The 210,197-nt window shown below is 42.6% G+C and overlaps 8 protein-coding genes across 9 annotated transcripts; 4 read left to right on the top strand and 4 right to left on the bottom strand.

Annotated features, from left to right (window-relative positions):
* The first annotated feature begins 2,243 nt into the window (after positions 1-2,243).
* Positions 2,244-12,296, top strand: PLEK2 (pleckstrin 2). Its single transcript, XM_009816698.2, has 9 exons — positions 2,244-2,291; positions 4,959-5,123; positions 6,106-6,287; positions 7,016-7,107; positions 7,441-7,628; positions 8,163-8,264; positions 9,809-9,892; positions 11,051-11,129; positions 12,169-12,296. The coding sequence occupies exons 1-9, from the start codon at positions 2,244-2,246 to the stop codon at positions 12,294-12,296; spliced, it is 1,068 nt and encodes a 355-aa protein (XP_009815000.2).
* Positions 12,297-14,508: 2,212 nt separating this feature from the next.
* On the bottom strand, positions 14,509-18,087 carry LOC104260846 (galectin-related protein A). Its single transcript, XM_009816686.2, has 4 exons — positions 18,064-18,087; positions 15,985-16,073; positions 15,019-15,193; positions 14,509-14,652 (listed from the first exon to the last, which is right to left on the bottom strand). The coding sequence occupies exons 1-4, from the start codon at positions 18,085-18,087 to the stop codon at positions 14,509-14,511; spliced, it is 432 nt and encodes a 143-aa protein (XP_009814988.1).
* Positions 18,088-19,687: 1,600 nt separating this feature from the next.
* On the top strand, positions 19,688-66,064 carry ZFYVE26 (zinc finger FYVE-type containing 26). The gene is made up of 41 exons (XM_059819174.1): positions 19,688-19,878; positions 21,847-21,925; positions 22,758-22,847; positions 24,784-25,336; positions 26,696-26,826; positions 27,682-27,846; positions 28,984-29,072; positions 29,367-29,527; positions 32,414-32,596; positions 33,195-33,848; positions 34,878-34,967; positions 35,691-35,759; positions 36,384-36,535; positions 37,887-38,085; positions 38,409-38,672; positions 38,855-38,974; positions 39,248-39,412; positions 40,383-40,610; positions 42,030-42,135; positions 42,927-43,666; positions 44,230-44,426; positions 45,327-45,431; positions 46,032-46,154; positions 46,895-47,071; positions 48,784-49,030; positions 50,157-50,255; positions 52,143-52,300; positions 53,225-53,394; positions 54,075-54,103; positions 56,232-56,353; positions 56,445-56,665; positions 57,328-57,475; positions 57,838-58,047; positions 58,922-59,137; positions 60,103-60,300; positions 60,616-60,818; positions 61,703-61,844; positions 62,384-62,443; positions 63,780-63,962; positions 64,694-64,738; positions 65,849-66,064. The coding sequence occupies exons 1-41, from the start codon at positions 19,688-19,690 to the stop codon at positions 66,056-66,058; spliced, it is 7,692 nt and encodes a 2,563-aa protein (XP_059675157.1). The 3' UTR covers positions 66,059-66,064.
* A 496-nt stretch (positions 66,065-66,560) lies between these two features.
* LOC104262973 (retinol dehydrogenase 12) lies at positions 66,561-76,721 on the bottom strand. Of its 2 annotated transcripts, XM_059819254.1 has the most exons (7): positions 76,619-76,721; positions 75,674-75,792; positions 74,713-74,868; positions 74,299-74,403; positions 73,663-73,872; positions 72,620-72,809; positions 66,561-70,653 (listed from the first exon to the last, which is right to left on the bottom strand). In XM_059819254.1, exons 1-7 carry the CDS (start codon positions 76,714-76,716, stop codon positions 70,551-70,553), a joined length of 981 nt encoding a protein of 326 aa, XP_059675237.1. In that variant the 5' UTR covers positions 76,717-76,721; the 3' UTR covers positions 66,561-70,550. The 2 variants fall into 2 exon arrangements, with proteins under 2 accessions (XP_059675237.1, XP_059675239.1); XM_059819256.1 differs by lacking the exon at positions 73,663-73,872.
* Positions 76,722-77,823: 1,102 nt separating this feature from the next.
* VTI1B (vesicle transport through interaction with t-SNAREs 1B) lies at positions 77,824-88,843 on the top strand. The gene is made up of 6 exons (XM_059819430.1): positions 77,824-77,938; positions 82,678-82,736; positions 83,918-84,109; positions 85,439-85,612; positions 87,297-87,358; positions 88,414-88,843. The coding sequence occupies exons 1-6, from the start codon at positions 77,824-77,826 to the stop codon at positions 88,508-88,510; spliced, it is 699 nt and encodes a 232-aa protein (XP_059675413.1). The 3' UTR covers positions 88,511-88,843.
* On the bottom strand, positions 88,842-111,948 carry ARG2 (arginase 2). Its single transcript, XM_059819429.1, has 8 exons — positions 111,832-111,948; positions 111,596-111,668; positions 97,802-97,979; positions 96,761-96,920; positions 91,895-91,989; positions 91,679-91,783; positions 90,072-90,208; positions 88,842-89,119 (listed from the first exon to the last, which is right to left on the bottom strand). Exons 1-8 carry the CDS (start codon positions 111,946-111,948, stop codon positions 88,914-88,916), a joined length of 1,071 nt encoding a protein of 356 aa, XP_059675412.1. The 3' UTR covers positions 88,842-88,913.
* A 3,015-nt stretch (positions 111,949-114,963) lies between these two features.
* PIGH (phosphatidylinositol glycan anchor biosynthesis class H) lies at positions 114,964-120,117 on the top strand. Its single transcript, XM_059819874.1, has 4 exons — positions 114,964-115,140; positions 116,682-116,891; positions 117,538-117,621; positions 119,817-120,117. The coding sequence occupies exons 1-4, from the start codon at positions 114,964-114,966 to the stop codon at positions 119,916-119,918; spliced, it is 573 nt and encodes a 190-aa protein (XP_059675857.1). The 3' UTR covers positions 119,919-120,117.
* Positions 120,118-125,508: 5,391 nt separating this feature from the next.
* On the bottom strand, positions 125,509-170,745 carry PLEKHH1 (pleckstrin homology, MyTH4 and FERM domain containing H1). Its single transcript, XM_009816130.2, has 28 exons — positions 170,605-170,745; positions 164,814-164,876; positions 161,585-161,734; positions 158,421-158,504; positions 156,484-156,565; positions 152,716-153,722; positions 150,233-150,311; positions 149,511-149,599; positions 148,811-148,961; positions 147,655-147,794; positions 146,749-146,859; positions 145,118-145,204; positions 143,960-144,121; positions 142,913-142,993; positions 141,733-141,912; positions 141,492-141,600; positions 140,449-140,561; positions 139,579-139,755; positions 138,648-138,745; positions 135,931-136,108; positions 135,375-135,530; positions 132,606-132,706; positions 130,642-130,783; positions 129,594-129,736; positions 128,358-128,487; positions 126,681-126,767; positions 125,998-126,144; positions 125,509-125,685 (listed from the first exon to the last, which is right to left on the bottom strand). Exons 1-28 carry the CDS (start codon positions 170,743-170,745, stop codon positions 125,509-125,511), a joined length of 4,365 nt encoding a protein of 1,454 aa, XP_009814432.2.
* Between the last annotated feature and the right edge of the window lie 39,452 nt (positions 170,746-210,197).

The following is a 210,197-nucleotide window of genomic DNA, read 5'->3' on the forward strand; positions in this document are numbered from 1 at the left end:
TATCCAAGGTATTGAAGAAAGTGAAGGTTCAAGATTATAAAAAGTAGTTAATATAAAACCTGTTGTTTAATGGCCAGCTAGGGCAATGTTTGCTTCACCATTCACCAGCAGTTTGACAATAAAATTCTTCGTTGCTAATGGTAATTTTGCCAAGATGCATCTGCAGGGTTGTGGGTGGTCTGCGCGCTGAAGGAGAAGAGCTCGCACAGATCTTCGGCGAGGACTGGTTATGGTGCAATTCTGAGATCACTGGCTGAGCAAGAGCCCCCTGCAAGCTTCTACCTGTCCTCACTCGCATGAAATTATCTCACCCACCTTGTTATAAATTGCCTGCAGTAACAAGCTGAACAATGTGAAGTCAAACCTCAAATACCGAATGGTGGAACGCTGTATTCCTGGAGCTGGTTATATAAAGAGTGCATGTCCAGGAAACACATGCAGCAGTAATGTCTCTTGTGTACCTAAACTCAAGTTTTCTTCTTTTTTTCTCAAGTTTAGTTCTGAGGTACAGAACATTGTGAGCTGAAATTTTTCCTTTTTGTGCTGACTGCATCAGGTTTTTTTCTCAAGATTCTGCTTCTGAGTACAACTTTTATTTATATATATATTTACGTATATACACAGAGACGGAGATTATTTTTTAAATTAAAAGAAATACACTTAGTTCATTTCTGCTTTATTTTAAGGCCACAATAATATAAAAGAATTATAAAAATTTCCATGGATATATTTGAAAATACTAGACACGTACAGCAAAAAATACTCTTCTAGGTGTTCTGTTAAACTTACTGTGCTTACTTTAGGTGGACTGAAGAACAAACGTAACCGGGATATGACTTACGCAGCCAGTTGCCTCACGGCTGTCTGCCTTTTCCAGCGTGGCAAAGGGAGTACAAGGGGAGCTACATAGGTAACTTCCATATAGGCCGGCTGCTTTGAAACGTCAGCCAGCATGCTTTCTCTTTATAAAGCAATCGATTTTTCTAACTTCAAGTGGCGTTCAGTCACCCGTTGTATTTCTCGTGATCTCTGCAGGACTGTTCTCTAAGTTGTCTCCAGTACATTGTCAGGTTTGAATTCTTTGATGTCTTGCTCTTCCTCACTAAATGTTGTAAAACATAGTATAAAGAAATTACTTGTTTGTTCCTTTTCCTCGGTACATGAAAGTGTGACCAGTAGTCTGATCCGGTGTGCAAAGACTGCGAGCTACTTGAGTCACTTTGTCTTGTTGAACTCTGGACTCTTTTTACATAGCAACAAGTGCTTTTCTTTATTTGTTATACTCTACATCATGTTTCTTATCACAGCCCCTAGCTCTGCCCACGTTTATCACCTGGTACAAGTCAGGGAATGCGAACAGTAGAGCAAAGACCATTACTTCTGAACAGCAGCGCTGTCTGAAATACTAATACTGCTTTATTTCATCAGGGCAAGATTTGATAAATACATCATAGGCAAAGTCTACAAAAATGCAGTAAACATCTAAGCTTGTATTCAGACACAAGAGGCACTCTATTTCAGAGGTGCTCGGGAGTTACAAGAGGTCACTGCATGGTGTCATTGATCAGACTGCTTTACCCAAAGCCTGAATGGTTGCTTATTTAGGATATTAAGTCGAGAATCTTGGTTTATATGCCCAGAGGTCATTGAAAGTAGAGTGGGCTTTTAGGTGCTTTGGGGCTTCTTCAGTAAAATGAATTTCTAGCAAAAGAAATTATTTTAAGGTTTGTAAAAGTCTCCTTGTAGTCATAATATTCTATATGTTACACTTAAGATGTTCTGATCTATACAACCCCTATGAGATGTGTTTATTAGATGAGAAATTTTAAGCAGTAGAGCTGATTAGTCTGGAGTTTTGGTGGATGCAATTTTATAATTCTGCTTCTCCCTCCCGTGCAATACCTGGTTTGTCATCATGTGGCTGCTTATATTGGCCAACTGATTCGGTGGTGGTTTTTTGCTCTACTAAATTCTGTGAAATTCTTTTGAGATCCTTTTTAGACTTCCCTTTGTTTTACTTCCCGGAGGGCAGGTAATGTATCAGAGCCAGCTCACTGTTTAACTAATGTCTCATAGGTAGGAAAAGAGGGAGAAAAAAACAGGGAAGGGAGAATGCGTCACGTTGGAGGAGGAGGGTAGCAAAGAAAAATGAGCTTTCTTAAAGAAATCGTGTGCAGAGAGACAGGCTGCCAGCGCTCAGGCGCTTCTCGGCGGGGGCTCGGCTCTCTTCCCTGCTAGCCACGATGCAGGACGCAGCTGGAGTCCTGAAGGAGGGCTTCCTTGTCAAACGGGTAAGTGCTCCGGTTCCCCTTTGTGCGGTTCTGCTCAAACGTGGAAGCAGCCCCTGAGCAGGGACTGAATCAAGCCAAGGCTCATGGCGAGGCAGCCCGTTGGGCGCTAGGTTTGAGGGACTCCTGCCTGCTCCCGGGAAAGGAGCTTCTCCAGGGCTGCGCAGATGCCTGCCGGGGGAGCTGCATGAACTGCAGGTGTGCACTACCCTCCCTCGAGTTTCCCTGTATTGGCATTTACCCAGAGGAAAGTGAATTAGGTATCAGGATTACTCAGGTATCGGAAAGCCAGTATGTCGGCATCTGGGGCACACCTCTGCAAAGAGCACATAAAAAACCACCTGGCAAATGGCTCCGCAGCAGCAGTGGAAGCGGCCATGGGAGGATGGAGAGAGCGAAGATGGTTTGATAGTCTCTTAAGATAGATTGCGCTTTCTTTAGCGACCCAGCTGAGCGGGGCTTCCCATTTCATATGAGAGGATGGAGAAAAGACTGTCCTTTTTGAAGGGGATCAGAGCAGTGCAAATGTAGAAATGTGTTTGAAGTAACTCCTTTCTTCCACACACCTCAAGCTGCACTGTAAAAAAATTTTGGCCAAAATGTGGAGAAAAGAACTGAAAGATGGTATTACAGATCTCAGCCTTTCCAACACTTCTCCCTGTAGGACCAAGTCAGTCATAGCTGGGACACAACAGGGCAACTTAGCAGGGGACATAAGCTGCTTTTAGTTCCAAGACCCTGTCTCAATGACTAATACGATCCTTGGTTGCACACAAAAAAATGTTATTCAAAGGTTTGTTCAAAGCTTTGCCACGCCTTGGGAAATGCTTTTCTACAGTACGTGGCAGTGCTTCTGGTGCTAATATGAAGGTAATCCTGGTCAGGAGCTCTCCTGGAAGGGGTCCCGGCTGGCCAGCCAGCCACTGGCCACATGAAGCTGTGCTCTACACGGAGAAGGGCTGCACAGCCCGAGCTGTTCCTCATCCTCCCTTCTGCAGCGAGGGCAGAGCAGTCCCAGCTCCTGCTCTCCTCTCTGGGCTATGGTTGTATTTTGTGGCTCTTAAGTGACTACTGAATTTGAGAGGGGAAGCCAAGGCACAAAGTGAGTGAGAGGAATAGGTTATCAGCAGCACACTGAGCTGTGACTGCCAGCAGTCTGTACAACATCACCGAGGTACACAGTTTGATAGGAAGGCTGCCACAAAGAAGATGCCTAAAGGAAACTGAGGGAGAAGGGAAAAGGGATCCAGAGGAAAAAATGAGGAAGGGGTGGGGTCAGGTAAAGAAAAGAGAGCTTTCTTAAGAAGAGAGCAGAAGCAAGGAGATGATCTAAATGTTTTATACATGACTGAATTATGCATTGTAATGTATTAAAATATAAAGTAAATGTGTGGAAGTCAGGTAAAGATCAAGAAAAAAAGGTGAGGCAACCTCCTGAGAAAGGGGAAATCTCCAAGAAGGAAAGAAAAGAGCCATAGCAAAGAACATACTCTCAGGAAAAACGGCCAAGGGACTTTACAACAGGTGAAAGAAAACACTGAAGAAGGCAAAGGGAAAGAGAGTACAAACCCAGATTAGATAAATTGTATTTAGTATAAACTAAAAGACATTAGATCTAAAGTGCCCGGGATTTTAGAGACTCATTACCCCACCTTTTCTTGGAAATTGCTGGGTTTCCCCTTCACTCATAGAGAATTAATGAGCTTTGAGTCCTGCCACAACTGGACCTTGCATGTTCCTTTTTCTAGCTAAGCCTACCCTCTCCCAGGTGTCGGAGCTTCCTCTGCCCAGTGCCTCGCCTGCTGCCTGTAATGCTCCATCGCCTGTAGAAATGCAAGTCAGCAACTCGCACCACGAAGCTGGACCTGACGCCGTCAGACAGGACTGAGCCTGTCAGTGCCAGCCCTCGCTGGGTCTGCTCTCCTGTACAGCCAGACTCAAGAGAGCTGAGGGCTGTTTACAGAGGGGAAAGAAGAGGTTTTGTCTGTATTTTGGTATAACCCAGGAGGCATTCGACAGCAGCCTTCATTCAGTCTTTTGCCATTAAAAAGCGTATTTCCTTTACAGTAAACAGTAGCCCAGGGAATGTTTTAGCCCAGGAGATTGGAGGCAGGTAGGATAGAAACAAACCGCTCATTAGTAGTAAGAGGGGATGTAAGGAAAAGCCAATTCAACCAGCAAAGCGCTTTCAAAACCACTTGGCACCTACAGCCACATCAAGATGACAAAGAACAAAACACATCAACCACCACCCGTGGTCACTGGAGAGGAGGAGTTTGTCTCCAAGAGCCCTCGCACTTCGGATTTAGCCCTGTTCCCGCCTGGTGCTGTCAGCAGGCAGGTGTGCACCTAAATGGCAGCTCTTTGAGATAATTCATGTGAGCTTTTGCAAGAAACGATTCTTGCCAGCAAAGGAGATATCCTTGCTGGAGAAAGAGCAAAGCACCTTTCTATTGCTCCATGATTTTGCAGTGATGGAGCTGTGCTATTTTGTTACTAAAAATGTCTATTTCAGGGAAAACAGGACTCATGATGACTTCTCGTGTTTCTTTTCAAACAGTTTCCTATTAGTTTATGGTATTTTCACCAAAAAAAAAGAAAAAAAAAGAAAATATGGTCATTTCTCAATGCTTGTGTTAAAGTTAGCTATGTGGATTTCTTCCCCTCTAGGGACATATTGTTCGTAACTGGAAAGTGAGATGGTTTGTTCTGCTTCAGGATAAGCTGCTGTATTACAAAATTGAAGGAGGCAAGAAGGAGCCTTCTCCAAAGGGCAGGATCCTTCTGGATGGCTGCACTATTACTTGTCCATGCCTGGAATATGAGAACAGACCGGTACGACTGGAAAAATGTATCCCTTCTCAATGATGTTCACTTTCTAACTTCTCCCTAGTCTTTTTCTCTCCTCCTGACTTCTTTGATTACTGCAACCATATCACTGGGGTATGTGTTTCCAGAATTAGGCCCAGCCAAAAGCAAGCTGCTGTTAGCAATGTAACCAGGACAAGCAATGAACTCCCTCATTGTGTCTTTGCTGTTCCCTGTGCCCAAATCTGAGTCACAACCATTAACAAAAAAAACCCCCAAACACTCCCACACACACAGTGGGAAGAATAAATGCAAATGCATCAGCCCAACAGTGTGTGGAGGGAGGACACGAACAGCTCAATAAAATCTGAGGAGGATGGGAAAAAAAAGGAAACATAATCTCTGGTAGTTGCCTTAAACCCTGGCTGTGTCCACCAGGTGCTTCTGGGCAGCCAGGTCAAACTCCCTTTTCCTTCACCAGTGGGACTTCACTGCTGTGGAAAGTTTCCAGCAAGAGGGCTCTGGAAGGGAAAGTGCCTCCTCTGCTTCTCCGCTCAGCGGCGGGTAGCGGCAGTGCAGACTTCCTCTGAGTGGGGCCAGAAGGGAAATTACTCTGGAAGTTGCTGACTATTTCAGTACTTCCCATGGCAGAAAGAGTCTAGTGAGAGTTTGTGGTTGTTGAGAAACTGAAGATCTGGATGTGAAAAGCTCCATAGTCAGCAGCTCATTCCTATGTAATCCAGTATCTGGGTGGTCTGCTCTCTTTTAAGTACCACAAGCTCTGTGCATGTAAACCATGCTTGGAACTGAAAACCCAGGGATTTGGAGGGGGGGGAAGCAAAAAAACCCCAGAGTTGTGCCACCATCCTTCTGGCCAAGAATTGCTCTGTACTGCTTAGGTGGGATGCCATATCAGACTCATTTGTGTCACTTGGGCCCGTGCCAAAAGAAGCAAAATGCAAGTGGAGGACAATAGTTATGTTATTGCTTTGCACTTCTTTCTCCACAGCTACTCATCAAACTAAAGACAAAAACCGATACAGACTATTTCCTTGAATGTTGCTCCAGGGAGGAGCGAGACTCTTGGGCTTTGGACATCACTGGAGCTATTCATGCTGGTCACCCAGTACAGGTGCAAGAGCTTCACAGAATGAAGAACTCTTTCAAACTGCTAGAGAATATCAGCCTCCAGTAAGTGTATATAGTTTCTCCTTCTGCTATTGCTGTAGTCTGCAAATCGCCTGAGCTGATAGATGGGGAAGCTCCTCTGCACAGATCCGCTCCCATGTGGCCAGGAGCCTCTAAACTGGCTGCTCTGACCTAGGTTTGCACACACTTTTGCTGGGACACAGGAATGCACTTTTTCCTGACCATCATTTTTGGAGGGGGTATGTGGATTCTGCACAGGCATTTCACTCCCAGCTTGAGGACCTTCCTAGTCAGCTGCAGAGGTTCTCATCGGGGAGATATATTACCTTGGAAGACGTAATGTCAGGGAAAGACTGAGCGACGACGTTGTTCATGCTGTGTTGATGAGCTTTCAAAGTTGATAGCTGGAATCCAGACTCGGGTTATTAGGGTGCATCATGTTAAACAAGAGGAAACAGAGAACTGATTAAGAAATAGAAAAATTACATTAATTTGATTTGTGTTGAGAAGATAAATGGAGGCTGACTATAGCTCAGTTTGAAGTTCTTTAAATTGAAAGATACTTTGTGAGGCATCTTGTTTAGTGCTGCTGTTGGGACAATAAAGTTTTCCTCCACCATACTTAGGATAAAACTTCTGGGGGAGTATCTAGGCTGTTTCCCATCTTTATGTTGGTAATCTTTAGGGCATCCCAGGCACTGACAGAAGTACGTGACAGTTTCTGCCTGTCTTTCTGTTCTAGTAACATTGTTCTGTGTTCTCTTTTACAGCCACATAGTGGAGAGAATGTGTGACAGCAGTACTGGAATTAAGCTGACCCGCAACTTGGAGCAAGGCAACAGATACAAGGAGACCTTCACAGGTACACCTGCTGCAGGCGAAGAGCTTCCTCGCATCTGACATGCCACATTACAGTGACAAGGGAGCTACTGTACTGACTTCACGGTGGGATCAGTTGTGGCCCAGTGGAAAGTACTGGTGCAGCCAAGTTCTCGGACACCTTTCTCTCTTGCTCTTTGGATATATGGAGGCATAAGTAGGACCCCACTCTTCTGGTCAGCCTTGCACTTCATTGACAGTCTTTGTGATGGTGCCAAAACATTTCAGCAAATGAAGGCCTGTGTGGCAGGAGACCATCTGTCTCACCTTGGAAGAGCACATTGCCTTGGTATGAGAGCTGCCTTTCTCCCTGCAGGTTCTGCCCTGGTGGACTGGCTCATCTCCAACAGCTTTGCTGTGTCACGGTTCGAGGCCGTCACCTTGGCATCCATGCTGATGGAGGAGAACTTCATCAAGCCCGTGGGAGCCCGCAGCACTGAGGCCACACGCTACAGCGACCTCTCTGAGCAGTTCCTCGACGACTCCACGGCACTGTACATGTTTGTAAGTGATGTGGCTGCCAACAGAGGCACCTCCTCTGCCCCTCACTTGATTTGGCGCAGTGGCAAAGGGGACATGCACAGCATGCCATCAAAGGCAAAATATGCAGGCTATGAAAGCAGGCACAGAAGGAGCAGCTCTAGGTAGTAGAGCTAGTAGTAGCACTACTAGCTTTTAGTAGTGCTAACACCTGCACTTTGCTGGAGACAAATAGCTGCATGGATATGGAGGGATCTACAAATCACACAATTAGGCATTAAAAGGGATGTGTCCCTCGGGTGCAGTGCTGTGTCTGGATTTAACGGAGGCCGTGCTGTAGTTCTGCTAAAACTCAAGGCCACAGTGCACCTGTAGGCTTTACAGCTGTAATTTGTTGCTTGCAAATCTCAGACCTCCTGAGCTGAACAGCAGGGGTACAGAGTAGAATTTACTTGGGGAAAATGAGCTAAAAACAGCTCAAGGAAAATAAAAGGCAGAACTTTGTACTTGAGAGTGTGTTTAAATTAAAAAGTGGAACCATCTTTTCCCTATTTGCAGGCTGAAAGCAGTAAGAAAAATATCACTTCCAAGGAAGAGCTACAATTTAACATCTCTGAATTAAGCGGCACAATTGTGAAGCAAGGATTCTTAGTGAAACAGGTAAATACAGTCTTTGAATCTTCACTCGGAAACAAGAAAAATGACAGCTCTTAGGGCTTCCTAGAGAATAAATGTGATTTATATGAGCATGGCTGGAGAGTTGTGGCCAGCAGAGCTAACTTGCCTGTCAGTTCTACTGCCAGAGATCATGTGGTGGAGAGACCATGTGGTGGAGTTATAAAGAAATGAGCTATGGAACTCGCTGCTCGGGCAGGATTTATTGGATATTCTGTATATATCGAGTGTATACTGAAAGGTATAAAATAGTATTAAAAGCAAAAGTCCCACACAAACTCCAAATCCCACCAGCGGTGTTACATTCACTTCCAAGCAGATCCAATGTCCCATCCAGGTCGTGTGAGCAGCTATGATGTTCTGCTGGCCACAGACAAATTTCAAAGCTGAGTAGATTACATTTGCATGAAGTGGACATTAACCTGTGGACAGTCACTCATGTACACATGGATGCTCCAGTGGTGGTGAGACCTGTTTTCTTTGGGCGTAATCACCTATTAGCAGTAATTGTTTACAGGATCCCACCCTTAGTCTGCAAGATTTAGTTTCCGAGCCTTGCTACGAACAAGATGAGGATCAATCACGCTGTTTCAAAGTATAACGCAGTATAACCTGCAGAGGCAAACCCTACCTAACGTGGCATTGCGGGACATGGCTTAATGGGCATGGCGGTGTGTGGTGTGGGTTTTGGGGTTGGGTTTGTTTTGTTTTGTCTTGTTGATGGTTGGACTTGATGATCTTACAGGTCTTTTCCAACCTTGGTGATTCTGTGATTCTGTGATACCTGCACTGCATGGCCGCATTTCTACCCTGGAGCTTTGTACCCTGAGCTCCGATTTTTGTGCTGTGCAAACTGGACCATCAGATGCTCCCCAACCCTCCTCCTCCAGCTGCCAGGGTGCAGCGAGGGCTGACGGAGGGCTGGGCGCCAGGAGCTGCTGGGGGATCCCCACGGGGCAGCAGGGCAGCCCCCCCATCACCGGGGGACACGAGAGCTGCCCAGGAGCCTCTCCCCATGGTCGGCAGCAGTAAGGGGCAGCCCCCAGCGGCCCCAGCCCTAGGCTGTCCCTGCGCCCCAGCACCAAGCCTCCCGGAGGTGGGGTGCTCTTAGCCTGGCACAGGCTTGCAGTGCTGTCCTGCACTGTCAGCGGCGGAGAGGGCTGGGGGGGAAAGAGTGAAGAGCTGAAAAAGGACCTGGCATAATCCCCTCAGAGCGCACACAGCATGGGTTTTTCATCCAAGACCCGTATTTAACCTGAAATTAAGAGCAGGAATCAAGTGTATAATCACTTGGTCCTGTCACTCTGCTTTCTTGGTTCTCAGCACTAGGAAGGGAGAGAGGAAGGAATTATCAATGTATGAAGAAGGATGTTAAGCAGAAAGTTACTAAGAGAACGGAAAAGATTTTTCTCTGCTGGCTCCAAAACGTCTTTTTTCAGTACCTGTTTAGGTCTCCCCTAGAGCCTGCAGGAAAATGGCCATTGCAGGAGGTATTTACTGGTGGTAACTTTAATTCTTCGGTTTTGCAGGGGCACAAGAGGAAAAACTGGAAGGTGAGGAGATTTGTTTTGAGAGCTGAACCTGCTTTTTTGCACTACTATGACCCCACTAAGGTATGTGAGTGGGGGGTCACTACCCCCAGAAATCCCCTTACAGACCTAAACATTATAATGAAAATACAATTACGCTGTAAATGTTTTTCTTGCCCAAATCTCCTTCCAGGTTCCTCTATCCGTTTCCTGGGGAATAAGACCCCTCTGGCTTTACCCTGGGAGGTTGTCCTTGTAGGATCTTCTATCCCTGCATCTCCTCTCCTGTCTTTTCCCCAGTGAGATTCCTTTTCCTTAGCCAAGGGGCAGCAGTTTTCTTGGGATTGGTGTTTTGCTGTACCCACACAGTCTGGGACCATGCTCCTGCAGGGATTCTTCCTGGACTGTGATCTTTCTGGGCTGACATCCCACCATTTGAGGGTCATACTGCTACTGGGATTTTTTACATTCTTATTCCAACATTGAATAGGGTGTCCTTGATGCCAAAGTATTTCTAGGAATTTCTGCTACTCAGTTTTGAACTTTCTCAGGGAATAGTAGAATTTATCTTCATGGGTATAATAATCAATCTGAGCAACCCAGAAGGGCATGTGGATCCATCAGTCCCAGACGCATAGCGTACCGCAAAGCCCAACAGGTTGCTGAAAGAACATGTATAGAAATGCTTTATGTGACTTTTAAAGAAAACACAAACAACATAACAGTGAAAAGAGCTTATGGAGCTGGTTATTTTTTTGTTGCCTGTTTCTTTGCGGGTTTTTTTTGCACTGCAACTCGCCCTTGTGATGCTATAAACTCAAACTGCAGAACCTGAAAATCAGACAAGAGAGACAGCCTACTAGTGAAAATGGTCAAATTTTTCCCATACAGTCTCAGTGAAAAGCAGCAAGCTAAAAAATTGCAGAAATATATATATACATTTTTAATATGGGTTGTTATTGATGAGACTATACATAAGTTTGAATGTGGTTGTTAGTCTACCCTTGTGCTTTTATTTGATCTCCACCATTCCCAGTGACATCAGAGAAACATCTGAGACTGAAACAACATAGTAATGCATTTAATTACACGTCCTAATTGACTTCCCTTGTGACATGGATGTTTTGTATCTGGAAGGACTGGCATTACATCTCCACCTTCATAAAAATAATTTATGTGTTCTGGGAAATTATTCTAACGATGGTATTTTCTAGATAAGCCTCATTTCCTTTTTCTTTGCAGGAAGAAAACAGGCCAGTAGGTGGATTTTCTCTTCGTGGCTGTCTTGTCTCAGCTCTGGAGGACAATGGAGTCCCAGCAGGTAAGCATGAGCCTGTAAACTTTCATTCATACATATTTATGCCATAGCAATACAGTCTTTGGGTGTGGGTTTGTGTGTATGGCTGTCTGTATGCAGAAGTGGGCTGGCTTTTCTTCTCCCCTTGCAAGCAAGGGAAGAGGCATATCATAAAAAATCCATATATTGCCGGGTTGTCCACACCAGAGGAGATTTTTTTTTGGCATTATTTCCACATATCTTTGGTGTTCCCCTTTTTATGGGCTTTTCTCAGTCAGATGACCTCTGAGACAGTCCTATGACACTGATTAATATTCCAGAGTTAACAGACAAAGAGGAAGCGCCTTCATTTTGGATATTGTTTAACTCAAAGTCTTGAGGCGTCCCCTGATGCCATCCCTTTTTCTGTGTGTCCTCTCTACTTATGCTATTACCTATGCTATTTCGATCTGCTAGAACCCAAATGTAGGGGAGACATACGGACAGCAGTACAAAAAACAGTTCTGCTAGGGAATATGCTTAGCTTAGGCATTTGTCTAGAACCTCTGCTTCACAGATACATGTTTCTGCTGTTAAGCCAATTTATTTTATGACAGTAAGCACAATGTGGGGATCTTGAATAGGGAGCATCTTTCTAAAGGCAAAAGGCAGGGTCTGAAAAAGATATGGCCCAGGGTGGGGAGCCATGATGAACAATAGAGCTCCTTCCTAAGAGGAACCCGAAGATTGGCAGGAGCAAATCTAATCTACTGCACAAACTACTAGGGAGCTCATCCCTCCGTTGTATAACTCAGGTAAGATTCTCCATCTAAACAGTGGCTATTTTATATATGAAGCATAGTACACAGTAGTTCATACAGTCTATGTGAGGGGTGTCTGTACTATATATTTTGCAGAAGGGACATAAAAGACACAAGAGCTTTAGATGCCTTATCCATAATGAAATGGAAAGGTCTGAGACCCTAATTCACAGAATTAAAATTCTTCCCTATGAAGTTTCATATCTGCCACAAAACATTTCTCTGTGCATCTTCCTGATCTGTCTTTTTTTTTTTCCCTGCAGGAGTGAAGGGCAATGTGCAAGGGAACCTCTTCAAAATCATCACCAAAAATGACGTTCATTACTACATCCAGGCCAGCTCCAAGGCAGAGCGAGCACAGTGGATTGAAGCAATCAAACCACTGACATGAGTAAGGTGGACTCCATGCCAAATGACAAACCACATTTGTGACCAAGTTTCCTGCTCTCATTGTCTGGGAGTGTTCTTTTTCCTTTAGACAGTCTATTTTTGTTACACGTATCGCCATAGCACCTAGCAATTCCCGGCAGACCAGCATCCTAGGTGCCTAGGAGTCATGCAGATCCAGAATAATTCCCCACCAAGAACTTTCCATCTAACCAAGAGACAAAAGACAACAGGCAGATACAGACAAACGGGGCTTTACAAGGAAACAATGAGATATAATATTCCAAGATGGAAGAAAAGAATTATTTTGTACAAGTATTCAGTCTATATCTGACAGATCCAGGTTGTGCTTTACCCTAAAGCAGAAATGTCTTGCTCCTTTCCCCTTTATAAAGGGAGTCATAAACTTAATTAGTTAAGACTGACAGAATCAATGTCATGAAAGGTCCTGGTGTGCCTTTCTCGGTATACCACAGGAGTCTCGTGCTAAGCCACAATCCAGCTACCCAGCTACCAGGATAATCACTATTGTGAAACAAACCAGGGGTCGGTCTCTCTGTCCATCTCTCTGCTCTACCATTTGGCTTTCTGTTAGGCTGGAAAAGACCAAAGGATTCTCCTCTCCAGTATACAGATTGTTCTTCTGCTGGTAATGGCCTGTAGCAGTACAGGATCCTGGGTATCAAATCAGACCAGTGGCAGTTATTCCAGACAATCACTGGTGCTGAATATATTGGAAGAAATCACTCAGCTATAAAAGCAAGACTTTTCTTCCTGATTTTCACCGTAAGTCCATTTATGTGGAGCACCATTGGGACTGAGAACTCTAACAGCAATTCTGAATATTGCTTTTTCTATTTTAAGCCATTAAATTTTCCATTATTTGTCTAGTAAACTTGACTTTGATATCATTAAACATAAAAAAAAGTTTAGTGCATTTGAGTGTCCTGTGCTCTTTAGACATGATTTTTCTCAGAGGGCAGTTTGAGTATATGAAAATAATGGTTTCATACACTGTAAATTTAGATTTATATAGAAACTGAGACATTCTCCACAACACCAGAGGGTAGAATGGAATGTATGAGATGATTAAAACACCCGACCAGCCTGCTGATACACTATTTTCATAAAATTCCTCATGTTATCTGAGTACCTGTATCTGACAGCCAGATTCTGCAGAGCCTCCAAAAGCCCTCTGAAGACAGTATGCTGTATATCTTCCCTGAAGTCACAGAGGAATTTGATGGCCTTCTACCCACAGAACCACCTCTTTGCAGATTTTTTTGTCTCGAAATTATGTGCTGAAAAATGTCTCTTCATCTAGAAACTTTCCCCTTCATCCTGTGTTATAACCAACCAACCATAACAGACCCAAAGGCAGCAGCTATGATGTATGCTTATATATGTATTAGAATAGCCATGTATTTAGGACTTTTTTTCTACATCGACAGCAATGAAATAACAGCACAACACTCACGTGCATTCAGATATTTAACAGAGCTGGTAAAGAAGTCTGCCAGCAAAGATGCAGTTTTAATTAGATACAAGAATGGGCAATGCAGTTTCAGCTACAGATGCCACTTCCTAGGGCTGGTCCAGAGAAGACTGTGAAATCCACAGCTGTTGAAACCTTTCAATTCACGAGAACGCTACCTGCAAGAGACAGGGATGGTGGTAAGGCATTTATTGCTCTGTACTGGGAAGTACAAATGGCTTTGTGCTGACTGAGCAGAGCTTCCAGGAAAGGCAATTTCCTCCCGATAATGTGAGCTTTGCTGGGTCCACCAGACTCCCTTATTCACTTATAAGGAAATCTTCTACTTCTCTTTTCTCAGTCCCAGCGCCTGATACTGCCCAGTTCTTGTCACAAGGGTAACAGCCACCCCACCACAGAGGACTGACCTCCACCAGCTGGCATGCCTGGGGGGTTAGGGAACCATGAGAATGTGCGATACTGCATAGCATCATAAATCTTGCAGTTTGGGAGGCCAAGAGAGTATCTCAGCAAAGGCCTTCTGATTTACCTGGACCAGCCATAGCTCTGCAATTGCTGAGTGTGTATGACAAAAAAAGTGTATGTTTCAAACACTTCAGCAAATTAAAAAGATACAGTTCCTACTCTCCAGAATCAGCCAGGGGAAAAAGATAAAACATTTATCAGACAGGAGAAAGTACATTTGCCTGTGTCCTCTGGTGATATTGTGGTCTCCTTTTTTTCAAGCCACTTTGGTAAGCTTGATGTCCCCTGTGATCTGCAAAGCTTTCACCAAGTTCAGGGGCTGAACGCGGTGAGTGAAGTCACAGAGCTGCCGTCCATCGAGCAAGACTCGTATTTGCTGGTGTTCACATAAAAGCTCCATCTGCAATGGAAAAGGACAGGGAATGGTGTTAGAGACAAGCAGAAGAACTGATTTCACCAGCATGGACTTAGAACCCCATGTGATGGGATAGTGAGGCACAAAGTCTACCAGTTCTTCTGAAATGCCCCTAATAAATAACCTACTCTCTGCTGGGATGATACTGTAAAGCTCCTTATAGTGAGTTCTCTCAGTAAGACTAGAGAAAGGAATGGATCTCTCCCATCAGCGCTTGAACTGTTGCTCTCTGTGCCATACTAGACAGTTAACCTGCCAGTTTCAATAGTTAGCTATTTGTGGTCATATACGTAGCCTTCAGCCGTTCTCCCCCGCTCTTCTCCACCCTAATCATAGTACCCCAAAAATTACCTTAAATGTGTCGCCTGCCATAAATGGGAAGTAGGGAATAGTCTTCTCTTCTCTTCCCCATTTCCCAGCAATTCGTGCATTTCGGGTGATGGATTTGTCACTAAAGTTAACTGTAAATAACAGCCCAACATCTTTGTTTGCATCCACTGGATCACAGAGCAGAGTCACTGAAAAACTGAAAAAACAGTTAAATGACTGGGACTTTCAGAAATGTGAAAGGACATGGTGAGCACATTAGAAGCCTATAAAGACTAGAGGCAGCTATTGATTTCTTGTCAGACTGAAACACGGGTCTCCTACAGGGACTGCGCACAGGCTTAAAAGCTGCAGAAAGGGATGAGAACAGGCCCGTCTTTGTTTCTCCTCCAGTTTGCGGTAGGATGCTAGTGACTTCTGATGTTGCTTTCCCTCTCTTGTGACTGGAATCAAACACATTTGTGGGTGAGCCAATTCAAATTTGTATCCTAAAAGAGGTTATGGAAAACTCTGCACCAGTGTTGACTGCACTGGAGTTGATCACTGTAGATGCAAGAAAGTGTAATGACAGCACAGTTGCTGTCTTCCAGGCTAAACACAGCAACAAGCCTGCACCTCCTGCGCCCAAACCACTGGTTTTCAAATGGTGCTGATTTCAGCCCCCAGCAGACAGCCAAGATGCAGGTTCAAAATTGCATCTCTTCCTGGAGGAGAAATGCCCCTGGTGTGCCCCCTCCGGTTCGCATCAGGTAAGGGCGAGGAGTAGAAAACGCTGGCAGGGCAGTCAGAGGGTCCAAACAGTTAATTCTTCCTCACCCTTTTAATCTCAATCTGGGAGCAGGACAATTAAATAGAGCTGTAAATGATGAATCTATATGACTTTCTTCCTCCCGAAGAGCACAGACCCTCAAGAAATCATTTGAATTTAGAAGACAGGCCGGAGCACGTACGGCAGGGGTGAAGCCCCCACCAGCCCCTTCCTTCACCTACCTCTTGGGGTTGGAGTGTACCACCCCGATGACGGTGAGTTTCATGGCTGGTCTCAGGCCACCTTTAATTTCACCAACATACTGCTCCGCCTGCAGGGAAGAGCAGAAACGTGCTGCGGTAGGTCACGCCGCCGTGGGTAAACCGGCTTTAACAGCTGCTTCGGTCACCTCTGCGGTGACCCACACGTCTCACAGGTGACAGGACCCAGATAGCTGACACCCCGGGACGAGTCGGTGACGGCTGCTACGGTCTAACCACACAATAAATCCATCTGCAGCGCTCCACGCGGCAGATCGAAAGCTTCGTGGCAGCACGATGCGGAGCGTAGACTATGTGGGAACTAACTCTGCCAGCTCAAATTCGTTAACAGGTTTTGGTAGGCGAGCGTGACACCAGCAGGCTTTACACCGGGCCCGGTAGCCTCTGTCCTCCGCCGTAAGAGCACAAAGCCAGCACAGGCACGGCACCGCCGCCGCCTTTTGACATAAATGCAACTGCGTCCTCAGAGGTGATGCCAGTCCCACCTGTCCCCCTCACTTTTTCAAAGCCAGAAGATGGCTTCTCGGTGGATCTGCTTTTGTCTTCTCCACAGAGACCTGTAGTTGCAAACTCCCCCCCAAAGACCAGAGCTACATTTACTTGCTCCAAGTAATTCTCTAACAGCTTCGATGGTCAGTGGAGAAACTAATACAGGCGATGGTTGACATGGAAAAATGAAAGAGAGAGGCTGGAAACAAGTGATAGGGACATTTTGAGACTTCAGTTTCAGAAATGGCTTTAAAATGTAAATGCCAGACTACAACACTGTGGCGCATAATCACTCCCTACGCAGTCACTTAGAAAGAAGCTGCTATAAAACACTAAGCGTTATTAGCAATTTGCGTAACGCTGATAATATTCCAAGGCAATGCACAGCAGACCGTATTTTTGATAAAAAGCGCTTTATCGTTCCAGCGTTCCAAGGTAAAAATTCAGACATTTGTTGCTAGAAGACCTGCATAATATATGCATGGTTTAGTATTTTGACTATGAGAAACACTACATCAGCGTGGAAACCCATGGACTTCTGTTCACAGCAAACGGGCTTCCATTCAAATGTAAGTTGCTACAGGTATTTCATTTTTAAATTTTGGAAAATATAACCAATGTTATATTTTTAAATTATTGAATGCCAGCTTGCTTAACGGAAACACAAATTCAAGATGAAAAATGTTTTGCCTATACTCCATTTCCTAATTTCAATATACTAGCTATATCTTCTGCTAAAATGATCTTAAACAATTTATTTCCCCACCTTGATATTTACATCCAGTCACCTTTACAGCTTCACGGATAGATTAATAAACCTCTAACTCCTAACAAGGCCAACATTGGAAGAAATTAATTTAAAATACCTTCAAAAAAGACAGCCCTACTGCTGATCGTTAGTAACGCACATTTACCCTTGCAGAAGTGGGCAGGTGACTCCAGCAGGTATGTTTTGAACTTTGTAACAAAACAAAAGCGTCAACCACCTGAGATGTCTTACGTGAGGGAGCAGCTCCTCAAGTCAGGAGTCTGACTGTAAGGAGATACTTTAAACTGGATAAAGCAATTAGAGAGTGGGTAATAAGCACAAAAGATCCCAGGCTCAATGAACTTCATCCTCATACAGGTCCTGTGTCCCCCTAAAGCTCCTTCCTTGCCTACACAAGAGACAAGATACAAAATAATACCGCAAATTGAAAGTGCACGATGAGAAATTGTTTGTGCAGAGCTGCACCATAGTAAGCACCATCATTAAAGGCACAGGGAATCAGAACTGAGGGGGTCAAACGACGACCACAGGGGTTCAACACTTACAGCTCATCCAGCGTAGCTGAAATGAGTTCAGCGGTGTGACTACCCACGTGCCATTTCTCTGCTGACGTTGGGTTGGCAGTACAGGTGAAAAGTACTCAGGATGCCGTAGGAGGTAATGGTACAAGCTCCTGCGGCATCTTACATGGTTCACTGGTGGGTCCCAGCACGTGCACATGGACACAGCCCCCTTCCCATCTTTTCCGTTCAGGAGCCCCGGGGACTCCCTCAGTCACTTACTTTGGGACACCTCTCGTCTGTCATCACCGCTCTGCCTCCTACACTTGTCTCCACCGCAGCAGTCCCCGGAGGAGTTTTTGGTTTGTGTGCCAGGACAAAAACAAACAAAAAGCCCAGAATAAAGGGAGGATGTTGGGGGGGGCTTATCTCTGCCTAGCACCGGCTGGACACCACCCAGCCCAGCAGCTGAGTCACGGCCCTCCGCACCTCGTCCTGCCAGGGGAAGCTCGCAAATAGCAGGGCCGGTGCGGGTGGGAGGGCAGGGAGACTGCAAGGGTGGGCAGGCCCCCGCCGCCCCGCACGGGAGCGCCTGGCGAGCCTATGGCTGTAGCTGTGGCTGTATCTATACCTACACGTTTTCACGCGACTAGTTAAGGTTTTGTGTGTGTGCATAACATATTGTATTTGTATATGTAATACATGTAAGTAAAAGATAATTTACTTATTTTGATACCATTTCTGTCCTCTGTGAAAGGGGTAAATATATACATAACTTATATCCCTATATATGCCTATATACAGAGGGTTACACATACAGGGTTATACACACACACGCATATATGTATAAACCCCTAAATGTATACCCCTCTCTATATGTGTGCATATAGGTGTATATATATAATATACGTGTATACAGCCTCCGCTCTGAGAGACGACGCACAACCCTCACGCCAGCGGTTACTCCCCCGCCCTGCCCCTCCCCCCAGTCCCCGCCGGCTCCCGGGCGAGCAGCACGCCGCTGCAAGGCGCCGCAGCGGGGCTGCCCCACTGCGCGCCAGGGGGCGGAGCTTCAAGCGAAAGCCAATCAGAACCATGAGAGGCCCGAGCAGGGGCGGAGCTGGCGTGCGGTAAGAAGGGGCCGCGGGGCGGGCCGGTAGGCGGAGAAGGGCGTGGTTAGAGGGGAGGGCGGGGCTTGCGCTACCCGGGTTCCTGAGGCGGCGTCAGGCGCCCCAAAGAAAAATGGCGGTTTATTTACATTTTGCCCCAGTTCGGCCAATGGGCGGACGCCTGCCCGCGTGCCCGCCCGGCGGCGCGGTCAGCTGAGGCGGTGCCCAAAATGGCGGCGGCGGCGGGTGGTGTTGCCGGGGCGGTGCAGTAGAGCCCAGCGCTGCCGGGGTGGCCGCATCCTGCCCCGCCAGGTAATGCGGGCCGCGCCAGGATGGGCCCCGGGGCCCGCCGACCCGGGCCGGTCCTCGCGGAGGAGGGCGAAGCCGCGGGCGGGTGCGCGGCAGAGCGTGCGGCCCGGGGCGAGTGGCCGCCACCGCCCCCAAAGACAGTTCCTCCCCGCCCGGACGGGCGGCCCGGGGGCTCGTGCGGCGGTGGGGAGCGGCGGGAGCGTTCCGCGGGCCGCTGGGCTGGGCTCCCCCGGGCGGCGCACTCGCGGCGGGGCGGTGGTGGCTGAGCGGCAGTCGCGTTGTCAGCCCGCGGTGCTTGTTGGCGCCTTACCCCCCTGCCCCTGCGGGAGGAAGCAGCCCGAAGCCTGGCCTTGGCTCTCCGCCTGTCCCTGCCCCCCCCGGGGCGGTCAGCGCGAAGGAGAAATCTGAGGTGGTGCCCCAGCGCGGCCTCACGGCATCCGCCTTCGCGTGTGTCACCCTGCCGCAGGTCACCTGCTCGTCCGGGGAAGATGGATTCTTTTGGAAATGAAGAAGCGGTCTCTCTGGAGCAGCTCTTCGGGTTTTTCTGTGAGTGCGTACGCCATGGAGACTGGGAGCTTGCGCAGGCCTGTGTGCCCCAGCTGAGCCAGTGGCACGGGGATGGCCCTGAGAAGGTGGAAGCAATTCTTCAGGCTCTGGTAGCTTGTCCCGTGGGGGTAAGGTAAGTAAGGTACTGTTTAGGGCCGGTAAGCTTCAGTGTGAAACGAGGAGAAGCAATTAGTTTACTGGTGACTGTGGGAGACAGGTAGAATCGGGGAAATAGCACTTGCTTCAGTGCTGAGGCGTCTTGGACATGTCTAGATATACTGTTATCTGAACGTTGACATCTTATCACTGCCCAAGCACTTAGCAGGCTTCCCAGCCCACTGGAATAACGAGCTGTGTTCATTTATGCAGTTGACATGGTGATTGATACAAGCTTAAAACTATTTGGAGGCATTTCAGAACTCATTTTGTTAGATTTTACTGAAGGATAAGAAGGGGAAGGACCCCTCACTACAAGAAGGACATTGAGGTGCTGGAGCGTGTCCAGAGAAGGGCAACGAAGTTGGTGAAGGGTCTGGAGCACAAGTCTTATGAGGAGCGGCTGAGGGAACTGGGGTTGTTTAGCCTGGAGAAAAGGAGGCTGAGGGGAGACCTTATCTCTCTCTACAACTACCTGAAAGGGGGTTGCAGAAAGGTGGGTGTTGGTCTCTTCTCCCAAGTGACTATTGACAGGACAAGAGGAAATGGCCTCAAGTTGCGCCAGGGGAGGTTCAGGCTGGATATTAGGAAAAATTTTCTTACTGAGAGAGTGGTGAGACACTGGAACAGGCTGCCCAGGGAAGTGGTGGAGTCACCATCACTGGAGGTGTTCAAGGAACGTGTGGATGAGGCATTGTGGGACATGGTTTAGTGGGCATGGTGGTGTTAGTTGGTGGTTGGACTTGATGATCTTACAGGTCTTTTCCAACCTTAGTGATTCTGTGATCTCCTGCAATTACATTCCTCTGACAGTGAGCTTTGGTTAATTTAGAAATGGAACCAGCAAGATCAACACTGTAGTTGTTTAAAATATTCTTTTGTTTCCAGCTCTTGAAAGACCTTCCACTTTCTAAAAATTTAAACTCTAAAAAATTCAAATGATGCTATTGATTTCTTATTTCTCTTGCACTGGATTTTGAAATGGCATTGGTTTTACTCAATCCTAGTTAGTTTTGATCTCTGCTTTTCAGGTAGGTGCTTATGAAGGGTGACTTCCTAGCACTTCAGGGAACATTGGTATTCCCCCTTTCCAAGCAGATGATCATACTTTACATAGAAATTTTTGTAACGTTTTGGTAAAGGTGCTAAGAAACAGTTTACACTGACAGCAGTTAAAGGAATCTGGAGGAAAGTGTGCACATGGTTAGATGAATATTTGCTAACGCCCTTGTGAGACATAAGTATTTTTTAACTTTTTGATAGTTGGGCTATCACATCTAAAGGCTTTAGTTAGCAGTGCTGAGATTTTTAAAGGCCAATAAACTATCTTGTGCTTTTTCCTTTTCCTAGTCCCTTTGACAATACTGAACATATTCCCTAACTGTGTAGGTTTTGGAATGTGTTTATAAGTACTGGAGCACATGAAAAGCTGATGAAAATTAGAAGTATTCTTTGTTTAATTAGTACATTACTGCACTTTTAGTTTGGACATAGAGCTGCACTTGTGCTGCTGTGACCTAAAACTTAGTTTCATTTTTTTCGGTAGAGCTAGACAGAACAGGAAATAGCAGTGTTTGCGAAGTGGTCAGATTTGAAAGAAATGTGCTGAAGTGCTTAAAGAGGGCTGTACAGACTGATCTTTAGACCATAAATAAATGTCATTGTTTTGAAGCAAAGAACTATGGCAGTAGTGTTGGTATTTGGCAGATCTAAAAGCAGTTATTTGCGCAGCAGAAGTCATTAGGTTAATGTGTAAGTAGTACCAATATTCTGTTTTCTCTGCTTTCTCTTCCTTTTTGACTCGTCTTCAGCTATTTAGTCATCCTTCTTTTTATCTTACACAAAGACATATAAAAATGAAAATGACCTCTGACAGTGTTTTCCTGGATCTTTGAGATGGGAACAACCTTGTATAATCCAGTGTATGTGCTTATTGCTTTTGTAGATGGGGACAGAATTCTAGCCCATGGAGAACTGCATGGCTTTGGCTTCTTGTGCTGGAAAAATGGCTTGCCAGGAATCAGGTACAGAAACACCTAGCTGACTTCCAAGTGCAACCTATAGCGCTGACTTCCAAGTGCAAAATGTCTGCCTAGTTGCTTATTTAAATTACAGGCTTTCCCATGTTTCATGGAATTAAGTTCTCAAGGTAGCTGGAGAGGTGCATTGCTTTTGCTTTTGACAAACTTCTCAAGAAACAACTGTTAATCTTCTCCACACTGGAGAGAAAAAAATGGATTTTTTTTTTTGTTTAGGTAACAGAAGTTGGCTTTTTAGCAATGAGCATTTCTGTAAATGGAAAGCATAAGTGTATCGACTTCTGCATTTGTGTAGCACTTTTCTTAAATTAAAGATGAAATAGCTTAGGCATCAGACAATTCTTTATAACCTTTAGATGGTGAGGGATGTGCTTGCTGCATTGCTCTTTTCAGACAGACAGGTGCAGTATCTGTCATGAGTAAAGGAGAAACTATCTTTTTTCCCTTTTTTTTTTTTTAATTGGAACACTGGGATGTGTAATCATACTTTTTTTAAATTCATTTGTCCTTGTCACTACTTAGACTTGCATTTTTTCTTCACCTTCTGAGGAGAGATGTCTCTAATTGATGGGATTGTAATTCCTGACAAAGTGACACTTCTCTCTGTTTCCAAATGTATAGATAAATGGAATCCACTGGTGTGGGAGCAGAACCTAATTGTGGAATAGCCTTTAATTTAGAATTAGGTATCTTCAGAGAGATATTTCAGTCTGCCTTAAAATGTTAATCTTAATGCTAAGATTAGGTTTATATGGTAATGTAAATCAATAAAACTTTTATTGGCTAATGTCTTTCCCATTCTTTTATATTGTTTCAGAAAACTGTTCCAGTTGTTCTTCAGAGAGAAACTGAATTTTTATTGTTCTTGGAAGAACTGCAGAAAGATGTCTCTGAGGAAGTCCTAAAGGTGAGCTACTTAGTATGCCCTAATTCTTCTTGTTAGTTATGCAGAATGTCCATCTTTATCATGTTTTGGGATCGAAGTTAATGCTTCCTGCTAATTTGACTGCCTGAGATGCTAATGTGTTACTAATTTTCTAGGCAACTGAAAGAGACTGTAATTCAGATCCCTTTCTGAAGTTAATCCAATGTGCCTGCAAGTGATTTCTCTGGCTAGAGAGGAGGCTGTAGGCAGGCAAGGAACAAGCTTTTCTACATGGTCTTTCTGTCACACTTCAGTCCTGACTGCAGCTACTTGCCACGGTCTTATATCTGTAGACACCTTTAGTAACCATAAAGCTAAAACCCACTGTGAGCCAAAATAAACCATAGTCAGCAAGCACATTTTAAAAGTATGTCTATTTTTTTTCTTCCTCCTAAGATCTTAATTTTTATCTCCTCCACACCCCTTTGCTCCATTCTTGGAAGTTTTTGGGTGCTGTACTGTTATTACTGACATTACTTGGTAATTGGTATGATGTGTGCTCTGAGGTCCAGGACACATTTTTCCATTATTACTTCATACATGCAGACTGATTTATTTGAGAAATACATGGAAATATGCAAAGATGGATTAATATCAAAAGCAAGTATAGAGCAGAAAATCAGGAGAGTTACTAACTGTAGAACTGTCCTAATTTGGTGTTGGTTACAACAGAATTAGACTTGACATGGTGTGTGGAATGTCCTCAGATGTTGCTTCTAGTCTTACAGGTTCTAACTCTTAAAAGAATTTTTTTTGTTTGCCTTCTTTTAAGAGGAAAATGAAAACTTACTACATTCACAGGCTATTTGCAGCTTTTAAATATGAATAAGGAAGAGGTATTCAGTATTTCTCTAAGGATACAGAATTAGCAATTACAGGATGAAAGCAAGCAAGGTAAACTTGACTGTTGATTAAAATAAATCTGCTTGATGTCTGTTAATGACTAATGAAGTCTGTGTACGTTACCATGAGGTTACCAAGGTCATGAAAGATTCCACCATTTTCTGCAGCACTGCACAGAAATAGGAGATTCGGCAACCTCATATCTTTGTCACAATTACTGTCAGAGGCATGTTAGTAGGTAGAGTTATGTTTTGATCCAGCAAATAAAGAAAAGGGTGTTGTGGACCTGTCTTCCACTGCTAATAGTCTCATTTTTGCGCACACCAACCGTCTCTCCCCTCCATATTCCCTGAGTTGTCTCTTCCAGCCAAGCACAGCACTCGCATAGTTCCAGAAATATGACAAGTGCTGCTTAATTGCTATTCAACTGGGTTGTCTCTCACCTTCCCACCCCTTATTGGGAGAGCTAATTGGGGTTTTTTGTTTGTTGTTTTCCCCTTCCTCATTCTGGAATTGTAGGTTTGCTTCTGTTAGCAAGAAAAATTATTATTGCTTAAGAAAGAAGTCTGTGAGATGGCTTCTGAATCTGTTGGCCAGTTTTAACCAAGTTTGAAAAATTAGTGTTGATGGGGATGCTGCAGTTGGTAGATAGATGGCATGAATCTGGGAAAGTAGGATTAAAGAAAAAAAGACTGAACACTAATCATCATGCTTTTACTGACTTATGAAGATACAGTCACATCAATATATTGCAAAGAGGTAGAATACAGTAGTGCTTCAGCCATCCCATAGGATCTGCATGTGAACATAAGGTAACTTGGTTATGAGCACATGGCCTATATAGTGTAGTTGTGTATTATAGGATTCTTTATATTTTGTTGCATATTCAGGCATATCCACTCTTCTAGGAAGGATATTGGACAAGGTGGACCTTTATTAATGGATTTCCTAGGTAGTATGATGTTTCCAAATTGATTTATGTTCTTGCTTTCAAGTTTCTCCTATTTTTTAAATAATTTATTTCGTATTTTTAATGGAGTCTGAAAGGCTTAATCTTTTATTATTTCCCTACTAGGAACTGTTTGAAGCATTTGAGTGCACCCAGAACAAGCACATCACAGACAGGAAAAGAAGAGATGGCTGTTCTCATAGATTCAGTTTGGATGTTGTTTCAGCTCTCCGGAAGCTTTTGCTGCGTGCTCCCCAGAGGGCAAAAGCCCTGCTGGAGTTCTTCCAGGAGGAACAAGGCACACACAGTTCCTCGCTCCAGCACTATTGCTCTCTACAAAACATCTTTGTTGAATTTCTTCGTGACTCCTTGAAATCTTTGCAGAGGCTTCAGTGCAGTTCTGAGATTTCAGCAGAACTAGATCAAAGAGAACTAGTAGATACAATTTATGCTGCTCTTAGTATAGTGACTTTTGAAGTGGAGCATCAGGCAGATGAAGTACGTCACCTATTCAGGGAGCTCTTGGATGTATGCTGGGCTGAGGCAAGCCCACTGAGAGAGGAGAAGCTACTAAGCTGTATGCTGAGGAAACAGAGCCATGGCCTGTTAGGCCTGTATAGCAGTGTTCTCATAGAAAGAACAAGAGAAAAATTTCTGGTGTCAAAATCAATACGAAAAGGTTTGTTTTACTTTTTGCTTTGTTTTCATTTCTTGTTTAACAAAGCTATTGAGGCGTTAAACAGGCAAGTTGTTGAGAAGTCAGGCGGTGTTCTTGCTAAGGTGCCTTAACAAGCCATGGAGTCTTGTAAAAGATGATGCTAAAATGACTTAAAGCAAGGAACTGGGATAGGAACCCCAGGGTTCTCCCTACATTTCTGCAGTCTATGCTGCCTTCTTTTGTGAGCACTTCCTTTACCACCCCTTGTTGTGCTCTATTTTAATCTGCTCAGCATTTCTCCTGCTGAAGATCTTGCTTGTAACTAGGAAATTGACTCTCCATGTGTATATAAAGTTTTTATTGGTTCGGCTCCAGCTCGGGGTCATCTGTGTTGGAGGATGTTCCATTTCAGACCACTAACAGTTCAGCTATCTCAGTAATGCCAAAAAGTTCAGACCCCTTAATATTGGACAAGAAAACTTCTAGAAGTGGAGGGAGATGTGGAGTGGGCCAATATCCCAGCTGGAAAGAAGATGCTGTTTGATTACCTGCTCACTTGCTAGAGCCCAACTGTTGTTTTCATACCGGCTATAACTTCACACCCTCTGTCTAGCTCCCTATGACTGGCGCATTTAGTTGAGGATCTCAGTTGAAGCTGAATGGCAAGTGGTGCTCATGCTCTTGTCAGGAAAGTGTCAGGTGAGCCTGCAAGGAGGGAAAAGCTAGAATGCCTACCCTCTTCTGCTTACCTCTGTACACTGAGGTGTAAGTCAGTGGGGTTTGTATCCTCTCTCCTCCCTTCACTCATAGGGATTGCAGAAGGGAAGTTCAGGCTGGTGTAGTGTTGCAGACTGGCATTTCTGATAACTACAGTTAGTGCTTCCTTGTGGGGGAAGAGAAATAGAGATATGGATACCTTCACTCTCACTGGGAGTAGTTCAGTTCTCGCTTTGCACAGATCTGAGGAGCTCCTGTGCTGGACAAGTCTTTGCTAAGGCCCTGCAAAGCAGCATAGTGTCTCAGAGCACAAGTGAGAATTCATGTAACATACAGACAAGATGCGTATGACTAGAGAAAGAAAGGCAGTGTGACCTGAGCTAATGCAAACAACCTGTGTGCTGAACAGGCTCTTCCTATGTTAAGAACTGTCCACACAGTTTCCTGTTTTCTGATCTGACCTGTTTATTTTCTATCAAATTTCTCTGCTTGGCTTTCTTGTTATCCAGTAACAATATCTGAGAGTCTTAACAGTTAAAATATAATAGTTGGTTAGTATTTGAGGAAATGTTGAGTGTTTCTCAGTTTAAATTAACAGCAATTACGCTTCTTTCAAAGGTGTCCCTCTGTACTGGAAGGTAGTCTTGTTGTAATGTTTTTTAGGTTCGTCTGAGCAGCTGGATACAGAGCGAACCGTGATGAGTTTGTTCTCAGATCCCAAAGAGGCTCCTTCTTGGAAGACAGCCTATTTCTACTGCTTGAGCAGCAGCAAGCACTTTCTGGAACAGATTCTGGTATGGCCATAAAATCATTAAGAGGGGAAACCCAGTGGTGGCTAAAGTCAGTCCCGGTATTGAACATATCTTGGTGGTGCACAGAAGCATTTTGTATTCAAATAGCGTTTACTAGGGGTCATGGCTTACAGGAACAAGGAGGTAACTGGTGATAACTCTCTTACTTTCAGCTGTATGATGAATTCAAAGCATTCAGTGACGTTTTTGGAAACCCTCATCTGCATGCAGACTGAAGATTACATCTTCAGGTTTTAAGAAGTCCTATGTTCTGCTTGTAATTTTGTTGGATGCACCACTTGATTTACCCCATTACCTTGAACTCGTTGCTTTGCTTTCCTGATGTTGGTAGACTTGGGGCAGTGAGGCTAGTTTGCATGGTAAAATCTATGTTTTAAATAGCTAGAAGACCTGGTGAGAAATACTCTGGTATGAATTAAATGATTAGAATGTATTTACATAGATAGAAGAAGTAGAATACAGGTAGGTGGTCACTGTTAAAGTGCAAGTCTTTAAAGTTGTACATATTTCCACTTCTAAATAATGTGCTCATTCAAGTTTCTTACATAATGCCCTTGACAGAGACATAGTCAATAGAAAGAACGTAAAGATAATGTAGCGAGGGAGTGTGAGCTGGCTCTGTAGTAAGCATTTGAAATTATGTCTTTTTCCTCATGACAGTTTTACTGAAGAGTAACCTGATGGCTTGGAAAATATAAGTTTAGGGAAGTTCCAGGTATAGAACTTCAGAATTTTAGTGAAGCTAATACTGAAATGGCTACTTGTTTACATAACCTGCCAGGCATTACAGGTCTCTGCATTTTAGAAAGATAAATACTTGTTCCTTTTGTTTTCTAGGTGACTGCATTAACTTTACTGAAAAGAGAAGACTACTCAGGCCTGAACAGCTTATTGAGGAGAGAATTCAGCCCCCTTAGCCGCCTCTTGGTATTGCTAGGATGGACTCATTGTCAAAGCTTGGAATCAGCAAAAGCATTGCTATGGACTCTTCACAAAACTCAGGTAAATCAGCAGGAAGCAAGTGTCAGTATCCCAGTCTGAGTCCAGATAATGCAATTTGTTTGCAAAAATAAATAAAAGCAGGGAGTTTCCAGTGAGAATGTTAATCTTTCTCAAAATGGAAATAAAAAAGCTAAAATGTTACAGTTGTGTGTAGGTAGTATTATGAGACGCTTGCCTTTCTTCCTACTCCTCAGCTGTGAAGAGAGTATTGCCCAGGAGATTCTGAAAGTTTCTCTTGCATAAGCTCTTCAGCCTTTGCCGTTAACATAAGAGAGAGAGACAGCAACGGTTGTTGATTAGTTTTGAAAAAGGCTGGGGGACCTTTGATGGGTGTCATTTCGTCCAGTGAGTCATCCCTGGAGAGTAACTAATTCTGGTCACAACTAACGCGAGTTCAGCAACAGGGTAGCTTGGAAATTTCCCATACCCATTCTCAAAATGAAGTTATAAATGACAAGAGCTGTGACTGAAAGATCCACCTTGTTTGGGGGGAGTCTTCGTCTTTGAAGAAGAGAGAGGGTTCTAACTCTGAGGGTTTAATTGCAGTTCAGATAATGTCTGCCTGCAGGCAACTGGCTTGGATGACAGAGGTGGGGAGACAGGGAGCCTTGCACTGCTGGATCATTGGGGCAGATCTAGGCTGGTATTGCCTTAAAGGGGAGTTACCATCTATTGGTAATAGACTGCAGGTCTATTCAGTAGCCTCTGCAAAGTGAAAGTCTTAGATATGATTTTAGCAGACAGGCATCTGTAGTAGAAAAGCACATGCAAAAGGAGAATAACTTTCTGCTACCCAGTATGTCATCTGTTCTAGTACATGATTAATTCTAGAGGTTAGTGTCTTAGACTGTTATTAAGAAGCATTAATTTGCATTTTGAAAGCTAACCTTGAAAAGGGATGTAGCCACCTTTCCATGGTCTGTAGGTGTGTTGAATGGAGGCTGACTGATTTTGATGCTCCTTCGGAATAGCCCTTCCTTGCTGGCTTTGTAATAAAACTGCCAATTTTCTGCACTTGAAAGTTACCATATGGATAAAGAAGTCTTATGAACATCCCATATGTGACACAGGCTTGGTTCTGCTGTCTGACTAGAGGATTTGTGGTAAAGGGATTCTTTTATTTGTCTTTCCATTTAGGATCTGTGCAATGATTCAGTACTGAAAGATTTCTGTGATGGGCTATGGGCTCAGGTGGAAGTTCTTGAATGGTGTATACAGCAAAACAGGTAAAACGATCAGAAGGACTTTTTCCAAACTGTCTTGCCAAATCTGCCTATTAGTCAATTTATGTTTGCAAGGAGAAATTGTGTTCTTTTCTGTGAATCCTGACTAATCATCTCCTAGTGACTGTATATCACAAGCTCTCAAAATTGCTTGATGGGCATTAGTTACGCTATTTGTTTTTCTTTTTAACTGCAGTAGTTTGGTTGAATCAGCATTAGAGTGGGAGATACGTCTTTAAACTTGGCTGAGAGACCTAAATCTGTTTGTGCCACCTCTTTGTTTGTTCTCTCTTGCAGTATTACTATCCCAAGGAAGGTTCTTTTGCAACACTTGCACAGTCTAGATTGCCACACAGCAGTGTACTCTCTTCATCATCTCACTAATCTTCTGGCACTGAATGAAGACGATGTTATTGAGCTTCTTCAGAAAGTTCCTGCTAGAGACCAACAGATGCAGGGTAAACGTGTAGGGTCGTGAGAACACAGAAAAACCCTGATCCGTCGAATATGTGCTGCTCAGTATTTCTGCCAGGAAGAATCTGTTCCTTTGGTCTACTTCTGTAAATAAGGAAGATACTGCTTATCAGCTGTTTTCTGGAAGAAAACTAGAGAGCATGTGGAAATTCTTTTAGAATCCTTTCGGGGAGTAAATTGTCTCCCAAGAAGGACTTATAAGATCTCTTTGATCTCACAAGGACAGATCTCTGAAAGAGTTTTTTTTCAAAATGGTAACAAGACTTTGCACATGCTCATAATATGTGCTACTCATTGTAACTTATATACTGTATAATACCTTGAGCTTGAAAGTTAAGTGTATGTTTTGGATTTCAGCCATCTGTGCACTTAAATTTAAAATCAGAGGGGAAAGTCAGATGAAATAGACAATATCTCATACTATAACACCTTCATTTTTGAAAGATACAAAATGTTTTGGTTTTTTTCCTTCTAATATTAAGTCTTAACAAATCTACTGTAATATTAAAATCAGTAAGGCTTACCTACAGGCTGTGTTTACATCTCTCTTGCCTCACTTGTCTCATCTTCCCATGTTCCAATTTGGTGCCTAAAATACCTGAGATTACTAAACACATTAATTCACTTAGAAGTGAATCTCCTTATACACTCTTCTGATTGCAGCCTGTGTCCAGGTTCAGCTTTTGCTCTTTTAATGCTGTTTGCTGATAGGGCCTCTTAATAATGATACAAAAATTCAGTCTTCCTCTGTGTACTAGAACCTAAGAAGCTGCTTAAATTCTGTCAAAACATTTCATAAACAGGAAGAGGCAGTCCCATCATATCTTCTGGGAGTTGCATGAGTGTAGCAGAAGAACTCTAGCTGTAGTTTCTCTTCTTCACTCAGATCACCTTAATTTACAGAACTAGTTAATGGAAGGCAAGTCCTCTTTTCAGCCGTGATTATTGTAAAATTCAGATAATTCTATAAACACAGTTTAATATCTCCTTTAAAATAATCTATTTTGAAACTTAAATGGAGGAGAGGAGTCATGAAGTTTTGGTTCATCTGACTTGGTGGTGTTAACAGGCCTTTTTCTCCCCTCACCCCACGTACTTCCCCTTCTTCCCGACATGTATCTGTCAGCTGCAGTAGTGAAACTGAAGTAGTGGTGGTACTGGTCGACGGTTGTGTTCAAGCACCCTTCAGATCAGTGCGTAACACTAGCTTTGATCAGTCACACCAACAAAAGAAATGACGGGCAGAAATTTCCTTATGAGTTACAGAATTCAGGAATAAGGTGTTAATATTTCTGGCGCAGGAAAGAAAGTGCTTATATTTAAAGGGTAGTTCTTCAGTATTCGTACAAGGAAAAGGGTTGGTTTAGACGTGGTTGCTGACACAGACTCACTGCATACAAGTCTTTCCACATGGGAGGCAAAAGTGTATTAAACTTGCATTTGATTACCGGTGTGTATCTTGTAGTATCTTCAGCTAACTCTCTTTTTCAAAGGACTGTATTTATCGGATCTCTGGCTTCATCTGCCTGAAGTCCTCTTAAGACAGTGGTATTGAGAGCTTTTTGGGTGCTACATATTAGTGCAGAGCTGCTGGTGAATTACGGCATTTCTGTGGCCATATGGGTTCTGCAAAGGATTCATACTTGGACGTTTCCTCAGTTCTGTCTGCTGTCTACGTTATAGTTTCCACCATTGTTGCTGTTTAGAATTGCAGTGATAGGGAGTAATTGGTTTCAAGCTGTTTGTGCTCTCAGGGCTTTTGTCTTGGCTGCTCTGTAGTTTTCAGAAGAGTTCAGGCTGGTGCTTTTCTTTGAAATCATGCTCAAGCCTTGTGGAGGACAGTGCTGAAACACTTTCTAGGTAATGCTTCAGTCCCAGAGTTTGGGTGGGAACATTATCAGTACATCAAACCACTGCTTTGCTTAAAAAGAACTTTGCTAATGCTTCCCCTGCATGACAGTAGGCAGAGGGGCAATCTACCTCTTGTATAAGAATATAGGATAGTGGATTCAAGCACTAATTTAACACTGTATGGGGTTTTGGGTTTTGGATTTTTTTAACCTTTGTACAGTAGTTGGATCATTCATCTAAACCCAGCATAACAGAATATGTGACTCTATATTGTGTTTCTGGGTGAAGGGGATGATGATGTGACTTTTATATAGTTTGCAGCTCTGATGTTATGTTGTACTAAGGGTTCATGTCTCTGGCATGTGACACCTTTCCTCAAAAAAAAAAAAGCAAAAGGGGGAAGGGGTGGGTGTAGTACTTCTCTAAGTTGCCTTTATCATAAATGTGTGAAGGAAACTGTGGGACTGTACTTCTTCTTTAATCAATTGCAGATTGTATATTATCTGTATGGCCAGCCATTGTGGATAGAATCAACCATGATACCTATTTATTACTACAAATCTGCAGAGGTGGTGGTATTCTATTGTCCCTACAGTCATAGCCAGTCTACACTATCTCCCTACTTATTTACTGTGTGATGGAACAAGATGCTGGAACGAGACAGGCTCTGTCCCTGCGTTGTAAATGCAGCAGTGTAGCTTAACCACATACCTCTAATAAGACTCACCATGAGCAGATTTTGATCATTCTGTGCTGTAGCCAGGTCCTGTAAGAAAAATTCACAGAAAACTTCCTTCTCGGAAGGGTATCCAGACCTGACTTTTCTGTCCCCGTCTGCTGTGGTTTGCTTTTTTTTTTTAAATGTTGTGAAGTAACAGTGAGATAAAGCAAAGTTGGGATGGAGGTGACACTGGGGAAGAAAGACTGGGTAAATATTGCTGTGTGGGAACTGCAGAAGAAAATTAACTTGTTTTCTTGTCTGCCTCCTACCCCCTCACAACCCTTATTTCCCTCCACAGTGGCAACACTCCCTAACACCCTGAGTCAGCAACGCAATCTGGCACTCTTTCGAGCATTTTGCGCCATGAAGTATGCTATCTATGCTCTCTGTGTGAATTCACATAAGCATTCCAAGTGCAGTGATTGCGTACGCAACCTTCTTGGTGATATCCCTGAAGATGCAACTTTTGGAGAACCAGGAGGTGATTGGCCTCCTTTCTCAGGTTCAGTAGCTTGTCCTTCTCCATTTCCTGGGCTCTGAATTATCACTTAGTATTGGGATAATATTGTACCCTGTGTACATATGATTTTTTTTAATTTGGTGGGCTATGAATGATTTGCAAACAAGTATAATGGCATTTCTTTGAGGTGTTGTTAACTTTAGTAATAATAGATAGGAATAAGTTACCTGCCTTGTTCTAAAAAATTTAAGGTAATTGTGTTAAAAATATAGTGCAAAAAGAAGGTGATGTTAGTTATAGGATGGTGGTGGCAGGGTTGCTTTTGTAAGACCTTATGATTTCCCAGAGCTGAAACTGATTTAATGGCTGAAATGGGTGTAATCTGAGTTTGCACATCGTTGCACAAGGTGATAATTGGCATTACTGAGAGGGAGGAGGCACACTACCTTTTTAAATGTAAAATGTTGGACATATATTTACTTGATTTGTGGAGGAATGATCAGCTCTGAGCCACTGGGACAGCTCCATCTTCTAGGATTTTCTTAAAGGGCAAAGGTTGGAGGAGGGAACTCCTGGAAAATGCTGTAAATGTTCTTTATTTTTGTTTTTAATTATACAGGTTGTTCTTCAGTATTTCCTCAGTACCTTGTGAAGTGTCAGCAGTTCTTAAGGAGTGTTCCTGCTCCTCTGCGCCTGGAGGTTTTGGAGAACATCTTCTCCTTGCTTTTTGTTTCCTACAGCGACCTCCATACTGAGACTTTTCTACCTGAGGACTATGTAGAGGATGATGATCTTGACAAAAGGAGTACTACTGTGAGTGTAGAAGGCAGTGGTAGTCGGCGGTCTTCCAACTCAGAAAGTCCACAGCGCCTAATAGAGGCTGAAAAGAAATTAGAGAGGCATCTGCTGGCTGCTCAGACAGTTCACACAGATACCCAAGATCTTCATGACTCGATGTTAGGTGGCAAAAGCTGTGAAACCTCTAGGCTGAGCTACCTGGATCTGAAACACTTCACCAGTGGTGTTACTGGATTTTTAGTGGATGATGTGGCCATGGATGCCTTCCTCACATTGCTTGTCAACCATCTGGAAGAAATTCAGAGTTCTCTCCCGTGGGACTCCAGTAATGTGCTTCGTGAAGAGCTAGAGCTTGTTGAGTGCTTGAATCTTTCTGCAAGCAGAGATGCCTTTGGAAGTCGTGTGTTACAGTTTTCCAAATACCTTTCTGAAGCTCACTGGCGATACAAGGTGGTGATGAGTAACAGAAATGCAGGTAGGCTTGTGTTTTGGCGCTTTCTGATATGTCAACACTGTTCTGTTACAGCTGTCCAGGCAGTGGTCTCAAGACTAAATTCCCTGAGCGCTTCACTGAGGGAGCATGTTTTGGCAGATACTAGGAGAGTGACCTAGTTGGAGATCAACTGGTCCTTGCACCATTCTCCAATAGGAGTGATCTCTATCTAATCAGAAAGTTTGGATTTTCTTTTTCTTTTTTCCCTCCCCTTTGTGGACACAGTTCTTCAGTTTGCCTGTCGTTCTGACCCTTTGTCACAAGTTATGTTGACAGTGCAGTGATAAGAAATGAGGAGATGTGATGGGACTTATGTTTGAGTAGGCAGCCCTCAGTGTTTCTGTTGGACAGGCTTTTGCTTTCTGTGGGGTTCTATACTTTTGAGACCTGATTTCTGACAAATGATGACAACTATTTGGGGAACTTTTTTCAGGGAAAGGTGTCTGGCTTTTCTTGACACTGCATACGCCTTGGTTTTTCTGTCTCGAGGGCTGGCACCCCCATTACTTGCTCACTTCCAGAATTGTTGCCTGAGTCAGGGTTCATACTACCCTGCATTACTGAAGAACCCAGTTGTTTCAGCAAAGCTTTAATGACATATCAAACTCTCTCTTTTACTGTTTTAATTCTTATTCTTTTCACCTTGTTTCTAGCTGCTTATGAACTTGGACTATACCTATTTTTCTCTATAGTTAGGATCATAAATCATTTAGGTTGGAAAGGACCCTTAGTACTCATAAGGGGTCTGTAGTAAGTGTAGTACATCTCAGGCAACGTTGGATGTGGTTGTGAAAAACACAGTATTAGTTGAATTGTATCAAAATTACTTCAAGGTGCTGGTTTAAACTTTACTGCAGAAGAGTTCTTAGCTGAGATCAACTGTGTTTCCTTTGGAGATTTGCCTCGTAGCTCTACCTATGTAGATGTGCTGATAGATTCTTTAATGTAGACAAATAACTGTTTATGGCCTGTCCAGCTATTTGGTAATGTTTTTGCTTAAATGTTTCACAGAACATCAGCTTGCAGCTTCCAGGAGACACTGCTCTTTAATCAGGTGCTCCAGCTTTAAGAAACGAAGTAGATCTCAAAGGTACAAGACAGGTGGGTTGAAAAAGTGACTTGGAGAAGACATCTCTGAAATGTGCATAATTTTGCTGAGCTCATAGCTGAATGCAATTAGATTTAATGGACTAGGAGTAGACAAATACATTGATTTCCTTTAGTATTCTAACTGGTTTGAAGTGTCTTAGTCCAGTTCCATCTAGATTGAGGTTGTTTTCATAAAGGTCACCTACACAACTAAAAGGTAATTAATTTTAAATTCAGCTAAGAAAATAACTTCTTTCATACATAGTCTGATTTGGGGCAGGGGACAACTTTGCAACTACAGTACCAATTCTTCCCGTTCTCCACTATATCCAGTGACTGGTATATTTTCATTCCTATCACAATAGTATCTAGGATGTGAATTTACAGGAACTTGTGGCCTAAATTGGCAGCCTTAGGAGAAAGTTGTGTTCCTCACCCCGTTTCTATTTAGCCTTTAAAAGGTACATCTGGTTTTGGAGTGGGATGTTCCAAAATAAGAAGCTTTAAAGTATCTGACATGAGTCACTGATGAGCCACCCCAACATAGTCTCTTGCCTAGCATTTTCTTCAAGTCATCAGTTTTTGCATTTATCATAGACATCAGTGATGGCTCATTTGTGAGATAATCTTGAAGATTTCTTGCGGTTGCCTGATCTGTTATTTGCAGTAAGTTTTAATTACCTTGTCTAGAAGAAGTGCCTTTAATGTGCTGGTTTTGATTTGTTTCCATTTTAGATGGGAAAGAGGGAACTTCCAGTCCATCATTAGAAAGTACAAGTAGCGAGCTAAGCACCAGTACCTCAGGTATTAAGCCACGAAAGTAGTATTTCTTTGTCTTGTCGATGTGCATGATGAAGTATTTGCTTAACTAGTTAACGTGAATTACTGCTCTATGCAGGACAGAATTAAAACTTTTCACTTTTCAGAGCTCTCGTTTTTGGCTGATTTTTTTCTAATTAGAATAGTATATATCTCTTCTGGAATAAGAAAATTAGATTTTTCTTCAGATTTTTGGCTTGCAGGAAGCAATATGCAATGTAGTGATGTGCAAACCATCAAAAAAGCTAATAGACTTGGTAGTCATGTAACCTAAAACATGCTTAGGCATGCTAAATTTTAATAGGTTCAATACTTAAGACTTGTCCGTTTATCCATATTGAACCAGTGCCCTAGCATTGCATCCACATTATGTAGCTGCTAAACAGTGTTACATTTGGATGAGATCCAAACTGAAAGTTCTGACAAAATAGTGAAATCAGAATTTTTAACAAGATGTTTATGTTGATCTCTTTACCCTCTAACTTCCTTGCAACTCTGCTGCTATATTTTTGTGTTAAATATGTGAAGTACTGTTGTCTGATAGTTGGCTGTTATCTGGTGAAGTGTTTTTTCCATAATAGTATACCGATTAATTCTGTTGTCTTGCAGAGGGAAGTACCAGTAATGTGTCTGGCTCGAGTAATTTGGAAAGCAGGCTGAGACCACATCAGCAAAACCCCCTCATTCCTATGATGCTTTCCCCACCAGAATCACTGTTAGTTTCTTGTGTTCTGAGAGGAAACTTCGTAGAAGCCCATCAGGTAAATGAGTTGCATGTATTTTGTGCAATTAAAAATCTGATTTGGTATTGACATTTGTGGTAGCTGATGAAATTCCTGCTGCTTCTGCATTAGCAAGCATAGGGCTGAAGCATCTGAAGTCCAAGTGAAAGGGTCATTTCAGAAGTAGAAGCAAGTGAAAGGAACAAAGATATTCCAAACCAACATCTCAAGGATGTTGAGGTTTTGGGTTTTTTCCATGTTATATAAAAATGCTTTCTCTAAACCTGGGTTCTCAAAGCGTGAAAATGTTTGATGAGAGCTGGTCAAGCTTAGTGTTTCAGCTGAATGAAGAACACAAAGAGCTCATGTGAAGCCTCATGAGGAAGCAGCATCTGAACTGCTTACTTTAGTCAGTGAATCAAAACCATGACACTGCCACTTGTAAGCTCGGCAGGAACATGCAAATGTATTCCGGAGCCAAAGTGGTGATTACATTTATTTGAAGGAGGTATGTTTTGAGGCCAAGTTCACAGTACTGAAAACAAGGCAGTACCATTTCATTGTCAGTTGAATTTGACAGTCTACATGTTTGTAGTTCTTTGCTCCCTCACAGCTGCACATACCTTTTTCCATGTTGTTTTTGGGCTTATACTCTGAAAAAACACATTGAGGTGCATCAGTGATTGGATCCTCTGCAAAAAGCAGTGACCTGGCTGAGTTTCAGAGAGCGATATCGGAGCAGTTAATGTCATTTAAGCATTGCATTAGCAGCAGGTTACTGCTCAACTCATTAGTTCTGTTTGGCGTCAAGCATGCCACTTCATCTTTTCTCTACTTACAGGGCCAAAAGAAGCATTTTGTTTTGCTTTGTTAATTTGAATTTCAGTATCGCTGATGATAAAGAATTCAAGCTTGGTTTGTGTTCTGTTGTTGGTTTGATAATAGGAACTTGCACAGTTGTGCTTATCTACTCAGTGTTTAAATTTCTAGAAGGTATTCCATGCTGAATAAGAATTTGTTTAAAATAGTTTACTTTGGAGGCTCAACTTGATAGGTTTCTCTTGTTACATAGTGTATTGAAATCATGAAGAGTCATTCTGAAAGGTGTGGTTTACGAAAATTAATTCAACTTTAGCCTTACAGCAAATAATAGCTGATCTTTATAAAAATGGTTGAAAAATGTCTCTAAGGTCCTGTTTTTCAGGCATTTAAAACTCTCTAGAAACCCCCCCCCCCATTTCAGCCTGCTGTGTCTGTGGGAATGTTTTTCAGTTAAAGTCTCTGTTTTATTCTATTCCCTCATCTCTAAAAACCCCCGAAGCTCTTTGACCTTTGAAAACTTCTCTTGACATGCTCGCTCTGTAATTACATCTATTTTTCTTTTTGAAAGGTGGCCTTGATGTTTGATCTGGATACTTCACCTTGCTATGGTGAATTGGTTTTCATGGAGCGCTACCAAGAGGCGGTACGAGAAATGGCGAGAGTGGAGCACAATATTGAGAATCAAGCATCAGATGGCACTGGAGGCATCAGGAAATCTGGCAGTGGCCGTTCGACTTTGCAAGCTATTGGGAATGCAGCAGCAGCTGGTAAGGACTGGGGTTTTTGAGTTCTTCTCATAAAAGGTGAGGGAGAAGTGGAAAACAGGAGAAAGAAATTTGAATACTGTCATAATGAATGCAACAGTTCTTCAGAAGAGTAAGTAGTGGTTCTTTGACTTATAAGGAGACTAAGAATGCTGAAATTTGCTGTTGATACCCAATTAGTTTTATCCATTCTGCAGTAATTGGTCTATGAAGCAGGCTACCTATTGAATTATTTTCCGAAAGGATTAGAGAATAATTCTCCATGACAGGATCTGAGATAAATATGCTGTTTAATTAGTGATTGTGTGTTTTGCTGATGCATGTAGGTATGGTATTTTATTCCATCTCGGATGTTACTGATAAATTGCTTGCAACTTCTGGAAGTCTTGCCCCTACTCTTCAAGAAAACTTCTGGATCAACAACATCCAGCTGGAGCATACTGATCCTCTGCGGGAAGTCCTTGAGGACCTCAGTCCTTCAGCAATGGCAGCATTTGACCTAGCTTGTACTCAGTGCCACCTTTGGAAAACATGCAAACAGCTTTTGGAAACAGCAGAAAGAAGACTGTACAACAGCCTTGAAACTCGGGGTAGGCTTTTGACTTTTGTGTTTATCAACATGGGCCTGGGAGCAGAAAATGCTTCTCTATGCTGTCTTGTTTGTGCTAACACCTGAGTCTTAATTAAATCTCATTTTGTACTTTCATGTTAGGAGTGGAAAAAGGAGGAACTAACTTTTATTTTGTTCCCCTTTGCACCATGACTTTTCCAGGCCACCGACTTGACTTTGTTTTACTGCACTCTGAAGGTGTAAAGGGTTTCCCAGCAGTTCTCCAGCAAATAAGTAAAATTCTCAACTATTCCTGCACATCGCAAGGGCAATCAAAGCCAGGTAGTATGCTTTGCTGGTAAGATTTTTCTGTCGAAATGTGCTTAAATCAAATTCTTGCCTTCTGTTGCGATGGAAATTTGAACTTTCCATTTTTAGCTTAGTATTTAAAACAAAAACAAGGGGGGGACCCAAGCTTAATTCTGAATAAACTGAAGCACTTTGAATTTGACACACTAGTTGTATTATAATAGAATTTTGGTTCTGTGGGCCTTTTTCTGTGCAAAAATATTTCTGTCTTTGTTATAGTTGCTGTTTCTTTCTCCCTCTTTGTAGAGGTCTCAGATGAGAAAGTAGGGAGTCATTTTCGATGCAGTATTGTCGACCTTCTGCAAGCTTGCTACCCTGCCTTGACTGAAGAAAGTATTACTAATGAAATTGTTTTATCACAAAATCTGGATCAAATCCTAAAAGCACTGACATGTGTTGAACGTTCTGTGGGTGAGTTAGTTTTGTGATTGTGAAGACTGGCAAATGGATCTAAATTTTTGGTTTGGCCTGTCCAGACAACTATAAATCTAGTAGTATTGCTCTTTGACATATGCATAAATATATACTTTTAAAATCATAAAGGCAAAGAGTAAAATTTATCTGTAATTCTTTTATTCTGAGCATTTGTTTTCAGAGCTAAAATTGTGAACATGCCAGAGAAGAAAGGAAAATATCAATGAGTACAATTGAGGTTATTTGTCCTATATTTCTTCAGTCCTAACAAGAAATTCTTTAAGTGTATTTTAACCTGACTACTTAAAGATAATCAGGTGTATCCTTACTGTTGCTTTTTTTTAACAAAAAGGGGATAAACTTAAAACTATTGTAACATAATAATACCTTCCTTTCATAGGGCTATCACAAAACATCTCATCATTTCCTGAAGAAGTCTTCCACAGTTGCCTTTTCTCAGAGCTCTCTTCATTATATAGCACTGGGGTGTTTTCTTATGTGTGGTTTTTTTTTCCCCCCTCCATTCACCAAATTTCTAAATGGCATGTAGGTGTTTGTAAAATATTTAAAGAATTTGTATGTTTAATGACCAAAAATTTAGGAGAGCTCTAGGGGCTAAATGTTATGGAGCACAATGACTGGTAAACATATGTGTTTTAGAATAAGCTTATGTGTTAATGACACACAACAAGGTATATTTTAGGCCTGTCTTAATATATTTCTGACTTCTCAGAGGTGTGATTACTAATTTAGATGAACCATTGATTTATTCTGCTGTGAAAATTTCTCTTGCTTTCAATAAAATTATAATGCCCAGGTTGAGATCTGTAACTGCAGAGAGGAAATTAGACTAAAGCATTTCTCTCTCTTTCTCTCTCTTTTTTTTTTTTCTTTGCCCCTTCCCTCTTTCTTTTTGGCATTTAATACTTACTTGAATCTTGTATGTATGTCTGTTCTCTTAAACCAGACTCTAAAGGGACCCTGCTTGGCACCTTGGTGGAGCAGGCCTCTCTCAAACCTACGGAGCTGGAGAAGCACCTGGTTTGGAAACAAACACAGCTCCTGCTGAGAACTCTTGACCAACATGTCCAAACCATGCCAGAGAGCAACACAGAGACGAACTTTGTGAAGGCCTTCTTTGACTACATCACTACACTGGCTGCTGTTGTGCTACGAAGCCTGAATGCAGAGCTAGGTAAGGGGTTTCTGCTGGAAAGTCTGAGCCTAGATGAAGATACCCAGACTGTGCGGCCTGGCCTAATTCTAGAAAATAATTACGCAAAAGTGTTTCCTTGCCAAACGTGCCTACTACCTGTGCGTAGTCAGATCTCTTGATTTCAACTGATCATTGCACTGCTTTTTTTTATTTTGTTTCTTAACACCTCGGCCACCTACAGCTAAGATAAAAATAGCTGATAGCAGTAGGAAAATGAGAACAGAAATGTTAACTACTGACCCAGATTCTGCACCTCGTTTAGACAAACCCCTGACCTCCAGAAATTCTGATCACTACCCTGTAAGGAGAGATTGATTTTTTTCATCCAGTGGATCAGCACGCTGTGCACTTTTCAGCTTCCTTAGAGGCAACCAGTACCCTGCTGCTCCACAGGGATAAGAAGAGAGTGTGTAGAAGGCTATGTAGAGGTAACGAGGCAGAATTTTTTTCATAGAATCGGCAGATGATGGTGGTCCATGAAAAGAAATGCACCATCAGCACATAAAGCTGTCAGAAGAACAGAACAATTCACTGTGCTAGGAGAAAAAACACTTGTCTGTTTTTTAAAGTTGACACTAATTGAGCTGCACTAATGTAAAATACCACAGTACTGATTTTGGAGAATACCTTCCCAGGAGGATAAGAAAAAAGGGCAAAGATCTGTTTTCAGACATGCTGGTTCAGTTCAGGTCACTACCATGCCAACCGTTAGCTTTTCTATGGAGATGATTCAATCCTCATTGACTAACTGCCAAAGCCAAACCAAATGCATAATATTTAAGGGCTGAGTGAGTTTTGGGGAAATTTTTAGTTTATTGGAAGATAAAAGGAAGAGGTAAACTTATAAGAATCTGTTCAGAGTTACTCGGCATAACTCAGTAGTGGATATAAAGGCTTTTCAGCAGTAGTGGCCAGGGTTTTACTCCTTTTGTAAAAGTATCTGTACATCTGTGAGTTCCCTCTGTCTTTGCTCACTTTGACTTGAATAGAGCATGGACTTACTGATCTACATCCAGAGACTCCTCAGAAACCAATACTGCACATTTTCTGTCTCTCACCAAACTTTCACCAAAACATGTCTTTGTGAAGTCGACTTGCTAAACTGTTTGAACCTAGATCTCTCTTAAAGGCCAGAGACTCTCCACTCTACCTGTTTTGGTAATAGGTCCAGTAAAATGTGAGCCAGTGGTACCAAGTTTGAGAGGCATATCATAATCACAAAAGCCTTGCAATTTACCCTGGGTTTTACCACACTAATGTGAGTGTGGACCTCTGAATTTAGTCAAAGAGGTTTCAGACTCAGGCTTTTAATATTTGTGTTCCTAAAATAAGACTTGGTGTATTCAGCTAATGTGTTTGTATTATAATAAATGTTCTGATTTTTTTTTTTTCCTAAAGATATATCTGCAGAAGTGAAAGTGGGGAACCCTTTCATACTGTTACAGCAGAGTCCATCTCAGCTGCTCTCCCAGCTTGTGTTTGAGAGACAAGTTCATCCTGACAGGTTGGTGCTTTTCAGATTATATACTTCTATAGGTTATTTGGATGTTGGTGACTTTGGACGTCAGCCAGAATTAAATTCTTTTCTGGTTGCTTAGCACAAGTAGTACAGCGTGCTGTGTCGCACCAGCCAATCACTTAATGCTGCAAGGATTGGTGTGGAGGGAGGGGCTTAGTCAGTGGCTTCTCTGCCAACGTGAAGATTTTTGATAGGGAAAACTGTGGCTCCATATTTTTAACAATTACTGTCTGTTGTGAAGAGAGTGTGCATCTATGTGGATTTTTTTTAACTGAATATGTGACAGTTCAGAGCAGTGGACTTGCAGCTTAGCAACGTAATAAAATAAAATAGACCAGTAGGGCTTCTTAAGAATACAGCTGGTCTTGGCTATTGCCCTGGTCAGTAGGTAAACTGGATAATCTAAGGTCCTTACATCACAAATAACTAAATTAGGCTGGCATGCAAAGTGACTGATTTGACAAAGTAGCTCTTAAAGATGAGCACTAATGGTGAACCGTTTTAGTATGTCGCATTTAGGTAAAAGTCAATGTTTGAGGAGTAAGTTCCTTTTCTTTAAAGGAATGGTAGTATAACCTCTGAGTTATCAATGTTGTTCTGTATAAGGTTTTTTCATACTGAGTAAACATAGGATATGTACTCTTTCCCTGTATGTACCTGTGAATAATACTAGGGGGCTTGTGTTCACAAAATATTTGGAATATTTATGAAAATATGTAATTGTAAAGTACCTTTTACATGTGCTTAGTAAGCTAGTTCTGTTTTCAATCCTGCAGGCTTTCTTTTCTCTTGGCTAAAGAAGAGTTGAACTTGAATGTGCAGCAAGTTATTGTTAACTGTTGCTGTGAGCCACTGTCCTTGTGCAGTGCAAGGCAAAACAGCCAGGCAAAGTCTCTTCTGACAAACATCAGCAACTTAGCACACCAGTGTGCCTACCATTGCCTGCCAGATGTTGAAATACCTATTCACAATTCTGCAGTGACTTCTGAGGATATCTCCACTCAGGCCCCATCCTCTGTGAATGACTTGAGCCAGCACACACTCACTGCTTCCTCCCTGGACTTCCTAAAGTCTCAGTCGAAGCTAATGGCCACAGTGGCATGTCTAAGTGCATCTAATATACAGAAAATTCCCAAATCAAGTTTATCTTGGATGGAATTTCGGGGCAAACGGGAGGTGCCCTTAGGTTTGGAACAGATTTCCAGGGAGTGTGAGGCATTGTTGAAGGAGTTCCCAATATTGGAACGATTTCTTCTTGCTATGTTTGAGCCACTTCAGAATCAGCAAGAGGAAGGTAGCAGTTTGGCTACTGTCTTCTCTGGCAAGACATACATATCTCTGGTTCTCCTAGGACTGCATTCTGCCACAGCTGTTAAGGTATTAATGGGAGTCTTTGAACAAGCTCTTGCTGCAAAGGATTGGGACAGAGCTCTGAAGGTCTTGGATCTGTACAGTCAGGATGTGGAGGAGCTGGTCAATGTGAAGGATGCTGTGCTGAGCTGTGCAACTGCTGAAGGTAAAAAGGATTAAGTCAGGCTTTTTTCCCTTCATCTGTTTCTTTTTTTCTTTTTTTTAATGAAGAATACAGCCTGGATCAGGAGGTTGAAACTAAAGTAGTGGTCCTTGGGCAAGTCCAAAGACAGACACAGATCACTTCCCTTCCTTCATCCTAAATTTGCTTTCTCTGATGGTGTAGTTTCTGTTTTGCAAATGTGCAAATCCTGGTCAATTCAGTACAAGAGAACTAGAATGCATCTGTGGTGTTTTTTATGTGAGGAGCTGAATACATCAGGAGACATTAATCATAGTACTGTTAATGGAGCATCTTACAGCAGTGTCATTGTCATACATGGATGATGTATCCTGTAAAAGGAAGTGCTTTTTGGAGTCTAAAGATAGTAAGTAACCCATGCTAACTTTGGTTACTTCCCGAGAATCTGATGCTTGTTGCTAGTCTTGCATAGATTTTTCAGCACCGTACTGTTTCTTTTGGTGGTGCAATCCAGTGAGGATGAGGATTTTTTTATTTTCCAAATTATAGAAACTGAGTTTCAAACTAGCGGTTTGTTTCCTCTGCAGATAAGGATGGTTGGCAATACTTGTTTCCAGTAAAAAATGCAGCGTTGAGAAGTAGGCTGGCCCTGCGCTGTCTGGACAAATGGCCCCTTGATGCCTGTTTGGAAATCCTAGCTTACTGCATTTCTGGTTTGGGCATAACTGATGAACTAAAAGCCAGTCTGCAGAGCAGGAAGAAAGAACTTCAGGTTTATCAAAAGGTACAAAGTCATTCTTCAAGTAACCAGTGAGATGGAATAGGCATCAGGGAGCAAATATGCTTGCCCTTTGAAAACGTTTTAGCCCTTGGTTCTTTTTTGATCATAGTAGCTTTTCAAGTCTTTCATCGAAAACAGTTCATGTGTTTTCAGTGCTCTAGTATCCAATTAACACTCTGCTTCTATCCTTCGTAACTTTCCCACCCTCCTATTAGCATTCAGGTCTGCAAACATGATTAGGCATGAACGTTTGTGTGAGGCCACTTTTTTCCAAAGTATTTGGTTTTCCATTCTATACAAATGCTAGAGCCTCTGGCAGCTTTCAGTGGCAATTCATCATTTTATAAGCTTGAGAGGTGCAGATGTACCTAGGCATGGTATACAAGACTAGTGGTCCAATAAGTGTGTTTGTATTGCAGTCAGTTCTAACTGCGGGGAAGTGCAGATACCCAAGTTAAGTCAGACTAGCTGGCCTGGAGTTGAGCACAGACTGAAAAGCCAAACAGAGGGGAAAAAAAAAAAGGAGTCATAAATCCCTGCTGAGCTCTGTCTGCTGGTGGTTCTGCTAACTGACAGTTAGCTCAGTAGTTTCTCTGTTAGTGCTAGCAATGTCTGCAGTATACATGTACTTTTTCATCCATAATTACTGCCATCTAGTCTTTTAAAAACCTTCCCTTACAAATGCGCTTTGTAGACTCATATCTCTGAGAAAATTGTGTAGTCTTTTTTTGCGTGCAAGTGCATCCCAGAAAAGGGCTAGAGTTAAATGCGTGTCTCTTTTTTGACTTTTTTCTTTGTATGAAGCAGCTCTTGATGTGATCAGCTCAGCTGTTTTATTAGACTTAAGGATTGTTGTAGATAAAGCTTTTAAAGTTTGTGCTACCCTAATACTAACTTTTTCAGATTTTGAACGTGCAAAATGAACCATTGTGGAATGACTGGCAGGATCTGAAAAAAGCCTGCACTGATGACCCCCAGGCCGTCATGAATATCATTCTGAAAGCAAAGGTTAGGCATCATTATGTGAATTTTGTTGAATTAGAATGCATTAAACTTTGAATAGGTAAATTTGTTGAAATAGCATCTTAGACCACTGATCAATGGAGATTACCTTGGGAGGAAGGATTCCTTTATTCAGTCTGGTGCTACAGAAACAAATAGAGATCTGTGTTTTAATGTCAAGATTTACATGTAGTTAATAATCCTTTTGTTTAAGTTATAACTCTTACTCTGAGATACAGCCTGTTCTTTTCTCTTAGAATTTAGAGGACTTTAATAGCATGGCTTTTGGCATAATAACAGGCTTGATTATTATATAAGTACTAATACTGTAGATCTGGCTGGCTTTAAAAGTGTCTCTCTGAAAAGCCAACTTGCTTACTGTGAGATGAGAAGGTATTCTCAATGCAGGCTGTGACTGACAAAATTGACTATCATCATCTTCCCCTTAACAACATAATTATTTACTTTTTGCCTGTGGAAGAGGTGTCTAAGCTACAAAATTTCCTGAGAATTTGATCAGAACTTTGTGAGAAACAGTTGTATCAGAGAGGGTAGAGTTTGTCCTTCTTTTATTTTTTATTTTTACTTTTTTTTAAAATTCTTTAGGATTATGAATTGTGTGAGGAATGGGGGCACTTGTATCCTGTCCCAAGAGAAGACTTGATCAACCTTCACCGTGAACACCTTCTCCACTTACTGGAGATGGGAAACATGGAAAAAGCATTGCAGGTAATAGAAAGACTCTTTCAGCCTTACATCCGTAGGTCAAGTAAGTTGAGAACTGTTTTCTTTGCCTTCTTTGTGTGCATTTTCATGGCCTTTTTGGTTCCTTAAGAGATGCTATTTGCTTAGATATGCTTTCAGGGTCCTGGCTCCCTCCTGTTCTGCTTATGTGAAAATCCAGCTTGGCAATCTAGTTGTTGGACCTAATAGCATAAATGTCACTTTAATAGACATATAAGGCCCCTTTTATTTGAAAAATTTTGATGAAGCGTTTCTGTTCTGCTTAAGCAGAAGAACCTAAAGTGAAACTAATAACAGGAATTGGTCAGTTGTGCTTCAGTGCCCAAGTTAGTGGAGTATGAATTCTTCTGGTTTTAATAATTATAGAGCTGTTGCTAATAACAGACGGTGTAAAATAAAGTGCAGGCTCTTTCAGACTGCGTAGCTTTGAAAATATTCTGGAGGCAAAGTGGAGACTTCTAATCACTACACCTTCTGTCTCCTTCTTTGCTTAATTTTTTGCTTACTTTAATTTTAAAAAATTTTTATTAATAAATGGAGCAGATAAGCAATGAGTAGTCTATAAATGGATTATCTAAATCATCCTTATATGTGCAAGACATTTGTGCAAGTTAATTTGTTTGCTGGACCATTGTAGGGCAATAATCTGTCACAGACTGCCCATTATAAAGGCTACTTTCCAGGAATGCAGTAGGGATTCACTGTATTTTGTTTGAGTTTTGTAGCTTTTACAAAGAATTGAAGACCCTGGTATTTGCCTTGCCATCAGTGAACAGTCCCTTGACCAGCATCCGAACTTGGCAGCCTCTCACTTCTTGGCTGATTACCTCACAGCTCACTTCTATGCAAATCTGACAACAGCACGCCGTAATGAAATCCAGGCACTCTATATGGGATCAAAGGTGAGTAAAAATCCTGCATTGTGGGATTAACGGTGATACATAATTATATAAGTAATTTTATAATACGTAATATATACATAATATATGTGTGTGTGGGGAGAGAGAGAGGACTAGGGAAGTGATTGTACCTTTGTACTCAGCACTGGTGAGGGCGCACCTCGAATACTGTGTTCAGTTTTGGGCCCCTCACTACAAGAAGGACATTGAGGTGCTGGAGCATGTCCAGAGAAGGGCAACAAAGTTGGTGAAGGGTCTAGAGCACAAGTCTTGTGAGGAGCGGCTGAGGGAACTGGGGTTGTTTAGCCTGGAGAAGAGGAGGCTCAGGGGAGACCTTATCACTCTCTATAACTACCTGAAAGGAGGTTGCAGAGAGGTGGGTGTTGGTCTCTTCTCCCAAGTGACAAGTGATAGGACAGGAGGAAATGGCCTCAAGTTGTGCCGGGGGAGGTTTAGATTGGATATTAGGAAAAATTTTATCACCGAAAGGCTTATCAGGCATTCGAATGGGCTGCCCAGGGAGGTGGTTGAGTCACCATCCCTGGAGGTATGTGTGGATGAGGCACTTGGGGACATGGTTTAGTGGTGGGCTGTAGATCTACAGACTGTAGTGGAGGGCTGTAGATTTTACCAGAGCATTCTCACCGTATCAGGTCTAAGATCCTGCATCTCAGGTTCCAAAGGAAAGTTAGAGATGGCTTAAAACTTCTCTTCCTCTTCTCCATCTTTGCAGTTCTTATAATTTGGGGTGGTCGTAGCTCCCAATATGAACAGAGCAGTCTTCTGTTTGAGCTGTAGGGAGTGGAGGAATGCACAGGCTAAAAGAGGGTGGGGGTGGAATAAAATAAAATTGTGATGTTTATCAGGACAGTTGCTATCTTTGTCCCAAGTGAAAAAGAAAGCATCCTCAACTTACTCTCTGCGTCAGTGACACCAGGTGTCATACATATGCCCACCTGTATGGTGGTCTTTGACACTTAGATGGCATGTTTCTCCCAGTGTCTTTCAAAGGTAGACAGTATCACTCCTGGTTTTGGACGGCCATTGCCTTTACAGAAGTCATACAGGTTCTGTACTCAGGCTGGGAATAGATGCATTAACCAGGAGATTACCTTAGTTGAATGCATTATATGTAAACAAAATGCAGTGCTTTTGGTAATGTCTATTTTGTTGTAGGACTACAAATAGCAGCTTGCTCCAGAGTGTGCCACAGGAGTATTTTGCTGGGCTTCCTGTTTCTTTACTTGTCCCTTTTGAAGACATGATTTAATTTGGACAGTTAATATGGACACTTTCCATCTTCAGGAGAATTGCTCTTATTTTCTCCTCTCGATGTTTCCTCAAATGATGGAAGGATAAGCATTGGGCTAATACTCTTTCTACAAGCTTATTTTAATAAGAGAATGTGCTCTACCCTGCTACAACATATTTGTCACAGGGTCACAAAATGCTTTCCACTCTTTAACTGCCACTGAAATGAGGCAGTGTTTTGTAGAATGGGAAAGTGGAAGCTAAGTAATTTCTGCAAATCCACTCAGGAATTCTGTAGCAGAAGTAGGAATAGGTCTGAGAAGCCCCACCTCCATTTCTTGGCTTCTATATGTTATTCCATATTCTGCATAAGCTACTGTGCTAGTTTCTTGTCTTTAATCTCATAGAAACACAGATTTGAAAGTGTATAATTTTAACATACGCTTTTTTCCCTTGTGTCTCAGGTGCTGCTGACTCTACCTGAGCTCTCCCGTGTTAACTACTTCCACCTCTCCTCCAGGCCACTGCTCATGCTGGAACAGCTCCTTATGAATATGAAGGTTGACTGGGTAGCTGTTGCTGTGCAGACACTGCACCAACTCTTAGCTGGACAGGAAATTGGTTTTACTGTAGAAGACATTGACAGTTTGCTCTCCAAGTATGCAGAAAAAGCTCTCAACTTCCCTTTCACACTAAAAGAAAAGAGATCAGGTGACTGTCCGTGAGAATGCTGTTTTTCACTTGGGAAAGAAGGGCCAATTTCGCCCCAGAATCGTTTCACCAATTGTGGCACAACATTTTTAGATATGTGCCTCCAGTCTCCCTGTAGTGCAGAACATGTTCCTAAAGTCTTTGCCTTTCTTGTAAATAGATGTTCTCAAGGACCAACAGCTTCAAAAGTTTCTCAGACTTTCCTCTGTTGCTCCTTTTTGGGGTCTCTTTTCTTATAGGATATTGTTCAATTTTATTTCATTCCTGTTTACCACAAAGTCACTGATGACTTAAGCAGTTCTAAAACGTGCAGCCAACCGCATTTTCTCCCAAATAGAATGGGGATTTAATCTTCCATAGTCTTTCCTCCTACCATAGTCCTATTCCTTTTTTCGTATAAAAGACGTTTAAATTTGTAGTTCTATTTAACATTCTCTGCACGGTTCTCCTTTCCGGTTTGCCAGTCCCTTCTCATCCATGTTGTCTTTGATTCCTCTGTATTTGGCTCTTTCCTTTCAGGGTTTTAGAACAGGAACAGGAGAGGGTGCTGCAAATCAAGTCCAGTGCTCTTGTTCTGCTGTTCTAAAAGTGCATGGCATGTGTACCTATCTGTATCTATTTATACCTACATATGTGGTACTAACTTGCTTTATGCCAGTTTCCAAATGTTGACTTCATTTCATGACTTAAAGATGCAGCTCTTGCTAACATAAAAGTATCAAACTTGCCTATCTTTTCCTGCCAAATGACCTATAACTTTGCAAGATGTTCCTTCCACTGGGATGTGAAGCATTTAATATTTGCCATGAGCATCTTGTATCAGCTAATTTTTTTTACATCTGATACTTATTCTCTGCTGTATTATTCCTGTGCCTATCAGTAGTCCATTGCTTTAATAAGGATCCCTTTATCTGTTTTTTAGGTAATTGAATTTTATATAGTTTTTCATTAATTGTTCTGTGCTAATTTTCATGAAAACATAGTAATTTGTAATTACATAGCTAGTCCTGTTTTGTGCTGACATTCTTATATACTCCTGTGAATGGATTCCTCTGATCTTTGTAAAAACAGGTAGATGTGTGGCCAGTATTGTTCTCTGATTTTTATTTTTTTTTCCTTATCCTAGATTCTCTGATACGTATCCAAGAAAGTCTCAATCAGGTATTGGAGTGTGAAGCACTGTCTAAATCGGGATCATCGGAATTATCTCCCGTCAGCTTTACTGGTAAGGTTAAGACCTTGGTGCCATTTTCTTTCAACCTGTTCTTACTTGTTTTATCCCCTATGTACGTGTGTCCCACTCTTTAATAGTAACTTGGGTCACATTTAATGCAGATTAGTAGTTCTCTACAGTTTGGCGCTTTGGGCCCAATTAAAAGAAAACTTAAAGGGGAACAAGAAGTGTATGGCTTTTTTTTTTATTTTTGGTAGGTATCTACAAAACGCCTGAAAAAATAGCACAAAACCTTTCCATTCCAGACCCTACAGAAAAAAACAAGCCTGAACAGACCATAGGAAACAGGACTACATCTTCAGGAAAAATAAAATTATCTCTTTGCCACAGCTAGGTTGCTAGCAGATGAATGGTGCTGCAGGTTAATCTTTCTGTGTCTTGACTTCCGTACTCTCTCTCTGGGTGTATAGGCAGAGCTTGTCTGGAAGCCCATCATTGTGGTACTTCTCCCTGTCTTCCTATTCTTTGCTCAGTAACTTTTTTTCTTCTGGATCTTAACTTTGGTTTTACAGTAGAAATCTCATTCGTGTTGTATTTTTTCCATCATTCTTTTGGTCCTTGAATTTATTTTTTTCTAGGATCCCTCTTGTGACCTGAGGGAAATAGCACACCTCGTATTGTCTGAGAGGCTCCACTCGCAGTCCTCCAACACAAATAAAAAGAAACAAAATAACTTAAGCCAAAACAACTGAAGAATATTTGTGGCTTAAACAACCACAAATCCTTCTATAGGTTGTGTTCAGCATCTAATGCAAGAGATGCACTCTTTGGAGGATATACCTTGTGAGAGATGCACAGTCTGTGCTCTCAGGGAATGACTAGCAAAGGATATTCTCAGACATCCGAGGCTGGTGATTCTTAGCAAGTGATGGGCCTGAACTAGAGCTGCACAGTGATATCCTGATCTGAGGTTTAGGGTGTCTGAATTGTTCTCTGGTTCTGTATCCTGAACTGAAGACTCTTCTTGCTCTGCCTACATGAAGTAACAGCAGCATCTTGGATTGGGCTGTATAGCTCTTCAGTTTTTCTCATAATGGTCAGTTTAGTATCTGCATGTTGTTACAAAATATGAATGCATTGTCTTCTAATGTTCCTTTGCAATCTAGTGTCTACTTGGATGAACATGAGTAAGCTTTATTGGAATGGAGATTTTTTTTTTTAGTTTAGTATTCACGTACACAGAAGGTGGCTTGCAGGGCTGCAATAACATGTTGAACTTTTTAATTAGCCTGTAGTGTAAGTGGCTCACGTCATATAAACTAAAAGCCTATCTAATACTGTAAGCTTGATCCAATGAGTATTTCATTGGCAAGGTCAAAGATCCCGAAGGCCGAAGACTTAAACTCCTGCCTCTTCGAACTGATTTCCCCACAGTAGATTGTAAAGGGGACCAGAACAGGGAGGGATATGGTGTTGCTAGCCATACCACACCTCTCCTGAGATAACAAAGAAAAGTCTTAGTCTTCAGGAATGTCAACACTGGATATCCTTAAGATTACATTTGATGCTATATTGCTTTTTGATACCATATACTGGGGTATTTTTTTTTTTCTTCCTCCTCTAAGTATCTGCTAATGATACAAGAACAGATGTTGACAAGTTGTCTTATACTTCTCTAATTGTTATGGTGAAGGTCTACTAATAAGTATGTACTCTTGCTTATCAATATTGAAGTACTGTAAGTTTACAGTCTTACAATTTTAGCTTAAAGCATATATATTCCTTACACAATGTTATTCTGCCATGCCTGATTGAAAGATAATGGTAGTCTTGTGAGCCATAAAGATCTTACAGCCTCAGTAGCTCTGTAGTGTTTTCTGGTATTCAAGACTCTATTAAATCCCGTTCCATGCTTTTCTCGGTCTGGCTCTTTTTAAGGTGTCACCATATCTGCAAGTCTCAGAGACAGAAGTCTGCAGCAGAATTTGTTTCCTCAGGAATTTGTGCCTCCTGAGAAGCCGCCACCAAAGCAGCAATGGATACGTGATGACACTGAAACGATATGTATGGTTTGCAAAACTGAACGCTTTACTATGGTAAGGAGCAAAAACGAAGTACAGACATTCCTAGAACTGTGACCTTAATATGTACACTTGCTCCTATTCTGATTCCTAAGAGACGCTAGCTACTTTAGCAAGTTTGTCTGCATCAGTATAGGCCTGACAAGATTGCCAGTCCTTTGATATTTAACCATTAGTTTCTATTTAGTGTAGTTGAGGAGACTGGCAACAGTTAGCTCCTTGCAGAGTCCTGTGAAGTGATAGAGCCTCAAGAGGAAATCTGATCATCAGAGAGGGGACAACTATGAGATCTCAAAATATGTAATAATAGCAGTATTAATATTTCAAAAGGCTGTCTAGTTGACGGTGCTGGCAAGAAGTAACATGAGCATCATATAATTCAGATTACCAATATAGAAAATGCAATCTTTGCTGTTGGTTACACTTTTCTAAAAGCTGTTGTTTCATAGCGTACTTGAGCAACTCCATTGGTGCTGTAAGGGACAAGATTAATTTTCAGTTTTGCAGGTGTGCTGGCAGTCTGTTATCTTCTAAGCAATAGAAACAGTACTGTTTTACTCAAAGCATCTGTTGCTTTTGAATTTGGAAATTACTGACATGGTGTCAGAAAGACGATCTACAGCTTCTGACTTTTCCAAGAGATTATCTAATTAGTGCTGTGATCAAAATAGGGACAATTTAAATAGGGAAAAGCCCAAGACTCCAGCAAACATGTTTTAAATACCTGTCTCTGGGTTTGGGGTTTTTTTTCTTGGCCATGCCCTCTCCAGAAAGGAATTATAACAGTGAGAATCAATCATTGTATAATTCTGAAAAGCCTTATCATGCATGGTGTTTCCTCTCTTCAAGTGGGGTAAGTTTACTCATGAGTGGAGGCAGATACAGGAGGGGTGTTCAGTATATTCTTTCTGTTGCTCACCCATGACCTCTTTTGCTTAGTTTAACAGGCGCCATCACTGCAGGCGCTGTGGCAGGCTGGTGTGCAGCTCTTGCTCCACCAAGAAAATGGCAGTAGAAGCTTGCAGAGAAAATCTGTCTCGCGTATGCGATCAATGCTATAGCTACTACAACAGAGAACATCTGCCTGGCTTGATACAAGACACAAGCACGTAAGTCCTTCCCTTCTAGTTCTCCTCAATTTCATGTACACAGTAGAGTACATGAATGGAATGAGAGAGGAATAAGCATTTGGGTTTATCTGGATAATATTATCACATTAGCTTTTTGGCCTCCAGCTCTTGGGATTTTCAGGTGTGATAGGTGTGGGGGTGTTCTTTATGCCTCTGTTTATTTTTCATATTTGAAAGAACACTGGAGAGCCAGGCAACAGTGTCTTTAATTCTTTAAGCATCAATTGAGCATTAAACCTAAGAATTGAATGCTTTGGTGCAAAACATATTCAGCACAAACTGCTACAGTGTGACAAAGTTTCTTGCAGTTTACTCAGCTCCTGGATTAACATCACATGTTGACTAGCTCTGCTGAACATATCAGTGTTTTAATGTTTTTCCGTAATCCCTTGATTACAACTCCTTGAACGCTTGGGGATTCAAGAGCAAGTTCATGATTAGATAGGCTTTGAAATTGCCCTTAATAAAAGGGGCAGCTGTGATGATGGATTTTCGTGATGTGGTTGCTCTAAGCTGAGAATTGGACCAAAATTTGCTGTGTGTGTTAGGCCAGCTGGTGAAAAGTGCAGCTGCAAAGAGTGAGTTTTACTCTCTGTGACCCTGTCAAGCCTGTGTGTGCTGGAGTAGGCATGATGTTTCTTTCTCTCATTTTATTACAGCAGAAAAGAACATCAGGACCAAATGGAAGGTGAGGAATGGAGTAATGTTAAACAACTTTTTTTTTTTTTTTGAAGTGTCCATTAGCAGCAGGGTTAAGAGTTAGGAAGCTGATACATCTAGTTGCAGCTGAAGGGTGATCAAAACTTCAGTTACAAAATATCACTGATGGTTTTCACACCTGCAGGCTGAAATTGAGCATTCCAAACTTCTGTGAATGGGAATTGAGATTTAGGAGAGATGTCTGAGCCAATATTGAATGTGCTGGATGGGGATTAAAGGAAGAAACTGAAAAACAACAGTTAGAGAAGGCATGTTGCATACTAGAAACAGTCAGTGAGAGGAGGAATTAATTAGCCCAGTACAGAGCTGTGCTGAGTGAGCCTGTTTTTACAAACTATGATAGTACAACCTGGAATACCACTGCAGTGCGCTGTGGTGTTTGATACCCCATGCTGGCTGGCATATCCTAGTACAGGATGAGGCCCCTCTCATGGGTCTCGTTGTGTCCTGAGTTCCATCTCCTTTGCTGGTTGTGTGAATATGGACTAGTAATTTCTCTTCGGTGCCTCAATTTCCACATCTAATATCATAACACTTCAGGAATAAAGACAAAATTAAACTAAATTTTTTCTTTTTCTCTGCCATTTTTCCTTAGAAGGTATTTACTGTTTATTGCTTAGTCTGGTGTTTGAGGTGATTCTGCGAAATTTTCCTACACTGATGTGAAATTCTGGCAGACCAAAACAGTGTTATTTGAAGTGCTTATAGCAGTAATGTGTAACATGGTGCAAAAACAGCATTTGTGCTACAAAACAAATGGAAATATTTTTCCTTACTTGTTGCTTTTTAAGTATTATGGGCTATTTGAGCATGGTTTTTTTTGCTGTTGACAGAAGTTTGCTTTATTGCTACCTTTGTTAAAAGACTGAAACAGCAGAAATGCAGTTTCTGAGCTGCTGATTCTGGTTAGATCTTTCCCTTTGCCTTCAACATTGCTACACACCACTGGGCCCATACAATTCATTCAGCAGGAATGAATAAGAACAGTATAGAAATCCTCAGATTTAAGAGGGAAGGTGTTTTATTCTGCTTTTCTAACTTATCTGATGAGACTGTGAAGAAGGCTTACCAAATGTTTTGGAGCCTGGTTTGTTCTAATTATTCCAGTTTCCAGTTCAATTTAGAAATAACTCTTTTCTTTTTTTTTTTATTCACCCTACAGTTCTAGAGTTACTCAACACTCTAACAAGCCTTCTGTGAAATCTAGAAAACTGAATGTTGAGTCTTTTTAAGTTTTTCCAGGGAGAAGAGGAAGTTGATCAAGAGAAAACAAACTAGCATTATTCTCCATTTCTTAGTATTGTGAGACTGGCCATTGTTTTTCTGCCAGGAACTGCAGTCGCAAACTTGAGCATCAGAGAGCTTGTGCATTCTTAGCAGCACTCAGATGGCAGACAATATTGGATTTGTAGCTATTCTGGGTTACTAATTTCAAAACAGAAACTTCCTTAATCTGGAGGAAAGAAAAATACTTTTCACAGAAATTACTTTTCTTGAATCATTTGATCAAAACTCCAGTTTTCTGCAGTACTATTTTATATGAAAACTTAACATAAGGAGTTAGCTCACCTTCTCGCAATCTTTTGTCTTAAAGCTGCTGGATTATATGTTCAAAAAACCTGAATTCTAAAAAGAAGGTACAGGCAGTTAAGTCAATTTACCCTTTCTTTTACAACTGGTTCTCCAGTTTCCCTTTTTAGCTGTAACCCACAGCTCTCATGTTTCCATTTCCCTCCTGCTCAGAAATATTTAATAACTTGACTGAGGGAAGGCTAAAGAGGGGAGGTTGCTGTGCTTGATGTCCAGAGGGATAAGTTGGGTAATCATTTGAAAACCTGTTACTGGAGCCAGTTTTTGGTGACAGGTTGTTGGTAAGAGTGAGAGTAAGTTTAGGTGCAATTTGGCAGCCTGCTTAGAAATGGAAATGTTTCTGTAATCTGTGTGCTGGACGTGTGATACTGGCAGGAAGTGGCACAATGAGAGGTTTACAAATGACTGTTTTGTGAGAGTATAGGAATACTCTGCATGATGTGTCCTTAGCGAGGTTTGTTGCTGCTTATACAATGATTCTACCTGGTGTTTCCTTTTGCCTGCAGAAACTTCTAATAATGAATATTCCACAGTGGTGCGAATACCCAAGGCAACTGAGCTTGAATGGGTTTTTTCCCTGAATGAAGAGGAGAATGAAATTGTACGCAGTGAATTTTATTACGAACAGGTGAGGTCTGGAGAAAGAGAGTCCAATATAAGCAGTTCCCTGCAGAACTACCTCAGTACCCATGCTACTCTGTCTTTTCTCTAATTGTCAGGCTCCCAGCTCTTCCTTGTGTATTGCCATCCTTAGCCTGCACAGTGATAGCATAGTGTGTGGCCACCAACTGATAGAGCACTGCTGCAGATTGTCCCAAGGGCTCACTAATCCTGAGGTGGATGCTGGTCTCCTTATGGACATCATGAAACAATTGCTCTTCAGTGCCAAAATGATGTTTGTAAAAGCTGGAAGGAGCCAGGATCTAGCTCTCTGTGACAGGTGATTTATCAGATGTTCACTAGGATGTATTGAGGTACTGTTGAGACCATTATCCTTTTTTACTGGGGAGCGGAGGGTGGGAGGGTTGTTTTGTGATTGTACTGTGGACATTTTAAACAAGAAGAGACGTTCACAATGTAAAGAATATAAATATAAGAATATATAAAGAATATAAAGAATAATGTAAGAGTTCAAATAGTAGAAATTCAAGTACGTAATTACTGAGAAAATTCTCAGAGTAGGGATAAATAATTCACCAAGACTGGGGTAAATATTCTACTTCTGGTATTGTGTATCTGCTTTCAATCTATATTTCAATATAGGATTTTAAACCTGCACTTCCTGAGAATGAGGATTTTACACTTTCCTCAAGTTTTGTCCTACAGAGCTTGAGGTGGCAGGTGTAACATATAAATTTCACAAGTACCATTTTTGTTTGGTAACATATAGCTGGCATCCGCAATCATGTGGCAAAAAATCAAATCAAATGTGGCAAAAAACCCCAATAGAAAATAGTCTGAATAGGATAGTATGATAGAGAAACCTGATATACTGGTGATTAGGAACCACTGTTCTAAGAGTTGTCTTGGACAGAAAGTTCTTTAAGTATATGATAATAGTGAAAGTGTATGTATTTGCTTAACCTTTTTGTTTTCTCCTAGCTACATCAGCAAAGTGGATGTGTTGAATATTTTGGTTGCTGCTGCCTACTGTCCGATACCATCTTTGGATCAGATTCTTCTCCCTGCAGCAGTAACAAGATTAAGAAATCGGCTTCTGGAAGCAGAGTACTATCAACTAGCTATAGAGGTAATGACAGTGGAGGGATGTCAGTGTTAATAATGCTTTTGTAGTGGCTTTTGTTTTTCTCCCTCCTGAGTTCACATAGATGTGATGTGTGAAATGGACAATATTTAAACAGTTACGAACTGGGATTAAATTTTTAAATAAGGAAGAAATAATTATCTGAAATAATTATCTGGAGAAAAATTTCTGAGAAGTCCTTCTGCTGTGGAGCAGGTTGCTGAAGGGAAGGGTAAGGGCCTTGTTTCCCAGTACAATTAAAACGTCCTTTAGGAATTGAAAGGTCACAATCATAGACTGTGCGATGATAAGCTAGTTTTTCTGTACCGGGACTGTGTTGCAATATTAACAAACAATTTTTAATTTAGGTTTCTACCAAATCTGGGTTGGATCCAGGTGGAGCATGGCATGCTTGGGGCATGGCTTGCCTTAAAGCTGGAAATTTAAGTTCAGCAAGAGAGAAGTTTAACCGATGTTTAAAGCCACCTATGGACCTAAACCAGCTGAACCATGGTTCAAGGCTAGTCCAGGATGTGATACAGTACCTTGAGTCCACAGTGAAGCCCATACTCATTGCGGTAAGAGTCTTCTGTCTGCTCTGAAGGGCTATAGCAAAGCCAAGTATTGATGTTTTAATACACATCTTATAGCAATGCATCTTACAATATCAGGTGTTAGGTTTCTTTCCTTCTTCTGTCGTGATTGCGTATTGCAGACTTGAATATTGTTGAGAAATTGTTAGTTGTTTCCTCAAATTTGTTAGTTGCTTCCTCATAGTGAATTGGTGGCTGAGAACCAGATCATGGGATTTTACAGTAATTTGGGGTATACTCAGTGGAGGGGAAAGAAGCTGTACTGGATAACATGTTATTGCTACGGTCTGAGGAAACTAAACTCAATTCCAACAATGTTGTGATGCTGCAGTAATGCCCTTTTTTTTACTGAAACTCTGATAACTTTGCAGGAATTCAGAGGAGAATTTACAAATGCTGTCCCACTCTTTTTTCCTTGTCAAAAAGCACTGTTACATGGTTTGGGATTAGCTCTGGAAGTTCTGATTAGGCAACAAAAAATTACTTTTGGTACTAAGTAACTGCAGAATCATAGCGATGAAAGACCTGTTAGTAATACATATTTTAGGAGAATAAAAAAGCCTGTTTGAACTAGGCTATTGGAGTAGCTGTTGACAGTGGAATTGTGTTTAAATAAACAAGCCTCCTGTCCCTCCCTGGAAATAGCTGTGCTAGCTACAGCAACATTCAGCACCTCTGTTGATAGGAGGGTTCCAATCTAGTGTTTATAAAAAGCATTACTGGAGTCTCACCCCTCTGAAGTGATATGTCTTTTCAGTTAGACCTTGTCACCCAGCCCTGAAGCTTTTCTGTTGTTGTTTTTAAAATAAAGTTTTCCTCTTAGTCATTAACTATTATTCATTCTCTGTTTTAATGGCAGGATGATGATTACTTTGCCACGTTGAGGGAACTTGAAGCAACACTGAGAACGAGAAGCTTGTCTCTGGAGATGATGTGCGAGGGGAAGATTCAACACAACAGCTACTATCAAGAGTGCTTGTTCTATTTACATAGTTATGGCACTAATCTGTCAATAATAAGCTTTTATATGAGGCATGACTGTATGAGAGAAGCACTGCTTCACTTGTTAAATAAGGTGAGTAATCTAATTTACCACCACTTAAATGGAAATTTGAGAAGTAGCTAAGAAGACTTCAAGGCCAGTCTAAGATGGTAATAAGCATCATGCAGCATTCTGGGTGTTTCTCTGCACAGAAGTTTCCTGAGGTCCTAAATGTTGTAATATGAACTATCCAGTGACTGACAAGAATTCAGTACAATAAAAAGAAAAACATTGGTCTTCACATCTTGTGTTTAATCTCTTTTCCCCATTGTGTTGAAACAGTGCCTTCTAGAAAGTAGAAAAGTGCTTTTTTTTTTTTTTTTTGAGCCTCTGCATCAACAGCACTTTATCTTTTTTTCTACAAAGCTGAAAATCTGGGACTGTTGTTACACAGTTCAGAAGGGACAAGGAAGATTTTGAATTCCAACATGCTGATAACAGTAGACACTTTACTCTGTATTATCGTGGCTTTGTCTCTTAGTATTGTTTGTTTAATCAAACACCCATGTTTGCACTTCTGTAACTGTTAGGAATATAAGAGAATACAGGATCACGTTCCAGAGGACAGAAATCTAGGGAAACAAAGAAAATGGTGTATGGTTCTGCCAGGCTTATCTCATATGTGTACAGTAAAAGAGGAAGAGACAGTGGACACAATCTGAAGCAAGGGAAATTCCAACCACATATAAGGAAAAGGTTTGGGGTTTTTTTTGCAGTGAGGATGTTTAGATATAGGATCTGGAGCCCAGAGAGGCTATTGAATTGCTTTACTTGGTCATGTCCAGTCAAGTTTTTAACAAGCCCAGAGCAGCATGACCTAACTTGGAAGCCATTCTTTGAGTGGGGGTTTGAACCAAATGACCACCAGAGATCTCTTCCAACCTAAATTATTTGTTAATTTTATGATCTCTGTCACGTAATACTCCTTTATGTTATATAAGGAAGATCAACAAGCCACAGTGGCTTTGCTTCAAGCTACCTTTCTGATGTTTGTGTAGGAATCCCCATCGGAAGTGTTCATTGAAGGGATCTTCATTCCAAGTTATGAAAGTGGAAAACTACATATGTTGGAGAACTTGCTGGAAACCATTGATCCAGGATTGGAGAGCTGGGGAGTCTACTTGATTGCAGCCTGCAAATACTTGCAGAGAAAGAACTACTACCATATTCTGTATGAGCTGCAACAGTTCATGAAGGTAAGATTGAGAGTCAGTGCCATATCTTTCAGTAAAATGTTGAATAGACTTCTGGTTATTTACTTTGGTGTAAATCTGCATGATGGACAGGTATATTTTTGCTGCTTTCCAGTCCTAAAAACCAGATAGGAAGGCCTGAGCCTGACTGAAGCTGACCTGCTCTGCATTTGCATGGATCTGGTGCATTGCAGTAGCTTAACTACTCCTTTAAAGAAAATAGCGTATTGCCTGCTTTAGTCTGCGCTTGAGTGCAGACAAGGATTAGTGAAGGTAGTGTACTTTGGTCCATCTTAGTGTTCAGTGTATTTCTTCTAGGATCACGTTCGTGCTGCCATGACCTGCATTAGATTTTTCACTCATGGAGCAAAGTCTTACACTGAACTGGGAGGCAAACAGGCATGGCTTCTAAAGATCAAGGACCATCTCAAAGTCTACCTGCAGGAGGTCTCAAAAAGTTCAGGAAGGAAAAAAATGGCCTTCACTTTTCGGAAGAAAATGTCGGCTACAGATGTGTCAAGGTATCTATAAACAAGAAGCTAAGTTATAGGAAGAGGGAAATTCAGGCTTTTGGGTTTTCTGGGGTTTTTTTGTTTGTTTGTTTTTTCCTCCAGTGGTTGTGTTTAAGTTGGCTTTAGCTAACACATGCTACCTATGCCTGACCCAAATCTGACTTTTTATGTAGTTGCAAGTATAGGATTCCCATTACCTTTTCCCCCAACAACCCAACCCAGGAGATGAGCAATTGTTTCTACTAAAAATATCAGTCTATGTATCATCTACCTTCCTTTAATTTAAAAAACAAACAAAAACCCTGCAGTGCATAGACAGATATATATCGATCCACAAGTTTTCTTGCTTTTACTCTTCCTTTCCTCTCCAAAAAGCAAGCAGCTTTGTGGTGCTTAGCTGCCTGCTGGGGTTACTCACAACATTCAACTATATATGTTATGGGTGCCAGACATAATTGAATCCCTGTATTCAAAAGTTGAAGTGTAAATTTAGCCAGATCACTCTTGTACTTGGGCTTTTATATCTTGGTTTTCTTAGGGGCTTTTTTCTTTCTTTTTTTTAGGCTAGACTCTAACTTAAAGGTGGGGGGAGTGTGTGTGATGAGGTGGAAAAGAGGGAGCAGACATTTATTTGGGACCCAGATTCTCTAGCTCACTTCTTTGAAATGATGTGAACAAGTGCTCTCCTTCAGCATGTTGAGTGCACAGATCTGAAAAGCATTTCATTGCTGCAAGCTTGGCTACACAAAAGACAAAGTCAAAAAGTAACTAAATTATTGTTTGGAAATATGTCTTATTTTGAAATGTGTTCAAGTAGTAAGTTCACACAAATAATAATTGACACTTTCTCTATTTCAAAATAAAGTGAGCTATTCCCCCCCCTCCCCCCCCAGGCACATCAATACAGTTGATCTGCAGATGGAAGTAACAAAGTTCCTGCATCGATGTGAAAGCTCAGGAACCTCTCAAATGACAGGTTTCTCCTTGCCCACACTCTTTGGAAACAATAACATGAAAATGGATGTTGCTTGCAAGGTACGTATTGCTATTTCAAATGCTATAATCAACAATACTGTTGATATATAGGTTGAAACATTTGATGGTTGGAGCAGCCTCTGGTACTTTTTATGGGCAGGTTATTTGTGCATGTGTGTAACCTACTGTTCATGAAAAATTCATGTTTTTTCCTCAAAGTAGCAGAGAACACCTGAGAACCTGGAGCTCCTCTCCTCAAAGTTCAAACTTTCAGAGGCAGAGGATCCCAAATCCAAATAGTAACATGCCTTTTGACTATACATCCTATTGTGTTTTGAAGCAAGGCAAATACTGCTATTATTCTAACCATTCTTAACTGCAGCTCAGCTCCATCTGTAACTTACCCAATGTCCCACAGGGAATCAGTGTGTGACAGTAGACCCTATGTTTGCTCTACTTGTTGGGATGGTGCTGTTTTCTGTTGAAGTAATGCATTGCCTTTTGGCCTCTGGGAAAAACCTGGAAATGCATTATTAGCTAACTGTATGTAATGAAAAAGGAATGTGCATCCCCAAACTCATCTGTGCCTCTCTTTTCAGGTCATGTTGGAAGGCAAAAACATTGAGGAGGGGTTTGGGATTGCATTTAGAGTCCTTCAGGTATGGAAAAATTTGATATAACAAGCACTATTATTACAAAAGTAACTCCTGCAAGCAGCAGTTGTTTAAGCAAAAGACTTTTTTTGCAAAATGTCTTTTAATCCCCAAAAAGAAAAACCTCTTGTGAGAAAAGTCACTAGTTCAAGTCTTAAATGTCCATGTATTTAGAGAAAGCTTGGTAAGGAAATTACGATGCTGCTTCAGTAGGACACTTCCAAACTAATTGGATCCTACAAAGGAATTAAGTACAACTTTTCCTTTGCTGTGCACCTTGTTCAGTGAATTAACTCTGGCAAACCACAATCACAGATGTGAGTAGAGAGCTCTGACTCAGTAGCTCTGTGTAGTTCATAATAGCTATACAAAGATACAGTGAATAAATAAGGCCAGGGCTATCTCTGTACTATTCTCCTGGCTGAGAGAGCAAAGCTGATTAACTGGAAACTCTCTCTGGGGACCTCTCCTTCTTCATGTCTGGGTAGAATTAGAGGTGCTTGTCAGTCAGCATAGTTCATAAGCCTCCAAACTTTTCTGTGTGTTTCTCATCCATATATTAGGAGCTGCTAAAAGGTACTGCTTTAAACAGTGTAGTCAGCGGTTGCCTCACATCTGGGACAGAGGGTATAGTAGGGCCACTTCTGGACAGGTGGCACACTGAAAGAGTATTTGTGGATATAGCAGGCCCTGCTCCTTCTTTCAGGTTAGGATGTACAAGGCAGAATGCCCGTCTGCAGTGACATGGAGAACCTTAGAAAAATAGCACTTCTTAGCAGCAACAGCAGTCACTACCCCCAGTAAAAATGGAGCAGCAAGTCCAGCTGCCCAGCATCACTTCTGTTTCCTTCCTTTTTTCCTTTTCTTGCCTTATTCATGGCAGGATCAGTCCGCAGCTTTTATCGTCTCTTCCTTCATGTGGGAGGTGTACAGTGGTCAATTGCCTCCTATTTCTTGGGGTACATAAAGGGTGGCGGCTGGTGGGGTGGCTGGAGGAATATAGTGGGAGCTTGCTAAGTGAGGGAGAGGTGGGTAGGGACCTAGGAAAGATCTTCTGCTAAAAGAAATGAACCTGATTTTTGCCACGCCTGAAAAGGAGGTGGTAACAGTGTTGCTGTTCTTGAGCAAAACTAAATTTTACCAGTGTGATTACAGAAAACCTTTAAGCCAGCCCTGAGCAGTGGTGACTGGAAAATCAGAGAGCCCCAAAACAGCTTTGATTGCTTGGAGCACAGTGTGGTATTTTGTCCTTAGGAGAGATTGCCTTGGTTGTATAGACTCCCTGGGAGAAAACCTGCCGAGAACATTTAACATGTTCCTCTGATGTTCCAACTACCTCTAGGACTTCCAGCTGGAGGCTACAGAAGTGTACAGCAAAGTGGCCAAGCAGCTGGTGAAGCAGCAGAAGTACAGTGAGATCCGGCAGCTCCTCAAGTGTGTCAATGAGTCTGGAGCTGCAGCAAAAAATGATGGGGATAACATTATCCTAAACTGTCTAAATGAGTTCAAGAACATTCCTGCTGAGGTAATTCTGTCCTGCATTGTGCCCCTTTTGAGGTAAAATGGGTATATACAACACAGGCTACAGGAAAACCATTCTGTGGTGCCTCTGCTGCTCTTTTAGTGAGTCCTTCATATCTTTGGGCTCTATATGCATTCTGTATGCATTGTTTAAGGCAAACCACACACTCCCACCTTTATGCAAGCTACTGTGAGAGGAAATGATAAGTAGCTGTAGCATGCTCCTACCCTGCACTTCCCAAATAAGTACCCATGATGGGAAGAGAACCTTTGCTTCACAGGATCCTGCCAAATGCTCCTGATTGGGGTGGGAGGTGTTCCCTTTAATGAGCTTCCTTTGATAACATGGAGGATGTGTGGAGGCAAAAACCTCCTGCCTCCATAGGGAACAATTTTAAGATTCCCTTTGCCTACCACAGTGTCTTTTCCATCCCAGTGAAGGAAGGAGATGCCCTATATGAAGTTCTGCTAATCAGGCTTGGGGATGAGAGATTGACCTCATAGTGTTCTCTAGGGATACCCTGCAGACATGGCAGGCAGGAGAAGCTGTGGTAAAGGGAAGAATTGGACTTCATATTTTCTACATGTGCAGCACTGGCATTAGGGACAATGTAAACACCTAGCTGTGATCTCAGCAGCCCTTCCTCTGTGCAGGGGTTTGGTTCCTGATGGGGTAAAGGTTTGCAAGCTATAGTCACTCTAAATGTGAACACCTTTTCCTTTCTTTGGATACAGGATCTCGATAATCTGATTCAGGATATGGACAGTGATGAAAACAAGGTAAGTAAAAGTACAATGGAGGAACTCCTTTAGCAAGAGCTAAACAGCCCAGTCTTGGTCTGCAGGCTACGTGCTCTCTTTCACCATCTTCTTTCTCATCCTCACTCAAGCCAAAGTTTTGAAGGCCACTTCCTAGATTGTAGAAATCGCAGTGAATTCCTCAAGGCTGTGGTGTTTGTGACTGTAGAGCTGTGGCATAAAGGTACTGATTGATGTTATCCTTATTAGTTCCTTGACAGTCCTCAGAGTGAGGGCTAGGCATTTGTTATGGTGGGAGGAAAAGTGTTTCAGAGAGATGCATTGGTGTGTTTGTTGGTTTTGTTAACCAACTTTTCACATAGATGCATGTAAGTTTCTAGTAATGGCAGACAGCTGATGAGGATCGACATACCTCCAAGATGACCGTTTCAGCTTATTGTTTCAGGATTATACTATTTCTATTGTGATCGAGAGTTAAATGATAAAACTTCTCCAATTCTGATATTCTTTTTCCCTTAGAGGAAGTGAGGCCTAAACCAGTTGGTTTCTTTGTTAGCTTTCATACCAGCCACTGGAGAGTCACAGATAAATATGTAGGTGCATGTTTATAGATGGAGAGGCTGTGGCTCAGAGTTTGTGGATTGTCATAGATCCTGAGTGGCATAGCTGGGAGTAAAATCTTAGGACTTGTGACCGTCCTCTGTCCTGCTCCAACTGACAAAGTCACTGTTGTATGTAGATTGAAATATGGGCTTTTTATTCTGCCTTTATATAAGATCGATCACTGAAAGATTTGAGCTGTTCTAGAACAAGCAATGGAAGAAAATGACTAGTTTAGACTCTTTGCTATGAGGATATGGTAAACGAATACACAAGTTAGGATTCCTGATGATAATTTTATGGTGATACAGTAAAGGATTTTCTACAAGAAACAAACTTAACAAAATACAGCTGTCTATCCATCTTTTACATTGGGATCTGCTCCATGCCATGCTCTGCTTCATAATACGCTGCTACCACCTTGTACAACACACTTCTGAACTAGCTATTTCCAATGAATCCTTGTTTAAGCTTGTCCTGTTAGTTTACTACAGCTTTCTAACCAAGTTCTGACTGCCTCTTCTGCTTCAGATCCAGGCCTACGTGATGTGCAACAAGTTGCGTTCTGCCTATCTAGTCTCAGTGAGACAGGAGAAGACCAGAGCAGTGCAGCTAGTCCAGCACGTGCGACAGCTGGCTGAGAACAGCGGAGATGATGTTGTGAAGGCCATCTGTGCCCAATGGCTCTCAGCGCACCAGCCCAAAATGAGAAATCGGCTTCCCCAGGGCACTAGGAAGTAATAAGTAATTGACGTTCACCATGATACGGAAGCGGAAGGCTTCAAGACAACTTAAAGGCATGTGGTTCAGCAATCTCTTGGTAAAATGGAAGTCTCTTGACTGATGCTGGTGGCAAATGGATGCTGCTAATGTGCCTCTGGTGAAAGGAAGGGAACTAAATTACAAGTGCCAGTCCTGTATTTTGACAAACAGTCACTACTACCTCAGGGTGTTTTTTGGCTATCTTTTTGATGGGGGGGAGGGAGGCTGTTTCAAACTGAACAAACAAGAATTTAGGTATATGGAAGAGAGCACTTCCACTTCTGGTTTGGGGGTGGTTTTTTTGTTGGTTTTTTGGGGTATTTTTGGTTGATTTTTTTTTTTGAAAGGCACTGAACTTAATTGTATGTTGGGTTTTTTTTTTAATCCAGAAAACCTATATAGAGAGGACAGAAAAAATCTCATCAACTCAATGAAATCTAGAGTATAAACCTTTTTGTGATTATGGGTTTCCTGTAAACTTTTTCAAGACTGGGGAGATCATCTTTTACATAGACTGAAATTCAGAGATTTTTTTTGTAAGCCTCTATACAAACCATTGCTACTCTTCCCCCCTCCCCCCACCCAGTACAATGCCTAGTTTCTTTAGTTCGTTTGAAAAGGTAGGAACCCATTCTTCATGGCAGGTTTCTACTTACCAGTCACACTGTCTGATGTGTGCCGTACTTACATATGGCATTTGGGCCCTTACTAGATGGATGAAGTTATAAAGGGCATAGCCTGTAAGGGGAGTACAAAGGGAATATAATCCTTTAAAATAGTTGAAAAATCACGCACCTCTTTCTTTGCTGTGGTAATAGCCAATAAATTGTTGCAATGCAGCTTTATCACTGAACAGTTGCCAGTAAATTTCCACAGTTTTTCATCAAGTATAGCAGAAAATACGGATAGAGCAAGCTGTGGTAAAGTTCATCAGACAGTCTGTATCCATGTCACACAGGGATGTATTTTGTTTCTTACCAGAATAATCTGTCCCTATCAGGTACAATAGAACATCAGACTAATTTTTTATTAACTAGACATACTGTATAAACTATATTGACAGGCTTTGCTCTGGAAGTGTTATGTTAACTCAGTTTTATGAAAAAGCAGGAATCTTTGTGTAATGGCTGTGTTCAGGGATGCTGAAAAAAGCAGCTGCTTCTCTGCAACCGTGACTGGGATATAAGAAATGGGCAGAAGAAAGGTAGACCTTCAAAAAGAAACAGAACAAAACAAGGCACTCTACAAGAGTTTGTGTTTGCTGTTTACATGTATTTCAGCACAAGAGGTAGGAAAACTAGTTCACTTTTTTGTTAAAAAGTTTAGTTATTTACTTCAAAAGAAACAACAGGTTTTCTGAAGTGTAGTATAACTGTAAATAGTTTTAGTCCATAAAATAATTGAGACTGTCAAATAATTTGAGTTTTGCACTATCCCCAAGCTCACTATAGTGACAGAACAGACTTCCGTGGTATTGGGAAGGACTTGGTCCATCTCCTTTAGGGTTTCATGAGCAGTGCCCCACTGACACAAACACCTCTCTGAGATGCTCCGCTCACTAGAGCAGGGCTAGAAATGTCTCGGAGCTAAGCGGTCAGAAATGACCACATTTAGCTTTCAGAATCTCCTGACCACAGATTTTCATTTATCTCATTAGTGAGCAATACTAATGAAAGCTGCTTTTGTTTTCTTGTTCAGACTGACCTAGCTTTCCATCAGATTATAGCCATTAGGCTAATCCTAAAACATGACACTACCCATGTCTTCGATCATTTCCAGATCTCTAATTATGGGGAGGAGGCTTTACTGTTTGTGGGTATCCAGATCTGCATTGCTGTACTACCTACTTTTCTGCTCGAGTTCCTTCAGCTGTATAGAGCACAGAGTGGAGTTTGCCATGCAGACCAGTCAGTTCTGTACCTGTTTTTCTTCCTGACCTCTCTGCACTGTACCTTATGCACTTTATATAGTGTTTGTTGTAATTTGATATTCTTAACCTGGAATTGTAGGGGTCTTTCTCTTACCAGCAGAACTGGAATTTTGAACCTGACTAACTGCCTTGTGTCACGAATAGTGCAATTATCAAGGGGCTTTGAATTTCTGAGCATCAAAAAGGGATTGAGTACTGCCAGTTAAAAATAACTTCTCTATTAATGACCAAGATTTGTTTACAATGAAAAAGAGAATAAAGTATTATGACTGTTAATGTATCTTCTGTTTGGTTTTTATCTCAGCATAGCTGGGGATCTCTTTCTAGATCTCTAGTTTGCTTTTGGCTGTGCTTAGCAGAGTAATTAAAGGGGGAGAATTGTTCTGTCATGCAAAATTTCTCTCTGCTACAGTGTCCTTAATGTCCATCAGTTGGAATATCACATCTTTAGAAGTCCTCCCGGTAGCTAGGTAGCTAGCTCAGCCTCATACGTGTACTCTCACAGACTAGTTAATCCTCTTTAGAGAGCTTTGCAAGTTAATCTAACTCTCCCTTACAAGCCTCCCTTTGAGACAGCTAAATGAGCTTTAGTTCCCTTATTTTACAGATCAACCTAGAAGAAGGTATAAATGACTTGCCCAAGGTCAAGAACAGTGGGTGTGTGTCTATGGAAACGTGTAGTTATATGTCTTAAGTTATATCTACTATCAATCAGACTTCTTTGAGAAGAGCATTGACCTGCAAGGGCAAAATATTTCAGCCTAGAGCCACTTTCTGGGTTTTTTTAAATGGTTTCTGTTGCTCCTGAAAGCCACTTCCAAGATTGGAGAATTGCACACAGAGAAAGCAGGCCAAGCGTGCAATGCCAGGTAACATTCTAGTGCTACATTGTACTTGTGGATTTAGCTTCATATTCAAGATGAAGCATGAAGAGGGAGGAAAAAAGGTAGAGCAACAGGGAGAAACACAAAGGGACTTCAAAATGTTATCCAAGTGGAGTTCTCTACATTAGTAAGGCAGGTCCAGATAACAGCAACACCAACTAAACTGATTCAACATTTCTGAAAGTTGTAAAAGGAAAATGGCTTTATTTAGTATTGCTCAGAGGTAGCACAGGACTGATCTGCATAGATAGCATCCAGGCAGAAAGAATTAATCATAAAATTAGCATTTGATTCCCAAAACTGGCAGTTGGTCACAGTGGCATGCTCATATGCAAGTCCAAAAACTTCCAGATTATTTTTCAGAAGCGGAAGGTGACCCAATGAGCTGCAGCACTTGTTTTCTAACTCCTTAACTCCTTCAGAAATAATCTCTGATTATGGATCACACTCTAGGAATTTGCACTAGAGTTCCAACAGAGCAGTCCCATTACTATGTGGATTCACTCAGCTGCCTTTTGGAAGTGCAGGTGTGTGGTACTGCAAGGCCAGGCTGGAAGCCTTGGCCAGCTGAGGCCAGTAACTGTTGGGCAGACAGACATAAGGATTTCTGTGCAAGTCTTACTTTCCTCTCCTGTAGCTAACTTGACCATAATATCAAGATAGTCCTGACCTCTGCTTCAGCTATTTAGCTCTATGTAGTTTGCTGTCATTTAAAGCTGAAGTCTCAGCTGAAGTTGTTTAGTATTTTTTTAACATAGTTGAGATGTTCTTCACTCATTCTGCTTTCTTTTCTAGGTTCTAAAGTAATGCAAAGTGCAGCTGGGGGGATTTATTGTGACAACTTTTACACCATCTTTGCTCAATGCTTCACAGGAGCGATGTTAATTTTTTTTTTTTTAAATAAGGTAACTTGCCTGTGCACAATTGTGGTGTTCCTGCAGCTTTTAACCTCCCAGTCGCCTGCACTGAGACCTGGGTTCTCAAAAGATATGCCAACCCTCAGTTAACTTACTGCAATCAATGGGCATTTGGGGCCAGGATACTTTAGTGGCTAGGGTCCAGCTTCTTACAGAGAATACAGAGAAAAATCATTGATTCCAGTTAAAAACTTTACCTAATGCTGGGCACAAAAAGGCCAGCACCTGTTTCTGTGTGCTTGAGAGCATTTGTATTACATGTAATTGCCAGAAAATCTAGTATCCTAAAGTACTTTTCACTCTGCCAGGTCAAATACTAGGAACTGAAAATAATCTCACATCATAAGTTTAGAGTCCTACCTTTTTACTGTTACTGTTAGGAAAAAAATTTAAATAAAGGTAATTCTTTGTTACTTCATAATCTAAACTTAAGACTGCAACCTCCATTTCTATTCTAAAGCCAAAGAACAATAGCCTCTGGCTGTTGTGAGAGATGACACCAAGCAAAGGTTGTTCCCTGCATCACTGCTCTAATTCTCCCGCTAGGAAGGGTGACTGGTTGCTTACTAATCTAAATCCTTAAGTGTAATATTCCAGAAATTCACATTCGGTTGTGTTCACAGAGACATCACGAGGGCAGCTGAAGTATCTGCATTCTGGTCTTGAGGTCTCTCAGCAGTGCTCTTCCCAGGAGAAGCATCGCTGGGCTCAGCCAGGTACACACTTGAGGTCTGCACTGCTCAGTCCCACTGGATGCCGAGGAGCTCGCAGCTAACACTCCAGAGCTTCTTTGCTGTCTCATCATCCCGACCCCGTGGAGATACATATGCTGGCTGGCAATCACTGTAAGGGGAACATACTATTTTATTTTATTTTTTAGGTCAAAGATCTCTGTCTGCATTAGTACACTGAAATGTCTGTGGTAAGATAAGGGAGTTGCTTTCTAGCAGCTTAACTTCAAGACCACTTGAAGAAGGGTGGGAGGCTATCCAGCAAATGAGCAAGGGTTGGTGCTAAGCCACCTTGAGAAAACTTTATTTCCAGCTGGCTAGGGGCGAGTCTTCCTGCACGGCACCAAGAACTGCCAAGCAAGTCTAGCTCTATCTGTTGTCTCAACCCTTAAAGTAACCTATATATGCTCTACTATATACTCTTCAGTGTAAATTCTTATTAATACCACTAAAAAGGGCTATAAATGCTAACCAGAGCACCTTTTCTAGCAAACACTACAAAAAAGCCACTTGAACAGCACTTCATTCTAAACTATTTATCCCCTTCTATTCATCTCACTGTATTGCCATTGCATGAAAGGCAACGCTGCCCCAGAATAACACTGTAATAACCATGTATGGTTATCCCCTTTTCCATTATCCTCTCAACTGTGGCTCCTTTCTTCTCAGCTCCTGCAATCAGATAGCACTCTGTCTGGAATAGGAATCCTGTGTCCTCAGCTGTAATGCTAGATGCTCAGTAACATAGGAGTTTAAGAGAACAGAGGAAATTGCATCTTCTAAGAAAGATTTCTATCCAGCCCTGTGTTTTTAGAGCTCCAAGTGCACGGTCTCTGATGTTCCTGAAATTAATCTGGTGGATTCCACCTGTCTTGCTGTGGCATGCAGATTCTTTTCTTGATGTCTATACGTGTGCTTTATATTCTATTGCCTGGAAAGTGAAAAGGATTTTAGGCTAACATAATTTGTGAATTACTGTTGAAGCTATTAATTTCCCCCCAAGTCCAAAACTCCTTACTTTTATGAGTTTAAAATCCACCAGTTTTCTGTACTCTAGCACATAAATGCTCCATTTATATCCTGGGACAGACAGTCATCCAGGGAAGATTAAGACATCTATTTATATATTCAAGTCTGATTAAGATGGTACAAACTCCCAAGTGAAGATCAGACAAAGTCATTACAGAGGCTAATCCAGTCACATACCACAAGAGGAAAGCTCTGCAAAGAAGGAAAGGCTCCAACAGTATCCAGGTGAATTAAAAACAAAACAAAACACCTTTTCATGACCATTTCCCAAAACCAGTATTGTTACACTGCTCTACACTCAGTGGGAAGCTGACAGACACATCTGAATGAAGCTGTTCAAATGGCAGGCTTCAAATCTAGGATTATGATGACTTGGCAGTGCTCTGGGCTGTAGTTTTGGTGAGGGGAAAAAGGCATGGCTATGTGGGGTCCCAGAGTAAGTCAAAGTCAAGAAACAACAGGGTTTGTAGTGGGAGCTACACTACAGTTTACAGGACAGATTGATAAGCATCCTAGCAGGAGTCCCTCACAGCTGATGGGTCTGTCACACTGGAGAATCAAGTTATTTTGTCACATGCCAGTCCTGAAAATCTCACCTCCTTGCTCTGCAGCACCATGAGCCCTCCCAGCTCCCTGGGAGCACAGGCCCCTTCTGCTCCAGTGGGGTGAAACTACAAAGAGAACCAAAGTGGTCTTCCCAGGATTGACTCAAGTGACCTCATTAACTAAACAGCTCTACTGAAAAGTGATTTGCCCAAGTCTCAGGCAGATCAGGATTAGAGCTCTGAGCATGTGACAGCCATTCCTGCACTTTGAGTTCAGTGATATTCCTAGCACTAAAGGACCTGCTGTTGTGTGCAGCGTTGCACAGGTCAGGGATTTCTTCTAACACGACATCCACTGAACAGACCTGGAAGGGGTAATGTTCTAATACTTGTCACCCTCAATCTTACCAGCCAGCCTCTTACCCAGTCCCTTCTTAATGAAGAATGACAGTAAGTCTCATTTTACCCAGCCAACACGGTTGCCTTCCATCAGCTTGCACCCACCTGAAATACTGTCCTGTCACAGAGTCAAGCTCCTCTGCTACTGCACAGTAGATACTGGTCTGAGCTCCTTCCCAGGGTGTCTTCAAGAAGAATGAGAATATCTTCCACAGCCACGTCATTACAAATGAGTGCCGGACCAACTCAGAATGGACGGAACCAGGATGGAGAGCGTTTGCTGTGACTTTAGTGCCTATGGCAAAAGACAGTAGTCCAGGACAAATCTGCATGCATCAAACTGCCTTTAAAAAAAAAGGTGTAATATACTCCTCAATTCTACCTGCAGATATTCTATAACTTAAAGGAGGAGTCCAGGCATGGACACAGGGAGAGTAAGTCAAGTCCTCTGTAGTTACTGCTTGCTGGAGCATTCCCCGCTCCCTTCCAAACACTGCAGTCACCACATGCCTTCCGCAAAACAATATGCTAGAGGGCCTGGGTACTAAAACAACAGCAGTTTCCATCAGGCTTTTGAGAACACCAGCTTCTTTTGATTTACTGTAATACTAATTTCCTAGAGAAGACACTGCTTCTGTTTTAGTAAAATAAATACTATGTTAGTTTATGAAAAGGACTGAATGACATGGCTGTGACAGATGTTGTGACTTAAGAGGTACTGTCTAGTCCTATGCTTCTGTTCTACAGGCCATCAACATTTGAGGCAGCTGAGTATGCATTACCTTTTCTATTGGAGACTGCAGTTGTAGTTCAGCTCCTTCTGTTTTTTCAGCTTCCACCCACATACCACAATTGTTTGCATGGATGCAGCTAGTTTTTGACAAGTGCCAAAGAAAAACTAAATACATTCAACTGTGCCACACTACTGAACTCCTCTGCCCTGTTGTTGTAAAGACAATTAGTGTTTCGAGTCTCCTGGTTCCACAGACAGGAGATATTTTCTTCCTGCAAAGAGCTGTCAGTGACCCTTGCCTCAAACCATTTCATTTCTGCATAGCCAATTTCCAGACCTTTCTTCAATCCACTCTCCTCATGCATGGTGCTCAAAAGCCAAGCGGAAAAACACTCTGCTCTCCTCTGGGACTTACCTTGCAGTCGCCTTGCCAGCTCCCGGGTGAAGAGCACGTTAGCCAATTTGCTGTGACAGTAGGCGAGGCCACGATTGTAGCTCTTCTCACCATGGAGATCATGGAAGCGGATTCGGCCTCCGTGATGAGCCAGTGAGGACACGTTCACTATGCGGGCTGGGGCAGACTGCTTCAGGCGCTCCAGCAATAGGAAGGTCAAGAGAAAATGACCTAGGAGGGGTGAGAGGAAATGTCATCCTTCTCTGAAGGGTTCCCCTGCTGGAATCTCAAAGTACTTACAACATATTACTTAAATGTTATATCTTACTGCTGCCCTCGTTTCAAGTCCAGGGAAAAGAAGACACCCCCCCTGAATCAATGGCTAAACTTTTTTGGGGCCATTAAGTTATGCTCCTCAGCTTCAAAAAGCTGGAGCTGTCATACATTCCAAATGTCCCAGGTAACATGTACAGATACTTAAACTGTATCTTAAACCCATGATAAGCAAATACATTGCAATGCATCTCCAGAACTCTAACTCTGGCCTTCCATTCTTCCCTAAGAAGGGAAGATAAGGAAGAGAAAATCTGAAAGCAGGATTTTCCTCTGGCATTTTGCCACAGATATCAAATGCAAACATGACTCCACTGGCCTTACCAAGATGATTGACTCCCAGGTGCATCTCAAAGCCATCAGCAGTCTTGGAGTAAGGACATAACATTACCCCAGCGTTATTAATGAGAATATGGAGTTCCTTCTCCTCTGCAAGAATCAACAGACATCCTTATGCAGGCAAACAGAGACCAAAGAAAGACAAGAACGTGGCACAAGTCGGCCAAAAAAACCCCACCTGAGTGGGCCCGTCTGAGTTGCAGCCACATCGCCTCAATAAAATAAGGCTAAGTCTCCTACTACAAACTAGCTCATGGCCTCTGACAAGTCCCTGCTGTGAGCCACAGTACCCAACATGGTACAGAGATATGCAGGTCAGGGATTTGGCATTTGCTAGAAGAGCAGACAGCAGTCCTCAGTAAAACATTCTCACCAAAAAGAAGGATCTAGAGACTATACCTGCTAGGAATTTCTCAGCAAACTCCCAGATGGACTTCGTATCAGCCAAGTCCAGTTTTTTCACAATGACTTGCTGGTTCCCTGTCTCAGCTCGGATTTCACTGGCTGCAGCTTCTGCCTTCGCTATGTCTCTGCAAGCAACAATCACCCTCGCACCTGTAAGGGGGGAAAAAAGCAGAAACAGAAACTGAGATCACTGGAACACACTGGATGATCAAAGCTATGACAAGCAGGCTGACTACACACACCGCTTACAAACAACGTATTGTTTCTTTAGGGAACTGGCATCAGTCAGGGGAGCGGCTGGGAGGGACAAAGCCTTTCCTACTATGTTGTTAGCTCTGATCCAGCCCAAAGCTGTTTTCAGACCAGGAAAAAGCACATCTGAAGTGCCTCTGTCCAGGTTCTCCCAGGTCAGAAGTGCGTACCACAATGCTGGTATGATAGGGTTATACCTGCCACTGTAAGGGGAACATCAAGCCAGGAGCACATGAAGGTACTTGGATTCCAGCCAGAGTAATTTCTAAATGGATTGTGATTAATCTCCTTACCAGTTACCCAAAAAGCATTTAAACCAAACTAGCTTGAAATACGAATAACTAAAGCACATAGCAGTGGACCTCTGGCATTTCCCAGCTTCATACAAGCAGAACCCAGCGAAACCAGGAACTTCCCCAGTCCCCTCAAAAAACAGTTGCAGTGCAGAGCATTTCCCTGTCACAAGACACATTTTTGGAGTCCAAGCAATGAAACCAGCTGAAGAACTGGGGACTTGCACCTACGTGGTTACAGCCTCTGGAGAAGCAACACTGGGGCTCATCTGAAATAACTTTGGAGTCCCACTCACTTAAACGTGAGCATAAAATACTCCTCCCTTAGATCCAGAAAAGGGACCACTGGTGCACAGGCACACGCTCATCAGCCGCGCGGGGACGCCTGCTGATGAAGGCCGGCGACTTGCCTCTTCGTGCGAGGTCTCTGGCAGTCTCCTTCCCGATGCCCGTGTTGGCTCCTGTGATTATCACCACCTTCCCCTCCAGCTTGGCTGCTGACTTACACTGTCCCCCGGCGACATACCTCCTGCAAGAGAGGGCGGCGCAGTCACCGTCCGAGGGCTGCTTCCCTCCGCAGGGGACTCGGGCCAGCGCTGGGCACCCACCGCCCCAGGTCTCGCCCCAGCGGTCGGCTGACCGCTGCGCTCAGGGCCCCGGGCAGTCACGGGCGTCGTTACCTGAAGAGGCTGATCACGATCGTGTCGTGACCGGGCCAGGTTCCCACTCGCCCTCCAACCCTCGCCCCGCTTTTCGAACACCGGCGGGGCCCCGGCCTGAGCCCGGACCCGCCTCCCCGGACCCCGCCCCGCCCCGCCGCCCCGCCCTTGCGTCCGGTGGGACCACGGCTCCCATTGGCTGCCGCCGCCAACTCCGGAGACTGGGCCAATGGGTTCCGCCGCGGCGCCGTGAGGAGAACGCGGGCCCCGCCCCCCGGGCACCCCGGCGCGGCGGCCGCCTCTCTCCGAGCCCCGCCGGCTCCGGGGCCCGGGACAGACCCCAGCGTAAGATCCGCGCGGCCGGAGGCGGCGGGAGGCCACCGAGCCACGCGCCGCCGCCAGTGCCAGGGCTGGGCCGAGCCCCAGGAGCGCCCCAGCTCCTGTCGCGAGCGCGTGAGTGTTGCTGAGGCGCTGGAGCTGGGGAAGGGCGAATGACGCCCTGCCCCAGCGCGGGCTACGGAGAGGGAATCCGTCTTACCCGTACTCCCGTCAAGCAAACAGACAGGCAGACCTGACCGCCGTGAGAGGCGGCGCACGCCAGCTCCGCCCGCCCGCACCCGCCGCGCCGCGGGGCGGAGGCCTCCGCCGCTACTCGTACACGCGCGAAAGGCCGGGGCCGCGCTCGGTCAGACGCACCTGATGTAGGGCGCTGCCACGAGGAGGAGGACAGGGAGGGAGACGGCGGCCCCCAGCGCGGCTCCCCAGCAGGAGAGCATCGCCGCCGCCCGCTCCATGCGCACTGCCGGCGCGCAGCGGCGGCCGCCCCGCCCGCCCCGGCCCCGCCCCGGCCGGCTCCGCCCCTCCCGCCGTGCGCGGCGCTCCGCCGCTGGCAGGACAGCGCGCGCCTGCGCAGCGTCCGCTCCCCGCCCGGGTACGGCCGGTCTCCCGCCCGGGCCGTGCCGGCTGCTGCCGAGTCCTCCCGCACCGCACACCCAGCGGGCCCTGCTCCCTGCCGCGGTGCGCCCCCGCTGGGAAGACCCGCGGGCAGCGGGAGGCGGGCCGGCCCTACGCCAGCAGCCTGCCGCCGTTTTCCCCCGGGCAGCGCGCGGCTCTGGCCCGGGTCCCTCGGCACGGTCTGAAACTGCCGGTGTAACTGCACTTGCCAATCAGTAAGCCGAGAAACACCTGAAGAGAAAATCCAGCGGCTGTCTGGAAAGACATTCGAAATACATTTTCATAACCTCACGCCGAAGTTTATGATACTAACAGTAGCAAAACGCGTGGAATGACGCGTACGTGTACGTAAGCACGCGTTGAGGGCCGGGAGAAACGCGGTGCTGGGCTCACTCGCGCCTTTACCAGAGAGTTTGGAAAAGAAGAGGCCCAGGGCACTGAACGCTGTTGCCTCCTCGAAGCGTCGCGCAGCGCTACGCACCGCAGGAAAGGCAGTGACGCCGTGCGCCGGCTGCGGTGGCGGCGGCCGAGCGCCCCGTCGGTGCCGCCCCGAGGGCGCTGCCGCCTCCCCGCGGAGACTACAACTCCCAGCAGGCAGTGCGCGCCACCAGCCCCGCCGCCACCTCCCCGCGGCAGCCCGGGCCAGCGCCTGATGCGCCTTGTGGCCGCCGAGCGCCGGCGACCGGCGTCGCCGACAGCCCTGTGGCAACGCCTGCGGCGGCCCCCTCCCGCGGGGAGCAGGCCGCGGCGGGCTGCCCGCGCTGCCGCCGGAGCGGGGCGGTTTTGCGGTCGGGCGCCGTTTCGGGCGCCCGGCTGGGCGGGAGGAGGCCGCCGCCGATGGCGGAAGTGCCTCGCCAGGGAGCGGCGGTGCGTCGCGCAGCGCGTAGCCGAGGGGACGGGGGCAGGCGGTAGCCGTCGCCGAGCGTGGCAGGAGGCGGCTGTCTGCCATGGCGGGCCGCGGCTCCGGCTCCTCGGAGCACCTGGAGCGGCTGCACGAGATCTTCCGGGGGTTGCACGGAGACCTGCGGGCCGTCCCCGAGCGGCTGCGGAGCAGCGCGGCCGGTGAGGCGCGGGCGGGCGGCGGCCGCTCCTTGTTGCGTGGAGCGGGGCGTAGCGGTCGCGGGGCGCTGGGCGGGCAGCGGGCTGGGCTTTACCGGGAGCGGGGGCTCGGGCGCCCGCCGTCTCTCTCCCGTCGCCGGGGACCGGCCGCGGGGGGCTGTGGCGGTGCGTGGCCTCCTCCCAGCCCGGGGGCAGCTGGCCCTCCGCCTGGGGCTTCCCCGCGGGCGGCCTCTCGGGTAGCTGGGGCTTGCTGTAGGGCCGTCGCAGGGAGTGTTTCTCCACAGATGAAGCTGTTTTTACAGCCGGGGGGCAAAGTCCCTCTAAGGAAGCCGGTGTGTGGGGAGGGAGTTTGCCAAGGCAATTGCAGGAATGTAGTGCATCACTTTCGGGAGCCGCCTCCGGGGCGGGGCGGGGGCTTTGCTCGGTCTGGCTTCACTCTGCCTTATTCTTCAGCTGCTGCAATATTCTGGTAGCTGTCCTCTGGGGTGTCGGGCCTGGTCCCGCAAAGCCCCAGATACGCGGGTAGCGGGGCAGGTGTGCCGCTTTACTCCTCTGGAGGAGCTCCTCTTGCCTGGCAAACTGCAGCGCCGTAGCCAAGCGCTGCTGTGCTGGGCTTTCGGCTTCCTCCGCTCTCTGAGGAAGAGTTGTCATTTGGATGTTATTTCAGGCTGTTTCTAGGTGAACTGCCTAAATTGCAGTGCTTTGGGTTTTTTCTTTTGTTTTTCTTTGGTCATTGTTGGACTCTTGTTTAAAACCTCATCAGCAGAATTTAAAGCAGCTTTTATTATCACAAATGTCAGCAACTATTTGTAGACTTAGTGGAGAAGACTTGCATTTTAAATGACTGTTTTAAAAGTCTGGTTTATGCACTACCTACCCACAGACTAGAAGAAACTATCAAGCTACACGAAGTTATATTAGAAGCAAAATCTGATTTTATGGGTATTCTTTATACCATACTAGTGGGTAAAACGCTCTGACAGAACACTTCTTTGTAGGACTTGGCATGGTGCTTCTAATTCAGTTCCTAATACTTGGCAGTATTCTGAGAACCTGAAAAGGAGGTCATCTGAAAAGGAGAATTTTACCAATGTCACCGAATCTCTTTGATTAAATACTTCCTTCATATGAGAAACGTGATACACGGTTATCACGAACTCCTGTAGCCCGCCTTGGGTTTTGTACCACAAGGAGTAGGGGCTATCAGCCGCATTCTGCGATAGTCTTGTCATTCTCCCAGAATTGATCAATTTTATGTGTTTAGGTGTAAAATCATAAAACCGGTTTGTTCAGAATATACCAGTCTGGGCTAGATAACACAGGCTATGAAACGCTTAACGTTCCGTTTCTTACCTGTCTTTCCATTTAATAATGAGTTAAATTCAGGGTCGCAGTCCTCGTCATCAGCATTTCCAGAAAGTTTGGTAGAAGAAAAATCTTCAAACCTCTGAATGACAGCTTTCAAAGCTGACTTAATTTCACTAGCGGTCAACAAGAATAAAAAGCATAAAAGAAGAAATTACTCTTTCTTGGAGGAAATCCTGATTTCCTTGTAGAAAGGAGAGTGGTTGGTTTCTTGGTGAAGTAAAGCTTTTGTCAGGTCTCCACGGAACTGGGGTAGTCTTGAGCAGTGAATTCTTAGCAATGGGCTTAAATGGCGTATTTACAGGCAGCAATTTTTGCAGTGCTTGTAGATTATTACTTTTTTCAACAGATTGCAAATAATTACAAACTTATTTTTCAGACATGCTATGAAATTTGAATATGACTGTTCTTTAAATTTGTTGCTGCAAAAATGCTGGTAATATTTTTGGAAAGTCCTTCTAAGAGAGTTTAAGATAAGTCAGGAATTTGTCTATCGTGGGGGCGTTCCACTCTCCTAATGTGCGTTGTTTGCTTCTTGTACGTATGGGGAGGGGGTTGTATCTTTATTTTTGAGTTATCTGATCCTGAAAACCTCAGGAGGTAATAAAAGATACTTTGCATACTCTTTTCAGATGATTGGCATGCTCCGAAACTCAAGGGAAGATGGAATCTATAGTCCTTTGGACATCTTTAAGGGGCAGAGGGTTGGAAATGCTGTCCACTCTATATAAACAAGATAACAAATTCCTAGCTCTAGAAACAAATTTTTTCCTTCCAGATTTCTAAGAAGGCATTTTAAACAGCCTGGATCAATTTCATATATAGATGCTTTCCTCTAAATTAATTCAGTTAGCTGTACTTTTCAACCGAATGTATTTCTAACTGATTGGAAATAAATCAGTTAAGTTTTGATGAGCATGTGGGTAATGTTACTATGGCTTAGGTACTTTTTACTTTTACTGCAATGAAAAAATTCTCTCAATGTACTTTGAGTTGCAGTTTAATTCAGAGTGATATGAATTAAACTGCTTAATGTATTCTGACATTTCTGTTAGGCCAGATCCAGTATAATGCATTCAAGCCACATTGCCTGTTTTCTTGTTGGCGTATAGACAAAAGAGTCTCAAGCCATTGCAACTTGACTTTTGGAAACTAGCGTTTCTTTGGCTGCTTGTTCATAACTGCAGTGTCGTCTTAATCATCTTGTGGGACGCAAAGAAGGTAAAATACTGCTTTTTTCGGTATTGCAGCGGGTTTCAATTAGTTTGAGACAGCAGGTCTTTTAACAGGGCACTACTTAAATCAGATTAGTGAAATGACCCGTGTGAAACAAAATGGTGATTTCTGAAGAGTGTTTTCCTGCTGTTCATGTCCATGATTTCAGTTGCAACCCAGCTACACAAATAATTGCATCAGCACAAATGTACATGGTGGTAAATCATGGAGGAAGTTGAGGAGAGTGTATTTAGGAACCTCGTAAGTCAGCATTTCCTCCTGAATTAACTGGGATGTGAAACTGCATTTCCTGATCCAAGCTAGTGTGTAATGTGTTAACAGTCATAATGTCGCTTAGTCTGTAATAATTCTGTGTGCTACTTGAGAGGATAGCTTCTTGTTAGATGAAGGTTTTTAATTCTGTCTTAAGTTCTCTACAGTTCATATCACAGAATGATAGGGGCTGGACAGGACCTCTGGAGATCATCTAGTCCAACCCCCCGACCCCAGAGCAGGTTCACCTAGAGCAGATTGCACAGGAATGCGTCCAGGCGAGTTTTGAATATCTCCAGAGAAGGAGACTCCACAACCTCTCTGGGCATCTTGGTCCAGTGCTCTGCCATCCTCAAAGTAAAGAAGTTCCTCCTCATGTTTAGATGGAACTTCCTATGACCACGTTTGTGCCTGTTACCTCTTGTGCTGTCACTGGGCACCACTGAAAAAAGATTGGCCCCATCCTCCTGGCACCCCACCCTGAAGTATGTAGAAGCATTAATAAGATTCCCCCTCAGTCTTCTCTTCTCCAGACTAAAAAGACCCAAAATTCTGGGGCTTAATATGAATTTGAACTGAAAAGGAAAGGCCACAGCTTAGGCATGTTGTGTATATGAAAGGAGCTATATAAAAATGTTTTGATCACTTAAAATTATTTTTCTGCTCTCTGTTGAGAGCTCGGTAGTTTAAAAACTGCATCTTTCTCAGAGGACCATATTTACAAAAAAGTATTATCAAGTCACTTTTTATTACAACAATGTTTTCATAATGTTATCTTTAATTTTGTCTTTAAGTTAAATCAAATGAGAGAAGTTTTACCAAGATGACTGTCTGCATTTTTTCCTACCCAAAATTTTATTTAAGACTGAATTATTCTCTCCTGAGAGGTGAATTGGGCTAGTGCATATTTATCAGACTTCTGATGGAATTTGGTTTTATACAGCAGTACTCTACAGGAGTCTTCTGGTGGTCATCTTCAGTGCTTTTGCAAAAGCTTATAAAACAATTTTTTTTTTTTTGCTCCATTCAGATAATGGGAGTTTCAGAATGCTACTTTCATTGATCATGGATATTAGAGAGGTATGATAGTTTTTTGACACATGCAAAATACACGAGTTAAGGTTTTGTTTAAAAATAGAATAACAAAGGTGAAACCCATTCTTTGGCATCCAAAGCCCTAGATATAAGGACCTTGGCAAATGCTGGTCTCAAACAAGTCCATGTCTAGTTTTGTTGGCTGATTCAAACAAGTGATGTAATTCCAGAAGAGGGAAGCATTTGGGCATTAATCTGTGAACCTGAGGCGATACCTTGATGGCATCTTTAATCTCTGTGTACTCTAGAATGCTTATCCCGTTTACCTAGTTACTTTATGACTATGAGAATGCAGAGTGCCCTATCTGCAAGGAACTTCAGGGCTCACTTGAAAATGTAGATTGACTTGATGTTCTGTTCAAATCCAAATTATAGTTTCAGCCTTCAGTAATCTTGTCAAATGTGTGTTTAAAAAAAAAAAAAAGTAAGAAATATTTAGGAGTGGTTTACCAACATGTCCTCTTTGTTATCCTTTCATGTTAAATGTTTTTCAACACGCAATTCTGTCAGTGGAGATTGGAGGATAATCGGTCAGAAAAAAAATTCAGGTTTGAAAAATGACGTCTTTTGTCTACCAGAGGCAGTGGCCAGCATTTGGAAGGGTGGTTTCTGCTCCTCTCCCCCCACCTTCTTCTGATAAGTTGTCATAAGAACAGGCTGTTCCTGTTTGAGGTAAATTTTGACCTGGCGTCTCTGTAATCAGCCATCTGTGGCAGCTTCCTTGTCTATAATGGATTGAGTTCTGTTGTCATTTCTTCATAGTTTGTCTGACATACTATTTTTTTCTTCCACAGAGGAGAAGAAAAAACTAGTTCGAGAATTTGATGAGAAACAGCGTGAAGCAAATGAAACGGTAAACATAAGTCTAGACTTCTGGCCTTTCTGACCAGTTAAAACATTGATGCCTTAAAAAGGACAGTACTTCCAAATTTTACTCTCTTTATGGTTCATATACAGGCAGGCAAATGTATTTTTTTAATGTTTGATTCATTGATCTGATAGATGTGTCTGTGTTTGTCAAGACTGTTATATATATCTGTATACATACATAGATATAGACAAATATTCTTACATACATAATTTTTCTTTTGAGTGCTCGGTTTGGGTATCGCCTTCCCTTTGTTGAACAAAGGAGAGTGATAGAGATACAAATACAATTGCTACAGGTTGTGGGGAGGGCATGTAGAGAATCTTTTTTTTTTTTTTTTCCTACTGTCTTTTTTCATGTTGGTCTTAACCCATCTGATCTTTCTGTAATAGTCTGATGATTAAATATCGGGGATCTTTAATATTTGAAGTCTCTATCGTATAGGCTTCCTGGACAGTAGGTGACGTAGGACTGTGCAAAACCCCATGTGACTTTCTTTTTAAGCAAGACCTTGTGGATTAAGCTTTCTTTTTTTCTTAATGTACTATTGCTTTATTCCTCTAAGTTCCCGTGTTTTATTGGTATGTGTCTGCGTAGGTGATGTATGAGATGTAGAGTTCGTGTTGTAAGAGAGCTTATATTGGTGGACAGCTTTAAGCATTGTGAATTTGTAACAACTGTCACCAAAAGTTGATGTGAAAATTCACACATCCACAATCCGAAGATTTACAAATCCTAACTCCAGTTGCCAGGCCCGGATGTTCAGAGTATGAATTTAGTGGCATGCCTGCCTATGAAGGTCTCTGTTGCATAGACATGATAAGAAGCTGATGCCCATCCTATAAATGCTTAAACAATATGAAAGTGAGAACTGCACGTTTTGAAGCTATAGAGTGACGTTTCAGAAAATATCAAGCGTTTAAGCTGGGCAATTATTTTTTTTTTTTCCTTGAGGCATTGTGTATCTGAAAATCCATGCAGGCTGAACAGCATTAGGCAGAATGGTGTACTTGATACTAGATGAGGGGTATAGGGTTTGGGGTTAATCCCCCCCAGTCGCATAAAAACATGTGAATCCCTTCATCTGGTTGGTGATTTTTGAGTATAACTGCTGATAAGAACAGATTTGCTGCTTTAAAAAATAAACACATTTTCTTTCATTAAAGCTGCGGGAAATGGAGGAAGAACTGAAGTATGCTCCTCTGCCTTTCCGCAACCAAATGATGAGCAAAATCCGGGCATACAGAAGAGACCTCTCCATGTTCCAGAGAGAGATGAGAAGCACAGATTTGGGATTCGGCCCTGGAAGTCAAGGCGATATAAAATACGGGATCTTCTCCACAGAAAATGAACAGAGTGTGAGAATTAGATACAAATTTTATTTAACATTGCTGTGATTGTTTAAAAAAAATATTCCAGGTGTTTACAGTGTTTCTACTTTAATCCACTTAGCTTCTGTGCTTGTATAACTCGCTGTATATCTCTCTGCATGTAACATGAATATCTCAGGGAGGAGAAAGAACATTTGGAACTCAAAGGAGAGCTTTTCTAATCTAAAACAAAGATATGAGTATAATCAAAATGGAAGTCCTTGAATACCATGCAGTTAGTAACTTACACAACATTCTGTACTGAAATGCTTTATTTAATCATTCCCCTACAGCAGTGAAAACACAAAAGTGATGCTACTGACTGAGAAGAAAGGTTAACTGATCTAGTTTTAGTCTCCAAAACTAGCAAGGTGTGTGAATCATGCACTGTATAGGTTCTTCGGTAGAATTCTCTTTTCAGCAATCTCAGGGTAAATAATTTCAAGAAAATGTAAGAAGTCATCCTTTAGCACTTCATTCACTATGGATGAGAGAGAAAGAAATACACCAATTTCTTTGTTTACCAGATATGCTTAAGATATATTTGACCTAGTGAGACTGAATCTGCTTGTTATCTTTGAAGTGCTGTCATGTGTACAGAAAGTTCATGGAGGTGGGCTTTTTGTTTGTCTGCCTTGGATAAGGGAGGTTCGAGGGAGGCTCTTTCCTTAGTATCTCCTTCAGCAGTAGCTTCGTAAATTTTGGCATTTGATTCCTTTTGATTGGTTCCTCTAAAACCTGAAAGCAGGGTGGTAGATTAGATTTTCTGAAGCTTAAGAAAATACTTTCTTTTGAGCTAACTTTTGACCTCAAGGTCAGCAAACATTTCTTACCCTCTAGCTGAGGCTACTGGCATGAAAAGTAGATCTTTGTTACTTAGCAGTCCATCTGTTAGTGCTGTTTGTTCCTAATCCTTTTGACTGTGTAAACCCTTAGTGATCTCCCTGGCAACCAACTGTGAAGTCACAAATTAGACTGATTTTAGATACCAATGGAAGGAAAAGTTAGCGTCAGGAAAGCAAAGATACTATTTTCATGTAAATGTTCTTTAATGGAAAAGTAAATTGTTGCAAAGACAGTTTTTTGTAACAGTTTTAACTCCTTAGCTCTGTGTCCTTCTTTTTCAAGATTGGCCATAATCTTACAATGTGAACAAGAACTCTTTCAAAATTAATGGGGCTACATCAGTTAACACAAGAAGCATGTACAGCTAATGCAAATGGATGGCCTATGGAGTCACGTCTTAACTTTTTAGTATGTCAGAAGCCTAATACCTCTTTCTTTGTGCTTAATAGTTAAGCAAACATTATTTTTCAGACTAATCTGCAGTCACAGAGGGTGCTGCTTCTCCAGGGAACAGACAGCCTGAACCGCGCCAGTCAGAGCATTGAGCGCTCACACCGAATTGCTGCTGAAACAGATCAGATTGGCACCGATATAATTGAAGAACTTGGGGAGCAGCGGGAGCAACTGGAACGCACCAAGAGCAGAGTAAGCAGAGAAACTGTGGGCATTGTATTGAAACAACCTGATGTTGGCTTAGTGGGAACTGCATGCTGGTAATTAGTCTCAGAGGCCTCCCTAGACATGCTGTTTCTACAGACCAAATCCAGGCTGCCATGTTTCTATGCTGTGCTCATAAAAGGAAAATAATTACTGTAGAAGGGCCCAAAGCACGATGGCCAAATGTTTGCTGCTATATCTGTGCAAGATTGGATATTAGACCTATAAACCTGCTAAAAAAAAAAAATTAGCAGATTTAAAAAAAAAAAATGCTGAGGAGTTGCCTGCCACTAGATTACTAGTAAAGGTTTAGATTTAGGAGGCAGTTAGCAAGTTCTTCTGTTTGTAGGTTAGCTAAGGAGGGAGAAAGTGGTGTCAGACAAGATGCCTGTTCCTCATCCTTGGGTCAAGAAGCTCTGCTTCTACTGTGGAAGCTTTAAAAAGTAGTTCATTTGCTTTGTTTACACACATATGCAAAACTGAGAATTTGATTTTCTGAAGTAACAAACTGATGAGATTTTCTGTGTGTACAAGGGATCCTGAGTGTAACGCTTTTAGGCAAGTGGCTTGCAGGGGGACACAGAGTTTGGCAAGTAAGCACGCTCAGCCAAAACAAAAAGCATACCACTTTCCTGGGGAGTTCTCTCTACTCATGGCAACAAAGCCTGTAGCTTTTTCATTTAAGTAGTTTTTCGATTTCAGTCAGAATTTAATTTGCCCCGCTCCCAAATTTGGGTTAGAGAGCAGGAAAGGAAATGTGATCTTAAGGTTTGTAGGTATAGTTTTTTGTCTGTTCTTTTTCTAATTAAAAATATTACAGTCCTTCAAGCATGTCAAGTCTATCCACAGTTGTTCATGAAGCTGTGACTTTTATTGTGAGCCTTTTAGGCATTGTATTGCTGAATTGTATTAACCGTACATTCCAACTAGAAGCAGACTTCCTTTGTGCTTCGTCTTTCATAGCAAAGATTGGAAATCTAGTATGCATTGAATGAACTTGGTAGTTCTTTTCCCAGCTTGGTCCAGTCCATTTCAGTGCAAAGTAACGTACCTACAGGGCAACAACAGCTTTTCTAGTTGTCCATAACCTCACTGAATTACATGCTTCTTAACAGCTGACTGAGAAATACATGGCAGTTCATTTCTGAGCATTACAAAGCTGAAATGGATCATCTGTTAACAGTTCAGAGCTCATATCCAGTGGGTCACTTAGACCTGTCAGTGCAACATTGTTCTTTCTTTGCTAGAAAATGAACAGCATTTCAAACAGTTCCAGAAAGGCACTGGGGAGAACATGGCAGTATCAGTTTCTTCTGGTGTTAACAACTAGAATAATGGAATAAAATTTAATGAAAGGAGCTAATACCAACTTTCTGATATTTGTAGATTAGCTAAAGGGGCAGAAAGTGATCCTAAATTGCTTATCTTTGTATGTATCCAAGGGAAAAGTGTACATGAAAGAAGTCTTATTTCCTCCTTAAAGAGGAGACAATGCTTCCAGCTTGTATTGTGCATAGAGAACAATGTTGTCTCTCAATTTTGAGAATATATGGGTAGCCTTGGTCCCATTATTAACTAACTGGAAGGTTTCAACACCAGCTACTTCCAGGTGCATCTTTACAGAGCTGCTGTATACTTGTTCAACTGGCAAATAACTTCTGTTTCTTTTTAGTTGGTGAATACAAGCGAGAACTTGAGCAAGAGTCGCAAGATTCTACGTTCTATGTCCAGGAGGTGAGTAGCCTGACTGAGTTAGAGCAGCACTCAGGTTTCAGGCAAAAAATAAACAACAGAGGGGCAGCTGGAACTGCAGGGAGGTTTTAGGGAATGTGTAAACAGAATGTGTGCCCATGTGCAGATGCTAATTTGTGTGTTCTCCTCTCTGGTAATTACTTAATGGAGTACAGGCAGTTGAACACTACTGAATTTGTGCTGCTCATTTACGATAATAAGCGATCTTTAACCATCCTGCATGATAAATTGTGGTGAGGACATAAGCAAGTTACAGTGAATGGCTAATGGTAACTTTAGATGCAACTCCTTGTTATTCAGGTTGGAAAAAGCTGTGCTGTAAATCACTGCACCATGGAGTTAAGATGTCTGATGACACAGACAAATCTGTTTAGCCCATAGTAACACCCTAGAGTAGCTAGATTGTTGTACGAGAAATGCTGACCCTGACCATATACTATTTTGATAACTAAAGCCTTGGCTGCTTAAGTGTATTTGCAGTTTCTTAACTATATGGTTTAATTATCCTTATAAACCAGTTTGTGGAGTTTATTTCCAGAAGGTACTTCTGGACTAACCACCTTTCCTTTATACCTATTGCTAAAGGAAGTTATGATAACTGTATAATTTTCAATAGTAAAAGTACATTAGTATTTTGAGATTGTGTAGTTTTACTTCAGCTACATAGTTCCAAGTAAAAGCACCACAATGTGGGTTTTAGTACAGGAGTTCAACTGATGTGTTCCTCTTTGCTCAATCGAATGAGCAGGCACATATAGAGCAGAATGGTCTGCCTTATGCAGGGTGGGGGAAGAAGAACAGAACTGCTACAGTTGAAGTAGAAGATTTAAGCAGAATTTCAGGAAAACATGAGTAGGAAACTACTGAGTTTGTCCCTTCCTGCTTGTTAAGAGCTATTCGAATAGCACTTTGTGGTCTAGCTGAAACAGGGAGTATACTTATTGAAGGTAGGGTGGTGATCAAATTGTCTAGAATTTGCTTTCATAATCAAGAGGGGAAAAAGCTATCTTGGATTTTTATTTTTTTTTTAACTCTAGAGTAATCACTAATAAGTTGTTGCTGTCAATTATCATCATCCTGGAACTAGCCATCCTAGGAGGTGTGGTCTACTACAAGTTCTTTCGCAGCAGATGAATCCTCATAAGTGAGATGAGCTTTTCCACTGTTGAGGAAGCAGATGGGACGTCTGTTCCCTTTGACTGTCTGAGGATTGAACTGTCTTATGAGACAGCATGTTCAACTGAAACTGTACTGACACTAGAAAGACAGAGAATGGGAGTAAAAGGAAAATGCAGAGACAGACTTGAACTACTGGTAAGATTAATAAGAAGGTAATAAATATTTTATTGTCTCCATTTGTATATACTTAACTAAATGAATAAATCTTGATATGCAATAAAGTAGCCACCAATCAGTGGAAAAGCTAGTTTATTTAAAAATTGAGAAGGTAACAGTATGCACCAAGTCTTGACAATCTATCCACTCAAGTGCCTCAGCAGAGCTCTATAATGTCCAATGTACCCAACACTTAGGGTTCTTAAATCCTCACTTGCTCTTCACTGTCAGATTCATCTGGAGAACTGGGTGTTGGGAGTTCATCAAAAGCGATGTGTGCGCCTTCCCTTGTCTGCCCAAAGCACGTTGCTATCACGTCAACTGCAAGACTAGCAGTTGCATTCACTTCCTCTTGAGAAGCTCCAAGCAGTGGATTGACTTCAACCATGTCTACAGCTGAAAGCATTCCTGTGGAAATGATTTACAGCTTTGTTACTATGAAAAAGGGTAAATTCTCTAACAGGGTTTCTTTTGCAGCCTTCCATTTGTTGTAGCAAGTCTGACAGTTGAGCTCATGACCTAACCCTTAGACAAGTAAAATTTGCTCTCAAGTGAGGGATGAGGTTATCATTCTTAGATGCAAGTTTGTGTTTTTAATTTGGTTCTTTCTTACACCATCACTACCTCACTCATCCATGCTTTTAGCATTCAGGAAAAACAAGTTTCATATTCTGTATCCACTTATGAGAGGAATGTTTTTTAACCTTGTTTTCTTCCCATCCAAAAATTAGGGGATATAAAATAGTCTCACCTAGTATTTTTTGGCATCCTATTCATGATTCTATTGAATCTGTTGTCTTGTTGTTTGGGTTTTTTTTTCCTTCTTCCCATACCAACTTTTACTGCAAATAACTCATTGTTTAAACAAATTAAATAAAAACTCCATGGCACAAGGAAGAAATTCCTCATGTATTGAGTCAACTGCAGTATACCTAGTGAAAGCTCGATTTGCTAGCCTTGAATCCTAGAATGGAACTTCAAACTGTTTAAAATTGTTCGCATCTATTTTTTTTATTCCAGATGCCCATTTTTACATCTGACCTCATGTGTTTAGGAATAGGGGACAGTATTATATACAAAATGACCAAGTAATTTTTGGCATTAGTTGTTAATATGTTATGTATTTTACTTACTTTTGGTAAGTTGAAGCTGTTGATGGTTAAGCTGCTTCCAAACACCTGGTGTATTGCCCAATCATAGGACTACTTTTTCCCTTACTGAAGGTTGAATTGACTTTATAGGCACCTTAGCTTTGACTACATTGATCTTATTATCTAGTTACACAGGAAAAACGTAACCAATGAGCTCTATGTAGTTTGTCCTGTCCTTGCTTAGTCCAGTACTGCTGGTGAACTCCTACCTGTGTTGTGTATTTCCTCTGTGATGTACATGCCTTCTCTGTAAGTTAATCCACCTAGAACAGGAGTCCCAGTTGCTGGAGCCAGTGAGGGATCAAAAGCATCAATGTCAAAACTCAGGTGAATTGGCCTCTGTCTCCTGCAACAGAATAAAACAAGAAAAAGAATCTCAGAACCTTGAACTTTTTCTACATGTATTTCTTACTGCCCAGGCTGATCAGCAAAGTAGCATCATGGAGCATGATGCTAAAGGTCCCCCCTAAGTCCTATACCATGTCTTACATAGATACATTGGGAAAGCACTTTTTTTTTTTAACATCTTTTGGACTCTGAAACATCTCTTAGCTCAGAACTTTCCCCAGTACACATTGGAAAGACAGAAGGTTGTCTCTCTAGGTTCACTGAGCATCTGCTCAGGTGTGATTTGGCTGAAGATAAGTACTTTAGTTCTAACCATCTTATCTGATATTAGTCTTCTTAGTTGGAAAAAGGTGGAGAAATGTATGATATAATCCAGCCTTTTCTCCTTTTGTACAGAAAGCCAGGGTGCAAGGCTGAAACATTGATTTGCAAGGCATCTAGGATGGCGGAAGCACCAAGCTTGAGGATTTCATAGACAGCTCATCAAGATGAATGGGGCATTCTGCATTTTTCAGGTCAATAGTTGAAGGCTGCCTCCAAACTTTGCCATGTAAGCCTAGGTGATGAAAAAGTAGTAAAGGATAATCTGAAACTTAAAACGTTAGTGACTTACTTACTCCATGAAGTCTAGCAACTCATGACAGCTTAATAAATTGGACACTGCTTGTCACTCAGATGAACTATTTAAGTGGTAGACTGTGTACTTCCAACTTACTGCTAATGCTCAGTAGGGAGAAGCATCGGGATTAGCAACTTCTTTACATGGCACAGCTGCAGCTAGGAAGGGTGAGCACACCTTTAGATATAACAGCATGCAGCACAGATACATGGACCTTGTTCTGCTTACAGGACTTTGTTCTACCCTGTGGTGAGAGGTTACCCTTCTAACTCTGATCCTCTCCACGTGTGCCTAGACTAGCATGATTTGCTCCCTGATCTGGTTCAGCAAACTTGAACAAGGTTAGCAAAGACTTCAGCATTGAACTTCACTAGCTGAACTGAAAGTGGCAGTTGTCATCAGGACAGCATATGTGAACATAGTCTAAGGAGGAAGCCAATCAAATGCTTCTACCTCATGTACTAACAGCTGAATTCAAGTTACCATCAGTTGATACATACATTTTCTAAAAGTATAATGTATACTCTAGACTCCAGGTTGATTCAAACATTTTGTCAAACTGCAGCAAAATGCAGAATTCCTCAAGAAACAGAAGAAATCGTATAAAACCGGTTACATTAGTCACTACAATTGTGGCTCTACCTAGTAGCTTTTTGCAAAACACTGGTTCCAGTCCAAGATGTGGAAGTCAAGGACTAAAGTCAGTGCTAAGACGTTACAATTTACTGGACACTGTCACCGTTCTGTTAGGCCACCTTACATCAAGAGTGACCTTCACTTAAATAACTTTCCTGAAAGTAGTTATTAGTGGATGATAAGAGCAGTTTAAATCAGATAATAGTTTGTTACCTGCCCATCAGTTGTTCAAATGTTCTTTCCATAACTTTCTGAATTCCAAGGCGATCAATATCCCTCATGGAAAAATACTGGATGTCATAGTTCTTCAAAATATAGCTGTTAAAATAAATTTAAGTTTAAATCTAGCAACCCTTGTGAACAGCCTGATGTGGACAGCAGCTCATGATTTCAGCCTTTACAAAAATCCTTTAATCTAAATCAACTTACTATTCAGCAGGATCCACATCCCTCAAACCAATGTACACAATATCAGATGCTGAAAGGCAGGGCTTTAGCCAGGAAAAGCCAGGAAGTTGTGGTACCTGCAAGCAAAGGTTTGTTATTAGGTTAGTTTAATGACATATATAACAAAACTATTTAACGCTTCCCTCAAAACTTTGTATTTAGTTATAACATCCTTTCTCTGTCTAAACAGAGAAACTTCTTCACTTGAGAATTTGGCTTCCCAATTTAATTCGTCCTTGCTTTTGTTGTACCATTTTACCTGAGTTGAAGGTTTTTAACTCTTTGACGTTTTCCAGTTTGAAGAGGAGGAATAAAAAGCCCAAATCCACAAGCAATAGGTAATTAGCATCAGTGAATGTAAGGGGAAATTATAAGAAACTAGATACCCAGATGGGGATCACTTAGACAGTGCATTTAATAGTAATGCTATGTAACTTAGCCAGTACTTCATATTTAAGTGGAAGAATAAAAACCAAGGCACCTTTATCTTTTAAGGAGAATCACCAAAAAGTCATGCAAACTTTGTTGCAAAAACAACATTAAAGATGGACAAATTCAAAGTGGGAACTAAAAAAAAAAAAAACCAAACCACCAAAAAACACCATGACAAAAAGTTGGGCCTCGAAATTGGGCTACATCATACTGGTTTTTAACGTAGAACTGAAGAGAGCAGGTCTAAGACAGCACATGAACGATGACAAGGTCATCATTTTTCAGTTTTGGCAATTAAGTAGTCATGGTATGCAATTATAAAAATCCTTCAGGTAGTAATAGCTACTAGTTTTAGGAGTGCTTTAAATTAATTCAATTTTCTTTTCCTCTCCCAGCTCTGAAAATGGCTACAGCCAACACAGCTGTCAAGCAGCAAGAAGGCTTTGTTTCCCTCTTACACTTCTCAATTACAAATTATAGTCTATTTACAACATTTGGATTTGTTTTTAAAGGCTAACACACACCCATAGCTATATTTAATTATGTCGGATTAAATAAGCACATAGAATAAAAGTATTTGTTACTCTGGGGCAGTGACCTGAAACTTTTCTGCAGTTCTGAATATAGAAGAGCGATAAACGAATTGGAGACCACTAGGAAAAATAATTCAGGTCTCAGAAATGAAGCTGTACCTGCAAAACCCATCACCATACCATAAGCTGAGCATAGTATTGATAATATTGTCAGATAATCTCTGGTATCAATGATTTAGTAGATTTAATACTGCCTTTTTAATTACACCTCTTCCTCTTTAAATAAAGAAAATGGAATGCCTTAGCTTCCTTTGGTAGGCCCTGGTTTTACTTTGTTGCAATAGAAAAGGAGTTGCTGATGAGTAAAGCCAAACTGGCATCAGAAATGTACAGGTATTTTCATGGTAAATTATTAATAGCAGTTTATGAGTTTAGTTTGAATGGTTCCAGGAGCCCTGACACTAATGCTTGGTTTGAGGAATGCCAGTCAGAGGACTATGTTTATAAATATTTTCCCTTAAAACAACAAAACTAATTTTAAAAGCTTTTTAAAAAAATCCTAAAGCACCACCTTGCTGTGAGGAGTACCACACAGTGCTCTTGTGAAGCTACCTGGACAAACAAGTAGCAGCTGACAGCCTGTGAGTGGACTGCGCAAGCAACACCAGGGTTTGTTCTACAGCGACCTGGCCAAATACTTTATTTCATCACTTTTATACTTCATGTTGTCTGCTACATGGGGACATAAATTCAGGAGACTATTGACCAAGCTCATTAGCCCTGGATACATAAGGGATTCCGAAAAACAGGTGAGAGAACACCTAAACTGAGGGAGTTGAAACAGCCCTGGGGAGTTCTTGGCAGTTGTGCTAATTTAAGCAGTTGCTGCCACATCAGTCCCCCGTTACGTTGTGCCAGGACAGCTGTTTGTAGGGTCATACAGTGAACAAGGGCTAGGACTTGATGTGGCTCAAAAACTAACCAAGCAAAGAGACAGTGCTCCTGGCTCAGTTCTCATGCAATTCCAGAGAAGGTTACAGCAGCTAAACTGAGTTGCTGGCATGGGGTCAAGAACAGTCTAAACAGATTGTTGCCACCAAGAGAGACCACATTACACTACTCCCTCGGTCTCATGTCCTCTTGATAGGGAATGAAGAACAAGGAGCCTGGAGATGCTGGAAGAGCAGTACCAGTTAGTAGAGATGGGCAATGAATCAGGAAGATAAAATGTAATCACGCAGGCTATTTTGCTTTCTTTTTATATCCTCAAAGGAGCTGTTGTTCCTCTGTGGTTCTACAAAACAATCTAGACAGGGAGCCAAGTGCTAACTAGCCTTCCCGAGATGATTATCATCAGGTTGATGACCAAATCTTGTGACCCAGAGAGACAGTTTGGTGGAATTATGGGAGTCCACTCAGAGAAGCATACACACATGTGTTGCTCAAAAACCCCTTCACAGCATGAGTGAAAGCAAGGAAGGAGATACAGGGCTCACCACAAAATCTCTTGTCCTCTCACACTGCTCTGCTATGTACTCTTAGACAAGATAGAAACCTCCCTGAGAGGCAAAGTGCAACTGGTTAGTTTGTCTATCGCTTTGAGAAAGAAGTTACGCTTAGCAGAGTGTAGGACTAGAGTAGCCTTCTTGCTGGTGGCAGACAGTTTTAGGATTCAAAAAGAATCCTTGCAAAGCAGTCAGGAAAGAAGGACAGTACATTTTTTGTCCCGTTACCAACACAACTGCTCTACTGGATGAGAGGGAGTGAGGGAGCCATATGCATCTGTTCACACATAAAGGTTCCTTCCAGTGAGTCAGATATGTAGCCAGACAAGCTATTGTCAAAGACACATTCTACTACTGCTAAACAGCTGTTTAAAAATTCACACTTGTAGCAGCCTTCTTGTACCAGCAGGACAGATGTTTTTTCTTCCCGCTAAACAGGCATACAATACGGTAAGAAAAACCCTCTAAATAAGTACACGCCTATTTATGTAGCTGCAAATACAGGATGAGGGGCTTGTGTCAGATGTTTCTGCATAGGCTCCCTGACAGCTAGAATTTAGGTGGGCTTGTGATGAGATCTCATAACCAACACCATACCTGACGAGCTCACCTCTAAGTGTAGCTTCATCTTACACTTTCTTCACTACTGCTGCTGGCAAGAGGCCTGCTCCGCCACTGACCCCAGAAAGCTCACAGTATTCTTTTAGTAGCTCTAAAAAAACAACAAAAACCTAGCGATTTTCTGTGCTGCTCAAGAACTGGAACCCAGCAGACCAGAAATCAATAATGTAGACACAGGAAGACGATTAAATACTTTTGTCTTACTGACAAAAGAGGAAAGCAGCATATCTTACTCTATCAATGAACTTGGTTGTGTTCTGTTCTCACCAAGACGTAAACTGTTCACCTTAGGTGAGTTCCAAAATTCACAAAATTTTCTCTTGCTCTTCCTATCTCTCCTGCAGAATTGGGTGCAGTTGCCAAAAAGAAAAAAAAAAAAAAATCACCCCCTTTAGCTTATGGGCAAGAAACTAGAAATACAGTAACCTTTTATATTAACCTTCTCATGTCCTGGGTGTAGTTCAAGAAGCCCCATTAATTTTGCATTATTTTGGGAATTCTAGGATGTTTGTAGAGACCATACAAGAATTATTAGAAAAAGTATGTAAAAGCACCACGTGACTCTATTGACTTGTGGACGGAATTCATTCAAAAGAATTTGCAGGAGAAAAGCAGAAGATCTTTACCAGATGATAGCAATCTTGCTATGCCGAAAAGGTGCTAATGCGTTAGCCATGAAGATGTTAAACATGCTTGATCTTACTTGGAGGAGGCATACCTCCATCAACACAGCACCCGCAAAATTTATCAGAGAGAAAAAAGAAATTTAAGAGAAATGACTAGGATTGCAAAGTGCCAGAGTCAGGTTTTCTGCAGCTCCAGCATCCATTTGCAACCTGCGGTTGCTGATCCTGCTTCAGCAGAAGCAGATTGTCATACGTAAGTTCCTACTGCAAAGGCCCCAGCTATTAACAATGCACAGGCTGCCACTGCAGTGTCTCCAGTAGATGCTACAGGTACCTGTAGAGGGACATAGATACAGTCCGCAGCTAAGCCAAAAAGGATACGTAGGCCTTAGGTCTACCTACTGTTTAGCATCTTGACAGCAGCAAAAACTGGCCACACACATTCCATGTGCCCCAGTAAACAGCTCTGATAATTTGACCTCTTTCCAAGACAAGAGACTATCTCTTTAAAAGCACCCTGTAAGCAGGTACAGCTGTTCCGATTAGTGATATTTGCCAGTGGAGCCAACGCCAGAGCAGCCAGTTAGAAGATGCAGGAACAGCCCCTGTCAGGCCCCAAGGTTGTCAAAACATGGAAGAACCAAACTAAGCAGAAGCAGCCTGCAAGGTATGCAGGAACTAGCTGTTACTGGAGGTGAGCTCAGCACAGCTCTCACAGGCTTGGCTGGGGGGAGGTTCCCTCTTTTGCTCAGTTGATAGAATTGCTGCCATTGCAACAGCCTCAGCACCAACACCACTCGTTAAGCGGGAACGGCACCATGGTCAGCTGCTACATACAGCTTGTGTGAACTCTTGCTTACTGTACAAAGGGTGCTAACACAAAGAAAAGCTTTTTCTCATTCTTGTTTCTAAATGTGTGTGTATGTCTGTCTATATTTACACGTGTGTATTTGTGCATAGGTGCGTGTGTATATATATGTACCTGTGTAGACACACAAATAATACATATTTTTGCTTGCACTCAGATAAAAAAAGGTGTGCATTTGCAGCAAATAAGAAAGCACCTCACACCAGAAAAAGTAAAATGCTGAGGATTTCAATGTAGGCTAACTGTACAAGCAAGATACTTACTTTATCTTGGAGCTCTCTCAAGAGAAATGAGAGTGGTTGTCCATGGAGGTTTCCAGACTGAGTTGTAAGAGGGGTGTTGATATCAGCATGCGCATCCACCCAGATCACACCAAGGTGTGGGCACTGCCGTGCATGGCCACTGACAGAACCAAGTGCCAAGCTGGAATACAGTAGCAAAGTCTTTAGTCACCATTTCTCCTTCAGAACAACTACAAGGACAATGGGAAGTGTCTGCAACTTTGGTCAGCAATGTTGTCATGTTTCAACGCATCAGACATCTGTGACAATAAAGGGTGCATCCGATACAAACTGCACGGCATGCCACTATCATTATTCCAGGAGACTAAGTAACTCTACAGGACTATACTGGTACTGACAGATGAGAAAGAGCTCTTTTCTCTCTCCACTGTCACTCTTCCCACACTCTAATCTTCACCTGTTTTGCTCCATATGATCTCTTAGAAAAATCTAGTGTGCTCACTCATCAATTCTGCTATTCACCCATTTTTTTTTTATTCCAATCGTGACACCTTCCTCCCCCAATTCATTCTTACATGCCCTACCTTCTTCAACCAATTCTCAAACCAAAGGTTATTGAAAAAGAGGAGAAACAGAGATTCACATGTTATAAGATCTATTACAAAGTGGTCTGTGTGCAGGCATTACAAACCCATCTTAAGAGTTGACATCCTGAGAGTTGAGGGGCAAAAGAGACACATCGCTAAACGTTCAGCAATAAAGAAACCGCAACAGTTCCTAAAGGGACCTGATCACACAAACTTTCCCAAAATGAAAACCTCACTTGTATGTCTGCAGATCACAGAACAGTCTGGAACTAAGCAGTACTGTCTTAGAAGGTCAGATTTTTGTAGTTGTCTTCTGTGTTCCACCCTAAAAGCCCCAGCAAGAAAATCAAAATGCTGCTACCCTGTATTATTGCCAGGAAATGACCCCAAGTTGTTGCCACCATCCCCTTATTTTTTAATTAAATTCTTATACTCCAAGTGTGAACCACCACTAATTGCTTCTAGTTCAGCTCACCTGTGATCACCTCCTATAGTCACACAGCTGTGTCCAGCGGCTACTGCTCTGCTTACAGCATCTGCCAATACCTGGCTGGCTAAACCCACTGACCGGGGATATAAAATCAGGTTGTTGTACAGTTCATCATTGGGAACTTGAGTGAAATTCAAATCTCCAAAGTCATACACCTGGCATCCTGGAAACACAGCAGTAAAAGGAGAAAGTGAGTTAAGTAAGTGCCCAGAGAAACGTTCAAAATACAGTCCTCTCAGAAAAATCAGTTGGGCAAGTATGAAAGGAGCAACGGGATGGGAATGGATTAATTTGATTATTTGCATGCCCTTGCAAATAACTGTGTCACAACTTTCCAGATTAGAGAGCTTAAGATAGTATTGTCGCTTTAATTCAGCGATGAGATAGGACAATCATAGAAAGTCACCTAGAAAAACAGTTTGGGTTTTTTTTAATTATTTCTTGGCAATTTTAACATAAAGTACAGTTTGTATTGCTGTCTTCCTTCCCAGTTAGACAGGTTGTATACAGCCTTAAGTGAGCTCAGTTGCTCAAAGACGCCTAGGACTACACATTTCACTAACTATACCTAACAGTTATTTTCCATTTTCAAACCCCACAAGAACCCAGGCACAAAAGTGCCAAGCTACCAATAAAGGAAATTGTCTTACAGTACTTCCAGGCAACTCCATGGAGGATGCACTAGTGCTTTGTCCATGGAACCTGTCAATTTTCTCAATGTAAGATGTTCTAGAAGGCATTTTAATTCTGGGGCTTTGACCCCAAACCTCTTTGAGATCCTATCATTGCCAGTTACAACTTAACTGGCTGTTGAAGCCTGACAACATTCTGGGTCTAAGACTCAGCCTTTCCTAAAATGTATTTCTGTCTACTTATCCTGAAAAGGAGCCACTTCACAGATTAGGAAACAAGGGAACATTTTTGAGTGTCTTTTCCCCTCCTCCACCCAACTGGGAACACATTTATTAATTAATTGGCTGCATTTAAAGTTTAATTCTCTTTCATACACATTATACAGTTTATCCTTTGAAGCTCTGCTGTCAGATACCATGTGCTTTCTTAACAGTCATTTAGATACCAAGACTTCTAACAGTATTTCACAGGCCAGAGCCTCTCAGTTTAGATAGGCCCGTCACTGCACGCACTGACTAGGACTGTAAAGGCCCCAGGGTGTTTACAGCTACACCAATAGCAGCTTAGTAAGTAAAGACCACCCTGAATACCAGTCATGCCTGTCCCATTTGTTTCTCAGAATCACTAGTCTGTTTGCAGTTCAAAGCATCCAGGCTAGAGCTTGACATTCTGCCTTTAGCGCCCTATGCCTAACTGGGCACTTTGAAAAATGAAGGCAAGCAAATCAACATAAAGAAACAGCCCACTTAGGGCTCTGGGCTTCCTGCTTAATCTCCATTAAGCCATTAGTCTAATGTCTAGGAAACAGGCTCTGTGAATTTGCTTGGTGGAAATAATGTAAAAGTAGCATTCAGAAAAAGATGACTTTATTATAATTTCAAAAGGAGCTTGTGAGAATTAGGTGGCTGGGAAATAGGCAGGCATCCTTTTTATAGCAGGGACATAGATGGACATATGTCAGGGTATTTGCTAGGAGAGAACCTGTCAGCTGAGCACAGCTACATGACAAAGGATTAAATAAATGTAGTCTCAGCAACTCTGAGAAAACACATTATCTGCAGAGACTTAAAGCAGTAAGCTGGACCATGACATACCACTCCCTGGTTTTCAAAAGGCAACACAGGCATACAACAGCATTTTCTCCTCCCTTAGGCAATACCTAATTAGCCAGCAGGACTAAGACTGCAGAATTTTGAGCCTGAATTTTGTTTAGATTTGAATGGGCTATCTGATCACCCATGTGACTACTACATTTTTTTACCCTCTGTTTCATTCTGCTGCTGTGCAGAATCAGAAAAGAGTTGTGAGTTCTGAGAGATGTTCAATGAATGTCAAAAATCTATTTTTTACTTGTGTCTTTCTGCAAGGCTACTTCTCATGCATAGGCACACTGCTACACATTTCGAAGTTTGATGAGAAAGTATGTGAGTATGCCTGTGAGACAAGTTTTGGAAGCAAGACTTCGAGACATTGCATCATTCAATAGGTATCAAGGGCTTTTTGAGACACTGTACAAGCTAATAATACCTTTGATCTTTGACATCTGTGGGAAGTAAATCTGCAGTTGGGAGCTGTGTGCAGTGTCCTGCACACTGCAGGACAGCACATTACACAATGTAATGGAAGAAAGGACTGCCACTTACATTTTGTTCTCTCTTACAGGACATACAAGCACATCACAGTATTTTTACCCGTTAAAGGATGATAAAGAATGAAAGGAAATTATATCATGAAACTCCACCTTGAAATCAGTGTAAAACAAAGAACAAACCATGCCATCTTTCATAGCACTTTAAGGAATCGGTTAAGATTCTTCAGGTTATGCTCAAAGCAGGCCAAACATGGCAGATTCTAGCAAGTTTGTTTGGAGAAGTAGCACTTCTGTTCAAGAATTAATTTCTTTATCCTGCCCTCCTCCCAATCCCCATTTGTAAGGCAAAAAGACTTTGTTCAGCTTCTGAATAAAAAAGCCATTCATTTCTTGCGATCACATCAGGTTCATGTAGCTTACAAGGTGGGTATGGTAGAGATGGATGGACAGACACACACTTTTGGCGTCCAGAATTCTGGGATCTTGTCCACCTTTTGGACAAATGGTACTCTCATATCTCCTGCACTAAGATGCCCCTCTACAGTTATTTTTATAAAAAAGCCTAATGTCTCTTAAAGACAATAGATGCCTTCAGTTTTTGTTACCATCTTCAAAAGTTTATTGTTGTTCAGATAGAGTTCATAAACCTTGTAACAGCTTCTTTTCTCAGCTTTGTGCTTCCCTCCTTTTTTTAGGCCCACTGTTTTTATGTGCTTGCAGAGGATAGCTCAAGTTTCCCAGGGTGATATGAATGTTTTCAGCCAACTATCAAATAGCCATCTGATTAAGATACAGTTAATCTCAGAAGTATGCACAATCCAATCCTCAAATATTAATAGTATCTTTTCTTCCTACAATTTTTTTTAATTGTGCCTAGATTAAATGACCTTAGGGCAAAAGGAAAGCTTAGTGAATAGATAGTACACACACAAAAAAAAAAAAGATTCACAATACATAGATAAACCATGTATCCTGAAGTGATTAGAAGTGTGTATATGCACATATTTATTAGGATTGACCAGAAACTAAAGAGATGAACTCAACATGTACATTTGTCTTAATGCTTACTGAACAGCAAAAGAATTTGTCAAATTATTAAAGTAATTATTGATGTATTTTCTTAGCCTCTATTTAGAGCATCTCAGATAGAAGTCCTAAATTGTTTTCCATTTCATCTGCCTGCTTGCACATAGTTTTGCTTTAAAGAAATTAAAAAACCTTAATCTTTCTCAACTACATTATGTCATCCAACATAAAAATTGCTAAATGGATAGACATGCTGTAGTGCAGTCCAATCTGGTGGATCTTGCTGTTAGTGAAAGATTTATATAATCCACTCACCAAACAATATGCACTTATTTCTTTGGTAGTTGGGGCACTCTCTATTTTAAGCTACTAATAGCTATAAACAAACAGCTTTTTAAACCAGCAAGAAAGTTAGCATAAAGAATATATATGGGCCTTTTAAAAAGCAGTAGATCCAAGTTCTGAAAACTGGAAAAAGACGTGGGCATGTAAGAAAGCCAACTTCCTTACATTTCATTAGAAAGCACAGCATCCACACCATTTTTCAGTGCAGCAGATGAGGTCTAGCCAGGACTAAAGTTCTTTTTAAATGAAACAGTACCCTATAGTACTTGCAAACTAAACACCACAAACATTTTGCTAGTAGCTAAATAATATGAAATTAAATATGATCAAAAGAAGCCTTTTGTTCCACTTTCAAGCTTTAACAGAATTTACATTAAAATGAAAAATACATTGTTTTATTCGTTAGCCAATTATCAATAGCACAGAAAATTTGTAACAACCAAGTCCATGCAAGTCAGCTCCATCAGCACTCTGGCTCAAGAGGAGATACTTTTTGAAGTGAGGAAAACAAACAAAAAAAAAACAGGCTTGATTCATCTTTTTCTGTTACAGGAGCTTGAAAGAGGTATCAGGGAGATGGATGTGTCAATCTGAATATGAACACAGTATAATTATGTAAATAAGATGCATATATGCACAACAGTCCTCCTGTTAGTATGAATGATTAGTGTATAAAGGCAGCACACGTATCTCTTCTACAGCTCAAGAGTGCAATCCTCAGTGGTTCAGTGCCCTCCTCTGACAGAGTTTCATCAACAGGGCTGCTTGGAGGCACATTTCAGCCAAAAATGAGTAAGTTAGCTTGAAATAGTTTGTACAGTAGATCTTCCCTAGGTCAGCTTCTTTTGACCAGAACAGGTTAGGGGAAGGTCACATAGGCATTCAAACAGCAGACCAGGGGATGAAGGGCAGTCATTTCTTCAGCCTGCACAGCCAGAACCAGAACTTTACCCATATCTGGTAAAGGAAATCAGTATTTTTCGTAATTAGGAGCCAAACTTGTACTTAGGTAGAAATACAAATTAAGAACACATTTAAGAAAATAAAGTTTCCTGCATGCCTTTTCAAATAAAATATCAATGTAGCACTCAGGCTCAACCCAATGATGCTTATAACTGGGACATAAGATGCCGTTTAGGCACGCTACGTGACAATGGTGATGTTCACCTCCTATCGTCTTAAAATACAGTCCATTTATTCTGTACCCATAGTAGGCAGCAGTTACTATAGCAAGTAATTTCCCTGCACAGATTTAGAGAAAATTTTCTTTTGTAAAAGCAGGTGGCTCAAGTCTGGGAGCATTTAACCAGAAAACATCTGGGCAGTAGCAGGGAAAACTTCCCCATCCTACTCTACTAGGATGCTGCACCAGAGCCAGAAGCAGCAATCTGATGGGAGATTCAGCTTTCAAAATTCAGGCTGCCTGCTAACATTACCCAATGGCATGCCACTGTAACACAGTTATAACAACTCTCCTAGGCAGCAAACAGGAATTGGAACAAAAGCATGTGGAACATGAGATAGAAATGATCTCCTGACACTGCCTGTTTACACTGGGTATTTGTGAACTAAAGGTAAAAAAAAATCCTAAATTAATGGGATAATTAAATATTTCCTCTTCCAGGTTTCTAAACCCTGCTGAACTACTTTCAAAGGAATCTGGAAATCCCACTGTTATTTCGTCATACTGTGTGTTACGTAAAACCGCTCACATGAAAGCATCACTCCTGCAAACTGTTTGCTCAGATTACAGCCCGTTTAGTGAATCACCACAGACACAGAAAGGCTTTTCAGGAAGCAATGAGTATTATGAACAATGTTTATGGACAAACTTCACATTTTCCTTCCTGTGAACAAAATAAAGGGCTACAAGCTGTTACCATCCTTCTTTTCAGTATAAGCTCATTGGCTTATGGTACGGACTTTGCAATCCTTTCTCAGAGACACCGTCAAAATGTTGCACAACAGCAAACAAATGACTCAATTCACTACGATCAGTGAGTTCCAAAGCCTATTGTAAGACAGTTTTAACTCTCCAGACTTATCCAGAGTGTGAGTGTATAAAAACAACTATATAAACGAAGGGCATACTTTTGTTTTACATGAGTATGAAATTAGGCTAGCAAGGTTCCCACTACAAGAGACTGGGACTTCAGCAGCCTAGTTTGATCATAACCTTCTTGCTTTGAAGTTCTTACACAGTGTCTGATTCTCTTTGAATGGAATATATTACCTGCTGGAAAAAAATCTCCTATTAGATACAGATATCTGATGGCTCAATAGGTTTCTGCGAGCTCTAAAATTTCACTTCTTAAGAGGGAAGTTCATGTCTCAGTTATTTCCACCCTGCCTTTTGGCATTCTGAAAGGTCTGGTTTAAGACAAAGTTTCTGTATCTGTACCTATTTAAAAAGGCTTCAGCTCATGCAACAGCAACAAGCAAATCCAATTCCAATTGCTACCCCAAGTCTGTAGTCTCAAGGTGTCCCTTGCATGAAATGAGACAAGAAATCCTTTTTCTGACACCAAATCGAGCAGCCACCTCATTCCCTTTGATAACAGTTCATAACTTTAATCTCTTATGAAATCCAGTGCGCTTGACCTGAAGAGGTCTCTCAAAACGTCAGTATCAGGTGTTGGGAAACATTTGCACTGTGGCTTGCATCAGAGATGAGACAAGGGTGCAGCTATTGCGGTCTGCCACTCTGCTGACAAACTCTGCACAAGTTCTAATTCCCTTCAAATAAACTTAACCCAGAAACAGTTCCTGATAGCAGAAACACAAGTAGGCACTTACAGCCATAGGAAGTCAAAATACCAAAACAGCTCTCCTCAACAACGAGCACCTTATGCTTTAGATTGTTACAGAACTAAGTAGTTACTGTATTAGTTAACCCAGACAGGTAACACCTGAGAGGAAGGGAGAGCAGAATATATCAGAGATTACTGAAGTCCTCTCCCCCTCCCTCTTTAGCAGCTGCAAGAAATAACATCAGACCAGCTCACTTCTTCATATTCAAATGAAAGATCTGATTTTTTTGTATTTGACTTCAGTGGCTCATTCCCTGCTTTTCACCTGTTGGTTTTACAAGGGCAATTTCCACCTTCCATCCAAAAATAATTCTCTGCACCATATTCACATAAGCATAGGTATCTTTGTCTTTTGAGTCCACAATGAGAGACAGAAATAAAGTTTCAAATGAGAAAGTAATAACAGATTCTGTGCACCATAAAGCAGATCAAAACCCAACTCATTACCTAAATTTTCCCTCTGACATCGCCCTTTGTGCCCCTCCCCAGTAACTCCTCTCCTTCAACACCATTCATGGTAAAAAAATAAAACAGCATGTGATCTGAACTTACTCCAATCCAGAGATAATTTTATGGGTGCAGAAATTCAGCTAAGTCTGTATTAAAACTAATTTTATAATATAAAAATATCAAGGATGAAGGGCATTGCCGTAAAACCAAAGAAATACAAAACCCCAAAGAGCTCTGTTCTTTGGTCCTTGAATCTCATCTCCCTTTATTGAAAGATTAGGAAGAAATAATCAGTTCAGATTTCCTAATCTGCATCAGCATAGCTTAGTTTTTTAGATGTATTTAAACTAAACTGATACGAGGAACAATTACGATTAAAGCACCTAGCGAAGTCCACCCCAAATTAACAAAGTTTCTTTTAAATCCAACTTCATGGATAATGCGCAACCTGGAATACGCACCAGCCAAATGAGAAAGGAAAAAAACAAACATCAAACCAATGGCTAACACAAAGCTTTTTATTCTGAAGCAAAAACAAGCAGATGGTGTCTTCCATCAGCCTGGGGACAGGAAGAGAATCAGAACTGACCTACGGCAAGGGATGCTCTGACTCCATGTACTTTCACTGTTGGCATTTTTCTAGTAACTTCTAAGGCTAGTTGTTATCGTGCAAATATCAAAGGGTACAACATTCAAAAGGATAAACCATAGCTGCTGTCAGAGCACATTCCCACACTTGTAGGATCTTAGCTTCCCATGCTCAAGGCGAGCTAGCCAATGAGGTCTGTTGTGAAGAAGCAACCTAGAAACAGCCTCAGGGGAGGCCTCCCCAAAACAGCTCTCCTCCACAGCCTCAGCAGGGCTCCTTCTGCCTGCCTGGTTATCAGAGTCAGCTCCTGGCTGCCTTCCCTCACAGAGTGGAGCAGCACCTGCCCTTGATGCATTCTGACAACAGGCGTCATTTCAAAGACTCACTGCAAATGCCAGTTACGACCAGTCCATTTGACTGTGCTTTGATTTTTGTCAAACCACTGATCTTTGAAGCTAACCAATCATGGCTAATTGACATTTGAGAGGTAAACAAGAGTAACAGAGTCTCTTGGATCTCGATCTATCTCTGTATAAATAAAATGAGGACATTTATTCTAGTTGCAGAAATAAGCTGCAGTACTACATAAGCATGTTTTACTGATATTAAACAGAGGTGTTTGTGCATGCTTGTGTCTAAGGGAAAGAAAGGAAAAAGAAGAGGACTGACATTTACCTGTTCTGTTTCAGGGAAAAAAGGTGGTGAGGGTGTACCTGGGTAAAAAAAGGGCATTCCCATTTCTGCTTTGTAGGGCAGAAGACTTAGCTGTTAGACTAACATCTTTATGCTATATCCTAACAGATTTTTTTCCTGAGAATGTTCCTAGCGAATTAATAGACTTAGCTTTGACAGTACTGACAGCAGATGTGATCAGAAAGAACCCATGAACGGTAGCATTTCCCATCTCAACAATGCAGATATTTAACTAAACAATGTGCTGCTTAAAATACCATCAGTTATTGAAAATTTTGTCTGTCTCCCATTTCAAATTCATCAACAGCAGAAAATGTGATGAAAGAGGCTAAAAAAGACAGATCTTGATGTTATCTACACAATAAATTTAGACTTCATTGGAATTCTACAGATTAGAGATATTTGACCGGCTCTACTAAAGTAGAAAGTCTTAAAGAGTTTAAAATACTGAGCTTTGAAGAGAAACAATTGAGGTAAGAGCTAGTGCAAAGCTGAACTAGATTCTAACCCAAGAACACAGAATTCCTGAAAGATCTTGTTTCTAACACAAACGGACCTTTGTCAAACTACAGTCTGTATGTCCAATCTTAACTCAAATATAGGGCAACCAGAATGATACATTTTATCAAACTCTTCAGGGATATAGGCAACTCTTTAAACACATATTTACTGGATGGGCTGATGAAAATGATTTTCCCAACACTGCAGCTGTAACTCTTGCCAGTCCACATCTACTGAACCCTAGCAGCAGTACTTCAGTATGCATACCTTGGTGCATAATTGAAAGACTATTTATCTTCCTCTGAAACTCTTCACCCAACAAGATTTAGAGTGGAAAAAGAGGAGATAAATGTAGAAGAAGCTGTTTCATGATTTATTGTTAAGACTGAAATTAACCATGCGAGCAGTGTTGGTGAGACAGCAAAGTTGAACTGCTATTTTTGGCAGCAGGTGTCAGTAGGAGTCCAACAGTTTTAGGCAAAGCAGGAGCGCATCTCCAGTCACATGGGGATTAGCAGCTCCATTCCTCTTTTAAAGGAGGTTACTCCTTTCTAAGTCACTACACTGACCTCCTGAATCCTATTACTGAAGAGCTTTGTTCCGGTCAAACAAAAGACTAGTAATATGATGGTCACTCTCTTTGACAAGTCTAGCTCTACTTCTGTCTGTAGGCCACATGTCTCTGCAGTCCACTAACTTGTCAAACCAGCAACTCAGATCCAAACTTTGTTAATCCATTCTAGAGTAATCCAAAGCCAAGTTTGAATAAACTCAGCAACCCAGCCACATCCAGCTTTAAATAAGGAAAAGGAGAAGGGAAAAAAAAAAAAACAAAAAAAGGAAATCAACAACAGTCAACATAGAAGAATGAATACTTGTGAAGAAGAATGAATACTTGTGAAGAAATTTTATACTGAAGTTGTTCCCATGTTAGCTACAGCAGAGGTGCTCTAAGTCACCTCAAAGGCTACAGTAATTAACGCAACAGCTACCTATTACTTGTAAAGAAATCTGAGAATGGTCGTTCTCTCCTTCAAGTAAGAGGACTAGGCAACACTCTGGATTTAAGTTTGATCAGATTCTCTGCTTAACCTGCAGCAAACAGGAGAGGTCCAAGAAATTCTCACTTTAAAGAACTTTGTATTTTGCACCTTCTATAGCTTGGGTCAAGTGTATCTGTCACCTATCTTCCCCACTCCTTCCCACTGAAAGTCCTCCACATATTGCACCCATTTCTCTTTACTGCCAGAACAACATACAGCCCTGCAAGCTTTGTACCCTCACCTCCCCCATGCCAGGGAGTTATGGGTTTCTATTTTCATATAGGACTTTTATTTCTTTGGCAAGATGGAAGAGTTCTTTAAGGTGTTAATATTTTCGTTCCCCTTAGGGGAAGAAGCAAAGCCAAAAGACAGACATCACCAAGGTGAATAAAAAGCCCCACAGGCTTAGTCGGTTATATTTTAAATTATCCCTGCTACAAACTTGAACACCCACTGTTTTTGGCTTGGGAGCTGGGCTCCTGCTACATTAACTCTCCTCCTGAGTACACCTTGAGCTACTACCAACACCTAACAGTGTTCTCTGTTTCTAATAAGGGGATAAAAGTCAAGTTAGTGGCTCAGATTCATCTCTGACAGGCTGGTACAGACTAGCGATACCATCTGCCTCTGAGCTCTCTCCTCATATTTCAGCCTAAGCATAAACAAGCTGTTCATAGGCAGTCATCATTTTAGGCAGCCAAGAATTCATCATAACATGTAGGTATAGCCACAATCTCTTTCAAGGGAGGGATACCCCCTAAAAAAAAAAAATAGAAAATGGAGTAGCAGCTCAGGACACTGCAATAGGACTATGGAAGAACAGAAATTAGGATAGGGTGAAAGGAACAATAAAATTCCCTCTCAGAGATACCAGCCAGTGAAAGCAACATGCAGAACAGTGCAAAAAGGAGGAAACAAAGGTCTAGTGTTCTCACTCTCTCTGATGTGGCTTGAGCATTATCAACGGAAGTCATTAAATCAGGCATAAAAACATATGAAAAGCCATGTGGTTGTTTGCTATTCAAAGTAACAATGTATATACACATAGACTAAAACAGACAAACGTAGTGCATGCATCTTACTACCTGAACACTACATTTTAGAGAAGAGTTCAGAGCATCTTCATTTTATGCAGGTCAATTTGAATTTGAATATATGAATGAAAAATTAATAAATCAAACTTTACAATTTCAGGCAAACAGAACACTGATCACAAGAAAACTCTTCCACTTGAAAGAAGTGAGGACAATTTTATTTGAGAGTTACTGTTAATACAGAGTTTTCATTATAGGAACACTGCCTCTTTCTCCCATCTATACTTCCTTAGACTGCCCAGAATTCACCCTCACTCTTCTACTGCGAAGCATCATTCCACAGCTGGCCTGGTTCCAAGCTTGTAATGACAAGGAAAATCATGTTTATAGCACTCCCTCACATGCCAGTGGGGAATGGGGGCATAGAACAACAACAAACACTTCGCCCTACACACAGAGCCTGTGGACACAAATGCTTCAGAAGTAGCCAATACATCTGGGAGAACAGAAGCCCTATATCTTAGATAAATGTTACTTCTTTTTAAAGGAGAAACCTGGTCTGCTGCAGTATTTTTTTTACCTGCTCCTGGAAAACAAGCAACAAGGTCCCATGAAAACTATTCATTCTTTTAACATAACAGATAAATAGAATATCCAAGTTAATAATGATAATAATACGGTTTGTTCCTCTACTGCCTTCTTCAATGTATGAGAAAAAAATTCATACTGTTAGAAAGCAGCTAAAGTTTTACTGCCAGTTCAGCATACCACAGGAGTCTAAGCAATGGTACTATTATCACATTACAGGCAAAGCTATCCTGCCAGCTTAGGGAAGAAAAACAAGACAGCCCATACACAAGAACAATTATTTGTTAAACTTCCATAAACAGCATATGTGCACAATACAAAAGGCTACATGGTAGTTTCCTCTTCAATCTACCACCCTACCCTCAAACAGATTGTCTTTGCAAGGCAAACAACTCCTCTGTGTATGCTGGTGACTGTCACTGTTTCAAGATGGGCCCTCACAGCAGAACATGTTACAATCCATGTGCCATCTAAACCTGTTCATAAAAGAGCTGCAGAGATTTAAGAAGCAATAAAGATCAACACCAACTGAAAAAAAAAAAACAAACCCTACCCCAGTGGAAGAATATGTCAGCAATAAGAAACTGGAACTGCAGGAAGAAGAAATCCCAGAGCCTTTAAAAATTTAAGGGAACAGCACTAAAATATCTCCATGTACATTATTGATTAATGAGTAAGGAGTCCATAAGCAACTAAACAGTGAAAGTAGTTTTTACCTTTTGCTTATTTTTTTAGTTTAGCTTACTTTATTTCTACCCCCACAATTTTTTGTTACTGGAATTCAGAAAGGGCTTGTATCGTCCTTTCTTTCTACCTTCTGCAAGTTCCTACTGAAGTGAGCTTGTGTCATGCAAATGAGTTTTTTTCTGTTGGTTTGGGTTTTTTTTCCCCCCAGAAGAATTCTTACAAAATGGAAGTATGAGATCTGAACTACTTGAAAGAGAACCCCAATCCTTCCAGTATAGAAATCTGTTGTCGATATAAAAATAAACTGCTGCCTACAGTCTTGCCTAGAATAACATGTCCTCCTTTCAAATCTGGTAACTTGTTAGTTTATTTTAAACTCTAAGCACAGTAACATCCAGACCTGCTTTTATTCCAGTATATAAGACCTCTTTTAGACACCCTCTTCTATGTTTGTAGAGGTTATAGATCATGCTCACTAGAATTCAAATATTGCCAAGGATGGCATACGTCTCAACTTTGCACAAAACAAGACAGGAAAAGGATGTCTACTCATTCGATTGCAAACTGGGACTTTTCAGCTTGTGAATCACAAGATATGCAGGATAAGCCTACAGGGCTGCACAGAACAATAGCTTCTGTTTTAAAGAGGTCTTACAGTTCAGAATAAATTTGCTAGAGGGTTATTAGGCAATTATCTTTCCTCTGCATGCATCTAAATCCCAGTAACACTAACCACACATAGAGAAGATAATGTAGTTCGTTCTGTAGTCCACTCCTGCAATCCATCCCCATCATACAGTTTTCCATAAGACTTTTTAGATTAAAGATTCTGCAAGAGTTCAGCTTTACAAGTTTCTATCCTTCACGTCCTGTTTCTAATAACTGTGATACAGTTTTCTGCAGGTCTCAGCTTGTAGAAGCAATAGATGCGAGAAGTTGAAACACAGGTAAGTGCATGGATTTGCTTAATTCACAGTAGTGGTAACAGTGAAAAGACCATAAACTTTCCATTCACACAGTGCTATCTGCAAGTAATTTCAAAGCAAAACTTCAGATGAGACCTCAGACACAAATCTGAGGGTTTCTCCAGAAAGTTCTGTGCTTTCAAGTGATGAAATTCAGAAGTATTTTAGGCACAAATTCATAACCAGCTACTTAACACAGAAAAAGCAAACACATGATGTGAGAAATCGAGGAACATGGTCAAGGGTATTACTTGGCTGGACACACCGAGTGCACATAACGTTTTAAATGGCCTCACGTTTCTCTAGCTCTTCTTAAGTCAACATGGCAACTGCACACGCTCCACCTGCCAATAAAGCCCTCCGTGCGCCAACACAGGAGATACACGGGTGCACCCAGCTCTTTCTGGGAAGCCGGAGGACACCGCGGCCGGCGAGCCGGGAGACCCGGCCCCTCTTTGTTCCGGGGAGCCCCACGCGGCCCCCGGTGCGGCTGTGCGCTCCCTCGGGCGTTTGACGCGCGGGAGCGGCGGAAGGGCACGCACAAGCTGGCATGCGACAAATCTCTCTTTCCCGATACCGCTGAACCGCGGCAGGCACCGCCTTCCCCCGGGCACCGATGGCTCAGGGGCATTTCGGGTTCCGTGATTCACTGGAAGGAACCGTTTCCACCCCTCCCCACCCCCCGCCGGCTCGCAGCAAGCGGCTGAGTCACGCTTCACCGAAACGTGCTGTTAAGGGGATGCCCTGAGGAAGGGGAAGATGGGGGCAGCCCCGCCAGCCCCTCCGCCCACCCCGCCGGCGAAGCCCCCGGCGCCGCGCCTCACCGAGCCCGGCCAGCCGCTCCACCAGCCCCGCGGCGCGGAGGGTAGCGGGGCCGTGATCCACTCCCCGGCGTTTCTGCGAGACAAAGAGAAGGGGAATGCGTTAGCCAGGGCTGCCGGCAGTCAGGCACGCGAGCCCCGCCGAGGGGATGGGAGCCGAGCGGCTGCGGCACCCGCCTGCCCCCTCGGCGGGGCGGAGGGCGCCTCCTCCCCCCTCCCGCCTCGGCCGCGATGCCCACCTGCCCCCTGGAGAGCGGGGCTCCCACCAGCGCCACGGAGTGCGCCTGCTTGGGCAGCTGGAGCCCCGCGTCCGCCTGCTTGCGGAGGAGCCGGGCGAAGCTGCTGCGTAGCGCCATGATGCAACCGCCGCGGAGCCGCCGAGCGATGCTCGCCGCCGCCGCCGCCCCGCTCCTTTTAACGAGCTCCAGCCCCGCGCGCGCCGCGGCCAGGAGCCGGGTCCCCGCCTCCCGCCCCTCACACCCCCGCGCCGCCCGGCCAACGGCAGCGCGCGCGCCCGGAGGTGTGTCCCGCCCCCCGCGGCGCACGCGGCTCAGCGCGCGACAACCCGGGGCGGGGGGGGGGGGGGGGGGGGGAGGGGGCGGGGTGCGCCCGGCAGAACGGGGCGGCCAACGGCTCCTCCGCAACGGCCAACGCCCCGCACCGCCCCCGGGGCTCCCCTCCCTCTCCGCCCGCCCGGCCTCGCACCTCCCGCGGGCTAACGCCGCGCCCGGTCCCCCTCCTGCTCGCCGGGGTTTTTCCACTCCCAACCGCCACTCCCCCGCGAGGACCCTGGGCCGCCTCACCTCGCCGGCGGTCAGAGCTGCCCGGCCCCCCCCGGGGCGGCGGGCTGCCGTCCCCTCACGGCCTCCGGCACGCGGTCCCCCGGGCCGGTGCCACACCGGCTCTCCTTGCCCTGCCGAGAGGACAGGCACGAAGCGTCGGCCGGGCCCGGGGGCAGCGGCACAGCGCGCACCGCCCCCCGGGAGAGGTCTCAGGGAATACCCCTTCCCTTGGTACTCCCCCTTCGGCCACTGCGCGAGACCAGGGCCCCGGGGGATGGGTCTTGGTGAGAAACGGTGGAACTTGTAACGGTCCCGGGGCAAAAAACCGCCTCAGCCGAGCTCCCTGGCTGGCCACACTTAGCTGCTGAGAGCCACCTCGCAGGACCGCTACTCCTTGGCTTTACTGAAGAAAAACTGGGCTGATGCCCTTCAGCTGATAACCTTGACAAAGCATTAAAAAAGCCACCACTCCAGCACCTGCCTTGAACACCCGATCTTGGGGTGTCTTGGCCAAAGGTGATTCACAGGTTCTGAAAGCTCTCACTGTTTCTATTCACAGCGCATTTGAAGGATTACGGATTAAGGAATTATTTAAAAACTAGTAAATGCCCCCATTTTTCCCTTCTGTGAAGGCAACATGACTCCTACTGTCAAATGCGCAACCTTACGTACACCTTTGAAAGAAAGGCTGGCAGCGTTCATGAGAACGACGACAAGGCGCAAACTTTAGTAAACTGATCTTAAAGGTCTTTTCCAACCTTAATGCTTCTGTGAAACATGGTTAAACTGGGACTTGCCAGTGACACGAAAAAAAAAAATCCATGTGCACTTTTGCTTGTTCCTCTTAAGATTTCCAAGTCCTCTCCTTGCCTCTGTATCTCGGTAATTTCCCATGTCTTTTTGTTAATATGAATTACTGTTACCACTCCTCCAGGAGCTCACACTTCTTTTCCCTCCCGTCACTGACCTTGCTCTTCACATTGCTTTTTCCTCTTCTACCCCCTACTCCGATTTTTCTTTCCCCTTCTCCCTGTCCTCACCTCCTAGGCTGTCCTACCAGAGCTCCTATTCATTTCCTTCAGTCCTTCTCACCTGTCATTTCAAACATTTCTTCCCTCTTTAAAAAACCTGTAACGCTGGTTTCAGTGTATTGCTTTTTCCCACTTTCACACCATCTATAAACTTCTTTCACCCTCTTTTTAACATCAACATTTTCTCCTCTGTTTCTGCAGTTCATTGTCTGCCGTTACTTTTTTCTCTCCAGGCCAGCTCACCTTTTCTCTGCAGAGCTCCAGCCCATCCCTCGCCTCGGCTCTTGTGTCACAGTGGGATTCTGGGCATACTGAACGCGTCTTCCACTAGTGCCCACCATCACCGACTCCTCTAGGCCGAGAAAAGATCTTGGTAGTGATTCAACGCCTCTTCGTTTCTCACGTCTGCTAAAGACTCCTTTGCTACCCTTACAAGAACAAAATAACAGGTTTATATCTATAGTATCCACCCAAGAGGTCTGAAGATACCATGAATGAAGGAAATTGCTCACAGAAAGATGGCATCTGCAATTAAAGCTAGCAGACACACTCCAGGACTGTGGGAGAGGGGGAACAAATAAAAAAGACAAAGGAGTTCGGATAACGGTTTGGAAATTACAGAGCTGTAGCTTTATGTCACCGCCAGACAAGTCATACGAAGTAATAATCGAAAAGTATTAGAGGACACGATACAAAGACTCATTAAGTCTCTGTACACAATGCCAAGTCTCCAATTTATTAGGTACTTAGATGGCAAGGAAGCAGAAAACACGCTTTAACCTTTGAAAAAAAATACTGAAAAAATCCAAAAGAGCTTGTAGTAAAGGACAGTACAGACAAAAAGATACATCTATGTAGTAAGAATTGGTAAAGGCAAATGGGGAAAAAACCCCGCCTCTCTTCCTCATGGCAAGAGCCACTGACAGCACCACCATAACCTGTGTCGTTTAAAACTGTTACTAAAAAAACAGAGGAAGCAAGCAGTGAGTTACCAGCATTTGCAAACCGCAGAATCTCCTGATGTCGATCAGGATCAAGGGAAGACGCCTGGCGAGGCTTAACCCAGCGGCACCACCCTCGGGACAGAGCGGGGGCCGGGGCGCGGCGGGGCTGGCACCGGGCGGCTGCCGGGGAGACGCCATTTGGCAGGGGAGAGCCGGCTTGAAGAGCTTCCCCTTTCTGACTGTCCGCGGCGCCGCTCCGCGCTCGGGCCGGGCCGGGCCGGGCCGACGCCCGCACTGGCGACCCCCGCTCGGCCGCGGAGCCGGGCCCGGCGCGGGAGCGGGAGGCCCAGCAGAAGGGGCCCCGCCCGCCACTCGGGGGCCTGGGCCGCAGCCGCGGCCACGGCTTCGCGCCCCGCACGGCCCCGCGCGCACGCGCCAGTCGCACGAGGCGCCCACGCGCCCCGCGAGCGCGCGGGGGAGAGGCGGGACACCCGCCGGTCCGCACCACCCGCCCCTTCCCGCGGCGAGCGAGGCGCCGGAAGTGTGTGGTTGGGCCGTACCATCGAGCCGGGCGGGCCGCTCTAGGCTGCTTTCGGTGGTTCCGCTGGGGCGGCATGGAGGAGCGGCGGTACCGCTCGGCGTCGGGGGCGCCCATCGCGCTGCGGCGCCGCCAGCACAGCGCCTCCTGCCGGGAGCTGGCGGTGCGCTGCCCCCGCCTGCAGCTCCGCTCGCTCAGCGCCGTCACCTCCGCCGTCTGGCTGGCGGCCTACGGGCTCTTCGTGCTCAGCGAGGTACCGACCACCCCCCGGGCCGCGGCGCACCGGCCTCGCCCCTTCCCGCCGCCCCTCAGACCTCTCCGCGGCTCAGGCGCCGAGGGGTGACTCGGGGGCCCGGCCCCGAGGCGGCTGCGCCCCTGAGCCTGTGTCCCGCTGAAATACCGGGGGGTAATCAGGGGCCGTGGTTGGCATCTGAGGGGCTCGGTGGCAGTGGGTGTCCCCACAGCCCGCCGGCCTGGAGGGAGCCACGCAGCCTTTGCCGAGCTGCTTCTAGGACATGGGCAACGCTGGCCGAGGAAGGTGGCCAGAGCTGGTTGAAAGGCGGTCTCTGTGTATCCTGGGCCTCCTGCATGTTCTGGGAACGCCGAAGTGGTAGATCGTGCACTTCAATTTTTTCAATAATCTTTCCCAAGGAATGAAGACAGGAGATTGCGACATGAGTCAGTTGGCAGGTTTCTGATACCAAAAGATGGTTCACGTTCCTCTAGCTGGAAGGGAAGCCACGTTTGAGTTTTATTTGTTACGAAAGCATACACCCCAGCCAGTGGTTACCACCCGCTGTCCTCCTGCTTGGTTTTAGACATGCTCACGCAGCTTGTACGCAGGTGACTGCAATCCTTCCTTTCTGCCAGGCCACCAGCTCTGAAGGTCTCTCTCTGTGTGGATTTCAGTGTCTGTAATTCATGACTGTTTCTTTTCCACGATGACAAACTTTTGGAGAAGTCTTGCATCCTTTCTGTTTGAATGTGGCCACGGGTTCTTTAACTCACATGGTGGTACAGGCCCAGCTTGAGTGGTAGGGCCATGCAGTTCTAGTCCTTTAGGAAGTGTCAGTTATAACTTTGATTCATGGGTATGCAGCCAGGAGCTCTCCAAAACATGTCCCAGAAATAGGTTGTAGGACCTTTAGGATTTATTACCAGGTCTTCAGATGACTTACTGTTGACTATAGTTTCATGAGTTATATATTATTTTACGTAACGGCAATCCCAAGATTGCAGCACGCAAAAGAGGTTTGTCCTCAGACAAAGCACAGGAGAAAGCAAATGTTCTTTAGATTGGTATTTAAGGCAGGAAGAGAGACGAGGTTTGAACAAGTTTAAACTTGCAGTTCATAAGAAGAAAACCACGAGGCCAGTGGTTTTTCCTAAAAGAGTTTTCTTCCCCTCTGAGACTCCACCCTCAGTGCTAGTAAACATTTCACAACACTTCTCTGTCAGTGACATCATCTCTATAGACATTTGTATAATACCCTGTCATTGATGAAACTAGCTGGTTTTGGTTGAGATTTCTGCACTAAATTTACAAGGGAATAGAATTTTCTTGCAGTTTTCAGTTTCAGCTCCCAGTTCTTTCAGACCATACTGTGAAGACTGATTTAAATCTCATTACACGTATATCAGCCAGCCAGGTGAATAAAAGGACTCCACCTGACTAGAATTGCCTTGTAACTGTAGCTTTAATATTATAATTTACTGTGCAGTATTACTTTCTCTAAAGCTGTGTTCAATTAATTTTAAGACCAGAGCTCTGTCTTTGCTTGGCTTGTGTTACAGAATAGTATGGTGCTTTCTGCTGCTATCTTCATCACGCTGATTGGCCTGATCATATACCTGCACTTTGTGAAAATTGACCAGGAATCCCTGTTGGTCATTGGCTCACTCGGCATTCAGGTGACTTCATCCTATGCTTCAGGGAAAGAGAGCACAACCTTCATTGAGATGGGTCGCGTGAAGGATGTGGTTATCAATGAAGCCATCCATATGGTAATCATACACAGTCTTTCTTCTTATGTATCTGTGGGTACATTCACATCCAGTATATTTTCATGAGCGTGATTTACCAAAGCAATTAAACACAGCATCCTCCATAGTTTTACTGACATCAGGAGCTTTGTTTCAGATTTCTCTCTTTATTCAATTATCTGTTCTCTCACCTTTAAAGGAGAACTCAAGCCAAACAAATAACCTCAAAAAGCCAAATCCATCCCTTAGATAATGCCACTGACACTGAGCTAGTGGTTTTAGTTCTTTGTGTTGTACTGTTCTTACAAATCCTGATGCCAAACTCCGTAAGTAGTCAAGACGGAGATAAGAAGATGGACAACACAAGAGAGGATTTTTCCTGTTGCTGGGGTTTTCCGCAAAGCTCCTGTAGAAAAGCAGACCTTACCCTTCCACCTTGTGTGTGTTCTTTTCAGGTTAAAAATTTAATAGAAAAAACCACAGGTAAAATTACTGGCTTTATTGTGTGAAGGGAGGAAAGCTATAGATAGAAATTTGTAAACTTGACTGTGGCCTGAGCTGATTGGCCTTCAGCCCAATGAGTTGAAACAGATCCTCTTTCTGTGATAACTCCAGGCACTTTGATAGCATTCTCAAACTCCAATGATTCTGTTTGTTTGTCTTATAGCAAAAAGTTATCTACTACCTGTGCATCCTCCTCCAGGACCCTGGAGATCCTCAGGGAGTATCTGAGGTTGTGCCACTCTTTCAGGTGAGTTTGACTGAATGGTGGAGAAATCCAGATCTGTAGTCTGTGTGTGTGCGCCAGTTGTCTAAGCGTATCTTTATTCTACTACAGGTAGCTGATTACAGTTGCCTTTCCCTGACTGGGCCTTCAGGGTGGGTCTTACAGCGTTGTGGAATGGGAGGTGTTAGAAGTCTCATAGAACTATGTACCGGGGAGGGTTTTTTCATTTGCCCGCCAATCAAAAAACAGGGAGCTGTGTAAATCTGAACCCAACCAGGAGTTTGCACGAACTAGAAGTCTTTGGCTTACGTAGGGTACTGAGGACTTGTACAGCTTTCTGTGTAGTCTTATGCTCGGTGTTACCATCAAAACTATGGCACTGTGCTGCAGCTGATTTTTCTCTCAGCTCTGTGTGCCAAAAGTGCTCATAAAAACCTCCTTGGCATTAGATTGACTTCCCCTGTCTCACCAGTTGACAAAGATCACAGTACAAGCTATGAGCAATTTGCTTAATGTATAATAACTTGTTTGCTTTACCATTATCCTGTCTCCCCTTTCTCTGCTCTTGCTAACTTGTTCTAAGTGTCCATAATCCCATTTTTGGGATGGATTTTCTCTCTGCATGTACATGCCTAATACAACAATGCCCTGATTCTTGAGTGGTGGTAAGAAGTACTGAAGTACCTCACATCTTAGACTGATGAGGTTTATAGCCCTCTCTGTCCTTTTTAATTCACCTGCTGCTGGTGACTATCATTTTGTAGTCCACATACAGTTTATGACTGGATACAGTTAGTTTTCAGCTAAATACTTACAGGTATAAACAGACTGCTCCACTGATACTTGCTGCTAATTCAGTCCCACAGTTGTAAAGACGTTTACTAACAATAATATAAATTAAGTATTTCACACATAGTCAAGGGAAAAAAATGGATTTGCTGGAAATCCAACAACTAATAAATTCCAGAGAGCTGCCATCTGGAACCTGGTTTTAGTTATACATGCTCCTTTCCAGCTTCAGAGACGCTGCCTGGCATTTGTGTAGTTTCTCTTTTTTTTCTAGCTCAACTCTGAACAGTTTTATTTTCATGGAAATATCTTAGTATTGGGTAGAGTTGACTCCACCAGCAAAGGAGGTACAGAAAGAGCTGTGTCAGTCTACAATTCATTACCTGTCAGTAATTCTCACTTCAACGTGCTAGTTAGTGTGTTACTTAGTTTTGAAGGCGCAGTAATTAGTAACTTTATTGCGTCTCCTTCACTGGATTCCTCTAAGTTATATCAGCCTTCAAAACCAAAATTTACCGTGTCACTGAGCCCAGGAGCAGTTCTGCGCTGAATTGACCTATTGTTCTCTTAAGCAACACTTGCAAGGAGAGGCGTTTGATGGACTTTACACAGTAATGCTGTTTTGGGAGCTCAAAAGTCCGTAGGGGCTGTGGGACTGGGAAACTTTCACCTCCTTGCTGGTTTTAATCTGGTCCAGGTTAGAAGGGATGGAAAATCATTATACTTTGACCACCATTCACTGTTTGTGTGAAATGAATTGATGTTTTCAGTTAACCTTCCGTTGTCCTTTTGCTGACAGTACTAGCAGAGGCCAAGGGCCAGGTGTCTAAATTCCGTATCCTGAAGGTAGATTTTTCAGGGTGGAGGTCTTCTAGGATGGTGCATTAGTGAATGGAAATCTGCTGTTCAGTAGGTCTCTAGAGGGAGTATGGCTTAATAGGTAGGTTAATGGGTTGGGAGGTGTGGGTGTTCTTCCATGCTGCCACTGTCAACTGTGAGCTGAAAAAGGGGAGGATTTCTGATTTGGTGAGAGATTCATGCTAACTGCAGAACAGTGCTGCATGTTTTGACCTGACAGCTTTAGAAGCTGGCATTTTTCATCACAGAGCAAGTATGGCTTATGGAATGGCTTTGCAGTCCTGTATCACCAGCTTACATCAAAGACATCCTGGAGTTTGATGGATTATTTCTCAACAAACATGTAAAAGGGAAATCTATTCTCCATTGACTTAATGTGAGAAAGCTAATCAATTCCAGACATCTTGCCGTTGCATTCCTTATACATGCATGCTTTTGATAGTCAGCTTTGTGTCAGCTGTCTCCACATTCCTTTTTCTGCCTGACAATCTCACTAATGGGAAGTTAAAGCTTTCCAGCTCTTTTGCAGCCAGTTCAGAGCTTGATTCTCTGCTGTTTGACTTAAATTCTAGAGCTCCAAGCCACGTCTGGACTGCTTGATAGAAGTGTACAAAAGTTGTCAAGAAATTCTGGAGAAGAGGAAGACAGCTCCCCAATCAAGTGGAATAAAATAGTAAAAAAAACCTAAGGCAGCAAACTTGCAGCAGGACTCAGAGACACATGGAAAAGCAAGTAAAACTGCCCCATGGCTTTTTTACAGTAAAGTGATGTTAGGGCTATAGGCCCGCACAGACTCACAGAGTTGTTACAGAGAATGGCAGCTCAAGCACAGAAACAAGCCTTGAAATCCTCTGCTATGAAGGCAAGTGAGCAGCACTTTTTAGACTCAGACAGAAAAGGTTTTTCATTGCCTCTCCAGAAAAGAATTATGGGGAAATAGGGCAAAGGGAGGCAAGAACATGCATCAAACGTTTACTCTTTTGTGGATCTGAAAATTACTATAAACTCATAAGGTAACCTTGGCTGGACTGCCAAAAATACGCATTTTTTTTGTTTCTATTTAACCTTTTGTTTGAAAAAAGCATATACCACTCTAAATACCAAAGCTGATGTGTGGGCTGGGATGGTAACTTCTTGATCCACAGGAGAATTTAAGAAAGACAATAACAGAAAATTAAAATATACTGTTGCATTCAATTAAGTTTAATGAAATAAACATAGGAGAGCACACTTTGACCTCTTCAGGGATCTGCTAGAAAGAGTCCCATGGGATGGGGCCTTAGAGGGAAGAGGAGTCCAAGAAAGCTGATTGATAGTCAAGGATCACCTCCTCTAAGCTCAAGAACAGTCCATCCCAATGAGAGGAAGTCAAGCAAAAATGCCAGGAAGCCTGCATGGATGAACAACTTGCTCCTGGCAAAACTCGAACACAAAAAGGAAGTACACAGAAGGTGGAAACAGGGACAGGTAACCTGTGAGGAATACAGCAACTCTGCAACACTGTCCGAGATGCAGTTAGGAAAGCCAAAGCCCACCTGGAGTTGAATCTGTTGAAGGATGTCAAAGGCAACAAGAAGGGCTCCTGTCAGTATATAAGTAGCAAAAGGAAGACAGGGAAAATGTGGACCCATGGAAAATGTGGACCCATTGTTGAATGGGCAGGGGCATGGTGACACAGGACATGGAAAAGCTGTGGCATTAAAAGGGCCACATCAATTGCTCTGAGAATATGAGGAAGATGTGTTGTTGAAAATGATTATAATAATGACTATGTGAATAAAGTTTTATTGATCTATGCTCTCGGGAATAACTTAAGGTTGGGGAATTCTTCCTTGTTGATGAGCTAAAAGTTACTGTAACCTTTACCTGGTATTTTTCTCTCTTTTTTTTCCATGACTCCTTAGAAATATAACTGAGACAAGTCAACCGAAATGTCCAAACAAGAGCTAAAACAGCAAGTTGGCAGGAGCCTAGGGATTATGCTTAATTTGCATACAATGCTGTACTGTGCTTGTCTACATAATCTGTAATTAAAATATGGGGCAACATACCATCATGCGATATGGTAGAGAGAAGGTGATTTTTTTTTTTTTTCCACGGTGCCATGAAGTTTGAAAGAGACAGGTTAGCTTATGTCACAGGCAGCATTCTCGTTGTCCAAGTGAAAGGCAGCAGCTTGGGGATGTGCCACTGGCTTTGGGGTAACATTGTCTAGGTTACTTCATTTTTTATGGTTTTATTTCTCATATGTTCAAATGTTCAAATATGTTCAAATGTTGGGGTTGGCCAGATTTTTAATTCCATTGCTGCCCTAATGTAAGTTGGTAGGTCTCTCTTAAGTTAGTGAAGCTGCACCCTAATGCAAACTGCGTTTGGTTGCAAGTCCAGGCAGAACTGGGAAGGGCGCGTGTTGGGGCAGGGGCAGAAATTGGCTATTAACAATGGCGGCAGACCCTGGGACTGTGACTGTGTAAATGACTACAGCGGAGGTCCTTTGACTAAGAGCCATGTGGTATAGTTGAGTTGCATATGGCTCGGGGCATGGTTTGGCCAGGTTGTGTTTCTTCACAGGGAGGAGAAATGGTCAAGGCCATTGAGGAGCATTATAGCAGCAGGAAGATTTGCTGAGCCGTGGGGAGAACGTGTCAGAAAATAAATTATGCCTCAGCAGAGTAGACAAAGTCTTGGGCTTAAGAGTGTGCTGGGAACATTGACTGTGCTGTAAAAATCCCATGAATTCCTGAGAACGTGCACTGAAGAAATGACCAAGTAGCTGTGTCACAGGAGGAAGTCTGAAAGATTGTTTTAGCCAGCTTTTGAAGGAGTGAACATCCTGTGCCCATGGGAGTGCACTTTAGGCATCCACTAAAGCTGAGAGAAGATCAACAGAGAGAAACAAGGAATCAGACTAGGGCAGGTTGGCACCAGGTATGTGCCTGGATACCAAACACAATCTTTGTCCATTTTTGTTTACATTGAGACTATTTTGGCTTTTAAAATATTTTCTTTCATTCTGAGAATAATACAGTTTAATTCATGATAACTGCTTTTTATTAAGAACAAACAGAAATCTCACAGTATCTCCCAGACAGCCTTTTACATACACACAGCAGTTAGGAAAACAAAGTCTTTTGTCATCTCATTCTGTGCTGCAGCAATAGTAATTGCCAAAAGCATTGGTTAAGATAAAAATTGTTTTTCTACTAAAGAATCATACAAAATAGATATCTACACAGGGTTGTTTGTTTGAAGTCAGGTAAGCTATAAATAGGAGGTATATGTGCATCCATCAAAGCGGGGTGGTCCCCGAAATACTCAAGTATTAGTGAATTTTTTTTTAAGAAATAAGAAAAAAAGGTTCTATATGTCATGCTTCTCAATTTAAAGTGCAGTTATGACAGAAAATAACGAGCTTCAGGACAGCTCTTGCTTATTCAACATCTCTGCTTCCTGTTTGCCCTGGTACAGGTCTCTAAGGACATGAGCGTTAGCACTGTAAAGTAAGTACAGCCTCTGAACTGTGAGCTGGAGATGTTTATGCCTTGAGCATCTGCAGCACCGATGACAGCTCAGCTTATTCTGAAGCAGCTTTGTTACTGGTGGCATACAAGGAGAAGTAGTCTGCCAAACAGACCTTCGGATACAGGAGGAATTGTTAGGCAAAGGTGATTGAGCGAGGAGGAATAATGCTCTCTCTATTCAGATTGATGTAGCTATACCAAGATTACTGCGTGTGTGAGAGAGAGAGAGAGGGGAAGTGCATACTACTGACCACTATCAGGATATATAGTCACTTAAAACTATCAAAGAAAAAAAAAAAGACTAAATACCTTCTCAAAATTGTTTTTGGCTCAGAAAGCTTCTACCCTTTTCTGTAACTTCAAGGGATGGTCCTTAAATTCATAACAAGTGGGTACACAACAGCATGTGCAAATCAGATCTCTGTTCATACAATCTTTTCCTGTCTTACGTCTGCTATATTGTTTCCACAACCCACCATGTGGTGGTTTGGGTTTTTTTTTCATGTTACAAAGATGCTGATAAGGGATTGATTTTTGTCTGTCCCTTGGCTCTTCTCTTTTAATTTGTGGCTTTGTACCCACCATAAGTGTGAAACAAAAACTTCTTGAAGTATTAGCTCCACTGTGTGCATTAGTTGGACATTTCAAGGTTGGTGGCAGGTACTAGGGAGTAAAAGCACTGGTATGGTTGGTTTGTTCATTTGCAAATAGCTTTGGTTTGCTATTGCTGAATTCTTTCTAATGGTTGGGTTCACACTGTTTTAATTTGGGAAAGTTGCCCATGAATGCATAATTATTATGAAGTTGCACATGGTACTTTTGAAAGTGCAGTTATTCTTCCTTAGCTTTTTTAGAATGCTTATCACAATAGGTGAACTCAAGCCAGGTAGATTTAGATTTTTCAAGAAAAATTGCTATTTTTTTATTTGTTTAAAATCCATTAAACTTCTCAATCATAACATAGTCCCTTTAAAAAAAACCCCAAAACCATTCCTTAGGAAAGTCAGAAGAACAATACTTGAGTACACATTTGCTGACTACCTCCTCCTTGCCAGGGTAGCATGAAGGAAGCAGGAGTTTGAAAGGAGCAGCTTCTGTCAAGTCAGAATGGCAGAGCTGGTTTGGAGGTTTGGGAAGATCTGTTCCAGTTGCTGAAAGACAGGAAAAAAGTACAAAATTTGCTTGCCTTGTCTTGTCTTCCTTTGTCTGAGATTACGTGCAGTTTCAAACACATCCCGGAACATCTACAACAGTGATTAACAGAAACAGTCTTTGAAGGTGCTTATCTGACAGTGGAGCACGTGACATGTTCAGCCCTGCAGCAGAGTTCTAATGTTCATCTGTTGCGTAGAATAGTGTCGACTCCTGACGTGCATCAGTCCTGTAGGAGCTGGGGCATCATCTGACACTGTTCCAGTCCCAGTCGTTCTGAGCCCTCAACACACAAAGACATTAAGTTTCCACCTTTATTTAAAGTTGAAAATAATCTTGAGTAGCACTGAACTCTTATTCTATACTCCCTCTTTCAGGTCTGAAATTACCCTTGGCTTGCATCGGAATTATTCTTGTCAGTTTAGTTCCTCTTCCTTCTCAACAGCGTCTTCTTTCTTTCACATCTGGAGCAAGGACTTGGAAAGTTCCTGTCTTTCAATTTTAGCATCAGTTTCAGGGAGGAGTCGTTATAGCTCTAGGGAAAATTAAATTGTTCTCTTGGTTGTGTTAAGCAGTTGCATAAAAACTATTATAGTCTCTGCAAAAAGACTATCTTAATAGTTGTTCTGGGAGTGGCAACACTGAATTTAAACATGGCTAAAAACTTTAATGTGATGGCTATTCACAACCAGAGCATAGAGATGAAGTTATGTCTAAACTACCTGATCAGACTATGTCATGTTAATCTTTACACGCTGGTAATAGCCTTTTCAGTGTGTATCTAGCTTATGATGCAGTGATACGCAGCTCCTAATACAGGCAGTATTCAACAGGATGCATCCTTGTGCAGGTTTCATGCCACATGCCACAGTATCCATTACCACCTGTTTTTACTTTTAATAGGACTGTGTGCTCAGCCCACTGCAGTCAGATTCAAGCCTATATACCACTCAAATCTGCCTTGCAGAGGTTGCAGTCTAATTCAGGTAAAAAGTGAGCAAGTTAGGGATTGACGCAAATGTAAGATTATTGGAAATAATGATAATAACTAAAAGGGGCTATAATGAGGAAAAGATGTCACTAGGAGTTTTAAGAGCTGGACTGAGATTCCAGATACAGGGTATGCAGTGAGCTAAAGGCAGGTGCAAAGCTGAAAATGGGAGGGATCCAAGACAACATATGTGCTTGTAAGCAAAGCAGTAAGATCAAGGAGACAGAAGAAGAATGGGTGCAAGGGAAGAGAGCAGATGAAATGTGACTTAAGCACTGTGCAGGCAAATGACCTGAGGCATGGTATTTTGGATGGATTGTGGCATGGAAAGGAAACTCCTGCACAGTCCCCAAAATCAACATTTTAAGAGAAAGAACACTGCCTCTACCCACACTAAGGAACTTTGTCTGTTATTACGGAAAAAGAATCAGAGCCTGCATTAAAGTAAGGTAAAGTAACCAGAAAAATAGCTGTCTGCAATTCAGTACAGTGCAAAAAAAAAAAAAAAAAAAAAAAAACAAAACCCAAAACCAAAAACCCAAACAAACCCCGAACAAAAAAGCAGACACCAAAATCCCCAAAGTCATTTGGAATGAGCCCTCAGAGCAGGGTGGGCCCCTTAGTGCTTCGGGGCATTGAAGGAAAAAAGCACCGACTTTCAGTCTCCCAGAGCTTGTTAGCAGGTGTTCTGCTTCGGGAGGGCTGTGTAGAAGATAGGAGTGAAGGTGTTGAACGGTAGTTAATATAGCTGGCAATAAGAAGTGTTGCTTCAACAATCTAGGGAAAAAAGATAATGATTAACTGTAAGTCAATTAGAGGTAAGAGCGCCCTTTGATTTTTAGAACCTATTGACTGCATAACTTTTGCAAATGGCTTTCTCACATGGAATTGTTCAGGTTTGAAATGAAGGTCTGTCTTTAAGAGTTAGGCAGAATAAGTCTCTTGATTAAAGGTTCTGGCTTACAAGGGATTTATTGAATGTGTATAGCTGGTGCAGCAGCCACAAGTACCAGTCCCCAGGACTTGTACAAAATGCCCAGCTGTGATGCTGCCAACTGGAAAGAAACTCACTGTTCATTTTGTAATTACCTTTGGAATTGCCATTGTGAAAAGGAGTTTTTCAGTGCTGTTTTTTCCAGAACTCCTTTCTTTCATTTGACTGACTACAATCATGAAGTCGTCTCGACAGCCTCCAAAGGTCAGCACAGAGGAGTATGAGTAAGAGACCTTCAAATGCTGCAGACAGAGAGTTTGAAAGAGTCATAGTTCTGTAAAAGAAACAGCCACCTTAAATGAGTATGTTTGCTACTTACTGCAAGAACACCAGATCTCCAGCAGTAATAAGCAGTATAGGTAATTGGCTTTATAGATAACAGCTGGCAGAGAAATCTCAAACAAGAATCACATTTCTAGTTTTCTCCTAGCTTGCTCGATGCCTCTCTGCTTCAGAGCAATAGTCCAAACTTTGTTATATCCCAGATGGTGGTAGCACATACCACTGAGATTTTGCAAGATGTATGAGCATGTTTGCTGCCTGTCAAAGAGGCAGTTAGCTGTTTCATGAAACCTTACCTTACACTGTAGCTGTAATTTTCCTTTGTTTATGTAGTGTTCAAACATAGCACTGACTTCCCTCATCTCTGACTTCTACAAATTAACTTCTGGATCCATTTGAAGTTAAAGACAAACTTTTAGTGACTTTTAGTGGACTCAGAGGAATGTCTTTCTGTGGGAGGTAAGTTATTTTTCTTAAACAGTGTTCCTCACCATACCATAGTGTTATAATCCAGTATGCTGATACCATCTTCATTCACAGCTATCCAGACTGGACAGTCTTGCAATGAGGAAGGCAAAATGGGCTAGAGAAAAAGAAAATCATTAATTTACATATTTCTTGACCACCACACAAAGATATTTCTGACATACATCTTGGGTTTTAAGGATAAGGTGAAGATGAGAGAGAATCCTATAGGCTTACTGATCTGACCTGGTTTGATTTTTAAGAGTACTTCTCTTAAAATCTGGAATAACATTTTCAGATGTACATAGAATTTTGGGACTAGTGGCACAAAAGATGCAATGATAACGAAGGCTTTGAGGTTAAATTCCATCAGTGTAGTTAAAACTGAAGGAAATGCTAGTGTACAAAACAGCAGTTCTGCTCTTCTCTGGTTCTTATATGACTCCCATCAGTCAGTCAGGCCGTGAAGCCTGTTGGTTTCTATAATACCAGTACACCCAGTACCATCACATCAATGCAATTTTCTTTCTTACAGACTTTGACAAATGTGCATCAATTATCTGTTAAAGATGAGTTATGTATTGTTATGATTAATGACATGAATCTTTCCTGAGAATCTGCTATTACGTGGCTGATGCCATTGGCTTTGCTGTTTAACTTTTCAAAAGTTATAAAATATGTTAATCATCGGAAATATCAACATTATTTAGATTCTGGGTGGAACTATTCTGTATTCTGATTCTTCAGCCTCAGTAACCTCAAATACTAGTAACCTTTTACTGCTGACAGTGGAAATAATTGTCTTTTCGAAAACTTCTTGTACATTTACTCAAGAGGTCCTTTTCATCCTTAGACTTTATTCCGTAACTACAGCAGCTTTGACTTCAAAGCAAGAGACAGGTCTTGTTCATAGTTACATACCTCAAGCTTTCAGTAGAGGAGGTTTCTGTTGGGTTGGGGAAGATGGTTAATGCCAAAACAAGATTTCTCAGACAGCCACTATGTGCTAAGACATTAGTTCAGACATGGGTAACAGGTACAGAGCTCTAGCCTGGGATGGGCTGAGGGATGGTACAAAGCTACTGGGAGAAGCACTCCCTGCAGCTGTTCTTCGGTCTCCTGCTGATGCCTCTGGGCTGGCAGCTCACCCAATATGTGCTTTCATTTTTCTGTTTCTGCAATAGGACATTAGCAGTGCTTGCTTCTCTTGTGTGGCAAGGAAAGCAGCCAGCTCTGTGTCAAGCAGACAACAGGACTGAAATACCCATTCTCCTTTTAGCTAGCATCAGCTGCCAGGTGTGATTTATGGGGTACTCTTCCCTTCCGACCCCCCCCAGTGCTATGTAAATAGTATTTTTTAAACTATCATTGCAGCCCTGATGACTAGGGAAATTCCTGCCTGAGAAAGCTTTGGCAAGGTTTGTAAGGAGAGTTAGTACCCTGTATTACGATCACCTGATGCAGCCAGGGAACCTTCAGTATTTATTTACTGAACGCTAGCAACCCCTAGTGTTTAGAACATGTTTCGCTTCCTTCTTTCTAAACCTATGTGGTACCAAACAGAGCTGTTCGTTCAGGACAGGGTATTGTTCAGTTTTTCCCCTTCCTGAAGTAGAAGCATTTTCAACCCGTGTTACCAGATATCATAGGTACATGTCAGCTCAGATAGTTCACTCTCAGGGACAGGAAAAAAGTGTGCTCCAGTTACCTTAGCAGCAAATATTTTCGTTCCAAAAAGAGGCCATTTCCGGGCCACTGTTAAATAAATTCGAATGCATTCTGGTGGAGAGCATCCCTGCAGCACCATCCACTTCGTTGCCAGCCTGTCAGCCAGTTGCCTTTCAGAATCCAAGACACAAGACAGCATTATTTACTAATGTCTTCCAAGGAGAGGTGAGTAAAATTATAACAGTTAATAGAAGTACCTATCATTGCAAGAGGGCTGTTCTACACAGCACTATGGTCAGGGCTGTTAGCACTGTCAGTTATGAGGGTTGTACAACCTGAGTTTATTTCAGCATTTTCTCCACTTCCGCAATTATTTTACTACTAGTGATACTGTAATGCCCAGGAATCCCAGTCACATACGGGTTGCTCACTGGTGTATTAAACAACTGTATATTATATTAAACAACTGTAACTACAAACATTCAGGCAGCTGTTACAGTAAAATCCTGCCCAGCTTGTCTTCACATTCAATTATACTCTCACCTTCATCTTAACTTGTCTGTAGTTTGCTCTATATGGCGTGGCAATTTATATTAACTCACTCTTGATTTGGCTCACTGGGGATGTTTTGGCTGCTATCTTGCTACATGCAGATGGAATTTGCTTCCAAAAGGAGGTAATTGCGTTAGTTCCACCCCTGCATCCCTAAGCAGCTTTGGATCTGGAAGATTATAGTTCTCTCTCATTAAAACAGTTAGAGCTGAGATCCATGGCAGCATCTGAATTCTGTACTTGAGATCTCTGCATTGTGTGTGAGAATTTCCAAGTCAGAACATCAAAAAGCCCTGCCAAAATATGTCCTGCCAGAATTACTGTATGGCCTGAAGCAGCCCTTATGTGCTGGCTTTATGGCTTATTGCAAATGTTAGGCATCTGGATTCAATTGACACTTGGGGGAAGGGTAAAACAAAAATTCAGAAACAGAATTCATCTTAGGCTTAGGTTGGTTAGAGTTTGTTGAAACTAAGATGCCTAACTTGGATGTGAAAGGCTTAAAATTCTTGTCGAGGGGAAAATTAGTTGGTGATGTGGCTCTTTTTATATTCGTTAACTGCTATTTTCTTTTAAAGGAACCTTTTCCTGACACTTGTGTTTTGTTTATGTTTCTACATCAAATAGTCTTGACAGGGCTCCTTGAAACTTCATAGATATAAAGACAGAATTTTGCAAGTAAAAATTGTCTTCAGTGCAAAGTACAGAAAAGCAAACAATTTACCTGAGCTGTTCAGGAGTAATGTTTTGCTTGTAGCATTTGGGGTAGAATTTATCTAAGACCTGGTGGAGAAGATGCTGCATTTTCGATTGTGATGTTCCCCCAGGACTTGAAGATCCTGGTCGATCCAAATCCCCATATTCCACCTAAGACAACATTATAGTTTATAGTGCAACAGAACTATGGGGGTTTTAGTGCAGTAGAACATTCCATGAGTTCCCATACTGATAACTACTGTGTTTATGAGTCATGCAAAAAGACACCATTAGGATGGGGAATTTTGTCTACAGCATTTACCATAGTAAATGTATACAACAGAGCAACTACTGAGGACATGACTGGCCAAGGAATTCTTTACTGATCTAAGAAAGTGAAAAAAGATCTCAGCCAGCTACTTTTAGGGAGACACTTCTGTATAACTGCCAAGCTTTTGGGGTTTATTTTCAATTGGCTGATTAAAACAATAGCCTATTTGTAAATAGTTTGGACAATGTTCCCAGCTTCTTCATCTCAGTTTACATTGCTTTAGTAAATGCAACAATCAGTTTCCACTCAGTAAGAAATCACTATCCTGCTTATCACGCCCACAACCCATACTGTGTGTTTTATGTGGTAAAATGCTAAATGCAAGCCTGGAGGTCTAATGGAGGATCCTACAGGACACCCTTCCTGAGTAAGAGCCTATTGACAGTGCAACAGGGAAAGTTTTTACTATTAAGTGGAATTCTAGTAGTGATAATATTTTCATATCTCTACTAAGGCACTACTCAGAGCAGTTCTGGGGATAGTCCAGCGTCACTGGTTTTTTCCAATATTTTTCTTCAGAAGGAAAGGAGAGGCACTCCTATAGCAAATTTCCCTACAGCAAAAGGTGTTCTCACAACATGTATATGCCGGTATAATGTTTTTGGCATGGTACATCTCAGACTGTATGTTTGATAAAAAACCCCAACTTTTGATGTAAAAGATAGCTGCTTAGTCAAAGATATTCAGTGTACAGCTGAAGTCCTGGAGGACAAAAGGGAAGATTTCTGCCCATAGCCATACTCACCTGAGCCATCAGAGCCACCATTTCCAGAGCTAATTCCTTATTAACAGGAAACCTTCCATTGGCTATTTCATTGCTGACTTGGAAGGCCAGTAGCAACCGCTCCCGGTCTGTCTCACCTTTGGCCTGGCTCCGAAAATATAGCCTAAAAAGCAGAGAGAATTGTGAAGGTAAAAAGATAACTGTGAACTGAAAGTAGAGGTGGGAACTTTAGTCAAGATAAGTAAAAATTAAAGTGGGGTTTTTTTTTTCCTCCTTCTCCAAAGTGAACTTTGTGTATTGCAGGGGTACTGGACAGAGATTTGGAAGCTGAGGTGCTTCCCTTATGAGCAAGATTTAGGCAAGGAAGCTCAAAATATGCTTTCTAGCTTTGGAAGCCATTTGAATTCTGAGTGCCAACCACTTCAAGACAGTGAAGCTTTATTAAACACAGGTAAAACGGTGTCCGTCTGTCCCCATCAAGCAGACAGGCAATATTTAAGGTATGGCCCTTCTCTGCTTATCCCAGAATACAGAACTGCCTCTCCTCTAAGTGCTCTAACTTCTACATGATGGCCTTGTAGACTTGTTATTTTTGCCAGCTCTGTTTTGACCACTTATACTGATACTGTTATTAAAAAAGTCTTCCCTTTGCTTCAGCAGGAAATAAGAGACCCAATTATCAGGCTTTATTTCAAAAGTTGAAGAAGCATTCTTGTAAACCAAAGCTTCCTACTATTTTTTTATTCCCTTCACACTTGCAATTTCTTTGACCTGGTACAGCAAGATGACTAATGGGAGTTGAAGACACCAGCTTGGGGAATGCTTCCAAGAACCATTCCTCATGCATGCCTATTTACAGCCCACACCATCTAATTCAAGTATTAATTCACAGCTGCATCTATGACTATATATTCCACAATACCACACAAGATAGTCGTTCCAGTGGATCAGTTTGTTTATCTTTATGTCAATCTAAGAGTAACACCACCATTAGGACCACAGTGACCTTACACACATGTCTTATCAGAGTCCTTGGTGTTAGAACAGCCCAACCTTGGAAAGACCTTATCAAAACATCCTTGCTGTCCAGTCTAGGCACATTCCAGTCCAACAAAATAATACTGCAAAGTTTCACTCCTGAAACAAATACTGCCTTCTAGGCCAAAAGCAAAAACTTCTGCTTCCACCTTGGTTATACCAACTAACAAAGTTCACAGAACTTTGTTTCCACCATTACAGTCAACAAAATCTTCCTATGTTCAATACAGAATTTTGTCTCTTTATAGTTTTGGGGTGGCCTTTGTTTTGCCTGCAAACAGAATTCACATGCAGAAAGCCATTCCTTGTTCTCACACACAGCTCTCCATTCACTGTAATTCAGAATTTCTGTCTGTATTATAAATGATGATTTTGTTCCAGTTTTTGGTTTAGATCTTTGTCTCGTACTTTCATTCTCTACTATGTCATCATCTAACTTTTAACATTTCTTTCTTTATAAAGTCTGGGCACTGCTACTACATGTCTCTTCTACAGCTTGTGCCATTTAGAACATTGTTCTTGTATCTTTTTCATCTTAGTGATTCTTCACTTAATTGCAAATTTCAGCATATTCGTTTTCACTGGTGATTCTTCCCCTAGGTCTCTCTTCCTCTGACCTAACATGCGTTATTTAATTATGTTTTAGGATCTAGGCAAATGAAATTGTGCCAAGTATGTCTTATTGTGCTACAGCTAGTTCTTAACCCATTTTAAGTCTATTCTGCTATTGCAAAGTGTTTTGGATTTTACCTCTAGGCCATATACCCTCTTTTACACATGTACCACACACAAAACTTAACACATCTCATATAGGATTTGAACACATCTTAGCTAAAATAGTTTTGGCACTAGCAGTACTATAAATTACTGGCTATCTACAGAGATATATCCAGTCTAGAAATGTTTCATTAACAGCAGTAGTGAGGCCAACCAATGAAGCACAGTACCTGTTCTTATAGGTCAACTTCACAATTCTTGTGCCACCTTCATATTTCCCGGGATGCAATTCTTTTAAGGCTTGTTCCCATTTAGAAATGACATCACAGATCTTTAAAAAATATCATGGAAAGAGGACAGACAAACTGAGGTGAAATGTATAGTTAAGGCTTGAGGAGAAAGTAGGTGATAAAAGTACTGTGGAACACAGAAGATAAAGGAATAGACTGGATCAGCATAAACACAGCCAAAAGTGGCAAAACAATTCCTTTTTCTATTACACAGTATGTAAAAATTAAAGCGTTGCAACTGAAAACTCCAGCTCCAATCTGCAGGGGGACATCTGTAAGTGAATTCTGGTCTGGTAGCAACTTTGTGGCTATGTCTATCTTAGCAAGTAGCAAAGCCCAGGAGGAGCAGATCTGCATAGTGAAACACCTGTTCCTAAGACGCTATGCCCACACTGTATGAGTTTCAAAGGGTTTTCCTTTGGACTAGCTTTAGTCTGATCAAATGGCCTGAAAGCCCACTACTATGTTGGATCACATCTTCCAGTTCATGTTTCACGTAAAAAGAATCCATTTCATGCTCTCTTAAGATTGTTCCTTAATGTGAATCAAAGCATGGTTAATAAGAACGATTGGTAGGTTTGCTTCAAAAGTGCCCTCCTGAGCCAAACTAAAGCACTAACATATCCTCTGAATAGCAGCTGTCTACATGCTTGGCTAAAACAAACCCTTGGATGTGAATGTCCAAACTTTGGGAACATTTGGTCTTAGATTCCAACTTTATAACTCAGACATATTTTTAGTAATAGCATTGTTAATCTCTTTGCTCCCATTCAGCTTCTCTTGGTTATTCCAGTCCTTTTACAAATGGTCTAATAAGGGCCCCTCCTTCTCTTTTGATAGCATCTCAATAAAAGGAATGTGAACATAAGAAGCCACATGAAATACATAATCAGATATCCTAATCCCCTCTAAAGAAGCTATTGAGGTTGCCTTGGCAAGTAAACAATAACCAGTTAATTACCAGTAAAAGTGATGCCTTTGATTGTCTCAAGCTCCTTCGTTTACTCTAATATCTCATCTCTCCAAATGGTTATTCAATTACCAGCAAAGCTCCAGATTATCTGATCTATATCAGGCCATGAAAGCGAAGGATATAATTTGGCACTGTCTGTGGTAGTTTCCTCTTCAAACCATCTAATTAAAGTTATTGGCATCTTCTCCCTCTGTTGCCCGGTGTGAAATTTTACGCTGTGTAAAACAGAATGTTTATGTTCCTTACAGGTATCAGGGCCTCTTCAAAGTTGCCACTACCACTATTCCTCCATCAATGCTGTACAACAAATTATTCTCCCAGAATTGTACCAAAACCTGATGTGTCTTATTCATGGCTGCTAGCCTGCTCACTTAAGGCAGTCATCCAGCTGCAGCATGGGTAAAAATCCCCATATGAAAGACACAGATGTTAATACTTTATCTGCTTTCCTTTTCCCTTGATCTGAGGCAGTCCTCTCTTTTTTAAAGTGAAGGTATAATCAGTAGAGCTTTCTCCCCTAAGTACACTCATCAACAATGAAAGCCTGAATTATCTGGAGATAGCAAGGAGATACTTCATAATCCAATAGATGAGATTTATATAGACATGCCAAGAGACTCACAGCCTAACATAAATTTGTCTCAATTAGGAGTGTCACATTTTATGGTAGCTGTGATACCTGATCATGCTAGCTAGCTCAGTCATGTTTTAATTTTGTAGTCAAGATAAATTAAACTTTAATATGTGCTAAAATCTGAGTTAAAGACTTTAAGAATTGACCAATTTATCACCTACTAAAAGAGAATGTGCTTTGTCTTAACTAGTATCTCAGACTACACTGAGCTAATTATAGAATCATTTAGGTTGGAAAAGACCTTTAAGATTATCGAGTCCAACTGTAAACCTAACACTGGCAAGTCCACCACTAAACCATGTCCTTATGTGCCACATCTACATGTCTTTTAAATACCTCCAGGGATGATGACTCAACCACTTCCCCGGGCAGCCTGTTCCAGTGTCTGACAACCCTTTCAGTGAAGAAATTTTTCCTAATATCCAGTCTAAACCTCCCCTGGTGCAACTTGAGGCCATTTCCTCTTGTCCTATTGCTTGTCATCTGGGAGAGGAGACCGAGACCTACCTTGCTAGGACCTCCTTTCAGGTATTTGTAGAGAGCGATAAGGTCTCCCCTCAGCCTCCTCTTCTGCAGGCTAAAAAACCCCAGTTCCCTCAGCCGTTCCTTATAGGACTTGTGCTCCAGACCCCTCACCAGCTTTGTTGCTCTTCTCTGGACACGTTCCAGCACCTCAATGTCTTTCTTGTAGTGAGGGGTCCAAAACTGAACACAGTATTCGAGGTGCGGCCTCACCAGTGCCGAGTACAGGGGCACGATCACGTCCCTAATCCTGCTGGCCACACTATTTCTGATACAAGCCAAGATGCTATTTGGCCGCCTTGGCCACCTGGGCACACTGCTGGCTCATATTCAGCCGGCTATAGACCAACATCCCCAGGTCTTTTTCCACCAGGCAGCTTTCCAGCCACTCGTCCCCAAGCCTGTAGCCTTGCATGGGGTTGTTGTGACCCCAATGCAGGAATTAATATCTCATCTCTGAATACTAATCTAGATAGAAAATACCCAAGTGTATTTGATCTTGCTGCATATTAAGAAAAATTTATTAGCCATTTAGCAGCTCTTCAAAGATCTATGCTGAATGGGGGGAGGGAGGAAATACCTTCATGTTGCCCTGAAGACAATGTTCCAAATTCCTGCCAGAAGGATCATCTGTGAACAGAGAAAATCCCATGTGGGACGGCTTCCTCATTCCTGTCTCCTGGTTCAGTCGTTGGATGAATTCATCAACTGTTGAAGAACCATCAAAACCTACAACCTGCAATGAAAGAGGAGCTACTTGAGGATAACTTTCAAGAAACATAACATTGATGGGTATCACAGCTAATGAAGCCTGGTTTCCTACAGACTGGTGTCTCATGATTGACTGCCAGCTCCAGTAACTGCACTTGCATATTGTCTCCCTTCACATTGCATTCTTTCTTGTACTGAGACTCTTAGGACATCTCTCCCTTTTCCCCAGCTACCTTTTCTTCCTAAGACCTGTAGAGCTGGGGCTGGATTCCTTTCATTTTCTCAAGAAAAATGGCTAAATCGACAAAGAGGAGAAATTGTGTCTATCTCCCAATATCTGATATGTATAATCACCATGGTTCCACCTGCGCACATGAAGGAGGCAGGTTATGGTGCCTGGAAGAAAGGCAGCTGCAATGGCTCACCTGGTAGGTTCCGTTCATGAAGTGCACTGGGATGCTGAAGGGGAGTGAGTGGTGGTAGGGATTTCTCAGCAAGATGGACACAATCTCCATCCGGGAGGGCTTGGCTTCCCGCTCGCCAGCCTGCACAGTGCGGTCTACTGATCTCTGGCAGTAGATGGCATACTTCCCTATTTCACTCCTAGGCAAAGAGGTGGAGATAAGCCACAAACGTGCTTTAAATGGCATGTCCTCTTCCATTTCCCATGCCATGACTAGAGCATTCCTCCCTCAGGCTTTTGCTCAACCTAAGATACATATCTGTGCAGATACCCGAGTTCATCTCAACAGACTAACAGCTCAAGTGAAAAGCTACAAAACAAACCTGAGCTGCAAGGATCTGTAAAATTAAGGTAGACAATAGACTCTGGGAAGCGCAAGAGCATTCTCTGCTCCTAGATGGACTGGACACAGTATAGGAATATCCTCTTCTGTACCCTGTTGCCATCATAGTATCCATTAAACCAAGACCAGTTCACCCTCGCACTCACTGTCATGCCAGCAGAATGTAATTACTGGTAAGTATTAATAGTAAGTTGTAATGCATTAGTCTCACTTACAGGATTATATGTTGTGTTTATCAATTTACATGGTCATACAAATTATAAGTTTCCATGTATTAACCCTATCTGCCAATCAAAAGACTCAACAGAGATTCAAAGCAGGCTCAGATTTGTTGATAGTTCAATACAGTATAGCGACAGTTACGAATATGATCAGTTTACTGTCTGCTGAAGAGAGAGCTCTATTGAACAGCACCAAAAGGATATAAGTGTCTCTAAAGCCAGGCAGGAACATTCAATTACACCTTTTGCAAAAAGGTTAAGAATGTATATACTGAATAAGTTCTGAAATTGAAGGATCTGTATGGATTTATAGTGGTGCTATCACTTTGCAGGGAAACTAATTCCATTCAAGATGCCTTCAGGAGCTCAGTACATGATTAAATCTCCAGTTAAATCCCTGCGAGCAACATGGAAGTCAGGAGCTCTGGCTTTTCACTGTAGCAATATATTGCTCACCTCCCCAGTAATGCGTTTGAACAATTTTCAAATGGAGAATCTTGCTTCAACGAGAAGCTGTTGTGTCTGACTTCCAAATGCTCCTGAGCCCTTTGTCTTCTAACCTAGAACTGTGCCCCAATTTTCTTCCTCTCTTAGAGATTGGATATATACTCTAAGGTCACCTTTCATGAAAAACAATACCTAGAATGAAGATCTAGTGTAAATCTAGACCATAGGCATTATGCAGTTTAAACATTCGAGTGTCTTGTTTGCTGTAGGAAACAGGGAAAGCATATTTATTTAAACTGGTCAAGAAACAGCCATACCCGCTCCGTCTAAAGAGACATAAGTATTCCTAAAGCTAGGCAGAAGGAGCTAAGCTAAGTCTCATTTAGCAACTGCTCTAAATCTAATCTTAACTACAGATGAATATAAGCACAGTTTGCTGTAATTTCTGTATGTTTGTTTCTAGCCCTAATAATTGTTTCATAGCCGGATTGTATAAATACATTTCTTCTTTGCTTCTGCTTAAAGTTTATTTGCTGATAAAGGTACTTTTGGGCTAAGAACCTGGCAGACCATCAGCATAGTAATGCTTGAAACTGATGCATTAAATCAGTTTCACGGAGCCCAGCACATCCTTATGAAATTCGATAGTCCCTAACAGCAGAGCAGCTCTGCTACTGAGTTGAATGGCCCGGTTTGGAATCTGGTAATGCCCAAGTTTGAAGAGATGGCTTCTAGTACTAGCCAGAAGATCCCTAACATGTTGCCTTAGCCAATGGAGAGAGAGCCTGAACATCGAGGAGCACCTGATATCTGCATTTTTGCTTCTGAAAACAAACAGCAAATGTGAGGCAACATACGAGAAAATAAAAAAACCTTGATTGAAGGAGTACACAGATTTCCTTTGCAATACCAGGAGACTTTTAGCTTGAGTTCCAAGTTGGACTTAGGCTGAGTATTTGAATATGAATATTTGTTTGAAATGAAACCACTCTTTTACCTATGTCTTAAGCAACAGTATTTTCTTACAACAGACAACTAGACATCTCTAGCTATGACCTCCCTGCCAAGGACCCAGTGAGATATGCTGAAGACCAGCCATGGAAACAAACAAAGAGCACAGCATGAACACTGGAGAACAACTTATTGCTGTTACAGTAGATCTTGCACTGTTTTCTTATAGGGGAAAGTGTTACACACTAAAGAGGTAACAGAACACAGTACTAGTATATATTTTAGGTTTTTTAGTTTTTCCTAACTTTTTATGGTTCCCCGAGTTGTTCTCTGCCTCACTTTTGTTCTGTCAGTATGCCTGCTAACCTGACAGCAGAATACAATCACCTAAAATTCTAATAATTCATTCTAAATTATTACTTTGGTCTGTCTTTCTGTCAGTAAAAGAAAGTAGCTGCATCAGCAAAAAACCTCCCTATGTAGCTCCAGTTGTATCTGCAAAAAGTTCTTTTCCACTCAGTTTTGTGAACTAGCTTAATCTAAGTGACAGATTAATGTGAATGACTGAAGAGGGGCAGCTTGATACTATTGGGAACCTTCTGTCCCCTCCCTCAAGTTATTTTTGCAGGTGTTAGTTACAAAATTGCTTCCATCTTTATCAGTAGTGAATGCAAAAGGCATTAGCTTAGCAGAAGAAAATGCTGTTGCAGTCTTTACCTGGGGTCTGCATGTCGCTGCAAGTGCTGTTTGATGTACCAGAGGAAATGATGTTGAGGCAGAAATAGAGGAGCACACAAAGCCAGGAGTTGCCAGCACTGTGAACATAAAACTGGACATCAGTCTTGTTCTGTACTTCTTGCCTGTTGTCTTTCATAGACTACTGCAACCAAAATGTTGGATGGTGATCAGTGCTTTTGGAAGTGACCATTTTTAGATATGTAGTTCAAGATGCTTCAAAGGAAAGTGATGGTCAGAGGACAGGCTGCTCTTCAATATCTCAACCTGGACGCTAATAAGAGGTGTTCTAAATGATTGGCCACTTTTGAAAATATTGGCTAACGTAACCAGAGCTGAGTGAATGATTAAGACTTAAATTAATATTTTTTTCCTATTTGCAACTGCAGGTTATAACAAAGAATACACTGGGGAATTTTGTTTCAAATTAGACCCATTGTTTTTCAACCAGATTTTATTTTCTCATTTGAGCTGGGAATATTATAATGAAGTATCTACATTCATGCTGTAACTTATTCATTTGATTACCCAATAATTATAGTGCAAAAATCAGATTTCATGCTTAATAGTAATATTCATGATTTGCATGCTGTTGATTAACTAAAATGGAAAACAAAATTAATACTATGTGGCAATTATAGCTAGCCAACACGAGCTACAAATTTTGATTCTGAATATGGCCTGAATAGACCATTTGCAACTGGTAAATGGTTAAATTGAAACTAAAATTTATTGTGTAAGTAGTTACATTCTCAATGTTTTTCTTTGCACGTCAATGCCGAGACTCTCTTTCCTCCAGCACACCTTTAGCATTTGCACAATTTTTTGAGAACTAGTCCCATTGCTAATTATTAAAAACATGGAATTAAATAGAAAGTATTTGCAGAGTAGAAGTGACAAAAGAGGAACTGACCTGAATGACTGAGTGGTTCTGGGGCTGTCGGCAGCTGGTCTGTTTAACAAGCTGACAGTAAATTTCATTCTGCAGCTCAGTATGCGTCAAGCAGACCTGCAGTGCTGTCTGGGCAAGTGACACGTGGTAATCAATACAGGGTGCCTCCACAGGGACATTGATGAACAGCTGACAGGACTGTAAAAGGGTGGAAGTTAGTCAACGCCATGAATACAGTGACTCTTCTCTGGTATTTTCCAGGACAGGTTCCCCAGATGTGTTACAGACAATTAATTAATTCTTCTATATAACCCTGAAAGGAGGGAGGAGAATAAATACTTATTTCCTATCCCTCCCTCTTTAGTTATGGCAACTAGAAAATTCACTTAACCTCCCCCAGCCTGAGGACCTCACAGGTCAGCAAGAGAATCGAGGGGAAAATGTGCTTCCTGCCTTCCATGCCTGGGTTTTACCTTGATAAGACCGTCCAGTCTTACTGCTGATCTTACACTTGTAGAGTGCAAGAATCAAATCCCCAATGGCTTCACCATTGGTCTTACTGACACGAATGAGTTTGCCAGTAAATTGTTTCTGTTTCCTTCAGTCCAACTGTTGGAGAGGAAAGAGGAAGGTAAGGTTAACTTTGAAGCGTAAAGCCTGTAGGGGACATTGCTCCTAAACCCAGATTCCCTACAAGGCAAAGTTAAACTTCCAGAGAATGAATGACACCCTAATATCTGACTGTCCTATTGTACATAAATGACCCGGCAGGCCTGTCTAAAGCAACCAATGGTGACAGTAAATGTTGTGACAAACAACATGACCTAACAATGTTGTTGCCTCAACAACAGAGCAAAATAACTGAAAACCATGCAATGTCCATTTAAATACCTTAAAAAGTTTCAGAGCTTCAGTCTGTAGAGCCTCCGATGGCAGAGTGGTGAGGGATGTGTGCAACCCATCTTTACTGTAGCACAACATAGGATGTTTCCACAGAGGAGAATCTGAGGTAGCAGATGGGTAAAAACATGCAGTGTCAGAAACAGAAGATAACAGTGTCCACTTTGAAAAGGAGCCTCACTGAAATGGCAAAGCACACAAGGAAGCAGCACTGCACTAGGCCACATTTATCTTTGGTGCCACTTCACTGATTTCAGCAAAAGCCTGCCATGAACAAGGCACCAGCAGCATTAGCCATCAGCAGAAAGAAGTATTGCCATCCTCAATCCTGCCATGCCAGAGCTTTTCAGCAGCTGGATTCTGGTGAGAAACTGCTCAGCTGCATGTTCAAACAAGAGACACAAACTCTGCCAGGGCAACTGCCTGCAATGGGGCTCTTTGTTAGTGCAAGTCATTATTCAACAGTAAGCAAGGTTCACATATAGGTCTAGGAATATGTGAGTGTGCAGGAAAAGAGTATTAAGTATGCATATGTTAATACACATTCGAGAACATAGTGCATAAATATACATGAACGAGTAAGTATCAAAGTGAGGAGGAACAGACGAGCATGGATGTACCTGTGAGGGTTTATATGTGCAGAGGAACAGATGTGAAGGCAAGCATGTGTGAGTATATTTAGAGGAGAGAGCATGCGTTTGTATGGTCAAGATTCCCAGGAAAGGAAAATCAGGACCAAAAATAACAGGAAAAATTAAAGCTCCAGTTCTTTATTTTAATTTGAATTAATGTTACAGAAGTTTCAGATGCTTTGATAAGTGATGTGACAATGTGACAGACCTGTCTAGTTTCACTACAATGTCTGTATTCTCTCTGGAGATGTTACTGTGGAACTAGGGGAAAAGGACACTATAGCACATGCTGTTCTGCTGAGAATCCCCTTCCCTCACCTTTGGCTGGATTAAAACTGGGAATTGAAATTACCCTTCCTTATGCTTTGCTACCGTGGAAAAAAGTTTGTGGTTTCTACTTACTAGGGTCTCCTTCTACATCCAATAGTTTTCCAATGAGTTGTTCATATGACGTGCCCACTGTGGCATTACTGCTACCAGCCGCTACGGTCAGATGGTACAGCCAAGTATTCTATGCATAAGGATGAGAACAGTATGGGTCAATTCACACCTTGTTTTCTACAAACAGGTTCAGTCTGTAGGCCCCATTTGTTCACTGATACCAAAAAGACTCTTGCTCTCCAAAAAAGACTGCCTTTTATACCTTCTCCTGTTTGGTGCGAATGAGTAAGTATGTGGGACTCTGGTCCTGTGGGTGAATCACCAACGTACAGTGGGATGAGAGAATTCCTCCACCAGTGGCTTCATAATCTTCATCAGAGTCACAGGAACGGTCTACTTCTTCCACTTTGGACTCACGCATAGGCAGATGCCCTAGGGGACACTATAAGGAGGAGAAGCAAGTTAGGTAAGTGTAGCTCATCTCCCACTATGGACAGGGAACACTGGGAAAGAAAACCCAATTCAAAAACATTAACAGTTCTATAAAATACAAGGAATAAACTATAATTCAGCATTTAACTAATGTAATTATATAATCTTGCATTTCTGTAGAATCTCTTCTCTTTCATCAACTAAAGTACTTACAAACTGTGTTACTACTTTTATTATTTTTCTTGGGAGAGCATCTACAGGTCAGAAGGAGAATATGCAAATAAAAAGATGGCCTTTCCCATAAGGTACTGCTTTGTTCCCATTACACTTGTCAGTTGTGTTTACATCATCAGTTCTGCAAGACAGAATGTGTTTTCTGATGGTCAGTTGCTCAGTGTCTTGAGCCACTGTTTTCCGATGCTGGTCAGACTTTCTGCTTGCTACTGGAAAGTAAGTACTTTTAAAATTACATAAATAGGTAGCTTCAGACAAACAGAGGATATCTGCTGTGCTAACTCTGGAGGTCAGTCCCAAGTATGAGTCACAGTAGTCCTTGATATTCTAAAACTTGGGTTTCAACATCACCAAGACAAAGTAATGGACCATTGGGCCAAGCTTCCAGAAATGGAAGCACATTATGCTGATTAAATGACTTCCCTCTTCCCATATTATCGCTGCTACTTATTTTCATAACAGTATACAGAATATATCAGGGCTACATAAAAGTCTGCTCTAAAGGCTTCACAAGACCAAATGGAGAAAGTGAGAAACAAGATATACAGTGATCTGAGAAAAAGCAGTCACTTGCCTTTTAAGTCTTTTGTCATTTTAGCTTAAAAAAAAATTTAAAAGAAAATACTGATTCTCTTTGTAGAGCAGATACTGTTAGAAAGGGAGAAATACAACCAAGGAAGAGCTTGAAGCATGAGACACAGAAGCAGTAAAAGGAAAGAACGCGTCATGAGAAATGGGAAAGGAGGGTTCAGGAACAAAAGGGGAAAAGGAATTACCTTATCTTCATGATTTCTATAATAGTAGAAAGTTTTTCCAATCAGTGCACACCAGACCAGCTTAGAATGACCATGCTTGACCTGTAAGGAGGACAAAGAAATACATATTTTAACATCAGCAGTGTTGCTGGAATGATTTTCTAGGATTTCAACTTTCAATTCAACTCTCCCTTAAAACCTTGCATATATTATTTGTTCTATGCTAATATGATCTCCTCTCAAAAAATACAGGGCACCACTTCCAAGAGCAGATAAGTACATCCCATCTAAGTAGGTGGGATGGGTGCTTATGGAAATGGATCTAAGAGTTTGTGAAGTATTTTACTCATTCATAACAACCCATCATTTCTGTATCCTGAAATACAATATTAAGAATAACTGTTTTAAGATTATAAAAAGGAGTCATTTCATCTCAGCAGGAAAAGACCGGTCAACACATAGTCTAAGGAACTGTTTCCCATTGCAGGTGAACAAGCTTCAGATGCAGGTTGTCTTTAGCCATCTTTAGATGCTGGCCAGAATTATATTACAAAATCCATAGGAACTTGGTATGCAAAACTAATCTATGGAAATAGCATAAAGCATAAGAATTTTCAGCTATTGTACTTTGTACTAACGCGCATGCAGTCTGTTATGATGTAAATGCTAATCTAGAACCATACAAGCAATTTCTTTGAAACTCTCCTATATCACCAAGTTAAGATCAATTAAATGTGACATTTAACAGCATTTCCTGTTGGTTATTTTTTTATTATGACATGCTGTGAATTCTGTTGAAGAAAAGCATACATAAGCTAGATATTTGTTACTACTTACTGTTTGACAAAGTCAGTATTCTCTCAGTAGCCCTGTTTGTCCTATTCCTTATCATTTACACAAATGTTCCTCTCTGAAACACAGAAATCTACTGCCACTTTTCTTTCTTTCCCCACTCTTCTAGGGAGTATTAAAATACTAATTTCCCGCTGACGTTTACTGTGCAAACCAAGAAGCTGTTACACTGTCAATACTGAGCTAAACTGAATAAACCCAGAAACAGTATTTTACCTTGGTGAGCCAACCTTTCACAGTAGGTTTAGCATCACTATGAGGAACGCCAACCGGACTGGTCACTTGGACTCTCAGGATACTCTGTAGGACATGAATCCATTCCTCCAGGATGTTGGGAGAGTCTGCTGTCAGGAAGTAGGTTCGCTTTTCTGTCATGAGCTGGAAGGAAAAGGAGTGAGTAAGCATAAATCTGCACACCTACAAATCTTTTTCTTCAGCTGCTGAGTTTCATTATCCCATACAGGGGTTTTTTTGGTGGGTCAGGAGGGATTTTTTTGGGGTAAGAAAAAAGGTGCTAACCCTCAAAGACCAAGCGAAATAACTGAAACTCAGGTGAAAAATTTCTCATGAGCTCTCTTGCCATTTCTGTTGGCTTTGTCTCCTCTCTCATCCTTTCTTGTTTCTCAGTGCTGCTGCTAATTTTTCATTTTAAAGGTGACTACATAAACAGGTTTTTTTGCTGCCTTCACTTTGTATTGCATTCTGCCTCCAATAGCTTGTGACTCTTCGAGAGGAAAGATGCTATGAATTTAATAGTATTAAGCCTTAGCAACTTCAGTTCCATAAGGGCAGAAGGTAGCTCACAGGTCAGGCCATGTGTCTTTCAGTCAGATTATGAGAGAAACTTTAATGCTGCCTTTACAATGAAGTCCTCTAATAATAATGACTTAAAACTGAACCCAGTGATGAGCTAACTTCTAATATTTTAGAAGTCAAATTCTAATAGGAATCCAAGACTTCAGATTTTTCTTCAGATCCTTCAGACATGTAAAATCAGGCTGGAGATCTTGTGAGAGGATTCTTTCAGAAAGAGGAGATCCTAGGTACTATCTGGTTTTAATTGTTATAAGAATCACTTTTTCCCACAGATTTCAAGCTCTCAGTCCTAACTGCAAAAAAGGAAAGTGCTGTGATGTAAACCAAAACAAAACAGAACTATAGGAGAATTTATTTCAATTTGAAAAAGCTGTATTTGGGTTACAATTTAGCTCTTTCCCCATTATTTATTAAACTAACTGCCTGGCTTGTGCCAGGAAACACAGGGGACAGATAAAGTTAGCTCATATCAGTTGAGACTTTTCAGCCCAAAATAACTGCTTTCTCACCCAGTCACTGAGCGTGTGGTTATCCACAGGATGAAAAAGCAACACTTACCTGGAATGTTTGGGACCCTTCACCTCTGACAATTTGGCACGAGGAATTCAGCTCCATCTGCCCTTGTGGTTTGCGGATAACATCACTCTGAGGAAAGAAAAGCAAACAACTTTTTCAGTAGGAAAAAACCTCAGATGGGTCTTGGAGTACTTAAATACAGCATAATATGCATGTGCAGGTTTGGTGTCTGCATTCACGAGGTGGAAAGGACAGCTGAAGGTTGTCAGGTTGAATATGAGACAGTGTGATCCCATTGCAATGATGAAGCAAAAGTCTCCTCAGTAGTGGCAGATAATATAACAAGGGTAATGGTGACAAATACTGTCTTACAAAGTTCAGATTGGACATTTGGGAAAAAAAAAACCAAACCAACAAACAAAAACCCAAACCCTCTCTTACTGTGTAGGCAATACAACACCAAAGAGGTACCCAGACAGTGGCTGAATTTCCACCTTTGGAAATTTTCAAGATTCAGCCAGACAAAGCCATGGGTGGTTTGATCTGCAGCTGGTGACAGTCCCTCTTCAATGTGTCAGTTGTAGTCCAACTGAAGTCTGGGTCTTCCAGAAGTCCCTTCCAACCAACAGTCTAAATTCTGCATATTTATGAAATTATTTTTATATGTATGTATGTATAGACTATATATGTATAATTTGCTTGTGGATTCTGATGGATAAACCTAGTATCAGAAATAAAGATGCCTTGTGCCCTAAGGTGTATTTTTGTCTTGTCAGAATATGACACCAACTTATAAAAATAAAAAAGTTGCAAATAAATATTCTCAGTATTCCTGACTGGTAAGCAAGATGTGTATATACACAGAAATACTGTGTAATTATGCAGGTATGGACGAAATTGCTGTGTACAGAAGAAAAAAGTATGGAAGGTGAATATCCCTAAATATAATTCTCTGTAGTGTAGCTAAGTACAGCAAAATAATGAAGAACAACAATAAACATATTTTACTGTATATATAAATTTTGAGTGCATACTGCTAGAATTTTTAAAATAACGCCACTTCATTTGAAACAGTTGTGAGTTATAAAAAGTATTTGGAAAGGTTTGAATGCACAAACATGCTTTCTCAATACTGTTTCATTGATCACTGTAAGACAGCATTTTGCATGAAAGCTTATTTTCAATTTTACCCTAGTTTTCTAATACTTCCATGTCCATGTGGGAAGATGAAAAATGAAAGAATCCAGCTTTCTTCCCCCTGAAAGCTGTAGTTTTCCTCAGAGCCCTGTATACTGACTGATGAGTACATATCTGTGCCCTCCTGGTATTGTAATTTATTTTTCCTTTATTTTCATCTTAAATGTGACCAAAGCTGGGCCATAGTATGCCTTCTGCTTTTCATCATCTGTATGAAGTTAACCAGTAGGTGCCAAGCTTCTGTCCTTGTGAACAACCTTTCATCTCCTGGAAAGTTCCACCACAAGGAGCTTCCCTACCTAAGCAGAGACCCATGGTTGAACCTGTGGGTCAGAAATAAAGCTCTTTGGCAGGACATTTTGGGGGACGCTTGCCCATGGCTCCCAACTCTGCCAGTGGTATCAGCCTGGAACTGGTTCTGCAGGCAGCCTTTCCCTGTGCCTCCACACAGGAGTAAATGTATCCCAGTGACTCACCGGAGACTTGTAGTACATGATTTGTCTGTTTCTTAGAACAAACCATCGTCTCTTCCACATCTTCACCTGGCTGCCCATTTTCAGCAAGTAACCTGATTTCTCCATGGGTTCCTGGAAGGCAAAGAGCAAGGGGGAGGGGAGGTTATCTTGCACCTCTCAAAATAAAAAAAAAATGAAAGAGTGCTGAAGTCAAGCTCAGACATTTGCTGCATCTCCATCATTTTCCGCTTTACTCTGTCAGATAGGAGTAGCAGCCATCTAAGGTCAGTGCTCTCTGCCCGACTTGGAGAGAGTCCTAGACTATCTGTGTAGCTGCAAATACCATATTGTGTTGTTTTAGTAAAGAAGGCATCCAAAGATAATTTTGATGATTGTTTGATGCTCCAAAAACTTACTTGTTTTCCTACCACAGCAGTGATTTTCCAAATAAAAGTGAAGGCTGTCTCTAAGCCATGATTAGAGTCCTGTTCCTTGTCTGCTTGATCTTTTACATTCAAGAGTACAGAATTTAATGCTGCCCCTGTTTGAGTTTTTTGTCTTGGCCAAAATATTCTATCCTTTCTCCTTCCTTCCTCTGAATTTCCAAACTTGTTTTGTCACAAAAGCGTAAGGCCATCATTAAAGTAGAATATGACTACAGGAAACCAGTACAGGTCATCAGGAAAGAATAGAGCCCTTGGTGCTTATACTTTTATTTAACCATGTAACGGAAATTACACCTTCTTTTGAATCATCAGATAGCGTCTTTTGATATAAACCAACTGGACCAACAGCTCAGTCTGTTAGAGCATCACTTTACAGGGGATAACTCGATACAATCGTAGTTATGCATTTTCTCTTTCAAGGCCCTGTTTGCAATCCCTTTTTTGTTGCATCCCTTCACAACTGCGAGGTGGCAAGACTTACAGTGCAGATTCCACCATCAGTGGAATAGGAAGATGTTCGTTGTAGCTTATGTTCTGGCTCTGAATAGTCACCATCCAAGGAGTAGGCATCAGGAGGGATGGCATAGTCACTCTCAGAGCTCAGTGAGGACATAGATACACCTGTTCCAAATGAAGGAAAGAATGAGAATCATGGCTAGACAGAAGCATGCACTGAATAGTGTACACTGTGAAAAAATTTTTGAGTTCACCATTAAGGCTTTTTTGTTCAAGAAGAACAAATCAGATCAGACTTCGGAAACTCAAACCCCACTAACCAAACTTCTGAGACTTTTTTTTTTTCCTAGGAAGACAAACAAGTAGTGAGAGTGAGTTTTGGATACTGTCAGTGAAATAATTTTGCTGCTGAATAAACAGAGATTAAAAACAGTATTAAAAAAAATTTTTAAAAATTAACAGATTTGTTATCTAAAGGACAGACATGCCGTGTTCAGCCTGGAAACATCCATTATAAAGCCTCAAGCCCCTCTCATCCAAACTAACAAAAAGGCTCCCTCACCAGCAATGGGGCTTTTCTTTCTGTGAATCTTCCACCACTGGTTCGTGGCAATGCGCAGACACATCAGTGACTGCTTCACAACAGAAGTTAAAGACATGAAATAGGATTCTATTTTATTGACTACCAATTGTAATGAAAACTCCACTCAAGGATCCAGTTTAACCCTCCCAGCAGTCAAGAAAAAATGTCCTAGCCAAGACCCAAATTACCTGATGCCTTTCAAAGACAGGAAAGATTTGCTTACTGGTCAAGAAATTACCAGCCAATGACAGAGACAAAAACCATTTTCTTTAATGTGTCAGTACTAGCTTGCTTACAAGGAGAAGTCACAGAAAATGTATGGATGGCTTCACTGGATGTGATAAATCTGGGAGATCAATCTTTCCCACAGTCTTAGCTTAGCAATTGCCTGGATGGAAATCTACCAGTGGTAAAAACCCATCTAAGAGGACAGGTTTCTATTGAGTAGCTGTTGATGTCTGCACACATTCTGGGAGAACTCCTTATTAGCATCACCAAGGCTGAGCATTTGCCTGTCACTGGTGATGCTGTTCAGGACATCTTGTCTCACCCATGAGGACAGAGTTCATGCTGCTCGGTGGCAATACTCCCACTTTACCTCTCTTCACTGCACGAGGGCTGCCTGGCACGCTAGCTTTCCTGTTCTCGGATCCAGCAGTAGAAGTCCTGAAGCTGGCATGGGAGCCACAGTCATCATCAGAGCCTGAAGACTCATCTAAGAAAGGCACATTGCTGATCTGTGTGGCTTTCTGGAAAACAGACCTGTATGGTCAGTGTGTGAGGGAAGAGTTTCCCCAGGACAATCCCTGCTCAAAAAGGAGACAGAGCAATCAATGCAGGCCCTTCATTTTCACACTGCCTTGCCCACGACTGTCCCAGGGCTCCTTATTGCCTCCCTTTCTAGTCTGAGAACTTCTAAGCTGGACTCTCTAGTCTGATCTATTTGGATCTCCTCTGGTTACACCCTCCCTACAAGGGTTCCACAAGCCCTGTGCTTCCCCATAAGCTCTCAAGAGTCCTCTTCCATTTCATTCTCTAGGCTACACCCACTATTACTCCCCAGGTTTCTACAGCTTCATAGTGCACACTGCAGCTTCCTGGACCCAAACTTGCTGCAATGTTCTGTATTCCTAAATACATTTATTATTCGCTACTCCTGCATTCTTTTAGTGTCCAGTACTTCCTGGCATTCTCTAATTTTCTTTCCTTCACTGCACAGCTTCATCCCATTCTCTCTCAAATTACTGGCAACCCTGGACCATGCTTTTCATAAGAGGAAAAGTGAGGTAACTCCTTACCCCCTTCAGCGTAGTGTAGACTGGCACTGTGACGTTTCTGTAGATGAGACAGGTAAATGGCCCAGAAGTTGAACACGAGAAATTGGAAACTGGAAAAATTCAGAGAGAGAGCAAGAGAGCAAATAATACAAACTGGTGAAAAGGAGAAGGTTTTAACGGAGAGGTACATGTATGTGTGTAAGAACTTATGTAGCCTCTTGGAACATCAAATAATGGAGGACTGCCATCATGGAGAGTTTGGCCTGAGAAAGGCCAGGGGATGTATTACTAATTACATACAACTCCCAGAGACAGCTGCAATGCTCCCTCCATTTAGCCTGTAAGACATCTTACCCACCCTGTGCTCCCCATGGTACAATGGCAACCCAGCGCACCATGTCCAAAGAGGTAGAAGCCGTAACAGGGGAAGGTGATGGTGAATCACAAAACTAAAAGAAGGTCACAGCCATGCAGAGACAGAACAGTGTCAAAGTGAAAGTGATGAAGGAGATAATGGAGTCCCTGAAGATATCACTAAATGTAGGGGCTCAAACAGCCCAGCATCAACCATCCCTGAGATTAGATGTATCCTCCTCCCTTCCTTGCTTTATCATGGCTATCTAAAAATCAAAAATTTACTTTGAAAACAGGCAAGAAAATGAAGAAATATGAACAGCCAGAAGCTCAGGTCCCATACTGTCACTGTAAACTCCCTCTAAGGATGGATCGTGTCTAGAACTTACAGCAGCTGGAAGTATCATTCACCGTGGCCACTTCAGACAACCTCATGCCAGACTTGGCCACAGCATAGATTCGACTCTCCTGGAACAATAATACCATGAACAGCAATGGTCAGTCAAAAACATGATTCCTGCAAAAAGAAATGCTTGTGTCACAGAATCACATCACAATCACACCTTTGGGCAGGAAGGAGGGGCCCTCTAAGAAAGATTGCTCCATTCCACCAGATGTTGGGTGAATGATCATTAGTGGAAATGTCCGTCTGTGTGCAATTCCCTGAATCACAACAGAGTTGGCTTGTAAATGCTACAGAGATGATATCCACAGACTGGAACACCTACATGCAATTATCAATAAATTACTATATCACAGCTTGGAAAAAGCTGTTTTTTCCACTTTATGAACAGTGCAATAAAATGAATCAAGAAGAGACCTAAACCAGGACAATTTATTGAGCCACAACCTGTAAAGGATTCCCATTCTCTGATACGGGAATGAAAGAAATGCCTGGAATGATCTCGATAAGCCTGTGTCTCAGTTATAACAACATGTGGAGCTTTCAGTTCAAAGGATCTCCAAGTGCTTCATAAATTGATAAAAATTCCAAGAGGTGAACCCAAACCTGTAACTAAATGCAATGTTATGACTAAGACATCAACCATTCTAAAATGGATAAAAATCAAAGCTAGGAATCATCTTGCTGCTCCTTACAGCATACAACCAATCACTCTCAGATAACACACATAATACATATATATGGAAGTACCCAAGACTGCAAAGTCAAGTACACCAAAAAAAGAAATTACAGACTTAGTATTTTCTGTATGTATATGCATTGTGATTTAGTCTCTAATGAAATATTGTGTCCATATTTTTCCCCAGACACTTCCTATTCAAGGCACATAATGGACATTTCTTACTGATTAAGTTGCTATTTAATATTCTATTCACACTTTAGTGTTTGATATACTTAAATTTGCCCTACTTGTATACACCTACTTGACTCTGGTCTGAAGACAAAATAACGGATTTTTCCTGTGGTGTTCTTGACTGTAATACTGCAATGCTTCATAAAGACTAATACAAAATGTTACAATAACCCTGGGAGGGACATGATGGGTGCTAGCGCTAGCTTCCAGAGAAGGAACTCAAACATAGGTTCTTTGAAGTATCAAATATCTTTGGAGTACCCATTTCAAGATGTCCAAGACCTGACTTTTTGAGAATTTAGCATCGTATAACACTGTTTGTAATGAAAACAACTGAATACAGTTGCAGCAGTGGAGTGCTCAGCGCTTCTTTAATTAAATTTACTTGCCAAACTCAAGTTAGACATTCAGAAGGTATGTGTGGAGCTGATGATCACCTGTGAAAAATTTAGCTTAAGGGACTAGAAGAACCTTACACTGGAACTCTAGATCAGAGAAAGGAATAGTAGCCAAGCTCCGAGATGTATTTCCCTTCTTCCAAGTGAGTACACTGTTCATGACACCTTTCTGACTTCTGCGGCAAATAAAACAGACATCTTGGAAACTGCGGTTTCTTTTACTACACTATGCAGCTTCATCCCCAGCACAGTTCCATATTATGGACTGAATGAAAAGAGATTCCTTTGTAAAAACAGCTGTTTAAATTAAAATTAAATTAAATTTAAATTAAACAGGGGTTTAAATTGGTATCATAAAGGACACAGCAAAGATCACAAATAATATTAAGTTTTCATAGAAAAAAATTATAAAACATGAGGATTAACAATGAAAGCTTGATTTTGCACCTTCAACTTCTTTGCCTATGTCTTTAAAAAAGCAAATTGACAATAATGGAATTATCTCTTTTGATACTACATTGATTTCCAGCAAGTTTATCAAGTTAGATTGACACATTAGCAAACAATCCAACCATCTGAACTAACAAGTACCTGAAAGTGATAACAACAGACTCCTCTCTCACATGAACTAAGCAATAGGACATGTATATTCACTTTATCAATGGTTTTCACATAGTTTTCCTGATAGCAGAAGTATACCATGAGATACAAATGCCGAGATCTAATCCATGTATCTATTCTAGCATTCACAGCTTTTTACAACCCTGAAACTATCTGGTCTGATCCATTCACTTGCATTTATGACTCACTTTTCTATCTTAAACAAATGACAATAGAACTAAAGATTAACTTTTGATGACCTGTAAGTATAAACCACAATGCAGCACCTCTTGACTTTTATTTTTATTCCTATGTTTCTTGAGTACTATTTTCTTCCATGGACTTTTTTTTTTTCCTTATAAAGGGAAAAGAACAAAAAAATTTGTCAGTGGAACCAGCATGCCCCATGATCTGGAACTGTCAGACTAGGTGATTCAGAAATGTGACTGACGTCCACAGGAAACAATTACTTGAGACCAAGAGCTGTTGTAGCCTAACTGCTGTGCACTACTCAAAGATAAGCAGCACTTCTCAGACTGTTGTCCTTGCATTTCTTACCCATGATGGGAATCTGTGCAGCGGTGGTGTGGGAGGTTTACCTCCTGGGTCAAGTATGCCAGCCTCAGAACTCACAGCTTCTCTTTGCCCTGCAGATAAGCGGTTGCTTTCCTCACATGCTCCAGCTTCTTCCCTCACTGGGACACGTTCTGTTTCCATCTTCTCCAGTACCCCATCATCATCAATATCTGTCTCCTTCACTTCCCCATGGCAGACTGGAGAGTCTGTTATGGGCTGGAAGGTGCTAGCCTCTAAGCTCACTACACGATGGAAAGAATTAGCTACCGGCTGAGGTTGGCTGTAATGTCTCTTGGCTAGTTGGATACTGTCTCTTGGCCTATTGGGAGTTCGTATTTTTGGAAAGGTCATACTACTGCCAAGGCTGCATTCCCTCCCTGGACAGAAAGAATGTGCTGTAACAGCTGATGTTGACACAACCGGGGGTGGCTCAGCAGTTTGGAGATGGCCCTCAAGCATGCTCATTATTTCTCCTGAGGAAGAAGAGTCCAGCCGGTGGGAGTGGAACCTGGCACTCAGATCAGAGAAGCGGGTGCTGTCCAAAGCCACTTGTTGCAAGGTTCTCACAGCACTACGGTTTCCTTCCAAAGACGACTCGAAAGTCAAAGTCTCAAGGATCCTTGTGGCCTCAGCTGGAGGGTCCAGTGATGAGGGATCAGAGCACCCTAACCCGTGTTCAGAACTTATAGCTGGAAATACATCTTTCTCTGTGGAGAGATTCCAGCTTGATGGGTCAGACGTGAGCTTCAGTGTGCTCTGGGAAAGCAGAGATTTATCTTCTCCATCCTCAGTAAAGGTGTCATTGGCAAGGACTATGTTTGCTGTAGAGAGGACACGTTTCGTAGGTCCTGTCTGACACACCTGTCTGAAATCAGGTGCAAGGAGCACAGATTTCTGGTCTGTCTTCTCAGCAAGAGAGGCCTGTGATGCTCTGGGCTTCAGAGAATCACAGCTCCAAAGAGATTCAAAGGGAGGAATGCTGGTCATATCTACAATGGAGGAGAACATACAGTTAGGGCATTCAAATGCTTTACTGTCTAAAATGTTACTTGCTAGTGTAAGTTGTTCATGTCAGTTGTATTTCAATAGCACCCTGGCCTGGTTAGGACTATACAGAATGGAAAGGAGATGGCTGGGCACAGCTATAACAGAAGTGCTATATATTTGTAACTGGGAATAGTACAGAAAAGATCAATAGGAAATGATTAATCGCTGTTTCTTACAAAAGAGGAATTAAGGGGTGCCTAATGAAGTTATCAGGCAGCGCGTTTGAAATTTACAGAAGGAAGGGGGTTTTTTTCCAAACAAAAAAGGAAAGAGAATGCTGGAGTGTCCAAAAGATAGGCCAGAAAAACTAATTTATCAGTGGTACAAGTAACAGTTTATGCAGAAGTTCTGTCCTAGGAACTTCCGAAAACACTGACAGCAGAAGCTGGAAGGGTACATGGAGAGAAGGACAGCTCTACTTGCAGTATTTTCTATGCTCTTTCCTGAAAGCCAACCAGAACACAGGATACCGGCCTAGGCAAGCTTTCAGTCTAACGCAGTATAGCAATTTTCACTCTTACCTATTCATGATTATGTGTCTTCTCTTAAAACAGCCATGAGAAGGAAGTGCACCTAGCCACACAATACTTTGTCAAAAGCCACCTAAGTGGCCAGAACACTGCTTAGCATGGCTTTCGACTTCAATGGACCTGCAGCGATTTAAGCCATCAAATAATCTGGTATGGTTCCTCCCATTCCTAGGGGCTAGATGAGGCTTCCAGCATCTGTATAGAGAACCTTCTTAACCATCACACAAATCAGTGAGGTTACTCTCTTTTCAAGAATTTCCCTGGAGCTTTTGCTATCCTTTTGTGCTATATGACCCAAGCAGTGCTTTTTGTCAACAAGTTTTATAACAGTTACTTACACATTTTTGCTGTAAAAACTTCCTTTTCTTTGTTTATTTTTTCTCTGCCTCTTCAGTTGCTATATTAGGAGATGACATAAAAGATAGATCCTAGATTGCCCCCGTTGTTCTTTGTCTATTTAGTACCTATACTTTATAATTCTTCTATTTTCTTCCTTTCCATAATTGCTAGATTTAGACTCATTTCTACAAGTTCTGCTGAATAGCAGCTTTAGGTTATGAGAAAGTGTGGATAAGACTTAGAGTGGCAGAGGATGTTACTTCACTTTATGATTTTGATTGACCTTGGCATTTATATATTGCCTGAGTGAAAAGAACCAAGTCATAAGATACTTTGGAAATTTCATAAATATGGGTGAGTTTGTCTCTGCACAGCTACCACTGAAAATGCTGCCTGAACATCAAACTCTACAGGCATTGCTTAACCCCTAATGGGATTTACAAGGAAGTAGAAACAAACTGAAGACACAAAGAAACAGAGGGAAGAGCAAACAGCAGAATAAATCACTGTTGATTGTGGAGAGGATGAAACCCGCTCTTGGAAACACAGATGAGAAATAGTCAACCATGAGAGCCTGACCTTGGCACTTGAGTCACAAGGAACTAAATGATAACAAAGCTATTCCTAACACATAATGCTGGCACTCACAAATCCTGGCACACATTTTCCCTTGCCCCTGAGGTAAATCATTAGTGTAGGCTGAAAAGAGGCCATTCATTTTAAATATTATTGGTGTTTTTGCAGCTTCCTAGATGTGACAGGAGATGAAGCAGAGGAAGCTGTTACTATTAGTATGGCAAGCAAGAAGAGATTTGTCTCTCTGCAGAAGCCTCTGAATTCAGCCTGGCACAGCAAGACTAGTAGGGGATAAGAGGAGAGGACAGAGCTGTTTACTGACCAGAGAGTTGGGATCCAGGGAACACTTAATACCAGATTATTAACGCAGCTTACCAGCCATTCTCTTTTTGTAAACAGCCAGAGCCAGAGGGGATGAGAAAAACGCAGTCATAAAGCATTTAGCTAGAAACATGGTGGGATTTAGAAGGAATTTTGCCCTATTCCCTTGCTGTGGAGTGAGAGAAATGCCAGGAAGATTTCTGCGGGAAAGAAATGCCCCCTGCCTGCGTGCCCAGCAAAGTTCTGGAAACCAGCTCATCTTACTGTGACCAAACCAAGCTCATTAAAAAAAACAGGAAGAAAATGGTTAAGAGAGAATTTCCTCTTCAAAATGTGTTGCAGTGAAAGGTGCTGATTTCAAGCCCTGGAGACCAAAGCTCTCTATCTATCCACCAAGCAAGAACCACAAAAGCACAAGCACCGTAAGCAGCTTCCTGCAACCCAATCTGATAAAACAGAGGAATCCAGATTCTAAAGGCAGACCAGACAGCTGCTGCCCTGGCCCATTCAGTCCTCAGTTACTCAGCTCACATGCCAGCAGAGGCTTTGTGGAGATGAGGGTAATTCACATGTGAAGGTAAAGTGAAATACCTCAGGAACTTCTACCCTGCACCACTGAAGTGAATGGAGGGTTTTGCTGTGTATTTCAATGAGTACTTCTAATTCAGGAACTCAGTGGCTTATTTTAATGGCAAAAGCAGACTCTGAAAAAAAGGGGTCTGTGTTCAATCACTGGTGGGAAACCAATTAAGAGTTTAAGGCAGGTAGGCAATGTTATTCCCATCTTAAAAACAGACCCACTGAGGAACAGAGCAATTTACTGCTTGCTCACTGTCACAACTGCTAATTTATGACAAAGTTAAGAATACAACCCAGGAATGCTGACTTCCACTCTTGTGGTAGTTACTAGGCTACAATGCCAGGTGAACACATTTACCTTGCAATGTATCCTGAAGGGCTTCAATTTGCTCCGTCAGCCTCTGATTACAGTTTTTCAGGTGGTAATTTTCTAGCTCAAGCTATGAAACAACAATAATAAAAACTGAAAAATAATGCAAAGCTGTATGTGTGTGTGTTCCACTATACAGAACATGTCTTCATTTTTATTACATTCAAGTGTCTGAACAGAAAAAAGGATGGGTGAGTCTACCAGTCACCTTGAAATCCTTCTCCTCAGCAGCTCCACTGGACAATCCACTTAAACACTTTGCTGTGCTTTCTCAAATAGCCTCTGTATACACTAATCACACCTATACTAGTCTCAAATAGGTCTTTTAATTTCCTTCCCTGTTATTGTTTATCATTTACTCCTGTTCTGGAAATAACTGTCATGAAAGAGACAATCAAAAAACTATTACCCAGGAGGAGCATTTTTCCCCTCTCACCCTTTGTGTCACACAGAATCACAGAATGACAGGGGTTGGAAGGGACCTCTGGAGATCATCTCGTCCAACCCCACCACCAGAGCAGGTTCACCTAGAGCAGACTGCATAAGAATGCATCCAGGCGAGTTGTGAATATCTCCAGAGAAGGAGACTCCACAACCTCTCTGGGCAGCTTGGTCCAGTGCTCTGCCACCCTCAAAGTAAAGAAGTTCCTCCTCATGTTTAGATGGAACTTCCTATGACCAAGTTTGTACGTGGTAAAAGGAAATCCCCTGGATCCAGCAGATCCAAAAACAAAACAACCCCAAAACAAAACAAAAAAACACACCAAAAAACCCCATTAAGGGTGCATTTACATTTGCAATTAGTGCACAAGTGATTCTTTGCAAATTTGCCTTATGTCTTTGCTAAGTGCCTCAGCATACATTCTTAAACGTAGCAGTAGTGCACCTGAGGAAGGGCTCCCTCTTGATGGAATCAAAGTTGAAATTGCACCCGTGGTGCTGTCTAGAGCAACCCATTTGCAACACAGATGCAAAGCCCTTCTGTTGGTGGTGGTCCACTTGTGCATGGTATGCACCTAGAATCAGCATCTGGCACAATGACGTAAAGACACAATGTGAATGTATGGTCCTGAATTCACAGCAGGTCACACCAAGTTAACCCCTGTGCTTCCTCCTTTGTGCTGCACCAGTCAGTAACGTAGATGCACCTTAAGTTATCTCATATAGAACAATGAAAGAGAAGCAGCACAGCAGCTCGGTAAATTATCTAGGCAATCTAATGAGATTACAAGTCACATTCTAACACAATTAGTGCCCACAAAGACTGCTTCTTCCAACTCCAACAAATTCCCTTTCTGGCATAAACTGGGAAATCTATGGCTTTAACTTGGAATAAAAGGGAAAGACCACATAGCCCCACTCCCAGTTGTAAGCTATTACCACATCTTCAAAACTGCATGCTGACCCATTGCTATCTCTTAGTTTTTCTAGAGGGTACTGAATTAGGCTCAGATAGAGGCATAAGTCCACAGGGTGGATAGGAGGAAGAGGTTAGACATGAGAAAATGCTGGGCAGTAGGAAAAGAGCATTGTTCAGAGATAGCAAATTAAGGAAGAGCAAAAGACGTGTTTGTGTCACAGCTGCTTTATCAGAAAAAGAGACAGAAACTGTACCCAGAGAAAAAAGGGAGAGGCAGAGGAAAGCTAGGTGAAAGCCACTTGTGACCGGTAAATCTTCTTCAGAGACTGCTTTCAGGCATTAGTGACTTCACAGTCATTTATAGTTTGCCCAAAGCAATAAATAGCCCTCAGTAAGAGGGACGACCCTAGCTCTGCAACTGAGCGTTTTTAGGGCCAAACAAGCAGAAAGCCTCTGTGGCAGATTGACTGTCCTCAGACTATTGTTCTATGTAGGAGCCCGCTGGCAGTACAGCCATGGTACCTAGGTATAGGCCTTGAAACCTGGCAACAAGCTAAAGACTCACCTCTCTCAGCTTAAATGTTACCCACTCTTTGATCTTGGCAGCTTTCTCTTGAACAATTTTGGCTTCCTCAGTCCTCAACTGCTTCTGTGCCAAAAAAAGGTTAGATGCATTAGGAGAGTACAACTAAATGTTCTCAGCCAGTTACCGCATCAGGAGTGACTTAAACATTGAAGCTCCCATTCCAGACGTAAGATTTAAGACTGCTATTTGGATATTATTATTTAGCTGGCCTCTGAGAAAAATCAAGCTCTAAGTTGTCTTAGATGGTCCCTGGAGTCAAATTCAGAGGGTTGTTTCAAGACGTTGTTGTGGAATAGCAAGATCCAGCTCTGGTAATGATTGTCCACCTACCACAGTTTCTTTTGAGTAGTCTGCAACTTTTCCTGTTTTAGATGGTTTTGCAACATTGCTGTTTGCTGTCAAGCATCTGTAGTGTTCTCCCAGCCTATACACACACACATTGTTGGCTGAAGTTAATAAGAATTAAGCAATGTCTGTAAGTGACTTATAAAACAATGTAATAATTCTAAGCAAAAGGGATTCAACTGCTGCAAGCACAGGTGTATAGACTTTAAAGGTGCATGAGATGGAGACTAATACCAACAATTTATTTAACACACACACTACTCTCACTGAGAAAGTAAATTAAAAAAGATAGCAGACTCAGGATTAAAAAAAAGCTCAAAAACTTGACCTTGAAACACTAAGACCTACTATGAGGTTTTGAGATTGTGTAAGTGGTTGTATGTTTACATATCCATTAAAACAGCTTCTAGTCCACACAAAGGTGTCGTGGGAATACTGTTGATTTGCACAATGAACATTTTTCTCCAAGTATCTGCTTGGGCAATATTGCTACATCATTTTTGCAGCTGTGTTTTCTCAGGTACGTTTTTTTCCTTTTCTGGGAATTTACTTTGAAAGTTGCTGGATTGATACGATCACCTGAAGCCTTTTGTTCATCTCCTATATGGCTTCATCAGAAGCAAATGTCACTGAAAGGTCTCCTATCTATGCAATGATTTAAACAACTACAAGGATAAATCAGTTCCAGGACGAAGGGGGGGGTGGAATACACTCCGTATGGCACATTCAGCCCTGGTTTCTCTAATTAAATGGACAAAGGTAATACCTTCTGATAGCAGCTGGTGGTTTCCCTGCTAGATTTTTTTTCTGATGTGAACAAATACCAGCAATTATGATAATAAAAATGTCAGTGCTTCCCCCCACCTCCCTTTTTAAAATTTTCACATTGAAGAGTGTAAATTAGCTTAATGTATACCATATAAATACACAGTAGACTCCAGGTAATTCACCACATCTTCATATCGCTTTTAATCACCACATGCTATTCATCACCACAAGTGCACATTTAAAAGCTCTTATTCAAATATATTTGCTGACTTTAAAATAGACCTTGGCAACATTATGGGTAGCAGTAACATTTGTAGTTGAGCATAATGCTTCAAGAGGAGGATTTATTTAGTTTTTCTCCCTCAATATGGTTGTGTGTGTTCTTAATCATCAGGTACCAGCCTTTGCTCGAGTCAGAATATTAGACGTGCCTACTGGTCTGAAATGACCTGGCACATGTAGCGGATCTACCATAGTTCTCTGAATATCCATCATATGGGGAATGCCTTTGAATCCCTAATGACCTGGACTTGTCTCAGATCACGGACCAAGAGGTAAAAGATTCAGAATATTGCTATGCAATGCCAAGATTTTATTTAGGATCCTAAAGTAGGATAGTGACATGACGACAGCATTGTCACAGAGCTTGGTAAGCCCTGCCTCTAAGCAGAACCAATTCACTCAGGCACAGCACCCGTAGATGCAGTTATTGTGCTTTAAGATCCAGAAGCAGTTAGAGATTCTTTATGTCCCATGCTATTGTGTTGTCCAGACATGACCTCAGTGTTCTCTTATTAACACTCCGAACTCCACAGCTCTCCCCACCCCAGTGAAAACAAACAGTATGCCTTACAGGGACCCTTAGTGACCTTTCAGCACTGCCACCATCCCATCCCATTCTGAAACTAAACCAGTGACCCTGATAAAGAGTGTTTCTTGTCTGAAATTGTCAAGCTTCAGCCTTCATTTCTAGAATCTTGTTTTGCCTCTTGTTGCTAGAATAAAAAGATTTCTACTAACAGAACATTTTTCTCATTTGTGTTCCTTGATTTTAATCAAGTCACACCTTGCATTTTTGGGTAAATCAGAATTTCTTCTATCTTTGATTGTAAGAGCTGCTTCCAGACCTTGATCACTCCTTCCAAACACCTTCTTTCTCCTTCAAAATGCAGAAACTTCATCTACATTCTGCCTGAGCAAGCTGGCCTGGGGAAGTGACCTGAAACCCAGAGTATTACAAAGACCTGATGCCTGACCTCCACACCACACTTGGTCTGAGTAAGTTCAGACAGCTTACCAATCTATTTTGCCCTTGAAATAGGTGACAATTAGTTAAATGTAAAATGTAACTCAAATGGCAAAACATTTTTTGTGTAAAATTCTAATGAGCTATTTCCATTTAAAAGTAATTTACTTCGCAAAATATAAGAATACCTCATTCCTCATGTTAAAAAGACCACAGGGCAAGGCCTTTACTAGAGCTGAAATACAAGCCCTGCTGTAGATGTAGCTCCTTCCTTCCTCCAACTGAGAATGGAAAAGACTAAGAACTATCCATACTGGGAAACAGCTGCTCTTTTATAATAAGGACATCTGACAAGAGATGAACTATGCTAAAGGATTGCTGAAGACTGGGAAAAGTCCCTTCCCAAGAAGCAGCATGTGCCAAGTCAGAAATGGGCTACATAATGATTTTGCAGAGCAGTCTATATGCTAGGAAGACAGAAATACTGTGACCAGACTCCAGCATTACAATTCAGAGTCTCAACACTAACATAAGGAAGTCCTTTAAGGACATTGATCAATCTCCTATAATAAAGAGACAAGGGCTACTGAGGCTGAATGGATGTTTTTGTCTGAAAAGAGAAAGGAAGGAGAAGATCTTGCACTGAGCAGAGCATCATTTTACAGCTGAAGGCAACTGAGAGGCTAATATGTAATGGAGACATAATCCATACCTTCAAAACATACATTACAGAGTCCCTCCAACTCATGAAAGCTACAGGTCTCCCTGTAGAAAATATCTTTACCTGTTTTGCTAGCTGTGTCTCCAATCTGTTGATCAGATCTTCCTTTCCTTGCACTGTGCCCATCAGCTCTTGGTATTTCCTGTGAAGAGTGCTGTCTGATTCACTGGCCTTCACGTTGGCTAGTTTTATCTTCTCTTCCATAACTCTGACCTGTAATGACAACCAGAGGGAGATAAAAAACCAAAATAATGCAAATGAAGGAGCTGCTTGTTTAGTAGCGAGACCCTAACTGAGAGTATTTGTGGGTTTCACATTTTTGAAGTCGGGAAAGGAAGCAAAAAAACCCCTTTCAAGTCACACTTAGTTTATATCCACATATGTGAAAAGAACATTGTCCATTCATTTGTAATGCTGAAGCAGTAACAGATAAACACATTATGGATTGTGAAATATTTGCATGCTATTGGTCAAAGAGACCATACAGGCACTATAGTCTACATAGACATATGGGCAAGGTACACCACATTTTCCTGCTTGGCAATACTGTGGTCAGCTTTTTACCCCATTCACTACCGAGGTATACACCACAAAACCCCGGCCATTTGCTTCAGATCAAGATTTCTATAGGGAGATGTATTACAGAGTTCCTTCCTCCTCCTATCACCAGCTTAGACAATGTTTTGGCAACTTCTGGCTTTCTGAGAAGTGTTTTCTCCAGACCTGCTAAGGAGTTACCATGTTAGCTATTTCAGAAGCTTTACCTATCCTTGAGCTCCTGCCTGTGCCAACACTTGTTCATCTCAGCAGGAGAAGCACTAATCTAATGCTCCGTCACTATAGACAAAGTTTCAATGCACTAAAATCTAGCTGCTGCTGAAGCCTTTCAGGTTTTTAACAAATTTTTAAAACCTCTTTGCTTTCTTCAAAACCTATGTCTCTTGATCTGCTAGTCTGTTTTATCATTACTTCATCCTACTGCAATGGGTTATAAGACTTCATTTCTAAAGGTGAATGGATTTCCGCCAACTTAAGTCAAACCTGCTAACTGCAGCATTTGATGACGGAAAAATATCTGGTTCCAACACATCCCAGAGAGAATGAATCTGCAAAGAAACCAACTCCAGATACCATTAATTTGCCATGAGTTTGGAACCAGGAAGGCAGAATGCAGGCAATGATCTGAGCACTTCACAGAGTCTGTGCAAGAGAGTTACTCATGCTCTGTTGAGCAGCCTACACTTCATACTTGCAGAAGCTGTGTTTTGTTCTCCTGTCTGCCTGCATTAGGCAGAGAAGCAAACTGCCTCTTCCTCATACTGAATCAGAAAGGTAGGCGCCCAACATCCGAGCCAGAAAACTAAGCCTGCTGAGTTGGATGTGTTTTCATTAGAGTTTAGGGTGATTATAGTAAAAAGAAATGGCCCCTCCTTTCTGTCTGATGCCCAAATGCTGACTCTGTACTAGAGGCTCAGAGAGGGGACTGCAAACATGTGATTTCCTTAATTGAGGTTGGCAGCTACAGGGAGCCCATTGAATTAACAAATCCAACCCCCCAGACTCCTGGAGAGAGAGATAACAAGGGATTTTACACTTGATGTGGAGCCCTCTCATTTGTCAGTTGCTTCTTATTCATGGTGAATATACTTGTTAGTGGAAGGGAATGGTCCTACTACTTATGCTGTTACTTCTTCAGGCTGTCAGGCAGCAATGAAGTATTTCTCTAGGAATGCTTAACTCTAGATGGGGATAAGGCTGCTGGAAAGGCAGACCCTACAACTTTGAGGGTTGCTAGTCTTTAGGACCTGCCAACACATGGCTGCAGAACTGCTGGTGGCAGGTGAGTGAAGGCAACCCTCATTTCTGCTGGTGGCAGGTGAGTGAAGGCAACCCTCATTTCTCCTACACTTTCCCAGCCAAGTTCTCCCTTTCTTGCCCATGCTCTGACCTAGATGTGACTTGCTCTCCATCTGCTCCCTTTCTGTCATTGCATCTTACCATATCATGGACACTCTACTCATGTCATTGAGGTGTCTGCTAGTATGAAACCTTCTTCATTGGCCTGTGGTGATAACTATTTTTCCTGCTGGTGCTGCCACGGTGACTACGTTACCTTTGCCTGGCTTGGTTGGGTGTGGACTTACCGATACCAGTCTCAAGAACAACTCTTGTTCTTGGTTGGTAATTGCTTATCTAGCATAGAGGCGAACAGCATGGTGACTAGATATAGCAACTTTCCTATATTTAAGCTGGTCAGAAAAAAATCTTGACATCAATATTGAACTAGCATGCAATAGTACATTCTGCAGACAGAACACCTTACCAGGTGCTTCGAGTTCTTGATTCCCAGGCAATATGCTTCCCAGTGCTTATAACACTGCCTATTCAGTCCTTCACTACTGAACTCTTCTTTGACAGCCATTCTCAGCCATCTTGCACAGCTCTTAGTTCTGCGCTTTAATCTCTGACTCAATGCTCAGTCCTGCAGCTCTTGTCCAGCTGGAGAGAGTTGATTCACTTCAAACCTTCCCTTCAGCAGTGGTCTGCAGTGATGCAGGAGCTCAGACCATCTAGCCCCTCCTGGCTCTTTTGTTTTTATAACGCTCCTCACAGCGCAGACTGTATAACAGTCTGCTTCCCAAAGGTCCGTTATTCTTTATAGCCTGTTCACAAGTTAAAGGCTCTCTCTCTTTTCTCCATTATTCAATAGGCATAGAAGGACTAGCTTAAGCAATATGCCTTATTTTTATATGGTTACAGTAATATGCAATGAATCCAGCTCTTACTGCTTTTCTCCATCAGCTCCCAAGCCAGAGCAGTAATTACTAAAAAGAAAGTCCAAATCAACTGATAGGTTTTGCAGGCACACCCTTATTTCTTTTGCAGAACCTTTTCTACTTGTAGAGAAGTCCTTACCAGTACTCTTAAGTATTAGTTTTCTGAGGACCTGCCAGGCAGCTCTATCTCTGCACTTTAATCCTGAGGTACAACATCCCCTTCATTTTCCATAACCAAGCATGCTTATCATGGATGAGGGGGTAAAGGCTGTGAAGCTCAGAGGCAGATACAAGGTGCTGGGTTTCACTTAGGGTTGAACCTATTTAGGCACCTGTTCATAGCTCAGGCTCAAAGACTGGTAAAAGTAGACCAGAAAATCCATTCACCATGGTAAATCAATGTTTCCCTAGCAGAGCACAGCACTGTAAAGTGCTGTCTGTATGCTAGACTGGAGGGAATTTAGAGTAAGTTCCTACTTGGCTTGTACCAGAGCAACCGTAAGAGAATCTCTTACCTGTTCCTCTGCATCCTCAGCTCTTTGTTCTGCTTCTATCACTCTCTGTTCCAATTCCTGCATCTTCAGAGCCAGAAGAGGAGGGGAGAAGGGGAAAGGAAGAAAAGAAATTAACATCACCTGGAAATTCACCTGTTTTACTCAGGAGTCTTCCATTTCTTTGCAGGTCTCAGATCTTTGGCACCTTTTGGGTTAACTGGACAGCTTTGATCAGAAAAAAAAAAAAAAGCCTTTGACCTTTTCCAGTCTTCTGCCCTACTTTGAATTTACCGGAACTGTTTTCTCATTAGTGAGCTTCACCATTCATTACACGGGTCAAGGGAATAGTCCCAAAGTCTTGACCCTGTCTCTACAATTTACACACCATGGGCTATCCCTGCAAGAAGCCTGTCTACAGCACACCATTCTTTCCTGTTTTTATTTCAGCTAGGATTCATTCACAATGGTAAATAAAAATGAATACATATTGGAAAGCTCACAGCAGGTTCTCTACAATGCCACATTATAAACAATGAATACTTTGACTTCAAAAGCATCACATGTTCATAACTGACAAGATTAACAATGATCTTAATTTTCCTGTGCTTCTTTTCATTTTAAAGAGCTTAGCAAACTGACAATTCTGTGATTATCTAAGTGTTGCTGCTATTGAAGTTAAAGGACACGAAATAGAATGTTATTCCAAGTGTATATGAATCACTTAATTGTCAGTAAAGTGCAGATGTACTTGGGGTTCCTCTAACAACTTACCATTAGAGCCCAGCCTTTTTTTTTTTTTTTTTTAAATAGCAACTTAGGGTCTCATTCAGTGCTTGCAAGGTCGTCTTCCATCACCTGCCCTGCTTCAGTGGGTTTCAGATTTAAGCCCAGTAACATGAAGTCAGTGACACTGAGTTTTATCCACTAAGCTGCAAAATTTGAGGAATGCTTCACAGTTTCCAGCATTTACTTGTGCTTTACTAATGAAGGAATAACATAGAAGCAGCTTCAGAAGATTAAAAGAATCATGCTTCAAGCAGAAAACAAACTATAAAGGGAACTGAGCTCCTTTTCTCTTCAATGCGTTTTATCATTCTTGATAAAGCACTGGAGCCAAGTATTCAGGTCTGTCACTATGAGGACCAAACCAATACTTCTGAAAACAGGACTTATTCTTCTTGGGTTGATCATCCAGAATGCAGATATCAGCATTCCTGTGTTTCCATTTCCCTTCCTTCAGATCGCAACAAGACAACTCTCCTTTTCATACATACACATTGAACATAAGAGCAGACTGACACCTATTGACAGACATATAGAAAGGTACATATACGTAGATACCTCAATGGTCCTATAACTAAAAAAGCCATGCCATAACAAATTCAAACCATGAAGATCAGAAAGTGCCACATTTAGCATGATACCTCTCAGGTTTGCTTTTTCAGTGGAGCAATCAAGGACATCACAGTCTATGGAGCTCAATATCCAAATCAAGGACATTTCTTTGGCAGAGGAACAGAGAGAGATGTCACAGAACATTGCACAGACAGCCAAAGTTCCTCTGACCACAGACACAGCCTCTGAGAGTGTGGGTAGAGACTGAGCTCAAGGCAGTCTAACACTGACAGCAGCGGTCTGGGTTATGACATGAGTCTGTGTCCATTAGGAACAGTGATCTACCCATGCACTTATCTATTAGACTCTGGATAGTCATCACTGCAGACAGGTAGCAGCAAAATATATTGGTGAAAGACAGATGCTAACTGGAGACATACTACATCTTGTGAAACAAAGACTGTTTATGACAGTAGCTTCAAAGTCAATGGCCTCTGCTAGTTTTCTGATGAATTGTCAGTGTCTACATTGACAGCAGACTTCAGATGAATCTCTGAGCCTTTTCCCAAAGGCTATGATCTTAGACTAATAATTTGATCCTCCACAAGGCAGGCAATCTCCATGAAAGACTCATGTTATTTTAAGAGAGCACTGTTCTGACTGAAAAACTCCTTGTTGTCCCAGCCTCATGACTGCTTTGTATTGCTAGCAGTCCTGGTTCCTGATCAGGACCGAGAATGTATGTTGGGACTGTTCCTGATCGCTAAAGAGTTATGAAACTTCTTGTGCAATCAGAGTCTCCTGGCTAAGTTCCAGTCAAATCAATTACTTTTGTCACCCTAATACCCATGTAGCCTTAAATGAACTTGTACTTTTCTTAACTTCCTGTACTACATTGTTGGATTGTCCTATTATGAACTATTAAATAATTACTGTGTTTCTCATGTACACAAAATGATTACTTCACCCATCCCCGGTGTCAGCTCTCTCACTGGGGCACATTCAGATTTAATACATCCATGCTTGTAAGACTCTTTCAAATCCCTCAATGTGTTAATAATAATGCTTGGTATTTACATGGGTCCTTTCATTCAAAATGCTTTATAATTTGACAAATGCTACTAAGTAACTTGACCCAGGTCACATAAAAAACTTAGCGACCAAGCCAAATTCAAGTAACTCTTCTCCCAAACATTAGCCCAGACAGAGAAACAGGCCCAGTTGTATAGCCATGCTTGCATGAGACAAAAGAGGCTTTTTCCAAATGTTCATTGTTTATTGAAGACAGACAGAGGCAGATTAAAAGCTGCCCAGATGGCCCTTCTAAAAGCTGCAGAAGATCCTCCTACCAACCATTCACACAGGCTTTCCCCTCTCCTGAGGGCTCAGAAGATGCTAAATAAAATTGAGCGAAAAAAGTTCCTGCATGCCTCAGCCTCCTTTTCTTCCTCTTGTTCTCCTCCAGAGCTCACTCCTAACCAGGTCATCGTGCTGCCAAGGTAACAGCCTGCTATGTCGTTCACCAACAGAGGAGTATCCCTTTCTTTGTGCACGTACAAGGAAGTCAGAGCAGAAACAACTGGCTATTTCCAAAGAGACCAGATTCCTGCTGATGTCCACAACAAGGCAGGACCCAGGAGTCTCGTGCCCTGCAAGGGTCCAGCAGGATGGCAGAGATTTGTCTTGGAGGCCAGAGGCTGGGGTCCCTCTGCCGTGCCGACCCGCAGCCAGGCTCTCTGCAGCTTGAGCGGCACTGCTTGATAGCTGAGACCGGGCTACCAACATGGAAGTTCACACCACGTGAGCTAGGGCACTGGCAGTTAAACCGTTGGGTTTTAAATTCCTCATGTTCTGAACAGCGATCTGGATTATTCAATCTAAGCGGATTTTAAACTGTTAGCACACATTGTACTACCAATGCCAGGCATGAGTGGTTGCGAGTTTTGTTTGGGTTTTTTTTTTTTTTTTTTTTTTTGAGTTAAAATAGTAAGATCTGCCGTAAAATCATGAAATTTGTTATAAAGACTAGTTTAAAGTGTGGGGGTCAGGTTGCCAAGCCTTTCAATTGGTAGCTTCCAGCCCCCTGAGACAACCTAGCTGGTGATCAAGTATCACATCCCTGTTAACACTGCTCTTCACTTTCTCTGGCAAACACCCCCCCCCCTTTTTTTTTTTTTTTTAATTTTCCTGTTGCTGCAGGGGCATTGCCCCTCAGGGCAATGCTCACCACAGGTTGGCAACACAGCTTCAAACTGTGCCCACTTCACATTTTAAGATCTTCTCCCCCACTCCCCCAAAAAACCTTTTTGAAAATGCAGTACTCTTTCAAATAAGTCTGAATCTCTTCATTCTCACAGATAGAACCAGAAGAAAAAAATTAAAAGTCACAGTTGCTATAAAATCCATAATACAAATCCCTGGAGCTGGCATCACTATGCATAAAGCATGCACCTCCTTCGGTTCTGCATCCCTGCCCATCTGAGGGGGAGAAGGAAGCAGCATGGACAGGAGCCCCAGTTGCTGTGACTGCTGGGGAGCACTGTGGCCAGTGAGGAGGAGGGAAGGAGGGTCTCTGAGCAAGTCTTCGCAGAGCAGTCAGGAACCTGAGGCACAGGACACTTCCCAACAGGAGTGTTCAGCATGGGCATTGTGTGCTGAGCACCTGCTCTCGTGCCTTGAGTCCACCCACATCAGAAGAGCCTGCCGGAGCTGCCCCACAGTCCCTTCGGCTCTCCCCTTCCCGCACGACATTCAGAGTAGGGAACTGCAAACCTGCTAGCTCTTTGACCCTTCAAACCAGCCTACTACGGTGCTGTACAATTAGTTACAGAGTAACCTGATCACTGAACCAAGCTGCTCCTTAATCTTAACAAAGGGAACATCGCTTTGACTGAAAGGCTGGATTAATGGCAGTCAGGCCCCTTCCTTGAGGAGCCCCCCAGAACAGATGAAAATGTCACTCTCTGCCATGGCTCACAAACCTCCCTAAAGAGATCGTCAAAAGATCTCTGGCAAGTCTGTTCTCCAAAAAGAAAGTTTGATAGGTGGGTTTCTTTGTTTTGCATAGGGGTAGTCAGGAAGTTTCTCAAAGCACGAGGACACAGGTTCCATAATGCAGCAAACAGTATTGCACATGAGTACTGGTTGTCTTTACTAGACCCGCACCACATCAATACATTTTTTTTAATGTGCCTTTATCTAAATGGACTTTACAACCATTTTCAATGTTTTCCAAGGTAAGTATATCACTAAGGTCCATCTCAGAAGCTACCTTGAAAAGATGAAGAGAGTGCTTAGAATTGCATAGTTTCTTAAGATATGAAGGGTGGAATGAATGTCTTATGCAGTATACAGCATTAGCAGAAACATAATTACAGTGAAAGCAAGGATGAAAATCGCTCCACTCTGAAGTAGATGTCATTTAGATGTTTTTACATCCAAAACCAACAAACAAGAATATACACATAAAAGTTACATAATACAAAGTGAAGCAGAAATGAGTTTAGAACATATCTGTCATCAGGTACAGCTTAAAAGCATTTGGAGTAAACTGCAGTCAGTTGTAAAGATTTCAACTTCATTAGTAAACTGTTACTGAAAGAAACTGTTCTCACTTCCAGTAGTAATTGAATATCTGAGCAATCTTAGACTGGACTGTGATAATGTAAGCCACATTTTGAAACAAAGAAGGAACCCCACAGCAACCTACAAACTTGGATTTTATGCAAATTAGAGGTTAGTGAAAAAGCTTAATTCAAATTGAAAAATAACTCAATTTAAGGTAAAGAAAAAACACCAAAACATCCACACCATGTTGGAAACAAAAGCCCCAAAACCCAAACATTAAAACCCTCAAATCTTTGCCAGTCCTCTCCCCTAGGATTGCAAATGAGTTCACTTACTGCACTTGAAAGAAATTAGTAGGAGATGCCTCTAAAACCAGACAGATGCCATGCAAGTTTCTAACATCCAGATCTCAAAGTATCTCAGTCCTGCTCTTCAGTATCCCCAGGATGTTTTGACCGGATATGCAGTGTTATCCTAACACTATGTCAGTACATATACCCCTGTCCAGTCTTTTAATGTTACAGCATAATTTGCACTCCTGTAAGCTTTCCTATTGCAAGCCAAGTCCTGATCCTGCTGTTCTTATACAAAATATCTATCTCTGCTCTGCAGCTGCCCCAGTCACTTTAGATATCCAGAACCTTGCTGGTACGGTGTTTTCCAGTAGAATCTGAATACCTGGAGATTTTCCAGTAAAGGCGGCCAAATTCTTATTTTCACTAATGCCACTTTACACCACTCTGACAGGCACATCTCTGTATGTCAAGTGATAAGCAGAGCGCAATGACATACTGTAATCAAGGAAGAGATCCCCACTGCAAGTAACAGTTTTATTGGATGGCTCTGCATTTAGGAATTTTTTCCTTTCATGACATAAGTCAGTGCAAAGTAGAAGCCACCACTGCCTCACCTTCTCAGCTAACAGCTCTCTGATCTTGCTTGCCTGCAAGCGGAATTTGAAGAGCTGGGACTCCAAGGCAAGGCATCGCTTTTGCCAGTCCATACAGCTGCCATTCTCCACTGTGAGTTCTGCCATTGTGAAGTTAATCATCCACTTGGGATCTCGTCTGAGGTGCTCTAAAAATCCTACAGAAGAAAAGGGAAAAATACATATTTTAGACCAGCAAACTTTTCACCTGTTGTGCCTAGTCTTCCTTGGTCCATCTTACAGGACTGGTAACAAAGGCCGCTTTTTCTGCAAGCAGAAAATGAAATGGTACTATCCCAAGTTATTGATATTGCCCTCTGCCAGAGATCACTTTTAATGGGTAACAGATAAATATTCAAATAAACTTTTACCTTTAGAGTGAGTAAATAATTTACTAATGCATCATACTGTATATTCCACAAACAGTCTTACTGCCATCCTTGTAGCTTTGCTCAGCATCTACCTATAGACTAGGACTATTTTTACTCCTGCCTCCTTTGTACCAGTATGGTTGTAAACTCTCAAGTCACTAAAAGTGACTCTTAAAGTTAACTCAGGTTACACACCCATTATTAACTTGGGGCACCAGTGCCTTATCTCATACAGACTGTGTGAAGAGGTTGTGATGTATGAAGCAACAGTATTCCCAATCCCTAATTACTTGATACAGTCAGTCTAGAAGAATGGAAGAGTAGCTGTACCACAGCACCTAAACAATCAGTCTGTTGAAACATAAAGAGATCCCAGCCAGGAATAAGCTAGGGCTGAAGGCAAAACATGATGTCTACAAGGACTTCAGTAGACCTGCAAGAGATATACACACGTCCAAGAAGTGGAAAAAGCTGTGGGTTTTGAAGTTGTTTTATTTTCTTACTCAGTAACTGTTTAGACATTTCAGATACTTTGTGCTCATTTTAAGAGAGATGTAAAAAGGTAGGTAGTAAGTGTCCTTCAGCAAATCCAGGCATTTATAAGCACTCACAAACAGGTTTATAATACCAGCTCAGTGTGTGCAGTCCAGCAGCCAGCTGTATAACCCTACAATAACAAATGTTTACAAAGCCAGAACAGTTATTAGTTCATCAGCTTCATCAAAACACCAAAACCCATACTTAAGGGACTTCTTACCTGCTGACAGGCAAACTCAGCGCTTTCCTGAACTGGGACCAAAGTAACAGGCCAAGACTTGGGAGAGAGCAGTGGAGTCACTCAGTCTCATTGCCTCACCTGTTTTTTTGCAGGGTGGGAAAGCTTAAGATGTCCCTCTAGTTGTACCCGCTAGCCAGAACGCCTCACTCATATTTTGTATGTAAGAGACCTGAGATTCAAGTTACCCTAAGTATACGTAGTAGTGTAAGTATACATAACACAGCAAGCCACTCTATCCAGCTATATCCCTGCTGTTCTGAGTTAAGGAAGACACATTTTAGCTACAAACATTACCTGTAAGTTACTTTATACACAGGTTGCTTTGTTCAGTAATAGAAAGTCTTCCAAGCAGTGAGTTGCCTGCCTTTCCAATGATTTGTAAATAGTATTCCAGGTCAGAAGCTAGGTTTAAGTAAAACAAGGAAAAGGCAGACTCGCATTCAGTACTGCATCACTGAAAACACTCTGCGATAGGGAGGAAGACTAGCATTCTACAAGCAGCACACCCACAGCTTTACAGAAATACAGGGGCCATCCTTTTCCACAGCCCAGTCCAGCACATCGCTCTCATCTCTAGCCTAGCTGCTTGCCAGGCATTTAACCAGGCTACTTTTGGCACACTTCACAACATTGTAGGGTTTCCCTCTAAGGTTGTGCTATCAGTCATTCTCAAGCCGAAGGAGTGCACTAGTCATGGAAGGATCTTACAACACCGTTTGTTTACAGCTAACTCTGTTCTGGACATAATACTTCAACTCTCAAATGAAATTTTGTTCTCTTTCATATAGGCATAAAGAGATTTTTAGTCTTTATTCATAGAGTTTAAGTCCAAAGAAGACATATGAATTAATGGGATAAACTCTAACGGCACAAAGTAAAATGAGTCTGATTTACCACACAGCTTATGCCAGAGCAAAAGTAATTTCCTCAGACAGTCCATAACTTCGATGAACTAAAATACGCCATTCTGAATGGGAAGTCTAAGACTGGGATAGATGTCCTGAAACATTGAGTCTCATTCCTTCTCACTGTAGACAACTGCATCATATAATTCCTTTCATAATTGAACGCAGCCCTTCCCTAGAACCGTGCAGGCAGTTTTGCTTCCACTATTCCTGTTGTTCTAGAACCTCACCCCTCTAATAAGCTACCTTCTAATTACCAGCATAAATGTAATCATAACCAGCTTGTATCTGTTCATTCTTGTACAATATTGCCCTTCAGCTTAGCTAGTTTTTTTCCCTCCCTCATATTTACCCCTTGGTATATTTATAGATATCAAAAGCTTCTCCTTAAAGACCTCATTTTGCAAGGCTAGAGATAAGGGGCTCTTTTAGAATCATAAGAAAAGCTCACCACTCTCCCTCGGCACCTGTTCCAGCTTTAGCGCACATCACATAAAAAAAGTTGGGCTTTGTCTTTCTCACTCCCCTTCATAGACATGGGTGACCACAACTGCACCTGGAAGGCAATATGCAGCCTCACCAAAGCATTATGTAAAAGCATTTAGTACTTCCCACTCTCCTAGGGAATGCCTCACCTGACTGCATTTGCCTCTAACAACCACATTACACTGGTGGTCGACATTCGCAGGCACGCCAACACAACCGGAGCAGAGGAATCTCAGCTGGCTTCGCCTTTGCAAATGCCAGACATGGGAGTGCAGGGGGCCCACTACAAAAATACTGGAACAGATTAATAAAGCACAGGTCTGTGACAGATCTCCACAAGATCAAGGATCTCCATGCTACGGTCCATCACAAAATTTAACAGGCCCATGGTTACCCTATGATTGATTAGTATATCCACATCTTTTCCTCCTCTGCTGTTTCTAAATAGTGCTCTCCCAGGTTTTGTGCCCACTTTATTTCTACTTCTAATGTGCAATTTTACTTTGTGTCATTAGAGTTTATTACATCCTTACTAATCCCCCAGGTCAGTCAACTCTTACAGTAAAATACCTACCTTCTAACAACCCCCTCTTCAGCACAGTGTTGTCACATTCTCTTACATCATTTCTTTGTCTATCTTATCATTCTTCTATTAATCCCCATCTCCTCCACTTAAGCCAATAATGTCCCCATGTGTCATCATATCAAAATTATTTCTGAAGGCCAGAGATTAGAATTACAGCTTTTCCTCTCTAGCAAAAACCTTACCCCTTTTCAGAGAAAGATATTGTATCACAATGTCTCACATTTACCCCTAAATTACAACTTGAAATTTATTCTGAATTCTCATTTACGGTTAAATGCATCATTCCTTCTCCCGCATTTACCTAAACACAAGCAGTTCATCTGTATTTTATGAATTACAATATCAACTTTATTTTGACAGACTGACTTTAAATCCTTGCTAGTGGACCTGCCATTTCATATGTCTTTTTTCCTAATCCTTAACCATCTTAATCAACTAAATTATTCAATTCTCCCCCTCCCCCAGATATTGGGACTTCTCATATCAGATAAAGAATTTATATGGTTATATAAACCATATTTATATAGTTATATAAAACTGACTCTTTTTTCCCCCTTTGGCATATGAAGAAGGTGGGAAGCAGAGACTTTCAGGTGTAGTATCCTTACTTTAGGAACTTGGAAAATAGGAGGCAGACGCTTTGTTCAAATAAGCTGAGATTTTCAAAACTTCATTCTTAAATGCATACAGACACTTCTTAAAGAGGAGCTTGATTTTCAGTGTTAAGTTTCAAACAACTTCCAGTGAAGATAATGGGAGCTACAAAGTCCTTAGAACTTAGTGAGGGAAAAATGACTGAAACAACTGCTAAATGCAGACATGAGACTTCTAGTTTTGACTATATCTGTAAGTTTTGATCAACATCGGAGACAGTTCTGACACAATGCTACATCCAAAATAAATATTAATATATTTACTTGGAGTGCCCATATCCAGTTGTAACTCTGATGAAGCTAAAATGTATACCAGAATGTCATGGGGTTTTTTTTGGTTTTAGAGCAGAATCAGGTAGTGTCCCAGATGTTGGTGGATCCAGAATAGTATTCAAAACACTTCAGAGACTTTGTATATTTCCACCTGAAAAGTCTTTGGAGACTAAAAAGCAATTAATCAACATGAAGACTTTCAGGTGCAGATATAAAGGCAAGTAAAGTGTTTGCAGCTTTGTTCATTCAGTGCTAACAATGCAGACAAGCGAAACAGTATTGTCATATTTCAAATACAAGTGTCTCCTCCGGAATCAGGCTGTTATAGGGGATTCAGTCAGCACAGAAGAGTGCGGCTCTTAGCACCTGCCAGTAAAGTGCTCCAGACGCTGCCTGAACACCAGAGCTCAATACTGGTCTAACTTTCAGCTACCACCTTACTACAAAAGGAATTGAGTCGAAACATGGTTAAGTGTAACACATGAAGGGAGAGATATTTCCTCTCATGACACGGCATCAACACCAAGAGGGTCAGCAGCATGGGCGATGGTCAAAAGTCAGCGTGGAACCCCCATGCTATTAATCAACTCCCTGCCCCCAGTCACCTCATTTTCCACTTCACAAACCAGTTTCACCCCCCAGCTTTTTAACCCTGAGGCCATTGGAATTGTTCAGCCCTAAGGTTGCTTCCCATTCACAAGTGTGACCTGGGATGTGCAGTGTGTGTGTGTGGGGGGGGGGAAATAACGTGACAAGCTGTGGGAAAGGCAAGGTTTGGCGAGGGCCAGGGAAGAAAAGGATAAAATAAGATTTCCCTCTACATCAGTGCAGGTGGCTTGACTAGTGAAAGTGCCAGAAGGCAGGAAGAGGGCTCCTGGTTTTGCCATTCTGCCTCCAGAGGTCCTGCCCCGCACTCCTGGGCTTACCAGGAAGACAGAAGAGACCGCAGGACCTCGATATATTTACTCTTGGGCTGCATTTTTCCCCTACGTGCCGCCGTTCCTCCCCCCACCTCCTCCGTGCAGCTTCAGGGACCAAAGTCCCAGACCCGAAGGCAAACCTACTTATTTTAAGCAGCAAACCTTAGTTAACAACGATGACACAACATCACCCCCAGAACGCTCCAGCCAGTCCCCTCACCGTCACCTTGCAGAGAGAAAAGAGGGGGGAGAAAGGCTACGAGAGCCAACCCCGCACAGACCAGCCCTCCAAAGCCCCCGACCGCCCTCTGGCCCACGGCCGGCAGACACCGCCCCCGGCAGCGAGGAGGGGGCCCGGGCCGCCGGAGCGCTTCCCCACCCGCGCTCACCTTGGCCGGCGCGGGGGTCTCGCCCCGGCGGAGCCGGGCACTGACAGGCGCAGCCGGCGGCGTCCGGAGGCTCCCGACCCCGCGCGGCCGCGGGGAGCGCGGCGGTGCCGGCCCGTGCCGCGGGCGGCTGCGCGGCGCCGGGTGGCAGGCAGGTGCCCGGCACAGCTTCTGTCCCATTCAGCACTTTCCCATTCTCTCTCCCTCCTCCTTCGAGCGGGAGAGCCCGGCTCAAATATCAGAGCCGGCCCTCCCGAGGAGCGCAGGAACTGACATCACCCGCCCCGGGCTTTTAACCCCTTCTCGGGCTCGGCGGTGAGGCAGGTGGGGCGGGCAGCGCCCTGCCCCGGGTGCTGGGGCGGCCCGGGGGCAGAGGAGCCGCAGCCGCGCTCTGCCCCTGAGGGAGACATCGCCCTCCCCGCCCACCCCGCACGCTCGGGAGCTTCCGCGGAGGCCGGGAGTGCGGAGAACGGGCCGGTGCTGACGGGGCAGCGCGGGCCGGGCTCCCCGCGGCCGCCCGGAGCCCCTGCCCGCTGCCCCCTCAGGCGGGAGCGCCCCTGCTCCCCCTCCGCCCCGCAGCCATCTTGTTCTGCCAAGCGCCTTCGGGCAACAGCTCCACCATCAAACGTCCCCAGGGCTTTGGGCCTTAGACCGGCGTGTTTCCAAGAGAAAGGTTCAGGTTTAGCAACTACTGGGTACTTACTCCATCAACAGGCACATTACTTTCGTCAAAGATGCTTTAAAAATTTCTCTGTGAAGCTCTCCTCAGTGGGGATAACGGCAGTCACGCTGACATGTATCTCTCTGGCCGATTTGCATGTGCCTTTGACATGGCCTGCTTTGCCGCCGCAAAAGGTGGTCTCATCTCCTCTAGAAAGTGAGTGTGGCTTGTTGGGTAAGGGCTGCACCGAGAAGACTGACTGATTGTGAGAGATCCATGAGTGCTCCGAAGCTGTGCTTTGCCTCGTTGAGGCTGCCCAGGCAAAACAGGACAGTCTGACAGGCTTAAAACAACCTATGGAGGAAGCAGGCAGAAGAATGGACAAAATTACCTCCTAGTACTGTAAGCAACACCACTCACTAGGCATGGTTAAAGAAGTACTTAAGTATGGCTATCTGGCTCACAGATATTGCGTGGTCTAAGATCTGCTGTTTATTAAACTTTTGTTGTAAACTCCTTCCTCACATTGATAGCGTGCCTGCACTGGTGTCTCAGCAGAGAAACAATGGGTAGCAAATCACTTACTATGCACAAATAAAAAGACTGATGTGATGTGATTAAGTGAGTAAAATATTGGAATATAACAAAAAACATAAGGCCAAGATTTGGACACTGGAGTGACTAAAGACAGACTCTGAAATCTATACCTCGTTATCCAAATAAGCAGCCAGATTTCCAAAGACTCTTTGGACCTTGCAGTTCCTTAAAGATTGTTTCACTTTAGATTTCTCATCCATTTCCAGTTTCATGGGAATTTGGCTGAATGAAGCTGCCTGTTCCCCTCTAGCTAAAAGACAAAGCATGCATTACAGGGCTGGTACAGGCAGAGAGCAGGATAGCACTATGCAGAGATGGCCAGAGAGCCAAGTGGAGACAGGCAAAGAACTGAAAAGAAACAGGCATCTGGCAAGAGCTCTCCCATTTGGCCAGCCAAGCAGGGACAAGTTGCAATACAGGCAGAGATGGAGCTGGCTGTTGAGACAGTGTCACCCAAAGAGATTTCTCCAGCAATTCCCAGTGGAAGGGATTCCAGTTGCCTACAGTCTGTATGTTGTGTGTGTGCCTGTATTAATCGTTACTTCCAGTGATCAAGGAATTGTAATAAATAACCAGAACAAACACATGTGGCTCCCTATAAGTATTTCAGAGGGCAAAAGGTAGCTTTGTGCTTTACAGAGTTCCCCCCCGAACTGAGGCTGGCCAAAGAAAAAATGGGAAAAGGAGCTATTACCTCCATGATCCCCATCCTATTCCTGACTCCTTTCAGCCACAGCATGCAACCACGATACTTCTTAATCTGAATATTACGAGGTATTTTTATTCCTCCTTTAAAGGCACTGGTCAAGTTCTCTCATTTGCACCAGCAAAGCCAACAGGATTGTATTGCTAACTGAAATGTCAATCTGGCCTTGTGTTTTTCCCAGGCAATGAAGCTTGACTGCCAGGACATTCCTCAGCCACTGAACTTCATACAAAGTACCTCCCCAAGAATTGCCTGCACACACCTTGCTTTAACCCCTGGAGGCCCAGAACCACATCAGCACTCACACAACTGTGTGCTGCTATTTCATTAGTGCAGATATTCTACAAAGCTGTGCCTCCTTGTGCCTTCTGTTGCTTCCATTAAATTATTTAACAAGTTATTTAACATTTTTAATTAAAAATGTGGCTTCCATTAAATAATGCAAATAGAAAAGTAGTTTTGACTTCAGAGGGAAGATGGTTGTAAGAACAGCCAGTAGCATCTCACAGTTCCCGAGTGATTTCCCTTGGCAGTTATCTTTAATATGTCTGCTCAAGTACTCTTATATCAGGTCTTTACAATTTGCAGACAAATCATTCAGCAAAAAAATAAAATTTACTATAAACAGCAAATATCTTATTGACAAAACAAACTTTCTGGCAGATCCAAGAGAACTAGCCTGGCACTGTTAGACTATCGTTATCACAACACAAGCACAGGCTGCTTTGTTAAGAGCACCATATGCAAGATACCTAAATAGAAGGACAAAAAGATATACAAGAACAAGGTGTCAGAAGATGAGAACAGAGAAACTCTGTCTCTAGTAAGCAAAGTTGTCATAGTTCTGCAGGTGGGAGAGAGCATTACGTTCCAGACACAGTGCTGCTGAAAACTTACCAAAGGGGCAAGGACACCAGCCAGAGCAAGTCCATGTGTCAGAGCCCCCTGAAGGCTCAATCCTATGTGGGAAAAATCTGGCACAAAAACAAGACAGTGCCTTGAAACGCCTGTTTGAGGTACTTGTCTCTATCCACAGGGAACTCAGGCTTCATATCGTAGTTCTGTAAATTCCACCTATGTTACAGGTTTAAAGAATGTTGAAAATGGCCTTTGTGCCTAGTTCCCTTACTCTCTTTCTCCTGGGCTTGCAATGTGCCTACAGACACAACACAGACCTGCAAAGCCCTGTCTTGCTTCTCTTCTAGTCAGCAATGACAAGTTCATGCAGCAGAAAATAAGAGACTGGGAGCTGTGGATCACCTCAGTGCATAAACCAGTTGCTTGTGGGAGGACCCAGTGGGAGGGCCAGGAAACCATTGCCCTCCGGTACTTTGTCAGCTGTTTTTGATCGTGTTATGGTCATCTCGTCACACTTCACACACAGGACACAAAGACACTCGTGTGTACTATTCAAGCCAAAACTTGAGCGAGAGCATATGATTTGTACACACAGTCTTGACTGGCACAGAGCAAAACAATGGAGAATTTCTATTTTCCTTAGGGAGTCATCCCAGGGGTAACTCCAGTGTTATTCTCAGTATTAATAGCTCATGCCTTGTCTCTTCTCTGGATTTCTCCAGTTTCAGCCTCCAGATTGCATTAGGTCTTTTTCTGCTAGATTAAGAAGCTATCAACTATCATTAGTCTGTGACAAAAAACTTCTCTTCTATAAAATGCACAGATTTAATGTCTCTCACAATAATTAATGTTTTCTAGTGCTTGTATTCTCATAGGTTTATCTAGATCATAGATTTGACAACTGGAGCTTAAAAAGTAAATTTGGGGTTGTTATCAGCACGCTTGTGTGTGACTGTTAAACTCCTGTTCCAGAGGGGAGAAGAAAGGAGGACAGCATGTGGGAGTCTTCAGGCTGAGGAGGAGGAAAACAGTCTTTGCAAGTGTATTTGTTTTGTGCGGTCTTTCTGTGTCTGACATTGACTGGTATGCAACCCATAAGGTTCCCACATACCACAGCACGCTTTGAATCTTTTCCTGAGTCCACAGGCTACAGCGGTAATGGCTGTGCAAGTGATGCCTTACATGATGTATCTCACAAGAAAACTGTATCAAGCACAGACGCTGCAACTATGCAGATGAGCTGGCTCAACAGCGCTTGCAAAACTGAATGTTACTGCCCTAAGGATGAGGGGCCTGGCTACTCCTGCCGAGGAAAAGGAGGCATAGAAAGAGGGGGGCTGGAGCTGGACAAGGGGCTGAAAGGAATCAGGGAGAGTCCTGGAGAGCTGGACCTGCTGCCTCTGCAGTCCCAGTCATGTGAGGGATGGCCACAGTTCTGCTGCTGCAAGGGAGAGTCCGTATCCCTCGACCCCTCCTTGAATGGCAGCAGCAGGTCTGGCCTCCGGGCATGTAGCACAGGCAAAATGGGCAGCAGCCTATGGTCATTTTGCTTCCGCAGGTTTCCTGTGAAATGCCAGCCAAATACCTATTTACAGAGCCGGTTCTGCAAGCACTGTGCAAAAAACTGCACCAGGGAAAAGAGACCCAAACCATGTGGGGAGCAGGGAACAGATTATTGATTACTGGTTTGAATACAGGCCAAGTAACAGAAATAAAAACCTGCTACCCTCTGACAAGCAGCAGCAGTGACAGCTATATGGACAGACTTGTCATCTCAGCCCAGTTTTTAAACATCAGCTATCTGAGGGACACGTTGACTAGGAGTGAGCACTGTGGAGCAATAGTGTGTGCTGCAGGTCGCCAGAGGAACTCCACGATATAGCATAGACCTCTCATTACTGCTATTGTTGATTGTAGTTCTGCATCCACCCAGCACTGCAAACAGTTTCTCAGCAAAGAAACTCAGACCACAAGGGATCGTGGGGAGTGAACTCATGTCTGATCCCCACTAGAGCTGTGAAAAGAGTTGTTGGATGGGAGAGGTTTGGGCAGGCCAGGAGAAGGGGTTGTCCTTTTCCCTGCTGTACCCTATGGCAGAACTGGGGGGAAAACTCCATTTCTATAATTGTTAAATCAATACTTTCAGTAAAGTAGGTCCCAGCTTGCCCTCTGTTTGGGTGCTGATCTGAGAACTCTGGCATGGGCACCTGGGGCAGTTCTGTGGTCAGAGCTGGAGAGGCTGCACAAAACACTGTGATCTGATGGAGGATCCCTGCCTCTCCACAACCCGTAGGGTGGCCTGTACAGGCTGGGAGTGGGGGAGAGAAGACACTAGTAAGAGATGGGGCTAGTCTGTGGGAAGGGTTTTGGCTGCCTTCCCAGTCTTGCACTGAAGTCAGGCCTACAGCTGCCAGATGTCAGGATGGGGTGTGGAGAACACCAATCCCTGCCGCAGGACTCCTACTCGCAGAGCCTCCATTGCTGGAACCCCCGGGCGGGCTGTCCTCCATGGGAGTGCAGGAAGGAGGCTATGTTAGCTGGAGAGGTTTTTGGCTCCTTTCCTGGTCTCACACCGGAGCCAGGCACACAGCTCCCAGATGTTTGTGATCTCTGCTTTGGGATCTTTCAGGCTTGTCAAGGCATTTTGTAAAGGGAGGAATTATTTCACTCCCACATGGGGCGTGGAAATGTTGAGAGCCCCCATGGAGATCCCTATGCCTGCTTCTCCCAGGAGGGGTCACCTGCAGGTGAGCAGCCTTGGAGAGGGCTCCGTCTCTTCACAGGCGAGATCCCCAAAGTACTCTGAGAGCAGCAGTTGCTGAGCCTCCCTGGCATGCCTCTGTTCCTGCCAGTTTCTATGGTGATCCACAAAAACAGCAGAAAAAGCAGAGATCTCTTTTGGAAGACAAATAATAGGATGTGATAGAGCCTGTGGCTGGGGAGTTGGGTATAGCCTGCTTTTATACTGTTAACTGAGTGCCGGGGTCAGTCCTGGGGCTTCCCCCCTGCCAACTTGACAAGGAGAGCATTGCTGTACCATTCCCAAAGGGCTAGTAGCAGCTCAAAACAGTAACTCCCACTTGTAGGTGTTACAAGCTGCAATAGGCAGGTTCCAATGATACTGCAAATTGGTTTTAATGGACAGCACTGGCAAATGATGTCAGCAGGCAGCCTAAGCAAGCAATATATGATGGTACTTTGACTGGATGGGATTAGAAGGAAACACTGATGAGGAGCCCGGGATGTGCCACCACGTGGCCCAGCATGCAAGCACACACACAGGTATGACATACAGAGAAAACGCGCACACTGCCCTCTCTTCTGTCATGTCTGAAAGCACATGGACAAAATCTCAAACCTTTCATCTTGGTCATAGAGGGAAACTATCCATGTGCAAGGAACAAATTCACAATCTTTCCAACACAGTATCATTTCACCAAGACTTCGCCCTGAAGGTCTCAGCCTGCCCTCTCTCCATTACTAAAGTGGCAAGCGTTATTCAGCACACTCCTCCCCATGCAGTTTGGAGGTGCCTGCCTGCCTGCCTGATACCCACCCACCCCCTTGCACGCAGCAACAATTGCCAAACAGCACAGCTGCCAGGATGAAAGGACATGGAGGGAATGGGTGGTGGGGTGGCTTTTCTCATCTGCATCATTTTTGTGATGCAGTTTAAGATTTCTAGAAAATTCTGGAGGAGGGGAGGGGTAAAACTGATAAAGGATAAGATGGCTTTCAAACACAGCCAACAAGCATCTTAAAAAGGAAACTTAATTTTGTGTGCCTCCACCTCTGGGCAAAATGTTCTTGGCTCAGTTTCAAATGTGCCGGGAAATTCAAGGGTTGGGTATCTCTGACAACCAGTCTCAGGGTGCCTGCAACAGGGTGACCAGAAAAAGGTGCCAGTTTTGAAACTGTCATCTTCTATTTTTTTGATTTTGTAATTTCCTATCGATGAGCACTCCCTGGGAGGCTCAGGGATTGATCTAGAACTTGTCTTTCACTCTACGCCCTGCCTGAGGCAAAAATCCTTGTAAGAGAAATCTGTCACCGTGGCTGTAGATTTCAGTGGCGCTTGGATTTCATTGCGCTGACTGCAGCCATAGGAGAGACTCCTGCCCATTTCCTCACACCGTGCTCCCTTGCCCAGAGTCACATGAGCCTGCAAAGGAGCTTCTCGAGTTGAGGTCGCTGCCTGGCCTTTCCCTCCATCGGTGATTGCCTCCCCTGCCTTAGGGCAGCCCTGTAACCTCAGTCCTGGCGTAGAGATATACTGTGCCTCCTTGCGCCCTCAGAAATCCACGCCAGGACGCGGAACAGCGCTAGACAGACAGCTAATTAAAATGGCTAGAGCAGCTCCAACACAAAACAGAGTTAGGATCTTCTGCAAAGGATGTCATGGGGTAATTTTTAATTATTTGTTTAATTAGTGTTAATTGCACACAGTAGGAGGTCAGAACTCAGCCTGCAAATGCTCAGTCTGCTGGGAAAAACACAAGTTCTCCAGCCATTCTGGACACCCCAGTCGAGGAGGAGGAGAAGGAGGGGGATTTGCACTTGGCATCACGATGGTGGTGACAGCGGGTGAATGCAACTCCGGGGATTTTTTTCTGGAGCAGAGCAAGGAGGAGGACAAGAAGTATGGGAAGCTCAGCCGGGGAGCCACCGAGGGGGTGAGCGGGCGCCCCGGGCCCCCTGTGCACTGGAGAGGCTTCAGCACACCTCCCCAACACACAGAGTCATGGGCAAAGCTGTCCCGCCGGCAAGGGCTTTCTCTAGATGTTCACGTTGGGGTGTTTCAATTCAACCTTTCCCTTTGGGGTTTTCTTTTGGTCAGAAAGGTCTTGACATTTGCACTTACTATAAAATATACTGATAATATATATCCTCATGTATGCATATCTATGTAATAATGTACCTCCCCATGCATAAACATACATATTATCTGTATAATTGCATTACCTCTAATATGTTATAGTGATAAAAGTATTACATAAAATCACAACAGTATGAAAAAATACACAAACCCATTCTGATAGTCCTTACTGCCGGAGGGGTAAAGCGCGGAGCCCGCGCTGCCCGGGCGGGCCGAGGCGGACCAGCGGCCCCGGCGGGTGGTAGCGGCCGGCGGCCGCTCGCGCCGCGCCCCGCCGCCGCCCGGCGCTGTGCTCTGGCGCCACCTGGTGGCTGGCGGGGGCGCGGCGGGCGGGTTTCTCCTCCGGGTGCTTTATTCGAGGCTTTGCTAGATAGAGGAAACCCACCAACACCGGGTGTCCTGAGAATGGGCGATGCCTTTGTCCGGTTTAACTTTTCTGTGTGTACATTTTCCGATGGGAAAATGGGCTGTATATAGGGACAATTGGGTGCAGGGCCAGTGGGACACAGCTTACGGCGGGGTGGTTGCCAGGCTCAGCCATGCACACCTACGCCCGTAAAGCCCTCTGTCATTCTTCTAAAACATAACATCACTAACTCACACTCTTTTAAATAGGTTTTCAAATTCCTACAAGCATGAAAGATTTACCTGGTAGTATGTTCAGAAAGACTGTACAGCACGAAGATCTATGGAGGCCTCATTTTAAACAGAAAAGTTCCACCACACAACACTTAACTGCATCCAACGAGGTGTCCTCGTAAGCCATGAAACCTGAGCTGGCTTACAAAGGGAAGGATACACGAGGTGAGCCCTTGTGCTTCCTTGGCATTGCGTTCAGCCACTGGCCTAAAGACTCAGCGACTCTCAATTTCTCTCTTTATAGTTTAGCAAGTTCCATCTTACCAGGGAAACAAACCTTCCCAGTGGGAAAGTCAGTCATTGCCTTCTGACAGACATAAACACAACTATGCATTTGCACCATTTAGGCCCTCTGCTAATTACAGCTAATAGAGATTTTTTCTTCAGCTGAAATAAATAGAAACCTTGGATCAGACAAATGTGACCTACACCCAGGCTTTTCCTACGGAGCATCGTGGTGCTACAGCTCTGAGGAGTCAGAGGGGAAAGGCCGTGGATTTGCTACGGGCTATCTGTTGGGGGGGTGCTAAGACTGAGCCCCAGACTATGTCTCTGAGACACTGGATGCACATGCTATGATACAACCCTGACTCAGGGGGCACTTGGGCAATTATTCCTAAAAAGCGGATAAGCATTGGATTGTTTTACCAGACAAACATATGGGACTGTGCAGGGGAGCCAGAAAAGGTGTTCCTAGGGCAATGGTTGCATACCTTAGCTATGTTCAGTTCAGGAATTAGGTCAAAGAACCAGTTTTCTCTTCGGTGCAAATCCACTAAGCACCTTAAGACAGTTTTCTAATTTTTTTAAACGCTGGACCCACTCCCACCCTTACAACAGGTCAAAATTCAAGCCTGATGCTTCTGTGCAAGACACTTGTCTACTCTTTTAGAGTTTGTTTTTTTCTCATAAGGACAAATTAACATTACAGTCATTACCATTTATGTTTGCTCAAAGCTTATTTAGCTTCTCAGAAGACATCACGGAAATAAAAAGCCTTATATTAAACCTTTTATAAATTAAGAACTTTAACAAAATATTTTTCTGCTGGATCAAAATTATGTGATTCTTCTAATGAGTAAAAGTAATGCCACGATTACTGCAGGAAAGGGTTGCTTTTAAATCTAGGAGAGCTTTTGAACCTGTACTGCTAGCTTTACATTCCCTCTGCAAAGCACTCTGCAGCCATACAGAAATGCAGAATACTGATTCCAGATTTCCATAGTCTTGCCTGAAATCAGTGCCCATAGTTTGCTATCTGGGCTTAGATTGACTAGATTTATATTTAAGGTAAACTAGCTGTCATAAAGAGCACTCTGTGAATTGTAGGCATATAGGCATAAAAGGAGAGAAGATTCAGGACATCTTCCACTAATTTTCCTGCACAGGATCAGGCAAAATCCCCCTGCTTGCAAGAGGTTATGCTCACATGGGTTTGTGACTGGGTCATGTCTTTCGCTCTCTGCAGAAGAGACAGCAGTTTTTGGATAGCAGCAGCTGTGCTACTCCTGCAAGCTCATATTCATTCCTCCCAGAGACGAAAATCTCTGGGAACTGCCCTGAATTTCCAGTAGCTGTTTACTCCATTATCACAAAATCGATCACAGATGGTGCTTTTGATGCTGGCAGGTTGGAAAAAATAATCTCTTGGCTTATATCCTGAGCACATTTGATCTGGACTGACTGGCTGGAATCGTGACAGCCCGTCATCTTGTCATTGGTACAGAAACACTTTCCTGACTGCAGCTAACGTTTGGGCAATGATGAACATTTTCCTTCAAATAGCAAACTTCAGCCTTAAATAGTTACACTTTGCCCTTGCTGTTTGGCTCTGTTGCATACCAAAGACTTAGCTCTTAGCAACATCCTAATTAGCTTCTGTTTAACAATACCACTTTGTACCACTCTCAGAATGCCAAGCTCTTTCTATTCTGGGGCTACAGAGGAGGGGAACATTTCATATCAAGCCCAATGCAGTTCAAGAGTCTTTCTGTGAAATGTGATTTCTTTTTTGAAGTGTAAAGTAGTCCTGTATGTTAAACCTGAGCCACTCTGTATAACACACACTCAAGAAATTAAAGACTATTAACCAAACATAGCCCAGTGTAAGCACACAAAACTGCTCTAAGTAGTTCCGGAAAATTCAGTAGTGTCATAAATTCAATATGTTGGCGCATGCTAGACAAAAAAACTTGTCTACAAGTGTTCAGGTGGTATAATTCATTCCAATTTGACACTCAGCTGGAGAGAAAAATATGTATCATTTACTCACTGGCCAGTCAGTGACCATGTATGCAATAGAGTAACTTTCACACATACAAATAAGCCATCTTCCGCATTTGCATCAACAGCTCCAAAACCTCCCAAGACCAAAAGTAGCTCTGTTTAAGACTATACAACTCTTCAAAAAGAAGTAGGATCTTGGCATACCTGACCCTATATCTCAAATGGCTGCAGTTTCATGTCTCATGGCAACATTAGTGTATTTTCTGATGATAAAACTTCCATCATCATTATAGAACTGCTTATCTGATCCATTGTTAGGAGCTGTTCATGAACATATAGACAGATACACAAACTCCAAAGACGAAGTAGTAAGAGACCTTACACTGAAACCTTAAAAACATTGGCATAACAGAGTGACCATCTGAATGTATAGGGCTGGCTTTTTGGTTTTATTTTTTGATGCAGGCCTGGAGAATCACTTGCAGAAAACATCAAGACCCATGTACCTCCCTAGAATAAAAAATAAACAAGATGACACATGCAGCTCTGCCCACCATAAATGCCAATGGCTAATGATAACCATTCACACATGCGGTTTTGCATTTGGTCCTTTTTTTATGCTACTATAAATATTCTCCTCACCTTACAGGAAAGTGCCTGGATTCAAGGGAATTTTCTTATCTGAAGCCATCTGAAGATACATAGATTGACAAGGCCAAGCTATTTTTCTTTCAGCCTTTCAAGAAAACTTTTTACAATCTGTTGCACTTACTATCCTTGAAACTTTGACCTAATTTCCATCCCACAAATCTACTCCCCTAGACAACATTATTCACAATAATGAAGACTGTATGATGACCCTAAATAGGTCTACTTGCTATGAGTTCTACTCTTTTGTGGTTATATAGTATTCCACCATTTTCTGTACATTGTGAAGTTGTGCAACCAACGTGTTCACATTCTTTAAAAGAAGTCTTTATATCTTTTAAAGTGAACAAAAGAACCCCTTTTTGAAATGGGTTTGGTGCCTATTTTGAAGGAAAAACTCCACTATCATATGACACATTCCAACCACTGTAGGTAAGTATAAAGCAACCTGAAAAAAAACCTTCGCTCAAAAAGCTTTGCGGAGATAAACGTAAGGCTGCAAGTTTGAGTGGATATTGGAGCCACTGTAAATTGGATTGGTCTTGGTCCTGAAATGTAATATCCAGCAAAGCTTCATTTTTCAGATCCCAGTGCCCATAAAGCCCTGGAGGCAGGGACTGAAATATGTTGAGATAATTCCAGCATGTTTTGGTCTTTCAAACTCCATGGCATGCAGGGTGCAGGTATGAAGCATACATCAGTGCACCCCTTGACCTCCTGCTGTGTGGATGACAAAAAGCTCTGCAGAAGTATCACATTTGCCACAGATGATAGAGCTAAAAGACTGTGTGCTTGCTTAGTCAGATCTGGGGTCTGAATAAGGGCTAGCTGGTGGAGTTTCCTTCCAGATAAGATTGTTGGAAATTATTCAGTGTCACAGAGAAACCTGTATTAGCTCCCGTCAGTGACAGAGTTTGTATTTGTTACTCAGCCTGGTAACCTGTACTTTTTTTCAATTTATTACCTTTGGATACCCAGATATCAGCATGGACAAAAATCACAGAGGAGCTGTTCTGACGCTGTAAGAAGAACTTTCTGCAGATTATTATTTTCTTTCCTTCTGTCATCCAGCAGGTGGGAGGAGATCAACACAAACAGTGAAATATAGGGCTACTGGGTGGATTGCTCCCTGGGGACACCTGATTTGCTTGTGTGCAACTCCTCAGGGCATATCCAGTTGCCCTAATTTTCATACAACTATCTGCCAGCCTCAGGGAACATGACAGCACCATTTTTTACTCTCTTGGAAAGAAAGGAGTTGGGTGTCACAGTGTCAATATTCATGGATCACAACAAAGGGACATAAGAACTGCCCAGCAATGTCTGCACCTAGGATCTGCCAGCTGGGGTTACAGGACTGCTGTCAGCAGGTGAGGGCAGCATGGATATCGACTCATCTACCTGCATCTTTTCACTAGTTGTTTGCCCATCAGTTTTAGACATTTCTAAGGTTACTTCTGTAAACATAGCTTCTTGGGACATCCAGAAGGTGGTGTTCTGCTATGCCAAAAATGCCCTAAAAAAAGATTAGCACAAGTCTAGTGAAGTTGCTTTGCCAGAAGGTGTTAACTTGACTGCTGAGCTGCCCACCTGTTAATGAACTTGGGCCATTTTTCCTTATCCTGGTCACGGGCCAAGGGCACTGAGAATACAGGGAATGTAAAAACTGGGAGAGAGAGAAAAGTAATGGACCTGTTGTAGTGTAAGGGAGAAGTGAGGGACAACATAGTCTGACCATGGATGCAGGGCTTGTGAATTCCTAGTTTATCTGAGTTTTATTTGTGCCACAGTGATTTGCAGGTAAGTAACAGCTAAATGTTCACAAAATTATGAGTGCCTAAGTGTTTTATAGTCAGTGCAATACAGTTAGTAGTGGTGGTTCATGTCTGGGATTGTGCTAGAGAAACAGCTTATTTGGGGAAGATGTACTATTTCTTTGTCCTCTGGTCTTATTAAGGGGTTGAGAAGAACATCAATTGATGGTTAAGTCTGTACCTCTGAGACCGGCTAGTAAAGAACCCTTAATTGCTTGTATTAGTATAAATATCCCTTAAGAAAAAAGCCTACTGAAAATGTAGCTGACTCCAAAAGGATTTTATAAGCTGATATCATCTTTGGCTGTGTTAAACTATGATAGAATATTTCTCCCTAATAGCATGCCCAACTTTACAGCAAAATTTAAAATGGCTTTGAATCAAAAAGCAACTATGGCTTTTTTTCTGAAGAAGCCTAATTCGGGCTTCTTTCTGACTCTCATTTGTCCAGTTTAGGATCTGTCTCATGTAGTAAGTCAGGGTGTTATGAAACAGAAAGTACCTAGTTTGACCATCAGTCTGGGATTATTTTGCCTGACTTCAGCTACCCAGGAGTCAAGAACTACTCATCTGGCTCCACTATCATCAGTGAAGACAGGGAAACTTGTTCCATCTCCCCTGGATGGAGTGCATCATCTTCCAGAAGTGTCCATTTCTCATGACTGAGTAAATAGGGGATTACAGCAGATGGAAAGCAAAGGATCACAATATTCTCACAGGCAGAGAATAGCTAATACAGAATGAAGTTACTGGAATGTAGATGTAAGTATATCACATTAAGAAATCGGGACAACCCTCCATGTTTGCAGCACTGTTAAGAACTGGATCAGTCCATAGATGAAGAGTCACAACTAATTGTGCAGATGACTTTCACAGCTGGGGAGCTGAAAGGTGCATCAGGACCTTTGCTCAAGTTTCAGCTCACTTGATCTATTTTTGTGCTTATATTTCTGAGGTTGATTTCTCATTACCAGCATCAGTTATACTAGCTGTAACTGGGAGTTTTGCAGGATGACTGGGATTATTTGGTATCTGGAGCATCATTTCTGGTCTCTTCTGGAATAGAAAGTCCTACAAATTATGGTTTTAAAGTTCACTGGACTGGATATTGTTAAGCTGACATTTGTAATCTGTAAAATATGACAGGAAGTCTCATTTCTTTTGGACATGTCACGAATGAAACATTCTTCAGGGATTTATACTTACTTAATCCCACGAAATTCTTCACAAAAGTCTCCTTAATAACTTTCCAAAATGAAAACTTACTCTTTAGACAATATCATGGCCATCCCTATTCAGTCTGTGCTGGGGTGATGCCTACTGACAGGGAGCTTTGCTGTGTAAGATATAGATGAATATTTGATGAAGTAGTTATTTATTTAGCATATCTGTAGAGACAGACAGTCTTCTTCATGTGACTCTTCTTAGTCATCAAAAAGATTTGGGACCATTTGGCTCCTACCCCACCTGACCCACTGACATTTGTTGGGACCATGTGTTTGTTGTGGCACTGCTACCAGGACAGTGACAAGATCCGAAAGGAAAGGAAGAAAAGGAAAAAGCTACTTTTTAAAAAAGTGCAGTAATCGCCTTGTGTATTACTTTGATCTGTTGTTCATCACATGCAAGTATATGGCAGCTAAAACAGATGATGAGGTCAGGTGGCTGCTTGTCCAGGCTTCTGGGTATTGTCTTCAGTCCTGTGTGATGAACTTCAGACAAACTTCTCTGTGCCTGAAGCGATCTATCTGCTTCAATGGGAAAAATATTAGTGTGTAATGCATTCTGAAAGTAACATAATAAAAATAAGGTAATAATGAAATATCAGCAAAGATATTCAATGAACAATGCAAAAGGACCCTATTTCTAGTGGAACTGTTGTGTAACTCAACCTTATGGACAAACTGAACCAACATCACAAACATCAAAGGAAGGAGGAATTCTTCAGCTGTTTATATACTGCTGCTAAGAGTGGAGGTAGCAGCACAAAATCAGAGATATTCATTGTCAAGAAGAAAATTAATTTAACCAGCATTCTGAAACCTGCTGCAATAATTTATACAGTAAAATCTCTTGTTTTAACTTGTCTCCAATGAGAGAGTGAGTAAAAGAGGAGTACAAGGAGACAGCGTAAGGAGGATATGTTCTCTCTCAAGGACAACCATTGAGTCTTTTGGAATTATTAGTAACTCAGATCCACAGGTGCTTTAATGCATAATGGCTCAAGGTACTAAACAATGACAAAGCATAAGATACCACTGGGGAAGAAGAGTCTCTCAGAGACTCAGCACAGCAAAGCTGAGGAAGAGAAGCTCAGACAGAAAAATATGGAAGATAACTGGAAGCTGTTTAAGAGTCACTGGATTAAAAAAAGGTCTCAATTTCATAAGCATAATAGAGAACAATGTTATTTAAAATGTCATCCTGGATCAATGTATGAAGTGAAGGCATAGTTAGAAAATAAAAATCCTACACAGCAAATGGATAAAATGGGAAATATATAGCAATCAATATAAATTAGAAGTTATATAATGTAAAAATAGACAAAAAAAAAGACAATAGAGGAAAATCATTGGCTGGCAGACCTTAAGACAATAAAATGAATTAACAGTATATTAAGAACAACAGAAGTCTTAATAAGGGTGGATGCTGCTGCTTCATGCAGATGATGAAATGATAATGTTGCAGAAAAGACAAATATTCAATAAATATTTCTGTTCTGCATTTGGAAAGAAGAAAGATGATGCACTTATATCACATGGGCTGACGAAAAATTTTCCACTCCATTAGTGACCAGGAGGAATGTAAAGTATGTACTGGGGGTAAATATTTTAAAATCATCAGGTCTGGATAGCTTACATGGGAATACTAATAGAGCTTATTTAACTGATCTCTAGCCTGCTGATACTGATATTTCATAAATCCTGTAATAGTGAGGAAGTATCAGAATACTAGAGGAGTGTCTGTTCTAATCCAAAATTAAAAAATGGCAAAGTCAATAATCCCAATAGATGTGCACCAGCAAGGCTAACAGCAGTTCAGGGAAAAAAATATTAACTGATAGAGAATCCTCTAACAAAGAATAAGAAAATCTAGGGATGTATTTTCCAGCATCAAAATAATCTTGACAAAAAAAAATGTCAAGAATAATTTAGGCATCCCTGCCATGAGCAGGAAGATAACTAGAGATGCTCTTAAAGTACTTTCTCGCCCTACCTTCTGTGGTTTCATGGAGATAACATGGTTACCAACAGAGAGTGCTCACTGGATAGGAGTGAATATATGTACGGGATGGGAATTCTGCTTGACTTTATTTCTTAAATTGTTTTCTTACTGAACGCTTCTTCATGTATAGCATTCAGATCGGGGGCAGTGCTGGACCTTTGTACCTGGATGACTCCCATTCACTGAGAGAAACACAGGACACAGGATGGTTGAAGCACAGGGAAAATAGTCCAGCCAAGTTTGTGTGCTGGACACAAAGCAGAACAGAATAAAGCCATCTCACCTGCGCTTTGCAAAAGCCATGGAAGTAGTATTAGGATGAATTTTAGATTCAGTGCTATTCAACGTTTTCATCGTTGCCCTAGAAGTAAATATAAATTCACTGCTAATAAAATACACAGGTATTAGGAAGCCTGGTGAAACGGCAATGATGAGGGGAAAGCATTTATATAAAGCAGGCTGGATCACTTAGCAGATCAGACACGTTCAAGTAAAAAGTCTTTTACTACAGCCAAATGCAAAGTTATGCATGTGGGAACCAAATAGGAGATTAGGAGATGTGTAATCAGAAACTTTACCTTGGAAAACAGCGCTCTGAAAAGGATCAGAGTCGTCAGAGTATGGAGCAGTTTCACTTCAGTGAGATACTGTGCAAAAAGGGTGAAATCAATCCTTGAATGCATAATCATGGAAATAGTGAGTAGAAGTACCAGGTTGCTTTTCTTCCCTTTGTGGTGCTCATGAGACTAACCATATGCAGGTTATTTATTTTCAAAGGTCGTTGAAAAGCTGGGGAAGGTGCAAAAGAAGCTTGGTAAGTATTCAAAATCTAAAGAAAATGCCTTATTGTAGAAGACTCACAGTGCTCAACCTGTCTGACTTACTGAAAAGGAGATGACTTGATTTATGGCTTGATTAATGAATTGGTACTGTTGGAGGCATAAAACATGAGCAGGAAAGGGCTCTGAGCAGACTAAGTAGTACTGAGGACTGAGTGCAGAAATTACAAAGCCAGACAAATTCAAGTGAAGAATGAGACACAGAAAATGATTAACCACTAGAACAAGCTAATGAGGTGAATTCTTCATCTCCTTATGTCTTCATATCAAGACCAGACGTTTTTCTTATCGGCCTACAGCCAACTACAAATTGTCAAGCATGAGTTACAGCATTTAATACTGGAATATACCCATGAAAATTAATGGTCTATGATATCTAAGGGGTCATTCTAGGCGATAGTGATATCTAAGATCCATTATGCTGTAGGAGAGAGATATATTTATTAATTATTATGATTATGTCAATAAGCGGTAGCTAAACATGCAACTTTCCCCCTGTTCTGCCCTTTAAATGCTGCCATTTAATGATAACAAGATGAATTAAGGTTGTCAAGATAACTAATGAGAGAAACTGGAGGACTGTAAAAGCCCAAGATTGATTTTCTCTCTTTAGAGTCACTTTACCAGTTGGACTGGCATAATACATGGGAAATATAAGTTGCTGAGTGACTTCCTTTCTCCTTCTTTGTTATTCTGTCTAGAAACTTCTTTCTTTGGCTGTGACATACATCTATTGTACATAAGTAACCTGGCCTCATGTGCACATCGTATTAACAAAAACAGCCAAAGTATTTCTGGAGGACATGAATGGAAGTGGAGATGCCAAAAATAGGTTCTTACCCAGAAAAGTAAAAAAAACCCCACAACATTGCCATAAGAGGCAATGTTTTTAACATTATTCCGATGCTTGAATATGGGAACCTCCTTTGCCAAAGTGGTATTTGATGTTTGGATCACCAAAATGAATAGGCATGAAATGCTGCTAATTTGATCTCGAGAATCCCTGTAGTAGCAACTTGCATATCTGGGTGCCTAAATGCTCTTAAGAATTGGGCCTGTGAGAACTTTCATCCTATATAATCCCAAAGCACTTTGGAGGCCTCCATGGCTCTAGGGCAAAGCATGGGTGCTACTGATAGTGCACAGCCTTTCAAAATAACAGTTTAAGAAAGAAACTGAAGAATCTCATCACTAATCATCACTAATGCAACTTCAGGGGAAATTCAGGGAATGAAGGATGGAGAAGGGCAGGGGAGATAACTTACATTTATAGTAGACAGCTTATCAGACAGATTTAGCCACTTGCTGCTTCAGCACTCTTTGTGAACAGCTTTTGTTCACCTCAGATGTTTTTGTTATTCAAAAAGCTCTTGGCCTGTGGAATGTTCTCGAGCAGCTCATTGTGAATATTTGATACATGGAAGTAGAGAATCAAACCATGATTTTTAGCTCTGAATCACTTTTATGTATTCCTTTGACTCATCCACTTTCCACATCATTTCAAATCTCAGAGGAACACTTTTTCAATTTCATTCATACTATTTAATTGCTCCCAACCTTCTTCATTTATCTTTTTTTATATTGTAACCCTTGTCATCTTCATCATTTCCCCTCATCCATTCCCCTCCTCTTCCTGGTTTATTATCACTACTTGACTAATGTTTGAGAATTGTATTGCAAGTAAGTTGGAGCAGACACTTGTCATTTTACTGTTGTGCAGAGCACTTTGCATACATGTCGTGTTGTGTAAACAAAAACTACAGATCCAGAAATATTTAGCCTCTCAATTATATTTTGCAGTATAATATGTACCAGAGACACTATATGAAATAGAATAATTTATTATAATTATCCCATCTCTGGTACTGACATTCAAAAGCATTTTAGGTAAATCATGTGCCTTCTCTCCTCTCTGTCTCAGCTTCTTAGCTAGCTCAGAGTTACAAGATATGTCAGTGAAGTGCTAGCATTGGGTTGTTTGGCATTCTAGAAACCCTTCAAAAGTAACACCTCTTTGCTTATCCTGCTTTCTACTGGAGTGTCTCAAAGCCTTCTAGGAAAGGAAATGTGTTCCCTCTTTTACAGATGGGGAAACAGAAAAACAGAGAGGAGAATTTGAGGGCACTGAGAAGGCCTGAAGCATGTCTGTGAACACAACCCAAGTCTCCAGGGCTCCAGTCTCCTGGCATTTTTAATAGGCAACACTTCTCCCCAAAACAGATCATTGGATCGAGTTGGACTGCACATGTCCAGGTTTGTGTAGTGGCTTACCTCTCCCCAAAACGTTTGCAGTTTGTTAAACCTGGCAAAATAACAGAAAACAGAGTTGCCTTCAAACCCTTCAGGATCTGTAATTTCCACATAGATGGTATTTGCTTTCCTTCTACCCCTGAATCCAGAATAGAAACCATAAGGGATTCTGTTATTTTTTTTTATTAAAAATTCAAGGAAATACAGGCTTACTTAGTCAGGCATCAGTCATATCTCCAGTAAATCTTGCCTGCTGCTTGTTCTAGAAGAAGCCTCAGGCTGCCTTGCTCTGAAGGACCTGTCTGGCATCTAATCCATGTGAAGGCAAAGGTGGCAGGAGGTAGTGGAGGATAGTAGCGCTCCACTGAGCAATTTATCTGTCAGCCCAAAGAGATGATCCCTGAACAACATCCCAGAGGAAGCTCAAAAGCTTTGACAGTCTCTGTGAAAATGTCTTGCTAACATTCATTCCCATGGATACCTTGAATGGGAACACCTCCGGACAGGGCTTTCCTAAATTGGCTACCCTGACAGTAAAAGATGCTTTGCTGCATGGCACTTTGGTAGAATCTCTTAGGAGTAAAAGTTTCCTATCCGCTGTGTTTAGTTTCAGAGCCAAGCTCTCACCAAGCCGTAAGGTATGGCAGGTATCTATTACAGAAAAATGTCTTGAAGGAAAGCAGCGCAAAGCTAAATGCTCATGCAAACTTTACTATTACAATTTATATCTAGAGGAAAGAATATGCGCCGAGTAAGGGAATGATTTCAGCAATCCCAGAGAAAAAGGCCAGAGTTTTCAAAAATAGCTCTGGGTACCTTGGGGATTGCTGCCCAGCCTTTAACATTTTGAGGCTGATCCCAAGGACAGCACCTTACTGGCAGAGACTGGCACATGCATGGTTAAATGAACAGATGTTTAGAGGGCTTCAATTTTGGGCAGAGATAGGTTAAGAACCTGCATGGACCTAACTCCGGCCTGAGTCCCTTTGTGGATCAAGCACCTTCTCAGGAGTGATGAATATGGCGTTAGTGTCTGAAGCCATAAAAAGAACCCAAATGTATTTTGCTAGAGCCTACAGGGGGGAATAAAGCCCCTGCTACAAGCAAAAGAAAGAAGAGAGGAACCCATAAGACCAGGGAGTCTCCTCCAGCTTGAAGGAATCATATTTGAAAATTTCCTTCACTTTTTCTTCAGTAAACTCAGTGAATGAGCGAAGCCAGTGAAAATCCATGGCTTGTATGTTTTCTATCCTCACCAAAAAGAAAATGAGACAAAGAGCAATTTTCATGTTATTGCACGAAGACCTAGGCAAGCTCATCTGAGACAGCATGTGATTTGTGGTATTCTTCAGAATGCACTTCCTGCTTCAGGGATTTGAAGAACATTTGTCACCAGAGTGACTGGGGTCTCCCTCAGAAAAAAAAAAAAAAAAATTAGTTCCTGCTTTAATTTCTTTGCAAGCTTCAAGATTGCTCTTTGTTCCTCAGTTTCCTGACAGAGAAGCCTATGTTTTGGATGTACATCTGTGAGGGGTTTATTAAATAAACACAGAGCATTTCCTCTCTATTCAGTACACCCAGGGAGATGAAATTCCCAATTCCCAGTTGCAGGACCTCCTCAGGCAAACAAGAGAGAAAAAGCCAAACCTCCCCAAGGAAGGGAAAACCCTGATTTCAGCTTGAGAGGCTTTAAACAATTGTGATGACGTTTTCCATGATAGGTGTCTCCTTCAATGCACTAGCTGGCTGTAGTCAGACTGAACTAGAGCTGGGTGGAGAATGGGGAGTGTTACAAGGTAAGATCCCCTTTTCATTTGTTGCAGAACCCGTTAGCATGTAGAGAGCGAGGCAGGAAATTAGGGTAAGGGTGATTTAATGAGCCAGGTGGTTAAACCCCGCTCTGGAGAGCTGGATCCCATTCCTCATTAGTTCCTAAGCAATGTCAGACAAGTCACTTGGACTAAACTGGTAAGACTAATGGAAGTTCCTGATTTTCCAGGTGCTCCTTTTTCTAGACTGGGGCTGGATTTACAGAATGGATGAGCATCCACAACTGGAATGTAAATATAAGGAACCATGTAAAACTAAATTCTCTGGGGAAAAAGAGATGCTAGGAATCTCAAATTTATGATTCCTTTTAACTGTAACATGTCTGAGCTTCAAACCCCAGTCTGCAGAGTGAGATCTTAACCTCACTTGGGAATGACTACACTGGCAGCAGTATTTGTGATGCACTCAGATACCGGTGTAATGACCACATTAAAGAGTTCCTGAAGAAATAAGCCCTTCTTTTTTCAGTGTAACAATTGTGCCATAAATAAAACACAAATTACGGTGAGGGAATAAGCTCTGCCAGACACAAAATGTATGAGTGAGGAACCACCTTGAATATTGCTACACTGCACTTCTTAGTGAGCCCAGATACAAGAGTATAATAACAAGCAAATATGATTATGCTACTTTCAAAGATGTTTCCATACAGTCAGGTGTGATACTGCACCCAAACGAATAAATCCTTCCAGAGCCAGACAGGATGGTGCAGAGATGTCTGAGCTGGCTTTGGGCACACATATAGAGGAACTAGATCAGGTGTTACATATGAACTGTGTTATGCCAGATAAAGGCAATGCACGCATGATGGGATTATGAGATCATTAATCAGATCAGCCACATCTCCTGTGCCTGTTTACAAGTGGCTGCAGAGGGGCTAGAGCATACTTAGGTCACTGCAAACTCTTTTCGTCTTGGAGCCAGCTTCCTGCGTAAAAGCCTGGATGCTCTACAGAGAACGGTGCTCTCTCCCGGCACCAGGCCTTGGAGAGCTCAGGCCTCCTGGTGAATGCCTGACAAAAGGGCAGTTCTAGAAATCCTCTCTCCTTCGTCCCTGAGGTTCATCCTACTCCCACGTTCACCGTATTATAATGTCAACTCCATTGTTTATTTTTTTTCCTCTCTTCCATTACTAGCTCAGGCTGAAAGAAACAAGGCTGGACAGAAAAATAACAGCTTTTCTGGACCAGCTAATGAAGCTGGGGAGAGCTGAACAAGCTCTCAGGTGTACAGCACCACTACCAGGTGCTTGCTTTGACATTTCTCCCTCCTGCCTGTCCCCTCAGCACAGCACAGTGTTTATCTTCACTCCCCTCACCCCTGCCTCATTGCCTCCTCCTTCCTCCCTTCTCATTCTGGGAGCCCTCTCCTTCCTCCTCACCTCCTCCTTCTTCTCTCTGCTTGCTGTGACTAGACAGGAGAATACAGATTTATGTATTCCTTACATGTGCTTCTTATTTTTTCTGGTCCATCTCTGGCTGTTGATTTCTCCTTCTCGTAGGTGAGTATCTCTTAGCTCTCTTCTTCCTTTCTCTTTGACTTTTCCTCTCCTCCTTGTAAGACATTCTCTCCTCTCATGCTGTGAAATGTTCATGCTGTCTCATACTGTGAAATGATCTCTCTCACGCTCTCTCTCGACTGTGTCTCTAGCATGGTCCTCAGTGCTTTCTAAAGGATGCTATTTCACAATAAATACATAAGCACTGCATCAGGCTGCTGTCCTCTGTCGCTGCCTAATCGGATACAGTATTTTAAAGGTGCTTCTTAGAACGTCAAAGATGCCTTAGGTATCTTAGCATTTTCCTTCTCAGCTCTGTTGAAATATATATAAAACAATTGTGGTTTTTTTTTCATCCAGATTGAGGTCACCAGCACGTGCAGTGCTGTCCTAGCTTGCTCAACTTGTTTGCTGAGGTAGGGCTAGCTGTGCATTATTCTCCATTTCCCCTTTAAAATGCTCCATCTTCCTGATACTCCAGCTCTCGCAGTGAGATTGTGCAATCAGGTGACTTGGTGACAGGCTGGTTTGCTGCATTGTGGCATCCTCGGAGCGGCCACAGCGGTTCGTACACAGAGGTCCCCAGGCGAACGCTGATGGGAATGCCAGCCAGTAGCCCAGGCACTCCTGGGTTTCGCAGAGCTACGCAGAGCCGCGGCGTTTTTCCAGTGTGCAGCATCTGCTGGCCCTGCAGTTTTGGGGGTGAAGGAACAGCCTCTCAAGAGAATACCTGCCTTTGAGAGAGTCGCTCCGGCCAGACATCTTGAGAATCCTTTGTTATAATTGCCTCGGGGCCTGCACAGATCCGATGTTGCCTCATCATTGGGACCGTTTATAATTGATATAGGAAATGCTGAGTCATTAAACAGAGGACATAAACCTATCCTTATTCTGCTAAAAACATTAGCTCATCATTTATGGTACTACAGAAGGCAGGAGAGAGCAGGAAACCTGGTACCTCTGAGAAAGAAAATGTGGACTGCATCAGAGGCCTGGGAAGAATAGAGAAGTGCCCAAAGCCGGTAACTAATTAGGAAAGGCAGGGCATTGCTTAAAGACAGGTCTCTGGGCTCAGGATCAATTGCCATTTCTGAGTTTGTGCCGCCTGAGGTTACTGTTTTACCCCACAACACTTTGATTTCTCTCTCTGTAAAGGATCAGCACTAAAAACCTCCCTCACTTCTGTCTGAAGACTGTAAGGCACTTCAGAATCATGAGCTAGCTCATGCTCACTGCGGAGAGCTGCTGTTACCTCCATTTTTCAGAGGGAAGCCAGAGGTACAGAGGGGTCATTTGTTTGCTTGTGAACTCTGGTTCAGGACTGCAATCTCCTGATTTCTAATCCTAGAGAAAGGCATTTTTCTCCTGTGTTCTCATGCTGCCGAAGAGTTAACGTAGCAAGAGAAAGGATTTTAATTTATTTTACTACCTATGCTTTAAACTTATTTTCTTAGTCCTCTTCCTCGGGCAGTTTTCTGAATCTGAGAAGATCCTTCTGGGTGGAAAAACACTTCTCATAGAGATTACGGTTCACTATTTTAACAGTGAAGCTGCAGACAAATATTTCCTTTGATAGTTGTGTTTGATTTCCTGCACCGCAGGGATGTCCTGTCAGTGTCCAGATTCAACAACAGGCGTTTTTTGTTCGTTTTTGCTGCGGATTTCTTCAGAAGAGTAAATATGAAGAACCCGCACCGCGGGCTCCCCCGCCACGAAGCGTTGCCACATCTCGTACCCAGCCCGAGCAAACACTCCAGCTTTTCGGGAGCCTTTTGAGCCGGCTGTTCCCGCCACACACCTGAGCACACACCGACCCACACCGGCAGGCTCCGGTTCCCCGGGGGAGGCACGTCCCCGCCGTGGGCTCCCCCCCGCCGGGGTTAGGCTCTCTCCCCCGCTCCCCGGATCCCGGCAGGCCTCGGGGGGAACCACCCGGCCGGTCCCCCCCGGCTGCAGACCGAGCAAAGCGGCTGCGCCGCAGCGGGCGGGCGCGGGGCCGGCGCGCCGGGGGGAGGCTGGCGGGGGCTGGGCCGGTGCTGGCGCCGCCGCCCCGTCGTTGGGGAGGCAGTGCGGGGCAGTAGGGAAAGAGTTAAGGGAAGGTGGCGGGGCAGGCCGGCTGTCGGAAGCGAGCATGTGCAGATTGCAACCGCATCCATACTACGGGCGAGTGTCACTGGCACACTTCACCTCCCGCCGCCGCCGGCCGCAGGGCACCCATGGACGCCGGTGAGGCGATGAGCCGCGGCGCGGCCGGGAGGGCAGGGGGCGGGGGGGGCGAGCGAGCCGTGGCACCGGCACCTGCACGCGGCCCGCCGCTGCCGCCCCCCCGCCCGCCCCGCCGGTAGGTGCGCGATGCCCGCGGCGGCCTCCCCGCAGCCGAGTGGCGGCGGCGGCGGCGGCGGGAGATGCGCTGCCCGGGGCGGAAGGCGGGGGCTGGCGCCTGGCGCCGTTGGTTTCGCTTTCTGGCGGCAGGAGGGCCGTGCCGCCTCAGCCGCGCTGCGGCCGCGCTTCCCGCCGGGCGGGCGTCGCGCGGGGAAGCCGGGCGGGCGCCGGCCTGAGCGAGACAAAGGCGGGCGGCGGTGCCCGGGCGGCGGAGCGCCAGCCTCCCCGCCCACGGGGGGCCCCGGGGAGGCACGGCGGGGCCCGGGCGCGGGGTGTCGCCCCCTCCCGGGCAGCGGGGCCGCGCGGCGCGGCCTGAGGGAGCGGCGTTCCCCGCGGCGCCGCCCGCGCCGCCCCCCGCTGGCTGGGCCCGCCGCCCCCCGCAGCCGCTCGGGGCGAGCGCCGGGGCGGGAGCGCGGGGGGTGTCGCGGGGGTTTTGCTCGGGAGCCCCCGGCCCAGCTGGGAGGTGCTTGGGGCTGTGGGGGAGCAGGGTGGAAGAGGTGTTGAAATTGGAACTGCTTTTCCCCGAAAAGTGCCCCTTTTTGACAAAAGCGGAGTGTTTTGAAACATCTTTCTGTATTCATTTTAGTAAAACTTTATTCCAGGAAAGGAGGAATAGGTCTGAACAGCCCCGCGTTTGCAGAGCGGAATTGGGAGGTGGGGGCTGGCTGTGGTCCTTCCAGTGACTTTTCTGCAACCTTGTGAATTACTCATGTGTAACGCTCGGAGGTCAGGGACCCGAATATTACGATCAGCTGAAAATGAGAGGTTTTCCTTTTCTTTTTTTTTTTTTTTTAAATCTAAATTAGTCTCAAGATGTTTGTTCTTGTTCCATTTTTGGTATGGAAGAATATTCAGAATAGCTGATTTTTTGCGAAATGGAAAATCTGATTTCTTCTGTCCCTCATCCTTTGCGCTAGGGTTTTGAAAATTGTCTCTAGGATGCTTAGGAGCAGGGATGCTGGGAGTCTGGCCTGTCCCTCTCATTCCGAGTTCGAGTGTTATACTGGGACTTCCTCCAGAACGTTTGGCATTGCTGATCCAAAGCTACCGGGGAAGTACAAACTTGTTAAGACTCCTAATTACATAGCAGAAGCAGTAAAATTCTGTCAGATGAAATATTGTTCTCTGGCATCATTTATTTGACAGGTTTGTCCTGTTCCCCTCTTAATTCTGAGGAAAAAGCAGTCCCTACAGGAGCTGAAATTTTTCACAGGTGAGGTGGTAACAGCTCTGTGACTGCCAGAGCTATGTGTGTTGGGGATTTGCAAGAAGAACAGATTGCCCAAAGAGCTCTGTTCTGTGGTTTCCAGGAATGCAAATACATTGATATATGTACGGCATCAGTTAGAGATGGGGCTAGCTGCTGTTTGGTGGTAGTTAGGAAGTCCTGAAAAGAAAAATTACCGTAAAATTATTAGGAAACGGAATGACTTGGAGTTGTTAATGCCTGTAGCCGCTTTCAGCCAGCACCAAGGAAAAGCCTGTAGAAAGTCTGTAAGACACTCTGATGCCCAAGGCACATCCTGAAGGTCCTTCCTGAATCCCAGTGCCTAGTCCCAGTGAGAAGGTATGATCTCTTCCATGCAGGGATGTCAGTTTTTCTGTGTATGGTGACAACCCATCACTACTGTGGATAAATTAAGATTGTTCACTTAATTTGAAAGGAGGTATTTTCTCCCTGAGGAGGTTTGTGTGTGTGTCTGCAAATTTCATAGCTCAGTGTTGAGGCTCCAACTGAAGAACATGGGTGTCCCCCTGTTTGTAGAAGGGGAAACTGAGGTACAGAAGGGTGGCGTTTCACAGGCAGACGTGAAATTGAAACACAAGAGTTAACTCCAAATCATTTGGTTTAATTAGTAGCTATAGCAGTTTCCTAAACGAAGGGTAGCAGAAGTGTTACAAGCAGCTTACTCAATGTCTGTGAAACATTTTGAGATCCTCTGGTCACAGGCATATTGAAAAAGGAAGTCGTATAGTCTGGTGGAAGGGAAATGGAGGGGCAAGCAGGTGTTGAGGTAGTACTGCTTGTGACTGCGTAACATCTTCTTGCTGAGGCTCTGGCAGCATGTCCGTAGCCTTGGCCAGGCTTGCTGTTCCCATTCCACTGTGGGGTGATGGTGGAGGCAGAAAACAAGCTGCTTTGTCGGGAAGAGTTCAAACCTTGGCATTCTTGGGGCAAGATCCCATAGCAGTTTACAGAAATGGTCAAGGGGGGCTAAAACAAGGGTTGTGGATAGCTTACTGACATGGGTTGAGTGTAACCTAGATCTCTGCATACATATGGAAATGGTACCTGATAGTGGGGACTCGATGGTTTTGCTGACAATGTCATGATGTGGTGTGGTGCCGAGCAGTGAAAGGCAAATTTAACCTTGAAGGGAGATGCAGGTTCCTGACTTTGAGTGTAAGAACAGGAAGAGGTTTTTGGGTGGACTCAACAGCATTTGGAGTCTTTAAATTGAGATACTTTTTTACAATCTATACTTCAATTCAGCATCTTGGAGAAATCCTAAGGAGTGAAGATGTAGGGATCCCTTTGGCCTTGTAGTTTGTGGATCTACTTATTCCCACACATCAAGAGCTCTGGAGAGGAAGAGTTGTTTTGCAGTGTCCTAAATTAATACCTGTCCATTTCGTTAAGACAATGACCGTACTCAGTTCTCATGCCTCAGGACTGCAGGCAGTCACTGCATTGTGTCCAGGAAGAGTATTTCCTCTCATGGCGTAATTAGCCAGATGAATTTAGTTTTTGCCTTCCTCTGAAGCATTAGAAATGAGCTGCAACTGGGGACTGAGCATGCCAGGAAGCAGGTCTGGGGGGAGTTGGGGAGAGGGAGAGGAGACTGTGCACTCTTCCTGGGGGTGAAAACTCCGTCTTTTTGCTGTCATTTTGTGCTTTGATGGCAAGTCTTGTTTGTATCCTCAGAATCGTACTTATCACAGAGTTTGGGGCCAAACTTTGTAGGTTTTCTCTTTCTTCTGCAGCATGGGATCGGTCACTAAGGGTCGTCTGTGTGAGACTCGTTTGAACGGTCCTTTGCCAGTTTTGGAGTTGCCACGCTGGCTGTGGCGTGATTTCTTGTGCTCTGTGTTCATGGTATGCAAATCTAATCTCCTTAGACTAAAGGACTTCTGTCCTTATCCAAGTTAGTGAGCTCTGTTGCGAGGAGCTGCATGAAATTTTAATAAACTGTGATATGCATGAGGCTTGACTAGATTTTGGGCAAAGAGTCCTTTCTGTTCTTAAACTTTCTGACAGTGGGAGAGAAGTTTTTCCTCATGGAAGATGAAGGGAAAGTATCCTGAAAAAGCTCCTGAAAAAAAAGAGAAGCCTAATATATTGAGGAGGCTTAAAGGGTAGTGGCATGAAGGACAGCTGCTTGTTCTGATGATGAAATCATAGAAGTAATGGGAAATTTTATTGTTGCCAATTGTACCTTAGGATTCTTTGTTTCTGGATTGCCTTTAATAAATGCCATGTTTAAGAAAATGAAATTAAGTTGTTGTGTTGTTTTGTTTCTTTTTTTCAGTTTCAGACAGCCTGCTATTACATGGTAAGACAAGAGAGGTAACAACATGACTAATTAAAGGGCAGCAGTGCTTCGTTCCCTAGGGCTAATTATTCTGTAGAAAATGGGTCAATTACTTACAGAAATTGTTTGCCAGCAGGAGGCAGGAAAAGCCTCTGTTCCCACTCCTCAACCTTCCTGTTGTGGGAAGCACTGCACACCTATGGAGGCAGTTGCAATACCTCGGTAAGCTTTCAGATGCCAGAGCTATGTCCTGCAGGTGGGGAAATGGCACCTGAGCAAACATGTATGTGTTCCCTTCTGTCCTGTGTGTTCCTGTGTAGCTGCAAATGAAGCAGTGTCCAACAAAGGTGTTTCTGGGTTGGATCTGGAGTGGAAGACAACAAGTTGAACAATACAAGTGGGAGTACTTTTTCAAAATAAAATCTGCCTATTGTGAAAGGTGAAGTATGGTATTTTTCCTTACTTCTTCTGAAAGAAGACATCATCTAGGTAGCTAATGTTTTCTGACATAAATGGTATTATGTGCTTGTGGCTTGCTTGGTATGGGTTTGTAAATGATCCTCTTCTACTTCTCAGACCTGCTTCCTGTATGTATTTTAGCATTCTCTGGTGACTTTATCGGCTGACCGTGTTGCTTGCTCTTAGCTCTGCAGGCTCTGTGTAGACTGAGTGCGGGAGTGGAGGGCTGGCTTGCGTTGTGTGTCAGAAATAAACTGGTCTGCTTTTCATATTTCTGTGATGGTATGTGAGGCAGGAGTAAGTATCCAGATAGTTTCTGAGCTCCTAGGTAAGGCGGTTGTGCAGGCAACCAGAAAGAGCATTGAAAGCAAGCCAGACTGGGCAAAGGCTTTGGCTCTGTAGGAACAGATTACCAAGATCTGTGCCAATTGGGAACAACGTGCTCTTTCTGGTTAGTCAGGGTGCTACATTCCTGGGTGTAAATGATACAGCCAATAATGTCTAATGTGAGCCAGAGTCTATGCACCTCACAGTCGAGCTAAAACAAGTGTAAAAGATGTGTATTTGCAGGTGCGTGCTGCTCTTTAACATGTCCTTAGAAGCTAAATAAAAGCTAGACTGCTTTAGGGATTTGTTTATAAGCATATCTGAATGAGAATACCTATGGGTTACTAGTTTAGAGGTGTCTAATCATGGTATAAAAGAGAGAAGTGTTTTATGTTACCCTTTCTTTTGTTCTGGATTTTTATTAGCGTCAGTGCACAAGAGTTCACCACAACCTTATTTCAAAACTCCCCCACCCTCACAGGCTTCTGTCAAAGCTGGATTAGACGACTGAGGGAATCTTCCCTACCACAAATGCGTGCTGTCTTGCATTCATTGCGTAAGATCCAAGCTTTAGTAGTCATTAGATAAGTGTGGATAGCATACAGTGGCGAAACTGCTGTTTGACTCCTTCATTGCTGGATCTTTGCTCTGAGGTGCAGCATGTATTGAAGGACTTCTGTGAAGCACCTTTCTGTCCCATTCTCCTTGACTGTGCTGGGAGCGTGAAGGAGACGATGAAGTATTTCTGAAGGAGACGATGAAGTATTTCTGAAGGAGGAAGCTCCTTCTTTAGCATGGGTAGCTGTGGCATAGTGCTGTGTGTACTGCTAAGTGCCTTCTGGGGAGGGGGAGTCTGGGGTTTTTTTTTTGTGTTTTTTCACCCTGAAGACAGTCAAACTCATTCAGCTCCACCAGCCTAATCTGGGCTGAGAAATCTTGGCCAGGGCTGTGTCTGTACAGAGCTCTAGGTACAGTGGTTTCTCGCTGCATATGACAGAGTGTGCCTGATGATAGTGGTCTATGTGGCTGTTTCCTCTCCTGCTAACCAACCTAGCAAAGTCGGCCTTGCTTAATCCATGGGTCACTCTTTGGCCCACGTATTTTCTTTTTGTGACAGTGGAGGTTTATGGTAAGGATGCTTCCAGTAAGTTCTAGAGGAAAAGTTATTTCTTATTGTGATTTCTGGTGTTTTCAAGATGTGTATATAGTTTCCCCTAGTGGCATGATAGATATCATGTGATTTGGTTTATTTTGATCCAGCAGTTCTTTCCAAGACAGATCTCACAATTAAGCTTTTAATTGGAAGTGGACTTGCACAAGAGCCGCAGGATGTAGGGCACAGTTCGTAAAACTGCTCTAATCTCTACCAGGAAGAGAGGAGCTGCTGTGAAGGTAATGTCATGATTCCTTAGCAATATAGAGCTTGACTGTTGTTGCTTTTGGTTTTCCTTTGCTGGTTAATACTTTACCATGGAGATGAGATACTGAGTTTCCAAAACAGCAGCTTCGGTCACTTCAGCTGACAGAGGTTAGCATGGTATCAGGAGCGCCCCGGGCAGCTGAGCCATTCCCATTCTGTGCAATGGAAGACTCAGGTGCATATATAAAGTAGGCAGTTTATTATATTATATTGGCATATAACTTGTGGATGTGCAAAAAATTGACTTCTAGAATCCAAGTCCTCCTGTTAGATAATGAGATCCTTTTGAAAACAATGCCTCAGTTTGGTGCTTGTATTAGGAGGTGTTACTGCTCACCATAAAGGCAACTAAACGCTTAATTCTTTCATAGATTAGCGAGAGTGTAATTAATTTTTCAAAGATCAGATCAATAAGCAGACCATGTTGATTTCTATGCATATGTTCTGATTCACCTCTGATTTTCAAGATACGAGCTCCAAGAGCTGCAATAATGCTTAGTGCTCCAATTTCAAGTTGGGGTACACTACCTTGTGTGTGGGGGTTGTTTTTTTGTTTTCTTTTTCTTTTACCAGCTACATGTCAGACATAGAAGACAGGAAAGTGTCACATTCTAGTAGGAGAAATGTAGTTTCCGTGGTGTGAGATGCTTGTGTGAGAAACAAGGACTGGACAATGTCATGACAATGATTAAAATTTGCTACACTTTGGACCAGAGCTTAGCAACATTTGGAGTACTAAAAAGCTGTAAGTGCTAACACCAGCACTTCCACTGCATCTTTCATCTGAGAATCTCTATTCTTAATGAATTTTCAGTGTGTCTCTATGAGGCTGGTATTATTAGCGTCATTTTGCAGACAAGTGGATAAAATAAAATGCTTGTATAAGCACATTCAGCAAGCCAGAAAAAGGCAGGAATAAAATTCAGGAATACTGATGTTTCAACCTGTTCTTGAGCTATTATTTTGTACTTTCTCTTTTGCCAGAAAAAAGCCTAAAGGCATTAATTTTGGTAGCTTTTTTCCCCCCCTTTTTTTTCCCCATTGGGTTAGGCAGCATAAAAGTGAGACATTATTATGCAACATATCTAAGTGTGCATGTGACACTTGAAAAAATGGTAATCAGGTAAGTTGCTAGGCAACAGTACCCTGCCTTCAATTACCAAAAAACCAGTGAGTTTGCTTTCATGATGTAACATGTGTTCTCTACTTCTTCATAAAGCAAGTGTAGGTGGAGTTTTGTAAGAGTTGCTCCTTTTTAACCCACCTCCTGCTTAACCTGCCGTATTGCGAGGTCAGATTTGACCCCAGTTTTAAAGAAAACAATTCACAGAACCTGAAATCAACAGAAAAAATGTTAGATGAGCTCTTATGAGCATGTGTAGATGTATACAAGTAAATAATCATTCCCTCCCATGGGTCTGTGGGTCTTTGATGGTTCAACAGCTTACAGAAAGTAGTCTGTAGCTCATCCTTGGGACTATGAAAAATAAGAAAATGGGTGAGAGATTTACGTTAAAAGGTAGATGGCAGGGATATGTGGGAAGCTGTGAGAAGTGTTAAAACACAGTGGCCTGTTGGCTCAAAAATGTTGAGAGCTGCAGTAATGCATGAAAACCTGAATGTGAACCCAGCTGGTTCATTTTCATTGCCTTAGAATGGAAGGAACATAAGCAGGGATGAGTGTACACAGAGGAAAAAGTAAGTGAGAGTCTAATAATGTAAGATAGACCTAGCAGCATGATGGAATTTGATTGTGTGTTTGTTTGAAACCCAAGTTCAATTTTTTTTTTTTTAAAGACAGATTGCAGGATAACAAAAAATAAAGACTCTTGGCAGTTATTCTAAACGCATTTCTGCTTTTGGCGATAAATAGTCATAGAAGCTTTTACAGATACTGTAGTTGTGTGGGAGTGCGGGCATCTGCCCAGGCCTCTTCAGCTCTTGGATGGTGGCGTGGCTTTTAAAAGAAATCTGAAACTCTGGAGGTCTAATGTGCTTCTCAAGGCTTTGACAGAAGTTTACAGTAGGGATAGGGGACCCACCTGGAGGTATCTGGGAAGGGATGCACCTAGCCTTGGAAATCACTTGTTTTCCTTGGGTAACTGCAATTTGTTGCTTTACAGAGTTGTTTTTCCAATTATTTTTTTTGTTGTTGTTCCAGAGGAGAGGCATTTCCTTTGCAGGAGGTGGGGACCGTGTAGCCATGCGTGCCCTAGGTATCTCTCTGAGGTAATTCAGTCCTTTTGGGAAGGGAATTCAGCGAAACCTACCATAATTTGTGCTCTATCTACCGGTCTAGGTTCAGAGATGTTCAGATCCCAGCTAGTCTGTGTGCAGGTTCAAAAGCCCTCATCAAAAGGCGTGTTGGGACTTCACTTGAAAGTGAAATCTGCATCACACTCTGTGTAAGTCCTGCCAGAGCAGGGTGAGTTTCTGAGAAGACAGATGCTCACTTTCTATTTCCAAATTTGGCACTTTCTTCCCAGGAGAATCCCAGATAAGTCACAGAGCAGTGTTGTGACTTGGTTTCTCTGTTGGTAGGACAGTTTATCACTGGGTAGTTGCATGGACCTGAGCTTTTTTTTTTTTTAGAGCACTTTGGAAAGAATGAAGAAATGTAAATACTGAAATAGACAGTTGAAGGAATGCAGAAGTAACCACTTCCCAGTCAGGAATTTGTTTTCCTTTTTGTTTGCTTGTTCTTTGTATTTTCATTTGATGAGCACTACTGCTAAATTATGCTAATGTGCAGTCCCCAACCTGCTGACACCAGGAATGTTGGTGTCTGTGTCAGAGGAACAGTCCAGAGCGTGGGCAGGTGCTGTTTTGGGAAGCCTGAGTCTGGCCTAGCAGTGGATTTGAAATTTTAACTATTTCTGTATATGCAATTGAATGGTCACACTGCTGCTGTTGGTTTTCTGTCTGTTTTTTCCCTACTACAAACATTACACATTTTTAATCATTAGTATTTCAACACAGAAAGTTCATTTATATACAAAAGAAAAAACAAATCCCCTTTTCTGAACAGCTTAAGCGATGCATTAATTACGTGAACTTTAAGGTCGAATCTTTACCTTCAGCTCTACCTCTCTGCTCATGTGTGTTACAACATAGTCTTTGCTAATGAAGAGTTTCTTCAATGATTATTTTCTTTCAAGTGTAGATAGATGTGTAATTAAAGGTAGGGTTTCTCCAGCACTTTGAGTTCATAGAAATGAAGTTTTTTGTGAAAAAGGAACTTCTTCATGCTGGGTAGTGGCCTGTGAGCCGCATCTGAGAGGTGATACAGCTGAGAACTAACAGGCGTTAGGGTAGCATAGGGGTAGCATTCAAACGGCTGATGAGTTTCTTGGTCTGGCTCCTGCTGAAGCCCCATGGGTGGCCTGAGTGCTGGTGCCAGGGAAGGGGCCGAATTGAGTGGGACTGCAT

The sequence above is a fragment of the Gavia stellata genome, chromosome 7 (genome assembly GCF_030936135.1).
Source record: "Gavia stellata isolate bGavSte3 chromosome 7, bGavSte3.hap2, whole genome shotgun sequence".
NCBI classification, from domain to species: domain Eukaryota; kingdom Metazoa; phylum Chordata; class Aves; order Gaviiformes; family Gaviidae; genus Gavia; species Gavia stellata.

What these genes read in the sequence shown, in the direction of transcription:
- PLEK2 (XM_009816698.2), top strand. Translation starts at nt 2,244, where the DNA reads ATGCAGGACGCAGCTGGAGTCCTGAAGGAGGGCTTCCTTGTCAAACGG. An exon ending in CTAGAGAATATCAGCCTCCA is followed by an intron (nt 6,288 to 7,015) that starts GTAAGTGTATAT and finishes TCTCTTTTACAG; the next exon opens with CCACATAGTGGAGAGAATGT. An exon ending in CCACGGCACTGTACATGTTT is followed by an intron (nt 7,629 to 8,162) that starts GTAAGTGATGTG and finishes CCCTATTTGCAG; the next exon opens with GCTGAAAGCAGTAAGAAAAA.
- LOC104260846 (XM_009816686.2), bottom strand. Translation starts at nt 18,087, where the DNA reads ATGACAGACGAGAGGTGTCCCAAA. An exon ending in GTACACTCCAACCCCAAGAG is followed by an intron (nt 15,194 to 15,984) that starts GTAGGTGAAGGA and finishes CTGTTTTTTCAG; the next exon opens with TTTTTCAGTGACTCTGCTCT. An exon ending in TGGCAGGCGACACATTTAAG is followed by an intron (nt 14,653 to 15,018) that starts GTAATTTTTGGG and finishes TTTCCATTGCAG; the next exon opens with ATGGAGCTTTTATGTGAACA.
- ZFYVE26 (XM_059819174.1), top strand. Translation starts at nt 19,688, where the DNA reads ATGGATTCTTTTGGAAATGAAGAAGCGGTCTCTCTGGAGCAGCTCTTC. An exon ending in GTGAATTTTATTACGAACAG is followed by an intron (nt 56,354 to 56,444) that starts GTGAGGTCTGGA and finishes TCTAATTGTCAG; the next exon opens with GCTCCCAGCTCTTCCTTGTG. An exon ending in TTGCATTTAGAGTCCTTCAG is followed by an intron (nt 62,444 to 63,779) that starts GTATGGAAAAAT and finishes AACTACCTCTAG; the next exon opens with GACTTCCAGCTGGAGGCTAC.
- LOC104262973 (XM_059819254.1), bottom strand. Translation starts at nt 76,716, where the DNA reads ATGGAGCGGGCGGCGGCGATGCTCTCCTGCTGGGGAGCCGCGCTGGGG. An exon ending in GTGGCAGCGCCCTACATCAG is followed by an intron (nt 75,793 to 76,618) that starts GTGCGTCTGACC and finishes CCTCTCTTGCAG; the next exon opens with GAGGTATGTCGCCGGGGGAC. An exon ending in CAGAGACCTCGCACGAAGAG is followed by an intron (nt 74,869 to 75,673) that starts GCAAGTCGCCGG and finishes CCCCCCTTACAG; the next exon opens with GTGCGAGGGTGATTGTTGCT.
- VTI1B (XM_059819430.1), top strand. Translation starts at nt 77,824, where the DNA reads ATGGCGGGCCGCGGCTCCGGCTCCTCGGAGCACCTGGAGCGGCTGCAC. An exon ending in GCTGCGGAGCAGCGCGGCCG is followed by an intron (nt 77,939 to 82,677) that starts GTGAGGCGCGGG and finishes TTTCTTCCACAG; the next exon opens with AGGAGAAGAAAAAACTAGTT. An exon ending in TGGAACGCACCAAGAGCAGA is followed by an intron (nt 85,613 to 87,296) that starts GTAAGCAGAGAA and finishes GTTTCTTTTTAG; the next exon opens with TTGGTGAATACAAGCGAGAA.
- ARG2 (XM_059819429.1), bottom strand. Translation starts at nt 111,948, where the DNA reads ATGGCGCTACGCAGCAGCTTCGCCCGGCTCCTCCGCAAGCAGGCGGAC. An exon ending in TGAGAGAGCTCCAAGATAAA is followed by an intron (nt 91,990 to 96,760) that starts GTAAGTATCTTG and finishes CTTTGCTTGCAG; the next exon opens with GTACCACAACTTCCTGGCTT. An exon ending in TTTGAACAACTGATGGGCAG is followed by an intron (nt 90,209 to 91,678) that starts GTAACAAACTAT and finishes ATTCTGTTGCAG; the next exon opens with GAGACAGAGGCCAATTCACC.
- PIGH (XM_059819874.1), top strand. Translation starts at nt 114,964, where the DNA reads ATGGAGGAGCGGCGGTACCGCTCGGCGTCGGGGGCGCCCATCGCGCTG. An exon ending in GGCTCTTCGTGCTCAGCGAG is followed by an intron (nt 115,141 to 116,681) that starts GTACCGACCACC and finishes CTTGTGTTACAG; the next exon opens with AATAGTATGGTGCTTTCTGC. An exon ending in TCAATGAAGCCATCCATATG is followed by an intron (nt 116,892 to 117,537) that starts GTAATCATACAC and finishes TTTGTCTTATAG; the next exon opens with CAAAAAGTTATCTACTACCT.
- PLEKHH1 (XM_009816130.2), bottom strand. Translation starts at nt 170,745, where the DNA reads ATGATTAACTTCACAATGGCAGAACTCACAGTGGAGAATGGCAGCTGT. An exon ending in CCCTCGTGCAGTGAAGAGAG is followed by an intron (nt 147,795 to 148,810) that starts GTAAAGTGGGAG and finishes CATTTGGAACAG; the next exon opens with GTGTATCTATGTCCTCACTG. An exon ending in ATTACTCCTGAACAGCTCAG is followed by an intron (nt 128,488 to 129,593) that starts GTAAATTGTTTG and finishes GGATTCTGAAAG; the next exon opens with GCAACTGGCTGACAGGCTGG.